The sequence below is a fragment of the Cyrtonyx montezumae genome, unplaced genomic scaffold (assembly GCF_038088225.1).
Source record: "Cyrtonyx montezumae isolate F1298 unplaced genomic scaffold, pur_monq_1.0 scaffold_8, whole genome shotgun sequence".
NCBI lineage: Eukaryota > Metazoa > Chordata > Aves > Galliformes > Odontophoridae > Cyrtonyx > Cyrtonyx montezumae.
This window is the reverse complement of record NW_027072089.1, coordinates 98,173,062-98,461,419: the sequence shown is the minus strand read 5'-3', so window position 1 is coordinate 98,461,419 and position 288,358 is coordinate 98,173,062. Positions and strand designations below refer to the sequence as shown.

At 39.8% G+C, this 288,358-nt stretch overlaps 2 protein-coding genes across 5 annotated transcripts; one reads left to right on the top strand and one right to left on the bottom strand.

Annotated features, from left to right (window-relative positions):
• Positions 1–12,611: 12,611 nt before the first annotated feature.
• LOC136058942 (probable G-protein coupled receptor 141) lies at positions 12,612–14,075 on the bottom strand. The gene is made up of 2 exons (XM_065752774.1): positions 14,006–14,075; positions 12,612–13,912 (listed from the first exon to the last, which is right to left on the bottom strand). Exon 2 carries the CDS (start codon positions 13,907–13,909, stop codon positions 12,965–12,967), a length of 945 nt encoding a protein of 314 aa, XP_065608846.1. The 5' UTR covers positions 13,910–13,912; positions 14,006–14,075; the 3' UTR covers positions 12,612–12,964.
• An 82,859-nt stretch (positions 14,076–96,934) lies between these two features.
• LOC136058699 (engulfment and cell motility protein 1) lies at positions 96,935–285,294 on the top strand. Of its 4 annotated transcripts, none has more exons than XM_065752356.1 (17): positions 96,935–97,009; positions 97,315–97,385; positions 144,906–145,055; positions 155,686–155,726; positions 156,606–156,678; positions 169,837–169,887; positions 178,267–178,436; positions 189,241–189,276; positions 196,603–196,702; positions 202,335–202,486; positions 203,295–203,373; positions 206,323–206,373; positions 207,969–208,091; positions 209,331–209,462; positions 226,217–226,321; positions 238,315–238,423; positions 284,936–285,294. In XM_065752356.1, exons 3-17 carry the CDS (start codon positions 144,978–144,980, stop codon positions 285,097–285,099), a joined length of 1,464 nt encoding a protein of 487 aa, XP_065608428.1. In that variant the 5' UTR covers positions 96,935–97,009; positions 97,315–97,385; positions 144,906–144,977; the 3' UTR covers positions 285,100–285,294. The 4 variants fall into 4 exon arrangements, with proteins under 4 accessions (XP_065608428.1, XP_065608427.1, XP_065608426.1 ...); XM_065752355.1 differs by having other exon boundaries at positions 96,987–97,223; XM_065752354.1 differs by having other exon boundaries at positions 96,987–97,232.
• The last annotated feature ends 3,064 nt before the right edge of the window (positions 285,295–288,358 follow it).

The window sequence follows — 288,358 nt, the reverse complement described above, 5'->3', positions numbered from 1 at the left end:
TGTTCCTTGTATGTTGAAACTGTTCAGTGTGCTAAACTTTCATCTTCGTGTTCCGTTTAGAAAAAAAGGAAAAGAAACATAATGTGCTCAGTAAAACTAGGTCTTATATTCTAGGTCAAATTCCCATTAGAGTACAAAAGGAAATTGAGTCACCTCAGCCTGTACAAACAAACCTTGAGATCTTACTTTTGCTTCTTTCATTAAAGCATAATTTGCCAGTGGTGAGAGTAAAGATTGAAAGAGAAATTCACATATATGTGTCAGAGATCCAGGTCAAGACTAGTATTGCAAATAGAGTTAAAGGAAGGAAAGACCTGGTCATGTTTGGCTTCAGAATCAAGGAAACAGAGTAGAAAAAAGGAAAGATGAATTTTAAATTACTAAGAAGAGAAAATCAGAAGAAGAAGCAATGGTTGAGAGTAGAGGAACAAGACTTGCTGAACGTTCAGAGTCTGTATGAGTTCCTCTAAACTGTAGAATTCTATGTATTTGATTTTATTTATGTGGAATTGCCTCTGCTTTCATTGTTACTGTCAGAAAATGTGTTTACTGGTCATTATAATAGCAGCTAGATTTTCACAGTAGTTTTCTCAAGAGCTCCTGTCTGTAGCATCTACCATAAAGTTATATAACCTTGTTTTGCTGGATAGTTTTTTAATTTTAGCTACTTCCAATTTAGTGTCATAATTACTGGTACTTTCAATTGTTTGTTAATAAAAATCACTATATAGCTAGTTTGTGATGGAAATTTAGCCCCATATATGCCAATCATAAACAACATCAGAAGGACAGGGACTGACTGTATTACATTCCAACTTACCACTTCCCCTGTGGTCGCAAGTGGTTCTTGCTATCTCACTCCCAGTCCATCAGAAATGAGTCACAGGTACCAGAAAATGAGCAAACTATACGCCAGTGTTTTAGGATAATTGCTTTAAACTGCAAATCCCACCCACTCGTACTTCATGAATAAATGTATAATTTCAGTCAGTAAGAGAAAAAATAAATATATTTCAGATTCTTAGACTAATCCTCTATCTATTTGGTCACAGATTTGTGGAGAAGTTTCTCAGGCTTTGTCATGATGGAAGAGACTACCTGGCTTCTTTGCTTATTGGAAATAATAATAAAACATATTTGCCTTAGTCAAATCTATGAAATAGGCTTGTACTATTGTTTGTTCTAGTTGTTCACAATGCTTGTAAAGGCAATTAAAGTTCTCTCTGTTTTTTGTTATTCTAGAGAATTGATAATGCTTGTATTAAAGCACCCTTCAAGGAAGCAGCTGTGAAGAGCCACATGTGAGGAGGACTTAGACACTAACAGCATAACCTTTCCCTGGCCCAAAGTTCTTTCCTTTCTGTTTGAACATGCTGCCACTAATCCTCCTCGTTACAATTAATTTCTTCCATTTAGAGTCCCACACTTTCTCAGAATTCTGCTTTTTGATAACCACACTCAGTACTGCTGTACCCTGTCTCTCACATTCTTCTACTTAATAAATAGTCATACAGTCACAACAGCAGTGACTTCTGCTAGCAACATGCAGTATTCCCAAAGAAGAAAACATAAATCCACTGACTTATTTCAGAAATCAGAGATACTCATTGCATGGATAGGAGTTTTCAAAGTTATTACAGAAAGCGTAGGCAGTGCTCAAAAGAAAGAGGTTGTGTTTTCCAAGGTGGGCTATGCTGTCAGTTTTGCACTTTTATTATTTTTTTTTTTTGGTACTGAGTTGTTTTTCTGAATTCCCACTGATGTTTAACTCTCATGAGATCTTTCAGTTTGGTATTTGTGATTGTTTCCTACAGAAATAAGCCTTATTCTTTTCTGATGAATGTTTTTTGTTTTTCTGAAAGAAAGAAAGATAAGTTCTCATGTTCTGGATGGATCTGTAGAAAGAGTTCTAGAAGTCAGGAATTATAACTCACTGTATTAGATTATATATTAAAGTTTAGTTTTATATGGTACTTATTACTAAATAATTCAACTACAGCCAGCATTTTGAGAAATGAAAGAACAATATCATTTCTTTCTCTTTATTAATTGGAAAAGTTCCATTACCTGCAGTGTTTGCAGGTACAAGTTAGGATGAATGCCATGCTATATTTATGATTATACCCCATACTCTCACCACATTGTAAACAGAATATAGACAACAAATCAAAATCCTCCTTTACTAAAATCATTATGATCCTAATTATCTTCAAACTGTCTACGTCGATGGATTCAATAGCTTTCACTGTTTCATTGTTTTCTCAGTTCAAGGATTTGAGAAATTACTGAAGTTGAACATTTTCAGCCTCAAGCATAGATGGGCCATGCAGCTAATTAATATACTTTAAGCTAACTGAAAATGAAATATGTGATAGGTTCCAAATGAATCATTTAGCAGAGTCCTGTTGGACTTATCTTGCCATGGTGATAAAAATAGATTGTAGAGAAAGAGAATGGGGTGGAGGGGAATGTTTAAGTGATTGAGTGATTAACTTAATTGCTTCTCTTTTAACACTAGCTGTTCCTAGATGTGAAGGATGAGAAGCCTTTGATAATGCAAAAGGCACTGTCTTCTGTTGTTGTTATTTTTGGAAGTGCAACATGAAGTTACTTTATAGAGCCTTGTTCTCAACTGCCTGTCATTTCTTGGAGGACTGAAAGTCAAAAGAATAGAAAGTGTCACTAGCTCAGCACTTGAATGATTAAAGGCATCAGTTGCTAATTGATCAGAGGAATGGATCAAGGGAGTGTAGAACATGATCAATGTATTGTCCCACTGTAGGAATCTGTCTTGGCTCATCCAAAAAGTTGATAGGCAAACATCCCTTCATCCAGAAAGAGTGTTGAATCCATAAAATCTCGTGCAAACACAACACTTGTCTGTGATATGCTACATTCCCAAAGAGTTGAGGGAAAGACTTAGGTCTGTTCTCTGGAGACCAGGCTGCCAGATACACCATGGTTCCTGAGCCCAAAAGGAGGGATCAAAGCCACAAGATGTTTAGAAATGCATGGGAATACTCAGCTGCAGGGATAAGATTGAAGAGTGAGGGTAGAAAAGCTCTTAATGTTAGGCAAGACAGATAATGGAACAATTTAAAAAAAGAAAGTATATCAAAATAAAGTTTAATAGTATGGCTAAGAAAAGTGATATTTTCATTTCACAGACAAGTGAGAGGAAATGAAAACTTTTCCTCTTTTATATCCATATATAGCAAGAGACAAGATTTGACAGCACACATATTAGGTTGTTGCAAGTCTGAAGAAGCTTCCATGATAGCACTTCTCCAACCACAGAGCAAATGCACGTTCTGGAAAGAATTAAAAGGAGAAGTTGGGTTTTGTAAATCACAACTCTTTTATTTCCAATATTCGTTTGAGATAAACAGAAGCTAAAAACAAGCAGCACGAGTGTTTCTCTGCCCCGTGACTATGAGTTCTTTCTCACATGAAACTCTCTCCTTTGCACAGTACTTTGCACAGTACAACCTTCTGGATGGTGCCAGCCTTACATGCCTTCCAAGAACGATGGAGGTGGTGACTGCTCCTCAGAGTCATCACTGACCCATGCTTTCTTTTCAAAGACTTTTACTCTCAGGATAACTGCAGCCACACACACCTTTCACAGGTGCAGTACAGCTTCCCTTGGTCCAACTATCATATTCATTCAACTTCTCCAAGCACATGTAACGAGCCTTCAGCAACCACTCACTTGCCCTGAGAAATAATTGTGTGAAGAATACTCTCCTTCCAAGGGGTCCTGTTTTCCCCTAAGTAAATCCTGAACTATTGGGGAATAGATTTTTCTAATACCTGAGATAGAAAAAGATGTCTTTAATGTGATTAACTGATGTAAAACACAGGTAAAAATCAGGGATGGAGTTTAGCTACAGGTTTCAAAGGTATATAGATTTATGTACAATTCTGCCTTTTTGTACATCTCCAGTGTACAGGACAGCTGAAGTAATAGTGGCAGAAATAACTGTCTCTAAAAACATTATATTCATTTGTAAAGCTGGAGGCCTAATTTATCTAAAAATTCAAAGTTATGTTCCTTTGCAATCAGAAGATGTAAAGTCTCAGAAATTAATCCAGGGATTCAGTCATCAGTTCAAAGGATGGCAAAAGAGGCAATTAATGATCTTGCTGCTATTTTTGTTGCTGTTTGCCTGTTTGATCTATTTCATTTTTTGTGTTGTTGGTTCTTTTTTTCAGTTAGGAATGGTTTATGCATGACTTTCACAGCTTTGTTAGTCAGTATTAGACAGTTGTTATCTTTAAGAGGCTGAAAAATTATTGGTTTAAAACTTTCTTGTTAAAACCTTTTGATAATTGAAAATCCACCTGATTAAACTACAAATATATAATATATTTTTTCCTGTTTGAACTTTTCAATTTTTTTACTTGATATACTCAAATTTAACAATTTGAGTAAAATTATTGCATCAAAATCCAATTTAATTTTCTAAACTAAAGCTCTTCAGACTTAGTGCAATACAAAACATTGATCTAAAGAATTTTACAGTATTTTAATGCCTTATTTAGAAATGTAGCTTAATTTTGGAAGTGTAGTATGTTGTCTCCAGCTGACAGCTGAATTTCCATTCAGTCAGTCAGGGAGTCACTTTCCGCAGTTAAAGTTGAAGAGCAAGAGAAAAAATATATATAAATCTCATGCATCAAGATAAAGACAGTTTAGTTTGTGAAAGAAAACAAGAGAAAGAAATAAGTGATGCAAAACCACTCACCACCATCAGGACAATATCCCACCATTCTCTGAGCAACAGCTACTAAGGAAACACACCTCCCCCTGCAGTTCTGTTGCTGAACATCACGCTGCGTGGTATGGAGGATCCCTTTGGTTGCTTTGGATCAGCTGTCCTGGATAAGTCCTCATCCCAACCTTTAGCCCAACTAACAGCCCACTTGATGAGGGTTCATGGTGAAAAACACAGAAGGCCTTGGCACAGTGCAAGACTGTCTCTCAACGAACTAAAACACTGGAGTGCTATCAGCACTGTTTTGTTCATTAAGCTATGACATAGTGCTATACAGACTGCTGTGAATAAAACTAGCTCCATCCCAGGCAGACACTGGAGAGAAAAGAAAAATACAATGCAAAAACACAAAATAGCTGGAGTATTTTGAAAATGTAACAAAATATTAACCATTTCAAAATCAAGGATTTCCTTGGAAAAAATTAAAAGAGAGAAAGAAAGAGACAAGGAGAAAGTAAAGAAGGAAGGGAAAGGAAGGGAAGGGAAGGGAAGGGAAGGGAAGGGAAGGGAAGGGAAGGGAAGGGAAGGGAAGGGAAGGGAAGGGAAGGGAAGGGAAGGGAAGGGAAGGGAAGGGAAGGGAAGGGAAGGAAAAAGGAGGGAGGGAGGAAGGAAAAGAGAAACAAAAAAGAAAAAGGAAAAAAAAGAGAAAGAAAATGCACATTCATTTAGGAGGTCTATTTGGAGAATGGATTATTACAGTAAAAAAAAAAAATATATATATATATATGCTGCATTTTTCATCTGAATGGGTCATACAGGCTTTTTTTGCTTGATGAATTATATACTTAATATTTTCCCTGAGACATCTAGCTTTTGGGGACAGAAAAAGTAGCAAAAAGTCCTCTTACTTTTGTACTTCACCCTACAGAGGCAGTGAGGTAGGGTATAGTGATAAGTAATTACTTCAGTCTCTGGAAAACAGGGTATATCAGGTGAGCAAGGATGTCAGATGAAAGACCACTGAACAGAATCAGATAGCAGTAGGTGGCTATTAGTTACAAGCAATGCTTCTCAGTGCTGGTTTTGATAAAATTTAACACAGGAAAGATTTTTTAATGGGAGTTAGCTACATGACCTTGTAGTGTTGAGGGACTGTGTCATACACCCCCATGTGGATCTTATTCCTGTGCTTAACGACCCTTTCTGTAAATAAGTTTTTCCTTACATCCAACCTGAATCTCCCCTGACACAACTTGAGGCCATTTCCCCTTGTCTTGTCACCTGTCATCATTGAGAAGAGACCAACACTGCTCCCACTACCATCACCTTTCAGGTATTTGAAGAAAGCAATAAGGTCTCCCCTCAGCCTCCTCTTCCCCAGACTAAACAGCCCCAGTTTCTTCAGTTGCTCCTCATAGGGCATATTCTCCAAGCCCTTCACAGGCCTTGTTGCCCTTCTTTGGACCTACCCCAGCACTGTCCTTGGGCACTGAGGTGCCCAAAACTGAACACAGTACTTGAGGTGGGCCCTCACCAGTGTCGAGTACAGGAGCAGGATTACTTCCCTTGTCCTGATCACCACGCCTGATACAGGTCAGGATCTAACTTTGACTTCAGATGTACTTGATAGGGGATGGGACTTCAGGACCTCAAGAGATCTCTTCCAAAGTACTTAGTATGATTCCATAATTTTAAGTGGTCTTAATACAACAGAGGACAGAAACTCCTTTTCACATTTTTTTCTTTGTCTTCATATCTCTGTGAGGTTTCAAGATACAAATTGTAGTCACTAAACTTACTAACTTGTAGTAATTATTAATGTGGAGCATTTATTAACATAGAGTTACATTAACATAACTCTTGAAAGATGGAAAGTATTTTAGCCCAACGTATATATGTTCATTTATTTATTTTTACTTCACCACTAACTGCAGAGGATTCACACGCCTACACTCTTCAGTAGAAGATGTTGTTATGGTGATATATTTCACATTCTGAGTTTTTTGCATGTGCCTCCATTATAATTTTGTTATGACCCTCGTGCAGTTAAATAAGCTAACCAGTGACCAGTCTGTGGAATTTAGCCAAGGAACAGCTGGCAATTTTTTTTACAGATTCGTTTTTGTTTTGCAGCGTGGCTTTGCTTGTTTTTTTGTGGACTGCTTGCCACCTAATTTCACTTCTCAGGTTTTTCATCTGGTCTTGTAGTTTTGCGGCTTCATGTAGCTCACATTCATGAGGTGAAAAGTTTGCTGGTATTGTTTTCCAGCCTTATATATGCTCCACACTCCACTGTTGCATTTCAAAGAACTTCATCTCTCCCAAAGTACCAAAGAATGTCCAGTCTTTCAAATTGCTTAATTGTTAATACTTTTCAATGAAAGAGGTATCAGCTTGGGATGGCAGTCTGCTGTAAGTGGTGGAATGTTGTGGTTTAACCACAGTAACAGAATGAAAGTATGACTTTTTTTTTTTTTTTTTTTTTTTTGTGTGACAGACTTTGCAGGTAGATTACTGTTGAAGTAAAATAATATCCACATAGCAGCTCTGAACTGAGCATATTGAATATTGGAAGAGTTCTATGGGAAATTGTCTCATTTATTTTAAGATTGCATAGAGGGGAGATACAGCAGAGATAAAGAGAATGTGCATATGTACAGGTTACATTAGTAATGAGTAACAGCTATGCTAATTGACTCTCTAATGAAGTTAAATTCATTCAGTAAAACTCATTTAGAATATAGTCAATAAAACCACCCATTATCAGTTTCTGGTTCCTTCATAAGGCAGGGTGACATAAACTATATAATGATTATGTATTATCTTTTAACATAATCACTGATTAAGAGGAAGGGGAACTTTCTGTTGATAGGCTGACTGACATTGGTCTAGTTTCCACCAAAGAAAACAGTAGCTGCCTTCCTTACCCACTTTCTCTCCTCCAGACATAGAGAATGGTAAATTAATGAACTCTTATTATCTCTCACTTAAGTTAGTTTTGGAAAAAAATATCTTTATAAATAAGCACATGTAAAATCTTTGTAAGTAATGTAATTTCAAAATCTAAGCTTGGAAACATAAAACAGTATTTTTTTCTCACTGAGCTATCAATTTTTTTATATTATTATTTTTACTTTTATTTTTTGTGATTGACACAATTGTGATGAGGGCTATTGATGCATTTATTCTGCCCTGTAACATTCCACTTGGCTTCCTTGATGGTCCTTTTGTTGGTCTGATAATGAGTCACATTGTCTCCATTGTTGCCAGCTGGATGTTGTCTTGGCCACACATTCTCTTCTTTAATGCTAACGTGTATTGTTCCACCTGGCCACCCTGGTCTGCCTGTGCTCCTTTGCTCTGCTGTTAAAAACAGATGGGTTTTGGAGGCTAGGATAGCTAACAGTTGTGCACTGGACACAGTCTCTGTTGGCAGAAGGCTACAGATATCTGATTATATCTGATGCAAGAGAAGTTAAGGTGAGTTCACATCTGGAGCCTGCTCCAAACAGAGCTGAATATGGGGAACATCTTATCCCTGACTGGTGATCTGAATTATTAGAAAACTGTACAAAGCAAATTCCCTAAGAGTAGTCCCAGGAATTATTGTCTATCATACACTCAGTGAGCATTTCCTTAATATTGCCACTTGAATGTTCTGCCAGCTCTTGACTTAGAGACTGTCCTGATTTTCCATGTACCAAATTAAGCTGAAACCACAAATATTTCAGTTCTTGCATGACTTCATTAATTAATTCAATTCCATCACGACCCTGTAATATAAACTGGAACTCCCAAAATTAGAAAGATGTCAAGATGCTGTAGAGAAACCTCAGGTCCATTTTTTTTATAGAAGTGGATGGAGAACACAGAATTTGGTGACACAGTCCTGGAACACCATTATCCACTTAAAGCTGCCAAAATCTTCAACTGCATATCATTAAGTCGATTTGTCCTGTGCTAAGTGCTCCTTGTTTTAAAATACATTGGTCAGCAAACTGTTCAGCCAAATGATGCTTTCTTTTTCCCTGGAATGCTTCATAGCAAGTTTTGAAGAGCTCAACAGTGTATCTGATGATGCTTGCATAGACAAAGACAAATTTTTATGACACAATCACTGCCACCATGGCCAGTAGCCATATGTCCTTTTTTTGGTGATACTTTCTTGATGCACATATACTATAAGATTATATAAGATATAAGATTCATCTTTGCCTTTTCTTTATCAGCTTCTAATTGTCTCCAAATTGTAGAATTTCATATCTGAAATGAGGGAAATAGGAAACTGTTCATTAGCATTAAAGCTGTATCTGAAGGGGAAGAAATAGTAATGTATATACAGTTAAAAACAAAAACAACAACAACAACAAAAACAGCAACAAAAAACAGAAATATTGAATCCTCCATACTTACTTTGAAAGCAGATAGACATACATCCTGACTTTGATTTAGGCTTTCGTTTTGCCTTTTTATGTTAGCAGTTTTCGCATCATATTCAGCTTTTGCGATCACATATTTCTTACATTTTTTTTGTAAAGTTCTTCTGTAAATTTAACTTCAAAGTCCTGAGGCATCTTCAGCACTTATTACTTAGCAAGTGGAGAAACCTTGTTTGACTACTTTTATATTCAACTGCTCTTGCACCTGTTTCTGATATATGCAACAGTCACATTGTGAAATCAGTCATTTTGCAAAATGACTAAAATCTTCAGCCATTTCTCAAGATGACTTCCAGTTATTTTGTAGATGTCAGAAAAATGGTAGAAAAGTATAAGAAAAATGTGTAATATCTGGATTCTTTAAGTTACTAGCTTAAAAGACAACTGAAATAGGTATTCTGTTTCATTTTATTTTATTTCCCAGACTGTTCAGAAATGCCCAATAAATCACAGACATATGCTGATTTCTATAATAGAGACTATTGTGAAGTAATTTCTGCTTTGTAAAATTTGCATCTATTTTTAATTTTTATCTTCCACTGGGCTGATACTTGGCCTCCCCCATTAGAACAATGCATATGGGCATTTCATTAAATGTTAGATATTCCAGGTGGTCACCAAGTAAAGTATGGAGTTGAACAGTGTAATAGTGTGGCCAGTATTTTCTGAAATGCTTTAAATCTCCAGTCACTTTCTGTCGTAAGTGGCTGAAAGGAACTGCATATATATAAATACATATATACATATACATATGTTTATATATGTGTATTTCAGAGTAGCTGCTTCTGCAGTATAATTGTAATACATAAATATTATGTTCCATTTGGTTTTAAACTTCCTCGGCCCGCCCAGGGGGAGTGATCAGGAAGGATGCCCAGGAGGGTGGGACAGAGCAAGAACAGAAAGACCACCCTTCTGTCACCAGCTGGTAGGGCGATTCCTGGTAGGATTGATGAGGACTTCCTTCTCTTTGGGTGGAGGAAGACTTACTCTGTCAGACTCAAAAAGTGAGATGAGTGGCAGATGTAAAGTTTGTCAGACTGTCCCATAGAAATCTTAACACTGTATTGACTAGTATCACAAACTCAAAGCATGGAATTGCATCCCCCTAATTCTGCTCATTAGCATCATGAATTAACATTAAAATTATTAGCATCAATTTCTATTTGGAAAAAAAAAAAAGCACCCACTGTGTGGTATTTTTGTGATGCCACATTTTTGCAAATATATACATTTTTACAAAAACTAAACTAGTTTTCATTTTAAGACATACAAGAAGACTGGTTGAGTTATATGATCTGGATGTACTGCTTGAAATATATGCTTTAGTTTTTTGAGCACAAAGCCATTTTGTTTGATAAAAAACTTTATTATATAAAAAGATTTATAACATAGCAGTTACAAGGATTTACAGTGCTTGCAGAATGCACGTAGTACATTTTTGCCCACCAAAGATGTTGCTACAAGAGGAGACAGAAATGTACCATAGAATCATTGACTATTCCTAGTTGGAAGAGACCCATGAGGATCACCAGTCCAACTCCTGTCTCTACACAAGCCACCCAGAATTTGAGCCCTGCATCTGAGAGTGTTGTCCAAACGCTCCTTGAAATCCAGCTCTGGAAGTGGGTTGCTGTGTCCCAGGTGCAGAATCTGGTGCTCTTCTTAAGCTTCATGCTGTTGGTGACTGCCTAGACCTCAAATTTGGCAAGGTCTCTCTGGAAGGCCTCACTGCCTCAAGGATATCAAGGTGTCAAGCCTGGTCTGTGCTTTCTGTCTTCCTCCTGCTACAGGCTGAAACTGCTTGATTTATATATTTTTTAACTAAATACTGATCAGAGTAGTTTATTGTTTTCTTAGTGACACATAATTCATCAGTGAACCACACATTCAAGCTGAAATGTTCCATGTTTTGAATGTCTCTGTACTTCCACAATTGCTGTTTAATATGGCTGGTAGTCCTCTTCCTCTTTAACATGACCCTCCTGTGGCAAACACCTCAGACAGTTTTGACTCAGATTCACACACACTGCAAACTCTCTCAGTTCTCTCTTAACAGCTGTTGTGATACAGAGAGTTTGCCAAGAGTGGGCCATACAAGCATCCCTGCATCTCACTTGTGAACTTCAGTGACTTCCAAAAATTGTTGCACTACCAAATATGTAGCACTACTCAAACTGACCTGAAAATAATTCTCATGGTCAGATCTACTGAGAGATACAACAGAGCTTGAAGCAGGAAGGAAGACAGGGAAAGAAAGAATTTGGAAGAGATGGGATTCTGTGATGTAACCATCGTGGACGTCACTCTTTGAAGGGATCAAAAGCAATGAGCATAGCTGCAAGATTGTGCAGATACAGAAAGATGATAACATTTGATTGCTATATGGTGAGAAAGAGATGATGAAGTAGAAAGAAATGGCAAGATTCAGAAAGAGGATAAGGTGGATTTCAACAGCATCATGAGAGGAGACTTCCACTGGAAATTAATTAGCCACTAACCTATAATTTGTCAGAATATCAAGATATTATTCTAATGACTAAATTGAGAATGTGACCTTTTACAGATGTCAAGAAGAAGAAAGATAAATTAGTCATTGCCATCTTATGTTACAGCAGTCAGAATATTATGGTCTTTTTTGGGATAGGTGTATAACAGCAGAGCTATGAAAGACTGAATGTCTTTCATAGAATTATTTTGCTGATTTTTTTCCTCTTCTCAAATACAGCTTGATTCTGTCTTCAGATGTAGCAACTCACACTGCCTCCCTGAGATATTATAGTAAGCTTTTTTAGACAGACCAGGTTCATTAGTTTTCTCTATCCCTCCAAATCTTAGCAGTACAAATTTCTTCTACTAGCGCAGGGTACAACATTTATAGAATTGATTACACGTTAAAGATACCAAGAGTAATTATGTACAAAATTTAGAATTGCACACAGTCAACACAGGAGGAAAAAAATGCTTTACATTTACCTCAGAAATATAAAATATTTGACTTTTTAAGAGAAGACATCTGATGACTAAATGATCTAAATTTTACTTCTTAAAAATTGGAACAATTCTTTCAGTAAAAATGGTTCAGGCTTTTAGTCTGAACATATAGTATTCAGTGATGATGTGTAATTTTTGCTGCTGAGGATGTTTTCACAGTATGGGAAAGAGAGCAAAACTCTTTTCTGTTGTAATGATAACATCTCCAAAAAGCGATTTTGAGAAAATCTTTTAAAGAAATAAATATGTATTGATAGTTTGTTTCTAAAAAGTTGTTTGAGTTTCACAGTTCGTTTGAGAAGCTGCACTTGTCTTTACAGTGAAATAAGAGACACATTTAAATGGAACAATAACTTCATCTATATTTTGTGAGAGTTTTCAAGAAATAAATAAGATATGTGTGTGGAAATTGTTACGGATCTTCGCATTTCAAAAATCTGTCTCAAATTCCATTAAAAAAATATTTTTTGAGTCTGTGTTTCAACACACTTTGTGAATTCTCTTGAGTTTCATTGTGGTGGCTTAGATTTCACAAAGCTTGATGATAAAAAAAGTAAAATTGATAAGCCCATGCTTGTTCCTCTGACTCTTCTGGCTGTATCCACTCCTCACTAAACAGGGCTGTGAGGATATCCCAGAGGTAGCCCCCAAGTCAACCACCTGAGATGTGATAGGTGGTTTACCCCATTATTTTGGGGAGCAGGTTTATGTTGTTTCCAGTGCCCACTTTGACATGTTGAGGAGTGGATTTGCCGTGTTTCTTCAGCACTGTGCTCTGCCAGATCCAAGTCCCCCCACTGCAGGTAGTTGGAGCTAGCAGCAGGACAGCCTGCTTCGAAGCATGCCAAGCTTTTGTTTGAAGAGACGGCTTCCACTCAGCACGAAGAACAGCAGATCCAGGCAGCTGAGGGCAGTCAGACTCAAAAAAACTTCATTATAGCTTTCTAATTGTTCATTGTCACTCACATGCTTTATGTAGTAGGCTCTAAAGAGGTGATAGGGAAGGAAGCAAATTATGATGACACAGATGAATATCAAGTTCTTCACCTGGGCCCAGAACTCTTGGTGTGACCAGAGAGAAGTGGAGAGTTTTCTTGATACTTTTACCAGAATAAAAATCTGCAGGCCCAAGAGAACAGAAGTAATTAAGGAGACAGCTGCAATTATTATATAGTTCAGGACTTTCACGCTGTCCTGTTTCAGCTCCTTGTGGAACTTAAAGCATGCTTTGTCATCATATGTTCCAGAGCGTCCATACTGAATATAGAAGAGTGGCACCATGAAAATGATGACGATGACCCACACGGTAACGCTTGCAGCAATGGCATGCAGCTTCCTATAAAACTCTACCTTATCCTTCCATTGAAAGAAGATCAACCACCGGATCACCAGTGTGATCACATAGAATAGGAACGTAAGATACATGTGGATGTGCACCATAGCACTCACCATTTTACAGAATGGCATGTGGAAGATCCACTCCTTAGTGACATAGTAGTGCAGACGGAAGGGCACTGTGAGGAGAAGGAGACCATGTACCACAACGAGGTTAATGATGGCTGTAGTGGTCACAGACAGACTGTTCATCTTGACCAGCACAAAGGACATTGCAGTGGACCCTATCCCACCTCCAACAAAGGCAACTGAGTAGACAGTAATCAGGATAGCTCTCGTGGTGTTGGTGTGGGCAAAGGCAGAGAGGGAGCCATTGTTGGCTATATTCTGTTCAGTCATATTCCTCAAATCTTCCTTGTACATATTCTAAAAATGAAAGAATATTTAAAGACTAAGGTAAGATTAGAGTAAGAGAGAATCCACCTGAAAAGACAGCATAACTTTCCATTTGATTCTTACTCGAGAGATAATTGTGAAATCTCACACTTGGAACAAGCTGTGATGGTTATTCAAAAATCCTCCAGCCTAGGTAGAAAACGCTGGGAGGAGAACCTGCAGTAGATTACATTATTATTATTACAAACCATTCTGTTGAAAACAAGCATTATCTAGTAATAAGTACAAAAAAGAGATCCTTAGGGAAATCATGATTTTGGTGGTTTTGAACTCTCTGTGTTACCAATTCACCTCTTTTCTGAGCATCTGCATGTTTCTTCAGTGAACTAGATAACACTGTTTGAATTATGCTCGTCATTCATGCATTTGTTTATTTGTGGCACAAATCTGCCCTTCCCAAAGTCAGACAATAACCATATATTGTTCTATCAAAACTACATTTTGTTTGCTACTGTGCACTGAGTTTTGTACACATGACAGTAGACTCCTTCTGCATCTAAATGAGCATTTAAGTACTATGGATACGCAGGCTCCATGGAGATTCTGATCGGATCCTGCCAGCCTGAGCAGTGTGGGTTATGCTGTTCTGGTGCTCAGGGCTATTTCACATCTAATACATGGTGTCAGGGTTTTACAAAATAGATGTAAAAAAATGTTAGGAAATGCCATCCTGGGTTATAGCAAATATGCTTTCCTGGACCAATCTGATGGAGATTAATGGAAAGTTTAATGAGGATGCTGTACATTCTTAATATAATGTCATTTCAGAGAGAGATTAAATACAATTTGGAGAAATCTAAATATAATTTCTGTTAGCATTTTTAAGTATTACAAAAGTATGTGGGAGAAGAAGTATTCAGATAGGGCATCCTACTGAAGCAAGAATCTATGGAAGTATCAAGAGGGTGTCCACAGAAAGAAAGCTTTAAGAACTGAACAGTGCTGGGCTCTGTACTATTCCAGCTGTACTGTTAATGCAAAGTGAAAAATCTAATTTAAAACTGGCTCCGGTGCATCTTCCATTTCACCTATGAATTTTGCAACAGAGGGTTTTCTTCCTGGATGAGTTTTTGGAATCTCTACTCTTGATACTACAAGAAAGTTAACTTCATGAAGTAGTACCTGTATCTCTTTGTCTGGTTGGTATTTCAGCTTGTTTTCATAAATACGTTGGGAGGCAAAAGTTATTTAGAAATTCCCTCTCCTGTGGAAAATCCATATGGTTTTATACCTGTATAAATACCTATATTAGTTTTATAAACCGGTTTTACTTACAATGAGGTGCATCTGTAATGTATCTCAAATATTTTTATTTTTCCTTAACAATGTTTTTAGAAATTCACCTCTACAGTAATCAAGACCTCTTTACACACTGAAAAATCAGTTATTCTCTAGTTACAATAGTGAAGCTAAGGCTTCTGATATTTGATTGCATTCAACATAAGTAGAACTCCCATACCTTGAAATCACATAAATCACATGTAGCTTTTGTTGGCACATACTGACCTTTTATGTTAGAAAGTGAAATCAGACATGAAAAGGACCTTCTTCTCAAAGGTACTGCTTATCATCACATCACATTGTAGCCTTTGCATCAGAAATCATAGGAGTTCCTTCCTGTTCCATTCTCATTTCGGAGATGTTGCATTTCAGCCTCAGTGCCATGCAAGCCAGAAGACATTAGCAATAGCAACTCATCAGTTTCTCAAGCTGTTAAACTTTAATTTGAAAAGATGTCTCTAAAAAGTGGCAATATCACACTGTTTTAATTCAAAATGCATATTTAAAGTTTAAAAAGTGTCATGCCTAAAGGCAACATGCTGCAAGTGTGGATAGATGTTAGCAGCCTCAGTAGCAATGCTGTGCTGTGAGAGAAAGGACCAAAGGACCTCTCGTGGTCACTGTTCAGAGTCCAACAATGAAACCTGATCTGAAAGAGAGAAGGAAAAGAAGAGCAGAAGTCAGATAACTGATATTATCCTCATACAGTCCTGTTAGGTTGATAGCTAGAGACCTGTTAGTGTCCACCTAGACACTGAAATAGAGGCTTCTGCAGAATTTTGTAGTCAGCACTAGATTCCTTTATTGTAAGATTCTGCTGCAAATCCCATTTTCTTTAATCTCCCACCACCCCCCAAAAAAAAAGTTACCAGCAAATAGGATACTTTTAATAAGCTTATGAGTTCCTCACTGCTACAAGCATCCAACTGAAATGTCATTGCATGATGAGTACAGAGTATTGCATGATTCAGGGTGTTTCATGGAGGAAATACTGCTCTCAGGTAAGATGAGGCTTCCTGTTGTACTGACAGTCACACCACTACAATCCTCTGACATGAATTACAACTTGAAATTCCTTTGGCCAAAACTTTACAGGAGGTACATGGAATGAGAAATGATGCAGGCCTTACAAGAGAGCAATTTCTCATATGCAACTGTTGGAGCAGGTCCACAGGAGGGCCATGAAGGCGATCAGAGGGCTGGAGTACCTCTCTCATGAAGAAAGGTGGAGGGAGCTGGGCTTGGTTAACTTAGAGAAAGGAGGGCTCTAAAAGATCTCATTGCAGCCTTCCAGTACTTTAAGGAAACTTAAAGTAAACAGCAGAGAGACTGACTTTCACAGGATCTGATAGAGATGGGACAATGGGGAATGGCTTGAAACTAGAAGAGGAAAGATTTAAATTAGATATTAGGTGGAAATTCTTTACACAGAGGTGGTGAAGCACTGGGACGGGTTGCACAGAGAAGCTGTGGATGCCCTTCCCTGGGGTGTTCAAGATCAGGATGGATAGGGCTCTGAGAAACCTGATGTAGCTGTAGGTGCCCCTGTTCATTGCAGGGGAGTTGGAATAGATGATCTTTAAACATCCCTATCAACTCATGCAATTCTTTGACCAGACATGAGGGAATGATGGCAACTACTTCATTTGAGTGCCATAGCAGTTAAAGAGATATCTGCTGGCACCAAAGGCTCAGGGATGATGCTAAAATAATTATACTCTATTCAGATAAAAGGGATAGACTGCCAGGAGGCCAGATGCTAGATACTTTCAGAAATATGATCAGCAAAAAGATTTGTATGTTTTTAAGAATCATCATTTACCAGTGTTGATAATACCATCACATTCATTTTTCTGTTATTTTCTGCACTGCACAGTCCACAGGACTTCCCTGGACTGGTCTGGTCAGACTAGAACATGTTATTCATAAAAGCAATTGAGTCTCTGACAAAAATTTCCCAGTAAAAGCATATAATTCCAACCTACAGGAGTTTATTTCTCTTTCATCCTGTTGTTAATCATCCTTCCTACTGTTTTTATTTTTTTATTGAAAAAGGAAGTTGAATCATATTTCTAGACAGAATAAACACATTTAACTTTCAAGCATAGGTTTTTTTTTGTTTTGTTTTGTTTTTTATAGATATATACCTTTCCCATTAGATTTAAAAACTTCTGTAAAATATTTGTTTTCTCATTATATAAGTAGAGATAAGGGATACTTATCCTCTATTGCAGTCATCCTTGTGGGTCTGGAATGAACTGCCTCTATGTCATCAACACCCTGCTCCCATTCTTTGCTTCTTAGATGAACAACTTTGCATTTCACAGTAGTAGAATGCATGTTGTTAGTTTGCCCCTGACTTAGCGATCCAGATCAGTCCATCTCTGACTTGCCATCTTCACCACATACTGTTTTCCCAGGCAGGTTCAGCAGTTACCATTATGTTACATCAACATTATATTAGCTTATCCACAAATAAACAAATAAATCACATTTGTCAGAAAAGATGACAGTCCTACAGTCTCTGCTGAACAGTGAGCTCTACTGTCTGTATAACAAGTGTCGGCAAAAGTTAGCCCCTTGTATACATGTGCTGAGGGACTGGCAGGCTTCACACAGATTTTCATGTGTTCTGACAGTTGGATTATGCAGAAGAAGATTTTGCAGCCTGCATGCAGCCAACTGAGAAGTTTCATTTAAATTTGCAGGGGGGAAAAGTTCAATTCAGAAGAAAGACTTCTATTTTTGACATACTTAACAAAATGGAAAAAGAGACATTTGTCAAAACTGACATCTCTGCATTAAATTAAACTAGGTTGGTAGCAGTGCAAAACACAAATATTGTTTCACAAAATCCTGCTTAAAGTGTGCATTTGTTTCACAAACATCCTCATTTAGTCTCAGAGCTGCTTTCTGTTTAGAGCATTTGTAATTGCTTTTTGATTTGCTCAAATTCCATGCTGTGTTATGGTAGCGTAGGCTATCTCACTAGAATAATTACAGTGTTCTCTTAATTTCAAAATAACCACACACACCTGAGCTTTGAATTATAGATGTCTGCTAAAAGGAAAACATTACACATCAAAAATATGAAATGTACATTCAGTCTGCATTTAGAGATTGATTTTTTTCACATAGCTTTTAGTGATTCCTTTAACTCATTCTCATCCTCTATTTTACTCATCTCTTATAGGCTATGTCATCATTATCCTGGCCTGTTTTAGTTTAAATTCAGGAACATGAATAAGATGGAAAAACATGTTGAGTCCTCATTTGTTTGCAATTTTTTTTTTATACCTAAAAATGGAAAGTATGGAATCTTCCTAATTATTTATCATTATTTATAATTCTGTTCTTTACAGAGGTTGCATGGTAGTGAGCACATGCACATGAAAACCAAAAAAATTAAGAACTTCAGGTTATCATTACAAAAAAGGTTGAAGAAATGTCTTCCTGTACTAGGAAATTACAAACAGAAATGATGAAAGCAGTTATGCAGAAGAGCTTTAAAAGAAGTTCAAAATAATACTAGTAAATCAAGCACTGTTATTTTTAAAGTTGCAAGTTCGTTTTAAAAGCATTGCCAACTGGGTCTTTTGTTCATTCCACGTATATTTGTACTTTAGAGTTTATCTCCACTCTTCAAGTGTTCTTTACCTGGCTCCTCATTTCATGCAAGCTCTAAGAACAAAAAGTAAAACACCTGCTATTTTAAAGTGCCATTTGCGTTACTTATTCCTTTGAACCTATGACAAAGCTGCAACCATGAGCCTCAGCTATGTGAGGGCAAGGCTACCCATAAGCACTCAACTGTAGGAGAAATATTGTTTACGTTCCCTGCGATAAGATCATGGGGAGAAGAAATGGTCCTGTGGCTTGCATGTTACTATTCCCTACCACTGATGTGATGTCTTGTCATAACTGGTTGTTAGGGAATTTAACACAAGGTCCCTTAATTTATAGCAATTTACAAGCCTTTGGGAGTCTTCAGAGCCTCCTATTTCTGAGCAGTGATGTTTTTCGACTGCCTAAAATAAACAAGTCTACACACTATGTAAACCTCGCAGAGATGATTGTTAGAAATGTTGTTCCCCAGAGTGGAAGGGATTGTTTGAAGAAGTGTTTTGATTAAAAAAAAGAGTAGTACAGGAGCTTGATCTGTACTGCAACTGACAAAAGAGTGAGTTTAGGTATGCTTAAAGGATAGATGTCCAAGTACAGGGATGCACTTTGCACCACATCTCATCCCCACTTCCTGCCAAGATCACTGCTTAGCATTTGGATCTCTTAGGACTTAGTGTCATTGGTACACATGAGCAGTACTAGAAAAATTTGACTAGAAGATTTTAGTAAATAAAGATTAGTCATGTCAGCATTGAGGACTTATCAGAAGCAATGCTTGTTGTGTGGTGCATGTAGTAAGAGTTGACTTACTGCAGGACTGAGCCTCTGCTATGAGTCTGAGCAAGGTCGGCTTTGCCCTCCTGCAAGCTTTACTCATTTCTGTCAGAACACACGGTTATATTTGGGTACAATGCTTTTGAAAGCAAGGGTATTAACATCCAGCATTTAGATATAGTCTTACATAAGAACGCTTTAACTGACTACATCCTATTGCTTCACATTGGTTAAAAAACACCAGGGACGTGCTGTTCTGTGGCACTTGACAACAGACTGCTCTAGTTAGAGACCTTCTTTTTCACATTTCCTAATTTTAATAGTGATCAACAGCAAAAAAGGTACAGATAGTAGTAACAAAGTGGCAATAACAGTAATAACCAGCTCTTACCTAATACCTTTCATTTGATCTGAAGGCACTGTTAAAAGATACACATATCATTCTCTCTGTGCTACAGCAGAAACCACTGTGAGAAAGCCAGATACAATGCTAAGATATCCTTAAATCAAGTGCTGTTGTCTTGGCTCCTTTAGATTTTGTACTATAATAAATATATGACAGTAACAGTGATAAGAAAGCAATGATAACATTAAGATCTGCAGGTAGTATCTGATTTTTTTTTTATGTTTTATAATACTATTGATTCATAGAATAAGTTAATATATACAATATGTTAATATATTTATTATTGTTGATGCTTATAACAATTACATAATATATAAGTTATGCAATATCAGTGATACATAACAGTGCTGCTTTCCTGAGTCATTATCACAAATGGCACTTCCCATGTTAAGTTACTTATGCATTGTTTACACTCTGCAACAGATCTGCAATTCCTTTACTACTTGTATGAAAACTGTTGAATCACAGCCTGAACCACTGATTGATCACTTGAGGTGAGCACTGAGTCAGCTGCAGGAGCACAGGTGAAGGCAATGCACCTGTGTGACTGGAAGGGGTGGAGTCTGGCTCTAGCTCTCCCAGACCCCATTTAAGGGCTGGCCACCACTGGGGAAGGGTCTCTTGTTGGAGATTCCTCCTGTGTGGAGTCACAGGTAAGCCTTAGTTCTCATTGACAGGTGAGCCTTTCCTATTTTACTGGTTGTCTGTATACTACTTGCATAAGCCATGCAAAAATGTACTGTTCTCTTTCATTATTTTGTGTGGGCACTATTCTTTTGGGTTATACTGAAATAACAAATATTGAAATAGCAAAGTTTGCTCTTGGACAGATGCTTTCTCTTTGTCTGTCTCTAAGCTAGTTAGTGTCTATTATAGCTAGGTGTAAAAATAATTAATGCTTATAATTGCAATTCATTTTCCTTACTAAACTGATGCAATTTTTCCCAAGAATTTAGCAATGGAGTGTTAAATTTCTGGAGTTTGTTTCTATCACTGCAGTTCAAGTAATGGATTTCAGACTGATGCGTTCAGATTTTTCACTATTAATATTCTAAGCTGGTGTGAGAATGAGATTATTGTAGGACATCATATATCAGTTGGATTTAAACACATGTTCTAGAAGTGTATATATTTTGAAAGGTTTACTAATTTTAGAGTCTGAGCAATATCCCAAAGTGTTAAGGAAGTATGGCAATTTTGTGTAGTTCTGTGATGTCACTTGTATGGAGCTTTCAGGTAGATTAAGTTTACACTATAGGAACAGTTCCTTGGCCAAGGCTGCTTTAAAATAGTTGAGAGCCTGGTCTAGATTTCAAGGACTACTTGTTCTGAGCTCTAAGTAGCATCAAGGCTTTTTTTTCTGTGGATCATGTGAAAGATCCTTGAGAAATGAGAGCTGTTTCCTTTCTGCTCACAGACCTGCAGTTGACTTTTCCCAGCTGTTCTGAACTGGGAGATGTACACAGAATAACCATGGCAACCCGGGTGTTTTGATTTTTCTGCAGTTATTATGTCAGGACTCATGATTGGGATTGCAGTTCAGAAGTAAACAATACAGAGTGGTGGGAAGTATGCAGGTGTGGTGGTTTGAGCCTTTGAAAAACTACTTTCCTTCACTTATGTAGGTGGCAGAAAGCAGAATATAAGATTCACCTGAACACCTAAAATTCATTGTGGGTACTTGACTTTAGTTACTTGATGGTAAAGCTGGAGTGATATTTTTGAAAGCACTGAGCTGATGCCATACAGAGCATCAGGCCTCCAGAGGGATCTCTAGACCAGGGATAGGATGGATTTAAAAACATTACCTGAAGTGCTAATGACTATTTCCTGGGTAAGTAAACTTTGCTTGACAGTTGAGGAGACTTCTGCTAGCCAAGAAACTATTAGAAATAGCAGAGTATACTTTAATTATACTACTTAATTTTACACTGGAAGAGCTAAATCTGGCTCCCTTACTTTTGTGAAAGCATCAGGGCTTGAATTGCCAAAAACTATCCTAATGCTTGACACCTAGCCTTCTTTGTCTCTGTACATATTCAGAGCCAGCACTTCACCTGCATTTATACCAATTAACAGGGAGGTTGCTCCTAAAATAGTGCCTCCTAATTATGTCTATGGAAGTAGCAACAGATACAAAGAGCTCAGTAACAGTATTTGATAAATTCTCCAGAACATTTTTCAACCTAGTCACAACCATTAGCTATGTGTTTTTTGCTGGTGATGAACAAGAGCCTGCTTGCTATGCTTGTAAAAATCTGCACCACTAGAGGTGACACATTGTCACCATCATTACTGCTGAAACACATCATCCACCACCTCACTATGCTCACATTCATTGTTTGGTCTCCAGAAATGTTCAGCAAATGCCAGTGATTATCAGTGGGTGCCATTTTTTTCTGCATGGAGGAATTGAGTTACATATCCTTGCTTCACACATACTTCAGTGTTAGACACCATTTTGTCAGACTGCCCCTCTGCTGCTATCTGTTATACAACACCAAAATGTAATGCAATATTAATGGGAAGGCTCAACCCCTACTGATATTGTGGTCCAACATAGTAAAATAGGAGGAATTACTTTCAGAACAGCCCTTGTATAAACTGAGGCATTGTCCTATAGTATCTTATTAGCCCTGCAATAAGTCTTGAACCTGATTCTTCTCTCTACTATATCATTTTAATACAGTGTCATTTGAATTTCACTGATGGTTCCTCTGGTAGAGTGCACTGGGGCAGCAGATTAAGGTACAGCTTCTTCAGTTTTCCCTTTGAGTTATGTCTGAATATAAATCAGCCAGCAGCAACTATGGCATGAAGGCAGCCTCCTCTGAAACTACCTTCTAGAATCCTGCATTAGGGATACCATGGAGCTGTCCAGATAAAACAAGGTTTAGTTTCTTGGTAATGGGTACAGTTTAAACTGGGCAAAAAAATTGCATTTCAATGTATGTTTTACTGAAGGAGATGGTTTTAGTGGAATTATCTGTGAGATGACAAATCCCAAGCATGGTTCTATTCCACACACCTTTTCATAGGATGAGTCAGAGAAGTGTCCTCAAGCAAGGGCAGTATCTGGTACAAGGATGACATATAGTGAGTGCATCTTCTGCTATGTTCTGTTTTCTTTACTCAAAGCTGAGATCTGCTTAGAATCTGCCCAGTGCCAGCTATGGACCAGGTCCTACTCTGTAAGAACCAGCTGAATCGGTAGTTAAGCTCTAATTGTGACAGGTTCATTGCAATTTATCAGTAAGCAAAAGATCAACTGCTAATATGAATAGCTGAAATTCAGTATGCAGTTAAATTAACATTCAGTTGCTACTAAGACAATTACAATTTTGACTCATATTTCTAATGTGCCTTATTATTTCAGGCACCTGAATAGAAAGATAATTATTATCTATGAAAAGAAAAATGTTCGGTATCAATATTAGCCGAAAACATTTTGTGGGGAATAGGTTTCTTAAAATGTCTCTATCTGGGTTCTGAAGCAGTTGTGGTTTATGGCTGTCACCCAGGTGGTATAAAGCATCCTACAAGAGAAATACTGCCTGTGACAGATCTGGAAGAACATTTTGCAAAAGTATAAGGAAGAAAATGACTTGCAATTCCTCATTTTGCTCATCTTTGCACAGTGGAGAGATAAATTCAAGCTCCTGTGAGAAGTGGAAACATGTCTGGGTTTTCCCTTCCAGTTCCCTTTTCTAGAAACAAAACATTTTGCAACACTATCCCCAGGCATCATTACTCAAAAGAAATTAGCTTGAAAATATCTGAGCCAAAGTGGTGTAAGAAAGACTGCTTCACCCTCAGATCCTCTCATTACCTTTTTCTTATTTGCAAGCACTGAAATTGCACCTCACTCTGTGCTTAAGAACAGTGTACCAGTAAAACTGCTGCAAATTTCTATTCAAGTCTTTCCTTAACCCAGATCTCTCACTAGAGGACTACAGCAACAGCAGCAACAAAAACAACAAAACCATATAAAAATCTGCTGTACTGCTACTTCAGTAATGTGGGGAAGCAGCTCAAACCTAGGAAAAAAACCTGTTCTAATAATTTGCCTCATTTTCTCCATACCTTATGTTTTCTGATGGTGCTCTGCTTTGGCTACAGTGTGACTGAGGAAGGCAAGATTCATATGAGCTACAGACAAATGTTATCTGTGCTGACTCTAGTCTAAAGAGGCTTTTTCAGAAGGTATCTTGGTTTCTTTTTAATAGCTGCCCATTTCCAGTAGTCTATCACTAGATTTAATATAGTCTTGTTCTGCAGGATTTTACTAGTTCACAACTCTTACATACAAGTAGCTTTTCCAGTAGATGCAACTTTCATTGGTAATCCAGCACAGCTATTTGCTTATCAGAGCTCATTCTCAACAAGATTTAAAAAAAAAATGGAGGGAGGAGCTGATTAACAAGGAGATGCATTACTCCCACCATAAGGTTGATATTAGACTTCAGAGAATGAAATCACATGTGCACTGCCATGCAAATCAAATACATATGACCTTCTAAGAAGAAAAAGCCCTTCTCTTCACCTAAAAATATAGTGCTTACCCTAAAATGTTTGAATTATGTACTAGTCTATCACTAACTGCCTGCTAAGGCAGGAAGCATGATGCAGGGAGGAGTATTTTTTTTTTTTAAATATACAGCACGGGACCATTTCTACTTGTCCTTAAGATGTTTCCTGCAGTTGCTAATACTGATTTATTCTCTGAACTTTTTCATTTGATTTCTGGCTGTAGGTATGAAACAAGTGCTATTATTGAATGCAAGAAAAAAATCATTTTAGTAGTGGTCACTTTCCTGATGAATGTCAACATATTTAGATAGAAAGTTAAGCATGCACAAATGCACTCTCTATGTTGGTAGAGGAACATACCTCTCTACTTTAGCCTATATTGTCTGCAAAAGAGAAGCACAGAAAGCAAAGCTTATTGCTAGTTTGACAATAAAGGAGCTTCACGTACATCAGCACAGGCACAATGAAACAGTACTTTGCTACTACCACTAGGTAAGAAAGGAGTTTGGAATTCAGGGTCCTTCATATATCTTTCAGAAATGAGGAATGTACTGCAAGTGAATTGTTTTGTGTTGCATTCAAGTATATTGATTTGCAAGAGCCTTTCCTGGCCAACAAAAGTGAAGAATGTGTGATGAAATGAGGCTATGAGTGCATGCAACTGCTCTAGTATATCAACTTGTTTAGGCTTAAATGGCTAATTTTACTGTTAGATCTAAAGACCTCTATTCTGAGCTAATAATCATTTGTGTTATGTAAATATCCATGGTGTGCTGAAATGTGATGCTAATTGTGATTGCAGTAAGCTCATTAATTATACATTTTTAAAAGACTTTTGCCTATTTGAAGTGCAGCTGAAATTACATTGAATCACAGAAATGCAGGGGTTGGAAGGGACGTCAAGAGATCATCAAGTTCAGCCTCCCTGCTAAAGCAGGTACCCTACAATAGGTGGCAAAGATACCCATTCAGATGGGTCTTGAATATCTGCATAGGAATATACTCCATAACCTCTCTGAGCAATCTGTTCCAGTGCCCTTACCATAAAGATGTTCTTCAGTATGTTTTTATGGAACTTCCTATGTCCAAGTTCTAGGCCATTGCTTCTTGTTCTATAGCTATGCATGAACAAGAAGAGCCTGGATTCATTCATTTGCCTCACACCTCCTTTTAGATATTCACAAACATGAATCAGATCCTCCCTCAGTCTTCTTTTCCCCAGGCTGAGCAGACCCAGGTCTCTCTGCCCTTTCTCATATGGGAGATGCTCCGGGCCCCTCATCTTTGTGGTCCGCTGCCAAACTTCTTCTCGGAGATACCTATCTTTTTTTGAATGGGGGAGCCCAGATCTGGACACAGTATTCTGAATGTGGCCTCACCAGGGTGGAGTAGAGGGGGAGCATGCAGCTATGGTGCCCATCCAGGAGCAGTTGTAGAACAACTAGCATAACAGCTACTGCTTTGGACTGTGGGAGGTGTAACTCTAACTATCATTCATCCCACTGTCCCCCTAATTTGTTTTCCCTGAGCCTCTTTTTCCATTCCATTGACACAAGAGTCTGTAGAAAATCTTAGGCCATGCTGCTTGTGGTCATAATGCTGTTTTACCGTGTGTGATTTGCATTTCCAAATCTATTTGGTTTTGGAAGCTGTGCAGGGCATGGTCTGCTCTGTGCTGTTGGGCTCCTATTCTTGATTGTTCTTAAGACATCTTTGTACAAAGTAGAATCAAATACAAATTATCAGTGACCTTCCCTGCATAAACTGAAAGAAATGAAAAGAAGGTTATCTGATTTAAGTACTGCACAGATTTTCAGTTGCTGGAAAGCATATGCCAAATATTAATTATTATGTAAGTCATATGAGCTCTTCCTAAATGAAGCCAGACACACTGAAGGACATCTCTTCAGTCATTTTATGTGCCCTTCCAGATAGATGTGCAAAAGAAAGAAAAAACAAGAAAATTAATCCATCTGGAGTCGGTATGTATCATGGTAGAGAGAAGGCCCAAATAATAATTTGGTACTGAGGAGAGACCCACTGCTTCCTAACTCTTTTCTCTCTCACATAATTTACCCTGTACTTTTTTTCTGATTAAAAAATAGCCTTCGGATGTTTTTTTAGTGGTAAAAGAACAGAACTCATGCAATAGTTTGACATGGTATTGGCAACAGAAGATATGTATTGTACCATGCGTGACTAAGGTATGCACACAATTCATAATGCAATGCTATGCAGATAGAGTTTCATATAGATAATTGGTGGTAAGTCTATATTGCTGTGATGCTCCCTCTGGTGTAATTCTCTATAGAAGTAGTTTATGTACCTCTATGTAACTGCACATATATACACATTTGTGTTTGTGGCTGTTGTACCTGTTGAATCATAAAAACATCCATATTTGCATGGATCTCCAAAGACTGTATAGTCAACCCCCCTGTTAAAAGTAGGGCCTTAGAATGGGTTCTCCATCAAACCAAGTGTTTCTATTTCCAGCAAGGGTGATTCTACCACTTCATATTTTTCAGTAAGCAAGGAGGTGAAACCAGGGCACAGTATCCTAGGTGTAGCCAAACAGGTTCTAATTGGAGTGGAACGATCACACCCTGACCTGTTGTGTGTACTCATGCTGATGTGATCTACAAAATTTTCCTTCAAAGCTAGTTGTAAGGGCCTGCAGCTGGCACATGCAGGTTGTCATCCACCAGGATGTCTCAGGCTGTACCCTAGCCAGTCAACTCCCTTTCTTCCCAAAACCTAGGATTTCACTATTGCAGCTCTTGTTAGTCTGATCTTCCAGCATATCACAATCTCTCCATTTGGTGGCCTTCCCTTTCAGCATTTTCCATCTTCCAATTCAGTGTAATCTTCAGACTTGTTGAGGATGCATTCAAACCTGTCATCCCAAGCTTTTATAATATAACTGATAGTTTTAGGCCCGGTATTGGCCCCTGAGGAACTCTGCTTGTTAAGGTTGCCTGTTAACCACCACCATTTCAGCTAGCAGTTTAGACTATCAAATGGGAAAACAGGCTAATTTATATCTTGTTGGACTATCAGTAGGATGCTGAGGATGACCATGTCAAACATGTTGCTAAACTCAAGGTAGTTCTTGCCTACAGAACTCTTCTCACCTACTTAGCAAATTGTTTAATTGTGGAAGGAGTTGCAGAAAGACAACACATTGCAGTGCTCTTTGTAGGTTGACAGATACTTTTCTCCAGAAGAAATCTACATTAATCTTTTCTCCATTTGGTAGCTCTTGGTCTCAACACTTCCTTCAAATAGTGTCACTAACACTGCTAATGCTTGCTTATAACCTCAAAAACATAATGGAACAGAATTTCAACTATTTTATCCAGTTACTGGTATTGCTAGATATTTTTTTTACATATAAAATAACAAGGAAAATCTTCTCAGGCTGTAGTTGCTTCTGACAATGTACTTAGGAGGCTGGTGACTTTATATACCAGAATGAATTGCAATCATATATCATGGAATCATGCAACAAGACAAGGCAGAATAGCCCACTATGCACAGTACCACTTTTCTACAGCACTGTTCTTGCAGCACTTTTCTTAGCATGATGAGTCTGTCCTTGACTCATAACCTGCAGAGCAGCAGACACAGGTTTTTTGGGCCAAATATGAACAGCATATTCAAAGAGGTGTTACCTTTCTGTGGGTGCTAAAAACAGCAAGACTGTCATGAAGAGTCAGGATTCTCAGGAACTGAAGTGTTTTGCAGATTTTACTCTTCATCAAAGCCTCTCAGAGCTAACAGAAGTAGTATAGACATTTTCTTAAAACTCTTTGTTTAAAGATTGCTTGCTGAAATTACTAACATTACTCTTGTATTTTGAGATTAAGCTTCCTTTTAATAAATTAATTTTGGGGAAGTGGAGATTTTTTTTTTAAAAGGATCCTAGGTGCTTTTCTTATGCCCCCTGATGCACATAATACACATTTAACTGCCTTGTGCTTTGTTTCCAAAAAATTGCACAAAATCCAACAGTCACAACTGCCCCAGAGAAGTAAAAACCCAAAGCACTTCTAGCTTCAATCTTTATAAATTTTCTCCCAGCTTAAAGTTTAAAGCATTAAGCTTACCTCCCACCAAAACCCTTTACAGTCCATCCAGATCTGCAGCCTTCTCATCTGATTTTAACAGCATTTAACTTTTCCAAGGTGAGGGAAGAAAATTCTCTTCCTGCATGTCTAATTCCAGTACCTCTGCTGAGTACCTTTCCAGCACCTACCTGCAGACTCTTCAGTGGCATAGCAGGAGACTTCCCTTGCTCTGCACAACTCCCTGACTTCACAGAGAAGTGATGTTGAGGAACTGCAATTGCAACAAAGCCCTTTCTTCTTCCTGAAATATCACCCACTGCTCATAAACAACAAGTGTGCTCAGACCAATTGTCAACTGTTTTGTTTTTTAAAATTATATTTGTTCTGTTCAATGTGTATTAGATATTGTCATTTAATGTAAAACATATCTGCTTGTAAGCCATTACAGTGGCAGGAAAGAAAGAATACTAGTAGGACTGAAAGTGAAAAAGTGCTTGTACAGGAATAAGATTATAAGCAGGTATATGGATTTATGGATGCAGACATCTCTCCTGTGTCTGAATGTTACTCAGCCACTCCACATTGCCTAGGTTGCTCAGATAACGCTTGAATGTACGTCAGCACTAAGATTTTGTGCATTCTGTGGTCTGAGTGTGCCCACTCTGACACAGCCCCATATATAGCGTTGAGCTGGTGGCAATGGTGGATATATTGATCTGAGAGCCCTCGTAGACACTTTCTTCATGATGCAGCAATAAAACATGTAGTAAACATGAAGAAAGGCAGCCTGCATGGTTCGGTGCTTTCTGGCACTTCTGAGATATTTGTCTCATTCTTGAATGCTAGAGTCTTCCAAAGAGAAGTTCTGATGTGCTGTATGTACATTACTGTCTTTTTATTAATGAAAAATATTGACTCGTTTATAAATGAAAAGTAATGTGAGGAGACAGAGGCAGGGAATTGCTACAATAACTACTCTCTTCACTATGCACTATTAGTGTTTTCCTTAACTGTATTCAATGCATGTATTTGTAACAGAAATATGGCAAAGCAGCAGAGGAACATGCAAAGGTACTAGAAGAATTCCTTCAATTTCTTTAAATTATGAATCTTACATCAGTGTTGCAGCAGTGCATCTGCAAAACCAGACTACATAGATAGTAGCAGAACAAACTCCTCTTCAAATCTTGAAGATATGTTCCCAGGAGTTTCAGTGTGAATAATAAAAGTATTCAGAGTAAGGATTCATCTTTCTTCCAGTTAAGGGGATATGCTTGGGGACTTTTAAATTCAGAAGCTCATTAAATGTTCTGTACTATTCCTTTATCAAGATTCTCTGAGATAAAAAGTAATAGTGCGGGAAAATAGCACTATTCCTAGCAATGTCTAACTCTTCTTAGCTTTTAATAAGGAAACTATTGCTCCAATTACTGGTTGAGCTTTTAAAATATTCTTGTAAGATTTCAGTGATCTGCGGTTTAAAACTTAAAATAAATTCAATATTAAAATTTAGTGGGACTTTTCATAAAATAAAAAGTATAGCAATATTTTCCTCTACATTTGAATGCAAAAATTCAAAACAATATTGAATTTGTCTCGAGTAATATCCTACTAGTCCTATATTAGATGTTGAGAAGGTAAGGCGTAAATAGATCAAATGATTCCTTCAAAATCACACAGCAAGTGTGGTACTGAGCCTGGATTAGACAATGTATCTCCTAATGCTGTACCTTATGCTTTAGCGTGTAGGCTGCATTTTGCCTTTCAGTAACTATCAGGAGGTCTTCCAGAACTAAACTTTTCACATTAACTTGTGAAATACAATTACCTCACTGTTGCTTCAGGCCAAAAACAGCTGTAATTTTTTTTTAAGAGCTTCTCATCCTAAACATTGATATAGAAAAGATCACTGAAAAGCCCTGGGACTTAGATTCTTTGAGAAGTTTGCAGTGTCCATGGGAATGTAGTTGTATCCATGGCTCATCAAGACTGATCCACATTCAGAGCACTAAGGTAATACAGGATATGGACTGAAGGTCATTTGTTTTAACTCGTCACTCAAAGTAGGCAAGTTTATGCCAGGTTGTTCAGTGGCAGTCCAGTAGTTTGAATATCTCCAGATGGGAGAGCATATCATCTATTGACATTTGTTCCAACATTTGACTACTCTCACAATAAAAATACTTTTCTCTAACATGTAAGTGAAATTTCCCATGTTGCAGCTCATATCCATTGCCTTTTGTCCTGTTGCTATGTAATGCTGGAAAACATCTAACTCCATCTTTGTCTATTGTCTCTTCTGGGGTAGATGAAGACAGTGATAAGATCTACCTGTAATCTTGGGAATGCAGCCCAAAATACAGTTGGCTTTTTTTGGCTGCCCTGGCTCATGTTCAACTTCTTGTCTTCTGGATATCTCCTGATTCTTTTCTGTAAACCTTGCTTTCTGGACTGGAAGTGCTCAGCATATTATTTCATAGGTTTTTTTTCGGTCCCAAGAGCAGGGATTTGCATTTTCCATTGCTGTCCTTTGTGAAGTTCCTTCAGCTTTATTTTTCCAGCATGTCTAGATCTTTCACCTTGCACTTGATACCAGTCACCTATCCAGTTTGGCATCAGCCTCGAACTGACTGAGGTGTACCCCATCTCATTAGCCGTGTAATTAATGCAGATATTAAATAGTATTGACCTAAATACCAGCAAAGAAATACTACTACTTGTTTGCTGCCCTCAGTCAGTCCTTCCTGCCTAGTCTCAGAACCCTCAATTTCTGTGAGCCTAGATACTATTTCAAAACAGATTCACTGCATAAGTAGTTGGGGCTATCTTCCACAGAAGGTTAAGATCAACCTTATAATAATATCAGGAATCTTAGAACTACAAACATCATAATAAACATAATGTCCCATGGATTGGACCCTGTGGGACATGAGAAGTCAGTGATGCTAGTGGCCGTTGGTGAAGGTATACACAAGATGGGTGTCAGGCATGGAACATTATGGAGGAACTCACTGTTTGCATCACAAAGGGTGGCAACCCTAGCACCGCACCTCACAGAGACTGCCTCCCTGCAGGCACAGTTACCTCCATTCTTCTGCCAACATAAAAACATTGCTCAGGTAGGTAGTGAAAAACGTAGAGGTGAGTGAACAACTGTTCCCTCTCTGCTTTATTCCAGAAGTAGTTTGTCCTGGTGACTTGATGAAGTCCATCGATAAATCACACAGGAAATGTGAAAGACTTCAACTACTTGCTTAATCTTTATGAAAAAAACCAGTTTGATTTGTACTGTCATTTCCAGAGAGGCGATAGAACTGTTTCTCACTAACTACAGAACCATGAATAGAGATAAAAAAAAAAAAAATTGAAGCAAATATGTAGTTAATACAGTATGTAATCTTAATGGCTTAGCTCTTCTATTAACTCTATTTGCTGTCTAGTTCTACTTTTTGTAAATAAAGTCTTACAGTACTGCAAAATAGAGGAGTGACAATGGATTAAAGCATAGAGTAAAATGGAACAAGGGAGGTTTGATATACTGTGACTAGCTGTCTAATGTATTGTGAAGAAAATACTAGCAACATTGATGTTCTCCTGGACACTGATCACTTGGGCCAACCAGTTTTCTATCAAGTTCTGTTTCCTTCTCTGTGCAGTACAACGTCTATAGTTACATCTGATGAAAATGAAAGTTGTAAGCATATCTCCTCTTTAGGTTGCTGAGAAAGATCATTGGGCATCTACTCTTTGCCTCTATCACCTTGAGCAGTGAAGAGAAGGACATTGGATAAGCCTTTGAGAGGCTCAGCTGGTGAATAGAAATCATCCATTATGATTTGTTTAAAAAATTCCAGGAATGTTTTACTAGTGAGTGAGTGACACAATTTGGTCTAGATTGGAGAAGGCTGCAAGAAGACTGAACTCTCAGGAGATGTTCTCAGCAAATAAGATGACATTTCTGTATGTCTGTAGGCCTCACCACACAGTAAATGTTCAGTAAATATAGTACATGCTTGAATTAATGCAAATAGTACAAATCAGTACTATTTTCTCCAATGTTTTTTTCTTACAAATCAAAGATGATTGTTATAGAAATAACTCTATCATGGGCAAATTGTTTGAACACTGAATATTAAACTTCTTCAGAAAAAACAATTGTCTTCTTAGAGGAAAATATGAATAATTTCAGTGAGAACAGGACGCAGTTGATTTTAGCTGACCTTTACTATAGCCAGAAGAGGCACGGATCTGTTTTACAAATTCCATGTTATTTTCCTTGTTCATGACAGTTCAGAAGTGAAGAAAGGGCAGTGGACTTGAGTGATGTAACTTCAGAACTCTTGAGTTATCCACTTTGGTGATAAAACCTCTGAGGGTGTGTCTTTCCTGTGGTGAGCATGGTATTTCTTTTTCTGCAATGCCTGAAGAACAGTGTTTGTTGCTTTTATGGTGCAATGCTGTGCAGAAAATGAAATAGAAAGCATACTTCACTTCTTACTGTGGTTGCCATGTTGGGGAACAGGCTTGCCTAAAAGCAGACAGAACCTGTTCTGAGGCAATGACAAACCATATTCTGATGTTTGGACTTTACATTTCACTGATAGTTGTGCTGAAGTCTTTGGTCAGTTAGGAGAAGGAAGCAACTCAGATACAAGAAAGCACACTAGAAGCAGTGAAGCTACTCATAGCAAGAGGAATGTATAGATCTTAAAACTTCAGCTTCTTTGCTATGAAATGGAGTGACTCACTTTTCTGAAGCAAACTGAAATTTTAAGGAGCTGAAAATCTTTCTGCGACACAGTCATCTTCGGGATGAACCACAGAAGTCTTTGGCTGCTGGGAGGGCTCGTCCCAGGACTCAAGCAATATGCATTGCCTCTGGCTACCACCTGAGGTGAAAAGCTAATCTGAGGAAAGAATGAAAATACCTTTACTTTTATCAAAGAATCATAGAATGTCAGGGACTAGAAGGGACCTTGAAAGATCATCTAGTCCAGTCCCCCTGCAGGAGCATGAACACCTAGCTTGGTCCAGGTGGGTTTTGAGTATCTCCACAGGAGACCCCACCACTTCTCTGGACAGTCTGTTTCAGTGCTCTGTAATTCTCACTGTCAAGATTTTTTTCTAGTGTTTATGTGGAATCTCCTATTCTCCAGCTTGCAACCAGTGACCTTTGTCCTGTCATTAGAGAAGAGCCTGGCTCCATCCTCCTGACACACCCTCTTTACATATTTATAAATGTTAATGAGGTCATCCCTCAGTCTCCTCTTCTCCAAGCTAAAGAGTTCCAGCTTTGTCAGCATTTTCTTGTAAGGGAGAGGCTCCCAGTTTGACCTCTGGCATGTGGTTATCACGGTTGCCAAGTCTAGTTTAAGAAAATAATACTATAGGAAAATAAGTCTTTCCAATCTCATGGAAGGAAAACCAATGCATTTTAAGCACTGTGTCTACTTAAAGCAAGTTTCAGGTATCCGCTATTTAAGCATTCATGGCAGATATTTTTATTTATATATTTTGTGCAATCAAACTTGGAAATAACAGAATTAAAAAAAAACAAAAACAAAAAAACAAATAATGGAATTGCACTCTGAAAACTCACAATAGGTGCAGAACAATGATGAAATTAGACTTAGGGTTACTTACCCATATATAAGCAAGAAATCTCTGGATAAAAAAGATGTAAATGACCATTCAGCTGCTGTAATAGGACAGACAACAGCACCCCAGAACAGTCAAAAAGCTTCCCTTGATGCATCTGGAAGCCACAAGATTTCACCTCACTCTGGAGGAAGCAGCAACTGTCTTGTGAGCTATTGTGGGTGGCAGCTCAGTACTTTCACAGGGTAAATAAAATATGTTGTCTGTAAAGAGACAGTGATGTTCTTCAGAAAGACAGTAGCCATAATGTGTAAAGGAATACAAAGCAGAAAAGAAGAAATTAGAAGTAAACACATGAGTCAGGAACATGACACCCTTGAGACTGCAAAATCAGGTGCTCAGAAGTCAGGAAAGGGAGAAAACTGAGTTGAACAAAGTTCACTCTTCCCATCTAGGTTTGTCTGAGTCATATTCCTCTGCTTGAGATGAAGTGTTTTTAATTTGCTAGAAGGACGGAGAGGCAGGGAGAGGAGACGCTACAGACACCACAAACTGCTGCAGCTACTCAGATCAGTATGGGATGTGTAGCCTGAACACTATGTCTCCATTATCTTCATATTTTTATGGTGACAGTTCTAGGAGATCTGATAAATGGGAAGTTCAGACTGGTCCTTTTGCTGATCCATGTTAAGATATACACCACACTGAACATTCTGCTTGAACATATTTTACGTTAACTGTAGCAGCTAAAATTGAAATCCTTACATGAGTACTCAGGGACTGACATTCACTGTGAGAACCCCATACCACCGGCTGTGCCTTGTACATTGCTGAGAGATAACTGCTGCCTGACAGAGCTTACAGACTAAGCTGGTAGTTAGGATAAATCTTCATCAAGGAAATAGTTCTTGCTATTTTAAAGTGAACCAAGATAATTCCTCCCAATTGCCTAGGCCTCTTGTCTCACCTCCTGCATCACTAATGCTTCAGTCAGTAATTCTCTGTACTACCAATGAGAAAACAGTTTTAAGGCTTCACTTACACTTCCTCTGTAGCCAAGATATCTTTTTACAGAAAGGCAGTTCCAACTAGATCTTAGACCTGGAAGCAAAGCTGAATGCATTTATACTTACACTGCTGTTAATTTTCTCTCCCTATATCTCCACATGAACATATTTACACACAAATGCATGTGCACATGTGCAAACACTGACACAGACATATCTTGCTTTAGACAGACTTGCTTCACAACCAATGGCTAAACACAGTTGAATATAGTATATATGTCTGAACTAAAAATAAATACAGCTAACACATCACATACCCACACAACTGAGTCTGCTTGTTGATATTCTCACGTCCCTGAGCCTGCATCCCTAAACCTGTAGGTGGGGACCACAGCAGTAAATCCACCCCCCCACTGTGAGGGCAGAGCAAGTCTGAGACTACCTCATGAGACTGAATGTGTACAAGCCTATGGGGCCATATGGTGTGCATCCTAGAGCTCTAAAGGAGCTGGCTGAGGTGGTTGCCAAGCCACTTTCCATCATATTTGAAAAGGTGAGGTCCTGGATGACTGGAGGAAGGGTCATGTCACTCCCATTTACAAGAAAGGGAGCAAGGCCGGTGAGCCTCACCTCTATACCTGGGAAGATCATGGAACAGATCCTCCTGGATGACATGCTTGAACACATGAGGAATGAGCGTGGGATCCAAGACAGCCGGCGCGGCTGCACCAGGGGAAGGTCATGCTTATCTGATCTTGTAGCCTTCTATGGTGGAGTGACAGCATTGGAGGACAAGGGGAAGGCAACTGGTGTCATTTACCTGGACTTGAGCAAGGCCTCTGACATGGTCCCACACCGCATCCTTATCTCCAAATTGGAGGGATGTGGATTTGGTGGATGGACCGCTCGATGGATAAGAAATTGGTTGAAAGGCTGCAGGCAGAGGGTGGCGATTAATGGTCCTATGTCCAGGTGGAGGCTGGTAACAAGCAGGGTCCACCAGGGGTCTGTCTTGGGACCAGTGCTCTTTAACATCTTTTTCAATGCCATCGATGACAGAATCAAATGCACCCTCAGCAGGTTTGCTGATGACACCAAGCTGAGTGGTGCACTTGAAACTGTGGAAGGAAGGGATGCCATTCTAATGGACCTCAACAGACTTGAAAGGTGGGCCTTTCAACTTGATTAGGTGAACCTAACGAGGCTCAACACAGCAAAGTGCAAAGTTTTGCACTTGGGCCGGAGGAATCCCAGGCATCTGTACAGACTGGAAGGAGCAGTCCTTGAGAGCAGCCCTGCAGAGAAGCACCTGGGGGTACTGACGGATGAAAAACTTAACATGAGTCAGCAGCGTGCTCTTGCAGCTCGAAAAGCAAATGGTACCCCAGGCTCCATCAGGAGAGGAGTGGCCAGCAGGGACAGGGAGATGATTGTCCCTCTCTGCTCTTGTGAGGCCTCATCTGGAATACTTTGTCCAGGTCTGGAGCCCCCAGTACAAGAAAGACAGAGAGCTGTTGGAGAGGGTCCAGAGGAGAGCCACAAAGATGATCGGGGGGCTGGAGCACCTCCCCTACGAAGACAGGCTGAGAGAGCTGGGCTTGTTCAGCCTGGAGAAAAGAAGTCTGCAGGGTGGCCTAATTGCAGCCTTTCAGTACGTAAAGGGAGCCTAGAAACAAGAGGGGAGTAAACTCTTTGAAAGAGTAGATAACAGCAGGACAAGGGGCAATGGTTTTAAGTTGAAGGAGGGAAGATTTAGGTTGGATGTCAGGGGGAAGTTCTTTATGATGAGAGTGGTGAGGTGCTGGAACAGGCTGTCCAAAGAGGTTGTGGATGCAGCATCCTTAGAGGTATTCAAGGCCAGATTGAATGGGGCCCTGGGCAGCCTGGAGCCTTCCCTTCTCTTCTCTGAACAGCCCCAACTCTCAGTCTGACCTCATAGGAAAGGTGTTCCAATCCTTGGGTCATTTTTGTGACCCTCTTTTGGATGCATTCCAACAAGACCATGTCTCTCTTGCACTGAGGATTCCACATGCGCCCACAGTGCTCCAGGTGAGGGCTCACCAGCACAGAGTAGAGGGGCAGAGTCACCTCCCTCAACCAGCTGACCACACTTCTTTTGATGCAGCCCAGCAGTTGGCTTTCTGGGCTGCATAGCCACATTGCTGACTCATGTCCAAGCTGGACATCCAGCTTCCTTTCCTGACTTCCTATGCAATGGAGAGCTCTTGTTCCCTAAGGGAAGTCTCCTTAAAGATCTGCCAGCACTGCTTTCTAGTTCCCATTTTGCAGTAGACTTTCAAAAAAGACTTACTGGAGTACACCAGTGCACTGTTCCTAGAGTCTAACATAGAGGGCATCTCTAAAATGGAAAGGGGCACAACAGCAGGCTATGTGCAAAGTCTAAAATAGCAACACCAACAACAGCAAAATTGTTTAAAATGAAATGGAATAATTCACCTGAGGACTAGTGGAAATAATTCCAGCTCCAGCTGATCTGACATGCAATAACTGTGTTCAGGTTATTGAATTGCACACATTAACATGTGGCACTGCATCTTACTTCACTACCTGTAGTCCCTCAGAGACCCTCTCTGAAAAATAATAGCATGGCTGGGCTACTCACCACAGTCCTCTGCAGTAGCATGGCAAATGAAGAACTGATCTTGCCACACGAACCACTCCAGCCACAGGGGCATTACAGCTTTTGTTCATCACACAGCTTTTGTTGAAAGAGCTGAAAGTTCTTACATTGTAGTCTACTTCTAGATGTGATTTAATCTATGAACTCACTGAGGAAACAGTTTACGTTGATTAGAGTGTCTCTGTGGTTAGTCTAAGGACAGTTATAAAATTACTATACCATAAAAACTCATTTGCAGGTTCGTGAGCACTGAGGACTTTTTTTTCTGAGCCTGCTTATAGCCTGTGTCTGTGTCAGAATAGCTTCAACTTTACATCTGTGTTATTGCTTTTAATCACTATCTTTAGCTCTATCTGCACAACCTTGCAAACAATGTCCTGGCTTTCTTGTTGTTTCCTTCTTCTGTCACTCAGATGTACCTTCTGCTGGGCCTGTTCTGATGCACACGTACATGCTCAGAATTCATGTGACATCAAAGTACTTGATTTTCAAATTCCACTGAGATTGCCTCAGGGGAGGAAAAAAACTCCTTGTTTGTTCTTTAACATATAGTCCATTTGTTCATTAGAGCAATTGTCTGGTTGTCACTGAAGTTCTGGCACGCTGCATTTTCTGTTTTGCAAGAGTTAGCAGGGGCAAGCCAACAGTTCTGATCCTTGTTATACTACAGAACATGGATAGATTTTTCAAGGCCCTGTCTGTCTCCTTTTCCCCTTTCAATAAAAGAATGTCCAGGGTGTATATTTGTTAACTGGAGCTTGTAATGGAATTGATTAATTATTTGATATAAGGCCCAATTTTGAAAGCGTATGATTAACTTTAAGCACTAATATTCTCATTCAAGTCAATCATTATTCCTTTGCTTAAGTACCTTGTTGAAGTGGGTCCTGAATATGAGGCAGCCCTATGCTATAAAATTAATTTCCTGAATGCCTCTCAGCCTCAGGGGTTTAGCTGCTTTGCTAGCAGAACCAGCACAGAGAAATTATATATACCATGCACAATGAGAATTAATAGCACAGCTTGACGTGACAGCTACCTGGGAGAATGACCAGAAGAGAAGGGTTTCAAAGTGAAACCAAAAACTAACAAGCCAAAACCAAGGCCTAGTGAGCTAATGGAGGCTGCAGCCTCTGACAGCAAAGTCCTGCACTGCAGAGTGTGGGTCTTCTGTCAAGAAGCTGTCAGACCATGGTGGGGCTCAGAGCCCTCAGAGCTCTGCTGGTGTGGCAAGAAGCCCCAGCAGTGAAAACACATGGCTGCAAGAGCCTCCTGCAAAGGACATGGTGGAAATCAACCTATCTGCACCAAAGCTCGAGCTGCAAAAGCCACAGCAGCTTTCAGATGTTCTCAGTTATAGGTCCCTCATGCCATCAGGGCACAGATGGGCTTGATGGCAGGATGGTGTGCAAGAGTAGACTGGGATTCTGGTTGCTTTTTTTGTTTGTTTGATTTGTGAACTCTTGCCTGGTTTGTAATTCTGCTTGCTTGTTCCACAGTGAAAAGTTTTGGTGAATTCTGAGCAGAAACAATCCAAATATCTCTCAGTCCCCCTGCCCTTCCACTACTTCCCCTCCCCTCCACAGACAAGGCATTTACAAGGGAATACAGAGAACAAACTTCTAGAAAAATCTAAGGTTGTCTCTCTGCCTCAGTGGTCAGATTGAGGAGACTGAAAGCTGCTTTAAAGAGAGAAGGAGGTGCAGTATATTTTCCTCCCTAGGAGCTAAGTGTGAGAGTTTGAATTAGCTAAGATTGTCCTGCATTTTAGAGAGCATTCATACAAGCAGCTTTTCCAAATCTGTCCCTCGGTTTGTTTCTGACATCCTTGTCATGAAAACCATCCCTTCACTGTATAAAAAGAGTGGCAGAGTTATCACAGGGAAATGCCTCCAGAAGATCCCTTTGTACAGACTATTTTGTCCTGTAAAGAATACAGAATTTCAGCAAAGATTTTTTGTGCTTGGGATGAATAAAAATGCCAAAACTTGCTCCATGGCCTCACCTGTATTTCCTACTGCCAAGCAGTGTCCGACTGCACTACTGGAGACCTTTCTCTTGCAGCGTCTCCTCTGGCATGGGTACAAAACCCTGTGTCCGTGGGATCCTGCCTGTCAAAAACCTGGGTGGGAATGGTTCTTTCTGTCCGAGTCCTTCACATCCTGTATGACAGCCTTGAGCTTACTTGTGCTCAAAAGCCCTGTTAAAAAAAAAAAAAAAAAGGGGGGGGACATGGAGATAAATTTAACAACTGAAGTACTAAATTAATGTTTTCATTTTCAAGGCTTAAAAAAAATAAAGCCAACAGGCTTCGTGTTTGCCTTTTACAGTTTCATAACAAATACAAAACATGAAATATATTTTATATTTTATATTGGTTTATTAGAGTTTATTATTGAATTTATTAGACTGTTACTCTATAAGCCCATCTCAAAATCTGGGAAAAAAAATAGCATTAAAGAGACAGCCCACTGTGAGGTCTGTTAGACATGAAGTATTTGGGAGAGGACATTATATGACCCACTTGAGTATCTCACTCCAGCTTTGTAGGAGATGGGACATGACAAAGTGTTTAATGCAAATCAACAGATTTTCCTGTGCAAACGCTTTTTGTTTTGTTTTGCTTTTTTTTCTTAAGGGAACAGACTATTTTCAGATGTGACCTTACCTACAGAGACTAAAAAGCACGAAGACTGATCTCAGAAAAGAAACAGCCTCTCAGTGAAAACAAATGTTTCAAGAGGTAAACGGTGTTTGAACAGGTGTGCTCATTACTGAGGCTTCCAGAAAAAGTGAAAAACAGACAACTTTTAGAGCATTTAGCATAATAACATTGTGAGGTGGACATTTTCCGCCATTACTGGCCTGAGCATAACCATGTGTATTTCCCAGTGCTCTAAGAAACTGGGAAAACACTATTTTTTTCTGAGGTTTTGTCCATTTCCTTTTTTCTTGTTAGGCTAAAATAAATGTGAGATAAGGTTGTTTCCTATAAATTTTAGTGCACCTACTTCCTGGTTAAGCCAGATAATTAAAAAGTGCAGAAAAAGATGAACATGAAGAACTGTTTTGGGGTATTCATCAAAAATTTTAATCAGTCAAAAATAAGATTAAGATGGTGTTACATTTAAAAAAAATGCTATTTAATTATTAAAGTGAAACAAAACAAAACAAACAGCTTATGTGGGAATAGAGGAGTATAGTGAGTAGAGAAGTAGAGCAAAAGGTGAAACAAAGTTTGAATTTAGATTTTAATGTTCCTGCCTTGCCCTTATTTGTGTAATGAGAATGCTCACCCAAGCTGTGATCCTTCACCAGTCTGTAATTCTGTAGGTTTCAGGCATCCTCTGTGTCTCCAAGGACTGAAATGAGAAAGGAAGATGTGGGCTCTGCTTCTCCAGAGATCAAGAATGATCTGGAGTGCCAGTTGAAAGAAGTAAGGCATTACAGGTTGTAGGAGGCTCCTTATGTATCTGTGGCCAAGGACACTGTCATGGTTTTATGATTTTTGTTATTGGTATTCCACATCATAATATCATGTAGTGCATTAAGAGTTAAAGTTAATGCTCTGGCTCTGAGCATCTGATAGTTTCAGCTATACCTGTCTCAGAAGAGAAGAACTATGTTCCCCAGGGGACTTTGTGTTGCTTTGTATTTTTATGTTTCCTGCTCAGAGGGAACACGAGACACTCTCCTTTTGGATAGACCCAGCAGTGGGTGCTCGCTGCTGTCTCACCTTCAGCATTTAGAGTAAGGCCTTCAGTTTATCAGACACTCTCTCATTTTATTTGATTCATTAGCTTCAATTCCAATTATATGGTATTGTATTGTGTTATTTTGCAGTCCGATATCTTATTTAGAAAATTAGCTTTCCTCTTCAGATTGTTGCTGCTGTTTTGTTTCTAGGCCCATCTCCCTTTTTCCTTTTTTCCCTTTCCCCCTTCCCTTTTCCCGGGGCATGGGTTTGTGGGTCCTTGCCCCAGTAATTACTGAACCAGTTTGAACCAGCCCGTAAACCATTGACAGACATGCAAAGTGTTATAGCTCCTGTAGCCAATTCATAGTGAGGCCATGATCAAGTTGCTTATACTCTCTTGAACTTGAACTCACTGCAGTTGGCAGAATTTTTCCAAGTGATTCAGAATGGATTTCAACCTCTATTTCACGTGCACCAAAATACTCACTAAAGCACTGTGATAAAGGACAATTTGTAATGTCAGGGATATTCTACTTCAGCTAATTATAAAGAAGATATTGCTCAGGAAAAAAATAAAAAAAAAAAAGTAATTTTTTTTTATGTGCTATCCAAATACTGGTAATTTCTTAACAAATAAAGGTAACCTGAAAATATGACCAGAATATACTTTAAAGTATTGAGGACTTAACTTGAAAACAGCCTTCATCTTTCCAGTATCTTTGCATGACACTCATTGTTATCTTAAATTATCAGGCATCTTTTGAAAAGGGAATAATGTCCTTGACATAAGCAACATAAAATGACAGTTTCTGCAGTGATATATCTTCAGATGTTTTATGTTTTGGTTTCTTTGTGTTTCTTAACTATGTCTCACAGGGAATCTTTGTCATTTTTGACAAAAAACATAGATTTATGAATAATCAAGAACCCTTGAATAAAGAGACTGGAGAAAAAAACTACTTCCCACTGCATCATTTCTTTATACACATTTAATTTTTATTTTCAGACTTACGAATTCAGGAATTATAAACTTATTAAGAATCACCAGGTTCCATGTTCAGAGGACAGACAACGTTTCAACGTGAGTAGTCAAATAACATATCCTGCTATTAATCATTTGATAAAATCTGTTGTATGCACATATTTTCCCTTGATGCAGAGAAATGTTCAAACCAAGACATCCTTATTTCCTAAGGTCTGGTTAACTTGCACAAGAATATCTTTTCTGGGGAAGAAAGCAGGTGAAAGATTCCCTGATTAGTGATAAAAACAGAAGTAAACTGTGGCATGCAAGGTTCTTAACCAGGGATGGCATTTGGTACACCAGGTATTTTTCACACGGAAGGAAAAATCCTGTTCCTCATCTAGTCTTTGCAGTTTAGATACATGCACAAGAGTACTTGAGATCAGAACTTCTGCTATTGGTAAAAACAAGCAAGAATCCTCTTCTTTTTCCACTTAGCTGGCTGTTATATCCATACTTCAGTATGGAAACAGTTGTCAGATGAATGCATGAATACATACACATGCACACCTTCTCCATCTTCCTTTGATTATAAAACATCCACAAATAACTGCCACAGGAATTTATTTATCATTTTCTAAGAGTATTTAACATTAAGAAAGCCTACAAATAGCCAGTGAAACATGCAGAGCTTACAGAACATCTTATGTTATGTTTTCTACCTTGCCAAACCCACAACTACTCCCTTGTCCTTACATTACCCAACCTCACCTACTCCTAACCTTCTTCCTGTGACAGATGCATTTGCAGGAGCCAGTGACAGCGACAGAAGAAATGGAAAAAGCAGATACAAAGGTAACAAAATGCCCTTATGAGAAAAGAAATAGTCATGAAATTATAAAGAAGTGTGTGAGAGTCTACTGTCAGATTTTTAACAACTGTAAGTTTGGACTTCCATCAGAGCACTGAAGACCACGTCAGTGTAGTTCTGTGACACTTAACACTGTCAAGACATAGGCCCACCAAAGATTTTGCTGGCTGTAACTACCATGACAAGAAAAACCATAACACTGCTTTCACTGATGCCACTAACCTGGCTTTCAGACAAGTCAGAATAACTTCATGACTTACTGTTCAAAGTGTTCAAAGTGCATCACTAATTAGTTGCTCCTGTGGTATGATCTTGTCACTAAAGAGATGCATTTGGTATACTTTCATGAATATCAGTGCCTTTTTGGGGCATAATAATGACCCATTCCAATAACTTTCTTCTCCTGTTTTGACTCTGAGCAAATACGAGCACTTGTGTAGATAATATCTTTGGTTTGTCCCTCCAGTGAAAGAGGCACTGGGTTTCTGAACATGAAGCTGGGATTTGAATCAGCCTGTTGGAAATAAAATCTGGTATATTCCATCAGTCATCGTAAGCCTTAAAAAAAGCACAGCAGTAAACAACAAAGACTGTTTTGACTTATAAATGCCATTTCCTGCCTTCCCTTTCTGACTGGCCAATAGTTTCTTATTGCTCAGTATGAATAAAGGAGATTATTTTCTCCTAGCAAACCAATTAAGTGCAAGCACTTGTCATAACAAGGTCTCCTGCAAAATTTTGACATGGTGCATGTGTCTGTGATTACATGATAAGTTACAGAAGAGCAAATCTTTTACTTAGGAAGGGCCTCCATAAACCAAGCTAACTTGATTTTTGAGTCAGCGGAGCCATGAGATCACAGAATAATGCAGATGGGAAAGGACCTCCTGCTCAAAGCTCAGTCCAAATTGCTCAGGGTTGCATCCAGATGAGTGTGCAAAACCTCCAAGAATGATGCCAGCACAAACTCTAAATCACCTGGCCAACCATCCTGGGGGTCTTTTCTGATCTTACTCCAGCTTAGTGAGGTCCATAGTGTACTGATGGTGATGCAATGCCTACATGTGGTCTAACGAGCACCAAACAGGGATGGATAACCTCTCCCTTCAACCTATGGGCCATGCTCCTGTCCATAGAGGCTGCTGGCCTCCATTGCTGCTGGGGCATTCAGGTGGCTCACACTCAGCTCCCTACTGACTGTCCCCACGCCTATCCCCCACGCCCCTTGACTTTTATTACACACCAGACAAATGGACTAATATTGTTTGCTTTTCTTTTAAACTTTTAAGGGCATGCAGACAAAAATAAAACAATTCTCTGAAGCACAATTCTCTAAACCAGTTGAGTTGTAAGTATTAATTATGCCTTCTATTCTGGGTTTATTATTTTATAGGATCCATAATATTTCCACATCAGCTATACCTGAAGCATGTGCTATTGATTCTAAGTTAATACTTTCACACAACATCAAACGTGTTCTTCAAATTTATGTAGAATAGCCTCTTTTTCTGTCTAAGATAAACCACTCTTAGCAAATGCTAAGAGTGTGATGAAACTTAGCAGTTACACACTCTTAGCAGATGCTAAGAGTGGTTTATCTTTTCCTCAGAAGATAAAAGTTGAGGGGCATATCCTGGATATTTATTTTAATTCTCTTTCTTTATAACCTGCACAAGGTTCCTATTATTTGTAGAATAAAAAGCAACAGCTTAAAGAGAAGCAGCAGATCCTGCAGGCACACAGTTATTTTCAGAGCAATTGCTCTCTTCTGTTGGCCAGAGTTCAAGTCCCAATAAAACCATGTCCCCTCAACTCACTGCTGGACTGTAGTTTCCTGTATGTAACAAGTCATATAAAATCTCTGAATTTCAAAACACCACATGCTCACAGCATGATTGAAATACAAAGACTAGTCCAAGCACTGAGCTTTTTACTCTCACACTTCCCTTTCTCCAACGTTTTGCAGTTCAGAAACTGCATCTAAATTCAGTAAACACAAGGGATTAAGTATTCCTTCTGGCAATTACTCTCAAATTAAGCACAAAGTATGAAGTGCTGGCACTATCTATGAGCCTTACTTTAAAAGTCCTCTTCCAGTCACATGAAGTGATTCCGTTTTGTGTTCTCTATGTTCTGAAGAGCCGTGTAATGACATTATGTATGCATCACATGAACTGTAACAACAAAGGCTGAAATATAATTTAAAGTTTAAAATAAGAGTTTTGGAGTTGGGTTTTCATCTCTTGTACTGTTTGCACTGGTAGGGCTACTCTACATCTAATGGGAAGTACACAGCCTCTACTTTTATTTATTATAGTGTCTCCCACAGGCAAAGTTGGAAGGCATCATAAAAAAAAAAAAAAAAAAAAAAAAAAAACTGATCCTTTTTCCCACCTTGCTGCCATTTTAGCATAAGTTTGATGATATTAATGCAGCAGTACTAATGCTGTCCTGCAATAAAATAATCTAAAAAGCTCCATGCCACTGGTATCCACTGAAATGACTGTGTAGGTCAGATTTCAAAATTGCAGCTTTGCTTGTTATCCAAGACTAGACAAACCATATTGCTCCATACAGTAATTCCTATTAATTGCTACAAAAGTAAAGGAGTTCCTAATTGTATGGGAACTGTTGAATCACAGCCTGAACCACTGATTATCACCTGAGGTGAACACCGAGTCAGCTGCAGGAGCACAGGTGAAGGCAATGCACCTGTGTGACCGGAAGGGGAGTCTGGCTCCATCTCTCCCAGACCCCATTTAAGGGCTGACCACCACTGGGGAAGGATCTCTTGTTGGAGATCCCTCCTGTGTGGAGTCACAGGTGAGCCTTTCCTAATTTGCTGATTGTCTGTATACCACCTGGATAAGCCATATAAAATATACCATCCATCTCCATTATTTTGTGTGGGTAATATTTTGGGTTATTTGCCCTACACTAATCTAGGAGTTTTTAAGCAAAAAAGGGGCAAAATCTCAATAAAGAAATCTGGGGCTCTGTAAATTATAGTATAATAAGCAGCAGGAACACAGGAGGTCTGAAATAACTCTGAGAACAACTAAGCAGATGGAAATCACTACTTTTTTTCTGATTTCAAGAAACTCATAAAGCAATTGCAGAGAGAAATGTTGGGAGCAGAAAGCAGATAAAGAAGGGGAGATAAAAATGAATACACAAATTAAAAGGTATGTGATTTGGTGGAGGGAGAAATTTGAGCAGTCTGACTGACAAAAAAAAAAAACCAAACATCAATTCAGGCTACTAGCACAGTCAGCTGATATCATTGCTTGGCCTTGAAGTTCATGAAGCACGTACCTCTCCTTGTCTCTGCTTTTGCTCTTTAGGGTTGACTTCAACTGGGAATCCTTACTGCTTTCCCACTGCCCAGATAGCTGTTGGAGATAAATAGTTTTTGGAACTTGACTGCCCCTGACACAATGCTCTTGAAGGCTCTGCTTTAACTAGACAAAGTGGAGTAGAGAGATCCAACATGAAATATAATACATACTTTAAAAAAAGAAGAATCTAGCTCAACCTACACACAAGATTTAAGATGGAGATAAATGGGAGGAAAGGAGAGAAATAAAACACTTTTTATGAAGTTCTCAAACTGCTTGGCTTTGCCATCAAGCTAGACTCTTCCTTTATGCATTTTTCTTAATTTTTTTTATGAAATTGCCTTTGTAATGAAAATCAATGAGAAGCATCTCTTACACTGCAGCTTCTCTTCTTGCCATAGTTTCATTGTCCTCACTAATGAGCACTGCTTGCACAGAGTTCAGCCAGCTGCAATTTCCAGTTGTGTTTCTTTTTGTTCAGCAGCGAGCAAGGTGAGAAGGTGGATGACTGTACAAGCTCTTCCACTCAGAAGACAGCCATGGTGAAACAGGTAAGAGGGAAGTGCACTGCACCCTCTGCACCTGTGCTTTCTTTGTCCCTAGAGGAAAATCTCCTTGTTTCATATGACTCATCTTTAAGGTTTCATTCTGGGTAGTTCCTTATATAATCTCTGCTTCTGTGTTTCAGGCTTATCACTTTTCATTCAGTTTTATTAGTTTGCATTACATTTGTAATTCTTTCATGTTTGCACTTCACATGGGAAAACTTCATTTCAGAGTGACTCATGTCTCTTTTTTCCCTTTCTAGACCCAGAAATCAATAACTTACCTGAAAAGAATTTCCTCCTGTCTTAGGTAGGTGGAAAGTTCTCATTGCATGCATATTTATTTAGCTTCACCTGGAGCAGAGCACAGTGGAGCTGAGACTATTCTAATGCTGGAACATCATGGGAGACATGGCACATGCAGGGGAGCTTGAAACTGAAGTAACTAGGGTTCAAACTCTGTTCTGGCCATTGAGTATATTCAGCTATAAATCTGATGGCTCTGAAAATAAAGCACCTACCTGCATACAGGCACTACTGCATACTTACACAACCAGATAGATCCTAACAGCAGATGTTTATGGGAACCATTCTTCTTTCACCTGCCTGGATCAAAGTAATATAGACTCCCTGAGTACCAGAGCAAATGATGCCATCTCTCTATTTTCTTGCAGAAGAAAAATAAGGCAGAAGGTGGTTTTCGGAAAAGAAGCTTTTTATATATGAATTATTCAGTTATTATGTTGTCTGCATAGAAGGTTGAAGGTACTTATAGAGTATTTCATGAAAGGTGTTGGTATTAGTGTCAACAACCATAGTTTGTTTGCGCTGTCCCCTTTCATCACTCCAGCACACACAGAAATGTCTTATGAGATACTTCTACCTTCCTGTTATGATCTTATATGAGGAAAACAACCTTCAGTTTGCTTCAGTATGGTAGAAAGATTTAAGATGGATATTGTAAGTAGTCATCGTTGATCAATTGTTTACCCTTCTGGGAGCAGAGAAGCCTTCTCACTCCTGCATGACCAAATACAACTGGGAGGTGTTTCTAGATTGCTTAATTTGTAGGAATATGTTTCCATTTAAATTTGTGCATTTTATTGTCAGGAAACTGTTTCTAATAATGCAGGGCATTCACCTGTTGAAATAATATTTCAAAAGGAACAGGTAGAAACATGTAGGTTTTCTCTGAACAAAACAGTGAAGAAGCTATATTAACCAAGAATATGGCTAGGCTCAAAATGTATGCTACACATTTCACACATGACATCAGGAAAATTTCTTCCATCTGGGCTTCAGTTTACCACATCTAAGATTACAATAGTTTTCATTTTCTTCATTTGGGTCCTTCTCATGTGCCAACATCACGAAACCTTTGGTGGCTAGAGCCATCATCACCTGCTAGTGGTGGACTCTGTTAATGTTGCTGTCATCAGGAAGGAAGGAGTCTGCTTTGACTGGGGCAAAGAAATATAAAATTATAAACACCAATAGGTTTTAATTGTAGAGCTGTTATGCAGTGTCTCTACCTTTTCTTTGTGCTCTTTTCTTGTTGCAGGAACAATGTGTTGCTGTTTGGCAGTCTCTTCCCCTGTTTCATAGGGATGCTCTTGTTTTATAAATGCTTACCTGTTTTTGTCTGGATACGTTATCAACTAAGTACCACTTTCCAGGAGTACTTCAAAAATTGTGAATACCCTCACTAATGCTAGAAGATTTAAAGACTCCAGGCTGGCCTTTTGTGTTGTTGCTGTCTTGCTTCTGAAAAGACCTCACTTGGTAATAAAGCTGTCATGAGTGCAAAATAATTTGGAAATGTCTGTGTGAACTATATCAGACCCTCAGAGGAGGAAACTTATATACTGTGTGTCTTGGGAAGGGAGAATGTGCTTAGATGCATTCAATTGTGTGCATTTGGACTGCTTGAGGTAGGTCCGTGCTGCAAAAATTCCTTCAACTTCCATATTTTGATTGCCCTCAAATTCCTGACAGTCCTGCCCCCGTCAGCATGGCATGAGGGCAGGCAATCTGTAATTAAATCTAAATAGGATTTTCTGTGGATGCAAATTGAAGTGACCCCATTATAATTGGTACAGTGATAATTGATAGGAGCTGAAAACTTGTACTAAAAAATGCTTCTTGCAGACGAGCAACCACCTTGCTGCCTAACAGCAGGCCTGCAAATGGCTGCTCTTGTACTTATACAGCTATATCTCTGCATGCTCACAGTACTGGCATTAAGGATATGGGCGTGCCACCTTTCTCTACAGCAGAGGTTCTATCTGCAGGCTGTGGTAAGCCTGGCTGTACTTTGGAGGTGTCTGTCTTGCACAAATCTTGAGTGTGACAAGATTTCAGATTTCAAATGCATGTGTGTTTCCTGTGCACTCCACTGAGCGGTCAGGCCATACCCCTCCACCACAGCACACAGGAAGATTTGATTAAGCTCAAGTCTCTCCTTTCCTGCAGGACAATTCTTTGTGGGTGCTTAAAGGGTGAAAAAAAACATCAGTACAACCTTCTTTCTGGGCTTGGCTCCCTGAGGATCCTCTATGTTCTAATTTTCACTCTTTAGAAGTATATTGTGGCCCCTCTGTCCTGGTTTTAAAATGGATGTTACAGTGCTTCAGCAAGCATCAGCTTGTGTCACTGCCTCCAAGTCTGGCTGACAGCATGTTTTCCCTGCGTCCTCCTGGTTCACTGCTTGCAACCTGTGTGATAGCAATGGGAAAGAGTCCTGCCAACTGTGGTTATTAAGTCACGCAGCAGTGAATTAAAGCTGCTAAAGATCAAAAATAATCCAGAAAATGGTTTTAACTTCCTTCTCATGTTATCTCTTGCCACAGATTTTTTTTTTTAAACAGATGAGGAGGAGCATGAGAACTGCTCTCTAAAGAGACATTATCTTGCAGGGCTGTTTTGCCATATGCCCTATTACCTTTCCCAGGAAGTACTTGATGTGCAAAAGGAGCTGAAACACTGAAAGTTGGGGAAGTAAACACACACTAAATGCTTATGATAGAGAAAAAGTGTGCTGAAAGCAAAGCATGGCAGCAAAACATCCTGTTTCTGTGTAGAAAACGGTAGTTTCAAATTTGAAAAAGAATTCATTAAAACTACAATGAGGAAATAGGACTGCAGGGATTTCATTTTACGAGACAGGACATTTGTAGGAACTGGTTTTGAGCCTTGGTGCATGATGAACATGAAAATCTGTGAAAATATCTCATCTCTGAAATGAGATGTTTGAGACTTAATAATCCTTATGGGTCCCTTCCATCTCAGGGTATTCTGTGTTTCTATGGTGCTTTAGTATGTTTTCTGCTGTCCTGAATCCACACCAAGGTGTGCTTTTAACACAGGCACTCTGTCTGACACTGTGCTGGGCTCACATAACCCAGGGGAAATTTGGAAATATGCCCTGCAATGAGCATCTATTTATTACTCTCTCAAGTAAAAACAAAAACAAACAAAAAAAAACCGGCTATTGTCTTAAGCCTACATTGTTCCCTGTAATTGCTATAATCCACAGGTTGTGATCGTTACAACAGAAGTCATTAATAGAAGAAAGAGCAGTAGGGAATATTTTTATTTCTGTTGCTCAGCTTTGTGAGTGTAAATCCTTGTGGCCAATTGACCGCAGAGTTTAAAGTGCAAGAAAAAAGCAGCATGAGACTTGATAGTGACACAAAGGAAAAGAAAATGCATTGAACAGCCCAGCCTCCAGCTGTGCCAGGTGGAAATGAAATGGGGTTGCTGCAGGGAGGGTATGTGAGGGCAATGATATGGCACAAGAGAGAGCAGTTCTCTTCTTGCTGAGAGAAGCCAATGTAACCATCCTGTTTGATCAAATGACAGCTGTTCCTTCATTCCCTGGAAAGGAGAAAGGAATCTCTCTGTAAGTCTCACAATGCCATGCTGCATAGAATGCATTGCAAATCTCTCCAGGTGATGCAGTGGAAGTAATTGTGGTGCTGAGAGTATCCTTTCAAACCCCAGTAAATAGCCACAGAAGCATCTGCCTTGATTTAGTGGATCTGCTAGGAGGGCTCAGTTGGGTGGACCAGAGAACGTCATTCTTTTATATATTGCCACCTTTACTCTGGTGACATCAGCAGTGGCTTTACTCCATGTTCCCTGCACCGTTATCTTCGTACCTACCATGCTCTCAGTGACTGGGGCACTGATGTTTGCAATCTCCTTTATAACTTTTTGTTCTTTCTCCACTTTTTCCACTCTTGGGTGGAAAACAGAAGGATACTAAAACCAGATCTCAGGGTTTGTGGTCATCTAAGTTCAGACTGAATCAACCCTTCCAAATTTCAGCAACTGTTTCTGTCTGAACCAGTAGAATATATTTAAGGGTCTCTTTATATACTCTAAACACAATGGTGATGAATACTCATAGTCCCTTCTTTGAGAATCAGAGAGGTATGAGAAGAGCAAAGATATGTAACTAGACATACTGGGCCCTTTTCCTGGGTTGATGCTCTCTGGGTGCCCTTGACACTTAGGCCAGTTATCATAACTTTTGCTGTTGCTGCCCTAGATGGGTTAAAAGAATGTTAGAAGAAGGCCAGTTAATTGAGTTTTACTGTTGACAAGTGCTTGTGCAGCTGCTGTTTGCATGACCCAGCACAACACTGGCCCTCCAAATGATTTTCCCTGCCCTGCAACCCACAAAGAGCTGAGTTTAGATGGGTACAAAAAGCTTAGGCAGATTTGTGTCTGAAAGCCTGAATAAGTAGCTGGAAGAGCAATTTCTTGAAGGTGACTAAATAAGAAAACTGTATTGAGCACTGTAAATCCTCTGAGCTGAAAATAGCTGGAAGACAGCAGTCAGGGGAAGTGCTGTGTATCTTTGTTCTATTCTTTTTTTTTTCCCCATGGATGTCTCCTTATGGACACTATTCTTAGACACATTCTGCATATTTATCAGACCAGTCCTGAATAGGGTCTGAGTATGGAATTATACGATTTACATAAGAAATACCACCTCTGGAGATGGGCTGCCCCACAGGAGTGTATGCCCCACCCTGCATACTGGCCTTGGGGATACTGTGGACACTTTGGTCAGCCTCCTTCCCCACCCCTGGGGTTCATGGAGGCATGCTGACCAGGGTGCAAGTATGTGCAGCAGTAGACTTGCTGCAGTCCCTTTATCTGGATCTTGGAGCATCAGTGATGACAAGCATGTCGAGGTAGCCCTCAGGACTTTAGTCAGTGAATGAGCCTACTACAGGTAATGCAGTGGGGATACAGCATATTCATTTATTCTGGTGCATCTAAGAGGTACGCTGATGGCTTCCAGCTTAGGTATTTGTGTACGTTGGCTGTGGGGATACCTGCAGGCCTGGGAAAATGAACAGCAGTGATTTATTGTATCTTATACAAATGCAGTCTTTGTGTTGGCAGGTGGGGATACTCAGGATATTACCAGAGAGGACAGAAAGGATGAGTCTGAATAAGAGCAATCCAAAGAGGAACAGGAAGCCTGTTCCTCTGTGATTACAGTGGTCTACATGTCCAGACATTTGCATGCATTATCTGAATTACCCGGGAGAAGCTTGAGGCTACAGGAGTTACAGGAGAAAGCCAACGATTTCCATATCAAAGGGCTTTTTGAGAAAGTATCATAACAGACATTTCTCTCTCTAAGTGTTTTGGGTGCTTTTTTTTTATTTTCTCTCTCTCTTCCAGAGATCAGACAGAGTATCAGCTTAATCTCAAAGAAGCCTTGATAATTTGTTAAGCAAAAATTTGGCTTTGGGATGAGGTTTATAACTTATAACCATAGGTAGCACACCTTGAGCAAACAAGAAATGTCTAGATTCAGAAAAAGGAGATGATTTCTGTCATTTTCAGGGGAAGATCGCCTAATGTCTTCTAAAATAAATTATAATTTCAGTACATATTAATGTAATTGCCAAAAACTAAGAGAGCTATACTTTAAAGTCTGAGCCACACCATCTGGTTCTGTCACTTCTCAGTGCCCTAAGCATTTGCCCAGAGAGAGCATATTTCTTTTCTCCTTTCTTCTGTCTCCTTTTTTATTTTGCCTAGACTCATTACCTTAGATTTCCTTGCACTGAATCTATGTGCATAAGACATTTGTTTGCCTTCTCTCTTAATCTGTCTCTGTGATTCTCAACATCACTTAGGCTGGACTGGCAATTCCACGGTTCACCTTGTCAGAAAAATTATTCACCTTAATTCATATTCATTCTTCTAAATCATGATGTGTAAGGAATAAAATTGGTCCTAAGGATGTTCATAATGCTATTTTACTGCTTGTTTGTCATTACCAAGGACCATCTTCATATCAATTTACTCTTCTGTTTCTGAACTCCCCTGTACAGAGAAATTGCAGTGATAAGGTAAAGCTGTTATCTGCTGATAAAAATGGCTCTGAGCAGCCCTTGTATGTAATTTTTTTAACTGCATGGTGCTTCATTTGAGTGAATCTCCTTGAATAAGTCCTTCTTTTCTTGCTTAACAACTTGAGAAGCATTCTGAAAAGCAAATTTTTTGCAAAAATTTCTTTTGTTCTGTTTTTCAGGTGCAGGTCCACAGATCCCTCTCTGTCTTTGAGTATATATCAACTTCAGTGATAGGACAATTCTGATTTACCCATTTTTTCCTCTTGGCTGTCTCGCTGAAGCACTGTTTTTCCAGCTGTGAACAATTTCTAAAGCCAGAAAGAAACAAAGCTTAAGGGAAGTCCAGCTGCCTAATTCTTGTGGTGGTCATAGTGATGAAGATATTGCCAGCACTGTGCCGCTCATACTTCCATTAACTCTCCTTGTTCCTTTCTGCAAAGACTTCACTGCAGAGAAATTGGTTAATAGTTCTCCCTGTGCCGTGCACAGCTTCCATCTATGTTTGTGTCCAAACATGGGGCATCGCTGCCACAAGATGCTTAGCCAATGCAAGTCTGCTGGGCATTGATCATAGATGTTTACATGGAATCTGCAGAATTAGAAGCCATAGAGCCCTGTCAGAGGAGGTCTGCTCACAGATTACTGTTTCCATGGAAAGCAGTCTGGTTACAAGGAGGTGAACAGGTCCTGTACAACCATCAATCCAGCAGGAACTGAATATCCTCCATTCTCCTTTTGTCCATCATCCTTGACTAAAGAAAAAAACGGTTTTCTGTAGCCCACAGAGTCCTTATTACAGTGATATGTTTAAAATATGGAATGGAATTTGAATCATTGGTTTTGCTTCAAAGAATTGCTGTGGTGGTATTTCAGTTTTACCATTAATCAATACAGACTAGCAAAATTCAGCAGCGTGAGGAGAAGCAGATGATGTGGAATGTCCTTAATAGCAACCACGACTTTCTTGATAAAGGGGTGTTTAACCTGAATTGGCTTACCCAGACAGAGCAGGGCTTCACAAAATAAAAAAATGCATCAGCACATGGTACAGGTTTGATATTTCCATTTGACTTTGATTGGTGACAAAATGTAAAGGTTTGGCAGAGAAATAAACCACCCCAGCTTGAATAGAAATTACAATACAACTGCTCAGTAGGAAAACTACAGCGGCAGCCTATTGCTCTCAAGGATGAGGACAATTTTGTTGCCTTTCACCGGGAGCACAGGGAAAGCTGAATGCTGCTGGGAGAACATTAACATTACTGGATATTTTCTGTGGAGTGTTATGTCTGTATTAGGGAACAATAAAACCAAAGCTGCTGTCCAACAGAACAGCCAGGAGTATTTCAACTCCCTTATATGGGAAATGCTGTGTTAAATGTACTAAGTACAAAAGTTTATTTGAAGGAAAGGTGGTCTTCAAGTTAGAGCTTTGGCTTGACAAGTGTCTTTCTACCTCCATCTGGTGTGATGGCAAATCATTTAGTGTCTGTGACCTTGTGTGTCATCATATCTATAAAATTCTGACCCTACTTAATTTTTCTGCTGTCTTCAAAGGTGAGCAGAGACTTCCTAAGTCTGAAATACAGGTCTCAGCAATAGATTCACTGCGTGTTTGAGGAGTGCACTATGCAGCTGCACTACTCCAGAGGGATAGCTGTCCTTAGTGAACAAAAAGAGAGAAAACCTCTCTAGAATGAGTAATCAGTACCTTCCTGGAAGACCTGTGGTTCTTCTCCCTCTGCCTGCAGAGCAACTCATGGCCACCACAGCAGTGAGGAAGCCTGGAGCCACGGTGCCTCTCCCTGGGCAGACTATAGAAACATAGCCTCCCAACATTTCCAAAATGACTGTGGAAGAAGAGAGAAATATATCAATTCAGATGCACTGAAATTCTCTGCAGAAGAAAACTGAAATCCTTTTGGACCTGTTGCAGCCCAGCTCTTGGACCCACATAGGCTGGCTGTCACGCCTGGTGTGAAAAACACATGGATGATAGATAGCCTCCCTCCTCCCACCATCCAGAGATGGCAAAATGCTCGCCAGAGCCTATCCTTTGCTCCACGAGCATCCTAGGAAGCCATCACGGTCCAAACAAAAGACCGAGGCCATGAAAAACACAGCAGATGAAGAATTGACTTCACTTCAATCACTTTGGTAAATTGCTTCTGTTTTGATGGCCATGGAAAATACCTTTCTTTTTATGCTGTAAAATTATTAACTGAGTTGTGAGTTGCCATGGATGCAGCATTTGGTTTATTGCAGACTTTGTCTCTTACTGTGCAGGACTTCACCCTCAGCACTCTCCAGGGCTGATAAATATTGAATAAATTGGCCCACTTTTTCTCAGAAGTCAGAGGCAAAATTGCCACTCATTTAGATGTGTGGACTCAGGCTTGTTATATTGCTTTCCTTAGTTTCCACAGCATTGATCACCCCTATTTTGGCAGTCTCCTGATTCTGTCTGGCAGGTCAGGCTTCCATTCAGGTATAAACAAATCACCCAAACATTATTTTTTTTTGAAAGGAAACTGAAAATTCTACCTTTCCCTCTCTAAACCGACACTGAAAGTGCTTGTCCCTTGGAAAGGTTTTGGCTGGGACTCCATGGCGAGCACTCTCATGAGTATATGGAACAGTGTAGAGAAATTGTCTCTGCATTGCAGTGAGGTATTTGAAGGAATCAGAGTGATTTGCATATTCTGTGTTGTTTAGCTGCAGGAGTTTTCCAGGCAGCCACAGTGTCGGGCAGAATGGATAGTGCTGACAGATAAATATGTGAGAATTTCTTGGACTGACTATGGCTGCAATTACTATAATGAAATGAAATTTGTCTCTGACCCTCTCAGAAGTTATTTACAAATAAATAGGTAGAGATAGGATATAAATCTTCAAAGCCAGCTGGCAATATTGCTAAAAATTATGGAAATTACCTTATACTCAGTGTTTCATCCTTCTTTCTTTTCAGAGGAAGGAGCTCTGCAGATGCACACAGCCTTTTGTATAAATATTTTTTTCTCTGCAGTTAGAGCTTAAGTGTTTCTTCATGATTAGATCACAGAAAAAATGAAAAAAGAAAAAAAGAAAAAGACTTTCACCACTTCAGGGACACTTTTGAATTTGAAGCTGCTTTTCCTGGGTTCTAGTACAAGCCATCCGACTTTAATCCTCCTCTTTATCCACCTGAGTATTTCCAGCCATGCACGGATAGCTTTGACTGCAGTGAAGCATGGGGCTGACCAGAGCAGGACCTGCTTAGCAAGATGCTCCACAGTGGGAAGCCTGGGGCAGCTCTCATGTAGGCCTGCTTCTGAGCGTTTAGTAAGATGTCTCATGATACTTGCAGTGTTAAAAACCTCTCATCAGAATTCCTCATTTTCTCAGCAACTTTGAAGCTGTCTGCAGTTAGTGACCCCCATCCTACTCAAGTGACTTCTGCATGCAAAATCAAATGCCTGAAGTAGAGAACAAGGATAACACAGTGACTTGGCCAAAGTTGCTCTAAGCAGTGGTATTCATTGTTGTTTATATTTACTCACTTCTGACAGCTTCTTTGGCTTATTTTAAACAAGGAAACAGAGGAAAACACATCATTTCAATAGCCCTCTCTGATAACCTCTGTAGGGGTATGCTATGAAGAGTGCATAAGTGCTAAGAACTACCTGTGCACTGTTCCATCTTATAAAAAGTTATTTCTGTCCCAGAAGGATGTCCTTTACAAGAGCCAGGGTGAGGAATCTGGACTCACAGCTTCATATGATAAAGGTTTTAACTCTTCAGATACTGCTACATTTTCTTCTTCTCAGTCTTGGCATCCTTACAAAAGTATACTGTCAAATGGAAACTGGGGATCTGAGTCAGAGAGAATGAGATGGAGGGAGCAATGCTCAGCGCTGCTTCTTACATCTTGGACTGCTCAAGCAAAAAAATTTCATCTTAGCAAACTGGGAGCATTTTGTCCTACACTAACAGAAGTTTTTCAATAGTTATTGAAAACTGGGGAGAAAAAGTGGATTTGGGAAGAGAACAGGAACAGCACACAAAGGGCATCCCAAGGATTACTGGACCATACTGGGCTCAAGGCAATTCAAAATACTGTAGATGAAGGGCAAATGCCACTTGACAAAAAATGGTGTGGGTTTGACTTTAAATAAGATTTCATAAATCCAGGCTTTGAGAAGTGAGAGAGAACTGGGAGAATGAATCATCCCAAGCAATTTCAGGGTAGTTTACATAGTCTGACACTTTATGTCAAGCCACCCAGCTCTTCTATTTTTAGTATAACTAGAGATGAGTCCAGAATGTGAGGATTAGCAGTAATACTTCTCAGCATTTGCAGATCTTCGGATAGAGATTTTTGGCTCATCTGTCAGCAAAGATTAGGTACATTTGCAGAGTTTGGAAGCAGATGTACTTAGGGTTTTCTCCAGGGTTCAGGTTGCATTGTGCTTCAAGGCTTTGGATCAGGAAATTTTTGACAAATCAAAACCTTAAGTATCTGAATTGTGAGAACAAAGGATGAAAAGATTTCCACCTGATGATAGGTTTTCTGTTATTCAGTAAAATAGAAAAACAGGATTGAAGCTATCATATGAAGTCCTGGGGTAAAGAAGCAATTAACAATACACCGTTGTTCTTATTTCCTAATTGGGCTATATACAATAGCTACATTTAATTACATCAAAAGTTTCAAAGTACAGAAGAATTTTCATAAGCATTCCCAGTTTGTTAAAATACAGTTTAATTTTATTTCTGTAAAGGTTTAATTGCTCAAAATCTCATGGCTTTTTCTTAGGCTTACTTATGGATTTGGAGGGAGATTTCAAATACTCCAAGCAATATTGATTCTTCCATCAGTAAGACCTTGGTCTGCCATGCACAGCAGATAGCTTTCACTGCTTTTCCCATTCCCTGTCTTTGAGTAAAAGAAACTCACCTGTATAAATGAGATAACCATATGTGAAGACTGGTTCAGGGAGAAACACATTTTGTTTGCTTTCCCATTAATACCATACATATGCTTGTTTTGCTGTGATTTGTTTTGAGCTTTTATTGCTGGGAGGGTTGTTTTTTCATGGCATAAAATAAGAGCCGGTGTCCTTGACTCAAAAGCAGTTCGTATTATCAAGGATTTTTCCTGGGAGCATTTTCTGTTCCTCTTGTTAAGCTGAGATGGCACAGCACAGATGCCAACCCCACCATGGTGGTCACCTTTTCCTGTGGCTCCCAAGCAGCCAAATTTATGTTACCTGTGGAAAGTCAGGCTACTCTTTCAGCTACTGCAGGGAACAATATGAGTAAAGGGCAGCAGCCACTTCTGGCATCCATGAACCAAATGACAGGCTTCACCCATGTGCCAACTAGAAAAGATGACATGGGGTAATATAATCCTACAGTATTTTTTGAGAGACCAGACAAAAACGGGAGCGTTTCCTCCAAGGTTTTTATTCAGATGATTTTACAGTAATTTCAAATAACAACAAGGCTGCTTTAACCTTGGCTTGATTAAATGATTTCACTTCACTGCAGCTATACTCTTAACAAGCACATGTGTCAGAGCTGATTACATTCATACCCACAAAGTGAAGAATAAGTTCAAATTTATGGAATTTAATGAATATCCAGTTTCCAAAAGGAAGAATATTAAATAAAATAAAAAAAGAGGGGGAAAAATAAGAAAGAAAGCAAAAAGAGTAGGGAAAAAAACCTCAAATCCCAGTTTGTGGCTTTCTCTTGGGGTTAGGGTGTCTTGTACATTCATGTATCTACAACAACAGAAGCTTACTCTCCACAGTATTTTGGCTCTTCTTTACAGATATTTATGGGTTGGGGGAGATTCTTTTGGTGATTTTGGTGGGGAGGAGATTGGGTGGGGATTTTACTTCTGGTATACTGTGAGGTGTGGGAGATTTAAATGAGAATTAGCTGTTTAAGCACCAATGGTCATAAGAGTCTCCTCAGAGTATGGAGGAAAAAGACATATTCTTCAGAGCATTGTTCACCACCTTGTGAGATGGTTATGTTGCCCACAGAGCAAGTAACACTGGATTAACACTGAATACTGTATAGCACATACAATCTTCAACTGCTTTAAAAGGATTTATTTGTTTTATGCTTCTTCCAGCAACAGTCTCTCAGGGCAGTTTTTCAGCAGGGAAAACTCCAGGAGTTTGCCTGGATAGCCCAATAAGAAGCTTTCCCCGGATGACCTCTGTGTAAGAGAAGGGACAGAGGGAGGTGCCTCTTGCACCTATTGTACCTGTGGTGGGCTAGGGGAAAGCTTAGGAGCAATATCTCCCTTGGCTGTTACCATTTCTCCTCCAACAGTGAAAGCATGTTAATCCAACAGAGTTCATGAAGTGTTTGGACAATGCTCTCAGACATATGGTTTAATTTCTAGATGGTTCTGTGTCAAGCCGGGAGTTGAACTCAATGATCCTACTGTGTCACTTGCAACTTGGGATATCCTATGATTCTCTGACATTTGGCTATGGCTGTGGGGTGGCAATACCCCACATGGTGGCATGTGGCTGTGCCTTCCCCTGAAGCGCATGCCATGGTGATCTTTACCTTATATCTCAGCACTACATAGAAATCTCAGGATTCATGAGCCATAAGCAGGAGAACCTGTTGTCTTCTCTGTTCTCAGGGACAGATGCTCTCTTGCTCTAAGTTACAGTGTCCAGGCACTCCTCCACCCACTACCAGGCTCTCCTCCCTTATCTGCCATGCTGAGTAACTGCTACTTCCCCTCCCCTTGTTTTTCTCAGAGGAAACTCCCAACAAAAACAGAATTACCTGCTCAGAATATATTTCTCTTCTCCATGGAGACAATTCCTACAAGGTAGCATGGATGAATTTCTGCTAGATTGGCTTCCTCCCTTTTACACTCCCCCAAGGCTATCTCAGCAACATTTTCAGAGATGAGCAACAGATAACCTGCATTTCATGCTATAAAGGAATTTCTTGCTGAAAAGTAACACAGCCCTCATATTCTTGGGGGCACTTCAGCTGGAAGAAAAGCCTAATGCAAAATGATAACTGTGTGTCAGAGCTGCAGTACTGTCAATACAGAGGATCTGCATCTCCAAGTGTTACCCATGTGGACAGTACTGCCTCTTCTTAAGAACCCATCTGCTATCCTGTCCTGGAGGCCAGGACCCACTCACTGAAACAAGTGCACTTAGCAAGGTATCTGTAACCCTAAACAGTGGGAAACCACAGAGTATTTTGCTATAATAACAGTCATTACTATAACTATTTAACTGATTTCTGAGAGGTTTGGCACATGTGACAGCAAGGATCCATTTCATTGCTCTCTTTGCCAGTCAAAACATGTTGAGGATGCTGATATTTAAAACTGAGTGCGTAAAACTGCCATCATCTGTCTAAATTTAAGATACAGGTGTAGTATGTAGAAAATATTTGCAAACAGTGGAGCTGAATTCTCAAAACTGAATCTGATATCTTCTTTTGCTGCCCCACAAGATGAGTCTAGTAGAAATACAAGGTTTGGCCAATAAAAGCAGCAAGACATATTCTTTGTCACTAAATATAGGAAAACCCCTGCACTAGCAGTGCAGTGGCTGAGGTTTGGCACATTGAAGTAAGTCAAGATAATTCAAGGTTATGGTTCCCTCAGCAGCAATATTTCAGTCACAGCGCAAGTATATAATCAGATATAAAAGTTAGTGTCTCATACGGTGATACAAAATGCTACAGATGCCCAAGGGGCTTTGAGTTATGATTTTTGCTGGAGTTAATTTGGTGCTGTTAGTGGAGTGATTCCTTTAAAGATGCAGTCAAGGTAACTTTCTACATTTAATTTCCCCATTGCCGTTCTCTTCAGCCTTTTCAGCTGTAAGAAAAAATCAATGATGCGTAAATCTATGCTCGTGTAACTAGGTAGTAACAGTGGAAGATGCACAGTAGGGAAGGCAGAAATGTGACTAAAAATACTTATAATTTGGAACTTGATATGTTGTCTTAAGGATCTCTCTTTCCTTTCCAGATGCTTAACCTCAACTGATGGAAAGAGATGAAAAGAGAACTATGGCCAAAATAGAGAAGGCAAGATACTTATTTGCCAAGTCTAAGTATCATTTTTTTTTCTATTTTTGTCTGACTATTTCATGGTTTCACTTTCAAAGAGTCCTCTTATGACATTCTTCACTCTCCGTCAAGTTACTTTCCATACGTTAATACAGAAATATGCCTCAGGTAATATAATAAACAATGTGGCTCAAAGAATCCATCTAGGAGTTACTCCTGGAAGAAATACCTAACCACAAAGCCAGGGGGAAGCACTCTAACACTAATGTAACACATTATTGCCTTGTGATCAGGATGCTATAGGCTGGCTTCTCACATAGTGGTAGACTCCTAGTTATTATTGCTCTTTTTTCTTGCTCTTCCTTCCTCTTGAATACAAAACTGATAGTAACCAGAATCAGGAAAATCAAATGTTTTTCTTAAGAATGTATGACGATAGGCTGAGAAAACCTGTTTAATGTAGTCCTTCTGATTGGTAGTTTTATACATGACAGATGTAGTCAGTGTAATGACCCAGACATGAGCGCATTTCTCAAAAAAGCAACAAGATCCATGCAGTTTCATTAGTAGAGACACAACAGATGTGCTGTGAAATTTAGATTTTGAAAAGCAACTGGGATTTGTTGGTAAAGCTCATGTTTCCAACTGATAGAAGAGGATAGCAAGCCTCCTACCACTACTGTACAATCCTTCATCTGTTGCTAACCGTAGCGGCTGGTGTTTTACATATTGCATTTCATCCACAGAGCCAAACAGCAGTGGGTATGAGTTACTCTCAGTAGTCCCCACTCAATACATGCAGTAACTGAAAAGCAGTGGTTCTGTAAAACTGAAGATGGAAGCCTGTCTTTGTGGACTTCATCAGGGACAAAATATCACGCCCAAGTTAAACAGCTGCAGCTACATTTTCACATGTGTATTTCAGAGGCCTGTTTTCTTGTTTCCAAAAAAAGGAGCAAGTTCACACAGACCCACTGGGAGCTGCAAGCACTTGATGTCTTTGGAAAGTAGGTCATTACTATGTTTGTACCTAATCTGAGGTAGCCAAGGTTTCAGCACTGCCCTCATTGCCACAGCAAATAGTATGCAGCAGATGAGTGAGAATACAAGCTGGGTATCCCACTTTTCAGACCCTGCTTATGGTACCCTTATATTTTCTGCTGGATACTGATGGAGAGAGTCTAAACCACCCCTTCTTCATTTTTCTGTGGATTGGTACATATATATTCTTCTTAAGAAAGTGCCTAAGCATTACTGCATTAATACTGAAAGGTAATTTAATCATGCTTCTGCTCAGAGCACTGTCACAATCACAGAAAAAAAAGACATTCTTTTTTGTAATGAGGATTTTATGGCTTCTTTGTTTTCTTCTGTGTCTGTCCGAGCAGATCACCCCCTTCTTATCCAAGGTGGTGAGACTCAGCTGTTGTAGCAACTACTGTGTGAGTCCACTCTCACTCCTCCTTCTAAAAGCATTATTATTCTGCATCTGCATCCCTCCTCTATCAGAGTCTGCTGCTCACAGCTTGGGGGATTCCTGCTCCACAGCAGCCCTGAGGCACAGATTTATGAGAAACACAGAAAGTCCAAAAAGAACAACCTATGCAGTGACACAACATTTCTAGAACTGAGTCTCAAAATGGGGGTTGAATAACACAGGCTTTTGTTCACAGGCAATTACTACTGAACAATTATCAACTATCAGATGTGGATCCACAAGGATATTCTGGTTATAATTGGTGCAGAGATTCAGACTGCATCTCAGCTGAGTGGTCAGCACTTCCCATAGCATACCTTGGGAAGACAGTTTTATGAGCATCCAGACTACCAGGTTTTTGACACACGCTGCAGCTCCCTTCTAGCCCATAGATCCAAACTTATGTCTAGGGAGAAATACTGATCAGGGAAACACTGGACCAGAGACACTGTAAAACTGAAGTGAGAGGAAGGAGAGCTATTGCAAGCAGACTCATACCACGTATGAACTATGTTGGGACCATGGTAGGTACTTAATTATGGGAGCCCAGACACTCGTTTTCAAAAGGCAAACAGACATCAAAAACTAGGCTTCAGCTCAATAAGAGAGAAATCCATCTGAGTGCTTTTCTGCAAGTAACTTGGTCAGCAAGCTAAGAAAGACTAGATCATTTTACTTCTGTCCTGAGACCAGGGCTTAAGCCACCAGGAGATATTTTATCAGTGATTCTTTGTCCCCACCACAAAGCCTTGCTGCCAAAATGATTTGAAATGAAGGAATATGTTTGCTAAATCAATTTAGCCAATTAAGTGCTGGTTCAGCTAGAGATCAGTACCTCCAGTAAGAGATACATGAAAACAGGAGGAATTAAATGAGTCATAAAAGTATAGGAGTTGAGAAGGAGCATCCAAGTGAAATCCATGCTTTTGTGAGACCATTTCTGCTGAGACATCAGGAGGGACCAACTAAGAACCAACAGGAGTAGGGTGAGGAAGATTGTGTCTATTTAGCTGTACAATCATAACCCTTATGATCAGCTGCTGCACCTTTTTTGATTCCCTCTGTGTAATGAATATCTGCTTTGTATCCCAAGGATACAATGGGCTCCTTGCAGCTCTGATGACTCTTCATCCATCTCAGGTCACCAGGAGGACCCACGATGCAGATTTATCTTATTTCACAGAACAAGTACATTAAACAGTACGGCAGTATAAGGACTCTTCTCAGGAGAACAAAATGACTTTTTAGTGCCAAAGGAAGAGTACGGTCAGCAATGTGAGGAAGTGTTCTGCCATCCTGCTGTGCTCAACAGAAGCCACGGTGAAGCATTTAGCAGTCTTGGGTGTTGAGAATCTGTAAATTATCCACATCCAGAAAGATGAGATTTGCAATCTAGCACTGCTAATGCTGCCAAGGGCAGGTGCATGAACCTAATCACAGAGTTTGTGATTTGTTCATGAGCAATGATGGAAGAAAGACCTGGAGCCAGCAGGCCACAGAGGTCTCCTTTGCCATTAGCACCTAAGGCTGCATTGTCTGCTTGTGATTGCTTTAACCGCACACAGTGGTAGTGCTGAACAGAACAACCCTGTGTGCTTGGAGAATTTGAGGTTAGGAAACTGTTTAAGAGCAAATAAATCCAACGCACATGAGGACCTTATGCAGTGGTGTTTTTTCAATAGCTAATTACATTTTGCTTAGTGAAATTTGAGAAGAGAAATAAATGCTTAACACTGCCCTCAGTTATCACTGAATATGTAGTCAAAACCTAAAAGTGGTCAACCAACACAAGTTAAAGAAACACTAGGACATGCAAGACAATGCCTATCCCATGAAAGTTATTTGGTAGTGGTGGGAAATGTCTCTTCTGAGTCCTTGAAGGCATGGAAATCAAGTAGGGGGTGGGAGGCATTGCCAAAGAAAGCAGTGGGACCCACTGAGTGATGCACAGAGGGAGCAAAGAGCAGTTTACAGGGAGTTTCTCCCACTTGTCAAAGGTTAACAGCAGAAAGCAGGAGAGTGCTTGTTAGAGAATCCTAGCAAAAAGTGAAACACTCTTCCTTGTACGTTATGTTGCCAGTATCCCTACCTATACATCACTGTCTCCAGGCACCTCCTGTGTACAAAATGATATTTGCCACTGATCTGTAATTCAGAGCTTCATCCCTCAGTGACCACACACTGATAGTGGTGATGACCTGAATGGTGACCAGGAGGGACAGACAGGCACATTGCAGGACCATTGCCTTTGGAGGAGCTAGAAATAGGTTTTGAGTTAACCCTGGAATTCAGAAACATTTTGGAAAGGGACGTTGATGCAGGAATGGCAATACTGTGGGTATCTTTGCAACTGCAGTCAGACAGCTCTTCAGAATCTGCTGCAGGTGGACTGCTGGCAGTGCTGAGTTAGGTGAGAGACAGCTGAATCATCTGTGCTCTGCACTGTGGTTGATAGCGCTATGGATACAGAGCTTGAAGTCCCAGTTCTGCTAATTTTTCTATGACACATAAGAGAAAAGGAGTTCAAGAACACAGGGGACAAGAGCACTGAAAGTAATACAGTATTTCTCTTGCTGCAGCAAGGAGAAAATAGAAGGTTTCTGCTGTCGCTTCTCATTAAACTGCAAAGAAATATTTTTGTGCACTCTGTAAACATGAATATTTCTTCTTTTCTGACTGTGGTCTTTGAATAGGTCTAAAACTTGAGTATATCAGTTCCCAGGAAAGATACAGTCTAAAATATTTTTCCAAGAAACGTCAAAAAAAAAAAAAAGTCTTCAATAAATGTCCTTTGTGATGTACATTTACATACTGGGATGAAAAACAGGAATTTTAGATCAGGTGTGTATCCTGCCCATTTTGGAAAATACTGTGGATTGAAAAAAATGCCTCAGTACTCTTTAAAATGTTGAGCTTTTATGGGGTTCCTCATCACATTTATTCCCCACTTGTACCACCATCAGAAAAGGCTGCAGGGACTCTTCCTGCTACTGTTTATCTTTGCTTGTTGCTCTTCTTTTAAGGGATACTGCCTTGTTCACTCATGCCTTCATTGAGTTGGCCTATAGTTTGCAATGGGCTGTGTGAAACTGGACATGCAGCGAGTGCTATTCAGTCATTGCTCTGGAACTGGAATCCCCAGGAGACTTTTGAGTCACTGTCTCCTGCTCTGGCTGCACCAGAGGGTAAATGAGGTCACCAAACCTCCTCCTTCCAAGTTTAAGCTGCATCAAAATGGAGTGCTCCATGCCACATAACTTACTGTGAAATCTCCCTCATGTGACTTGGAAATCTAGGTGCTCCTCTGAAATACAATCCTGTCACCAATGATTTTGGTGCAATGCAATTAGTTCTGATGAACTAATAGTGACTCATACAAGGGCAAGAGGGTTTTAATTTCCTTTAGTCCTGCACCTTGAATTGCCTTCAGCTTTGGATGTGATGCTGGCATGTTTTGTTCAACACGATCACATTCCTTCCCAGTTTGTACCAGTTTAAAAGAGGTTCTCCTCTAAAAACTCCAAGCACTATGGACATAGCCATTGATTTTAGTAACACAGCTGAAAGGCTGAGCCCACTTTTGAAAATGCAGTGTCACCTCCTGCTTTCAGCATCAGTGATACCATTTAGGAACAGAATATGACATTTATCCAGCCAAGCAGAAGTGGGATAGAGCAAAAATGAGAAATTAATGTAACACATATGGCTTTATTTTCCCTGCAAATCATGTTCAATTTAGGCCATAATGATTTATTCTAAAAGTGCATTTAACTACAATTTGGTTCTATGTAACAGAACAGATGGGGGAAATCCACAGAGCTGTGCTTTTCTGCATAAATAGGAATTATTGTATTCATATCCTGATTCTTCTTGCTTTTTCTCTCCCTTGTCCCCCCATCTTCAAACATTTGATCTTTGGACTTTAATTAAAATAAATTGACAAATAATTCATGTCTTGAATATATGCTGTTCAGGGAGGGAGCAGAGGGATGAGTTCTCAAATCAGCATGTAGCCATTGTTGTGCAAAAACAACTTTGTCATTCTTCTCTTCCCCTTTCCTCCCCTTGTCCTATATTCCCACACAAATAACATTGTTAATATAGGGCCTACATTGTTTTGTGTTCTGCTTGTGAAGAACACACCAACCAGTGGAGAGAGAGGGATTACGTGTATTCCCACAGCTGTGCTGGCACAAATGGAGATGCTGGTGCATCAGCATGGGAGCTATCAAAACAAAGGCAAACAAGGCTGCATTGTTTCAGTTTCATCGAGGAAAACAAAAAAGATTATTTTCTTTTCCAGTCTTGAAAAAGGAAAGAAAATTAGAATGACTGGTCTTGTGTATTTTCAGTTAATCAACATCTCAAGGAATTTCCAGTAAAAGAAAAATCTCACCTTGAAAAATTAAGACCAAATCAAACACCCTGCAGCTTCTTCTTTCTTTTCTATCTGCTTGCCAGGACTTGCTTCCCAGGCCAGTATCTCCCAGACAAAGCATGGCTAACGGAAACTGCCTTTGCTAGTTCCATCAGATCTGCGAGTAGGTATCCATCCCAGTGTGGGAACTACTTGTGCCAGCAGCCTGCTCTGACTCTTTCCAGCAAACAATTTTACTGCCCTGGAAATGACTCTGGGCTGGCAAATGACATTATTTTTACAGTCCATTGCCTCATTGCAGCACTCCGCTCTATCCACTTTAGCGTAATGTGTCTTTTTATACACTGTTTTACCACCCTGTTATCTCAGCTTTTTATACAAGCATCCTTCCACAAGCAGTTTCTTACCATGCTGGCAACATGCCTTGACAGCAGCATACATTAGCTTCAGCACCACTCTCCTGGGCTCAGCTGCCCAAGGGCCACCTCTGACATGAAGGACAGATGGGAGGGCCATTAACAGGACTCTGAAAGAGATTTCCCTCCCTCATGCACACTTACATCCTTCCCCAGTCACTATTAGCATTGCACTTTTGGCTAGTGTCCACACTCTCCTTTGCCTTGCACCATTTCTTGTGGTCTCTTCAGGTTCTTCTCCCACACAGAGTGAAATGCAGGCTTATCTTGGGAGGCCTGGGTTAGAATGGGAAAGTGCACATGAGAAATGGGAGAGTGAGGATAGCTGGGTTTGATATAGTTGGTAATGCTGTTGTGGTCTACAGGACTGAGGGAGCTAAGCCTGAGGTTATTCTTGTCTTTAGGAGAAGAAATATGAAGCCCAAAAGATCAGAGGTTAATTTGTCTCTCTTACTTTACAGAGATCCTAAGTTCTTAGCCATGCCTCCAGAGCTACACTGTGCCAAATGCTGCTAATAAATATATAGCTATGCCTGTTAACTCTCTTCAAAAGTCCATGGACAAATTCGGAGTCCTGAAATATGCTTTTAGGAGTCCAGGAGCCCTTCTGTGGGAGTCCTTTCCAAAAGCTGACTCATTAATCCCAAAGAGTAAACTCTTCAGAGGTACAAAAGTGAAAGACAATAATATTGGAGGCTTTTGATTATTATTTCTTCAACATGGAAATCAAATTGCAGCAAAATGACATACAGTAATGAACACTCTGGAAGTACTAGCTTTATTAAATATGTATTTCTCAGTCAGTAAGTAGCATACTGGTGCAAAGAAAAACAAATTATCAGCTGCTACAGGGTCCTACTCTGGTTCTTGGACACATTCAGCAAAGTTTTTTGCAGAAATATAAGTGATTCTGAGGATATCAGCTCAGCTTCTTTCTCATTTTCTCTTGGTAATCCCTGAGGAGAGGAAATTCTGTCCCATGCAAAAGATCTTGACCCAAGAACCTATGTGGGCCAAGAGCTTGGACCTCATGTCCAACTCTTTCAAGCAGCAAAAAGATTAATATTGATGAGCCCAAGAAAGACTTAATAGGTTTTCATTCATTCGTTACGTGGAGCTCTCTACGCATTCAAGTCTTTCTTCATTTTTGACTTGATGTTCTCAGGCCTGTCCCGGCTGGCTGTTTCTTCCAACTGCTTCCTCAGTATCCTTTGATCTCAGTTTCAAACTGCATTTCTTCCTGTTCTCTCTTACCCTCTTTTTCTTTCCCTTTCACTCTTCTCATAATTAACCATCTCCTTTAGCACTCCCTATCCTGAATTCACAAGCAACACTGACCTGACCTGTGCTGTGTTCCTGACTTCCTTCCTTACTTCCTGGTCATAGTAAGGAATATCTTTGCTGCCCTCCTTCATAGAGAACCATAAGATGGTGGCTTCTCTGCATATGAAAATGTCAGTAAGACACAGGCTTCAGGTTTGGGAAGTGGTAAATACATCCAAAACATGATCTGACAGGAAAAACAAGTTGGTTATCCCAGCCAACAAATCTCCTGTTTAGACAAAAATAGAAATTGACTCTTACAAGGCAAAGACTATTGTGAACCATACTGGCAACAGCATCGAACTGGTGTAGCTTGCGGGGTATGGTCCAGAGCACATGCCCTGATTGGCAGAGTGGCTTAGACATTGAAATCACATGGACAAGCTAGTGAGAAGTAAATGCGTTTCATTCTTCCATCAAACCAATTGTAAAGCAGTTTTTTTAGAAACAAAATGTCCTTTCTTCATTTGTCTTATTGAACACACCTCCATGTGTATTTGATTGTAGATAAGACTTCCAAACTAAGAATCCCCTTCACATTCACTAAACTAACTGTCATCCACATAGTATCGTTTTTCCAGCTGCATACTGGAAAAGGTGTGGCTACTTGCATGCCCCTGGGGCACAGATAGCCCAATGGAGGAGGAACAGGAGGACTTCACACCTTCATTCCTGACAGCCAAAGCTGGTAGGAGGTACATCTGGAACAGATAAGCAGGAACTGTGAAGGGAATACTAGACATTCCTAAGAGGCCAATACTCAGAAGAAGCGTAGTTTCAAAACAGGAGGGTTCCTTAATTTTCAGAGACCTGCCAGCAATTCACTAGCTCAGTTACAGATGCCTGGAGATTGCAACCCAGCAAAATATTCTGAAAAATGGGAAGAAAAAAAAAAAAAAAAAAGAAAGACTAAAATATATTACTTATTGGAAGAGAAATTGGGAGTTGTCAGGTTTTTTAGGGATTGAATATCTTTTTGAGGAGGATAGTAGTTGAAAAACAAAGTTAGTAAACAGTAAGAGAAGTACAGAGAGACATTCAGTATTCAAAATCTCACATTTGTGAGCACTTCATACAGAACTTGAGATATTCAATCTACTTATGAATGGAAGGACTCAAATCCAAAAAGCTGTACGTATATCTGATCTGAGTACCACGTAGACTGTCCTGTGGCTTGCTGTGCACTCCATTTGCTCCATTTGTACTTGTTCATAAATGTCTTTCATTGTCAGAAACAACAATTCCTGAAAATTGTTAGGAATCCAGGGCTGCCGTTTCCTGTCAAACATCTGCATGGAGCTTTGTTCAGCTTCAAAGCTTAAGTCAACTGCGTTTAATATCAGAATTTGTCTCTGAAGCAGCAGCAACAGCAACTGACAGTAATAAAATCCTACAGGAAATTAGCTTGGAGTAAGGCATATGTGAGCCAGGTCTTGGTTAGATCTATCTTAAAAGCCAGGATAAAAGGCAAAGTCAAGAGGACACTGCATCAACAGGTTAAAGTGTGGTTGCCAATTGCTTATTGGAATTAAAGGATCTTCTAGAGCTCTTCTATTCATCCTCCTCACACAGCAACTGCTGGGCGTTAAGTCAGCCAAGGGTCTGATGTTCCTGGCTATTTTGGTGCATTCTGAAGTCGTTCCTATTCTTAATACTCTGTAACCATTAAATTACAGCCAGCTGTGTCCTGTCATTGACATTTTTTGCAAACTGTTTTTAAAACGTAGTGCTTGCAGTCCGTAGATTTTTGGTTTTCCTGGAGTGGGATAATGGAGCAGGACAGAAAGCAACTCATAAGCTTGTCCTGCAGTATTTCATAATTAATATGAAATGCAGTCAAAGTGGATAAGGGACAAGATGCTGCAGAAAACCAGTCATGAAAGGGGTTTAAGACATAAAGGAAAAAAAGCTCAAACTTACTTTGCTGAAATGAACAGGAATGATATTTTGACATGGCATTTAACATTTCCCATATGGCTTGAACTAGATCTCATTCACGGTAGGTGGCTGACCACACAAAGCTAAGGGCTTTTTAAAAGGGACTTCTGGCACTGAGGATGTTGAAGTGGTTGTGCACCGAGTTTGCAGTGCTCCATGGTATTGCAGTTCTCCAGCAGTTGGGTGCTCTGCACCTTTTGAAGACATGGCTCTGAGGAGTTATGATGTGGCTGGCAAACAAAGCAGCCCATTGCCTATGTGAGTCAGTAACCCAAATACATGACGACAGGTCCAAATTTCTTTTCCTTTTCTACACCAAACTTCCACCTAAAGTTCAGATTGCAGAGCAGTGTTGTTTGAATGGGACTGCATGATGCCTGCATCTCTGGCAGGCAGAAGCTGTGATAGAAACCACACACAACCCTGGTGCTGGCTGGCACTTGCCAGAAATTGCTGGTGAACAGAAAGAAGGAGCACAGGACTTATGAGGAGAGGCTGAGGGAGCTGGGATTGCTCTCTCTGGAGAAGAGGAGACTAGATGACCGTAGAGGTCTTTTCCAACCTTAATGATTCTATGATTCTAAGGAGAAAATAAAAAATGTGTGGAGCTAGAGCATCTCTGTAAGTCAGTAACCAAAGAAAATAAGGATTTTGTATTAAAAGCTGCAATGAGCAGCCTGACCTGCTCGCCAGGTGACCTTGATCTGCTTTGCAAGGGAACTTAAAAGCCTAATTAGCTGCTGAGGAGCTTTGCTGAGGGAGGTTCTCCTGAATGCTAGGTAAGATGAAAGGCATTATATGGCTGTGGGCTCTCTGTGTGTCATCTGCACTGCTCAGGGACACAGGGAGATGGAGTTTCAAAGGTCTTCTTTCCCCCAGCCAGCATCTGAAGTCAGGGCTCTCTACTCAGAGAACAAAGACAAAGCAAAACCCACCGAGGCCAGAAATCCTGGGGCAAGAGGGCTCATCACTTTGCAAAATGAATTGATTTTTTGAGTGTATGGTGTAAATGCTCAGAGTAGCACTACTTCTTTCCTGTAGCACATCATTCCTCCATGGTTTTTGACAGAAGTTGATGTTTGCCTCCAAATGCATGGCAGAGAAGGGTCTGCCTGATTGTGACTTTTCCATGAAATACATTTCTGCAGCTCTTGTTTGGCTCCAAGTACTACTGAATAATGCTTGGGAAGGAGCGTTTTTATTTCCTTGTCTTCTGTGTTTTGTTTTCTTGTTGTTGTTCATTTCATTTTGTTTCTTTTTGAGTTACCTCAAGCAAAAAGATCACCCGATAACCCCCTGAAGAGCAGCGAATGTTCTGAGTGCTGGTAGAACATCATGCAGCGTAACTAATTTCTTCTTTACCAAATTGTCTAATTTTCAAGCAACTGTTGCTGCCAAACAGTTTATCAAATAGACTGAGACAGTTTGGGCTGGAAAAAGATAACTAAGATCCATGTTATTCCTTTTTTTCAATAGAAGATCTAAAGTGAATGTGGTCCTACAGAGAGCAGAAGAGAAGGGAAGAAACACAATGATTTTATTTTATTTTAATTTTTGTTTTTTTTTGAGATGTGGTTGCAGACAAGAACTTGAAGGCTTCCTCAAGAAGAGCTGTAGCCCATGTTACAATCTTATGCTTCTGGCAAGGAGAAAAGACTGCAAAAATCAAAGGACCTTCAGGCTGTGTGAACTGGAAGAGGGGGGGGGGGGGGGAAGCACACGCGCTTATAATGCTGAAACATCAACTCACATAAATTCAAATGAGCAGCAATAAAACAACTCTATCAGGCTGTAAGTCAACATTGCTGTGACCGCGTCCCCGCAAGTGTCAGAGATTGCCTAATATTGATATTCTTCTCATTTTACTCCTGTGTGAGTCATGCACTTGGCACGCTTTCCTCCCCACTCCCCACATGCAGCAGCAGCGGGAGCATGTTCCTGGCTAGGCACAGGGGGGCTTGGTGCCAGCTGCAAGAGCAGCTCCTTGTGCAGGAGGGCTTTTACCAATCGGCTCCAGAGGGCCCATTTCTTACACTCTTCACTGAAGATGCCAAAAAGTGAATGCAGTCTGAGTTCCCTCCCTGAGGAGGTGGGGACTGAACTTGCTCCATCAGTGCAGGTCTTGGGGTGTCCCTCATGGGACTTAGTTTCACCCTTAATTATGTCACTGGTGGAGCTGCTGCTGCTGCTTCTCTACAGAGATTATGAGTCCTTTTAGCCCTTCACAGCATCCTCTGGAGTGGGAGAGAAGTGCTTTTCTCTGCATTAATGTATTCAGAGTCATGGAGAATGTTGGCTGCTTTTGTAATTTGTTTATGATCAGGCTGCAGGATTTGCTCTGTGCATTGTACTGAGTTCTGCTGAAGATATGGGAGGATTGGTTTCTGCCTGGGAACACAGAAATAAGGGAGAAAATGCCTGAAACGCCATTAATCTGTGAAAGCATGCTATCAGCAGTTACCAGGCATCACGTGTCCAGGTGGAGTGCTGCCTGTTTTGATGGCAACACTGGTTTGGAAGTGAGAGAATTTCCTTTGGGACCAAAGAAGTGCCAACAGCCCTAGTCCAGCCATGTGGATGTCCAGTTCAGTTACTGGGTGTCAGCCCCATGTCCTGGGATTATTATATCCAGGTGAGGTTACAGTGCTGCACTTTGGGCTCAGACTCAGGCATCTGTGCTCTCCTTAGGTCTCTCGTCACTTCAGTGAAGCCACAGCAGCACAAATACTTGGAAGAACGTAGCAGGAGACGTGGTGGGAGATGGTGCAGGTTGGGGCTTTGTCTCATACAGACCTGTATGCATGGCAAGGAGATAGCCTCAAATACCATGGCAGCACTTCCTGGTTTAGAACGTGGAAATGAAGGCATCTTTCTGTTAGTGCAGTGGGATAGTAGTGTGTAATCCACTGATATGTGTGCTGTCCTCAGGTTCAATGGACTGAGTTATACTGTATTTTTGACAAAAGCCACATGCATCAAACATGGCCACTTCTAGTGACATTACTCACCTGTCAGCGGAGTCCTCGGGAGCAGCAGAGCTCATTTGGGCTCAAGAACAGACAACAAATTGAGGGTGCTAAAAGCAAACGTAGGACTCCATACTTGAAAGAAATTTTGGCTGCAACTGCTTGGTGGGGGTATTTAAGGGAACTATGCCTTGAGCTGGGATTTCAGCAACTAAGAAGTAAAAGCCTTCCTCCTGAGGGTGCTGCATACAAATCCAGAATAAGCCAGTGTTGGAGGCAGGATGCAGGACAGAGCATGGATTAATGGATCTGAGCAAATGATGCCCCTCCAAGAAAGAATAATGTAGCCAAGAGCCAGAGGAATGAAGAGCAATGAAGACAGCTAGCAAAGGCCTCTGGAATGTCAGTGCTTAGCTTACTGCAAAACAAACAAACAAACTGCAGTCTTACACAAATGCAAATAGAAGGCAGGCAGCTTGGCATAACCCATGGGAAAAATGGAAATGTGGAATGGGTGTTGAATAAGAGATGAGAAATTGTGTTAATTTATTATTATGGCTTTAAGGGGAATTGTGATTTTTCTGAAGTGATTTTTAATGAGCAAACTAGGAAACAGAAGTAATTCTGGAAACACAGCCCATAGAATTGTATTGGGAATCACAGAAAGGCAACCACCAAGTCTGCCGGTACTACTGAGGAAGGTTTAGTGAGTGCCAATAATACATAAGTGCTCCAAGAGCTGACCCACACTCAGTGCCCTGGGACCAGGCAGTTGGTCACCTGGAGCTGGTGTCCTTACCGCTATGTAGAAGTGTTCTATGCCAACAGGATGTGAAATCCGCTGTGACATGGACAGCACAGGTCATACTGCTGGACACCTGCATCCTGTCAAACCTTACAGGGACAGAAAAAGGAGGAGGCTAGGCCCAGTGTCATCCTCCTATACCTCCTTAGTTCTTGCATTTGGAGGCCTAACAGTAGGGATGCCCTGCACCAGGTTCAGAATAGACGAAAGTAAACTGCTTTTCTGGTGGTTTCACTTTGCACTCAGAGCATGTGCAAAAGCAGGGATGTGTAGTGTTATGTCACTGCTGCACCCTTTTGCAGCCCTTTGTCTATGGCCCTTTTGCTTGAGGGGAAGATGTGAGCATCTTGGAAAGCAGACTGCTTGATCATTCATTTATGGGTCCTCATCATGTACCAGGCAGGAAAGACTGCTCACTTCCTCCAGTGAGCATTTTAGGGCATTGTACAGACAGTGTTTGTTGCTTCTCAAGGTAGATAAAAAGAGTTTGGGGTGCAGCTGGATTGTAAGAACTATTCTGCTTCTCCTCACCACTTCAGTTTCCTAACAATGCCTTGTTTGTTTCAGATAAACAGTAATTTTAGCAAGTTGGCAAAAAAGGGTATGTGTGATCTTCTGCAACACTGGGGAGGTGATAATCCTGGGACCTGGAACAGATGCTCTTAGCTATTTGGTGCCAAAATGTGAACCCAGACTCACACCTGCAAACAGGCAAGTTACAAGGTCTGTGAAAACCAGTAAGCTGGTGATTTATGATCAAAAGAACAGGATTTGCAAGTATTTTATAGACATAAGCAAGGCTCACAGGGACGCCATTTAGCGCAATGATCCTGGAGGAGTCACTGTTCTCCAAGGAACATTTGGCTTGGTAGGAGATGGAAAGCTGAGGAGAAGATGGGTAGCCTATTTGCTACCAATGTTTTATTGACAGTAGTCTTTTTGCAGGAGATCAGCAAATCCTATTGATGGCTTCCACCTCTCTGAAAAACCATGCCAATTGAAGGGTTCAGAGGGGCTATTTTGGGGTGAGTTCCACTAGCTGCACTCTGTGGTCTGGTTTGGGACCTAAGGCTGCAGCAGCAAGCTGAGCAAGAGATGCTGTTTTGTTTGGGGGCTGCTTCCTTCCAGGCTGAGTGCACAGACTGAAGAAGAGACTTCTGGTGAGAAGCACCGTCTGGCAGAGCTGCTTGTCCCAACAGCTCACAGTAAGATAAACACATAGGCTGTTTCCCTTTGCAAAGGACTGTATGCTTTTAGGTGTCTGCAGGGCAGGCGCTCGCGCTGACAGCCTGACACTCAAATCACAGGCAGCGTGCTCTAAAGGTCACCCTGTCACTTATAGGAAATGAACCAGAATAAACAGTCTCTCTACCAGGCTTTATTTCCAGCAGACCTGCAGAAAGCTGCAGCTCTGCTCTCTGAGGGAAGCTGCCTGCCGTGAGATGTCTGGGGATTTATCTGGCTGCGGCTCAGCTCACTTGCATGCTTTGTCTCCTCTCCCACATCTGCTTCCTCTCCCACCTCGTGTTTGGCACCTCCTGCTTCTGGCTGGCGAGCACAGAGTCTCTGAGTGCCAATCTGTTGCACTCTGAGTTCAGATTAAGACTGTACTGGCTATGTAATCCCAGACTGATTTATTCCAGAATTTTCCCTCTGGGAAATGAACCTGTTAAAAGGACCTCACTCCTCCATGAGTTACTGGAAACCTGCCTAGGTTGCTGTGATATTTGTGGTTTCAGCTGTTTTTCAGGAAAAAAAAAAAACGAGGTGTGGAGGAGTGAGGGTAGCTGTATCTGCCCTTGTTCCATACCCGAGGTGAGCGTGGTACTGCTTGCTTGAGCCCTGAGAGCTCTGTGATGAGCTGCATGCCAGAACATCTGCACAGGAAAGGAAACGAGCCCTTTTCTCACTTCCCACTCACTAAAACAAAGGCTTGTTCTCAAGGTCTCATGCCTTTTCCTGAACTGTTTTTCCACAGATGACTGCTGCAGACCAGCATGTACTGATAGCATCAAAGTTTGCCTTGGAAATGCTCCAAGGTGTTCAGCTCTCTAGACCACACGGTCGCTGTTCACACCCTTTGTGAGCTATTGATCTGCCTGCATCCGACTGGACTTCTCCTTTCAGTGCCAATGACTTCACACTTTTCCCAAGTAGCAGAACACAGTGAGCATTTCTCATCTCTAGCAGCTGAAATTTATTCTTAGGGCTTTGTGTACTTGATATACACACATGTATCAACCTAAGTACCCATGTGCATCTTGGCATAACCATAGCACTTTTCTCTAAGACTAAGCTCGCTGCTTTTCTTTATAAGATGTATTAAGCTGCTGCATGTCCCCAATCTAAAAGGTTAAATTTAGGTGAGACACCAGTGAGATCCTTCCAGACGCACTGTGTGTGAGATCACACATCTCCAGAAAGACGTGACAAACACACAACAGCTGAGTAGTCCTTGTTGAATAGTTTAAGTTATCCTTGCCATTCAGTTGCAATAGACCTTTCTGTGATGGCTCCTAACCTAGGGCTTTCATCAGTCTTGAAGTTCTCTAAGTGTTTTTTCTTCTTCCTTTGCTTCTTCAGGGGTTGAAACTAGATGATCCTTAAGGCCTCTTTTGACTCAACCAAATCTGTGATTCTAAGCCATTTGAAGGTTGGGGTGGCTTGCTGAGCATCTTCACATGATTTTCTGGTGGGATTATCTGAATACCCATGATGGTGTGGGGCCATTAAGAGGAATTTACCCTTTTTGGTGTCCCATTGTGAATGATGGTGTTGTTTTGTTATTGTTTATTTTCTATCTCCTGACCCCAACTTCTGAGTCTGTGCTCTCACCCCTTGCTCATGCAGCTCGTAGGCCAGCGGCTGCTGAGAAGTAAGAGGGAAAATTTCCTTCCTGGTTTCTGGCTGTGAAGTAGGCATTGTTCATTGCCCAGAGCAGACAGAACCTGCACAATCTCATGGTCAAGCTGTAAGAGAAGTCTGGTTTTCATCTGTGCAAGATTTTATCCTAATGGGTCTACTACTGGGAGAATCCACTTATCTTGGCAAGATCTTTCTGGCATTTTGGATTGCTTTTTGGCAGAAGCACGCAGTCTGAGAAATGGCTTGGAGAGCCCAGTTTTTAAAGATTCCCTGCTGAGTGAACAGCAGTCACTGCAAGAGGGGTCAGTCAGTGGGGAGACCAGAGCACCAGAGCATGGCCACCCCATGGGTCTGCAGGACAGCTGTAGAGGCTTTTCCCTAGGAAGTGTTGACATCCTGTTTCTGTGCATGAGGAGGGAAAGCAGCCTAGAAGTGGTGCTCTTGTCTAAATTTTGAGCTTGTTCATACCCATTGTTCACTCCAGCCTGGCTTACACCATACTAAAAATAATTGTGTATTTTCATCATATTGTCAGTGAGGCCTTACATGCTCAAATGACTCTAATTGTAGTTAAGATCTTAGCATAAAGACTGTGGAAAGCTTGATAGGAAAGGGTTATTTTGTTATGGACAATTTGTTAAGCAAGTCTTCAGCAAGTTTCGTCAGTCCTTACAGGATTATGGCAGAAGGAACGTGAAAGTAGCTTCTTGTGGGGAATAGGTTCCCTCCAGTGCACTCCTGAATTGTCGCTTAAAGAAAACACTTCCATCTAGATATTGTGATAAAGGTGTAATGTAAAACATGTACTGGGATGTGACTTTTGCTACAGTTGTTCTTGTTTCTAAAAGTGTTCTCTTGGCAAAGCATGAGCATCCAGCTTAAGCTGTGGGAGCTGCCCTCTGCCACTGCTCCTGTTGAGTCCCTGGGCACATCCTCTCATTACACTGAGACCTTGTTTCCAACAGGCACTGTCCCACACTTACACCGGGCTGCCTGTCACATGCAAATTCAGCAGCCCGTTATGCCTTCGTCCTTCATGCCTTCCTCAGCCATGAGTTGCATTAATTCAGTGAAGTTGCTCATTGTGATGATCTGTGGCTAAGGGCAGCTTGAGGTCTTCAGTGACCAGCCTGCACTTGGAGATGTGTGGGGGGAATCACTGTATAATTACCAACAACTAATTGTGTTAAGTCCATTACTGTTTTCTGCTGAAAGGATCAGTATTCAGAGTCTGATGAACTCCCACAAGAAATCAGTGGGATACAGGGTTTGTATTCATTTCTCTGCGAGCTCAGCTGATCCTTAATGAAGACAGTGAAGGGCATAAAATATTACTTAAAAAGTGGTTACTGTACCCTTGCAGGAACAAAGTGCATCTTTTCAAATAGCACTGTTCATTTCTTTCAAGCAGCAAAAGCTCACAGCTCTCTCTTTCCTAACAGCTAGCTTTAAAAGGGCTTAAATGCACTTGAATCTTACTCTAGTGAGCACTCCCTGTTCTGCAACGAGCATCTTCCCCACTTACTTTCCTCCTCTCCTTTCCCTCCTTCCTTTGACTCCTGATGAAATAAGCAGTTCCAGGCCACATCATTCTGTGCCCAGATTCTGACATTTCTTATTAACATTTGGAGATGCAAGTTACCATTTTGGTTATTCATCAGAGATAATTCCAGCATGGAATACTTATCCTTGTTCCAGCTGCCCTGCAAAGGAACACCCAGATCTCAGATGGACAGGAGGGGAGGCTGCCTTATTCACTCCAGCTCTGGTATGCACCACTGTTTTTCTGGTCCTTTCCTGCAATTAGGTAACTTGCCATAAGGATGCCATACATTTCAGTGGCTGGCAGTGGCTGCAGCCCTGTCCTTTTTTTCCAGAACAGGGCACACATGCCAAAACTTCCCCTTTCTCAACAACGGGAGGAGCCAGTCACAAACAGTGGGAGGAACTAGAGCAGCACGTTCTCCACCATCACCAGCAGCATGAGTTCTTCTCATACTTGCAATTAGAACCAGCACAAACCTCACTGAAATAAGGCTCATGTGCAGAAATCTGCTAGGAGTGATCCTGCCAGAGGCTAGTAACCTCATCAATGCACATCGTCTCACAGAATCGTAGAATCATCAAGGTTGGAAATTACCTCCAAGATCTTCTAGTCCAATGGTCCACCTACCACCAATATTTCCCCACTAAACCATGTTCATTAGCGCCATCTACCCTTTTCTTGAAAACCCACAGGGACAGCCCTGAGCAGCCCATTCCAGTTCCTCACTGCTCTTTCAGAGAAGAAAAGTTTCCTAATATCCAGCCTGAACCTCCCCTGACAAAACTTGAGGCCATTACCTCTAGTCCTGTCACTAGTTCCATGGGAGATGAAGCTGACCCCCACCTCACCACAATCTCCTTCCAGGGAGTTGTAGAGAGCAATAAGGCCTCCCCAGGTACCCTTTTCTCCAGACTAAATAATCCCAGTTCCCTCAACTGCTTCTTACACAACTTGGGCCTCATTTTATCCTGTCCCCTTTACACCTAGTTTAAAGCCCTGTTCAATGAGCCCCACCATAGCCTGCTAGTATTCAATTTGTCTTTCCTTAAATTAGCCAATGAAAGGTGCAATGTTTGGATTTGATACTGCAAACCTTCCTCATGCCAGCATGTTACTGAGTTGAGCAGGTGGTACTGCAGTGCATGGGAACTGTTGAACCATGGCCTGAACCACTGATTGATCACCTGAGGTGAACACCAAGTCAGCTGTAGGAGCACAGGTGAAGGCAATGCACCTGTGTGACCAGAAGGGGAGTCTGGCTCCAGCTCTCCCAGGTCCCATTTAAGGGCTGACCACCACTGGGGAAGGATATCTTGTTGGAGATCTCTCCCCTGTGGAGTTCTGGGTGAGTCTTGACTATCAGTGACAGGTGAGCCTTTCTTTATGTACTGGTTGTCTTTATGCTATCTGGATAAGCCATACAAAATATACCATTCATCTCCATTATTTTGTGTGGATGCTATTCTTTCAGGTTATTCACCCTACATGTAGTAGTCAGAGAATCACAGAGCAAATTGGGTTGGAAGGGTCTTTAAAGACCATCCAGTTCCATTCCTTTACTGTGAGGGATGAAGTTATCTTCATGATTGATGGAAAGCTGGGCTTCCAGGGGGACAGGATCAGAAGGGACCAATATAATTTCTCACCATGGGAAAGCAATACTCACTGCTCCCATGCAATATATTGTTTTGCTCCTTTTTTTCTAAAGCATCTATCTTGTCAGTGCTAAGGAGAAGATGTAGGACACAAGAATGTTATAATCTGCTATGACATACCTTCTCTGAAGTATCAAGAAGGTAACATCTCCCCTGCACTCCTGATTCCTTATTGCCTTTTTATAATGTGATCACATTGACAAATAGTGCACGTTCATTAAACTAGCAAGTGCAGAGGAAGCTTTTAAGTATCTTTAACTGTATTGTTGTTCTGCAGTTGAGTCTTCCTGGTAAGAAAAGGATCAGAGACAAAGTATGAGTCCATTCTGCTTCCTTTCCTGGACAGCTACATTTATCCAGGGTTCATGTTTGTCAGATCCCCCTAACCATTCTGGAAGTCGTAACTGGCAAAATATGTGTGACTCGACCAAGCTGCTGACAGAGCAATTTCTAACAGCACTCCTTGAGATAGGACACAGGCAAAAAGTTTTTATTATCTGTTGACTACTGGCATTTGTTCCTGGCACTCAGGTATATAGGAATCCCTAAAAACACTGCAAACCAAAATACACAGCTGATCTTCAAGGTAGAACTACAGATTCCAGCTTACTAGCTCTGCAGTAGGAAACCTGATATTTCTCTGTGAATTTTTTGTTTAGAGAAGAGAAATTCTATCAATTCACTCAGGATCACGTAGAGAACTTCAAATTCCCTCAAGTGAGACTTGAAGATAGGTGTTAGGAAGGTACTTTTGTTTCACTTACAGGATGATGGAGGAGCAATGACAGTTTGTGCATTGCTAGTGCATCTGTCCGTTTGCTTTAAAGCTGTAAAATTTTAATCAAAAATAAGTCAGAGGAATGAAAAACTTCTGGAGGAGCAGTTACTGCTCCTGCGTGTAGCCACACCGGTATGATGATGTGCTTTCATAACAAATGGAAGCTGGAAACAAGGGTGGGCTGAAGCGCTGTGCTGGCTGCAGGCACAGACTGCACCTCCTGGAGCATTGCAAAGCAGCAGTGTTCCTTCCTGTGTAATGCTGCTCAGAAACAGCAGCAAAGGTGGGCATGGACCAGTGCCCCTGCATGTGGCCCATAGGACAAATCTCCCGATCAGCAGTCACCAACCTGTTATTCTGACAGGTTTATTGTTCTACTTGTTCTGTGGAGTGAGATGATATTAGAATAGGCGTTGCTCAGGGATGTTGTATGCTTCTGGAACAGAAGAAAACTCTCCAAACAGGCTTCTAGTTGCAATATACTGCAACATGCTGTGAGCTTATCCAAGCATCGACAAAGCAGAAAGAAAACTCTGGTAACCTTAAATTTGCCACTGTTGGTATGAAAGCGTAAGTACACCACACAAAGTTCTGCCCTGCTCAGAAAAAGCCCCCCTTCTGCCCATGAAGCAACTCTAGATTTTCAGTAAAGCACATCAATACCAAATTCAGCCCGTTATTCTCTCTTTTGTTCATGTTTCTTAGACACAGAATAAAACCATGTTCTGTCCAAGCAGCAGCCCCCAGTTGTGCTATTGTACAGGGCTGCAGTACTCAGGGACACGTGGTTTGCACTTGGAGGTATCTCCAGGCAGACATCAGAAATCACATACGACTTTCAGAAACGCAGCCCTGCTAATGATGTTACCATGGATGTGGTAGTTCTTGTTGAGACTATTAAAAGAAAAGGTGTTTTCATTAGGATGGAAATTCTAGCCCTGATGAAATCAGAGGTGAGGGTTTGGTTAGGCTGATTGGAGCCTGGATTCCTCATTTGTGTTTTAACAGCTTCACTGCTCATTCTCCAGGGGGGAAAAAGCAAACTTTGGGGGAGCATTACGTTTGCCTTTCCAAGTGATTCTTGTCCCCTCTAGCTAACAGAAAATCTGCATGCAGATCCCATTTGTGGGTTATGCTCTTGCCTAAGGAAATAAATGGGGAAAAGAAGAACAGAGCACAAATCCCTCATCATTGCTTAACAAGAAGTTGTGCTTCCAGAGCCAGCAAAGCCAGTTGCTCTAACTGAATGAATAACGTTTTTGCACGATTGCTGATCCTCTGTAAATTAATTACTACTTGTTTTCAGTAGCACCCATCTGTGACAAGCACGAGATCACTCAGGTTTGACACAAAATGCAACAAGAGAGAGAGAACAGCTGCCATGAGGTTTTCTGATGTGGAGTGAAAGGGCTTTGAAGCTGCTTTATGTCCCCAGGTGAGCAGATGTACAGTGCAAAACCATCTCCTGTGAATCACATTGTGTTTATCAATTGTCTCACTCGTGGGCTTTGCAGAATAAATCGAGTTTGCTTTGGTTCTTTCATCCCAGTAACCTTGCTAAAAACTATATAGCCACTTCCTAGGGGCTCTTAGGTTCCCTATTTTCAGTTCCCATTTTTATTATTTTTTTTCTCTGCCTTTTCCAGAACTCTCCTCAAGGTTATTCTTTCATTTTAAGGTCTCCTTCTATCTCACATAAAAGAGATGACTGTAAATGCAGCACCTCAAAAGGAACTGGCTCTGAACTGCTCATCACCTAGGGAAATGTACTAAAAGGCTCTTGAGAACAAACCGCAGAGAGAAATTGGCAACTGTAGAGCTGACAAAACTATGCAGGTACCATGAGTACTCTGGGGTTTGTAAAACATGCTGTTTTCTGAAACTCCAGAAAAGAACAGCTGCAAAAATGTGAACCTTCTTTGTTATATATTGTACAGTTTAGGTCAGCTGTGTGCTCTGTAATCCTTTCATCCTAGCAAAAGACCCCAGAGATTGAGTCAATAGGTTTGGTTGGGAATAATACAGTTTCTCTGATCCTGTGGAAGTGTTCCAGTGTTCTGTTTTTCATGCAAACATGTGCAGCATCCCACATCAGATAGGTCTGTTTAAGACACTTGATTGCAGCAGGCAGCCAAGCACCAGACCCTCAGCTGGAAAAAAACAATTGAGGCCCCATGATTTTAATGGGTGGCTGCAGAGTCACGCCAGTCCAGCCCTCAGCCCCCACATCTTGGGATGCAACTAATTACAGCAAGTAATTAGATTTCTTCATCCTCTCCAGATTGACTCTGTAATCTATTTTTACTATTCTTACAACAATAGGCTGTGTGAAACTATCCAGAAGCCCCTGCTCGTTAGTGTTCCTTTTAAGAAAGTCATTCCTATTTTCAATCTCAACATCATCAGGCTAAAATAAAAAGAAAGAGGAACAAAAAAGAAATAAATCCCCATGGTTTTATTTATAAGTTCTTCAGAGAGGGAGAAAACAGATTTTTCAGCACTGTCATATTTCACAGAGGGCCTTTGATGTTGCTGTTTTTCTTTATAAAAGTTGACTTTGCAATGAGGGGAAAACCTGCAAGAAGCAAGCTGACAATGGGACTATAAAAAATAAATAAAATAAGAGTCTGGTAACTCTTTGCTTAGCCCACCTCTGGAGGAGAAGTAACACCTTCCAAGAACAAGCGGCTGCCTGCCCTGCACCAGGCATGCTGCCTTATAATCTCCACACAGCTAGCAGCACTCAAGTTCATGAGCAATCTGCAGCGCAGTATATCCAACTACACGGTGCAAATCAGCATGAACACTCCCTTCCCAGTTCTCTTGAGGCATCTGTGTTTTTGACACTTCGTATGTTCCTTGTTTTGATATTGTGATTGCATAAAGCAAGAACCTAAAGCCAACTCCAGGGAAAATATTTCTGGAGTGCTTCGGTAACTTTCTGTTTTCCAAAATACAGTTTGCAATGGGCTGTAGAGGTGGCTTAAAAAAGAGGAAAGACAATGTTTGCTGTGGTAGACGGCACAAAGAATTATTTCCAAGTAAACACTTTGATCCTGTGAGCACGCAAGGTGCAAAAAAAAGAGCAAACAAGCAACAATATTTCCTAAAGCACTGAGTGGTGGGAAGATTCCCAATCCAGTAATGTTTGATCTCCTGAGAGAGGATTGTCCTGAGCAGTGGAATAAAAACACAACAAAACACAGCAACAGCCATTGAGGTTGTCTGTTTTACCATCTGTGAAAGACTCTGCTCTGCAAAATCCAAATGGTAGTGCAGAGGGCTCATCATCACCTACAGATGAATAGGATGAACAGAAATACACATTTCAGCTGTGGAGAAAGGACTCAGATGGGTTTTGTGTTGCTGTGTCTTCATCTTGCTGTTTTATTGATGAGTGTCAGAGCCCAGGAGCTGAAGTAATGGGATGGCAACAAGTCATGGGAGGGGAGATCTTGGGAGAAAACCAAATCACTTGGCTCTTGTCTAAGTATCTATTTGATGATGAGATAGGTGACTGAAGATACAAGGGAGTAAGGCCGCAAAGCTGCTGCTGTTCTTAGATCAAATAAGCCTCCCAGCATCATTCCAAAACCACAAAGCCTTGGACAGATATGATGACTAAGAAAGAGAGAAAGATGACCTGATGGCTGTTAAAGCACTTAAATGAGCAGTTCAGATAGAGATGAAGAACAAAATACGGAGAGGGAGTATAGTTAAGGAAGTGTACATAAACAAAAAGGAAAACTGCCACCAATATGTCTGGGAATAATGCTACCAAGGAGGTGAGTGGCAAAAGAATAAGGGACTCCCCAAAACAGATGAACCTTTCCTGTTTATGGAGACTGCAGTGTTCCTTTGCAAACTCTTGTCTTTTCCCACCAGCATCTCCAGAGAAATAAAAAATAAAAATAAAAAATATGGAGCAGAAATGTGTTTAGACCACCTCAGTGAAGAGACAGACCTTTATAACACTGAGAACAAGCCATGGGAAAGTGGAGCCATAAATATTGTCATACTAACCAACTGTAAAGAGGCTCACTTCATTTCCTGTGATCTGAAGGTATTTCTGGGGGTAAGCAGTGCAAGAAGAAGGAATGACATTGAGACTGGAGGAGGGTCAAGTGCATGGATGTGACAAATCAGAGAAGCAGTGATGGAAAAGCCAAGCTATGCAGTTGGAATGAGCAGTGAGGTAAAGGTAGAGAAAGCTTCTGGCCTAAGATGAACAAAGTTCTTCATTCCATCAGCTTGTCTTCTGTTGTTGCGTGACGAAGTGCAATTTAGTTACATTCACACATAAATGGCAATTACCAAGACCAGGTCAAAGTCACCAGATTCTGCTTTGATAACTCTTTTTAAGGAAAAGGAAAACAAAACAAAAACCCACTACAAACCAACCAAGAAAAATCCCCCCTTTAGCTCCCCTGAGAAAAAAACAATCAAACCTCTGATGTCTGAAATGTTTGACTAACAATACAGGACACAGAATAAAGTCAGGGCTAAGCCTGTAGAGGAAAATGTAGATAATAATGCCAACATCAAAACAAGATATAAAGGCATTACGAGATAGATCATAGCCAATTAGAATCATAGCATGGGGTGTTAGGTTTCCTTTGATGAACAGTAATTCTTTCAAACAAATAACTAGCTGATTTCTCACAAAGAGCAGTAGGGAAGTGGGTAGGCACAGAGGAAATTTCAGCCACAAAAAGTCCTTGGCCCAGATAAGTGTTTCAGGCTAAGATGTGAACACCCATGCCTGTAGAGTGACTGACAATGAATTATGTGGACTTGGGACTGCCACTTGAGAATACCTCTCTTCTGGTATGTTAAAACCTACCTGCTACTAAGGAGGATCAAGTAAATTTGGAAGCTGGAAGAGTCCAGCTTCTAGCTGGTACAGAGCAAAGTCTCTGTGCCACCTCCAAACAGGAGGCCTAATATGGAAGGGCTGCTTACTTCATACTTCTCAGAGAAAGCTCCTTATCCTTTTTCCTCTAAACTCCTTGATGTTGTTTTAGGCCCTGTATCCCAATGGAAAGGGGAGGAAATCCAGAAGGAGTCAAGACCATGCTCACATCAGGTCAACTGCCAAACCCAGACCCCAGGAGCGCATCCAACACAATGCAGGGACTGAGGGTTGTTCCCAACACATGTATGCCACACATGCATATAGGACAAAAACTGTGTGGGAAGAAATAAGTAATTGAAAATCAAATAATGCCTAGCACAATCAAACTTTCTGTATTCAGCCAACCTAAAATTATGTGAGAGGGCAAATTTCCCAGAAATGTTTCTGAGGAAATGGCATCATCTAAAAGATGTTTGAAGGGGGAGGATCAGTTATCTTAAGGGCTTAAAAAAAAAAGAAACGAAAAAAAAGATTTAACTCTGCCAGTAGGAAACATCTTCATTGCTTCCTTCAGAAGGTTTATCTTACTCTTTATCAATGAGTGTACTGCACTGATGTCCATAGGAGTAATCCAGCCTCAACAGTATTGTCCCTTTGAAAGTGTTGTCCTGGTAGGCAGGCTTGATACATTTAGCAAGTTTAGGCTGGATTTGTTGCACCCTTTTCCAGTGGGTTCTCCCATGTATCACAGCTGGTGTATAAGAATATATTTCCTGAGAAGCTGATAAGCTAATTAACAAAAGCTTGAGAACAGTCTTCTTGCTGCACTGTGATGCACTGATGCTACACAGGTGGGTTTTTTGTTTGTTTGGTGTTTTTTTTGTTTGTTTGTTTGTTTTTGCAGAGGATCACGGTATTGATTTTTATCAAACATCATAAATCGTTGTTGCTTTCTGTAAAGCCTCTGACAGCTTGCTTTGGGTAGTGTAGAGGAATATTCTACAAGATGACAAAGCCAACATATGTTCAAGGATCTGTTCAAGATGCTGATTGCAACAGGGCATGTGGACAGGTGTGGGGACACAGCATAGTAAGCTACTTTCAGTGAAACAGAGATTATTAGATTCCCCACAGATTTTTCAAACGATAATACTCCGTAATACTATCAGAGACAGGAATGAGCAGAGAAAGCAGAACTGGCAGCATTTTAAGATATTTTACACTACTGCAAGACAGCGGGGAACCCTGGTTCATAAAGTCGATCAATGTTATAGTTTCTTCTCTTTGAACACTCACAGTCAGAACAGAAGCTTTGCCATCCTGTTCCTCCATCTGTACACTGGTTCCGAATGAATCGCCTGCACTAGTAGATGGTGAAGAGAGTAAGTGCTTCCACAAAACAGCTTTTTAAAGAAAACCTTTAAAATGAAACCATGGCCATCTGTCAGAGGAAAGCACAAATATGCTTTTAACCTCCAGAAAGCTTTGCAGACATTGACTAATTAGTCCTTGTGACATAAGAGGGCTGATTTTTTCCAATTTAGAGTGGGAAGTCAGCAGGGGCATCTTGTATCCTGGGGCAGGAATTAAGGCTCCCTGTGAGGCAGGGATATTGCAGTTTTTTGTAGTGGCCAACAACACTTCCAAGTGGGGTGTGTGAAGTTAGGCACTTCTAACCCTGCTTACACACCCCTGGTAAATGAAAGGCTTGTTGGTTTTTTTCACAAATGCTGCGCATCCAGATGCTCCCATTGATTTTATAAATACTAGATGTCTGACTTGAATAGGAGTTGCAGGTGCTCAAGTCCTTTGAATATAATGCCATTAAAAAGGGTGTGAATTAGAGCTACTCAAGCAAAGTATCCATTGATTTATTATCTGAACTGGAAAATACTTCCCACGCTCTAAATATTTTTGACTTGATCTGAAAAATGTTTTCTTTTTGATCAAAATAACTTCTTCTCCCGTGCATTTTTTATTCCGTGCTGAATCGAATGTTTAATTGCATTTTCTGCACTGCTTTAAATAAGAACTTTAGGCAGCTTCAGACTTGAAAAATCATGAGATTTCCTGTCTCATCTTTCAGAACTGCCAGATCGAAACCTTCCCCTTTTTACATACATATGTAGTTAATATATATGTGTATGTGTACAGTATGTAGCTAACCTAAAGCATTCAATCAAATTTATCAAATTTGAGTACATGAACAGTTTTTATTGACTCAGAACTCCACACTGCAGCAAATAAATCATTCTCTTATCTATAACTGTAGATTGAGAACTGTACTGGTCACACTGGCAGCGTGAGTTGCTCTCTGATGAGAGCTTTGGATTCATGGTCTGCTGGGGCAGCCCAAGACCCACAGCCACCAGTCCTCTTCCTTTCCCCTTTGCTGTAGGTTACCAGCTCAGAAGCAGAGACTATTTGTTGGGAGAAAAGATCATCCAAAACAGAGGAGAGAATTCTTAAAAATGGAAAGTAGAAGAAATGTAATGCAGTGCCCACGAAAGATGTATATGTGGTCTGTAACTTCCACAAGGCCTTGGCACTGACAGTTGAATAAGCTGATGATAGCAAAAAGGAAAAGCCAAAAGGAGGTGTGAAAAACAGATTATATAAGTACCCGGAAGAAACACATTCACACAGGGGTGTGCAAGAATGGTTCATCCCTCCACTGGGTTACAACACGACAGGATATTTCCAACGTGACCTCAGCTCTTCAGAGCAATACAAATCAATCTACGGTCCAATGGTGATGTGAATTGAACATATTACTTAAGATCTTGCAATTTCTCTGAAGAGCCACATATGTTGAAGTAGATTCTTTTGAAAATTCTACTCCAATTGTGTGTGTGTTTGTCCTAAATGAACTAAGTGAATGGTATTTAGGATGTGGAGCTAAAGAATATATGTTCAAGTCTTAGGATGTTCAGATGAGTTTTTTATAAACAGCTCTGAAGCCTAAGGATTTTCTTAATTTATTTTAGATCAGGTAAGAAATGGTTTTCAAGCGTGAACATTGCACATCAAGAAATGTGCAAAATAAAGTATGACAACAGAACAAAATATTTTATAGGCAAACTGACTTTCCATAATAATGGAATAATAAATTCAGGAAAAGAAAAAGATACGTGCAAATGCTGGAATGCATTCAGGAGTATGGCTTCTGCAGCTGCTTGAGAGCCACATACACATGTGAATCCATCAGCACATTAGGAAAGTGGTCATTCAGGGCATCTCTGAGCCGCGAGCTTGTACTATTCCTTGCCACTTTGCTGCCAGCAATTGCTTTTTATCAGTTAGTATTAGGAAAGGATTAAAATGGAAGATAGGAAGAATAGTCTCTTATTCGCAGCAAAAAAGCCACAAATCTGCCAAAAGTCTTGTGATTGAGTCCTTGGGAGGGTTTATTTGTACAGCAGTATTCTTTGTACTTCAGTTTGGGACAGGAAGATTTGGCCTTGATTAGCAGTGAACCACGCTGTGCTTTGTTGGGGAGGACATTGTGTTACCTCTGTTACACTCTGTATTTGTTTTCCCCGTGCATTAAAAGCCATGTCCAGGAGAGAGGAAGGCATTTACCATCAGTTTGTGTGGTGCTGAGCTGCCTCCATAGACTACTGCAATATAAATGACAGTGCTGTTACTCTGGAAGATGGAAACGTTCTTTAATATTAAAGATCTGTAGTGGTACGTGATGTGGTTAGCATCCCTCAGACCTTGACTGCACATACAACACAGCTGCTCAATTGATTAAAATAGGCTGTTTTTATCAAATATTAATCCTTGTAGAATACAAGCTGACTAAAATCTGGTGAACATTAAAGGTTTGCAGCCTGCTGAAGGAGTGAACAGCCCCTCAGTTTTGTGCCTTTTCATGTTTAAGTTTTCTATGGTTTGTGCACTGTCCAGTGATGTGATTACCTACAAATCAAACAGAATGGTAAAATGGTGAAAGGAGTAGAAACCTCAATCAAAATGTGCTGAGTTTCTTCGCAAGGTTAGGATTATTAATAGTAACTGTGCTGCTATGGTATCAAGAGACCCTACATGAAATTGGAACTGAAATATATGTTACCTACAAATAAAGAAAAAAAAAGTCTTAGAGAAGTTACAGCTGAAATTAACAAGGCTAAAAGAAAGTTCAGAACAAAAGGAAAGGAAAGAGCAAGCCAGGGTAGGAAGTGCATTCCTAAGGCTGATATGGTTCACCCACAATAGTATGGGGATTAAGGGCTCTGGGGCTAATTCCCTGACAGCCCAGCTCTGTCTTTCCAAAAGGAGGAAAACAAAACGAGTAGGAAAGATAGAGATCCTTAAATGTGGTCAAAACAAGTAGGAGGCTGTATCACAATACATTAATCTGATGACAGATATCAGGAATGTCACTGTGTGGTGGAGAAGAAACACAACATGCAGCAAAAAACTCTGTTATGTCTTAAAAACGTGATTAAAATTCCTCTTCTGTTTTCTCCAAGGACTTCTTTTACTGTCTCTCCTTTTAGCCAAGACCTGTCAGGCATCTGAACTTGTAGCTGCAAAGGATCCAAGATCTCTTGTCACTTCTGTGAAACTCTCCTCACTTGTTACTGACACGCTGCTGGTGTTGCACAGGGCAAGGGGCAAGTATCTGCCAGCATCCAGTGGCAAGCAGCTGGCAGCATGTCCCACTCAGGCGCACTGATGGAAGCCTTCTCCAGGTAAGGCTCAGTGTCACAGAAAGTCAATGGTCTCTAATCTAAGATGATTGATAATCAGCCGTAAGTCAAGCACTCACCACTTGTCAGTGTTAGCTGCCAGCACTTTTCCTACAAACAGGGACCTGCGCTGGTTTCTTGGTATTTAAAAGGATGTGCAGAACTATCAGAATCAGTGATACTACTATGGATAAATAAATGACAAAATTATGAAGTACTAATGCAGTTCTTTTATGCTGTAGATTGTCAAACTCCATTGAATTCCTGTTTAAAGTTGTAGAAGTGGTTTAGCTTAGGCCAAAGACACAGCAAAATGCCGGTCTGACTTAAACTTTTATGCTTAGGATCAATTTATGTCAGCCACTGGACAGCTCTAATGAATGATTGTTTTCATAAAATCACAGAATCGTGGAGAGTCTTGAGTTGGAAGGGACCCACAAGGACCATCCAGTCCAACTCCTGGCTCTACACAGGACCACACAAATACAAACCCTATGTCTGAGAGCACTGTTCAAACGCCCCTTGAACTCTGGCAGCTTGGGGCCGTGCCCACCACCGCCTTTTGGCTTAGAGCTTTTCTCTAATCCCCAACCTGCCCCTCCTCTGACACAGCTCCATGCCGTTCCCTCGGGCCCTGTGGCTGTCACACTGGCTGTCACACGGAGCAGAGCTCAGCGCTGCCCCTCCGCTCCCTGTGAGAGCTGCAGCCGCCATCAGGCCTCCCCTCAGCTCCTCTGCTCTGTGCTGAGCACACCCAGTGACCTCAGCTGCTCCTCATACACCTTGCCCTCTAGACCCTTTCCCATCTTTGTAGCCCTCCTTCGGCCACATTCTAATAGTTTTATGTCCTATTTGTACTGTGGCACTTAAAACTGCACACAGTACATTAATGCAGTGCAGAACAGAAGAGAAGCTGCCTCCATCTGTAGCTTGCTAAGTTTCAACATTGCATCGCTGTTTGTCTCATTTTTAAACTTGCCAAAATTTTTGCTTTACCCAAGTTTTTCTCCTTAAAAAGAAAAAGTTACAAAATTAATTCTGGATTTATTGTTCATGAGCTCCTGAAGAGGCTCTTCATAGGCTTGCAGAAGTACAGAACAGCAAGAAAATGGCAGCCAGAGCAGTTTGTGGAGGTGTGTTTATGCAGAAGCACAGTAGGTCAATGGCATGACAACTCTGAGAGCCACCCTTGGCCTCTTCGTTTTCCTGCTTTTATATGCTTGGATTTCATAATTGGCGTGATGATTACAAATGTAACAGCTTCCCTATCATAATTTTTAGCAATTTATTTTATCATAAATCTGTCCAGATGAGATGGTAATGAGTCCATAAAAAGATCTAAACTGCTCGTTAGAATAGCATTGTTCACAGGTTAATTAAAACACTATCTTCTATGTGAAGTATTTATTCCTTTGTTAAGCTGGCCATTCTACAAAGGCTGTCTTCTTTCCCATGTATATCTTATACAAATGTATATACAGCGGCAGATATACAGGTTAAATAGATACTCTAAACTCAGTCATAATAACCCTCACATCATTAGGGGCCTTCAGTGCCCTTTGCTAGATGTTCACTAGCTGTATATATGAATGATGACTACAGGACTGGAGTATGGAGATCTGTGAACATACTGCAACTTAGAGAAATAAGCTTGAATTTTCTGATACAGTCCATTTCTATTGTTGTCACTGTGGATTTAGGTCAGATCTGCAAGACCTATATAGAAATATCTGACAGGTCACACATGCACGTATACATGTAAACGTAAATGCCCTCACTCAGACACAAGAGATAGCTTGCATTGTCATAATTAAGGGAAATTTATCCATGGCTTCTAAAAAGACCAAATGCAGCAGTACTTCACATCACAGCTGGCACCACCTTGATATACTTTAGTGGTTATAAATAAGATTTTGTAGTAATCATATTGCATACAATTAAAATACTGATATTATTAAGGATGATGCATAGAGCCCATAAGCATGATATAATCCATCCATCCTTGCCAATGAGCTTAACAGAAGCCATCTTGGATAAGCAGTGCCTCAGGAAAGCTTTGGCCAGAAATACAGTGACAAAACTCTGCTTCCAAAACTGTCAGGAGCTCTTTCATCTCGGGATCTAAGGTTTTCCCTGGCAAAAAATGACTAATGGCTGTGGTGCTCTCTGCATTTTGGGACAGCCACACTGAGGTTGCTCCAGGCTGGGTTTCAGCAGGTGATTGGCACCTTCTGTGCTATCCTGACACATTCCTGTTGTTGGAGAGCCAAGCAGGACACCACCCTTCCTGGATTTATTTTTTTTAAGGCTGCAGATGAAATAGCCGCATCAATTAAAATGCTTAATTCTGGGTGTTTGCTGTTCCTGCACTCCCTCTTCTGGTTTTCTAGAATTACTTAGCAAACTTCTTATGCCCACAACATCAGATCAACACCAGCATGAAATGACAGCACATGTTTTGGCAGCAGATACCATGGGAGGGACATCTATTAAATAAATTAGGACATGCCCACAGCATCCACACACTTCTGTAGATATGCGTTCCCAGCAAGTTTTGGAGAACAAAAATAACACTGCTATTGGAGCAATAGATGCAATGAGCAGGGGGGCTTCACTGGGCTGTGTGTGCTGACTCTCTTGCTCGCTCTCTCTCAGGAATGTTCAGTATAATGATGTGCTTACCTTTGTCCCCAGAAACTGGCAACTATTTTGCATATATTCTTCTAAACTGAACAGTAGCGCTGTTAAATAAACATTCTCCAACCCCACTTAAAAACAAACTATTATGGTCATGTACAGCTGAAATTGATTTTTTATGATTTTCATTGATGAGCCTGAGAGACAAAAGAGGAAGATCAAAAATGTGGTGTTAAAGGTTTAAAATATGAAACATTTAAAGCACTGCTCATTTTTAATATTCTTCCAAGCATTCCTCCCATTACCAGGTATATGTGCTCATGTTCACTGCTGATGACAACCCCTAAGAGAGCACATGTGGAAACAGCTCCTGCACCAACAGTGGAAGGTGTGGTAAACAAAACTTTTGTACATCTTACTGTGTGTTTACAATGTCCTTTCCTAAGCTGTAAACACATCCTGCCTTTGTTTCAGGACCATAATACAGGTACACAGAGACAGAAAAAAAATCTCAATATTACATAGTCCAGCTGCACACTGAACTATGTCCCATCTGCTTGGGGCTGCTCCAGTCCTTCCTTCAGTAGACTATGTCTGGCCATCAGGAACTCTCGGGATGGTTTGACAAGTGGCGTCGTAACACAAAATCATAGAATCATTAAGGTTGGAAAAGACCTCCAAGATCATCTAGTTCAACTGTCAACCTCTCATCAATATTGCCCACTGACCATGTCCCTCGGTGCTACATTCTATGAGTTTCTTTAACACCTAAAGGGATGGTGACCCCTGGGCAGCCTGTGCCAGTGTCTCACAACTCTTTCAGAGAATATTTTTTTCTAATATAATACCTATGTGGACCTTGTATTATCAGTTTTGGAGTTCTACCTTAACAAAGCAGTGTAAAAAGGTGCTTTGAAATGTATATTGACCATGGGAACCAATACATCCCAATTTGGGTAATAAGTATAGTTTCTCTATGGCTTTTAACATCAGAGTAGGTCTCAGTGGCTCCGAGGAAGTGCCTCATAACTGTGGGGAATTCCTGCCATGGAGATGTCTCAGACACTATGCAGAACCATGCAGTGCCTGTGCTCCACTCCTATAAATACAGCAGCGCGTGGCTCAGGTGAGTCATGCTACTTTCTGCCTCATGCCCAATTAATTGCTCAGAGCTGTGTACCGTTACATGACATGTTGCAGCCTGCAGGACTCGCTTTTGCCAGTCCTTGTGCCACTTGTCCTTCTTGTGACAGAAGTGCAGCCCTGCGTGGTGCCTGTGGTGCTGTGGGGCCAGGAGTCCCTGAACACTGGTGTAATCCACTGCCACCTGTGGTCTGAGGGGCTGGACCCTGCAGGGGTGGTTTCAAAGAAAGAACCAGAGCTATCAGCATGCAGAGATCTGCTCTTATGTGAAATTATCAGGATTAGAGCCAGTGGTTTGTTGTGTTTGGCCTTTGTGTGTCACGCAGTAACCCTCTTGAAGTACAGTTTCTTATGGCAAAGAATTGCAGAATCATTTGTGTTGGAAGAGACCTTGAAAGGTCCAACTGCCCTGCAACAAATGGGGACATCCACAGCTCTATCAGTTTGCTCAGAGCCCGTTCCAGCCTGGCCTTTAATGTCTCAAGGGATGAGGCTTCCATCACACCTCTGGGCAGCCTGTTCCAGCGCCTCACTACCCTTATAAAAAATTTCCTCCTTATGTCCAATCTAAATCTCTACTCTTTTAGTTTGGAACCTTGTCCAATTGCAACAGACTGCATAAAGATTCTGTCCCATGATACCCCTCTTCCTTTAGATACTAAAAAGTTGGAAACTTCTCCATGCCCTGCTCACTCAGCCTATCCTCACAGGGGAGGTATTCTATCCCTTTGGATCATTTTTGTGGCCTCCTCTGTAGGCACTCCAGCAGGACCATGTCTCTTCTATAGTGAGGACTTCACATCTGCACACACAGTATTCCAGGTGAGGTCTCAGTGCAGAGCATAGTGACGGGGTCATCTCCCTTGACTCTTGCTGGCCACACTTCTTTTGATGCAGCCGAGGATACGGTTGGCTCTATTTTCTTTTTAAAGAGAAGGAATTTACCGCTTTTCCAGTCGATGGCACCGCAGTCACACGCCGGGGGCCGGCGGTGCGGTGCGGTGCGGTGCGGTGCGGTGCGGAGCGGTGCGGGGCCCCCAGCCGTGCCGCTGCCGCCCCCTCCCGGCCGGGCTGGACGCGGCTCTGTTCGGGGCGCCCCGCGTCGGGCTCGGAGCGGTTCGCTGCGGGTCGGGGCGTAGCGGCACGCGCGGCAAAGTGGCCGCCGTGGGACTGAGCGACGGCGGGGGCTCCGCCGGTTAAAGGAATTAAACCAACCGTGCTGTAAAGGCAGCGAGGAAGGTGGACGCACAGCCGTGGCCGGACTGAGGCACGTCCCGTCGCCGCAGGTGCCGGAGCCCCGCGGGCTGCACGTCGCGGCGCGGCCAGCAGGAGGAAGGAAGAGGAAGTGAGAACGGCGGCGGCGGGGGACCGCGGGTCCGGGGCCGCGGGATGGGGTAGCGCCGCTTCTCCGAGGCGCTGGGAAAGGGGCACGGCGGCGGCTGGCTCCGCTCGGCGGCTGCCCGCCGCGGGAGGTAGGCAAGCGGGCTTGGGGCTGCGGCGGCGAGAGGCGACGGGACGGGACAGGGCGAGGCAGGGCGGGCGGCGAGCCCCGCACCTGCCCGCACCGGAGCGGGCACAGCGCCTGAGGGGAGCCGGAGGCAGCCGCTGCCGCGAGGAAGAGGAAGCACAGCCCGCCGATGTCAGCGCGGCGCGGCCTCGGCCGGCAGCTGCGGGCGGGCGGCGGCCCGGCCCGCCCGAGGGCCCCGCCCGCCGCCCTGTCCTGCCCTCAGCGCCGCGGGCCGTCCCCGGCGCTCGGAGGCCGGCAGCGCGGGGCGGCGGGCGGGGACCGCGCACCTCCGGGCGCGGGGTGAGTGGCGAGCGCGGGCGGCAGAGCCCGGTTGCAAGTGCGTGCCGGGGGCCGGGGGCTCGGGGCGGCACGCGGCGGGGCAGCCCCTCCTCCGCCGCCTCCTCCTCCTCCTCCTCCGCCGCTGTTGCGAAGTTGCGTTCCCGGCGATAGCGGTGATGGATTCCGCGGGTTTCGGGCTGTGCCGCGAGGAAAGGCGGCGGCTGTGTGCAGCCCGGTAGGGCGGGTGGGTGTCGAGTCCTGAAGGATGTGAGTGTTCCTGGCCCGGAGCCTTCGCAAAGTTTATTTTGAGTATCTTTTCCTTGCAGAACTGAAACAACTGTCGGGCTCTCCCCTGAGAATGGTATAAAGTAAATATAGGAGTTCCTGAGAATTAACAGTGAGTATGTTTCGAATCGGTGCTGTTTTGTTGTTAAGTTTATAGGAATAGCCTGTAACCTGCCGGTGCTCAGGGTCAGCGGCGAGTGCAGTGTGGGTGCCAACGATAATAGGAGCGCAGGAAACCCACCGCGTGTTAATTGCTTCGGTATAAACATGGTTGCCTGTAAGCTGCGTGTCGTGATACACCATTCACAGTGCAGTTTCAGCGAGGGATGTTTTCAGATACGTTCAGAAGCAAGTGGATTCTCTGTGGCTGTATCCTCGGCTGCCTGATCGCCCCGTTAAAATATTTCTCTTTGATGAAGAGAGGAAATTGAGTAAGATCTGTACAGAGCCTAGTGCCGCTGTATGGGGACGTGGTTTCCTTCTCTTCCTCCAGGCTGCTCTCCTCCTTCCCCAGAGGCACAGACACGCGTGCCGTGCTGCCTCAGCTTCATTATGTAACTGTGTGGGCATTTATGGATCTGTCACCATTCGTGTCCCTTCCATCCTCTGTGCTGTTCCTGCCTGACTGAGGGAGTTTGTGGGATATTGCAGAGGAAAGAAAAAGCATGTTTTAATTTTCATGCAGTTGCTTCAGTTAGAGATTCAGGTTTGCTTGCTCGCTTTGAAGGTCGTCTCTCCTTAATTACCCCTTCCCCCTCCTTTTCTGAAGCTGTGTAAGTAGGTGGTAGGCAGATAATCTGATGGCCGGCACCCAGAGAAGGAGGAGGAAGAGCAGCGGTGGCTGCTGGCTGGCAAAAGTCCCTGTCGTGTGCTGTCAGGAAAATACCATAACACACATTTCACAGAGCTGTTTGAAGCACTGCAGCAACTTCAGCAACTCACCATTCAGAAAACAGATTCCTATGGCTAAAGCATGAAGTGTAACAGGTGTTGGAGATGCTGCTGTCAGTGTGGCCTGTGGGTCCCTGTCTGAGTGAAGCATTTGGAGGTGTACCTGGTGGGCAAGTGTTCCTACTGGGGAGCCTGTGTGAGCAAAGTTAGTTTGCTTTTGTCTCTTTTGTAATCTGTTTGAAAGTTTTCTCTTCTCTGTGGCTTGAAATTTAAGTGTGTCATTGTCTGAGTGTTGTAAAAAGAACAGGAGGGAAAAAAAAAGAGGAGGTTTATATCCTTACTGTTCTTTTTTCCATGATATGTGCATGCCAGGAAAAACTTTATAGGTGAACAATGCAAATGGATTTTGGGTGGATAGGAAAAATCTTCTTATGTACTTATTCTGTACCAGTCTTATGAAAGTATCTGCAGTTCGGTAGTTGTGATTATGTAAAGAAGTACCCTCAAAAAACCTTATAATGCCACATAACTTCTACCCGAAGGTGTAACTGTTGCTGAACCACTGCTGTGTGCAGGGCACTTCCTGACAGCAAAACCATTCTGCAAATTGCAGATGGAGTAATGCCGCGCTCCGCCCTTCCTTCCGCCCTTTGTTTTTTCTACCTCACAGGAGCCTCTCTGATTTTGAGGTTTGGGCCCACAGGCTTTCTTTTGCAGTGTCCAGCCTGTGAAGTGATGTTGGACTGTAATCTGTTTTCCGCCTTGATACAGAGGCAGCAGAGCTCTCTCATTCACTAGATGTGTGCCTTTCTTCTTTTGGCGCCTTGGATGTGTTGTGTGGCAGACCTAGAGGCTTAGCATGTGTAGATGTGGCTGGAATGAGGAAAATGTCATCATGGAGCTCTGCTGCTACACCTATGTGGTGACATGCAGCACATCCTGGTCCAGCATAGAGACTTCTTTGGAATAGTTTGCCAACCACAGCTTTTCTAATTCTCTGACTTCCAAACATGGATTTACACAGGGCTTTGATGAGGCCATCGATTTTCCCCTTTGTTTGTGACTTTGCCATCATTTGGTTGTTGATCTTCTGGAAGTAAATAATCTTCTGTAAAGACTACAATAAGGTCTCCCTGGAGTCTTCTTTTCTCTAAGCTAAACAAGCCCAGTTCCCTCAACCTTTCATCATAGGAGAGGTGCTCCAGCTCCTCTGTACCCACTCCCAAGAGCTCTGCATCGTTTTTATGCTGGGAGCCTGGGGCCTGGGTGCAGTACTCTGGGTGGGGCCTCACAAGAGCTGAGTAGAGGAGGACAGTCACCTCCCTCTACCCGCTGGCCATTGCTTTTTTAATGCAGCCCGGGATATAGTTGGCCCTCCTGGCTGCAGGTGTGCACTGCTGAATCATGTCCAGCTTCTCATCTACCAGGACCCCCAAATCCTTCTCCACGGGGCTGCTCTCCAGGAGTGCTTCTCCCAGTCTGTATAAATACGTGGGATTGCCCCAGCCCAAGGGCAATATCTTGCACTTGGCCTTGTTGAGCATCATTAGGTTAACGTGGGCCCACTTCTCCAGCCTGTCCAGGTCCCTCTGGATTGCTTCCCTTCCCTCCAGTGTATTGACTGCACTGCTCAGCTTGGTGTCATAGGTTCATAGGTTCATAAGGTTGGAAAGGACCTACAAGATCATCTAGTCCAACCATCCTCCTATCACTATCCCTACCCAACTACTAAATCAAATCCCTTAGCACCTCATCTAAATGCTTCTTGAACAGCGCTAGGGATGGTGCCTCAACCACCTCCCTAGGCAGGCCATTCCAGTGCCTGACCACTCTTTCAGAAAAAAAATGTTTCCTCAGGTCTAATCTAAATCTTCCCCGGTGCAACTTGTGGCCATTCCCTCTCGTCCTGTCATTATTTATCAGGGAGAAGAGGCCGACCCCCTCCTCACCACAACCCCCCTTCAGGAAGTGGTAGAGTGCAATAAGAATTGTCGTTTGGAAACTTGCTGAGGGTGCACTCAATTCCATTGACAGTGTCATTGATGAAGATGTTGAAGAGCAGTTGTCCCAAGACCAGCCCTTGGGGGGATGCCATTTGTGACCAGCCTCCACCCAGACATAGAACCATTGATCACCTTTGACTGCAACCGTCAACCAGTTCTTAATCCATCAAACAGTCCATCCTTCAAATCCATATCTTTCCAATTTAGAGAGAAGGGTGTGGTGAGGGACTGTCAGAGGCTGTGCAGAAGTCCAGGTAGATGATATCTGTCTCCCTTCCCCTGTCTACTAATGCCGTCACTCCATCACCAGATTGGTCAGGCAAGATCTGCCCTTGGTGAAGCTATGCTGGCTGTCTCAGGTCACCTCTTTGTTTTGTATGTGCCTCAACATGGTAACCAGGAGGTTACCTCGTCTACTCTGTGATCTTCCCAGGCACAGAGGTGAGGCTCACTGGCCTGTAGTTCCCCGAGTCATCCTTTTTCCCTTTCTTAAAAATGGGAGTAATGTTTCCCTTCTTCCAGTCACCAGGGATTTCACCTGACAGCCATGATTTTTCAAATATGATGGACAGTGTCTCAGCAACCACATCAGCCATCTCTCTCAGAATTCTGGGAAGCATATCCAGACCCATAGACTTACATACATTCAGTTTCAGACTTGTTCCACTGTTACGGTGGGATGGAATCTGCTCCTGTCACTGACACCTAGAGGTTAATGGTCCTGGCGGACACGAGGAACCTGACTACCAGTGAAGACTGAGGCAAAGCACTTACTGAGCACCTCAGCCTTTTCCATGTCTGAGGAAGCCAGTTCTCCATCCTCATTTTATCAGAAGGGGAACACTCTCTTTGATCTGTCTCCTCCTGACTATGTGCCTGTAGTACCCTTTCTTATTTTTCTCATCCCTTGCCAAGTTCAGTTCCATCTGTGCCTTGCCTTTCCTGATCTTATCTCTGCATATGTGGATGACATCCCTGTATTCCTCCCAGGTTACACAACCCTGCTTCCACTTCCTGTACATCTCTCTCTTTTTCCCTCAGTTTAAGCTGCAGGTCCTTGCTCAGCCAGGCCACTCACCCACCTCCTCTGCTCGATTTCTTCTGCTGGGAGATGGAGAGCTCTTGCACACGCAGAAAGGTGTCCTTAAAGAGCTGCCAGCTCTGTTCTCTTCCTATGCCTTTAAGGACAGCTTCGCCGTTTTTTGCAGGTACTCTGGAGACTACAAAATATGTCATACCCATAGAGCTGGCAGAGGTAGCACTGTCCCTAGTTGTTTATTCCCTGAATAGCCATGCTGAGGTCCAGAAAGCTTTCTTCCCTGCTGAATCCCTGCACTGCTGTGGAGTTGCAGTGCTGAAGGAATGAAGCTTCCCTCCCTGTCCTGCCATTATCTTATTAAAAGGAAGTTTTGCAAAGATGCTCTTTGATTATGAAGTCTCTGTTGTTTGATCACTTGTGACATGAAATTAAAGCACGATTGGAAACTGTCTTTGTAACAGCCATCAGGCCACCGCTCAGTCATGTCTGCACTGTATGTTTAAAATATTTCCCCTCTTTGAATGAGATTTTCTGAAAAGGATTCTTGCATTCGTGGCAGCAGGAATGTGCCAAGTACATGTTGTTAAACTTGTGTCAGTTTTAACAGTGCAACTGTTTAAAGCATTTCAGATTTTTTCTTTCTTTTGGACTCAGCTACCTTTTTTTTTTCCCTTTTTTTTAATTCTTTCAAAATATAATACTGGAAAAGGAGAGAAATGCTGAAATTGATGGGCAGAAGCCAGCATGTTGACAAGCACTTGATAGCAGGGATCGTCAGAGGTGATAATGCATGCGTATGTCTCATAAAGCAGGCTGTGTATTGGTGGTGTTAGGGATTTACATTTAAGAGAAGAATGGGTGAAGAATTGCAAAATCATGGAGGTGTCTTTCAGTCCACATTTTTGCATTGAGATATATGTAAGGGTTTGGTTTTGTGGTGTCACTTTTCATTACTGCAACTATTTCAAGACAGAGAGAGACTGAAGGCTTTGTGGCACCCTTTCTGCTAGTTTCCTCCTTTTCCTGGTCACTTACCATTTAAGAAGGAAGTCAGTGAGAAGTATATGCCCCAGGGGATGATAACAGGTTACTTTTTATCTCCATTTACCCCTGATGGAGGTAAACTGCTGGCAGTGTGATCTCAGCCTGGTGCCTCGTATGTAGCACCCATCAGTAAGCCACTCATGTTTTCAGCTGCTGAGTGGTTTGTAATGCATGTGCTAGTGGTTAAGCGGAAGGTGAGCAGTGATTCACATGGTTCTTGTTCTCAAACTCTTGGAAATGCATCAATATATTTCTCCTCATGTGGTTTTCCATTGTGAGGCTTTGGGTTTGACCATGCGTGTTTCCAATGGCTGCTGGGAGGGGAGGCTGGCTGTGGAGAGCAGCAGGACTAGATGAGCTGTTCTGCTGTTTAGGAATAAACCACTCTATGAAGGTGGCTAAAGCTGTGGCTGTTAGTGGTACCCTTAGAGAAGTGTTGTAGCTTATGTGCAAGTGAGCTCACTTCAGTGCATTTCTAGTGAGCAACCCTTGGAGTTTTTAAGTAAGTTGAGTATACTGCTTGGAGACCTTATGTAAACATGACAGGTGACCTGTTCTTACTGCTTTTGAGGATGTAGGCCTGATTGGCTTTCTACTGTTGCTGCTGTGTCCCATTTGCAGTGAAAATAGAGCTGCAAAGCTCCACAGGAGCCAGCACAAGGGGGGAGTGAGAACCAGCAGTAAGTGCTGCGGGAAGAGATTGCCCCTTACAGGTTGAGCAAAGCTTATCTGAACAGATTGTGAAACAGCATATTCAGTAAAGCAGCTGAGAGGGAGGGAAAAAATGTTTCCAAACAGATCTATTACAGCGTAATAGCTGTGCCCTAGTTGTACTTGTTTTCTGGGCTTCAGTTTCAACTTTCCTTCTGGTTTTCTTTGTTTGTTTTATTAATATTTCTCCTGATCGCTTCTTATTGCAGATTTCCCATACCTGTCATGATTCTTTATTCTTTCGTCTTTGACACATTTATTTACATATTTATTTGCAGGTTTCACCAGCTCTGCCCTGTCCTTAAGTTCTTTCCCAGATGTCCCCCAGCTTATTCCTCATTTAAGTCATTTTATTCACTATTTTCAAGAAAAACTGTGGACTGCAATGCTTGTCACCTCCTATGTTCTTAAAATGCTCAAAGTGTTTATTGTGCAGTACTAACTTATGGAGGCATACAAAGTTTGAAGTATTGTGTTATCAGTAACTGAGTAATTTTTAGTGGCAACATTAATACTAGTATGATAAAATCCAGCTTTTGATTTTCTTGTTGTCTTTTCTCAAACTCAAAAAGAGAGTGGATTGCTGCTTCTGAGTGAACTTCAGATGTTAGAGATGTGATGATTTTAAACTCCCATTCTTCAACAGAGCAGGAAATGCTTGCTTGAAGCTACTCTAATCTCTGAGAGCCTTTTGCAAAACAGAGCCTCTGTGGCTATGAACAAAGTGGTCCATATGGACCTTTTTTTCCTTAATGTGTGAAGCTGACAACTTGTAGATCAAGCACATTCAACATTTTGACATTAGACAAAAGGAAGGATACTCAGAGTATGTCAGCAGGCTGAAATAATGAATGCTGTCAGCTTTTCAGCCTTCCTTCTTCAGCTGAAAATGTAGGTATGGTTCCTGGGTCTAGATGCTTCATGTGGTTAAAAGGTGATTTTCTTACTGCTTGTCGTCAGCTTGATGGTAAGAAAGGAAAGAGCTGGGGCTTCTAACTTAGTCTGTTAGAAACGTCTGTGAAGTTGAGCATGTATCCACCTTCTCCTGTGGCAGCACGTGTTAGAAGTAAAATGTATGTTTTGTACTTAGTTGCTGACTGTATCTGTTTCTTCTGATATTGCCTCTATCTTCTACATAGTAACAGAAGATGCCTGAATGTTCTGAAAGTAGGAGAATGTTTGTAGGGTTGTTTTTTGTTTTAATTTTATATGATTTTGCTAAAATAATTTCTGCTGTGTTCTGGAGTGATTGGAAAAAGAGCTTATTTTTCAGTAAACTACAAAAATGTGGATGGTTTGATGCTCTCTTTCATGGATGTAGAACTATCTTAGCTAACTATTTATATATTCTTAGTACATGTATAAATTTTGGTGCTTGAATTTGTAGTCAGTCAAAGTAAGACTTACCTTTCTTCTTTCTATTCAGGCAACATACATACGTTGTGTTGAAGTGTCCAGTAGAAGCGTTAGAGCTGAGTGAGTCTTAGCTTTGATGCTTCCCGTGAAGCACCCAGGTTTTTGCCTGGCTAGACTGGTTATCTGCTGGACAGGCTGTTGACCCTCACTGGAGGGACTGTGGCGGGGATGACTTTCAAATACTGCTTGACATTTAAACAGGCAGAGTAATCTGCTGAGGTTGAGCCATGAAGAATTTATAAACATTCACATAATACTCTCTGGCCAGACAATACACTTGATTTGCACATTTCTTCTCTAATAAGCAGAGAAAAATGCCTATGACACAGGTTGGTTATAATACATTTTTTACTGTTATTGCCAATGCATGTATTTGTTGCATTCCAGTACAGTCTTTTTCATTTCTTTGCTTTCTGGAATACAATTGCACATTAGTTTTCATAGCAACAGTCGTGGCTTCAGCTGGAAATTGAAACCTGATAAATGCTGGCTCAGTGCATGGACTTTTGGATAAACTCTTTCACTAATTCTGAGCCAAACCAGCTTAAAAAAAATTCCCCAAACGTAAATACTGGTCTTTACATTCTGGAAAGGATGTTCCATTTGGTTGCTGTGGTTTTAAAATGCTGGAGTACTAGACTTATTTATTTTTCCCCTTCAAGTTTTCTACCATTTTTTCCTTCCTTCAAGCACCAGGACACTCAGCTGCTGAAGCTGTGCCCCCGTGTGGTCCAAGTGCATTCCTGGTATCAAACTTTTTCACCCCATCTCCCTCTTCGTGTATGCTCTGACATCTCTTCTGCTAATCAAACTCACAAAATTCAGCTCTAGGTGGGGTCCAAGTCTGATCTCTATGTAACGTAGGTCTATAAATCCTATAGATTTGAATGCAAGTTTCTTGTTGTGTTTAATCTTATTTTCCTGGTGGGAAAAAGGCAGAAAATTGGAACAAATGAGAACTTTCATTGGTCAGTGTAAGACTGAGCATTTGGTGGTGGTTCTTAACTACTCAGGAGAAGTTTGTAAAAGGGGAAAAAAGATCCAATAATTGAAAAGCTTACAAAGCTGAAAGAAAATTGTAAGCTCTTCCCCTCTTTGGACCGCTTAATGCAATTTTAGCCATATCTATGGCAGGCAATTAATGATTTGACAGCTGATGCCAGGTCCAGAAATGGAGGAATGGCATAAGAAAAACAGCCTACATCTTGAAGCAAAAACACCACAGTGGTTTGTTTTAAATCATAGCTTGTGTTAAAAGTTGGTCAGACCTTTTTGTGCGGTCTTTTTTTTTTTTCTTGTAAAGGCTGATTGTCATATTTTCTAGTTCAAGTGAAATTTTTATAGAATTGCATTTGTGGAAAGCGCTGTATAAAATTTGGAAAGGGAAAAAATTATATCTTCTGCTCTGTGCTGGTCTGAGCCCATCTCTCTGTTCTGATTTTTTTTGTTTGACGTAGTTGGTCATGACTTACTGAATCTTCTGCCTCTGTATAAAACACTGTGTCAAATATCACTCTACATTTCTTGGTTTTCCTTTAGGAAGTAACACAGACATGACTATATAATGAACTTTTATAATATGCGGTGACCTGGGCTTTTATTTCTTGTAAGTCTGCTGCTTTTTTTTTCAGCTGCCAAAGGAAGTTAGCTTATTGGAAATGCATATGTTTGTTTTTATGCCCAACACAGTGGCATTGCTCTGTGTTGGGATGGTGTTCTGGAAGGCAGAAATTTTGAAGACTCCATTCCCTGCAGCTGTGAATGAGTCAGAAAAGACATTATGGTAAAGGGGATTTGTGCAGAGAAAGAAGGGAAGAAAATAATCTACATAATTTTAAATCCAAGTTGGAAGTTCAAATTTTATTTTAAAACAACACATAAATAAAATGGTCCAGGACTGTTTTCACTGGAATAATAAATTGGTTTCCTCGTCCATATGCCAGAGGGATCAAAGCCTCCACAGTTCAGTGGTGGTAGTGCATGGATTCTAATTAAAATGATGTGGTTTAGGATATTTTTTTTCTCATGTTCCAAATTTAATGTTTTTATAAGCATCTCACTTTAGAGATAGCTTGGCTTTTTGACTGTGAATTAATTTATTAATTTGATCTGCAATTAACGGTATTCAAAGGTTGAAAAAAGCCCTTGTGCTAGCCTATGGGCTGTTTTTCTATAATTGAAAGTGTTATGACAAAACAGAGAAGAAAAAGGGGAGAACAACAGTCAAGCTTCCATCACCTTCGTCGGTAAATAGAGAACACCAAACTAGACTAGAAAATCGGACCTAAATCAGCCTGCAGATCTTTTGTTTCCAACTAATTGTTCTGGCTGTGTTCACTGGTCCCCATAAGCTTGCCTAAGGGGATAAGCCTTGCTTTCCTGTCTTGAGGCTTTTCTTTCTTGATCTATTGAAATTCAGAGGAGGGCCCCCTTTAGAGAATGTCCTGCCTGTAACAAAGGGGCTCCAGCTGTGGCCATGTGGATTGAAAAAGGAGGTAGCCTCCCAGGCAAGCAATTTGGTGTAATTTAGGAAACTGTGAGTTTAAATCCTCTTTGGAAATGGGAAGAACAAATCAGAGCAGTTTTCTGAGTGTTGTTGTCCCCGGCTTGAATTCAGGTGATACTTGCTGCCTGGTCATGTCCAGTGCATTCTGCTACAGATTTAATTTCCACAATACCGAATTGTAATTAGCTGCAGTATTAGTATTAGCCAAAGGGAAAGAAAATTGTATGTTCTAAGCACCCTAATCCAAGTGTGTTACCATTTCACATGCATATTGAATGAGACAAGAAGACATTACTTTAAAGATAATTTTTGGGAGAAAAGTATAATTTAAAAAATTTAATCTGAGTGTGTTGTCTTGACAAAAGTATTATCATTGGAAAAGAATAATCTGTTGTAATTTTATTAGCTTATATGAGAGCTGCAGCAAGGTCTTATAATCAATAGTAGTCATTAAAGGCAACAAATAAATCTAATGGGGTCAGCATGGCTTCTGGATCCTTGTCCATTTCATGGGGAAGTGGAAGCAAGGCACAGGCATGTTCTCTGCTGATAACCTGAATCAGTTAGAAAACATGCAGACATTTTAACCAAGTTCAATTTAGTATTCAAGGAAATATAATAGATCTAGACATTGGGGGACATTTGCAAGCTATTTACTGAATTAAAGAGGGCAGTTTTCCTTTCCCAGGGAATCCATGGATGGTATGCACTAGCAGTGGGAACTTATTTTCTCCTACTTTTCTCCAGTTTCTAGACTGTGAAGTTACTTGCTTAGCTGTGGTGAACCAACTCAGTGAGCTGGCTCAGCCTAACTGAGCAGTTTACTTCTATCTGTCTCTGTAAGTAATAGGTTGAAGATCTCTGCTTCATCTACTGAAAGATGGTAGAAGAGTCTCATGCAAGGTAGGGACAGCTCGTTTAGGTCGAAGTCTTCGCAGCTTGTACTGAATAAATCTCTGTGTTAAGTGTAAGTAAAAATACTGCAACTCTTCCAGTGGATGCTGTAAGCAAAGAGGAGTGTTTGGAGGTTGAATTCAGTTGGGGGTACCTGCTCTTGTTGCGCTCAGTTTTTAATCTTGTGCTGACCTGGCCATGAAGTCAAAGAAAAAGGAGCTTTTTGGAAAGTACTTTGTCAATAGATGTGAATGAAGTTAGTTAAAGTTTTAATGAACACCTGGTGGATCAACCTCTTGAAGGAATGTAACAAGGGTCTTTCTGGAACTGTCTAGACTTTGCAAGGGGCAGAAACCATTGGCTCTGTTCTTACAGAGAAGGAGCTGTTCTTTCCAGCAACCCTGTGGGCAACTGCACTGTCTTGTGGTCAGTAGTCTCTGTGTGTTACTAAAGGTTGTCTACAAGCAAAAATAACAAAACAGCAATACGATTTAATTGAAAAAATGTTCTTTAAAAATGTTCCGTAATTTTTTGGTTTGTTTTCATAGTGATTTCATGTCTGGATATCTCAACTTTAAACTAAATAATTATTTTACAGAAGAAGAACTTAATCTGCAGCTCTGCTGGCTTAATAGAGAAAGCTGTGCAGGGAGTTGTGTTGGGCTCGTATGATGAAAGCTGGTAGTACTGTGCCATAATTTTTCTAATGAAAATGCTAACCAAATAATCCTGAATTGTTGGTGTGACTCAGTCCCATCTGAGAAAAACAAACAAACAAACAAAAAAAAAACCATTCAATCCAGTGGATGATTGAGCTTGGCCTTTAGAGGAGGAAGGAAGAATTATCTCAGTTATGCAGTGCAGTAAATGTTGGCTTTTCAGTTGTGAGTGGTATGTACCTTGCTGTGCAGGAAATAAGGCTGTGCATTCACACTTCAGCACTTAAGTGTTAAATGAAGATATGAGGTCAGGGAAGGGAGGATGCCTTCCTTGACTTTTATGAGAAGTCGATGCTGGCCATTAAAATATCCAGAAATATACTCTTTCCTTTGCATCTGGCCTTCAGCTACATCTAATCTTATTGAGGAATTCAAGAAATCAGTAACAGTTGAGGTGGATAGATGCGATAATTGCAAAGACTTTGTTACTAGCAGAATAATTTGGATACTGTGAGGGACCGGAATTTGTCCACTTCTTTCCCATTGGTTTGCTACTGAAGCAGAATTTAGGAATCTGTGTTTAGGAAAAGAAGGACATTCTCTGTTTCTGTATCAGTAGAGCAACAGTGTAGTTGGCTTGAGAGCTACAGTTTCAATGTGCTACCCTTGTCCTCCAAGAGGTTGAGTTGCTGGAATTTAACAGTAAACTAAGTATCTTACTGGAAACATTCCTCAACTATTTCTGACAAAAAGTGGCAACTTCCAAAAGTTGTCAGTGGTTTGCATTTTACAGCCATCAGAAGGGCAAGGGCAAGGTTGTACAGGCAAGAACCAGCAGAAGCCATAGCATTTGGCCTCACTGTTAGTTTCTGCAGTTATAGGACAGAGTTGCTGGCTGGTTATTTGTCATTTCTAAGTGTATGCATTTCACAGTGTAATGGCTTTTCCTTCTCCAGGGAACATTTCTGTGTAGCTAAGAGGAACAGGTGCTCACTGCTGGTGAGTGCCATTGTATGCTACCTGCCCTTTTGGAAGGAGAAAAACATGTTTTTTCTTCTATTTCAAAACTGCCCACGATAGCAGTGTGGTGGTTTTTGTTTGTTTGTTTTTAATTTTAGTTATTTATTTTATTCTCCTTTTTAAAGCCTTATTTTAGACTTCCTTATCACCTCTTGCAAAACTCAGGTTTACTCAGTGTCCTACTCTTTGCTGGAGCTGCACATTACAAGTTCATCAGACAAATATTCCGCAGTAACACCTCATTCTTCATTGAGCCTTAATGCTGTCTTATTTTTATGTAATGGATTATTCAACCAGGTGCATTTTGCTGGTGGCAGGAGAAAGCCATAGTATGTTCTATAGCAACATTTGCAACTTCATGGGGGTAATGGTGTAGCCCTGCTGCAACTCAGATTGTCTTGCAGGTCAGGAACTGTGCATAATGGCCATTTTTTCAGATATCTAACTCTGGCCATATTACTGTTTTTTTAATCTCCCAGTCCTTTCTGTCTGCTGCTGCAGAGCCTGACTGTATCCTCAGCAGGTGGCTCTGTGGGCAGTCTACCACCAAGATGCAGTGGGAGTAAGGAAGGTCTTGAATTAGGAAGCTCTTGAGCTTTTAGGCCAATCATAGATTATTCTGGGTCTTCTAAGGTAGGTAGGGGGTGTGTGTGTAGAGATGGGAAGAATTGTTATTCCCTTTAGATTAAAATGAAACATGCTTCAGCTTCTAGTCTTAAAAAAAAAAAGAAAAGGAAAGAAAAAAAATAATAATCCTCTTGATTCTTCACAAACCAAGGAATGTATGGTCATATTCTTTTTTTCCAGTATTTGCATGAATAATGGAGAAAATGAATGCATGGGTCAGATCAGCTGAGTGGAAAGTATTCATCTATGCACTTATGCTGTGACAATAGCTACTGTCAAAACAGCTTGGAAAGTTTTGCTATGAAGATTGTTACTATGCAGGGGACAGAGATGATAATTTACATTCAAGAAGCATTCTTTAAAACTAAACATTTGGCTTTTGTATCTGTGGACACATGTGCATTGTGCAAATACAGCATGACAGCAGAGTAGGGCAGTAGGATCTTCACTTATTTGTGTTTAATGGTTGTGATGTGTAGAAATTAGCTATTAAAACTGTAGATGGAAGTTGACTTCCTGCAGACTTAATAGAAATTGTGGTTGGAGCCTCAGAAGTCTGATGGATTGATGGTTTTCATCTCATGTCATTGAACTTTGACCCTGAGACTCTTGTATAGCTAATACATTATCTCTCTAACTGATAATTCACTATTCATTTCAGAAATTCACTATGCTACAGAAACCATAGTGTATGTCTGGTGATATGTAGAACATCATGCAGCCAGGCTGCTTCTGTATGCTGCAGGCATGCTGTTAGCTTGTAGCTCTTGGAGCCTGGTAGGGTGGGTCCTGTTGTGACTCTTAGGGAGTGTTGGCTGTTGAGTTTTGTCTCTGAAGCATCTAGTGGAGGATGCAGTCTTAAGAGCTGAATGCTACTTGTATTTGAGGGATAAAAGTGTTTTTTCTTGAAAGCTGAAGATGAATGAAATTCAATGGGTGTATGTATGGAGAGAGCATTTTTAAGTTCTTTATCCTCTTCCAAATTCTGCTTAGAAAAGAATGATAATATTGGGGAAGTAGACAACATATCTAAAATTTTTCTCTGAGTTGTGTGAGATCTATGGAATAAGTGGGTCCCCAGAGCGTTATAAGAATAAATTTTTATTGCTTGTCATGAACCTACTGGTAGAGCACAAAAGTTGCACTAAAAGATGAAGTTTAAAATTTAAACCAGCCTGCTCGTACTGATCTGTGTAGATAGATCTTTGTAGGTATATTTCTTCCAAAATAAGCATCTTTTTATGTATAGAGGAAGAGGAGCAGTGAGTTATTGTTTACAAGAGATGCGAGCTGATTTTGGATTAACCTGGGTTCTTTTCTCATGCTCACTCCTGAACAGAAGCTGCACTGATTTAGTGACATGCTGCATGCTTATGAATTTTACCCCGAAGGCAAGCTAAACGTGGAGAGAGTGCAATAACTGTTTGCTTGTATGACTTACTGTCTTAAGTAGGAGTGGTGTGAGGGGGTTAGAATCATAGAATCCTTAAGAGTTGGAAGAGAGCTTTTAAAGGTCATCTAGTCCAACTCCCCTGCCATGAGCAGGGATATCCATAGCTCTGTCAGGTTGCTCAGAGCCTGGACCAGCCTGGCCTTGAATGTCTTCAGGAACTGGGCTTCTGCCACATCTCTGGGCAACCTGTTCCAGTGCCTCAGCACCCTCACTATAAAAGACTTTTTTCTTATATCCAGTCTAAATATCCTCTCTTAATTTGAACCCATTTCCCCTGGTTCTTTTCCAGCAAAAGAGTCTGTTCCCTTCTTTCTTACAGCAGCCTTTTAGATACTGAGAGGGTTTCTGGCACCTCCCTTGAGCCATGTGCAGGTTTCTCAGCTCATGGCCACCAATGAGGCAGTAACTTCCTAATGACTAACAAGTGGGCCCCATGACACCAGTGTAAACCTTCTCACCTCTCTGACATGCGTTATCACTCACTGGGTGTTACTAAGCTGTGATGAACAACGAATATCTAAAGTAACTCTTCTGTCATTCCACTTGGTCCAAGTGCTCCTTTCCCAAACAATACCTTGTTTTTCTATCTAATAAAACCTTTTATTGTTTTAGGCATGAAGCTAAAAACCAGAGAAATGAAAGCTCTGTACTCTTACTTCTTATTTTTGCCTCCATGTCTAATGATGTGAAAAGCTCTGGTCTGCACCGGTTTTGTCAATGCAGTAATGTGGACAGACCACATAGTGTGACGTCTGAGTTTTGAAGCCCTGGATACAAACCATGTCTCCTCCCTGGAGGTTCACCAGTCAACAGCCAGTTTCCATTGAGGATAGTGCCCATCCCAGTATGGCTAGTTGAATCAGATGATAGTGACTGTAACTTCTTGGGATCTCCACAGTCCCTTCAGTCCAAGTTGCTCCAGGATCCACTGTCACCACACCAACGCAAGCCTTTCAAACCCTTCCTTTGATTTCCAGTCCTCAATTTGTGTGTGGACTTAAGCAATTGGGAAAGATGAGGTCAGAGTGAGCAGCTATGCAAATAGTTGATGGAAATGTAACAACAGCAACAGCCACAGAATTGCTTAACTTTGGATATTCGCAGCCTAGACAGGCAATCAAAAGAGGTGATTTTCCTGCCCAATTTAGCCTTGGTGTGGCCTCAAGTGTTGTGTACATTTCTGTGCAGTGGTCAAACACTGGAACAGGCTTCCTGCTGGGTTGTTAGATTCCTTATGCCTGTCTGTGCTCAAAATGGTCTCATGAATGTGCTTTAGCCTTTGGTTAGCCCTGATGTTGTAAGGCAGTTGGACTCAGTGATCTTCATAGATCCTTCCAATTGAACCGTTCTATTTACTTGAAAGGTTCAGAAATGCTAAGGATGGTAATAAATGTCACATATCACTGAGACTGGAAGGTGGTGTTTCACAACAGAATGGAAATGTTAACTGAAATCACATATGAATGCCTCGTATATAGTTGTCTCTGTTACTTGATGCTTTCACAGTATCCATCAGCCAAAGCATTACAGTATGCTTCTGCTGGTGAAATGTGCTGCGTGGAGAGCAAGGAGGGCTTCCATTTCATAAGCTGGATCATGCCCCTACCCTCTCATTTTTTAAGTTGATCTTTTTAGAAAAAACAGCAGAGCGTGATGCCTCTGTGTATGGGATTTGTCTCTATTTTCTCCTTTCCCCCTCTAGTAACTTTTGAACTGTTGGCTGATTCAGTGGCAGAGCCATAAAGGTCCCAAAGATACAAAGTTCAGACATGCTTTGGGAAAGTAGGAAACTGGATGGAACGGAAACTGCAAGGGAAAATCTCCACTGCAAGCCTTATTAGACAGCTGAAAACGTACTGCAGAGATTTGGGTCAGTTTGCCTTAGCCCTGCTTTTCACAGGGAAGTTGTTTGCTTTGCCTGGTTAGATGGATGTATGAGAAAGGGAATCTCTCACTTCTCTAAGGAAAATGAAATGCAATGCTTGAAAGCCAAACTTCATGCTAAAAACAGATTGCTATCTCACAGCTTACCTGAGTTGTACTCTGAAATGTGTGGGATGTGATTTTTTTTCCTGTTTGCAAAACCTTGTTGTCAGACTAGCTATAAAGGGGCTTCAAGTAAGTGAGATTCAATTTTAGTCAGTTTTTACATAAAAATATTCGGTAACCCTCCTTTAAACATAAACTTCAAAACTTTCATTAAAGCTCTCTCCACTTTCAGGCAGTTCTATGCTGGTTGTACAGTGAAGGAGTGGAACTGGGGAATGATACTGCTAATGAAGAAGGATTAGCAGAAACATGAACAAAACTGTATCCATATGGGATAGTGCTGTCCAGATGGTAGACAAATACAAATGAAGAGTTATAAAAACTTGCTTTGTTTGAGGAGTTAAACAAAAAGCTAACTTTTCATTGCCCAGTAAAGATGAATCACAAATTATTTTATGGGCTTGATAAGAACTCTGTTTGAACTTAATTACCCTATGGTATAAACACCTTGCTGCCTAGTTTTTCCTTATCTGTGAAGTCCACAGATAAATCTTTGTTTCCTACAGGGATGTGGAAAGGAAGTAAATACATCCCTGCATGAACATGATGGTTAAGGAAAATGAGATGTTAAGTGTTTCCAAATGCTGTTTTACTCATAAACTAGAATTTATTGCATATCCAACTGGAGTAGCCATGTGAATTTGGATGGCAAGTGGCTAGCCAGGCATCAGTTCTGGTGCAGCTTTTTCAGAGCTGACTGGATGGTGTCTTCTGTTGTAGGTTTTCTCAGGCCTCATTTTGTGGCTCAGTTTTTCCCCTGCATTTAGCCAAACCTGGCTGTCTTTTCCAGCTGGAAGTGGGAGAAAGAACTTGGGAGTTCTGTTATTCCTTCTTTCCAGTAATACCACTGCTTACTACTGGTACCTGTTCCTAGGTGAAATGAATGGGTGCTGAGACTTAACATCTTTTTATTTATTTATTGTTAGCAATTACCTCCCCATCCTAAGGTTAGCATGAATGCCTTCTTCTGGTTGAGGATAGTGAGCTTCCTTGAGATTTCATGTTTCTCAGTTCTATTAAGTTTGATTTCTGGTGATACTCTTCTTTCCTAAACTCCTATGGCATAAAGACTCAGGGAGTATTGTAAAGTAAATCTACAGATTGAATTGCAGTTGTCATTACTGGCTGCGTTTTAGTCTGCTCCAGACATCACTGCCTTTTTTTGCTGTTGTCTCTGAGGTTTTGGTCTATTCAGCCCCAAGTGCTTAAATTCTCACGTGTCTGTTTCATTTACAATTCTTAAAATCAGATTTATTTTCAAAGTCCTTTTTGAAAAGGAATATGTGGGAATGTGTGCATAAACCATAAAAATGCTGGTCTGCTGGGAACCACATCGTTTTACAGTCTGTTTTCATACCTACTGGTATCTTTAACTAGGCCATGCTTTCCTTTCATTCCTCATTTTCCTCTCTTGGGCAGCGCTGTTTGAGATGAACTTTCCCCCTTTGGGATTCAGAATCCCAGTCAAGAGTTCCAAGGGCAGGATTATTCATCTTTTACAGATACTAATTCTGAGTTACTGCTTCTCCAGCCATCCTGCATATTAGATGCCTCTTCTGGGTTTGTGGGTTAATGTTAATTTAATGCAATTATTTTCAGATGCTGTCTTTTCCCTTTAAATCCTATGCCGTGCTATTGTGGTGTATGCTGCTGTCTCTCTTACTGAAGGTACTCATAATGTGGACTGCACTAACAGAGATTTGCCTGTCAGCAGTACATGACATCTCATAATGGGCTGCAAGATTTTTGCTCTTTTGAACACCTTTTTTTTCTTGGCTACATGCTCTTTTTGCTGCTTCCTTCCTTCCATTTGGAATTCTACTCTCTTGTGCTCTGTGGGTTTTTTAGAAAAAAGAAAACAAATCTTAAATATCATCAAGTGAATTGCTGATGGTATAGTAGGAAGGAGAGTAAAACTCTTCGGTCTGCTTCTTCACCTTTCCCATTAATGCAGATGTGCTCTGAGTATCTTTTATGCTTTAAGAACCAGATGCCTGGGGTGGTGGAAGTCAAGCCAGTGCTTTACTGTATGACACTGGAATGGTGTGTTCTGGGATTCCTGTTGTGTGTGAGAGCTCCTGGTGCCATATCACAACAAGAATTGCTGCACTCTCAGGGCTGGACTTTGCAAACGAACTCAAAATGCCCACCTGTGTGAGAGGGTGCAGGATTCGGCTTGAAGTCAGCAAGATGACTTCACTGCTGTATCATGTAGGAGGAGAGGATTCACTGCAAGGGAGGCAACATATGTTTAAACTTAAATATCGTATAATTAGCCAAACTGGCAAAGGAAACTGTGAAAAACATAAGGAATATGTATTAAGTCCATTTTATGATGTTTGAAGAGTTTCCCACTGCAAGTACCCCTACTGTAATATTAATATTTTTAAAAAACATTCCTACCTTCTGATGGATGCACTCCTTTCTTTCAAGAACATCCACAGCCTCTTTTGCTCCTCTTCTTCTTTAGGTGTGTACACGCACCTGTTTGGCTGGGAATAAGCTCAGCTAGGGAGGGGATCCAGCTGAAAAATAGCTTTATTTCAGCTGATTTTTCTGCTCACTTGAGGTTTGGACCAGCTCCTTGTGTCACTCTGCAAATAGTTTGCCTGGTGTGACTGAGGGGCTCCACTGGAGGAGGGAACAAAGTGGGACAGGAGTGGAAAATAAGAACTGTAACTGAAAACCCTGAGAGCACTGTGTCCCTAAATAGACCTTGAAGGGAGAATGTGGGTGTCTATAAGGATACAGCAAACTTGTGAATGAGAGCAACATGCATCTATTCCAGCTGTATGCATTTTAAAAGAATATTAACAGGTTTAACTATGCAAGTATTCATTACTGATTTGAAAAGATGGATTTATTCTTGGCCTGGCAGATCCTATTAAAATCAGCCTCTCACTTTCACTAAGGGCTGATTCAGGTCTATAGGCTGTTGCTTCTCGAATATTGTGAAAGGCACTCACTGCCAGATCTCAGTCTGATTGCGTGAGTTTGTGCAGAGACGGAGAAGAATGACGGCACCAAGAAGGAAAGCAGCATGGCCACACTGCTAACGGAATCATAAAACCACAGAACACCCCATGTTGGATGGGACTCGCAAGGATCACTGGGTCCAGCTCCTGGCTCTAGACAGGACCACCCAAAATTCAAACTCTATGTTTGAGAGCATTGCCGAAATGCTTTTTACTTAGGGCCATCCCCACTGCCCTGGTGTCACCGGTTTGCGGGACAGTTCGACCCGGTACTGTGACAATTGAGGCAGGGGACCCACGGGCCCACACCCCGGGGAAGGGGAAGGGGAAAGGGAAAAAGGAGAAGGGAGATGGGCCCAGGAACAAAACAGTGGCAACGATCTGAGGAGGAAAGCTAATTTACTAAATAAGATATCAGAAAGGAAAATAACACAATATAATATAATATAATTGGAATTGAGGCAAATGAATCAAATAAAATGAGCAAGAGAGAGAGTGTCCGATAAACCGAAGGCCTTACGCTAACGCTGAAGGTGGACGGCTGCAACAAACACCCACTGCCGAGCTCGGTCCCGAAGGGAAGAGAGAGTCCCGTGACTGCAGACAGTTTTTATCTTTCCCTCTGAGCGTAAACACGTAAGAACGCAAAGCATCGCAAAGTCCTCTGGGGAATGGAGTTCTTCTTCTCTTCTGAGACAGGCATACCTGGAACTATCGATGGTCCACGGAGCTGGAACATTAACTCTTCAACTCCAAATGCACTACATGATGTTATGATGTGGAATACCAGTACCAAAAATCACAAAACCATGACACCTGGGCAACCTGTTCCATGCCCATCACCCTCTGATGCAGATCCTTTTCCTAATCCCCAGCCTGAAAAAGTGACTCAGTAGCTGTGTCAGGGTGGGGCTGCTGCATCTGCCTGGCTTCCTATTCCCATCTGCATGGTGCTGCCAATCTCTCCAGCTTTCTGAAGTAATCTCCTCATCCTATAGAGCTGGACCTGTAATTGCTGACACATGGGGGAGAAGAGGGAAAAAGCAAGGGCTGTTATTAATAAAATTCTCTCTGAGTAGTGTATGGTGTCTTGAAATTCAATCATTCTGGATGTGACATCAATTTATGTAAAATCATGTGTATGTTTGGCTAATGGCACCAGCAACAACTACTTGCTTGGAGCATGTGTGAGGTCTCGGGATGAAAAGACTTCATCAAAGTGATCCTTTATCTACCTGGACTGAGGGCACTTGCAAAGAATAGGGTTTGAGTCGAGCAGCGCCTGTGTTTGAACTAGGCTGGCTAGCAAATCCTTGTCTGTAGTGTGAGCTTTGCCATGTTTGTGCATGTAATGGACCTCTGGCACTGCAGCCAGACTTGGGATGAAACAGTCATTTGTTTGTCTTGTGAAAGTGTTACTTCCATATGAGATCTTTATGCTTGTTTGCATCCTGCTGTTATTTATGAAAAAAAAAAAGCCAACCTCAAAACAATCTGGAACTTGTCAAACTCATTCTACTTTTGTATGGCTGCAGTGGAACCAAGTGATGTCTACTGTGCAAATAGTTGTGGGCCAGTTCTGTCAGGTCAGCCTCATGCTGGACCTTTGTACTTCCTTACTAGAAAGATTTTTCTGTTGCTTGAAAAGTTTTTGCATGCTGATGGTTAAGTATTGAAGAGCTGTGAGAAGAGCTTTGCAAAAGTCCTGGGACAGAATATTCATTTGAAAGTTTCTGTGTAGGATGGCTTCTGATAGCCATGTGCCACCTTAATTTTTGGAATCATGAGACTACATATGAATCACATTTTCGTATGGGTCTAATTTATTCAGTAACTACACTCTGCTGTCATGTGTCAGAAAAAGTATATTGTTTCTGAGGTTACTCACAGAAAGCTGGCACACTGAAGTGTTTTATAGGGGAAAAAAATACAACACCCTCTACAGTTGCCAGAAGTGTATCTGCTGTCCTTTTCACTTGGAGTACCACCAAACTGGAGAAAAACTAGTCTCCTATCAAGTAAAGAAAACAAACAAACAATGTCCTATTTAGTCTCACATTTGTAAGTGAGTAGAAAGGGAAAAAGAAATTTGAAGGCTTGTATGGTTTCAGAATTTGGTGAAAAAAGGACACTAATTAAGAAAACAAAAACTCATTTGTGTGAAGCCCATCTGTGACAGCAATGTTTTTATATTACCAAAGTAACTGTTGGCTAGCACCACGCTCACAAACTTTTAGAAAAAGATGTGACACATCTGACCTCTAGTAATGAACATGTTCTAAAGGCTCGATAGGCAAATGCCTTAAAAGAAAAAAATTACTTATCCTTTTTTTCCCAGCTTCCTCTAAACAGCCAGCTACTAAATTCCGTAATCACTTGCCTTCATCAGGTGTGTCTTTTCAGACTACTTAATTAATCCTCATCCTGCCTTTGGCTTTCTCTGTGCTACTGCTGTGTCTGAGGTGCCTTGCCAATAGTGCTTTGCTCACGTGGCAGCAAACTTGCAGCTAGAACTCCAGCTCAGAGGTGCTAGCGGGAAGCAATCGAATGCAAAACAAAATATTCATCCTTCATCAGGGTGTCTCACCGCACCTTGTCTCTTCCTATTTGTCAGTTAATCAGTTTCTTAAAGATGGAATTTTTATATTAAAAAAAAAAGCAAATATAGAAAAAAAGATTCTATGTAAGAAACTGTTTTTACACAAATCGCATAATTGTCTTTTATGTTTTTATCTATTCGGGTATTTCTTTTTACTTTGCAAAGCAGTTTGCGCAATGAAATCTGGTATCTGAAAACTATATTTTGAGTCAGACATATACATAGATTATATTACAGCCCTATTGTTTAGCAATTTATTATATTTATTTGTTTATCTGGTTTATTTTGTTTTTATTTTTATTTCTATTTTTATTATTTATTTTTCCCTGCGTGTTTTTCCTAGACTGGTTATTCCACTGAGGTTAAAGATAGTCCAGTGCTGCTTGGATGGTGCTGGACTTTACATTCGGCAGCTCATTAAAACTGTGAAACCATCTGTTCAGTGTGGATAAACTTGGTCCCTTCAGGATGGTTGCTGTTGGGGAGCTGCCTGATCTCTGTGCCCTTATCTCCCACGCAGTGTTATGGCATTTCTGTTGCCCTCTAATCGATTTGCTGTTGCTGTCTGCTCTCTTATTCTGTGGCAGCCTGGGTCACCTCTTGCTGTGAAAAGCCCATGGGAAGGAAGGTCAGCCCACGCACAACGGGTGGCTCAGGATGCTACAGCCACATGGCAGGTTGCAATTGTCTGTGCTCCAAGTTTAATCTCAAAGCTTTGCATCAGGAAAGAGGGGCAGTTTCTTGTTACAGAGTGGATAATAGTTCATGGGGTTCAAAAGTACTCTTGAGGTGACAGAAGTACTACTCACAAATACTTCATTCTCTGCGTGAAACAGTTGTGGTGGCATCTGTTGTATGTTATTCTGCATACATCCCATTAGCCGTGTGAGATGCTCATCTCTGTTTTGTCAGAGTTTATACTGTTATTCCAGATCTACAAGTGAAGAAATAAATTCCATTTCTCTAGGTTATTGCCTTGCATATGCTCAGTTAAAATGCATATTTTTATCCTCGTTTCACCCCAGATTAAGTTCCTGAATGTGTTTAATAGGCATGGAGTGAATGCAGTTCACGTTATGTTTATATTGTTTACACATCTTGTGGGGAATTGTGTCTTTTTGACCTTTCCAACTCCAAGTCATTCCCACAAGAGCAGCTGAGATTCAGCCTTATGCATCACAGGAGAACATAATGAGTTTTGTTGCTTTCTCCTGAAGGTGGGTAAACTTGTATCTCAGCTTTGTTCAAATACTGATCTTACTCCTATACTTTCTGCTTTTTGTATGTTTCTACCATACATGATTACATACTAGTTTTTTACTGACTTAGTAGTTAATTCTGTCTTGTATTTTTGTCTAAGGGAAATATTGTGAGAATAGATATGTTGAGTTGTGAGACGTTTAATTCTATAGTAATGGTCCACATAAGAATTTAGCAGGGAAACAGATTATTTGCATTTGTTCAGTTAAAATATTCAGGAATACTGGGACTTGCAAACAGTAGAGGATACATAGATAATGAAACTAGCAAGAAGTCAGCTAGATTGCTACAAAATGTTTTATTGATATTTAAAATAGATCTAAAACTTCAAAATAAGTAATTGAATACTGTGATTGCAGATCTATGTCCTATGTATTAAAAGATACATCCTAAAGTGTGGGATACCTAGTATGATGTATTGAGTAAACAGCAAAGCAGTGATGAGGCATTTTAGAATGCCTTTAAGCAGGAGATTTATTTAAGTGAGATGTTGCTTAATAGAATATCGTGTTCTGTTCTAGATTACAGATCACTGCTATTTAAAAATTTTCTGTGGGGGTGGTTGATAGGAGTGGGATGAGATGCATTTCTGGTATCATCTGTAGTCTTGAATTAACTACGAAAAAGGGTGGGTTGTTAATTTAACTAACTTAAAATAAAGTCTCAGTGAAATCACAGTTCATAGTCTTTTGCACAAGCTAACACGGTAAGCTTCAGGATGTAGAAGAATCTCATTTACTTTTTCATGCTGACTTGTATGAATTATGCAACTTGTTTTAATTTTGTATGCATTTTACTTTCATTAGTGGTAAATATTGGAATGTGGTTTTTATTTCTCAGTGATACCAAGCTGTCATTCATCAGTTCCTGCCACTTTCCTAGCTGGGTCTGCTTACCTTCCCTTCGCCATTGGATGTGCAGGGGTGGTCTGCCATGTCAGTAAAGCCTGGTAGAACTTTGCTTAGTTTCAGGTCTCATTTCACCTGTGGGTGACATTATCTCACTGTAAGTCAGTGTATAGGCAAGTAGAGGTTAGTTGTTGGCAGGCTGCATGCAAGACCTGACCTACAGAATTGTTTCTGTGGCTTTTCTCCTCTTGGGTGCAAAGGCAGTGTTAGAAAGAAATACATTTCCAGCTGTGAGTGTACACTGCCAGATGTTCAGAACAACAAGCCAGAATTTTTCTGTGTTTTACAAAGAAGTCTGCAGAGTAGTGGCTGGCTCGCCTACAAAGATCCCATCTTGATGGTCGTTTCATACAGCTGGCTCATCTCAGTTAAGTGTTTCACACACAGTCTTTGTGTGTGTGTGAGGAAGCTTTGCACACAGAAGAATCAGCCTTCATCTTATGCCCTCCAGGAGTCTCCTGCAGGATGCCATCTAGACATATGGAAGTCTGGAATACTGATTCCGTAGGAGGAGCATTTCAATCACCTGAAGTGAAGACATCTACATGAAATTAAATGAAATAAGCTAAATCAAACACTTCTATAGTTAACTATCAGTCTTAACGATAGTAAATGAAAGATTAAACGTATGTGAAATCTTCCCTTTGGATTTAAGGGGCAGTAAAACTGAAAGGTCTGCTTGAGACTGAATTTTAAATTTTTTTTTTCCCTATGAGCTCAAAAATAAAGATTTAATTTCTAGTACATTGGAAACGTTGAATCTAAGGTTAAGGAGCCCTGGATTCTATTACTTCAGGGTATGTAAGTGGGAAATTGTATCGTAGTCTGAGGTGAATTTATAAGCCCTAGCAAATGATCAGTAATCTCCATCTGTGATGTGACAAATGAGGCACTTCATCTTTAAAAAGTGACCTTTGGTGCATGCAGAGGCCTTGTCACAATGCAGAATAATTTTTCCACATGTTAGTATGAAGATGTTCTTAGGAAGTGGGATATTAAAATTACACTGTACTTTTATAAAAGAGCTTAAGTGGTTTTATTTTATTTACTTCTTCAGTGAAGTACATTAAACTAAATTAAAAGCACTTAGATTTTATGTGAATTGCTATAAAAGTTTAAAAGCAGGTTAGTAAAATTACATTAGTAACACTTGTCTGAATTCACTTTCATTATTGTCTTGTAAGCAAATGGAGGTATGCTAAATGAGCAGAAGAGATTAGTTAGTTCAGTGTAAATTTGTAGCTCTTATGTTTGTTCACTACCTTGGTCAGGTTGACCAGCTCTCTCTCTGCTTTCTTATGTTACCCAATTTAATCCTCTCTCTTGTTCTCAAATCCCTTGTTTGTAAATTAGTGACTATGATTTTAACATCTTTGAAAAGGGACTAAGAGTCCTCCACCTGAGAAATGCTAAATAATAACTTTGTAGTGGTATTTGATTAACATCTGAATGGAAATCTAAAATCTGGTTTTCACTTTGTAGCATAAAGATGAGGATGGAACTGGGGAAATCCAATGATTTATATGACCTTTGCTGATGAATATAGCTATTTTTCTGTAAAATTATGGCAGAGTGATAAGAGGAATCAACACATATGCTTTTGCTGGATCTGACCTACTTTACGTAATCTTAAAATGTGCTTGTTTTCTATTTATTTTTTATTTTTTTTAATATAAATTTTTACATGAGTAATGCCAGTGTATTTCACTCAACAGCTGGTAAATACAGGCTTTTTTCCCCATAGGGAATCAGAGACAAAGTGAGAGAAACCTTGCCTTTGCTGACCAGAACCTAATACTCTAGAAGCTGGTTTGCAAAATGGCAGCAGTGGTTAAGGACACTGCCTTTGCTTCATTGTTCAGGGCTTGATGTAAATCCAGTGACACGGGCTACTCAAGGGTAGTAAATGTTATGCACAAAGGAGAATGAATGGCTCGAAAGTTTCATCAGCAATTACTCATGTTGGCATTGCAGCATAAGGGCTGTATGATGCTGCCCTACAAGCAGACAGACAGTGATTCTAAGTGCTCCCTCTGTATATGCAGCATGGTGATTTCTGGTGTGTATTTTTCCTGTATGTGACAGCATCTAGCAGTGGGCAGTCTGACATCTGATGATCTGAATTGCCAAACGATGCCTTTACATTCAAATCTGTAATAAACCAACCTTTTCCTCTCCCACCCACAGCCCCGTTGACAATGAAACATACTAAGTTGCAAGAAGTATGTCAAATATGCATTTAAATGGCTCGCTTCTCTGACGTTTCATTTGATATGTGGCTTTGAATCATAGTAGCACATTGTCTAACTCCATCAGTTTAGGGCAGTGTTTGATCTCAGCTGAACAAATGTATTGTTTTACTGCTAAACAAAAGACATGTGGAATAGGAGAATTCTTTTTATATATTTTGAAAAAGAAACCAGGATGTAGCCATAATTTCCTTTTTCCTGTATGATTTACAGCAGTATGACAACAAATAAGTAATATTCCCTCAACCTCAGGCTGAATTCATAAATTCTGTGGTAGTGCTGAGCCCCTTAAAACACAGTTATTTTAACTATACAGTGTATATAACAATTTTTAAGGTTTCTTTTAAGTTTTTAACTTATCAACAGTTTTGAAAACGGAGATTCTTAAAAATAGAGATATTTTAATGATAATATTGGAAGATTAACTTGATATGCTGGTGTTCATGAAACAGCTAGACTGCGTACTTGAAAGGAAGGGGCTCATGGCTTTGCTTACTAAAATGTTTCTGTGAATGTAGCTCAAGACATTCTCAACAAGAGAATTTTAAGAAGCATACTGTACAAATACCGTTCTGTGCCCGTAGCCTTATTTGCCATCTTCTGGCAAGACTTCTGAAGCACTTGGTTTTAAATCACGAGGCATCAGGTGTGGGTACAGGTGAGTCAGTGATATGCAACTCAGGTATAAGCAGATCTGAAGTACTTTGTACATAGCAGTAATTCAGAAAATGCTGGCTGGAAGTGGCCCTTTACAAATCTGCAGCTGATGTCGTCTAGAAGTGAGATCTCTCCAGAAGCTCTGAAATGAGAGTTTTGCCCTAAGATCATCTTTAAAGTTAACCTTCCATTTGCTTCCTACTCTCCTCCTCATCTCACCCTCCCCCCCCCCCACACACTTTTTTTTTTAATTTTTCTTAAACAGTCTACATTTTGAGATAACAAATTGGCCAGTGTCCCTTGTGGATGGTTCCTGGCTGTACCTCTGTTAGGTAAGAGCATGAGCAAAATGTAAATTCTGTGGTATCTTGACTCAAGATACTACTTCATCACAACTGCTATTTAATTTTTGCAAAAGAACCTCCCACGCTGAATGTTCTTTGAGTTATTTGGGGTGGATTTTTCATGAATAAAATTCTTAGTCATCTTCATGAATCTATGGAATATCTTAAAGAAATAAAGACTGCACATTTTAGTAGTTAGCCAGTCTCCTTCTCTATCTCTTGGTCCCCTCACTGCTTGCTGTATATGTGAGAAGCTGCTCTTATAGCTATAGAGAAGCCTTGAATTAAGAAGCTGAGTGCTGAAATCCCTCCCTCCTGGAAACCATTGGCAAAAAATGTCTTGTTCCAATTTATTAACTCTGACAGTAACTTTCTGCATGACCTTGGTGAAAGTCTTATCAGCAGAGTTTATGCAGATAATCTGCATCTGGTTCTGCCAGGGCAGGAATGCACTGTGGGCTTCCACACTGCAAAGTTGCCTGCAAGTAGATGATGTGTTGGCAGCTGCTGAGTTCCTCCTCCTTTGTGGTAGGATTCCTCAGGATGCACAAGGCCCTTCATGTTTCAACCAAGCGAAGAGATGTCTTAACCTCAGCTGCAGGCCTGTACCCTGAACTTCTGCTCGACTGTTCAGTTGGCACCAGCTGATATCATGAAGGGGCTTATGTCAGTGGTTTTGTGGATGTGAGCACGGGAAAGCTGAGCAAATCAGCCCTTCAGTTGGTGCGATGAGCACGAGCCCATGAACAAGTCACAGAACCTGTTTGCACCTAGGTTCATATTTGCATGCCAAATGGTAGATGTCAGTAATGTGTGAGCTGGGAAGTTCCAAAATGTGGCTCTGAAGGGCTCTGAGGTTGCAGGAAGTTAGCAGTCATAGCAGCTCCTGGGGCTTCACTGCAAATATCAACTCGTGATGCTGTTCTAAAAGCCTGAGCTCCTGAAGCTAAATGATGGCATTAGAAAAACATTTCTTCACGGAGGTAATAACTCTTGTTAGTCTAATTGGTGTAGCTGGAGTCGGTAAACAATTTTAGTTGCAAAAAAATAGGTTTTGGTCATGAAGTGCAAACGGCAGACTTCAAAGCTAAATTCTAGTTAGAGAAATGCATCTTTGAACCTGCGTAGGTATGTGTCAGTGTCTGACAGAAAAGGATAACTGCTTCCTGCAGAGTAATGAGCATGATGATAAAGCAAAAGAAGGAAGAAGGCTGTCAGCTATGGGATGGCATAAATCAACAAAAGGTCTGTAAAACACAGGGACGTAACTTATAGTGTGCAGTAAAACCATTATTTCTGGATGTCAGATGTTTGTTATGTATTACATAACAGTGCATAAAAAAAGGCTTGTTTGTGGATGGCTTTGGGTTTGGTTTGTTTTAATCACCACAGATAAATGGTTGTTTTTTCTAGGTTTTGTCTTCGCTGGTTACCTATATGAGTTTGCTGTGGCACATACCAGTATCCATCTAGCTCCATCTCATATTGTCATATAAAGTTATTTAATGAAACTGTACATATATATGTATGTATGTGTATATATATGTTGAAGAAATGCTAAGTCACAGCTTGAGCCAGTGGTTGAGCACCTGGTGGGAAGGCAGGGCCAACCCAGGGGAGCTCAGGTGTGCTGGAGTGACTGGAAGGGGTGGAACCAGGATCCACCCCTTCCCAGACCACATTTGAGGGTTGGCAGAGGAGACAAGGGTATCTTGCTGGAGATCCCTGCCTACCTGAGCCCTTCCAAGGATGAATAGCTTCTTTTTGTTTGTTTCTGCATTCACAGCTGCTGCACTTGGACTCCTAATTCTTTTACTTTCCTTTGGGAGGAAGGAGATTTGGGAGTATAAAGACATGGCCTTTAGATTGGTGTCTTCTGGGTTTCTGTGTCCTTGCAATTGTGGCTTATTTTCTCTTTTTTCCTTTTCCCTATGCTGGCTTTTACACAAAGGGGTGTGTTGTATTTAGGCTCTTTCCTTTGCAGGGTTGGTGTTCAGAGGTCATTCTTTAATCAGTGAGCTTTTTGAGTGGTGTGACTGTGAAACATGTGCGGGGTATTTAATTGCTTTCTGAAATACAGTTTTGTTTTGGAAGTGGTGTGTGTTCCTTCTTAGACACCTCCCTGGTGGCTTAGTGTTTTGCTGAGGGGAATATCAAAGTGATTCTGTACAATACTCCATATGGAATAATGTGAACTGTATTTACTTCCTGGAGGTGAGAATGGAACTGAGGAAGCTTAGGGAATAAAAGTTCAAATAAAGCTGCAGTGACTTGAATGTGAATTTTCTTTTTGATTAAAAGCTTGGTCGCTTTAAGTCTGAAATTCACTTAGCTTTTAAGTGAGGTTTCTGTTTGTGATGTAACTAGAAAGTGTTATTCCAGTAGAATAATGTTATTTTAATTTTTGGTGGAGTTGTAACAGCCATATTTATTTTATTTTTTTACTTTTTGCAAGTGAAGGGTAGAGGACTTTTCATTCTCACTGTGAAAAGCCAATTACTGTGTTATCAGGTTTGCCTTAACTAGAAGCATTGAAGGCCCTTGCTCACTTAGGGCAGTATCAAATGAGTTTCCTATGCACAGATTTATAGGGTGATGTATTGTAGGCAGTGTTATCTTTAAAACTTTGGTTAATTTTATATTCTTTATAGTGGATTAGTTCTGATGTTTATTTTCCACATCAGGAGAAATATGGAGTATTCAGAGTTCTTTACTATTAGGAGAAAAGAAGTTGATCTAGAGCCTATGAAGAGAGCATAGGAATAAAGATAATTAATGAGAAATGCATTAATTCTTAAATTCTGAAGTTGGCAGGGCTTCTCTTTACTTTAATAAGAGGTTGGGTAGGCTGGGACTGAGCTTGTTTTATTTTCACACTGTGGTATGTTACCGTTTTAGTTTAGTGTTATAAGATGCCAGAGGCAAATTAATTGCTGTTGTGGTGCACAGGCATGTAGGAGTTTGAAGAATTACGGAGTTTATGTTGTGCTGAACTGTGGTGATGAAGTACAGTTAACAGGCCACAGCTGTGGCCACAAATAAGGCCTCTTCAATGTGATGGTGAAAGTATTGCATTATAATTGCTCCTCTAGGATCACCACGTGAAAAGTCAGATGAATAAAAGCAGGTTCAAAACAGGGAAACTAGGAGTGTGTGCTGTGGCATGTGCTTACTGGGGCTTCGCTACTGCTAAAGTAAGGTGGCTGCTTTTCTATCTGGGCTCTGTGCTGAGGAACTGGCAGCTCTTGTACTGATTTCTGTGTGTCACTGTTACCTTAGAGCTCTCAGAGGCTCCTTCCTCAGCTGGCCAGCACAGTAGGGGAGGGGGAGGTGAGTGCTGCAATCCCTACCACTATTCCCACACCACCCATGGGTATGTTAGCCAAGTTCCTGATGTGGGATAGGTCAAGAGCTGGGAGTGTGGGGTTTACGTGGAAAGTGTCTGCCTGTCCTCCAAACATGCACAGTCATAATTGACACCAGTAGGAGCTGCTTCAGCCTGTGGTGAGCGGTTTCGAAGATACAACCTGGCAAAAAGAAAGTCTCTCACTCCTTTTTGCACCCTATTTTTGTTCCTGTTGGCTTGCCTGAACTGTCTGACAGGGAGTCAAAGGGGCAGAGAGGTACAGACTGCAGCAGCACAGTTCTGCAGTCTTTGCTGCGGAAACTCGAAGTGAATCAGCTTTGTGTGAGCACTGAGCAGGAGGCAGAGCCAGACCTTGAGGTGACTGCTTAATTTTACAAGAACACTTGCAAAAATCTTTAGTCAATGTTCAGAAAAAAAAGGAGTGTTCTCAGCTCTACTTAGGTGAATGATGCTGCATCATTTTTGTAAGAGCTAAGCATTGCTAGATACAGGACTTGAACAGAACTTTAGGGTGCTATTTGATGTGGAGTTATAGTAGTTTTTTTTTTTTTAATGTTTCTTGTTTGCATGTTTTTCTTCTAACTTTAAAAAGAACAAATTAAAAGAGGGAGCAGATCATGTGGATGGGAGATTCCATGATCCATGCTTTCATGCATGTATTTAGATGCATACTTATCAGGTAATATATAACATATTCCCATGATATTCCTAAAAATATCTTTTTAGAAGCATATTAAGACTACTTGTCAATGGTTTATGGGCAGGTTTGGCCCGGTTCTGTGACGATTGGTGTGAGGGACCCACGCCCCAGGGAAGGGGGAAAGGGAAAAGGAAGATGGGCCTAGAAAAAAACAGTGGCAACAATCTGAGGAGGAAAGCTAATTTAATAAATATCGGAAAGCAAAATAACACAACATAATACAATATAATTGGAATTAAAGCTAATGAATCAAATAAAATGAGCAAGAGAAAGTGTCCGATAAACCAAAGGCCTTACGCTAACGCTGAAGGCAGATGGCTGCAACAAACACCCACTGCTGAGTTGATCCCAAAGGAAAGAGAGTGTCCTTTGACCACGGACAGTTTTTATCTTTCCCTCTGAGCGTAAATACGTAAAATACAAAGCATCGCAAAGTCCTCTGGGGAATGGAGTTGTTCTTCTCTTCTGAGCCAGGAACACCCAGAACTATCAATGATCCACGGTGCTGGAGCATTAACTCTTTAACTCCCAATACCCCACATGATATGATGTGGAATATCAATAATACAACAAAACTCATAAAACCATAACACTACTGTAGTCTGAATGAAAGCCTAGGCATCGTGATACCTTGATGATGGCCTCACGTAATTGGTAACACTATTGCATTTTTCTAAGACTGCAACCAGAGGAGACATTAAATTCAATGCTTTTGCAATAGAGCTGTGAAATTTGTCAAAAGAAGAACAAGTTATTGTATTTTGAAGCTTGTTTCTGGGTGTGCTCAGTGGATGTTTTGATGTGCACTGGAGTTTTTTCACAGACCTTGCTTCAGGGAAGTAAGTTCTGATCTAGCTGAGGTACTGCGTATAGGTGTTCAGAAATGCTGTCTAAATTAAGCACTTAGATGGTTCCCTCAAAACTGGTACTACTGTAGGGTTTTATACCTTTCTTATTTTTCCCTCATGAGGAGCACATAAGATTTAATCTCTTCATTTTCCTTTGGTCTTCTCAGCATTTTTATGTTGCTTCATAGAGTCATCCAGTGGTTGAACAGAAATGCTCAAATAAAAAATCTGACCACCCAACCAAATAAATGCCCAAGACATATAGGCCCATAATCCTGTTTTTTGGGTTGATTGGCAGACAAGGCTTCACTTAAGAGTGCAGATGGTTCAAAAGCAAGAAGATTAACTGAGACGGACTGGTTGAAGATGTCACAACTGTCCTATGGTTGCCAGATTCCTACAGATTTGTCTGAGTCATTAAATTCTCCATAAGCCTGTAAAAACAAAGATCAACTGATCAAGCAAGGGCTGTAAGTGATCAAACACCAATTGTGTTGAGTATGGGGACTGGAACCAAGTGGGCTGAGTAATAGAAGGATGACATTCTGCAAGGTGCCCTTTCCTCAGCAGCTCTTCATCAGTCAGTGCAGTTCTCTCTTAGCTTACAACATCACTGTCATTGCTTTTGAGATGGGAGTTTCTTGAATACCCCATGAAAAATGTGACACATTGCTGGATTGGGACTCCACTGAAAGGATACAGCCTCTTTTTGCATTGCGCCTTCAATCGCGATTTGTGTTCTAGTGAAAGGCTGTGGTGGGAAAGGTGCTTGGAACACAGATATTGCAATGTAAGGCACACAGTTACTCCGTGATTTGAAGATTTATGCGTGCACGACTTGGAATCAGTCTTCTCTGACCTTTTCAGAGGTCTGCTCCTTTCTTCTTGTTGGTACTGTAATATCTTTCAAAAGCATTTGGCATTTTAGTGAATTGATGGATGACCAAATGATGTCTGTGTACAGTAGCAGAAGTTATGTTGCATTTGGGATGTAGTGTTTTATTTTCTGCATTAGCTTACTTCTGTGACTTTTGCTCTGGAATTCCCATCTGGTCCATGACAATTATAAATATGTGCTTTTTGAGAGAGGAAGTAAGATCGATGGCTATTCTAGCATTTGATATACAAGACTTTCATGATAAATTGTTTTCTTCTTGCTTTTCTATTCTGGATTACTTTCATAATCTTAAAAAGCAAAAATGTTAATAAATCCAAGTGGGTTAGGGAACAGGCATGTGGTTTTGTTTTAATAAGAGAAGGCTGAAATATCACTGAGTGTACGCTGTCCACCACTTGCTTTCTGGGACATGTGAATTGGTCCCTTCATTACTGCTCTTCATGTTACTCTTAGCGCTTATGCAAAATTTGAACAAATTTAATACCTTTTACTGAAAAGAATGCAAGCCTTTTGTGGCAATGGGAAGTTATCACTTCAGAGAACATTTGCTTGTTAGATTTATATCTGGCAGTGGGAAGGGGATTTTGAGAAAATGTGTAGTAAGCCTGCAATCTTGAGTATAAGGTATAATTTTCATAGTTATTCCTTGTGTGTGAGGTACAGCTTTTCTCAAAGGATTTGGGGTGAAATGTGCTTTTGGGTCTGTTTGCTGTGTATATAGAGAGAAAGGCAGCAGGAAATGTTTCTCCTTGCTTTCTGGTCCTGGTTAGAAGATGGGATGGTATGCCCAGGAAAGGGTCAGGTCAGAGCCTGGTGAAAGAGGGAGAATCACAAGTAAGAGGATTAAATCTTTGAAACCCATCCTCTCATCCCCATTCCTACTGTATCTACGCATTCACTTACTCTTTGGCTTCTTTTTATCCAAATTGCTGAAAGAGGCTGCTAAATGAAGAAAACAGCTTTCCTTTTGAACTTCTAACCTTTGTGAAAGCTCCAGTAATTGGCTTCTGCAGAGCATAGGTTACTTGACATTTAAAGAAAAAAAAAGAGAAAACCACGAAAAAACCAATACGCACTTCCAAATTGCCAGGGAATATTGTTTCTGTGTCCTTCAAAAGCCTCAGAAGAAGGGTGAAGTGTCCCCTGGTGCATCTCAGCCATGTGTAGTGTCAGGGTGTGCTTGGGCTAATTTGAAAGAAAGAAGCTCCACTGGAAGATAAGTGCTTGGTAAGTATGAGTGTAACATCTTTGAGAGAGAGGAAGAAGGCTTGAATGGGTCAAGTCAAGGGGAGAAAAACACTGCCAGGACAGAAAATAGAAAACAGAAAGACTGCCAAAGGTGAGAGAGAGAAGTTGTACTGCCTGGATTAGAGGTGAGTGTTGTGCTTGCATTGTTCCTGTTTAGCAGTAAATAAATAAATAAGCCAATGTTTCAATGTTTTCCCACTGTTGTCCTTGTGAAAAGAAACATGGTGAAACTTGTGGCAGTTTCTACATTTTCTGAGAGTTGATCATGTGGAAGTTTTATATACTAAAAGCAAGGGAAGCACATTCAAGTCTAATCCCTGCTTACTCTGTTGGGTTTTAAAGCTGTCATCGTTTAGTTGTACAAAAGAAAAAATGGTGTCTTAAATACAATTGACTTTGCCTCTGATGACTCTTAATAGATTTTTTAAAATTATTTATTTACAATGTGTCTAAGAGCACATACAGGTTAACTCATGCTCTAGATGACATTTCATCTAAAATATCTGAAAGCTGCTTTGAATTCCTTGCTTTTTCATCTCCATAAAAACCTACATTTTTTTGTGAGCTTGGGGTTGGAAGTTCAGAGGAATACAGTCTGACAGCAGAGACCTGGATCTACGTTCCCACATATGAACAAACAGCCGTGTGTGCATCGCCACACATGCGGCTGCACAAATAGGAAATGTGTTCAGCAGGGCTTTGTAGTCCTTGGCCAATTCAAGCTGCATGGTTGAGTTTTCTTAACAGAAAGCAGCCATACATACCATAGCTAAATTAGCTGGGGACATGCAAAACTACCTTGCCATTTTTTCTTTTAAGCTGTGATTCTGAATAAGGTTGGTAGTGAACTGGAATAGATGGTGGTGAATGTATGAAAGGAACTGTTAAAATCAGGCAGCTCCTTTGTTTGCCAACGACAGTTTAGAAGTCTTGAATGTTTTTCCCCATAGTCTCACACCCAAAGAAAGCTGGGATTCTTTGTAACTGTGGCATTTTTAGTCTTGTAGTCATGTTATGCCTCTTCAAAGCAATAGGCCAGGGTTTCCTGTCATGTGCCTGACTCTTAACATCTGTATTTCCACTTGAGCAATTAAATGGCTAAAAGCAAAAGGGGGTGTTACCAGCAGCCATGCGTTAATCTCACTGTGTAAAACTACAGAAATTATTTGGAGCCAGTCAGGGGTAACTGTCACAGGACTATGGTCTTTTCCTGTCATGTGTAACTGCTGAAAATAAGGCAATTGCCAGCAGTGGCTGAATTGAAGAGCCAGAAGACAGGCTATTTCTCAATTAAGGACACCTTGAACTTTCGGAGCTCTAAAACTAAAGCTGGTGGCGTTTTGCAAAATCACTTAAACAAAATGGTGAAGGCCTGGAGGAAAGGAGGAGTATGGCATGGAGATGAGCAATAGTTGTTTCTGGGCTGTTTTGGTGTATTTGCATTTTGATTGACGTTCATGTATGTGCCTCTGGGACTCTTTAGGTGAGGAAAAGCAGCTTTATATGTAAAGAAAAATGGCAGTAAGACTTCAGGCTGGTTCTCCACAGCATATTCTGTATGTTTTGTCTTCTATGAATATAACAGTGATGCTTTTATTTTGTCCGGGAAATTTATTTCTCTTGCTAGCTTGTTTTAAAGTAATCCTCAAAATTTATTTGTCGTTTTGTGCTGGTTAACGAAACTTCTAATTTGACAGTGAGAATTAGAAGGCATTGGCCTATAAATACAGCCACAAGTGATTTGCCCCTTTTTGTCCAAGCTCAAAGTCTATAGCTGGTGTTCTTGTGAGCTGGCCCATCTGAAGTGCAACAGCAGCAGCGTGTTCTGCAATGCTGAGGGGCTCAGGCTGCTCTTACCACACTGAAGACTCATCTTCAACTTCTACCATTTTTTTTTTAATGTCAGTGTAGTATTCAAATTAAGTATGGTAGTAAGAAATAGGGATGTAAGCCAGACTGTTCTCAGGACCTTGGATGGCTGGGAAGGTTAAAATACAGAAAACTGGATAAATAGTTTGTCCAAGTGCATGAATAGTAAGGCAGCTGCCTGTTCTGGGTAATCTGTCAGACTGATTTAGATACACACCCCTGTAGCCTCTAAATGCCTCTCCACATCTCTGAGGAAATGTGGTGCCCCATTTTAGAGTTTTAGGTTGGAGACACAGAGGGCCAAAGGGCATGTACATAGCCACACACAAAGCCTTTGAATGAAATTAAAATTGAATGCAAGTGTTCTTGGTCCCAAATTTAACATCCCAGTCTTTGAAACAGTCTTTCTGTTCATTTTAATAGTGCAATTACCTATGTGTAGTATGGGTTTTTCTCTTTACTCAGTGCTGTGGAGAAAGGCAGCTTAGTAGACGGAAGATCCATTTGCAGGTTTTTGTTTTGTTTTACTTTTCTCTGGTGTATCTTGCACTAGCTCCTAGTGAATTGCCAAGATGACACTCTCTCATGACATGAAGGTCAAACAACAATCTGTTTTGTTGTTGCTTTCTTTTTTTGTCTCAGGAGGCTAGTTTTGCACATGTAAAAATAGGTTTTTCTCCTTTGTTTCAATGGGAGCATCAGGTTTTTGTCCTGGACAGTTATGCAACATGAACTCTGGCTACTGCTTCTGCAGAATTCAAGTCAGACCTTCTGCCTCACGTGGAGTTAATGTCATCATTTCTTTCCAGTCCTAGCAGAAGTTAATGAGACAGTGAGTGAAACAGCAAGGTAAGAGATGAAAGCTGAAATCCTTCTAATTCTTTATGGGTATAACACTCCAAGAAGAGAGCTTGTGAAGGTGTTGGGGCTGGCAGAAATCTGCTCTAGAATTTGAAAAGTGGCACATGTGAAAGAGGAACTTGAGAAATGTTTTTCTTTGTATTCCCATGTATGCAGTCCTCTTGATTTTGCATGGCCTTATCAAGAAGACAGAACTGGGAACTGTGTGTTGTAAAAAAAACATGTCTTTGAGCCCCACATACTGGGGTAATCTTCCAAGCAGAATAAGTGAAAGCTGCATCTAACTCGGCACAGTAAAATCCAGTGTTGGGTATAGAGAGCTGGAATATGAATGGGATTCAGCTGGTATTTGGAGGTATGGAATTCATCCACACAGGGGCTTCGCATGGGCCATGTGCACAGGCCTGGGAACGCAGCATGAAGACTGCATGGATATTAACTTGGAACATTAGCAGGCTATAGGGAGGAATGAGTCTGGCCAATGACTTGGAGTATTCTTTTGGTAGAGAAGGGCACTACCACTTCCTGTAAATGATTGTGCTTTCAATGTATGATGTAGATGTCGCTTAGTATAGCATAAAGTGAGAGTAGGTAGGTCCTGTGTTTACTGTTTTCACTGTGCTGCTGAACCTTTAAAGGCTGTTTTAGTTGTCTTCTGCTCTGCTACGCCCCTTACTGAAGGGCAGAAAGATTTTTAAAGTGATTTGTAGATAAATCACGTTGATTACTTGAACATTAGAGATCTACTGATGTTAAATTACTATTGAAAGCAGATGAAAAGTGTGACAGAAAAGCCGTTTTGTGCTTTGTTTTAGTGTTGGCATTTTCACACAAAGGGCTTTTCAGCCAGGTGTTGGCCCTATAGGAAGTTCCAAACTGTCAACCTCACTTGACAGTTTTATTTGAAAACGCTTCTAACTGTGTCAAATTGAATTAGACAGTTAAGTGAACAGTGATTTTCCACCCCTCACCCTCAAATGCAGTGGCAAAATTAAATTTGGAAACATTAGGCAAGAATGATGGAACAGTGGTTATGTGCTCACAGGAGTCTTAGCGAAGGGATGTTTATGTGTGAAAATTACTAACTCTGGAATCGGCAGAACACTAAAAATGTACTTTGATTATATACAAATACTTTAATCTTTTAATGTGTTTCAATTATAAAGGAGCTGATTGAGTTAATGAAACATGCTGTAATGAGTTGGTTATGTTTTTACATCATTTTCTGCTACTGAAGTGAATCTCAGCTGTATGCCCTGAACTCTGCACAGGTGAAATAAATGTTTTTAAGGTGACGTTTTAAGGTAATGTTTTTCCATGACGATTTAAGATGGGCAAATTATTCCTGCTTTTCTTTTGTCCTTACGCGTACTTGATGGTAGTCCTGCTGATACTCAGGCAAGTGAGTTATGAATTAATTCAGGGAGTTAACTTGGTTGCAGATGTTCCACTTTAGTTTTGTTGGGTTAGTTTTTTTTAGCAGTCTCTCTCAGAATCATTCTGTTGGCCAAGTGCCTATGCTGGTACTGGAGAGCAGACCAGACCATGATAGGGACTGTGAAGATGTAAGATCTCCATGGGTGCTGGACCTTGAATAGCATGAAGCCTGAGTGTTTTGGAGTAAAAAGATTTGGATTTAGCAGGAAGCATATGGGGGATGGCTCAGGATGTTGCTGTGTATTACAGTATTTTAGACGTGGATCGGTTGTGAGGATCCACTTTTGCTATACAGTAAGTTAGTGGTATGCACATTATTATACAGCGAAGGCATCATGTCCTTTTGCCTGTTGCCAGGCTCTCCCTGTCCTAAGTTCTTAGTTTGCAAAATACTTGGTAATAGCTCTGGGGTGGAATCAAGAGAAAATTAATATAACAACAAATAGGGTATTTCATATGACAATATAGAAGGACATCACACAGCAAGTGCCCGCTCACTTTGAATGGGTGTTACGATAGAAGCTGATTGAGTTGCAGCAGCAATCAGTCGGTGACAACTGGTGCTCTAGCACCTGACAAGGAAACTTCCAAGAGTCATTTTGCATAATAATATGGCTGGCATAGTTCAGTCTGTGTGTTTACTGTGGGTTGATTAAGCAGAACACTCCCTGTATCCAAATTGGCTAATAAACACATTGAGTGCTTATTCTTGGCATTGTGATGCATGTTCCCAGAGAGGCTGGATCAGGAGCTTCCACCACAGCAAGGAAACAGGGTAATGCAGCGGTACTGTCCTCAGCTTTTGATGGTGAGCGTTAGCTGAAGCCATCTGAGGAATCCTAGAGAACCTTTGTAGTTAACAGTTACTTAAGAGACAGCAGTCAGATACCAGATCTCTTCTACCTTTCTTTTTCTTTTCGTAGTCTGGCATAACATAAATCAGATTCAGGGGGAGTTAAGTTCATAAACGGGTTGTAATTTGAGTGTGAATACGTCATGTGTTCTGCTGTCCCCATGGAAAAGGAGAAGACAAGTCTTCTCAACTGCTGTGCACTGCTTAAACAGCTTGTATCTCTTGAGTTAGACTGAAACCCATATATGGATGACCTTTGGATCTTTTTTTTTCCTTCCACGTATAACATAAGTTTCAATATTGAAAAAAGTGCAGACAAAAACTATGGGATGACTACAAACTATATTGGGTGCTAGAATGTGATGTGCTGGAGTGTAAGACAAGTAATTTTCAGTAGTTTTCTTGTTGGAAATAGCTACGCCTTCATCTTTAAGATCTTAGTTCAAGCTATGAGAGGGTGATTTTTTTTTTTTTTAATAAATGCTCTTAGATTGCTGCTGGGAGAGGTTACAAAAACTTTCTGCAGTTGTAAGGGACAAAAACTTTCTGCAGTTGTAAGGGGCAGTCATTTTTATATTTAGAAAATATTGCTATGACATATACCAGGTTGTGTTCTAAAGTCTGCCCTTTTTGCATACGCATCTACTTGCACAGAAGACGCAGTACTTGAACATGGATGGTCAATCTAAGGCTTTGAGATATCTTAGGGTCATTATATCAGCATACTCAACAGAATCACAGAATGGTTGAGGCTGGAAGGGACTACAGAAGTCATCTTGTCAAGCAGAGTAGTTGGACTAGTGTCATTTGTTACTCATGAATTTGCAATACACGTGAGTAAGAGGTAATCCCCCTGTTTAAAATCCCCAGACTTTCTGTTATCGGGTATCATGCTTAATGTGGTTCCTCCGGATTCATGCAGGGCTCGTTGCTCCTGAAAATGTGTTGAGTGACAGTGTTCTTATGGCTGTTACCTTGTAGTCACATTACTTCTGATTATAAGCACATCACGCTTCCTAGCATCTCCTCAAAATACCCTCTGCACTGTATTTAGATGAATCTGGGGCTTGCCCGTAGTTCTTATGGGATGTGACTGTGCTGACATTTCTTTCCATAGCATCTCTGTATTTCTTTTTCCAAAATGGGCTTCCTAATACCTATTTAAATGCCAGATTAGTCTCTGTGACCGCTCTTGGTAGGAAGTAGTCTCTTTAATGCAGCATAGCTCAAGTTTTTTCTCAGGTTTTACATACAAACAAGGTCTCTCTTAATACTTTATTTTTTTATTTTCTTTTGGAGTGGCTATGACTGTACTTCCCATGCGCAGTCTTACTGTTTTCCAGAATTTCCTTCAGAGTGCAAGCACTGAGAAGACCCCAAGTGTTAGGAGCAGAGTGTTATTTGCAAATGTGTGTTAATGGCAGAGGGCAAGGAGTCTTGCAGAGGAGTAGATTAAGGGAACTGCTTAGTAGTAGGAAGTCACAAACGAGGTGGGTTTTCTTGTTTTCTGTGTCTGTAACTGTTAGCTGTTTTGATGCACTTATTTCAGTAGATGTGAGATAAACAGTGCTGGTAGGAACATCCTTGTAGATAGAGCTGCTAGACTGACAGATGTGTTTGTGTGTTTTGTTGGTGTTGTTTTTTGCCATCCTTGAAGAGCAGTGTCAGTGCCTGAAGCAGAAGTCTGGTGTCTTAAAACTTTTGTGTCCTTGTTAGACTCATAAATTATAACTAGTATTTTGTTTGCTGTTTCTTTCTGATGAGCATGATGATGAGCATCTGGCTCTGCTTATTCATTGTGAGCCGTCGGTGTGTCTGTCTTTTCCACTGCTTTGGTTTTCTTTGCAGAACAACTTTTTCAGAAAATTGTTTATTTCACCTTTGATATCCTGTCTGTGCACAGGCAGCTAACTTGGCTATTTCCTTTAGTATTCATGTGTCTTTGTCTTCTTGCTCTCTTCCTCCTTTTGACTACTAACTTCCTGACAGTGGCATTAGTTCCTCCATATGTCAAAAGCATTGATAGGTTAAAAAAATCCTTTTTCATTTTTTTTTTCTTGTATTACTTACAAATCTTGCTTCCAGCTTGATTTAGAATTCTTCCCAGCCTTGAGCTTACTTGTATCTGTTACCTCCTTTCAGATACAGCCAGTCATCATGGCCTTAATTCACCCTTCACTAAAATGAAGCAATAAAATGGTATTTTAACTGAGATGCTCTTTTGTGTACTCTTTTTTTTATTCCTTGATTTATTAAAATGACAGGAAAATTCCATGAACTGCAGCTGTATCATGTTAGTGCTAGAAAGGACTGTGATATTTCTTTACTCTTAGCTGAATCCCGTTTAAAATTGCTTTCCTTGATCACAGAACTTTTGATGAACTTTTTGTTCAATCTTTTATGCATTTTCAACCAACCTGTAATAAACTTAGTCAATTTGCTATTGTTAGACTCGTTTAGAATTTTTTTTAGCTTAAGCATTACAAAGTCTACAAAAAATTGCATTTATGTTGCTTTGTTTTACTTGTTAATTTTCCACTACTGATTTCTTTTTTTTTCTCCCCTCAGCTTTCATATTCCTGAAACTTCCATTTTGTTCTTAGAAACCTATAGGAGCAGCAACACTGAATGTAACTGAGGTTTCATCTTCTCTCCATTGCTTTTATCACTTAGATTATGTGAGATTACCCTGGAAAACAGGAGAAGAAAATCAGGTGGATTTTAGGAGGTGATTTTGTTGTTACTTACTTCAATTTAGAAACATCTGGAGCCAACTGACAAGAAACAACCCCAAACTAACCACCAAGCCCTGATAAACTGTGAAAAGTTTAGGTGAATTCTAACATTTTATGCAGCTCATTATTTGACCTTTTGTATGTTTTCTGGATACCTGCCCTGGTTCCACATGCTGGGCATGTACTCAGTATCTTCTAAAAATCAAGGTTTTTGTGAAGCTAAGTTTAATGTCATTAACCACCAGGTTGTTTTTACCCCCTTGAAGTATTTTTTGAGTACTTGAGTGGAATGGTTTGGTACTTTCCTGATCTCTAGCCTCAAGAGATTAAATGTTAACATCCTTTAATATAGAGAGCATCTTCAGCTGGCTGAATGATGTATAAGCATTAATCAAATTTCCTAATTAAAGTTCAGATTCTTTCAGTAATCACAACCAAGTTTCCAGTACTATTTTTTTTTTCTGGATCACAGATGTGTAAATGAAAGTTCCTTAGCAGAAGGTGCATGGTCTTTCAAGAAGAGAAATTCATATTAAACAAGTAACTCTGATTTCCTGGAATGCTTCAGCATGTGCTCTAGAAGTAAGACGTGACAACCTACTTACCTGTGTTCCAAGTATATCCAAGATGCTTTGTTTTTTTTCCACTTTTTCTTTACAAGCACAGTTTAAAGCTTATTTTGCTCTACAGTTTTGAAGAGGGTTTTTTTGTTTTGTTTTTTTTTTTTAAATGTCAGCAGGACCTCGAATACACAAACTGCTTTTTAAGGAGTGGAACAGCAGTGTTGAGGGAAAGATAAAATAACTGCAATACAGTTCTGAAGAAAGGTTATGGGTATGTGAGAAACAGGCAGGTGATAACCACATGAATATTCACCATCTCTCCTGTTTGAGTTTGCACTCTTCTGCTTTTGTCTGTTTCACAGCCATCTTTCTAAGATTAACACCAATACTAAATTTTCAGGTATTTATGAGAGGAAAAATGTTGCTTTTAAACCTGGTAGATCCCAAGATCATTTTATCATAAGTGGTGTTTCCTCAACTAATTATGTCACGTGCTGCAAGTTCAATACTGGAAATGTTCCCCTTACGAAGGTGGTGTGCTGCTCTAAAAAATGCAATTCTGTTGAGTAGTCTTCCTGCAGCATCAGTTGCTCTGCTGGGCCTTTGTGATCGCTGTCTAATTTGAGGTGGGTGGTGCTGAGCCTGTAACAAAGGGAATAAGGCAGCATGAAAGCCTCTTAATGTCTACATCCAGCCCCTAGCACTTGCACCTTGTTTTCCATCCTTGGAGAGGTAACAGGATGTATCTACAGCTCCTTACGCTTGACTGCTTGGTCATGCAGTTGAACTATAAAAATAACTCTATTGAGGATATTAATTGAGTGTTGGATTACCTTAAATGGTTAATCAGACACAGTTCCTGAGGGACCTTTCAGTGGAGCTTGCCACCTGGTTCCCTCTGGCTTCGTTGCTGGAGGAGGCCTCTGAGATCCATGGTGACATAATTATGTGAGAGCCCGAGCAGAGTGTGAGTGCTAGGGCTGTGGGCAGTGGATATGGGGCTGGGCAGGATTTGGCCCATGGCTGGGAGGAGGGCCTACCCACAGGGAGCACAGGCCTGTGCCAGCCCCAGTTGTCCCCGCATGTGCTTCCATATCTTTTTTTTTTTTTAGCATTCCTTTGTTTGTTCTTAAACCATCAACTTTGCTAATTCTGTTGTTCGTGACCTGGCTCTGTGTATCTGTAAAAGAAGAAATGAGCTGTTTTGGGCTGCTGGTTTCTTATACAACTAAAACTTCCAGTCACGTAAATCCTCATAGCCTTCATTTCTCCTCTTGTCCACAGAATAAGAATACAGTTTATTTCTTCACAGACATATTCTGGTAGCAGTAAGTATACAGCACTTTGAGAACCTTGTATGCTAAATGGCAGGAGATTGCAAAACAAGTTTAAAACAAAACATGTTCTGCTGAGGAAGCTGTTTCATACTCCTGTTTTCACATGCGTGACGTAGGTAGAAGGGTAGCAGTAAATATATTTTATTAACATGTATTAACTCCTCAGAGCCTGATGCACTTTTGCACTGAATTTAACATATCTTAATTTCCAGCTTGCATGCTTATTACTCTTAGACTGGAGAGTGTGGTTGAGATGCAGAAGTATCCCATGTGTGGTAATACGAGTGCTTGCAGAATTTGCACTTCAACAGTACCACTTGCCATGGTTCTGAATACCGTCTTGATGTAAGAAAGCATACTTCTGTTCTTTCGTTTGTGTAGGTGTTTTGTTTACCTTTTAATCGTGAAACAGTGTGCTGCTGAGTGTGGAAGTTGGTTAAACCTCCTCTGTTACAGCTGAATGCCATACTCGGGCAAAGTACGGGACCCTTCCTTTCCCTGCTCTCCTTTACTTCATATACTCACGTACTCACATGCCTTTGGATTCTAAGTTGAAAATAAATGTAAAAATAAGCAAAGTTGTTCTTACGTATTAGTGATTCTGAAAAAAAGAGAATTGCTCTTGAATGAAGCCTGTAACTGGACCCTTCAGAGAGGTCCTTATCCTTCTTGCTGTTTGACTGCTACTTACATAACAAAAAGCAGTTGACTCTGGTTCTAGTTCTTCATTCACATCATGTGAAATTCTTCCAATTTGGTAAGCAATTCTCACTAGGGACTATGTTTTTCCTTCTGTATTGACAGTGTCTAACACAATGTATTAGTGGAATAAATAGTAGGTAATTTACAATTTTCACCAATACAGGGTGTAGAATTTTCTTTGAGATCATTAAATTTGATGAACATCAATCTTTACTAAAAATATAATTTTCTGTCATTGCCACATAGAACAAACCCAGGTCATCTTTCAGATTCTGTGTTGGATTCATAAGGTTAAAGTGTAGAGAAAACATCTGGGCCCTTTTGGCTGGTCTGCTAACTAACAGAAAAGAAGTTTGTAGTGGCTATTTTATATACAGTTTTCACCATTCTGCCTACACTGATGATTTTGAGTTGTTCTTCTAGTGGGACCAGTTGAACTACATCCGTTTGTATTGGTTAAAGATTTGTCACTTTGCTTTGTCTTTTGTAACTGTATAAGAATGCATATATTAATTCTAATTATGTAGATCTTCAGTGCTAGCCTGCAATAAAGACTAGACACATTGAAATTGTCTTCTGAACATTGTCAGAGAATTCAGTTGTGCCATGCTTTGGAATGCAAATACTCATTTTCCATAGCTGAATGTGATTAGCTTCACCAGCCTACTTGCCTTGACTAACACTTTCAGTCTGGTGATGTTCTGGTATGAAAGTACTGACTGTTCTGCTGGGTGGGAAATGCTATTACTTGTGTGTCAGCAGAAAGGCACTAAGGTCTCAGTTTCCTTCTGCTCTTGAGGTGAGTTAACAGTTCATTGCCCCTCCCAGCCAAGTTGTGCCACCTCCGTGAAGCTACTTGACTTTAAAACATGGTAGAAAGTGGATGACTGCATTTTTTTTTTCCTTTGCTTGTGAGTTCAGTCAGTGCACTATGCAGCAGGGAGATCACTCGTGGGAGTGAAAGATATTAGGGGAGAGTTGATGGGGGCTTTGTATCACTTGGGCTCTGATAGGAAAGCTGCAGCCAACAGCATGACTGTTATTGATCCCTGGCAAAGTAGCTACTTTCTTTGTGTTTAATCCTGGTGCCTGTGTTATCTATCAAGCGTTTCTATGCATGTACCAGTGTGGGCAATATTACTTCATTTCTTCTTTTTTTTTTTTTGCCTTTCAAGGCATTTCTTGACATGTGTCCTTTGTGACCATGTGTGATATCGTCAGCCTCAGAGTTGCTGCGATTGGAGAAAAATTGCTGGAGTGTTAAAGTTCATAGAATCATAGGGTGGAACAGGATCACCCAGTCCAACCATCCACCTACCATCAGTAGTTCTCACTAAATCATGTCCCTCATACAAATTCATACATTGTGGGTTATTTTAGTATTTGTTGAGAACCCAATGTAGAATGCAACAGGGCTGAAAGTTGTGGAGGGCTGACCCTTTTCAGAATGGACAGAAAGACACACATGGGAGGGAAAAGGTAGAGCCATATGCATGAAGGCTGGGCTAGCTCCCATTTATGGGTAGTAGAAGATGCAGGTGAAAAGTTTTTGACGAAGGGATGGTTTCATGGTTTTGCTCAGGCTGACTGAGATGATTCTTGGCTACAGATGGAGAGGGCTCTTTCGATAGGCTGGGTTGAATTGAAGCAGTAGCAGAAGGTGGCTGGACACTTTATTTTCCCAGTACATGTTTGTGGCTCTTGGTTGTCTGGTACATTCTGACAACTCATCTCTTGCCTTAGCTTTTTCAAGGGGTGCACGTGGTCCGTTCTTTAACCACTTCCTTCTTTTTCTGCTCAGAAGAGCTGCACCTCTGGGGACTTCTGCAGCTGCTTTCACTATGCTGAATGTGGTTGTGTTCTGCTAGGTCTCAGCAAAAGGCATAGGAAACACCGTGGTCTAAGATTTAGACTTTAAGTAGAGGGCTTGGTAAAGCAGGCGAGCGTGTTACTCCCTGCATGGGTTACTGTGCCTGAGAACTGCAGAGCTTTGCTACTTCATTGGCCATTTTGCTGCTGCTGAGCTGGGAGAGGAGTGAGGAAGAGGGAGGGACCTCAGAGAAGTACTACACTGCTTTGCAAATCGTATATTTTTATTACAAGGTTGCAAACTTCAAGAAGCTTTAGGCCCCTTAGGGATAGAACTTAAATTCTGCAAGCCTGTAGATTTGTTTCTTCCTCTTTCCTTTCCTTCCCCAAAATTCACAGCCTGTGCTGTTTGACATGCAAGTCTGTTGATATTCATGCTCTTGCAGAACCATGATGTCTTATGTAGCTGTCTGGTGATATTGTTATTGCCTACTGTATCCTTGTGTGTTCCTCTAAGATTTACCACAAAGCAGTATCTTTGACTCAGTTAGGTGAGGATGTGTGTGTGTATATGTGGAAACTGCTGCGTTCTGCCTTCTTCCTGACATCCTGGTTGCTATAGTGCAGTGATCTATTTGTGAACACACAGAAGATCATTGCTATAGTTAAAAGAAACAGTGTTTCCTGGCCATAACTTCCTGGGCAATCTCCTCTGGAGTGCAAGCTGCAAGTGATGCCATCACGTTCCCGGGGACCTGAGGAGTGACACCATAATAACAGTTTCTTCTAGTTTGTTGCTTTTCCCTACCAGCATATTTGATAATATTTAAAAATAGTTTCTCCATTTAAATCTGATGCTTGCCTATTATTCACTGTATATTTCAGTGCTTCAGCCATCTTTCAAACAGGCTGGCTGTGCAGTGTGTCGTGGCTTTGTGTCCTGTGCTTGCTTTTGTAATATGTGTGATTCTTGTGCTCCTGCACATGCATATACACAGATGTTTTCACGTACCTGCCCAGCCAGGGGAAACATAGGAAACAAAGCAGCGTTGGTAGAGTTCTGTCTGAACTGCTGTTATTTTTTTTCCCTTCTCCCTGCAGGTGTGAATGAGAGAGGCTCTCTGCAGTATTTAGTGTCCAGTTGTGCTGGCTCCGAAGAACTGCAGCGTCGCAATGCCCCCTCCTGCTGATATAGTGAAGGTGGCAATCGAATGGCCAGGTGCCTTCCCCAAGTTGATGGAAATTGATCAAGTAAGTGCCTGTGTGTGTCTGCTCCTGTGGACCTAGAGAGAGACAGACTGTGTACGTATATATGTGTGTCTGTATATATGTATGCATGTTTGTGTTTTTCTGTCTGTCTCTACATCTGTTTACTTACGTGCACATGTTTCTGTAAGTACGTACGTGTTATAAGGTGTTCTAGCAAAAGGGGTGTAACCCTCTTCCTCTGTTACTGCTTAATTTTTGATGTGTTCTGCTATGGTTTTTAATTTGCTTTTTCTTTTTAAACAGCTTCTAAACTGAGGCGTTTACTCCTTAGGTGACCCACTTAACACTTTTGAGCCTTAATTTTGTTCAACTGTGAAATTGTGGTAATGCTGTTACCTCCTGGCAGAAAGTCTTTGCAAATTCTTAGAGCCAGTGCTTTGCAATTATACTATGATCATGCTGAATGGTTGCAGCAAGTGCAGATTTTGGAACTTGAGCGGTGGCATGCTCTGAGCAGAGGAGTCTTTCTGTTCTTTGTGGGTTGTCCTGTTCCCCTGGTTGTTTTTGTTGCAGTGGCTGTATGGGCACGATTGTTTTTAGGCAAGGTACAGAAACGAATGAATTCAAATTTATGAATTAAACTCTGTCTGTGAGGGTTTTTGGGGGGCAGGGGGTGACAGGTTGAGTTATACAAGTGCTATATTTTATGTTCTGGATTTCTCAGATTTTTTTTTGTGGTACATGCATTCACATTTATGAATTAAACTATGTAGAGTATTTGTGGTGGTGGGTGAGCTGATTAAGTTGTACGAGTGTTGTATTTTGTTCTGAACTTCTGAGATTTTTTTTGCTGCATATGCATTAATACTGAAAGCAATGTTTTTAATATTTAACAGTTTCCTCATAATGTATTGAAAACCTACGTCATGCTACCTGTTTAATGTCTGTAAATAGTATTCAGAGCAAAGGAAAGCTTGCAAGCCTTTAATAGTGTGCTTATTGCCTAATGTATCTAGGGGCCAAGTACATTATGAAACTCTATTAAGGAGAAAATCTGAATTTGTGCTGAAAACATTTTACTGAAATAGAATCCTACTTTCTTTGTGCAGTGCAATCAGTTTCACTTCTAGTTAACCACGTTAGTGTGTGCCTACTATTTAGCACTTTTTTTGTACCTTGTTTTCCAGATCTGCCATGCTTCTCCATTTTCACTTGCTGTAATTTTTTAGTAAGCATATCTGTGTAGATACAAATCTCTTGACTCCTGGAGTGAAGAGTGGTTGACTTTTTTTTTCTTCTTACATAACAAATGGCAGACAGTGTGCACACTGTGTTCGGAGAAAGATGCATGTTAGTCATGATGAACAACAGCTTGTTGCTACCAAGTACTTTGGGGGGGGGATCAAATATTTTTTGTCTCCTTTCAAACATCAGCAAAATAATACTAAACTTACTGTTTTTAATTTACAAAAGGGCTTAAAATAACTCTACAGCCTCAACACATGCCTTATCTAAATTATTAGTTTTCTATTCTGGAAAATGTTTTTACCTTTATTATATAAGACTTGGAGAGAACAAGAAGGATGAATTCTGATGTTGGGTAGCAGTCAACTTCCCTATGCCACTGTATGGGGTGGAAAGGAGGAAAATGAGACTGACAGGGAGGGGGTAAAAACTAACGGTGGCCTTACTGTTCATGTAGTGGCAAGAGGGGCAATGAAGGCTAAAGGGCTTATTTCTCTCTGACATGGAAAATACAGATGTGGTGACAAGAAATGAAGATGGGAGAGATGTATCACTTTCCTGTAGGCATAAGCACAAACCCACACATTTACCTTTGTCAAGGATGAGAGAAAAGTGGATATGAGCCTTAAGAACATCCATACTGAGACATATTCCTAAACACAACTCTGCTTTTGCTTAACTTAGTGCTAACATTTTCCAGATCCTTTCCCTTAAAATGTGTATTTAGTTGAAGAGTTGATTTATAACTCAGATGGATTGCTCCACGGAATTGTAAACAGACAAAAGGAAAAGGAAAGCTGAAAACTCAAGTGACATGACCATGATTGACCAAGCACTGTAATCAGTCTATAGTGCCCATCTCCCAGTTGGGATCTGCTGAGTCAAGCACCATATGGCACACTTCAGAAACCGCACAAAATTTTATCTTCCTTACCTTTATCCTCCTGCTCTCATCCCTTACCAGAAAGAAAATCAGCATTTAAAAGAACAGCTCTGTATTATTAGCTTAAAGAACAACAGAAAAATAACTCACAGTAGCATAATGCAAGTTCTTCATCCTTCTGGGTGCTGAAATGGTTCCAAATATAGAAGTGAAAATACCATGGAAAAGACTAAAGGAAAATCTGTGTTTTCTTAGGTTGCTTGTTGAATATTCTTGGAAGCATTTATGCTCAGCTGTGCAGTATCCCAGTTCACCTACTGTGTATATGAATGTTTTGCTTAGCAATGAAGAGAATAAGATACTTTCAAAGTAGGGAATTTTACTGTAAATGCACAGTAATTGGCAATGGTATGTTGGAAGTTGCTGGACCTGAAAAGGGCTCATGAGTATTTTTCTGCCAAATGCTAGTGAACTTTGTTGAAAACCTCCCCTTCAGGTGCATGATTTCTGATGACTTGAATTTTCAGTTACAGAGCTTTTCTAGTTAATGCTTTGTCCTATGTTTCTGTAGAATTGTTGGCCTGGGTTAATCCGTGATGTTTTTAATGTTAAGCAGACAAAATTAGTCTCACTGGGGCAGGGAGGCTCCTTTGCACACGTAACATATAATTAAGTGCTTTCCTTAACCAGTGTCTGTGCCTAACCTTTCTTCTCATTCATTGAAATACACTATTTGATGTCAGGCCTTTGAAACTGCTTGCTTTTTGGAAAGTTGCTTTAAGTAAGAAGGGAAAACCTGCATATTACTTGCATCCTCCTCTTATTAGGAGGTGTCTCATTAAGTCACAGTAAACCTAGCAGCTGCCAGTTGCCTGTACGTGTTAGAGTTCACTTTAAAGCATGAGCAAACTAGTGTAGTTTTCTACTGTCTCTTTGAGAGAGAGAGACTTGAGTGAATTCAGTCACTTTCTTTCAGAATGTTATAGTTTTTTCATTTGGGTTTATTACTATTCCAAATATATCCTTAATTAAAAATTTTGGAAAAATTGTCTAGAGACATTGTGCTCCTCTGAAGTGTTACCTGTCTAAATTCTGTCTTGCAACATTAGTACTGTTGTGAAGGTTCATGTTCAATGAAGAGGTTTGACTGATTTATTCATATAGGGATGATCATCTACTTTTTAGGTCTTCCTGTTATGTAAGCAGAGGAAATGGATTGGTGTCGCATTTTGAATTGGGATCTTTGGGAGTAATTTTTAGGTATGCAGTCTGGGAAAGAAGGGAAATAAGTAGGTGCTGACTGCCTGTTACCTTCATCTCCAAATCTTCTGGTTTATTAATCTCAATTAAATCTCATGTTTGTGTGTTAATGTTGTATACTAAAACCAGAGTTTCTCTAAACTCTGTGATGATCTTCCTGACCACTGGAAGTAAACACTGTTCCTTTGTAAGGGAACAGTTTGTAATTAAACTTAGCTGTGCAGTCTCTTCCTCCAAATTTACTTTTATCGATCAAGTCATTAAATTTAGAATTAGCAGATGTGAATCTATGAAATTTGCTTTAAAAAAAAAAAAAGCAAAAAAACCCAACCCTGCAACCCAAAATAAAAAAAAAAAGACAGCTGCATTTTGCTTTTCGAAACACAATCTTGACCAGTAGGCAGAATTAATGGGAGCTTGGTCAAATGACAATGTCTTGTTAAAACACTGCAGAGCATCACATGGGGGGAGCCGTGGGCTGTTGTTCATTAATGCTCTCTCTAAGGGTTAGGTTTAATCTGCAAGCTTCTTTAAAGAACGTCTTTCAAGTTACTGTTTTCTCTTCCTTCTGCCAGTGTATAAGTACCGCTTTAATTGTGTTTTGTTGTTTTTTTGTTTCTTCAGAGAAGTCATTGCGCTTCTCTGCATATTAAAAGGAAACCAAAGACATTTTTTAAAGGGACTTTTCAAGTAGTTTTGGATTTCAGACCTGAGTCTTTTGGGTTTCAGACCTAAGTCTGGACCCTTGGGGAACGTTAATTGATTTAGCTCAGTGTTTTCACAGACTGTGTGGGGAGACGCAGTTCAAAAGCAGTTGTGAAATGCTTAATTAGAGAAGTGGCACTTCTGCCATGTGTGTGGACTACAAATTGTTGTAGTTCCTGTGAGTGCAGGGTACCAATATCAGCAGTATACCAATACAATCCTAGCAACACAAGTCTGAATGGATGCAGTATTAGAGAGCACCAGACTCCTTCAGGTAATGAAGGAGGAAGGAGTGTTGAGGTCTGCTTATACAAGATGCTGTACTATGAAGCATTGCTACCTATCTTTAGAAATGGCTCTGGAATTCTCCCTTAAAATCAAGGTGAAGCAGCTCACGATTAATTTTTTAGGGTAAGGCTTTCATATACTTTTATAAGTTTCTGGGAAAGGGAGAAGCACCTCTCTTCCTTCATCCCTAAAAGTGGGAAATAGACAAATGGATGAGCCAAAAGGTTGCTGACTTTTCCAAACAAACAAATGAAAAATCCCACTGGAATAATTTATATCAGTTTGTCAAAGTTAGGGCTTATTCAAAACCAACTTCTAAGTTTTAAACAAAGACTAACAGTCTTATAAATTTACTGCTTTCTGTTATACCTGTCTATATCTCAGTTTCAGACAACGAAATATGAAACTGTTTATAGTGCAGATAGCAATCAGGATATCATCACAGTGGAAATATTTAGCGTTTTCATTATCACTTTAGTTTTATTACAATCAGGGCTAATTAATTCAACTGGTAAGGAAATCATATCTACTAAGTTAATGTACTATTTTCTTTGTTGGAATAATGAAAGGTCTAAATTTTGTTTTATGTTACTGAAGAGCTTTTAATTTTTAACTAGAAATAAGAATAGCATTGGAAGGAATAATGCAGGGTTGTTTTTTTTAATGCATTGAGTATAATTCAATGTGCTAAGACGTGTTTATGCACAAACAGTACTTTGTTAACATAATCAATCATTACTAATTGCAAAAGATGGTGAAAAATATTTCTTATGCGATCGTAAGTATGGAAGCAGTCATCATTACAGCTTCAGTTCACTCTGTGGTGGCAGACGATCATCATGGGTAAAAATGTCATTTGTGTGTTATGTTTTATTAATCTGGCTGTGATCTTCTCCAAAGCAGTGTTCCTACTGGTAGGTTTGAGTCTTTTAAAGCTGTGAATTATCATCCCAAGCTGAGTGACTGTGACCTTATCACAAAAAAAAAAAAAAATAGATTTAATTAGAAACAAAAACAGAAGTCTTTGAATGCAGAGACAGACAGCAGGTAAACTTACCAGATTGTGGAGGCATTAGAGGTAGAGAAAGGTCAGAAATTTTCAAAGAAACAGAGGAGAAAAAAGATGGAAAAACTGAGTTATCTAATGAATGCTACTTACGCTTTCTACTTGGTGCTGTCTTCTCTTCTACGTTAGGAAATAGTTAAATTAGAGAAGGGAAAATAGATCCTGAAGCCATACTTGAAGTAATGTCTTATGGTCATGCAGAAATAGTGTCTCAGTATACCTGATCCCTGGCACAAAGCATGTTAAGGAAGAGCTTCGTAGGAAGCAAGTGGAGAGTTAGTAGTATTTTACCTTTTTCGCCCCGAGTCTGATTTTTTTCTTATCCTGGGTTTTGATGTCTTCAGCTGGTAGCCTTCTTAAGGCTAAGTTTTGGTTTGTTTATTTGTGGCGTTTTCTGTTGTTGATGTTGTGTGTTTGTTTTTTGAAACAGCAGTAATCTCATACCTTAGAAGTTAATTCTGCTATATTTAAAAGAAATCTTTTGTATAAGATGAGATTCCTGGAGTTAACACACCACTTGAATTAATTGTGAGGTACCTCATTCACATTCTGGCCAACTGGAGTATCCAGGAGTACTTTATAATTCAATTATATTCTCCTTCTGGGGCTCCAAGATTATACTACAAGAGAGATCTGTGAAAAAAATCCCTCAGAATAAAGTTTTGTGCCTTAGTGTGGAGACTTTTCTGCACTGGTAGGCCAGCAGCATGTCAGTCATGAGCTGTGGGCTTGCGGGGTGATTTAAATTTGGTTTTCAAAGGTATCCTCACCTAATAAAGTGGTTGTATGAAGAGCCACATCTTAAAGCCTCACTTTGTAACACTTCTGGTTCTCTGAATGCTATTTTAATTATGTGGTGCAAGTATATTGCAAATGTGCTGTAATCTACTGAGCTGGTCTGTAGTGCTTTATTACCTTTTAGTACTTCTGGTGAGAACTTTTGTCGTCCCTTACAAGTCCTTGAGGAAGCAGGAAATAGTGTAGCTTATTAGGATCCCAGGATGTGGAGTAAGAAGCTACAAAATTCTGTCTTGCTTGTTTTAGTAATGTTGTTTTTCACTCCAGAGCACTTTTTCTTTGTTTTACAGGCAAGTTATCATCTTTGTGTGATCTTTGGAGCAATGCTTAACTGTAGTGAAATTTCAATATTACCATTGCTCAGTGCCTGAGGAATGAGTCAGCTCTTACTGTTGCGCAGTGGAAGTCAGTGGAGGGAGTGGATTCCAGCAGTGGCTCAAATCAGGGAAGGTAGACTGAGCTGCCTGAAGACCAGAGCTGCCCAGGACCTTCCCCTTGTACAGGGTTGGCCCTTATAATTGGAGAAATCAACAGTGAAGTGAGGCTAGGAGCCAAGCCTCCTGGCATCTGGCATGCTGGTACTAGGCAGTCCTGCTACTGCTGTTGTAATCCCTGTAGTGCAGCAGGGACAGATGAAGCCTCTAATGATCAGAAGATGTACTTTTCTGTTTTGTAAAAGCCATAAAAATAGCTTTTGCACCAAAAGCTTTGTTAGCAGAATGGTAGCATTAATTACAGACAAAATGGTCTGTTTACTGGCTGTAGAGTCTGCTTTTTTGACAGATGTGCAATCAGCAACAGAACTTTGACACTGGATGTTTTCTGCGAACAGATGTGCTGCATCTGCTGTTTTTTGGCTTAACAGCAGCAAGAGTTAAGGTTTTTCTCTTCTCTCATTAGGAAGTGTCAGACAGAGAAAGCAAGATCCCAGTCCTTGTCCAAAACAAACAAACAAAACTATGAATATCTGCTAGCCATTTGAAAATTTGGCCCAAAGGAGGGTATTCTTCATAGCACTGTGGGGAGTGCACCTGTAACATGGGCTTCTGAACACATTTGGGCTTCTGTCTTAACACAAACACCATCTCTTTGATTTTTGAAATGCTTTAAGCTCAGGTTAGTGTACTTATGACTGAAATGGGCTTGGTCAGAATTGAATGTTTTGGGCTTTTGCTCATCTTGCAGTTTCCTGGGATCAAAACAGTCCAACCAGCATGCCCATGTTAAGTGCTGCTTATTTCTGTGGATGCTGTGGGAAGCTGTGGTGTAGGCATGGAAGGATTAAGCTGGTGGAGAAATAGGGAGAAATCTTGCACTGGAGGTTACATCAGAAGTGGTACAAAATATTGCACAGGCAGCATCCTGCACAGTGCAGAGTGGTGCTGAAGTCAACCCATGTTTGAGATCTTCATGTGCCTTACTGCATGCAGGCTCTATCCTGAGAGATAGGCAACTCAGTGTAGAAATGTCAGCTAGGTGTTGCTGCCAGACTACAGATACCAGTATGAGGTGTCACTGCACATTAAGTTTTACTGGGTGTGCAGATTCATATTGGTTCAAACACTGCCTATGCTTAGTGTTCTCTATGTCTGTGCAGACCAACAACTCATTAAGCTGTGCTGTCTTGTTATTGTTTCCCATTAGATTTCAGCTATAAATTTAGTATCTAGACTAGGGTAATGCTTTTATACTAACTGATGTACCCAGTGCAGGATGGTTGTGATGTGTTAGCTGAAGGAGTTATTGCCTAATAGGAAGCATAAGATTTGCTTTAATCTGTGTTATTTCATGCATTAAAGCTACAGTTTGATCTTCTTAAAGCTTTAAGAAGATCATCGCAGTGTGTGTAAAAGCACACTTCATTTTTGTTAGTGTAGGAGAGGACATCAAGACAAAAATATCCTGTCTAAAAACATTAGTACAAAATAATTGTTTAGATGAAGGGAATACTTTGAAATAGTTCTGGTTTATCTGATTGTAAGGAGTTCTTTGAAGCATGTTAGGTAATGAGGTGAAATTTTATTTATTTTGAACCGTAAATGCAGCAAAGACTTCGTGTGCATTTCCATAAAAAATAATTGTGTGAAGGAAGATTCCGTTGACCAAAACATCAAGTTGTTTCTCCTTGATAGCAGGCAAATATTGACAGCTGCACAAATATGAAACCTGGATCTCTGAATGGTCTGCAGAGGGTGGAGGTAAACTTTTCCCTCATCTTGGTTCATTAAACAGACAAAAACAACCTGACAGACAAGCTCATTGCTCACCCTTCTGCAACTTGTAGAGCAAATAATAGAGGGATTATTAGGAGCAGGAGCTTGTTAGGATTGTGAACACAAACTATTTTGCATTTGATAATTGGTAAAGCTTTCTGTAGCGCTATCAAGTGACTGGCAAGCTTTTTGTATCTCAAAAGATCTGCACTTCTTTCCTTCTGTTGCTGTGAAGTGACCTGTGCTTAGTCACTTCAGTACAGTGGCAGTGGTGCCTCATGAACAGCCAGCAGTACCTGAAGGACTGCAGGCTGCATGTGGGCCTTGCCCAAGCTCCAGGCAGCCCTGTGCTTCACCCTTTGGTGGGATAGTTTTCTGCTACGAACAGAAGAAAGAGAGCATTTGGGAGCTGGGGTTGATCACACAGGATTGTTGTTTGCTTTCCCTGTTTGTGTGTGTTTTCTCCCCTGCAGGGAGATGTGATTTTTGGTGTGTGTAGGGAGAAGCTGGCGCTGCTGGAAGCTGTAAAACTCCTCAGGGCAGGGGGGCAGCAGGTCATAGCAACCACATACAGGTGATACAGTAGCCTGAGGAACTGAAGAAGCTAATCAGCTTTGGGGAGGAAAGCCTTTCTTTTGTGTAACTGGCCTGGTCCGCTCCACTTGCACACGAGAAGTTGCAGGTGAGAAGATGCGTGCTGGTTGCTGCTGAGGAGAGCACTCTCACACTTCTTGCCTTTTCTCTCATGCTAGTATCCGCTGTTCATTTAGGACTGTAGCACATCAGATGAGGGTATTGATCCAGATGAAATCTTTTTTTTCCTTTTTACTACATGAGGTTTTAGCTGGGTCATGTTCCCTGGTGTCTTATTTGTGTGGTCACATGAAAACAGCAGTGGCTGTGAGAGAAGAAGGGTGGAAAGCAAGGGTCCAGAGGGTACAGCACAGGGGTACAGTATCCTTTCAACAGATGCTTTCATTCAGTTTTAGTTTAAATGCTTCTGTTAGTTATGTTTTTTGCCTGTGTATAAACAGGCTTAGTTGATTGGACTGTTGAAATAACAAATCCTACCCGAGTTTGACATGAGTGGGGATTCCCATCCCTGATTTTCTGTCTGGGCAGTGGTGCAGTTCAGAAAACGAATCCAAAAGGAAAAATAATTCTCCCTCCCATGCTGCTACTGAGCTGAATTTTAGCCTACTTTGTTTTCCACGGGAGACTGTGTCTTTTGGCAACAATGGTGGCTTCGGGGTTGTTTATGGGTTGTTGTGTGGTTCAGTTCATTTTCTTAATTATTTGTTTTTTAAGAATTCAGTGAATTGCATTTGGTGAAAGTAGAGAGGAATCTGCTTTGCTGCTTGAGTGATTTGAGGCATTTACACAAAGCAACAGATCTCTGTGACAGTATGTGTTGTCACCCATTCCTGGGGGGAAAAAAGAGCCTGCAGTAGTCCAAAATTGAAATTTACTCTGGTTCTTTTTGTCATGCAACTTCATCCATATTTGGGGGTAAAACCCATAAATTTTTTTAGCCATTTTCCAGAAGCACTTGTGTGTGCACCCTGTATTTATAACAATGTTCAGAGCACCGTTACCAGACTAGTCTGCTCCTACTTCTTTGAGACCCAAAGCATCAGGACTGTTTTACTCAGTCCAAATGCTTCTGCCTGCAGATACAGTGAATAAAGCAGAACTGATACATCTGAGATCTTAATACCTTCAAGTTATTGTTAAAACAGAGAGGTGCCTGTATATGCATCCTCAGTGAGGATTACTGTCATCGTATGAATGATAACTGAAAGGGACAAAAGAAGGTTTAAAAATATTGAATGCTTTCTTGCTTCAGATGTTCCTGGAAAATGCTCATGTTGGTATCTGAATGTTCTGTTTCTGCTGGGCAATGAGATGCAGTATGCACAAAAGACCCTTTGATTTCTCAGTGTGGAGAAGCTGAGTTGATGGTGTGTGGGTTAAAGATGCCAAAAAGGAATGATAATGTCATCAAGAATATGTGTAGAATTGCTGTCCTTATAGATTGCTGTCCTTATAGACCAAAACACCAAAAAACTTATAGACCCTTCTAAGCTTAATGTTGAAAAGAAAATGAGATACCACTAACTTGTTTTCTTCTTTGGAATCGGTGCCTTAGGAGTTATTTCAATGCTCAGGTTGTTACAACTCAGTGACTTTTTTTCTCCCTTTTTCTTTAACCAGAAAAAACCACTGTCCTCTATAATAAAAGAAGTCTGTGATGGGTAAGTTCTGCCATATACTATGCAGTAGATACTGTACCTTTTTCAGTTATTAAATTAACAAGGAGATAACTATTCTGAAGAAAAATTAAATATCCTTTATGACAAGCTGTTAGGTTATTTAACCTTGCAGTTGTATTATCTTTGGACTTTGAATTTGTATTGCATTTTGGAACAACTACCTGCAACATGAGGTTCCAAACAAAGCATTTCCATCTTATGTAGGTATTTCATTTAGCCAGTTTGTTGCTGTTCTGCACAGAGATGCTTTTTTACCCTTCTCACTTAATGGTTTTGGTTCCTGCAGCTCGTAGGTGAGGGAACTGCTGCCCTGGCTGTGGCTTGAATTTTCAAGCACTGTGCAAATACTGTTTCAAGCTAGTGCTTCCAAGGAGGAGAAGCTTGTTTACATTTACCAGGTTGCTGCTGAATTAATGACGTGGTGTTTTGAGCAATGTAATATATCAACTTAGCACTACAGGCATTGGGTATTGTATAAACTAGCATAAAATCCTGGTACTATGAATGTTTTTAATAATCTAGTGATATAACTACAAGCAAGGAATTAGACCTAGTTTTTGTAAAGATCAAGTATCTGGTCCTTATCAGCTTCTTATTGGAGCACTGGAGTGTCACTGTATAGAATAGGGCTTTGTTTCAGTTATGCAAAGGGGAAATACCTATTTTATGGAATGTATTTGTACTGAAGTTTTCCCTTCATAAAAATATTTGCTTCTTAAATTTTGGAGCATGTAATTTAGAACTATGAATGAGAAATACGTGGGAGGGGCGGGCATTTGTTTGATCATGGTTAAATTCTGCAAAGGATACGTTTTTATTTGAAACCTTGTTTTGTAATTAATTTATTTTCATCTTTCTAAGGTGGTCTCTTGCAAATCATGATCAGTTTGCACTGCAGCATGCTGACAGTTCTAACTTCTACATCACAGAGAAGGTTAGTAAATAATTCAACACAACTCTTGCATAGTCTATCAAAATATTTGCTACAATTTATTTTAAGCTAATGTATTATATATAATAAATATGGAGTTTTTTTCAGGATGTGATACCGATGAGGGTATGTGTACTGAGAAACCTAGTTCAATGATTTTGCACTGATTTCTTTTGTTCAGAAAGTTGAAATAAAAGGTTGAATGTGCAAAGCCCCTCATGTCTATCACCTTTAATCAGCCTTCAGCTGATTAAATGAGGCCCTCAGCTTTCATATTTGTTCACGTTTAATGTTCTGCCGAAAAGTCACGTGCAGGGAATTGAAATATGTGAAACATGAAGGGCTCTTTGAAGTCTGAGTAGAACTTTAGTGTGTATTGCTTCCCTCTTTGGCTGCTCATGTAGAAATAAGCTTTGATGACTGTGTAATATTTGCAGCTCCTTCATGCTTTCTGCCTCGTCTCTTTCCTCTTCTGTGTTCTGTTACTGCCTTTTTTTGTCCCCAGATAGCATGGCAGTGGTGATTCATGAAGTGATGCAATGACTTCAGCACAGAGTAGTGAAATGGCTGTAGCTGTAATAAAAGTGGAATGTCTGGTCTGAATAAATGGGGCATACTCATATGAATGAGACGATGTAGTACATTCATTCCTAGCATTACTGAAAGAAATGCTGAAATCACACACACACCAAATAAACAAAAAAAAATTGTTTGGAAGATTGCACAAGTTACTGCTGCAGAGGATGTATGCTTGCAGCCCAGAACATAAGAAGGGCATGGAGCTGTTGGGGAGGGCCTTGAAGATGATCAGAGGGCTGTAGCACCTCCCCTATGAGGACAGGTGGAAAGAGTTGGGTCTCTTCAGCCAGGAGAAGAAAAATACTCAGGGGAGACCTTAAAGCAGCCTGCCAGTACCTGAAAAGGGGCCTACAGGAAAGCTGGGGAGAGACCTTTTAGTAGGCTATATAATGACAGGATAGCTTTACACTGGAAAAGGGTAGATTTAGACTGGAAGAAGTTACTGCGAGAGTGGTGAGACACTGGAGCAGGTTGCCAAGAGAGACTGGATGCTCCTGTGCTGGAGGTGTTCAAGGCCAGGCTGGATGGGGCTTTGAACAACCTGGTGTAGAGGGAGATGTTCCTGCCTGTGGCAGGGGGTTTGGAACTAGATAATCTTAAAGGTCCCTTCCAGCCCAAACCATTCTATGACTCTGTGACAAACAGCATAATTCAGAAATCACTGATGTCAGCATGAAGATCCCCCAGCATCAGAGGCTTTTGAACTAAATAGACCTGAGCTTAGCTGTATGGAGGTAGAGAGCTCTTGTACTGCCTTGTTATCAGTTCAGTTTTGGCTTACTTTTAAACTGAGGAGTGGTTTTGTTTTGTTTTGCATTTCACTGTTGTTTAGGAACTGCTAAACATGACTGAGACATGAACTAACTTTTCTCTTGCTGTAATTCTTAACCCCACCCAAGAAACAGAGGGAACTTAGACACAGTTGAGCATTTAGAAAAACTAAATTTAGCAAGATTACTGGAGCAGTTGCTCATAAGAGTTCTGCTTTATTTTTTTTTCCAGCAGTCCAGTTTTTCATTTAACTGTTTGTCACCTCAGTCAACCTTCTCAACATGTCATAGTTTGTTTTGGGTTCTCCTGCTTTTTCTCTTAAAATAAAAATAAAAAATAATCTCTTTTCAAGTTTGAATTGACAGGCACTTAAAAGGGCATGTCAAGGAAATCTGTTAAAGTAATTATTGACTGCTGCATTTTTCCTCTACCCAAATAAAGCATTGAGACTGCTTTGCTAATTTTCCTGCTTTGTGATGCAACTTTCTTCAATAAGTTAGACACAGCTGAATCTGCCTGTTGATGTTTAGACTCTGGGTAGGACTGTGCATATTTCCAAGAAGGGTTGAACAAAATACAAAGATTTGTGGAAGAAATTTGTCCCGATACGACCAGAGGAGCCTTTCGGGCTTTGCTTCCACCTTTGGTGAGTAGGATCCTGTGGTTTTGGAGAAGATAGACATTTACTGTTCTGCATAAAAGGGAGTGTGATGCCTTTGCAAGTATTTAACTTACACTGTGGATGGAAAAGGATTGTCTTGTAGAACAGTTTGGATCATACTGCTGGGAGGACTGAGGTTGTTTATTCTCTACAGAAAATATGCAGTGTTTGACTCTGAGTCACATAAATAAGAGAGAAGAGCTCTAAATGCCACCAGTATTACTCAGATGTCTGTGACTTTTATTAGATATTGCTCAGTGTTTATCACTATTCGTTGGATGGAGGCTGTAAAGAGAGGCTTGTATAGGCTATCACCCCTTCTGTATACTTCCCTTCATTTGTGTATAGTGAGATACTGTTGCTTTCTGAATTAAAACATGAAAAACTCTGGGTATGAGGGGAAATACATGTGCCTTAGTGAAGCTACAGCACTAATGACTAGGCCATAAAAGAAATGTTACTTTAATTTACCTCTTAGAAGGAAACGAGCAACTCTTTTGCTACAGCTTCAGTTAAGTAAATATTTTTACTGCTCTCAGAGTAATGACACCATGTGTAAGTCATGTTTCTGCAGAGCCTGGGTGACTCCTAATTTGAGGTCCTCCAGGTAGAGATGTTTGGTGTTCTTTTTAAGTATGCTTAAACTTACCAGAAAGAAAATTAGTTTAATGAAACCTCGTACAAGATAACATTTTCACTTCAAGTTTCTCGTTACAGTGTAAGACCATCAACACATGGCTTACAATTATTTATGTTTTTGGGTGGCAAACAACATGTCTGTGTTTTGGTTGTCATATGCAGAACTACTTATCTTTTGTAGCTGACCTATATTTGCTGATTATACCATACATAAGTGAAAATAACACTCAGTTCTTTCTGTCTCTTCCTTTTTTTTTATGTCTGTACTTGGAAAAATGCCTCTAGCTGTAACTCCTTCAGACTGCAATAAGGGCAGTCTAGCAGATCTCGAGTCAAACTGTGTTTCTCCTGGAGATAGGGTTTATTGCAGGAGATGCAGTTTGGACAGCTCCCCCAGGTTTGGCTAAATCTGTGAAAGGGCAGTGGAAAACATTAATTATGTAGTTTGGCAGTTGTTTGTTGCTATTTTGTGTTTGCTTGTTTTTTTTTAAACACTTTAGAAATAAAAGTTGCATCAGCAAAAAAAGCAAGTAGGCACAGCTCTTAAGCTCAATCATAGTTGGTGTTTTAATCACGATGTGTTTGACTGTTACTGTATTGTGATATACATCTCTTTGTGAAATGCCCTTGTTATCATGGAGAGGATTTCCAGACAGGTCAGGCATCTGGGAACCTGAGTCCTGAACCAGGGTCATATCAGAATAAAAGTAATCTCTGCTTTATCCAGTCCAGGTTGTAGTTGAACATATGTTTGTGTGCATCAGGTGGAATAACTCAGGAGCACTATAGCCTTGGTAAGCTCCGTTTTAAAACAGAAGATGCTATGTAAGGAGTAGAAAATGACTGTATAATTGTGTGTGCTATATGGTTTTCTGGACTGAATACCATAACTTGGGGTTCTGTCCACTGTACTCCTTTGCTGGCAGAACTAGAAATCCAGGGACAGACAGCCGAGTGTCTTCATGCAGTTCATTTTGGGGTGAGACTGATCTTCATATCTTAAACTGGATGTGGCAGTGTCAGAAAAAATGTGATGAAAAGCTAGAAACGATTCAGGGAGTTGAGCAGCTGCCTCACAATGCGAGGCTTCCTTTAACATCTGCAGTACAAGAAAAGAGAATGCTGAGGAAACATGAAGGGAACAAAAGCGGTCAGGTCATGATGCTGAACAGCATTTTCTTCTCTTAGAGCTGGAGATAGAATATGTGGTTAGATATAACAATGGACTGACTCAGTGGGAAATTATTTAAATTCATTTTTAGTTGCTAGGACTTTTAATAAGGTAATAGTTAAAAGTTATGGGTAATTATTGATGTTGTATTTCTTGGCATAACAGGACTGTTCTGTTTTAGAGGAAATAGTGGGGTAGTTAATCTTTTGTAATATTTTATGGGAGATTGCTGGTAACAGGGAGACTATCTCATGGATTTTCACTTCAGAATTTAAAGATAGCATTTTCCTTGGAAAAAATAAGCATTGATGAGTGGAAGCTTCCTGCATGCTATTTACCTGTCCCTATTCAAAGATTACTGAAGCTAGCAAATAAAGCAAATTATAGCCATGGTATGGAAATAGTGTATACCTAATGATGTCCGACTCTACAACAAGTAAATGGTGGGCTGAAAATGCTTTCCTTGCATTAGATTTACAGCCATTCAGCAACATGATCAGTCATTAAGTCTGAAAGTTTCCTGTTCCTCCTCACTATGCTCGCAAAAAAGGAGGAAAATATCCAGAGTTTTCTTCTGTTAGATTCATGGTTGGATCTGACTTACTTTACAGCCATGCTGTCACTAGAATGTTAGGGAATGTAAGAATCAAGAAAGGAAGGGGGAAAAGAATGCTTAACTGTGCTGTTTTTTCCATAAATTTACAGTTACCCTAGCTTGAATTCTTTTGAAACCACACCCTAAAAAAGTCCGTACTTTGCATGATTTATTCATCCTCAGGTGGAGTCATCTGCAAAACCATCATCATTAAGTACCACTTGCTGTGCAGAGTGACAGTGCTATGTGCAGACATCCTTCTGATGGATTAAAAAAGAAAAGGCACGCGTTATTTTTAACCATGTCAGTTCCCCATTTCAAATAACCACAGACAGTTGTACTCATAACATGGAAGTTAGAGGCAGATAACAAGCAGTACCTTGCCCTCCGAGAAGTTAGAACATAAGTGCAGTGCCCTAAAAACTAAACATCAGGAAAGATGGACTTAGCTGGGCGTATGCTATTGTTGGTGAGGTCATGTGGGGAAATCAGACAGGGAAGTGAAATGGACTTTAAAAATAAATAAAAGGGTTTGTCATGTTGAAATTAGTACTCCGGTGCAATTCACTCCATGCGTTCATGTACAGTACCCCTGAGGGCCAGAGAAGGAGCAATAGCTCCTTATCGGATGCTGTTCTTAAGAGAAGTAGAAGACGACCCAAGCTAGGATGGTGATTTGAAGTCACCTTTGACAATCAAAATCATACCTTGTTATAATAAGATGAAGTCTCGCTTTTCAGTCTCTTGTTCATTCCTACCACTGTTTCTCCATGGCATAAACAGTTGTATAACTACTGCATGAGTCAGTAAGGGAACTAACCCAACAGAAAATTTACCATTTTGAGGTTTTGACAGATTTGTCAGGGAAAAGACAGAAGTGAGTATTATAGCGTAAGCAGGAAAGAGAGACAGCTCATTTTGCAAGTAATAAATGTGAAACTGCACTGAGACTTGTTTAAGGGGAAGCCTGCAGGTGCTTGTATTCCTTTAATATGGGCATCCTGCTGTTCCTGCCTTGCCTGTGCCCTTCCCCTCAGACAGAGTCTGTAAGTAAGGCATCCCTTCTCTGTTTGTGGCAAAATCTGACTGTAATCACAGGTTCATTCCATATCAGTGTAAGATAGTTTAATGTCCAGTTGAAGAATAGAAGATGTCCTAGCTGTTAAGAAAAGCCAAATTTCCCTCCTCTTCCCATGCTTTCTTTAACTCCTCTCCAGTGCATTTTGTGGCACAATTCCAGGGTCTTGCCTTGTGCCTTACATCAGATCATGCAGTCTTTGTTAAGCAAAGGTAATGAATTAAAATGGGATGAGATGATTTCCACTTCCCACACCACTCTGAGAAGTTGTCCAAAAAAAAAAATAAAAAGTGTAGCTAGTATGAAGGCAGTGACAGCACCTCCTGGGAAATGGAGGAGAAATCAGGATGGTCCTTGTTCAGTGGTAAGCTGTAATGGTGTTTCACTGCACCTTATAAAACCACCCATCTCTCTAAATAGGCTCTTCTTCAAGGATGAAGAGCGTTTAAAGAACATTCTTCTGTCAGCTGAATCTCCTATAGAACTGTTTCATATATCTGCTAAACTGGAACAGTTGCCCATTGTCTGTAGTGTACTGTGCTAACATGCTAGTGCTGTAACAAAAGGACAAATATTTTCAGAGCCTTTCCTATTTAGCTGGTTTGTGAGGCAAATTTACAAATTAATTTCAGAAAAATGTGTACACAGAGGGACTAGAACATTTAACAGTTTGATAGAACTGAATAATTTTTTTTGAATATTTAAATTCCTGAAAACTGGGACAAGTTTGCTTGAGAAGGATGACCACTGTCCTTGAAGTCAACCTCAGTGAAGTGGAATTGAAAGTCATGTAAACATATCCATAGTCAAATTTTGCTACTGTCCACTGGAGAAGTACACTCATGTCCCCCTTTGTGTTTTTTTTTTTGTTTTTTTGTTTTTCGCTGGAGTCTTCAGGGCAATGTTAGTAGCAACCATCAAGCAGGTAGGAGTGTGACCAGTCTGACCCTGTGTGCTGCCTATAGCATTGGCAGTTTCTGTGCAGGTGCCACAATAATAAGTTCAACAGTGTGAGGGGAGTGCCATATCACACTGATGGTAGAGTGAATGCTGGACACTGGTCCAGTTCAAGTCTGGATCATTTATGTATCATTACTAATGAGTATATTTAAATGAGTAATGCAAAAGGGTGCGTAAAAGGAGGAGGTCACTTTATAATATCTCTAATTCTCTGCTTCTGTTCTAATTTCCATTCTCAGCTTAGTAGGAGGTCCTTCAGTGGATCGGAAACCTTAGTTATTCAGTCTTCCAACTCACCGAAATTCAGTTGATTTATGAAAACAGTTAAAATGCTAAAAATGTGAATGAAAAAGCCTTCAAAAAGAATCCACTCTACAAATTGTTCTCTTCTTGTCCTGTCATTTGCATATACTCCCACACAAGGAGCCTTTAATGGCATGATGGAATTTCACATGAATCTACAACTACAAGTTGTATTCAGCAAAAATTCAGTCACAAGCAAAACCACCTTTCAGAAAGGATAAGCACCTGTGACTCTAGCCTGCTTCCCAGCTTGAGGAAGGCAAGGGTTAAAATGATTTTCCACGTGTAAGCACAGCAAGGAGCTGAATGTTGGCAATGAGAGCAAGGTGAAGACAAGTCCCTTTGCAGAAGGGCACAGAAGTCTCAAAATAAATGCAGGGAACTCAGTATCTGCGTTTCTCCTTTTCGTGCTATAAGCACATAAGGAAACAGAGGTGGCTGGTAAGAAGATAAAAATCATAGAGTGGATGTCTTAAAAGGCATCAGATTAAAACAAAAAATCCAACTTAAATAGCAACTGAATAAAAGTGGACTACGGTCAATAAACTCAATGAGTAAAATTTAATTCAATAATTTAAGAACAGTTTGATTAAAAACAATGTAGAAAATGACACTACTATCATTATGTGCTGAGTTGATCTTAGTGATGGCCAAAAATCCCTCAGTGTTAGCATTTTATTCCCAGTAGTTGTTGTGATACTGTCACCACATTCTGGCTTTAGCAGTGAAGCCAACAGGAACAATGTTCTTCCCCAGCTCCATGCTCTTCCAGTCCCCTGTACTGCTGTTTATCACACCTTCAGATCTGACAGGGTAACCATTTGTGAGGCTGTGATGTAAGCTGAACAGCTGCAGTGGTCCAGCTCCTTTGCCATCTTTTGTTCTTAGAGACCAAGTTTTAGCTGAAAGGGCTCCCTCTCAGACACAGAGCCCATAGTGGGCAGTGCAGATACAAATGAATCTAGCGAAGGCAGGGCCATGATTAAGGTAAGGGACCACACATTCAACTGCATGAAGTTATTGTGTCAAAATGAAATTATGTTTTCTGGCTGGTTTAAAATAGCACTCCTGATGATGCGTGACATTATCTGGCTGCTGCAGCACACTGAGTCAGTTCTTTAAGAGAGACCTGTCTTCTCCTCAGTTGTAACTTAATGATAGTCATTATGCACAATCAAAAATGGCAGTTAGTTATCATACTTGCCCATACTCATCTTGATGAAGATGTTAATGGAGCTGCTAACTCAAGCACCGAGTATATTTTATAACTCTAATTTTTTGTTGTGTTAGTTCGGAGGAAGGTATAATAAAATAACAGTGGTGTGGAAATAGGGAAGAATCAACTACTTAATGATGTAAATATGTAAAGAATTTTGGGTTTCTTGGCTGTTGTTCATTAGCCTGGTTAGAGATGCCTGTGAGTAAAACTAGTCAAGGGTAAAAATAGTGCTGAGTGAGCTGTAAGCACAGCAATCAGTGCTCGTAGGTTTTCCTCAAATATGTTGAGAAAACATTCAACATCCAATCTATTGCAGTAAACTGAATTATGAGATATTTTGCTTGGTATAGGAGGTTATTATAATGCAAATACATGGCAAAATAAACCTCAGTGTTGTTTGATGGTTGTTTTTTTTTTTTTTTTCACTGAAGTCTGCCTCCAGAAAAGCTCTCAAGAAATGGCAGTTTTTTTGATAGCATCTTTTGAAAGCAAATGCACATACCATCACCCCTCCCCAGGGTTTGGAGGACTCCTAATGTTCTGTTAACCCTGCTGTTTACATGCAAGCCTCTTGTATGAATTTTGAGCAAAGCTGACTATGGCATAATAAAGGCGGTGTTTTGAGAAGTGACAATCTTGTGGAAAATGATTTGGGTTCGTGTTGCTCCAGCTGGTGGACTTGAAAGTTTGAAGTCCCTAAGAAGAGAATACAAACCAAGCAGTCTGGGCATCCTCTACTCTTGCAGTTTTGTAGTTTTTGTATTTGTATTATTGTAGTTGCGTGTTGCAAACTCAGCTCAGAAAGCATTGTGCAGAGCTGCGGTGCTTGGAAATACTATATATCCAGTTAGAATGAAATCTTTTGAGTGTAGATGCTTGCTAGGTGTAATATTGCAAGTGGGACTTATTTGTATCCATTATGTGACTGTTGTCTTAGTCCTAGATAATGTTTATAACAGATTTTCTTGTCACGGTTTCCTTAGGATCAGGAATAAGTTGCAGAGGAGTAAGCTTTCTTAATGCATATAAACAGCGTGAGCCATGTCTATAAACCTTATGTACACATGAGAAACATTGAGATCAGAAATGTCTTGGAAGAGCTGCCCCCTAACCCTGCAGGTGGTGGTGCACCCTGTCCTGAATAACTGCGGTGCGTATGAGTGCAATTGCCAAAGCCAGGCTGCTGAGCTGGAGTGACGTTCTGTTATTGTAGAAAGGCAATCCGCAGGATGCTGTCCCTAATGCTAAGCAGATTAACTGTGTATAAATGTTGCGATTGAAATTAGCTGGCACGCTGAACACGGCATCACACAGTTCACGTAGGAAATCCTCTTGGCTTAATTGTATGCTTTAAGGCTGTTTCCTGGTAGGTGCTTAAATCATTAGGTAGCGTGGATAAATGAAATTGGATTTTTGATTGGGGAGCAACTAATGCTTTGCAAATTTTGGCTAGACTGCTGCGTTAGAAACTTGATGCTTTGGAAACTTTTGAGTAAAATGCATGGGCAATATTCCTTAAGTCTTCATCTAGATCAGAAATTGAAGAAAAGCTGGCTCTCGTGACAACAGTGACTGAGTTTACGGTTATAGGACAGGACAGAAAGATGTACTTTTTTGTGAGCAAGGCATGATTAGATAAACATCTATGCTCTTGTGGGCTGTGGGCTCTGACCTGCAGTAGAGCTTTGAGTGTGAAACCTTTGGAGTCTCAGATTTAGCTCGGTAAATAAACAGGCCCCAACAAAACTTAGAGGGATGCTTTTATACTGTGTGTGCACTCCTGTTCCTTTGCTCTTTTACGTAGAACCTGCTGACATCCAATCACTAGGGAATAGCTTTCTCTTGTTTGTCTGCATGTGGTGTCTGAACTTCAGGTGGTTTATCAGCTTCCCTTTTTATTCTTGTTTTAAAATTCTTCTGGCTATAGAGAGATATCTATCCACAAGAATTGTTCTTATGTAATTAGAGGTTTGTTTTTTAACCTGCGTGCTTGACTGAGCAGAGCATTTTAGCCTGAGCCCAACTTTTTATGGGTTAGGGTGTCAGCTTATGACAAAACTGTAAGTGAATGAAGTGTTAAGCATGCTTTCAGACTGAAGTGAAGGTAAAACAATGGCTTTCAGGCTGTGGTTGACAGTTTACTTCTACCATAAAGGGAAGGTATGATTTCCCCCTCACGTTTTCCTTGTTCTTTTCTCTCCACAACAGTTTCATTGCTCCCAAATATGTGATTTAGCTATCTTTCTTGTGTTAGTGCTGGTGCTGAGCCCTTGCAGAGCTTATTTCTGTTTATTAGCCTGACAGAAAACTCTTTCCAAGACTGTTCTCTGCCTCTTTAGTGAGGTTGTGAGACTGACCTGTGAGCAGACCTGGTGCAAGGTAGATAAGGGAGCACGTATGAAGTAAAGTTTTGAAGGGACACCCTCACTCCATTTTGTAGTGCTCAGCTGCTCAGTAAAGTCTTCAGGTCTCTTGATATCACAGCAATTGTCTCCTCACAAAAAGCCTAGCACCTTGTGTTTGCAAAGGGCTAAGGATGTTTGCACAGGTGACTGTTCTGGCCCAGACGAAATGACTTGTTACACCACAAGCTCATTGGTGTGGCTTATTTGATAGTTCACGTTAATTATAGCAGGAAACAGGAGAAACTCTGTGATTAAAATTGTGCTGCTGAAAAATAAGCTTGTGTGGGTGCTCTTTATTTATGTTTAAGAACTGTCTATTTACTTCACTTCAGTGCTTTCAAAGTAGTGTTAGTGGACTAGTAGAACCATAGAATCAAGGTCATCAAGTCCTGCCATCAACATAACACTACCAAGTCTTATCAAGTTCACCACTAAACTATGTCCTGAAGTGCGGTATCCACGTGTCTCAAACATCTCCAGGAATGGGGACTCACCACCTCCCTGGGCAGCCTGTTGAAGTGCCTGACCAGCCTTTCCATGAAGAAAAATTCTTCCTGATATCCAATCTTAATCTCCTCTGCTGCAACAAGAGGTCATCACTTGGTGTCTTATCATTTTCGCTTAAGAAAAGAGGTGGACACCTCTTCACTGCAGCCTCTTGTTGGGTAACTGTTGAGAAGGATGAGGCCTCCAGAGGTCTTCTCTTTTCCAGACTGCCCCAGTTCCCTCAGCTGCTTCTCATAGGTCTGGCTCCAGTGCAGAGCCTTGGAGAACACCACCAGTGCTGGTCTGCCAGCCAGATTATCTTCCGTTGTTAGCAATCTTTTTTGGCCTGGCTGTCCAGACAGTTTTTTACGTACATCTACCCAAGCTATGAACAGCTTCTCCAGGAGAATGCTTTGGGAAACAGTATCAACTACCTTGCTGTGGTCCACAACATTTTCCTTGTCCTCTAAGTTTGTCCTCATCCAAATGAAACTGATGGGACTCCATGCATGCATATGCACATATGCTGGCCTAGCCCAGATGAGGTCTGGAGGCTTAGCCTAAGCTGCTTATGGAGGCAGTGGTAGTTGAGGCTGGCTATCAGTCCTGAAACAATTATTTTTATTGAGTTCCACAAATCAGGAAGTGGTAACAGTTTAAGCTGCCTCAAGTGTTTGCAAAGTGAGTTTGTTTCAGTGCTGATTGAGATTAAACCTCACAAATGCAACTTTGCTGCTTCGTAGAGATTGCTTAGATATGAGGAGAAGTATAGCTGGATCTGATGCTGTTTTACTACTGGAGGAACAAATTTGGCACGTTGTTAGTGTTATCTCTGTTGTGTATTTAGCCTTTTTTTAACTCTCTGAAGAGTAGAATCTGGCTGGCATCCCTGGGGCTGCTCTGGCAGGAAGGCGATGACACTCTCAGGAGAAGATTGCTAAGGGGTGAGATGAGTTAGCTGCATATGCAAACAAAGATGCCATAAAAAACGTCTCCCTTGTACCCGCTGTGTTGTCTGACACTTTAAGTACTTCATTTAGAGTGAAGAAGTGGTGTGGGTGGACGGTGATCCTGCGGGTAACTAGAACCAATCCCACAGAGGACTTACATTCCAAGAAAGAGACAATGTGCTGGAGTTTTATTTTGGGACTACTTGTCCTGGTTTCAAGCAAGATTTGTCCTGTTTTTAGCATTTTGGTTTTGAAATGCATTTGATTGAGAGCTGAGAGAAGAAATCAAACTGGGATAAACTGCCTGAGAATAAATCTATCTTAATTTATTTGGCTAAACATCAGACTGCAGAAAACCTGCAATGAGATGTTTAGAGCAAAATTAGCCCTTCTCTCTCAGTCTATAAGGGATTCCTCAGATTCCTTTGTCAACTTAGGATATCAGCCCATGAGCAAACAGACAAAGGAGCCATAAATGTGACTGTGAGCATACACTGCATTGTGCAGATGTGGTCAGTGCCTGTTAGTACACTGGTAATGCTAAGTACAGTGCCCCAGTACTTTGTAACTGTAGGTGCAAGAGACAGCTTGCTGCAAGGGAAGCAGGCTCCCCTGTGCTAACCACACAGTGAGACCATGCATTTGAGCATTGCCCACAAAGCTGTGAGGACACTGTAAGTGTACCCTGTAGCTTATACCATGGTAGCTTTTTGATCTACCCTTAGCTTTAGTTTAATTGAGCATCTCATACAAGCTTAACCAAAATAAAATGTTTAATGCCCCCTCTTTCTGCCAGCAGGGTTAGGAGAATGACTTACAGCATGGTTGAACTTTAGTTACTGCTAACAGCAGGGCTTTTTTTTTTTTACTTGGAGGGAGAATGCAAAGTCGTGGTGGCAGAGCTCAGCATTTGGTTCCAGTGGTTTAGGTCAGCATGTTCTTGTTATAGAAAATGGAGAGCCAGTGGGATAAAACTTAAGTCCTGCAGATGTTTAATGACAGGTTTTAGCAAACTTACAAACTCTTCAACTATGTGGCACAGTATTAGAGCCAGACACTGTGGACAGTATATTTCAAATAAATATTTAGAAGTTGCCAGTAGAAGCTAAACTTTGAAAAATATGAAATCATTCACAAAAGATTTCAGATTTGTTAAAGCTGCTGATTTCTTGAAGCTGTAACAGGGAAGATACTGCATACACATTAGCGCACATGTCAAAGAGGAAAGCTTTTGCATGCAAACAAGGGAAAAATGTTGTTCCTGTTTTAGTAAGACATTTTGTTCAATGAATATTTGATCTTTTTATATGTCTTAAAGAAAACTCTATTGTCTTTCTCTTTCAGAATCGCAATGAGATAAAAAATGGAGCAATCCTTCGATTAACAACATCTCCTGTGAGTTACCATTCTGTTCCTCTCTCCCTTCAAAGTAAAGATTTCATTAGTACAATCGCTGTGAACTACCTTATGTGTTTTCAAGCTTTAGACACACTATATCCCCCTACATAAAACAGTGATTGTATGTTCACAAGATTACTCATGTTATTTGGTTTTGTTTTTTTTTTTTAATTAAAGGGGCAGGGACAGTATCTGTGAGTGAAATTCTGTGATAGGGTCGACACAATTGAGTATTTTTTTTGTTTCTTGCTTCTCTCCCAATGGGAACAGCTTTCATGTCCAAGTTACCTCTGCCTCCCTGCTGACACTGCAGTTTCACTCAAGTTCTCTTGTCCTGCCATGAGCTCAGAGCCAAGAGAAAGGCTTGTGGGTTGAATCTGGGGAGCTCTTCTGGGCAGTGCAGGTCAGAGCTTTCCTGCAATCTGGGTTTCTACTGAGTGCTCAGCAACTGTAATGTTGAAATATTTTTGCTGGGATTTTTTTTTTTTTTTTTTTGACACCACCTTCTTGATAGCTCTGCAAAAATCATAGCAGAGTTACTAGTTGCCCTGTACTGGCCTGTTCTCCTGCTGCACTGAGCAGTACTATTGCCACACACTGAAATCATCTCTTAGTCCCAGAAGATGCATTTCTCTGGTAGCAGCAGTCACATGTCCTTACTGACAAACACAGTGTGTTGTTAAAATGGTTTACCTCTTTGTGGTGGTGGTGTAACCTCTGCAGATTCAAAGTAGTCTTATGGCCAAACTCTGTGCCCATGCACTGCACCTCATTTAAGCAGGCAAGATGGAGCTGTGGTTGTTTAACCTTTGGCTTCTGTTGAATCTGTTAAGACCATGTTCAGTTACTGCCATCAGGTGTGAAATCATGTCTATCTGGAAGTCAGAGATCATAGACACTTTTCAGCTAATAGAGCCTAGCCTCAAAGTAAAGAAACAGAGAAACATGTTGCTGCTACAAACTTCCCAGGTCTTCCAGATATCATAGATTTCCACTCGTCCCCAGGCAACTTAATTTGATATTTCAGACTTAGGTGTTTAAATTTGTAACACAAGTTTCTGTGTAATTGAAAAGTGAACAAGCCAATATGAAAATAGATGCATACCACTGAAATTTTTAGTTGACCATGTGCAGTATCAACCAACAAGAGTGTGGCTTTGCAACAGAAGACATGTTTAAGCAGAAACCACGTAGACAAAAACAAGAAATTTCCATTACCCTTCATCACCTTTTAAGGGTCAGATATGGATCCTTATACTGTAGGAGTAAGCAGGAGCTTAAGACCATGTCTCTGTCAGAGTCTGTGTGACTTCAAAGCCTCTTGCTATATATGTCACTGCAGTACTGTGTACACAAGAAGCCTCTTACGTGTAAACTCCTTCTGGTGGAACTTTCTCAATAGTAGAAAGCCCCAGGCACCAGTTCCTAACTTTTGAGACTTGTAAGAAGAAATATCCACTCTAATGAAAAAGGGCTGTCTACTATCCATTTCATGCAATTAAAACGTGGTTAATTGGGAAAAGTGGTCCAAATATATTGAATCCTGAGTGACAGCCTGAGATGACTGCTGGAATCTTTCCCTGTCTGAAAATCCACAGTGAGTTGCACCACACAAAACTGAAAAGAGGCTGTGCTGTGACTCATCTGTACAAATGGCTGACTGTCTTCACGGTCACTTGTGAAACTGGAAGTATGACCTTCAAATAGAAGGCAAATTTGGGATTTATAACATTTTTTTCTGCCCACATCTATTAGTGGAGTTAGACCTTGCAATAAGGCTCTGTTTCTTTGGTAGTCTGCCTTAGGTTTAATCAGCCAAGACAGGACTCTTTTGGAAATTGGGCTTTTGCCTGTTTTCTGACAAGTTATGGACCATTCTGGCACAGGCCTGCAGTTGTGAGTGACGAAGATGTGCTAATCTGCCATCCTACTATGTATTTCTAGGCCAGTCTACTTTCTAGTTGTGAGTACTGAGCTTTAACTAAACGGAGTACTTATTCTCAAACATTTTCTATTTTTGTTAACTTTTTCCCATAACTATGGAAGTAACTTGGATGGAGTTTCTGAGGAACTGGATTATTTTTTTGACTGATTAAAGATCATCAAGATCATCTGCATTCTTTAAACAGGGATAAAATAAAGTGCTGCGTGTTCTTGCCCTAGCATAGTGTCGTTGCTTTTAAGATACTACTGAAATGGTCATCATAAAGGTACTTAAAATAGATAAAAGTTTTCCAAGCTGTGGTTTTTAGACTGGTGACCCACCCAGTGCTTGTGTTTTACCCTGAGATGCTAACAGGCCATCTGTTTCCATTTTTCCTCTGAAATTCTATATGAAAACAGTAGCAGTGGGAGGAGGTAATGTGAAGAGCAGCCTGCAAGGTATACTTCTGCAGCAGAGGAAAGATGTTTTCCTAGCTACTAGATCCAAGTGGAAAATGTTTTTTTCAACCTGTGATAATATTCAGGTTCTCCTTTTTTGTTCATTTTTTGATTCCCTCTGTCCTGCGTCAGTATAAACCTGAAGCTACATCCTCTTCCCCCATGTAAGAAAATCATAGCAAAAACACTTTTCAAAGAGGTGTGGGAATTAGAAAAAAGGGAAGGGAAGATTAAAAGAAGTGAAGAGGAGCCACATTATAGATTATCCAGTGCCTGGGATGTGCCCATATAATTTCAATTTCTGCCTACTTCCTGGCTGCTGTGGGCAAAAACATTTGTCCTGAGCTTCGCAAACCTTTTGAGACAGTGTTTTTTTATTTCAGAGAGTTTAGAGGAATTGTTACAGGCAGTTCCAAAGGCTACAGGAAGTTAAAATGCTTTTCTAGTTCTTACTTTTCACACAACTTTTTACCATCAGAACCAATAGTTCTGTGAATGGTTGTAGCCAGTCACAGTTGCGTACCGTGAGTCACTGAGAATTGAGCAATAAAAGTGAGATGTGATCTTGTGAGCTCTATTGCCATTCGTCTCAAACTGGGAGTTGCTCGTCTGTCCAGAGCAGGTACTATTGGAGATTAAAAGGAGGGAGCAAGAAAAAAGGCAGTTTCATGTAGGAGAAATGCAATAGCATTTTTGGATTGGCTTCCTTAAAGATAGGATTAGAAATCCAGCCCCCCCAGATCTAAAGTTAGATACCGTCTTCTAATCTCAAATTTAGATAATTTGGGTGCATGTATTAGATCCCCTTTTTCTGAAAATCATTGTTAATGTTGCAAGAGCAAAACCTCCATTCTAGGGTGCTGCTAAATCCATTATAAATATTCACCTTCAGAGATGTGGAATGTGTTTATTTTAAACTTCGTGAGTTGGAACGTTGTGAACGCCAGTTGTAGGGCCTGGTGGGAATTTGAACTGCCTCTTTGTTCCTGCAGGTCTGTTTGCTAAGTTTGTGCAATTCTCTGAAAGGCTGTTTTTTCTAAACAATGCTATTTTTTCCTCTCTAAACCATTCAGCACACAGACACTCTGTTTCCTAGGTAACTTGGGTACAGATTGAATTTCTCTTATATTATCTTTCTTCCAATATGATCCATCTTATTTATTTTTACCCTCCTATCAACTTTCTTAACGGTTCTTTGTACTTTTGAGCATTGTTGCTATTCTCTGAGACCTGTTTGTCCATTTGCATTTCTGAAGGGACTCATTTAAAGTTGGTTATGCCTACCTGTTCATATTTGAACATATGTGGCAGTTGAGATGCCAGATTGCTATTACCTATTCTATATACTCACATTCCAGTGGATGGTGGGTAGGTGTATAAATGACCTGTGATTGCTCCTGTGTGAGTCTGTTCCAAAAGGTCAGCACTGTCCTGCAATGCAGCAGGAGGAGTCCAACCCTTTCCTGCCTGCAGCTGTAGCTTTCTTTTGATCAGATCCTGGAAATCCTCCTCATTACAACTAATCGTTTTGAATGGTTGCTAAAACTGGAAAAACTAAGCTAAGAAAAATGCTCTCTTTTTTATCATTTTAAATTTTAATAGTTTTCAAACAAAACTGATTATTTGAGCACTGTTTATTTTAAAATAGCTTCTTGGGTACTTAAGAAAACAGATATACATAATGGAATTGTAGGGGTTTTCAACCAATTTTTCCTTATGCTTCCAGATTCTCTAGTGAGTAAAAATTTTGGGATCTAATCTCTGTGCTCAACTGACTTATCGATCATTGAGTCTGGTAAATACATAATTACTTACAGATCAATGATGGTGATTGTATTTATCATGTAATGATGAACTCTTTAACAAGAGTACTGAATGTAGAAGTTGGTGAGCTGCTTTTATATCTGCACATAATGTAAGTGGAAGATTTGAGATGTGGAACTGCCTTTTACCTTTTTGTAGATAAATGTTTAGTCTTGTGTTTTCAAGTTTCCAAAGTAATATTTTAAGTAGCAAGAAAAAATTATCTTAAATACAGGAGAAGGAAGAAACAAAGATTGCTTCTCAAACATTTCTAAGTAGCTACTGATTGCATTGTCTTTTAGGCATATTTGCATATTATAGATGCACAGCCATATGCTTTTATCTTTGATTTAGAACACAACTCTAGACATGGCCATTTCCCTGCTCCTCTATTTCTGCCTCCATAACAGCACATAGCTGTTGCACAGGACTACTCTGTGCATTACAGTTGTACAGTGCTTCAGATAAGAAATTATGCTTGCTGAGTGTTTGCATAAAAATGTTAAAAGTGAATACCTTATTAATTAAAATGGGATCTCATTGTCTACCTAGCATCAGATGCTAGTCGGGCTCACTGAGTTTGTTGAATCTGGATTGCATGCAGTGATGTGTACATAAATACCTGCTCCTCCATTGCTTCCTGTGAATACTTATTTGTAGGTGAAGTGGTAGTGACATTTCAGGAGAAGGAAGCAGCTTAAACCAATATGGAGCTTCAACATTTAATGATTCAAAAGAAATCACAGAAGTGTATGTTTGGTTATTAAAAAGCTGTATTTGTTATTTAATGATGGTCTATATGCCTTTTCTAGCAGAAAACAATGTGAATAATATCTTCAGAGAAGGTGAAAATACTCTTATTTGACTTTATTATTCTTTTTGTAAAGAAGAAAGAGGAAAAATGATCACATAATGGTAAAATAGCTGCAGACAGTTTTAATAAGTAGAGTCCAGATTTCTTCCCTAGCACACTGATGTTTCATAGTGGTTGCATTTGGAATCTTCATCTTCCCTTCTGCCCTGGCTTGCTGTACTTTGTATTCTGTGCGCGTCTGTGTAATAACTTGCTTTCAGAGTTTGATGTGCAAAATCTTCAGTGCCAAAGAAGTGATAATTTGTTCATGAGAATCCTTTGTTAGAATGATCTTAGGATTCCTAACCTCCAGATGACTGTTCGAGTCTCTAAACAAGCTGCATCTTGGATTTAGGTCGTTAATTTTCTTTTTAATCTGTCAATCTTATCAAGCTGCTCCTTTTAAGCATTGCTTCTCTCTAAGGGCAATCTTTCTGGCATGGAGCAAGTTGTTTTAGACAAGGCTTGCAGCTTATGCTTCTTGATAACCTCTTGACATGCTTAGGCTTTAACAGCACACGTTCTGCAAATTTTCTCTCTTCCTGCCTTTCTAAATAGGAGTGCAGTTAATGCTTTCTTTCATTTACTTGAAGATGTGTTTCTGTTAATTCTCTCATAATAGTTCTCAGTTGGGCAGATTTTATGTATTTATTTATTATTCTAACATGAATGATATTTCAATAAGAGCAGAGACATGGCAGCTAGTTGTACAGTTGCTTTAATAAGCTGTGCTCCCTGTCCATCCACCAATGGGCTGTAAATCATTGAAATATCTCCCTGGTAAGTAGTTAAAGTGTATTTCATTTGAGTTTCATTTTGTAATGCAGTCATAAGTGAACTGTACATTGTATAAGCATGTATGAGTGCTATGGCAACAAGGCCTAGGTGACTTGAGAGAATTGTGTGGTATTCACTGAAGTAATGTTTTCACCCATTGGGCATTTGCGATGACAACAACCAACACTCCTTTTGGCCATATTTTCAGTGAGACATGTGTACCAGTAATTTTGCTGTCATAATTATTTGTTTCCCTCTTTAATCGAGGTCTGCTTTGCCACTGCCAGTGCTTTTCCAGTATTAGGTGGAGTAAGGTTTGTTGGATGCAAAGCTTGTTCAATATGCGTCAAGTACAGCTATGTAGAAATTTTGCTGATGGGACATTGATCATTGGTATAGTCTGATATAGACTGTACAGGACTCAACCACATCTGTGACAAAGAGACATTGCTGTATAGATTTTGTGTTCTGTGGAGGAGACTATGCTGTCTCAGATTTAAGATTGTAATTTTAGCATGGTGAATTGCAAACTCTTACTGGCTTCACAGAAACCAGGGCTAACGCATCTCTGCTGAAAGGCTGATCCTGCTGCTGTTTGGCAATGTAGGTGAGCTGTTGATGTGCATTACTATACTTGTATTCTCAGTTTTGGCAAGAGGGGTTAACTTTTTCCCAGGTGGAGTTGATTAATGGGCAGTGGAAATCCAAAACTGGCAGCAGAAGTTCCCATCTTGATGTGGCTTTGGTGGAAGCAGGGTTCTCCCCACAAGAGGAAGGGGGAACTTGGCAATTAATAAGCTGATAATGCGTATGAAGATGAGGGGTTGTTTATACAGCAGTTACAGGAATTTCTCCAGATGTGTGCTCTCTACATTACCATTCAGACAGCCATTATCATTACAAAGAGGTATAAGCCATCCACTGCAGCTTAGACCAGTTGATGAGAATACGTAACTTAGGTGGCCAAGAGACACTTTGGATGACAGAATTCTGCCTTGTTATAGATATGTAACTGCTATGGCTGTACCACCTAATGCTTAAGGCATATAATAGCCCAGGACTAAAGGATATTCTGTTTCTCTTAGTTAAAGATGCTAACCACAATTACATTAACTAGAAGTTATTTATTCCCTGTATGTGGCTTCTTTACAGCAGATAAGTTCTACCTAAAATCTCTGTGTAGACCATACACTATTTTTTATTTGCAAACAATGGGAAATAATAAACTTTTCTTATCTGGGAGAGTATTGAGACATTTAATTTATTAATGTTTGTAAAGCAGTTAAGATTACGTTGATAGGAATTTACTTCTATAACACCACCACAGATTTATTTTTTCAGTGTCCTATTTAAATGTCTTGTATCTGAGGATGTTGATCTGCAGAGATGATCGTCTCTTGATCATTTTTTGAAGGGTATATAAATTCCTTTAACAGAAAATGAATTGTCTGTCAGCACAGCCTTTTTTTTTCTCCTTATTTTGATTCTTCTCTTGCTTAGAAAAAATAATAATCTCAGAGAAAATGTTTCTGAACAGAATTTACCATTAATCTAGTTTTCTAATGACGCAGTTTCTCATTTACCTTTCATTCAGTGCACCTAAGAAGTGAATTTTGAAAAAAGAGTTTTGCAAGTATCTACATATAATGTGGAGAATTGGCTAGATGTATTGGCTAGAGTAGTGATTAACTGCAACACATTTGGATATTGTATTCAGGTAATTGAAATCATCAAATTGAAAATGGGAGATGTAAAATATTTATACAGCTCAACAGAAAGACAATTTAGTACTCTTCATTTAAATATCCCTTTTGGCTTTTTTCGTTTTATTGGTGTTCATCCTGGATTTTTTTTTTTTTTGTCTCCATTTTACTGCATTTAAAACGTTAATGGGCAAAGTAGCAGTACATATCGAAGTACTACTAGCAGTAGATACTGAACAAAGGTGTGTGAACATCATAGCATGTGGGAAGTAATCATTCCGATGCTCCTTGTAGTGAGAATACAGAGTTTCAAATGGATGGTGGACAAATGGGAGAGAAATGAGAAGGAAGGAGCAGAAGACTTGATGCTGGGCTCTATTGATAGAACCTGATTAGGACAGTATATGGTCTTTGTTACTAAAGGTCACAAGAAGTACATAAACCAATGTTAAGTGTTCACAGGAAAAAAAATGGTGCCATTGGTATGCTGATACTGCCTTATCTTATTTATTTTCACTTCTACTGATGTGACACATAATGGCAAAGGCTTCCTTGTCTTCCATAATGCTTGTATTTTGCCTGTCACGGTGAGATATCCATCCATTTCTCAACTTATAATTTTGCAACAACCCAAATAATTATACATAATGTTGGAAAAATAAATGAGTAATAGAATTTTGAAAAAATAGTATGCATTTGAGCTACTTGAACATTTCAGAGCACACAGGTGTTAAATATCATTAAATAATAAATTTAATACTAAGCACGGTCATCATTCCTGCTTTTGCTAATGTGTTATTCATTATAAACATTGTAACAAAAGTTCTTTTTATTTCATATGTTTTAATTCTCTTTCAGGCTCAAAATGCACAGCAGCTCCATGAGAGGATCCAATCTTCTAGTATGGATGCAAAGTTAGAAGCACTGAAAGACTTAGCCAACTACTCACGGGATATTACATTTGCCCAAGAATTTATAAACCTAGATGGCATTTCTCTCCTAACACAAATGGTTGAAAGTGGCACAGAGTAAGTATTCAGTTTAAATTGTGGTATTTTTCCTATATGGAACGCGAGTTGGCTCTCTCTCTCTCTCTGATTGCCTGAAGTATTTTTATATATAACTTTTAGATGACTTAAAATGAAAGTTCTATATGGTTCTTTGCTGCTAGGAGAGTATAGGCATTTTCAATGAAAATATGTTATGTATTTTTAATTTTCCATAACAGTGGGCTGGTGGGAGAGGGGGTGAGCAAAGTCACAGGTACCTACTATTCTGTACTATTCTGAGGAAGGATGTGGTCCTAGTTTCTTCCCTTTAAAACTGAAATGAATTGTTGACAGTATATTTAAATGCTGATGTTTACGTGATGTTGTGTGTTTTAAATTTAATGTTTCTGAGAACATTGTAGAGCTTGTAACAGCAAAACCTAGTGTTAGCATCTTATTTCTATTCTGGCTGAGGTTTGTCAAATGGTAATGAATTTCTGAAATTGAGAATTGACATCTGAAAATATCTTTGTTCTTTACCAGAACATCTCAGCAATTTTCACCACTGAACTGTGGTACCAAATGACTTCCTGTTTTCTTAGTGTGGATTCTACTAAAACAAATGTATCAGCAGTCAAATTGTTGTTTTAGCAGTTAATACTTCAAGTTACTTTTGAATTCAAGGAAGAGTTTTTTAGTGCTTTGCAGTGTCAAACTCTACTATAAGTGTAGAAATCAATAATTTCCACTCGCTCTTCTGAGAGAAAGTAAATACTCTGAAAATAGCTTTCTCATTCATTGTGGATATTTAGCCTTGTGGACTAGATATCAGAAGCCAATTGTTGCAGTCAGTCTAAATCTCCTTTCAGATGTGCTTGTTTCTTCAGGTTTGATAAAGTAAATAATATAGGGAGTAAAGCAACCATAATAAATGCTTTGCAATATAATCATCTGTTATTATCTCAGCAAGATGTACTGGAAATTTTTCCCTGCCCCCCCCCAAAAAAAAAAATATCAGCAATCTAGTTTGTTATTTTGTAAAATGTAAGAGCATACTTTTGCTGATCATTACTTATTTTGTTTACAGTAGTCCATTGGACTTTGAATCCTTGCTGCCTAATGCCAGTGATATAGTGGAGTTTCAGTATGTCCTGGTTTCATCTTCAGTGTCTTGGGTTTATGGTCATTATTTTTTCAATGGTGTGGTCTGTGGGACATATGTTAATTTAGTATCTAGAAGCCTTTTTTTCCATATATTTATCAAATAATCTTATGTTCATATACTTTGTGTTTAGCGATCAAATTAAATTAAAACTAAAGATAGGCTTAAGTTAGTAAAAGTACAAACAAAGTTATGTCCACCACTTCCCAATGAACTAATGTAAAATTATATGGAATGAGTTTGTCCATATGTGCCTATGAAGATCACAAGCACTTTAAAAATCACTGTGTCTGTAGTCTGCTTTGTCATGGATTTAGTTAAATGGCTTACTTAACTCTACTGCAAAAGGTGTTTAGATTACAGCACTTCGCTTGGTAAAAACAAAGAGCTCTGCTCTGCTCTACTCTACTCTGCTCTACTCTCTTTTAGCTACATCAAGGCTAAAGCAAATCCCCTCCTTACCCTTCAGATGTATCTATATTATTGTTTTGTAGTGGAGAGCTAGGCCAAGCTGTACCATACTGCTGTGGATTAAGAATAACATTCTGCGAGGGAAAACTGCTTTAACCAGTACTGATATTGAAAAAAGTCTGCAGCAACTTGTCTAGTAGCAGTTCCTGCTGAGGGCACACATTTTCAAGTACATAGGAGGCTGGTAGGCTGCACTGGTCTGTTGCATTACTATTGCTGTTTTTTGAAAGTGACTTTTGTTTGGAGGGATTTCAGATTCTTCTTTTTAACTGGTGTAATGTATCGCCAAAGAGGCATTGATCAGTCTATTTGTCTAATCTGTTTCTGTGTTTCTACCTGTGGGGAGACTTGCTAGTCTGTTTCAGGCATTGCACAAAGATAGAGACAGTAAATATTTCAGTAAAATGTCCTTGTGTGTTCTCCTGTCCTGCTTTTGCTTGGCCCCATCGCAGTACTGTTAAGATGTCCCACAAGATGCTGGCCAAACTGGATGGCCTGGCTGAAGGCCTCATACTGTTAGGTCCTGTGCCAGGCCTTGTGGGTATGCTGCTGATCAGGTCTTGGTAATGCTGCAAACCAAAAAGCTCTCTTTCCTTCCCTTCCCCATCCTAGTTCTTGCCACTTTCTTTTCACTAATGGCATTTCTAACAGGCCATAAGCTGAGTTACCCAAATGATTGTATTAGCATAATACAGCGGGGGCAGTATTGGAAAAGGAAGGAGCAGACAGAAGTTTGAGGAAAGGACAGAAACTGTATCATTACTGTGGAGAGATCTTACCTACCACTGAGTTACTATTCAGTCAGCCTTGACTGAATGAGACTACAACTCAGCCATATAGCTGAGGAGCCCTGACAGTTTGATGCTGCTATGCCTAGTCCAGCTGGGCCAGCTCCAGACCCTCTTCTCCCATTACTTGTATGCTAACACTTACTCTCCAGAGCAGCCCTGCTGCCTTCCTTGAATTGATTTTGTTCTCTGGATGTTTCACAAAGCCGATACAGCTTGTTAACTTGAGAAATATCCTCTTTGGTTTTACACAGATTGCTGCTCATTTTGAGACTTGCAGCTACCAGAAAGGAAGAGGACGTGAATAAATGAAGAGAAGATGAATAGGGTTTTTTGTGGTTTTGTTTCGTTTATGTGTTTGTTTTCCTCTTTGTCTGCTCTGGTGTTAGAACCATGAAGTCTGTGAGGGATCGCAGGGGCCCATGAGTCTGATGCTGTTCTGCATGCAGCCTCTCTTGTGTGATATCCTGGTTGCCTGCGGGTTAATGCAGCTGAGGAGGGCCCTGTGTTGGAACAGCCCAGGTTGAGTGGGCCCTCTGTTCGTAGTGTGGTGCAGCTGTGCTAGAGATTGATGAATTTTGTTAATTCAAGCTTTATTCTCTATTTTCCCCAAAGGGGCAAACAGTGCTCATTAAAAGTACGATCATGCTCAGTGTGAGGTTGCTCTGAGGTTTTCTTAGCATGTTGAGCTCATGTTAGGGGCAGCTCTTAAGTTATAATTTGAGCCTGTAATTAAATTTTAGAGGGCAGCCTCTGGAAATCAGGACTCCAGCTATAACTTTCAACAGGAGGCCTATGCTGTATTTATAGTTGACTTTATTTACTGTGCTACTTACTAATTATTTCAGTGAAGCTGATGCCTATGAAAATACAGTGGCCAGAGCAAGGGAATTAAAGTCCTGGGTTTTTAGCATTTTGCTGGTGATGAAAAGTAGTAATACGTAAACTTGACAAGAGCTAAGAGAGCTTCCTATTTAAATTTCTGTCTGTTATATCCCTGAATATTGAAAGAAGTCAGAATATATAAGGAAAATAACCTTTCCAGTTTGTTGATGACGCAGCTTGAAAAATAACAAAACTGAGAAAGATATTTTTATATTTTTAAATTATTTTTTTTGTGTTTATTTATTTATTGTATATCAAAAGTGTTTTCAGTGCTATTTGTAGTCACAGTGATTTGAGTCAGGTCTCCTAGAGTGCCTGCTGCTTAGTGGAAAGGAACTACAGGCAAGGTGTGTGCTGGGACAAAGCCATAGGGATTGGTGGTGCACAGACTGTAGGGTGTATGGGGCTCTTGGGAATTTGACAGAGCATCTTGTCAATGTGGGTATATTTATCTTATCAGAGAGGTAGCATGTCTTAGAAACTGTCCACATCCATCTTAATTCTGCTGGTTATAGTGGCTCAATTTTGTTCTTCCTTCAGGCTCATTCTTGTTTCAGAGCATGTTGTGAGTCTCTTATTAAACAATAACAAAAAAGTTTGCTTTAGGTTTATTTTTGTGGTTCATGTGACTTCAAAGTTATAAGAAAGAGTGCAGTCAGTACAAGTCATGAAGAACAACTAAATACTGCTTTCCTTTTAGAATTAACCACATTTTTAATTTTTTTTCCTCAGACTGGTGTATCCTTATTGTAAAAGGGGTATGTGTACAAGCAGTTATTTTCCTTATAAGAGACTTGTTCAGAAATAGCTTTCCATAGTACTAGTTTTCATTTGAAGCCCAGGTCCTGCCTGTTTGAGGGAAGCTGTATATGCAGTCTATCTGGTTGGATGTATAGATAGTGTAAAAGGAAAGATTAGGGAGTGTATTCCTTCTGCTCCCCTCCACAGAGTGCAATGCACTAAAAGGAGGGAGAAGGAAAGCAATGTCAGAGGCTCCTAAATACCATACTGACTGATGAAAAATGCATTCAGGGGCCAGACTGGAAGAAGTGATTGTGTATCTTTGCTTCCACTCTGAGATAATATAGGACATTCGGAGAGAGATTCCACAGTCTAGTCCAGAATTAATATTTTTGGAAAATTACAGCTGTATAGTCTAACTGATGTTACAGACTGGTAAAGATGTAGTGTTTTTTTCCTTGATGTATCAGATGAGGTGTGTAACTGGGACAGAGATAGCCTTCCTTAAAAGGGCAAAAAGAACCCCAGTGGTCCCCTAGAAAATAAAACAGGGAAAATATATCACAAGCCATAAATATTGGAAGACTGAAGAGTTAATAAAAGAAATTTGAATTTATTTTTGTCACTACCAATAATAATAATAATAACAATAATCATCTCATGACTAAGAATAAGAGCAGGAAGACCTATGCAGAATTTTTAGTACATTTTTTTTGGCAGTGTTACTGTCTCTGTCACTCGTCATTTGGCTGAAATCATGGGCAGTTTTTGCCAAAAAGCTAAGTCTGGTTGAGACTGTGCAAAGCCTAGCTGTCTTGACAGTAACCAGAATAATTTGTTGCTTTTGGGGAGGGAGTTCTTTAGGGATCTGCTCCATAGCTGTGGCTATACTGAGTAGTTGTATTGTAGCACAGCAGTGTGTATGGGAACTGTTGAATCATGGCCTGAACCACTGATTGATCACCTGAGGTGAGCACTGAGTCAGCTGCAGGAGCACAGGTGAAGGCAATGCACCTGTGTGACCAGAAGGGGTGGAGTCTGGCTCCAGCTCTCCCAGACCCCATTTAAGGGCTGACCACCACTGTGTGTCCTGGGCAAGCCTTGACCATCAGCAACATGTGAGCCTTTCTTTATTTACTGGTTGTCTTAATACTGTCTGGATAAGCCAAACAACTCATTATTTTCTGTGGGTACTATTCTTTTGGGTTATTCACCCTACACAGTGCCACCGGAGTGTGCTGATTGATGCTCATACATGGTTGCACACTGTCTGGTTTTAATTTTGAAAACTGCAACTGCTTAGTGCACAGATCAGATGGGAAAAACATGTTTCAAATAGTGATGGTTTTTAAATTTTATCATCTTGCTATTGAAATGTTTTGATAAATGTAGCTATATCAGATTCAGGCAAACTTTTAAATAAATGTGCATTTGTATGGGCTTTTTATTTCTCAACTAAAAGGAGTCATTTATTGAGCAGATACATGCAGTTGTGGAGTTGGCTGCTCTACAACTGGACTTGATGGCAACTGTGCATACTTTAAGGGCAAATTGTATAGTTCAGTGATATACTAGTTCTTGGCTTGCATTACAGAGATAATGCAGTATACCAGCCCAGTAGAAAATGGAATGCAGGTTGGAGTTATTCCGACTTTAGCACGCTTTTTGGGGCAATTGCTCACATACCTGCTAATATATTTTTCCATCCCTGTCTGATGAGTATTTCAGTACTGCTGTCAAAACACTTAAGCAGCCTGTGCTCGCAGCCACTTGTTCCTGCCCTGCTTTGTCTGGAAAGTTATGCCAGTACTATTTATTGCAAGGCTGGAAAATTGATCTAGATTATTAAGAGTAACAATAAAGACTACTTTTAATAGAATATCCCTTAACCCAGCTCCCTTACTGAGCTCATCATGTTGCCCCAGAAAACAGTTGTACAAGCACAACTGACTGTATAAGTGGAAAATGAGTTTTTTTTCAGAAGATATGCACAGCACTAAGCTAGCTGGTCTTGGCTAAATGTAATACTCCTTTTCGACCTTTCCCTGTTGCTAACTGCATAGTCCCTGCTCCCTCTTTTGATCATTTCAACCCTTGGTTAGCTCCAATGCTCATCTGACTCCTTAGTGTGCCAGTTCGGTTTGCTGATCTATTGGAAAAAAATCCAGCCAACAGAGGGAGTTTTGACAGCACTGGGCTGTTAGGCTCAGTCATTCCTGTGAATCTTCACCTGGAAGCACAGATTACTTAATCTGACATTGCTGCCAACATCGATTCCCATCCAACAGGGACTTTGTGCAATCTTCATTTCTTAGCGCTTCTGTAATGTCGGGAGTACGTGACCATTGTCTGCGAGGCAGAAATCCAGTGCAGTATATGAGATTCAGGTTAACCTGTTATTCCGCGGTGGAGATGTTAACGATGCGAGAATGAACCATCTCACCTTTGGAAGGAAAATGGGGAGAGCTGTTGTGGCCTGCATTCCCCTCATGCTACATGGCTTTACTCCAGGATTCTTATTTGACCTGAGCTTAAAGATATTAGCATTTAAATGTCCCCAGATTAAGTGTTGTTTTCAACACCTTGCTGACAGAAACAAGAGAAAAGAGGAAACGGTAATGCTGGTTTTGGTTTGGCAGCCACTTCTGTGAAATGTGATTAAAAAGAGACATTCTGCAGTGGATTTATGTTTCCAAATATTCTTCAGAGTACCAAGTGGCAGGCAAAACACATCAATTCATCTTTTTTAAATTTCATATGAAAGTGTTTTTTTGGGTTTTTTTTTTTTTTGTTTTGTTTTGTTTTCATTTGAGGAAACATCAGAAAATAGGAGAAAAGCTTAAAATCTTCATTTCTGCAATTTTTCCAGAATATTTTTGTCTCGAGTTGCGGTGGCTGTGGTTGTTGTGTCGGCTATGAGAAGTGGGAGTGCTGCTGCACTCCTTTGCAATCAGTTTGCAGGTTTCATCCAAATAATACATTTTAACCCCTGGCCACATCAATTCCCTGACCGTATGTGATTGCCACACCTAATACGGACAGAATCCACAAATGATCTCCTGTGTATTTGTCTTGTGATTCTTAAACACTGCCTCTTTCCCAGGACATGGCCTTGTTTGCCTGAAAAACAGTAACCAAATATGGATTCAGTGGTGTTAACTGATCCTTCAGCCATTATGCGGTCAGTTTTTGTTATGTAGAAGTTCTCATGCACTTCTACCTTTGCTAGTAATTGCCCTCACAAGAAACAGGACTGCGGAAAACTTTTATCCTCAGTGGCATTTTTATCCCTCTCTGCATGTATTTAAACAGTGCAAGTTCAGATGCTTGGTTACAGCTAACTCCAGTGAGTGTGTACAGACTCTAGAATTCGTAGCAGTTTCCTCCAGTGCAGCCTTTATTGTGCAGTGTGTGTTACCCCATCTGTCAGTAAGATCTGGGATATCTTTAGTCATTGTGCAGTGTTTTTTTTTTTTTAACCTGAACAGGTAGGAGTTGATCTAGACAAGCCCTTGCTAAGCTGGGCTTTGCTGGAAGCTGTTTTCAACATAATGTAACCCGCAGTGCAGTGAGAGTAAGGTCTGTATGGCTTGGGGAGGTCGAAAGGGGACTGCTACTCCTTGGGATTCAGCCAGAAATATATCACAAAGATCCTCTGAGGCCAAACAGGGAACATATTATTGTAGCAAAATGTCTAATCCAATAACTTACCATTAATATTTATTTTGCATTATGTTGGCATTTGCTTTGTGACTTCTCCCTGTATTAAAATTGCTGTCTGCTTTTATGGCTTTCACCACTTTAGCATGTGAACCTTTCATAAATGCTACTTAATTTGCCTTCATAGTGTTCACATTTGGCCATGGTTTTTTTCACATCTGTGCAAGTGCAATTGAGAGACAGCTTCTAAAAAATGAAAAGCATAGGCATCAAGTTCATTGCAGTCTTATTCTAGATCACCAAGATTTTCAGCATTTTTGACCATGCCTTGACAAGTTACCCAGGAAATGTTTTGCAGAACTGTCTGGTTGCTACTGTCAGGAATATCAGTTTTGTATATATAGAAAGAAGAAATCTGATGGAGGGGGTAGACTGTACTTGTTCCTTTCCAGGTTGTCTTGCTGGAAGAGTTGGCTTGATTACCCCTTGAGCATTAGTGTCAAGTGTGGTCTACGAGTGAACATGAGCAGAATTCCTTTCAATACCAAGTCCTTCTGTTGTAGGCCTTTAGTTTAATGACGGGTTGAAAATAGGAGATGCACTCCTTTAGATAATGGTTTCCACTTGTTTAGTGGTGAGATAAGTGCATCTGTAACCATCCTGTACGATAGTTCTGCAGCAATTGGTGTTTTTGATTGCTGCTCTTGCCACATGTACAAGTAACAGAGATTGATAGAAATTGTTTGCTATAATATGGTGGTTATTTTTCCTCTCAAGTTGAAACGTGCCTTGTGTCGCTTCATCAGAGAAAACCTGTATAATTAAATTTTCTCCATCTTTTCCTTTCATATTACATATCTTCTCACCTCAAGTTAACTAATTGCCAGTTGACTCAAGGTGGGTAAGGATTCTGCAAGTGCTAAGAAAGACACTGTCTAAATATTTTGTTCTAGAATTAAGGTATTTTTTCTTTAATCCCTGAATTTAGACATGGAGAACACGCACATGATTATAGCTTGTTGTGAACAATTTCTGGCAAACTGAGCCTGCCTTTTAAGTTCTACCAGTATACAAATACCTCTCTTTTTTCTCTTTGATGACAGAAAGACACAGAACCATTTTCAAATTGACTTTCCAGTTAGCTGAGAAAGATGCGATGAAATTTTGTTGGCATCTGTTGCATAAGGTTGCTTGGATCCATGCATGCTTGGGAGCTAGCAAAACACATTTAAGATGTTGTTCTTACTATGGTTTAGCATCATCTCCTGCAGCATTGGAAGCACTCCCTTGGCAGAAGCACAGGAAGGACATTCTGCTCAAGTTGGGCTCTCTTATTACATGTAATACCTTGAGCTTTTATGTTACTAAAGCATATTGAGGGGGAACTTTCTCCCTTTCTAACAGATGTATGATTCTCATGCTTCCTGTTTGTTGTCATTACTACTGGCTACGCAGGCATCTGGGGCAGAAAAAAAAAAAAGCAAAATAAAAAAGCCATGAAATCCAGTAACAAAATTCTGTCATTTTTCTAATTTGAGATAGAATAGCCCATTCTGTGCTGGAATACAAGGTAACGACTTCCATTGTTATCTTCAGGCGTAAATATTTCAGCTCACAGCTAGCAATGACTGATTTCAAGCTTCTGTACCTGTGATGCCATATTTATGTTTTCTTCAGCCTCAAAGCTGCCCTCCCTGAGGGTGCTTCTTCCTGAAAAGATGTTACATACGTATGTGCAGCCTAGGTAGAATGCACAGCATTGCTTATGCATAAAGGGAATGGAAAATGCAAAGTAGGAGGAGTTACTGCTGTACAAAAGGAAAAGAGAAGATTCTATTCAAGTTCTGTGAAAGCAAACTGAATCAACAGTTGCAGAGACTGAAGTCTTTGAGCTATTGTGAACTGCATGGCAAATGCAAACGGGAACACCTAGGGAGAAGGTGACAGGGAGGAAGCAGGGACCAACTTGATCTCCTCTGGGGCACTGGTCTGCCCAGAAGCTGCATCTAACCACCTGAAATAAACCCATGAAACAGGTTTAGGAAACAAAGGAATAGGCTAAGTATAAGACTGATTTCTTTTAATTGGCTTAAGTGATGTTTTAAAAGTTAGAAAGTCACTTGCATTGGATGCTATTTTTACCATTGATTATCTCTTTAGTTCAGTTTGTTTAGTAACAAATCAGCAGTTCTGAAACTGGCAGACAGTTGACTTGCAGGTTCCCCAGGGCAGTGAGCATGACCCCAAGCTTCTGGACTTCAAGAAGAGTTTGGACAGCGCTCTTAGATACAGGGTTGGAATTTGGAGTAGTCCCACATGGAGCTGAGAGTTGGACTTGGTGGTCTTCGTGAATCCCTTTAACTCAGGATATTCTGATTCTGTGATTCACGTATACTTCTTGCTTCCTTCCTGTATGGCCTTCCGTTTTCTAAATATAGTATATAATTATAAATATGTTGTAGCTTCTTGTTCACTGTTTTTGCATAACACTGTGTCAGAAAAAACAGGAAATGTCTCAAAAAAAACAGTTTTAACTGAGGTACATTAAGCCTTGCCATAGCTAGGAACCAAGTGTTTTGAAGCTACTAGGAAAGTGACAGCATCATTCTGAAGGCTAGCAGTGTAGGTGAACATCCTCGCATCCAAAACAACGTTATATTTGTTATGCAGGTCATTGTCTTTCCAAGTGGGTTGATACATCACTTTGGGTCTAGGCATGTCCATCAGTCTGTGAATTAAAAAGGAGTGCGTTGGCACACACTGTTGGAGCAAGACTACTTCACTGTAGCTAAGTGTCATGGAGATAGTGCAGCTGGTTTTGAGCTGTTGAATAAATGCAACTAATAACTGAAAAGCCATTTTAGAGAAACATTTGTTGTTTTCACCCTGTAAGCTGTCTGTTCTCTTTTACTTTTTTATTAGCAGAAACATTCTGAACAAATATTTAAAATTGATTTTGAATGTAGCTTCCTTTAGCAGGTACTGAACTATTTCTTTTCACAGCAAATTGTAATTTAATGTCTTCTAATGTGTCATTTGAATTTTATGAATTGTGTGTGTGTGTATGTATGCATAGGTAAATAGTATACAGATGTTTTAAAGTGTATCTCCTCACGTTCAAGTTTTAATTTTACAGACGATATCAGAAATTGCAGAAGATAATGAAGCCCTGGTAAGAACCTGATTAGATCATCACCTTGCACACTTCCTCTTCTTTTGCATGAGTGAGTTCAGGCCCTTGCGCTAATCTTTATATGTAAATACATCTATGCTTATTCCTTCAGCCAATCTTCAAACTGTTTTCTGTTCTTTGATACTTATCTGATGGGGCCTTTTTTGCTTTGCTTATGGAATGGGTGCTTTCTGTAACTTCTGCAAGGACTTATACAATTCCTAATTAAGGTACTCTTTTTTTTATGTTTACTGTTTTATTACATGAGCAATCAAATAATTTCCCTGCCTTCTCCATGTTCCCCATTTAAGTTTGACTGACTTACATGATCAATAGCATACAATTCTAACTGTTTATATTAGTGAGATAAAGGTCACTGTGCTAGTTTGGATTCCATTTATTTTCTGGTCCCAGTTCATGTTATTTATTTCAGATAACTATGTAAAGAAAAACTGCAATATACTACAGGGCTTCTTATTAGAAACATCTAGGGCAGGTTTGTTTGAGTGGAATTCTTTATGCTTCAAGTTAAGCACACGCTTCATAGACTTTAATAAATAGGGAACCCGAGTGATGTTCTATAGCATCTTGATTGGCTTGCAAGTTTGTTACATCAAGTGTAGCTGAAACCCAAGCGAGCAAAAGAGTAATTAATCAATTAAGTGTGCATCTGTCACTCTGATGTGGCTTATCATGAAGAAAATGCAGCACCCCATCCACATCCATGCTGAATCATGCTTTCACAAAGCTGCTGAAATGTTAATCACTAGATCATTGCCTAATAAATTAAACAGTAGCAATAAATTTGGCAGAAATCTTAAATCCTTCCTCTCTGTTCTCTTTCTCAAACTAATGTGGAATAACACGTTTCTTAATATAAAAGTTTAGATTCTGAGAAAAATAATTAAAATGTCATGAGGCTTTCAAAATTCCTGGCAGCATCACTCCTGCTGAGATGCCTCCTGTGCATTTTGATGCTGTTTTTTCTCACTCATTAACGTTAAAGTAGGGTGCCTTTTTGTGTGTGTGTGGTAGCTATATTCCATCAGCACCACTTTGCTCCCAAATTCTATTATCCTGTATGCTTTTGTACGTTAAATAATACAGTTGTCATCTGAACAGCCTCAGAAAATACTGAAGTGCTGACTTACAGTTGCTTTGAGCCCTGGTCTTAGCCTCTGGTTACGTGATAAGCTGAATTAAGCTGGGGTTTTTTTTGGCACATCTTAGTCATGTTTACCCATGGGAGCTAGGCCTTACCCTCTTCTGGATGATACTTATTGATCATTGTAGATACAGCACGCTGGTGAACACAATATAAAAGAATGTGACTAAAATTTATTTAACTTTGAATGCTAAATGGATTTGATTTATGTCAGGGCACGCAGTTTAATATTCTGATTTCCTTCAGTAGTAAATGAAATGACACAATTAAAATCACAGAGTTTTGTGCTTGTACTGAGATACCAGACCCATTAGACAGACCATGAAACCAGTAGCTGCGGAACTTGGTTTATTCATAACCTTTGAAGGTAAAGAGGTGACGCTAGTGCTATATGATTGTTGTCAAGCATCTTAAATATTTTTCACCATCTATTAATGGGAGAAAGATCAATGAAAAAATCATAAAAATAATTTCAGCACGTAATATAATGAAAAAAGCATTACAATTTTGCAGCCTCTACCTGCTGTCTTATTACTAGTTACTCTAAAGAAACCAAATGCTAATCGAAAGAAAAAATTACTTTTGATTAACAGGGCTGGGGGAGGGATATTTCATAAAGCACAAGTATTTCATGTTATCTCTGGTAGCTTGCACATGCTGACCTTTGGAAGATGACTTAATTAAAACCTCATTTTTGTAGAGAAGGCATGTTTAATACCTTTCATCTACTGAAGGAAATTCTTATTCTAAAATGTGTGTTTTTTGTGTGTCTGTCCTTTTAGTCTTACAGATTCCCATTATATTTCTGGATTTTCTTTATCCCATATTGACTAATGCTTGGTTAAAAAAAATTCCCCATGGAACAGCTGTATCAATTGACTACTTAATTGTAGTCAAACCATGCTGACTGGAGAGAGATGTTTCCATGCAGATCGTTATTCTTAGCCTTTATAGTATAGTGCATCTTTTTATGGAAATTACCATGAAATGAGCAAAAACATGAGCTTATAAAATGAGAAAGAAGAGAAAAGGTAACTCTAATCATCTGTCTGAAGAGCCAATGTGTAATAGCTCCTCTGGGCTACTTTTCCATGCTGACAATTGCTTAATGTACCTAAAAGTGGATTAAGTCATACCTCATAATAAGAATATCTACACCTGGATTTATTCAAGAATAGTTAAGTTCTGTTTAAAATTCAAAGCCTGTTTTTCTAATCAGAGTTAATTCACAAGCTTAGAGAGGCTCTAATACCATGGGTACAGAGCTATTTCATGGTTTTTTTGTTTGGTTTTTTTTGGAATGCAGTTAGTTTAAAATCAGCAGGGTTGATCCTTTGTAATGAATGTAGTGAAACTGTACCAACAAAAATACTTCAGTGCTGTTTGTTGCATTGCAAAAAAATAATCTGTGTCAATTGCAGTGTAGCAGTTAAGTGTTTTTCTGTCATCATCTACAAAAACAGGAGCAACTACATCCAGGTTGTTCAGTCATTTTGAGCCATATGGAGTAGGTAGCAAGTATATGTGAATTGCTCCTAGTCTGATGTGGTGGAGGTTTAGCTTTACCCTTGGAAAGGTTACTTAGAGAAGCAAGGAAGTGTGGAAGCAATGAAGAAGAGTCAGAGCAATAAAAGAGGTTCATGTTATGATTGCAGAGTATCTTGCTGCATCATTGAGTTTCATTTTAGGCTGAGGTTCTTGCTGCCAGGGCTTTTTTTTCCAGGGCCTTTGTCCTCTAGATATATGCTGCTTCCCTCTTTAAATTTATTTATGACCATTTATACCTGACAACACTCATTTTCAAAGCTGTTCTTACTCTTTGATGTTAACCTCCTTGCAGTCAGGCCCTTTCAGCTGCCCAGTGCTGGGCTGTGAACATAGTTGCTAAATGACAAGGGATTGAAAGTTAACCACTTCCTTAACCACTGCAGCTGGTAGTAGGCTGCAATTCCCTTCTTGACTTCTGACCAGTTAGTGTTTTTCTTTGCTACCTTCCCTCTGCACAATTAGACTTGACTGTTTTATCTATGAAAAGCACTCTGTAAAAGCGTACTGACTTAGGCTTTTAGTCCTGATGGGCTGATAGTTGCATCCTGTTCAAAAACATCTAGGGGATTTTACTGCTCATGTCCCATTAATTTACTTTGAAAAGAAATTAAAATTGCTTTAGGCATCTTTCAGAATATCAGACATAGTTCTATAAATATATATATCTGTAAGTTGCATAGCACACCTGATGGAAAGATGGTTTTACAAGTACAGTTGATATTATGAAGGCGAGTGATAGGCATGGTGATCAGGATCACATGTACATTCCTTTTATTTTTGAGAAAGAAAAATTAATATAAAAAATGCATGGAATTTTCTTCTCAGTTTCAGAAAGTAAGAACGCAGAAAATTCTTCAGAACGTAAATTAGCAGGTTCTGCCCTGATCTTTGCCTAAGACACACAGGTGCCTAGGGAGGTGGTTGAGGCACCATCCCTAGCGCTGTTCAAGAAGCATTTAGATGAGGTGCTAAGGGATTTGATTTAGTAGTTGGGTAGGGATAGTGATAGGAGGATGGTTGGACTAGATGATCTTGTAGGTCCTTTCCAACCTTATGAACCTATGAACCTAGGTAAAATAATTTGAATCACAACTGCAGATTTGTCCCAGGTGTTGAGGTGCACAGGCCTTAGGCCAGAGGAGTAGGCATCCATGTTGGAATGGCTCATGCTGGGTTGGTCAGTGGCCTTCCAGACCACGGCGGCTTGCTGCTTCTGAGACTTTGGCTGTGAGCTGGTGTGGGTGAGGAGGTGCCTCATGAACAACTTACCCATGTCTGCAGTGGTTGGAAGACTGGGGCCAGACAGCAGTATAGGGCAAACTTCATCAGCTGTCCCAGCAGAAGTACTGGAGCCAGAGCCCTGGAGAGGGATTGTGCAAGAGGTTTAATGACACAGATCATTAAAATGTCAGTGCTAGTGAGAGATGAAATTGCAATTACACAGTATGTCTTTCTGATCACTCTTCCCTCTTGCTGTAATGGCATGCATTCCTTCATCAGGAATTACTGTCAAACCGTTAGATCTTTTTGCAAGACTAGCAGGGGGGTTGATATTTACAGAACTGTTGTGCCTTGTGCTGTATGTTCTTCAGAAAGATTTTGTGAAGCAAGCCCTAATATTTTTCAGACTTTTCTTATGACTAAAACTCACTGAGATTTTGAGTTAAGCAGTACCACTTACATTCTATGAACAAGCTTTGATTCCCATGAAATTTCCCACATCTCAGTCTGCCTCTCAATAGTATGAGTGTGTCTGCATGTGTGTGCTGAAACAGAAATGCCTGAAAATCTATTTCTACCTGTCTGCTTGTGTTTAAATGCGTAACAATGAATCAACACCACTCCCTCCTACTTTATCTTGCTAGTTACCCTGGAGATTGTTTTCATGTCTTGCAGTGCTGCACCTAATGCTTATCCTTTAAGCCTGGCTAGTACATATGTAGTACATGGTTTTAGTACATACATGTGTGTGCCCTGTGCCTATGGATAGATAGATATTTTAAAAATCCATGCTATGTATATGTGGTGATGCAGAACATATGCTTGATTTAGTCCCAGTGTTGCACCTCTTTGCTCTTAATAACGTGAAAAATGTCATAGGAGTGACACCCACTGGGGCAGCCTGCCTTGTTTTAAGTTGCAAAGTACTTGCACTGTCTGTATCCCAGAAGATTGTGTCAGTGGCACATCTGCTAAAACCAGGTTTATACACTAGTATTTTCAGGTCTGTTAACCTAGTTTCACTTTCAAAGATGTGCAGTAGGATAAATAATTGACTAGATTAATGAATAGTTTTCTCAAGAAGAGCAAATGAGTGCTGAATATAAGGGAATTTAACTAAACTGAATTCCAGACATTGCAGTTCTGGAGGAGAATATATATATATATATATATATATATATATATATATATATATATATATATACACACTCACATACACATACATGTAGGTAGTAAAATACAGTGTAAGCAATCCTTCTAATCTATACTCATTGTTAATAGGAATTACCTTTCATTTATAGAATAATATTTATGTACTAAATGCACATTAATTGATAAAATTTGTAAACATACATAAGAAAATCCAGGATAGATAAAGTTATCTCTCCCAGTATTAAACTGAGCAGATAACTTATCTCCTTTTAATTTCATACAATAATTTTCCTAATAGAATTTTTTTTCTTTTTATTTGTATATAAGTTTGTCTAGCTTTATAACATGCTGATATTCTGTATATTCATGGAAATATTCTGGCATGAATATCTAGGCAAATTTTTTAAAAGCAACTCTTTCCAAGGGATGCATTTTTACTTAGACATTCATAAATAACCATTATATGAAAAAAGAATGGGCTGGAGAGAATGAGAGGACTGGAGCTGATTGTATTTCCTACAGTGCTGTATTGTTTTCTTTTTATGAAATCCTTGGTTATTTGGAATGCTGATGTTGACATTTGAAGTCTAATTTAATTCCTAGATTTGTAGAATTAAAAGACAAACAGTAATGTATGGCTGAACAAAGTATTCCTTGTAGAATTACAGTGGCTTATTTTTTTTTAAAAGACACTATTTTTCATGTTTATTCTTTCATATTGCCTTTTTATTTTGTCATAAATAATCAAAGACATACTAGATACCCTTACTTTGAAAGAGAAGGTGTGTGTATAATTCCCTCCTAACCCAAATGTCAAGAATGGCAAGTTTCATCTTAGTGAAGGCTTTTGCAGAGTTTTCATGAACTAGCCTAAGTGAAGGGGACACTAAAGGTTTTTCTTTTGGTGTCAAGATGCTTTAATGGAGATTATATCAAATCTGTAACGAATGGCTATTGGAATTGTTGCATTTAAATTGATTTCCTGCTTTATTCCTTTGTCCTGCAGTGAACGCCTTCCCTCTGAGTGACTGTTCACTAATTTGGGTTGTGATGGTGTAAGACAGTAGGGGATCAAATCACACAAGGATTAGTAATTGCATTCCTTAACTATAGCTATTCTACTAGATTCAGTTTTCCAGCGTACTGGGCATTGTAGTTTCAATCTCACAGGTTTTAATTTTGTCTTTTTATTAGGTAAGCTGCTGCATTAAAGTCAGTGGGACTATTCATGTTATTTAGCTTGATTGCATGCTTAAGCTTGTAAATGGCTTAGTGGCAGAGTACCTTGCAGGCATTTTGGCATGCCCTTAAAGGTAATACACTGCTGCTTCTAGGAGTCTGTGCGCAGCTTCTTGTGTTGAGCAGTTACCTTGTTGAATGGTTTCATTAAAATCATTGTGGATACTGACTGTTGTGTACCACAAGTATATATAGAAATGAAGGTGATTTATAAAAGTTGATTTTAACATGGAAAATTAGTGTACAGCTAGTCAATTTAGAGCATGTTCTTTATGATGCATTTAAGCCTGTATTGAACATATTTAATACAAAGATGCACTTGAATTTACAATTAATTATGCAGTGTAGAGGCCTGCAAATCTAAGAAATTTGAGCTGCATTCTTGAATGAACAAGTGGAACTTCGCAGACCTTTGGACATGATTGCCCAGAGATAACCTGAAGATGCATCTCCATTTACTTAAAAGAAATAAACTGAGGCATTAACCATTGGAAAACTGCTGCTCAATGCAAAATCTTTTCTGGTGCGTTTTTAAAATGTTTGCTTCCTTGTAAGAGAAGAAACAGACAATCCACTGATTTTCTACCTACAGAGGTACCACAGTGTGGTATGTACCTTTGTGTGACGTTCAACTCGGAGCATGTCTGTAAGTTACTATGAAAAGAAAAGATTTATTTTCTCCCGTTAGTTCTAAAATTTTGAATTAGATTAAAGAAGCTTAGTTAGACTATCTGATTTTCTTGAGCATTGCATGTGGTGTTTTCCTAGGACATAGTTCTTCTCTTACTAAATTGCTTTATTTCAGGTGATTATTCGTGATGTCCATGCAAAATTGCTTTGGAGACTATTTGTTGCATGGCCTCTCTTGCTCTTTTGCTGCCTCTTAGTCCATGTTTGGCTTTCTTTTCCTGCCTTTCTGAAAGCTTCCTGCTGCTTTATTCCCTCGGTCGTTGCCATGCTGCTTAACTGGTAACTGTAGTCATGACTCCTATCTCTTGCAGCTTTGGAGATATGTTGTCCTTTACACTGACTGCATTTGTTGAGCTGATGGATCATGGGATTGTATCGTGGGATACATTCTCTGTGGCATTCATTAAAAAGGTAAATTTGTAATCAATGCTATGTGTTCTGTACAGATTTGCTTCGATGCTTTAAAATTTTTGAGGTGAGTTGTGCTTTCTCTCTTTCAGTTGCATTGTTTAGCTGATTGCTTGGTCAAAAAGGTATATGAAAATGAGGTCAATGTCCTGTTTAAATCACAAATATTTGTAACTGTGGGATCTAGCCCAACTTCTACTGAGTTCAGAGGAAATGAAATTGGATCAACGCTATGTTAGGCCTATACATGGGCTGCTGCTTGCTAAGTTAGAGTGTGACCTCCTTGTGCACATACCAGGCAGTTAAAGCAGAAAATAGTGTTTAGATTTAATGTAAATTAAATTGAGCAATAATATGCATCTTGAAATAAAAACAGCATTGAAATGTTTCCTTTGAGGATAGGGAAGGAAGAGAAATGAGTTAGTTTACAAATTGAAATTAAACTGAAATCTCTTGAGTTGATCAAGCTGAGCTCCAGCTCCCTGAATCCTGCAGCTAAGGTATAAGATTTTGAAAAAGATTTTTCCATGATCTGCTACATTTTTTCTTCTTTTCTTGCACGTGGTAGATGCACAAGAGCAGCAGAAACAGCAAAGTACTCTTTAAATGCAGAAATCTAGCAGACCTATAAAAAAAAGGATTTTGTTGTTATTGATTTAACATTTTTTACTTATTCTCTTCTTAAATATTGGCAGGTTGCAATCAAACAAAGTGGCTCATCTGCTTAAAACAAAGCCAGAAATTCTTACTAATTATTCTTTTCAAAACAGGTTGAAGTTGAAACAAATCTTACATTGAAGTGCATTTGTATGAGTTCAAAAGATGTCAGAGTTGATTCACTGTAATGATACCAGGTGCACAAATGGAACTAATGCCACCTGTGGCAAAGATATCTTCTCTTTATAGCAAAATGTGACAGAATTCTTGTGTAAATTTGGTTAGAAAATTATTACCATATAAAGGAAGTATATATAAAGGAAGAAATAAACGGTTATGAATTAAGTGTTTTAAAACTGCTTGGATGTGGTACTCTGGAACATGATTTAGCAGTGGGTTGTGGTTAAGCTGCTATTGATCTTGATGATCTTGAAGGTCTTCTCCAACCTGAGTAATTCTGTGATTCTGTGAAAAGATAATTAGATTTTTAAGTTCAGTTTTGGTCATTAAAATGATAGGTGTTAGTTGTGAAAGAGGTTAGTATTATGTTTTGGACTTTGTTAATCTCATAAGCTTAGGTAGATTATGATGGCAATCTTAACATGGCAAAGAAAATAGTAGACCTGTGTTTTAACTGGCTTAATTAGACAGAAATTCCAGCCTAGAATGTGTTATTTGCTGAGGAAGCCTAACACATATAGTAAGAAATTTGCTAAAATTTAAATTAATCTGTCTAGTTAATGATTCAGAATTACTGTTTTTGTTTTACTCTTTCAATGTGTTTTGCCCTGTGAGTTGGTTAGTGAAAACAGCAAGAGGTGATGTGCATCCCTGTAATGCCTTCTCTATTTTGTCAGTCACGTCTATGTCCTGGACAGTGTTGTGAGTTAACAAAACAAATCTAACAAAATGGTTCTCGTGACCTAAGTTATCCTGACAAGTAAAAACCAGAAATGAAACTGGTGGAAAAGGGCCAAAGCAAAGAATAGGGAAGAATACTAGATCAGAAAGGAAACAGAAGGAGAAAGGATAGCAAAAATACTGGAAAGGGGCAAAGACACATCCTGATCTACCAACCTCTTGAGAGGCAGAGCAGCTGTGCCCTCAATGAGGCCCTTTGTGCAAAGGGTGCACCTAAAGGAGCACTCAAGAACTGTCTTTGATGGGAACTTGCACCTTTATTCTCCTTTGCTACTCTGAGCTTGGCTTTTGGTTGGCCACTTGAGGTTCCTGATAGGCTAGTTCAAGTGGACGACAAGATGAATAAGAGCTGGGATAATTTTCTGCTAGCTGAAAGGAATCTCTGCAGCCCTACTTGAAGTGCTTCTGACCTTTGAAGCTGTCTTTCTTTTCAAATGGAAGCCAGACTGGAATGGGAAGACATTCAGCTGAGTAACTTTTTTGTTGTTTTAAATCTTGGATAAATAATTTCCTAGCTAGAAACGTAGAAGATGGAGGAGATCTCAAGGGAACCTTTGAATGCTTCAAATGAGTAACCAGTTGGTACTGGATGCAGTCCCTCTCCCATCCTTTGAGTATGTTAAGACTGCTATTCCAACTACTGCAAATAAGAACTGACACCTTCAAGTAGGGCTTTGTTCCTTATCTTCAGGGAAAATATTGTATCATAATTTGAAAAACTTTCTTACAGCAGAATATCTCAAGGCTCTTTTCTTCCTCATGACAGTAAAGCTTGTTTAGACTGGACTCCCAAAGTAGCCTAAAGGATTTGGATGACCAGTTCTTAAGATGTGTCATGATAATTTGATATCAAAATAAAATACAAAAATTTGGAACTCTTCTCTTTGATTTCTATGAGAGGAGAAATAAAATGAAGGCTTGCAGTGTTTGTTGAGATGTTCTTAATGATCTCTTAGAATTACTTATGTAAGTGCTGTTTCATAACTGTGTGGGGCAGAGTCTTAACCTTGATAAACTGCTTACTCTGCCTTCCAAAATGTGCCGTGCAGGAAAAGCAAGTGGCAGTTGGAAAAGGATCTCTGTGTCTCACAGCTGCCTATTGTTTTTTCTGTAGTTAAGTGCAACTACAATTCCTTACCTGTTAATGAGATATGTGCTTGAAATTTTAAACTATACTTTAGGTCTTTACAGATTTAAAGCTGCTTCAGATTTTCCTGTTATTTTCACTTACAGACATCGAAGTGGTCCAGTCAGATAACTAAGGGACATCTTTGAAAATCAGATCTGTTTCCTTCAGTTGTTTTCACTGCGGTGGTTGTGGCACTTTTTGTCAGTTTCTTTTTCTGTTTGGTTTATTTGTTTGTTTGGACTCTTGTCTTTTAACTTTTGAATTCTTCCCTCCCTTTAGGTGATGCTGAAGTGGGAAAAGAGCTCAGAAAATGTAGTTTTAGTTTTCTCTACCATTCCTTCCTGCTCTTATTCCATATGTTTAGGTCCTGTTTCAGCACAGCACTGAGGTTGAATGTCCAAGGGCATTCTGATGCCTAATTTCCCTTGAAACTGCTAGGAAGCTAAGCACTCACTTCACAAAGTGTAGCTACATGCGGCTGTGCAGAAATCATTTGTTCAGCAAAACACTCATAACCTTGGTTTTTTTCTTAGTGACACGCATCTGTGTGCGAGGTTTTCATGTGAAAATGTAAAGCAATTAAGTTGCTTGTTTGTGGAGAGAAGGCTCTATTCTTGTGAGCATTCATCATTATTTATTATCAGAAGTTTTGATAAATGAGTGCAGGGTTATATTTGGATGTTGAGAGCCCTTCTGGCACATGGTGCTCAGTTAGCAGAGTTCTCCAGAGAACAGCAAATGACACAACTTTGAACTTATATTGATTCCATTCTGTTTTCAGTAGATGTCCTTTTTCCACATCCAGAACTGCAAATATAGGAATATAAATTTTTTTAAATCTAATTTTGTGTCTTCTGAAAATGGCATGGCTCATTTATCAGGGTAGGCTTGCATATTTCATGCTTCAGCAAGGTGGTTTTGAGTATACATAGTTTAGCATGCAAGTTACACAGCAGATGCTTTAAGTGTATGTTCAGTGTGAGATGTCACAGCTCTCTAAACACACGAGCCAGCTTCTGTAGTGCACTGAGCTTATGTTTATGATAAAAAGGATCTGTGGCCCAAAAGCAGAAGAATAAAGGTGTCTGAGGCAGCCTTTCCTAGAGTGAGGTTTCAGCTGTCTGTAATTAGTTTAGTGCAGCAGTCCCCTGTTAGGAATGTTATATCACAGTGAAGCTTTTACACTAGGCCTTGAGCTTTTAAGGAAGAGAGGTGCTGCATGAAGAGTGATTCTTGTCAGGGCTTTGGAAGAGGATGACAATAGTCTGACAACTCTGGAACACATTCTGGGCTTATTATATTCCTGCCACACAGCTGATGCATGTGTGCCTGGTGAGTGAGGCATCCGAAATGCATTTGACTTGTGTAAGCAGTGCAGAGCTGATCTGTGCATGCCTACTGTATGTGTTGTGGGGCTTGTGGACATCTGGCAGCCCTGATACAGTGTATCAGAAAACAACTGGATTAGCATTAGTAGAGGTAAGGTAGTACAGAGCTCCTGAGATATAGCTTGTCACCCTGAACAGCACATTATGCATTACATGAATGGAGTCGCATTCTGCACAACGTGCTCTTGCTATGGCAGTGTGAAGCAAGTAGCAGAGCAATGAACACCAATGCAATAGATTAGAAGAAAAAATATCCATCCCTCTCTCTTCATAGTCTTCAACCAAAGTTATTTTTAAAAAGTGGGAAGGGGAGAAGGCAGGATTTTGCTGCTATGGCATTCCTCAGAATGTCATGAGAGCAAAAGCGCTGTACACACGTTGATACTCTGAATTTTACAGTTGCCTAGGCAGCTTTTCCAAGTATTTGGCATGCTTTTCTTCCTCTGAAAGGAAGATTATACCAGGGTCTAAGTGAGCTTCCAGTATCAAGACTACATTAGTTTCTTGAAGTGTGACTACTTAAGATGGGATGGACTTGAAGCTTTCGGGAAAGAAGGCATTAAATAGACTGCAGTGACCCCATCTCAAGTCTATTACTCAGCTACAAATAACAAATACTGGTGACCATACTTTCCTTTTTCTGTTTGTCTGTTCTTACTTGGGTACTTTTTTTTTTTGCTTGTCTGTGCTGATATTGGTACACCAGAGGAAAACCTGAGCGGTTCTTACTTCCTTTGTCAGCGGAAGGTGAGAGTCTTCCCTAGGAGCTGTATCCACAGGCTGTGAAGCGTGCAAAGGAACACATGCTGTCACATCATGATGCACAGCTGTGTTGGCTCTGCAGATGTGAGCATGCAGCAAATCATTGCCATGCTGCTAAAAAGCATAGGTCAGACATGGTTTCTACTAGTGTGCCATTTTTCATAGCAACTTTCAGTAAGAGTGATAGAAATGAATGCACGGACAGTGAGACTGGACTGAGTTACACAATCAGTTGTGCCAGTAATCAAGTGAGTTTTAATTTGTAATCTGAGAGAGCTGTTGTTGGTAACAGCAAATTAAAATATACTTATTTTGCTGGAGATGCATTTTGCCAGAAAGTTAGACGTGAATTTCCCTTTTGCAACCATTTTTTTGAGCCTAGAAGCTTGTTTAGAGAGCTCTGGCTGCACAGATACTGGAGCAAGTGAGCATTCCAAAGTTTTCTCTCACAAAAAATAAAGTAAAATAAAAATACAGCAGCTGTAGTTCTGTAGTACCGATTTATCTCATACAACTTAATATAGAAACATATATGTTACGGGTGTTGATATTGACAAATCTGAAGTGATTCATGCCAGCTGAAAAATCTTGTGCCACTGTGTCTTCTGAAGGTTTCTGCAGTGCTGACTGGAGTGCTCTAAGGTATTAACTGATGCCTGGCATGTAGAAAAGACTACTTTTACTCTCAACAGTTTTCTGAGCCAACTCCGCAGTTTATTTCTTTCCTTCTCCTGATTCTACAAGAAGACTCAAATTTTCTTCATGTCTTAATTTGTAGATAGCAAGCTACGTGAACAAATTTGCCTCAGACATCTCTATCTTACAACGGTCACTAGCAATCCTGGAATCAATGGTGCTCAATAGCCATGACCTGTACCAGAAGGTGGCACAGGAGATCACAATTGGACAGCTAATCCCACATCTCCAGGGGTGAGTATCTTCAGATGCCACTTGATATGCTGATTTTTTTATTTTTACTTTTCAAAATGAGCACGGCATTTAGAATAAGAGTGATATAAAGACTAGTAACCTCCTGCATGACTTCCACATCTGTTATAAGTGGCTGATTAGCAAATAACCAGCCTTCTTGTTGCAAAGCTGCCTGTGTGATTAGAGGTGCAGACCAAAAAGCAGAGCACTCAGTACTGGTTGTGATTAAATGCTTAGCACTGTTAGCATGCAGGTAGTATGGTTTTGCCTGTCAGCCTCTGGGAAACATATAAGACAAAACCTGGACAACTTCTGTTGGAAGTACATTTACAAAGAGAGAGGCCTTTTCTTAAACAGTAATGCACTGTGATTCAGTGGATGGAAACAACTTTTTTTAGCACAGGGGTATGTGCTTCAAACTGGTTCTCCATACCTCCTAGCTGGGACATTTTCTCCTCACCTGAAAAGCTTTTAATATTAACAAGCTTTTCTTCAAAGCTCCTTAGAGTTTCTTCTTCCTAACTGTAGCTGGGACATCTGGGCGTCTGGCTGGAGCTCACAGTTTGAGTTCCTGCTGCAATCAGTGGACGATTAATGGTACTTTGAGGTTGTTATCCATTTCACCTTTCTTGAATGCTGAGCATAATGTTTCTCTTAATAATGATAGAGTTTGGATAACTTTTGTATGGGTAACTCTAAGTGCAAATAGTCCCTCAGCTTCTACTGGTAGTAATGCAATTGGAAAATCAGTTTCTATAGCTTGTGTGTCCATGTTCTTACCTCATGTTTATGATTTTCTTCCAAACAGGACAGACCAAGAAATCCAGACGTATACCATTGCAGTAATAAATGCACTTTTCCTTAAAGCACCAGATGACAAGAGGCAGGTCAGTTGTTGGGTGTTATATCCTTTTATCTATAGGAGGCGTACTGTGTTCGTATATGTAGCTGTCCCAGTCACTGCTGTCACTGGTGTAATACCATTCATTTTAGTGGAGTTAGCTCCGTCTTGTACCAGTCAGTGTTAGGAAGGGTTAAGCATTCTTCTGTGATTCTGTAGTTCCCTGTAACCTTGCTTGAACCATATTGACTGTGGCTGGCTGTAGTATTTATTGTACTGAACTTTTTGCCAGCGCAGCTTGTAAACCCAGACTGTTTTTTTGGTAAGTCATTTCCCCATCCAGATTTCTTAATAAAAAGTGTGTTGCTTTTGAAAATGGTACTATCTCGGCATGTAAGTATTTCATGAATGTCAGTGTACTCTTTTAAGTTAACTTTAGGGCCAGAGATCAGAAGCTCCAAGAGGAAATACTTCAAGATTGCTAGCTGATGCTAAACTATTGAATGTGATATGTTATGAAACAGAGGACTTCCATCCATGTTTATCAAGTAATTAGCCTGTATCAAAACAGAGTTAGTCATTTGTTTATTTAGTATTTCCTTCACCAGGAACAGTGATGCTAATTCTTGTGGTGACCAAAACAGGGTCATTGGGAGCTGCTGACAAATACTCGTGAGGATTTGTCTTAGATTTATTTACACTTTTTAACACTGGAGAATGTTTAAACAAACACCAACACAAAATACAAATTAAAATAGAAACTGTAGAATAAAAACTTGATTTGTGTAAAACCTTATTCCACGAGAGCATGTGAGAAATGTCTGCAGATTGCCAGAACTTGGACAAGTTCTGGACTAGCCCTGCACCAAAATCTGTCTGATGCAAGGAGACACCCTCTCTGCTGCCACGTTAAGGGGACTGGTATGACATGAGTGACTGCCTTGCAGTTGAGGAAAGGATTTAAATTCACACTGGTATCTGCCTTTTCTGTATTTTTTTAAACACTTCCACCCTCATTTCTGTAATGCAAAAAACCAAGAGGTTCAAAGATTTTCTTTTTTCATAAGGATTCTCTTGTTGCCTTGCTTCCTCTGCTGCTGTCAAGAACTATATCACCTAGAAAAAAGCCTAGGTTATTTAAAAATGGTGAAAGAGAATTTTATACATTAGAAAAGGAGATGTTGAGCAGTGAAATGACACTGTGAATGTTTGAAGAGCTTTGTTTTTTTTCCAATTGTCTGCATTTTCACAGAGACATGTTGCTATGGGAAATGAGGGGGCAATTTTTGTCACATAATTCTTGTTCTCATCTGTTACTACAATACTTTCTTTTTAGAAAAGACAGCTCATCAACCACTAATAGCAGTGCAGGTGTCTTGGAGACAAAGTTGGTTTTGCAGTAGTAATAGGTTTTGTGAATTCTTGTTGCTCCTATCACAGTTTTTGGTTCAGTGGACAGAGATGATATTCTAGTAAAAGCATTTGAACTTCCACGTATAAGAATCAAGTAACAGATTTTTTGTCTCCAAAAAGTGAAATGAATTTCCAGTTTTTGTCCGGATTGCAGGAAAAAAGGCCCTACTTCATTATTTGTCTGTCCATCTTCTTGCTGGAGATAGCTACGCATTAACAAAGCCAGTCAGTTCTGTGTAATATGAGGTGTATCATGTGCCTGGCACTCCCCCTGCAGTTCAATTGGGCATTTCCAGACAGGATCAGTGCATCTGTAGCTTTCATTCTTCACTCTTCAGCTGTTATGTGCAACTGAAACCAGCTTTGCCAGAAAAAAAAAAAGCTTAAAAGCTATAAGCTGAGATTCTCTTGGTTTTGGTCCCTACTTTCTTCCTTGTTATTCCTGTGTGAACAAAATTTTGATGTGGTGCCAACTGGACAGAATGACAATGCATTCTAACAATGTCCTTAAGAATGTGTCAGCATTGATTTGCTGTGCTGTATTATGTAGGATTGTGATACACTAATAGACCACTGTTTAGAAGTATGAGGTTAAGTTTGGTTATTAGCTGTTTTATTCCTGTAAGCAAGCAGTATCTATACAGCAAACTCCAATATTGTTACCCATATAATCCAAATCCTTGAATTGTCCATTTAGCAAACAGGAATTTAAAAATACATGCACAATGATTTCTAAATGTTAAATGCATTGATATATGCAGTGCATATGCTAGCGTGTGTTCACATCCATGCATATGCATTTCTGTATTCATGGACAACATGAATGTTAAAAACAGGATACATGCTTGTTAGGCATGGTTCAGGATACTAGGCTGTCATGCTCCATCAGTATAAATTATTCTCTCCTATACATTTTAAGGTAGCTTTCAGACGGACAGCCAAGGCCAGATGTCTAAGAGAGAAAGTTGAAACATATCCTGACTGATAGGGACTTGGCTGTTACTTCAAGAAAGAGAAGCTAATTGGAGGCAGAATAGTGGACCAGTGCCAACTCTGCTACCAAAATGCAGAGAAGTATTAGTTACTATAAACTACAGCATTGAGTTGTAATCTAAAAGTTAGAAAATCTGACTTTGAAACAGCCAAAATATAATATTTATATTATTAATATTAATATAAATATGCATGCAGTTTGATATCTGATTTTAAAGGCCTGACTGACAGTTTGAAAGGTGTTGATGCTGTGTTGTTGGGGAGTGGGATTTCTGAGAGGGGAATTGTGCTTGAAAAGGTGTGTGAAAAAGCAGTTTAACCCACAGAAATCTCTGAGATCTTATGTTGCTGTTACTGGACCACCAAAATATTGAGCTTGATAAACCTTTCACTCTCTTTGTCCTCTTTCTCATAGCAAAGCAATCTGAGTTTGTATCACAAAAAATAGCTCTTAAATTGTAGTTGATGAGCTGCTTCATTCTGCTTACAAGAAACAGTGCAGAAACTTGAGACTAAAACCTTTTAAATTGCTATATTGATGTAGGAATAGCACTAAAATACCTGTTTCTATTGTTTTTTTCTTAATCAGGAAATGGCAAACATTCTGGCACAAAAGCAGCTCCGCTCCATTATCCTAACTGTAAGTATATCGTTTCCAACATAACGCTAGCGGAGAGAAAAGCTAGATTGAGTTTTGATATGCGTGGGTTTTATCTTCATAAACTTTAATTGCTCTTTGCATTTTGATACGTTTTGAAGTCTTCAGTGTACAAGATAAAAATCTCGTTATTCACTGAGTTCAAAACTGATAATCAGAAAAGTTGTTTTCCCAGCCCAATAAATAGTTATTTCTTCATGACAGTACAATGCAGAATAAAATCCCATTGAGAACGTGAACTTAGTTGTGAAGTCTAGGAAATATCTGAAGCATTCGTAGGAAGTCCTTTTTGTTAAGTTTTAGATCTGATTAAAACTATAAGAAAGCTGCTTTTTGATTCTACAGGCGACTGTATCTTGATATCGAGTTGCACACAGTTTGTTGCCACTTGCACTAAGGAGGCAGGATATATAGCCCAGAGTGAAGTTAATGAATGTAATATATAAGATTTACTTCATCTATCTTGGGAAATCATAGGGATTTTGACATCAGTTCTTTAAGAAAATAAGGTGAAGTTCTTCTGAAAAACAGTGAGTTCAGCATCTGTCATGAGCTGCGGGGCAGTATAAAGCAAAACCAAGCAGCAACAAATAAAACAGACCTTTTCCCTTTCTTGCTCACTGTCATTATTTTAGTGATGCATGCAAAAGAAATAACAACAAACTTAGACACAAAAAACCAGAATTAGTTTCAAAGGCATGTTTTTGCATCGCTTGTGATCATAAGAAATTTGGTTGAAGCATAAGGATAATATTCTTAAGTGTTCATTTGCTATCATAAAATGCTACTAAAGTAGCTTTTGGCAGATAGATTTTTTTTCTCTGAAACTTCAGTGAAATATAGTTTCAGTTGTTGCACTCATCTCCTACGTGATTTTCCTTATGTCTTCCCTGCTGTGTTCAGTAGTGCGGGTCTGTTTTCCCTGTAGCTGTTCAGTTTTAGACACAACAGGGATTTTTAAATTATCCACCAGTTTGGTAACTGCTTTGTGAATGGGGTAATTCTGTATTGTATGTATGGGGTATTGTGCATTTCTAAGCCGTCTTCCTCATGTAGATCACAGTTGTCGGGTAGAGGTAAGATTGCCATGTGATGTTGACTCCCACAGTAGCAGTAGCACTGTTTGTATCACTGTGTGCATTGAACGAGTTGGCATCTTGAATACTTTCCTTAAATATTGAATATGCTCACTTTTTTTCTTCAAACAGATCTCTAGTGCTCTTGATAAGGAGTCATTTTTTCCTCAGAGTGGCTCCCTACTATTTTTCTTGTTTTTATTTGTTTTATTTTGTTTTGTTTTCACCATTCCTCATGTATGCACAGGCTCTGTCTAGTGACTTAAAGGAGAAAGTGTCAGTGCATTGTTAGTGTAAAGTCCCATTCCTTAAAATTTCTTATAAAGCCTATAGTTCATCTGAATACCTAAATCAGTGGCATTAGTCTTGGTTTATTTTCTTCTGGATTATGTATATGCCATTGCTTACCAACATATACTTACAGAAATGGAAATACCTGAGTCCACCTAATGTGATTTTCTGATATGGTGGCATTCACTGCAGTCTGTCTTTCTTTTACAGCATGTTATCAGGGCACAGAGGGCCATCAATAATGAAATGGCACATCAACTTTACGTTCTCCAAGTACTTACTTTTAACCTTCTGGAAGACAGAATGATGACAAAAATGGATCCACAGGATCAGGTAAGTATCTGACATGATCTTATCAGAACAGAAAGAAGTCAACTGCTCATTGCTGTGCCTAAAGCTCTTTATGGAGGAAAAGACAGTGCCAGGAATGCTTGCACAATCTCCGTCTCTTTCAGCGTGTGATGTTCAGTTGTGTTTTCTGTATGTCAAAAGATGAACTGGCTATTGTATTCCACATAGAAAAGTACAGCGAAATAGCTAGGCCTTTCTCTTTAGTATGTCATTTCATGAACTGTATTTGTTTTCATCCTGAATTAGAGCTCTGAAATGAAACTTTTCGTTCTTACACTTTTCAAAACCAACAGAGATGCATAATCCTTAAAAGTACTCCAGTAGAGCAAAGATGAACATTTAAGTGTAACACTGTAGAGCTGAACTCAATTGGTGTTGCAAGCAAATTCATTTTTGTTGCTGTGAACCTGTGCAGTAGTTGTTCGTCTTATTCTCACCGTGTCCAGACACTAGCTTTAATACAATTCATCATGCAAAAAGAGGCTTCCCAAAGAGGTTCAGGTGTTAGTATAGAATCAATGAGAAGTAGAGATGAGTTTTGTTTATTTTTTTGTGGTTCCTTTTTAAGGCCACATATGAAGGGGAAGCTGATTTCATTTTTAAGAGGTACTTGTGTCAAGACTTACTGATGATTTGAAGAAAAGGAGATGAGAGAATAAGATGGTCATAAAGTTAAATAACATAATGATATAGAGCTTTGCTCTTCTCTTAGGAGAATGTAAATGTAGTTACCTAGTGTATATCTTGATAGAGGGATTGAAACAGCATTATTTGTATTGATGGTAAGTTATATCTAGAGGCATTTCCAGTTGTGTAACTGAAGCAAGTCTTCTCTTGCAGAAATGGGCAGTCACCAAAAAGGTCACAGTGTTAAACCATTTCAATTTAAGTCAGAAAAAAAGTATTGGCTTAATTTGAAATGGTGGTGATCTCTTGGCTTCTGTGGTTTCATGATTGTGGTTAAAATTAAGTGTATAGTTAGTGACCTTGCTAACATCAGTCAAGCTTCAGGAAGTCAGCCCTGAAGCATCTGCATGTGAACCTTACAAGTGTGAGACCTTTGGAAAATAGGAACCACAGTCATGCTTACTGTGATAGTCTTTGAGCAACAAGCAGAGAATTCAGAATAAGGTTGGGCTGTTTTGAAATAGTCTTTGTGGGACTGATGATTAAAATGAGAATTATTTTTAACAATTGTTTTTAACATTTGTTTTGACTCAGGCTCAACGGGATATCATATTTGAACTCCGAAGGATTGCATTTGATGCAGAATTGGAACCTAACAACAGTAGTGGCAGTATTGAGAAACGCAAATCTATGTATACTCGAGACTATAAAAAACTTGGATTTATTGTGAGTATTTTTACCTGAGTGATCATACACTGGAAATGGCTGAATGCATCTGTTGCAGTACATTCTCTAATCAGTCAAATCTCTCAGGTCAATCTTCTGGCTGTCACCAATAGGAGAATAGAATAATTTATTCATATTTATGCAAATATTTTCAACCACAAATTATTGCTTAGCAGAAGCTAGAGTTAACTGGAAGAAATAACCATCTGAGTTTGAAGCACAATTTTGTATATCATGCCATAATTAATTTAACTTAGCAGAATCTTTAATGAACAAGCATTGTGTAAGGAATCTGTGTCAGACCTGTTAAGTTACTGTGCTCTTACTAATAGTGTGGATTGATGAGCATAATAAAGCAAAGGTAGGTCTCTTTTATGATATTTACTTGTAGGACCTTGTGTTTTGCTTGCTTGAACTCCTTTCATCTGAGAGTAGGGTTGTGATTAGTATGCAGTTTTCTTTCTCCTTAGATAAAATTGTATGCTTCACATCTTGCATGATTCATTACTTTGCTGTTGGCATGACACATGTGCACTGAATATAGTACAGTAGCCACAGTTATAGATGAGGTGGTTTTAAACACTGGCATAAGCTCATTGTGCAGTTTATGTGCTTTGCTCAGTTCTGTGGCCTAGGGCTCAGTATTATCCAGTTTCCTTGTGGTTTTGGAAGGGTATTTTCTGTGTTCTCATAGCTTTTTTCATTACTGATGAGTGAGGAAAAAATATTGCTGTATCAGTGTTAATGCATCCGTAAGGAGTCTAAAGTTTAGTAGAGGGAAGGAAAAGAACTAGGCATTTTAGAGTTGTATGTATGGTAGTAAAATCAATGATATGAGGAAGCTTTTGAATCTCAGTGTGGTTTTTCTGTCGTTGTGGATTAGTCTGTTCTCAGCTCCTGTGTTAGAGAAGCTTGTTGCTATCTCAGCTTCTAAGCAATTCATGTGTGAGATGAGCAGAAGACTTTGGGCCCTCAAAGCCTAGAGAAAAATGCAGGCCCGGATTTGGAGGCATATGGGTGTAGACCTTGTCGTGAATGAGAACAAAAATGGGGCCACACTGACCATGTGTTATAGGTGATGGAAAAATAACCACTGGCAAAGAATGAAATGATGACAAACCTAGATTAGGGATGGGACAAAGAATGATGAGCTGTAATAAATTCATGGTGCAGATAACATAGAAGAATAAAATAAATTTAAAACAAGTGTTCTCTTCTTGTGACTGATCACTTTTGGATATCTACTTTATCAGATGTTGAAGGCGTGCAGCTCCCACTGCTGTCACTGGAATCCCTTAAGTGTCTTGCACTTCTGACAGCCTTATCTTGCCTTGTTAAAGTTGGACCTGAACAACTGAGTATGTAACAAATCATCTGATACAAGCTGAACCAAGACGAGCACTCAGATCTTCTGAATTCTATTCCTGTTTTTCTGCTGTTAAAAAGGACTAAATATCCATAGGGTTGCAGACTAGCACTTGTTCTTCCAATGCTTTTGTTTTTTCCCATGGGATATTTGTTGATTTTGCAGTGCTGAAGTCATCATGAACAACAATACGTTTGAACTGGTAGCATTTTGAAGGAGACAACTTGCTGTGAACCAAAATGTGTTACTGCCTTGTCTGAGTTTGCAGAACTCTTGCCTTGTCTGTGCAGCAGGGACTTATCTTCATTATTCTCATTTGGATTGTTCATTAGGAAGCATACAGAGATCAACTGTTTTCATGGGTTAAAACATCAATGTTTGCTATGAACCTGATAGCCATCCAATGGGGAATGGGGATCAAGCTCAATGAGGGAATGGGAATGGGAATCTGAGCAATTATGAAAATGTGGAAGGATAAAAAGAGGGAAAGCTTAGTGGGAAATAAGAAATATGGGAAAGAGAGCTTTTCAAAACACCATGACAAGGATCCCAAGGGGAGGCAGGTTACTCCCCTAACAAAATGATGAAGTAATGTACAAGTAAATACTTTTAACTGTGAAGTGTGAGGGTCAGTACCCTGTTCTTGTACAGAATTTTTACTTTGGGCGGAGAATACACGTGACACTACATCTATAACATAGCTGAAAAGGAATTGAACTTTCTCACAGATTGAAGAAGGGCCTGTTATGGAGCTCAGACTAGAAATCTGACAAAGTCACACACAGCACATGTCTGACTAGTGTCTAGTTAGCTCTGCTGCCTGCCCCTTCTCCTTTTAACTCCATTGCTGAAGTGCCTATACTGCTTTTGAAAAATGTAGGTAGGATACATAAGCAAGTCGAGCTATTCTGTGAATACCCCCATTTTTTGTCTGTTTAACACAAGAAACCCAGTCAAATGAGTGGCTGCCTTCGAATGCTGTCTTCATTTGTTCCACTGGTGGTGGTGGTCAGAATGATAATTTCTTGAACTGATTCTGTGTTCTTCCTGAGGGAGAGAGCAAAACCATGTCTAGCCATCCAGCTGTCCTTGGACTGCTTCTTTGCTTTCTGTATGGGAAATGCAAGGATTCTATTTATTTCTCTCAGCCACATCAAAAAGTTTTGCCACATTGCAGATATAATGTCAACAAAAGAGAAAGTCCAGATATAGCTTCAGAAGTTTGCAATACCATCTGTAAAACTACATAGTTAGAAACCTATACTCAGTTAAGGAAACCACAAGGCCATTCCAGATGGTTGTGATGACCTGCATGAAGTTTATTATGGGCAGAGATCTTTTCAAATGAGACATTCCTGAGGACATTCACTAAAACACCAGGGGATACAACAGAAGATGACTCGACTAGGAGATGTAAGCTACTCTCCACTCTGTGAAACCATTTTTCTGAGTCAAGAGTGAATTAAATAGCCTGAATTTCATTTTATTTTGTTTTGTTTTTCCCCAGTGTTAAAATCTGTTTTGACAGGGGAATCCCAACCAGTATTTATGTTCAGCCATTCTTATAGTAGAAGTAGAGGTTTGTTGACTTGCAGATAATAAGTAATTTTACATTATGTTATCTGAAAGATATCTCAGAAAGAAGTTGTAGTAAATGCTTTTAAAAATAGAGGTAGATCTGATTGAATTCTAAGAAATAAGTTAAGAAAAACTATTCAAGTATTTTTGTCCAGTTTTGGAGTGTGTAGAGCACACTGCACAAAAAGAGTGTTTGTTAGTTTGTTTAGACTTCAGTAACATATAAGCTGTTTGCATGCATGCAGAAAGTCAAGATGGAAAATGATTTCTTAATTGTGTCACGTGCTATGCTGGAACTTACCAGTGTAGAAAAATATAATGAATGTTACTGCAGGAGATAGGAAGCTAGTCTGGCAAAAAAATATAATTAAAAGGGAAGTTCAGAGTGGTCTGAAGTTCTTGTTAAGGACAGACATGAGCTTAACATACAAAATACTAGTGATGGTGACATAAGATTGAATGAAATCACCTGATGAAGTGAATCTGGGAGACATCAACAAAAGAATCACCTGTCATGCACAAATTAGGTGACTTTTTGAATCAGAGCAGTAGAAATGTAAATATATTCAGTGGTACAAAGTGCAAAGGTGTTAATTGGCAATAATTTCTTTGTCATGCAATTGCCAGTTGGAAAAGGAAAAGATAAGAGAGAATGTGCACCATAGCTACTAAAAAAAGTCAATTGTTAGCCTAGAATATATCTGGAAGTGTGATCTAAAAGCAGCTGAAGTGTTTAGGCCATTTTCTATGTTTTAGAGAATTCATCCAAAAGATTTTTAATTACTTTTAATTTTAATTTTAATTGCCTGTGTAGTGGCTTGTGGACTGATTGAATTTAGGATGAGTGCATAGGGTGGGGGAGACTTGTGCAGTGTGGTGGCTGCTTCTCGGGCTGGAAATGAGGGCAGCGTGTCCTGCTGCGGGGTACGTTCATGAGTGTGGGAGACAAGGAGGGGTTGTGGGAATCTACGAGAGAACAATAAGGTTCCTAATCAAGGGAACAATGACTGTTTTTCAAGAAGGAAAATTGTTTATTTAGTTTTGTGTTTTTACTTCTTTCTTATTTTTGTACTGTTATTTTAAATTGTTGATGGTCCAGTCTTGAAAAGAAGATCCAAACGAAGCATCCAGACTGGAATGTCCTGGTGAAGTTCAGCACTTGCTCCTGTCTCCAAACTGAAATCTTGTCACACAGCAACAGCTGCATCTGTGATTTCTTTTTATGCCGCCTCTCTGTGGTCAGGGACAGGAATGATGGGCTCATGGGACCCTTAGCTGTCAAGAGAGGGGTGATGAGGAAATGGGGACTCTCTGTGAGCTGGCAGGATGGCCTTGAGTTGGCCGTTCAGCTTATCCTGTGTGTTTTAAAACGTGGCCAAACACAGCTCACGTTGCAGAGAAATTTCAGGACTGGCACAAGAGTGAACCTTTCACTAACCTGGAAGTTGAGCTTACAGAGCCTGAGTGTGCCACAACGGTTCAACTGTCGTGGAAAAACAATGTTAATATGAGCAATACATTTTTTAATAATTTCCTGAAAGTTATGAAAGAATTTGGTAGAACTTTGTGAGGAATTTGAACCTAAGGATATGCTAGACGCTCAGTCTAAAATTAGGTGTAAAGCATCAGAAACAAAAGGAAGTGTAAAAATGGAAAGTGTCAGACAGCCTGGCCTATAGGTGGCACAGGCAGTTCTGTGTGTAACAGTAGAACGTATATTCAGAGTTAAACATGACCATTATTTATCCACACTCTGGGACTGATAATAAAATTTGGTTCCTGAGCACTGTGTCGTTACGCTGCAAGTACTGTCAACACTAAAGAACTTTTGTTACAATCAGGTTTTGTACCATTTAGAGGGATTCCACACATTAGTGACTGGGAAAACTGTTTGCTGTAATCTATAGGAAGTATCTTCCAATTTCTGTGATTTATTTATTTGTAGCTTCTATGAGTTGTGTTTTTTTGTTTGTTTTTTTATATCGACACTTCTAAGCTTTTTTTTTTTCCCTTTCTTCTGTGTTAGCGCAGTGTTTGTATGGTCCCACAGCGAGGCAGACCAGGGAACTTCTCTCACAGAAAGTGTTCCTCTTGGCCAGTGTTCCCCTAGCCCAGCCTGTCCTGTTCTGATTTTCCATTCAGTTGTGCTGGAGTAAGAATGAGGTGCTCAGTGCAAGTTATCTGTTAATGTATTGTATGAAAAGCTAAGTAATACATGAGCTTGTACTGTACATGTACCTACCCATGCTGAGCTGAAGCTCCTGTCAGTTCCTCATTAACAACTCAGTATTATTTCACAATTTTTTTTTTTTTCAATTGGGTATGAACTGCATCTTCAGCTTCAGTTTGTAAGAAAGATGTGAAGTTACTCAAGTGTAGTCAAAGCTTTATGTTGCTTTTTTGTTGTTTAGGTTTTGTTTCTTTTGAGAGAAAGCAAAAATCCAAATCATCTTGCTCCTACAGTAAGATCCTGTTACTGTGTGCAATCAAAGAATTCAGAGGGATAAAATAAATTTGTGTAAACAGTGTGCTCTTTAAAGCTTCCTAGCCTTTGAATCCAACAAACTATATGTGGAGAATCATGTGGAGAAAAGCATTTAAAAGCAGCATAAAACAGCAGAATGCTACGGAGTTTGTGTTATTCCCAAGCTAAGAGTACAACCCCAGCTGAGCAGCCACAAGTAGTGCTACTGAAACCTGTACTAGGAGAGTAAAACAAACAAACAAACAAAAAAATGCCTTATACTACAAGAAAATAGAAAGGAAGAGGGAAACAGAAATTAATGACTGATGATACCAAACTTGCAGCTTTGGGTATTATGACTCTGTGCTGACATTCAGAGGAGCTATACTTGATAAGTCCAGTTAATTTTCTAGGTAGAATTCACGAATTGGTACGGAGATGATTTAGTCTTAATTTTTTTTTAATTTCCACTTAAAAGCAAGCAAATAAAAAAAGCCAGACGTCTCCATCACAGCTGTAGAAAAACAAAGGAAGATTTTAATTTTATTAGCTTAATATTTTAGAACATTTTATAGCACGCAGCTCTGCTTTGTAATAACAGAGACATAGAACATTTTCTATGCGAAGACTTGAATTTTTTTTTACAGCAATACTGACTGTCTGTCAGGACTGTTTTCTTTGGTACTTTGATATTAAACTATCACCTGGGTATTTAAATCCTTCATTTACTGTGTTTACATGTGTGACATTATTTGGAAAACGCTGAACCTCGTTTGAAAGGAAAGCTGCTGCTGAATTTATAGAATCACACAGCAGAGGGCAGTAGCATCCTACCGAATGTAGGTAGATCACAAAAGTTGCTGAACTTGCGTAGCATCACTTAGAGAATTGTTTCAGCCTTAGAAATACTAGAAACGGCTGTTTAGTGCTCAGTTCCCATCTCTGAGTTGAATGCCAGCAGCTGGTTGCTCTTTAGCCTAAATGATACCTTGGGGAGAATTAAGTTTCTTTTTTTGTTTTTAATATTTTTCATACTACAGTTTCTTGTAAAACTATAAGCATGGTTTCTTTTCGGAGCACTACATACCAATATTTTTTTCCCTTTGAAGTACTAGTTTGTTCTTGTGTCCTAGTGTGCATGCAAGACTCATAAGCACAAAGTTAGGGATGCTTTCTTTCTATCTGGATTGGTTTTTTTTTCAGTAATCTCTTGAATGTAGCTAAAGAGCTAATCAAAAATCCTAGGTTTGCTTTACAGAACATGGCCTGGGCTGACATTGAGATCAACACAACAAAATATCACTGTCACACCTGAAAGGCAGGAATAGTGAATCTTTGAGGTGCTCTACACGTTTACTCCTACAGTTACCACAGTGCTGATGGGAGCCCAGAGGTGCACAACCTATTAAGGTATGGCTCTGGAAGACACTTTCCTGGTATAACTCAGAGCAGGGTAGCACCCTGCACTATGGTTTGATCCACAGATTTCTTCTGTTTCTCCCTTCCGTGGGGAAGGGGTCTGGGGTGCAGCCCTGAGGGAACAGTGTGGTTGGCTTTGGCTGCAAGGGGCAGATACTGTTCTCAGCCCAAGTGCTTGCAGCATTGTGCATATAATGGAAAATGACCAAAAATTGAGATAGCTGATGAAAACCGTGAATTGACTGGTAAATCTGAACAAACAAACAGTTTACCGTGCTGACCATGCGTGTTAACAAAGGGATGCAAGAGAATTACTGCAAATTGGAGCCATGAGACTTAGGAAGGGGAAGCCAGGCAACGATGTGTTTTGTTTTGTTTTTTTAATGTAGAGTTATTCAGGTTTGTAACCAGGGAAGTCTGACCTTAGGTGTACCCAATGGTTGATATCTCTGTTAGAGGGGCTATGAATGTAGTACTGATTCTCTGACACAGTACGTGCACAGGGAGGGGTGCCTGGATCAGACATGCTGACCAAGAACTGGGACCAGCAAATCCATATGTTTAAACTGTTCTTGTTTACCATGCAGCTGTGTGCAATTTACCAGAATTGTTAGTCGAAGACTATGTACATCTAACGGTCTGCACATTGTTAACATGAATAAGCCAGCCTTTTTCCACATGCTGCTGAATTCTCCATAGTTTTAGTTCTTCTTAAAAAAGGAAAGATTAAAAAAATATATCATTTTGGTGGGCTACTAGCCTGCTTTGACCTTTCTTGTTATCACTGTAAGAATGAAGTTAAAGCTAATCAGAATGAAGTATCTTTAGTTTTTTTTTGTCTATGTGAATGAACTGAGTCTGTTTGATCATTCTTCTAACTTAATGTTTTTTAAATTGTTCTTGGACCGTTTTGTACTTAATATATAATTTTAGTTGAAGGATTCGTTCTGTTACTGATTTCTTAGTGACAGATAGAGGGCAAAAGAGTTTTAATATATATATTTTTTAACTTTGCTGTATTTCTGATTGCTAAGTTGTAAAATAAGGGCCTTGAAATGTTTCTGATTAAAAGAATATACTTGTTCTGAAGAAAATCCATTTAATAATGTGCATTTCCTTATGTAAAATTGGAGTCAACAGAACATTGCATTTCTTGCACATGCTTTTTATATATTACTTGAGATTTCTTGAGATACCGTGAAATCTTGTTTGGTGCTCACTCACTGTGTGTATCATTTATCAACTCCTGAGGGCAGGCAAGCTCCATTAATTTGGATGTGCTACAAACACATCTGAGGATGCTGAGGAGTTTGTTCTGAGTGTCATGTCTTTATCATTACAGGAGTGTTGTCTTACATCTGCTGTTTTCAAACCTCTTAAGGGTGGGTCTTGTACTTCATTTTCTTGACACTTTGTACTGCGCATCCCTCAGAATTTGCAAACAGAGCAAATACGTTTGAGAAGCAGGCCCTCAAAAGCTCATTAGATGTAATGAAATTATTTTTCTTATGTAGTATGGACGTTGTCTGGTTCACCAGGGTGGCTGATTGCCCTCCAAACACTTGTGCAGTAAAACTGTCAGCTCCGTGAAACAATGTAATTGTACTTAATGGTTGTTATTAAAAATGTTCATTTTTCTTTGGCATTAGGCAGTTTCCCAGTGTCTACATGCATGCATATTAACGTATATATTACTTATATGTACATACAACTTCCCTCTTTCCCTATCCCATTCTTCATGTTTTTTGTTTTTCTTTTTTTGCCTGGTAAGATTTGGTAAGATTGAAGGGATACTGAACAATAAAGCACAGAGAGTAATTGAATTCTGTTTGGTTATGAAGAATTATGGTCTGGGTCAGAGATTCTCTTTGAATGTGCAGTTTCATTAACTCAGTCCTGTACATGAATTAAGAGATGATGAGAAGAGCAACTTGCTTGGGAATAATTGATATTTTTTTCCCTCTTTCAATTAAAACCATCACCATATCTGAATTCTGAATGTTTTGATGGTGTGGTATACTTTATTTCTTACATAGCCCCTACACAAAAGACAGTGCTATGTATTCCTTTAAAAACTCCTCAGTTCTTCTAGTCTTCCTCCATTTTGGTGCAACTCCATTCTATTTTTGGTGCTGATCTGGCATATGTTAGAAGTGTAGCAGAAAAATGCTCTGGCCAGGCTAAATGTATATACATTTTGCAGAGCACAGCTCCAGTTCTTCGCTTTTCCCATTCCCATAGAGGGATGCAAAGGAAAATGAAGTCAGGTGATCTGAAATTCTACAGCAAAAGGATCTAGTCTTTTTTTTTTTCAGTTGCTGTACTACTGAAGGCAAGTGAGAAATGCTTCAGTGAGCATATACTGGCATAGTTTTAAGACAAGCATAGACTCAAAGGTTTAGGAAGCATGGGTCCTATTTTCCAAATCCTTCTCTTTGGCATCTGCAAAGCCTGTTTTCTTTACTTGAGCAGTAGGAAAATTTGGCTGCAGAAAGCCGGTTTCCCAAAGGGGGCTTATCTTCAAAGACAACTAAAATATTGTAGATATTGACAGTTCTTTTTACTATGGGGTAGTTTTTTGGCTTATCTTCTGTAGTTACAGAAAGGTTGATCTGTTCACAGATGACATAAGAAGAGTGTGTGTGAGATCCACAGAGCTCTGTAGCACCGGCAGTCATTTTTTTAAATTCACAGAATTGCAGAGGTTGGAAATGTTTGGACTGTGGATATGTATGCCTAGTCATGGATGATATTTCAGCTCAATTCTCTGGTTTTTAAGTTTTGACAGCTGTTGTATCTGGCTGACGGGCAATAAATAAGTTTACATGGTAGATTCATTTTAAAGTGGAGTTTTCTCAGATGCAGAGCTGCCTTATCTCTCAACCCTTATTAGAACTAAACATAGGCTCTTTCACATGGCAACAACTTTAGGTGGCTTGCTTGGAAAAGCAAAATCTGAAACCCTTTTACAGTACCCTAAAAGGAGAGCAAGATCTCTCCCTACTTTATTCTGAGATACTTGACACCGGGTTTAGGTTCCTGTCAGAACTCAGTGTTCTCAAACATCACAGCATGTCAGAATGTAGTGATGTCCTCAGTGACGGTGTCAAGATCTATAAGAATTGTAATTCACTTGGATGCTCAAGTGTAGCACCCATCCTTTTTTTCTGCAGTTGTGCTGTTCCTCCATACCAAGCATCATATCCTTCATTGGAGCTGATTTTTTTGTGGTAGGAAGGATCCCATTCATACTTTCACTCGGGTATTCTGAGTGATGATGTATGGGAGAGGCAACTACAGCCATTAAGTTGGCTGCATCCCACATGGGTTTCCTCTAGATACACAGCCTCAGGAAAATACATTGTAATGATTATTTTTAACTTGATTTTACTCAAATCCTTATAATTCAAGTAAGTTTTCCCTCTCTTTTAAGGAAACCAATACTGAAAGGTGTTTCTGTCTATGTGCTTTAATCACAGAGGCAAATGTTATGCCAGAGAGGTCAGGTTTAGATGAATTTGCCAGAAGCGTAAATAAGTCAAAAAGATGCTCTCATCATAGTCTTATTCTTCAAAGACTGATTGAGGAGTGCCAAGGTTTGGCAGAGCTTGGCTTTGAACATTCCATTTTATATAACAAAGAGGTCTGGAGGTTCTTCTTGTTGGTAGGCTATGCAACTTGCATGTTGCATCATTTGACCATCAGCAAAAATATATATGTACACTTGTTAAGCATTTTGTATAATTTCATTAACATTTAGACAAAATGTCTGTTAAAAAGCTCTGAATTGCTCCTTACTAAATAGACTTCGAAGCATCAGTCAGGACCATTCCTGCTTGTACACCAGCGTATGAACATTGCCAGTGATTGTGCTTAAATATTAAGTCACAGTGCACTGTACTTCTCAGATGTGAAGCTTACCTGAGCTGAAAAAAGGCTTTTCATGCCTAAATTGGACAGGCAACATAAAGTGTAACTAATTATGCATCTCATAGTGTTTGCAAACAGACAGAATTACTCAGGTAGATCTTGTTTGTGCTGCATCTGGCTTGCAGTTAGCTGAAGAAAATTAACCTGTGGCTATTTTTAATAGTCAAGTTTAGATGGTTCATCATTGTTTTGCTTACTTTTCTTACTAGCACTATTCACAGTATTTTCTCATGTGACTATCTTCTTGCTAGTTGGTAGTTATTCTGTTGGTTAGGATGATTCTGGTAAGATTAAACCAGTCAGTCCCCATAAAAAAAAAGTTCCAAGCTCTACATTAATAATATCATTTCTGTCTATGATGGGGATACTTCATACCCATTTATCCCAGTATACTTCTTGATTGCTGTTGTTTGAATATGACAAACATTGTTTGCTGACTAGGACAGAGGTAATATACCTACATCATGACTTTTGGAAGAGCTGCAGCTGTCTAGAAAATTGTTGCTCTTGGCTGCAATTCATCTGCCTGTGCTGTAGGGAAATGTGCCTTGCAGTCTTCCAGATGAACCTCCAGAAAGTCTCTTGAGAATAGTCCCAGATTCACTTGAGTGAGAGCTAACTGGACTAGCCCATGCAGTGTCCAACAGAAGTTCCATGTGAAGCAGATTGACTTTGAATGAGAGAAGTAATCATGCATTGTCCACTTAGGGGACTGCTAAATGCGCTGGCAATCTTGAGTGTAGAGTATCAATAAACTACCATGGCTTTTAACTTCTCAACTCCATCTAGCAAGTGGATAGATGCTGGGAGATGATCCGATGCTAATTTCCCATACTGAAAAGAATGCTATTGAAATGACCAGGTTCCACTGATTAACTTTTAACATCCCTGATGTCTGAAGTACATAGCCTGTTACCACTTGATAACAAACTTTGTTTGTCCAGAAAACGTAAAGGAGTCAGCCTTTGAAGTGCAAAACGTCTATCCGAAATTGTGTCATTGTTAACTAAGATGAAATCTATAAGGAAGTTGTCCTGCATCGAACAAGATGATGTGCCAATTACACTTGCAGTTTCTCTGCTGTTGAGTAGGTAGGTCAGTTTTGTATTGGTGAGTTCAAACCTGATCTTGACATACATGGTTTGTAAATATTGTGAAAATTATATCCATTAGAAATATACTGGGGTTCCTTAAATGTGGAGAGGGATGGGTTTGGTATGTGACTTAAATGACTCACATTGAAATTATCTTTAAAGATTTTCTGCCTATTCTTTAAAAGATGTAACAGCTGCTGAGTTTGCAGACATCTAACTTGAAGTATATACTTGTTTTGATATATATATATGTATGTATATCTATATTTTCTTTTTTTGTTCAGAGATTATCCAGACATAATTTCATTTTATCCTGGAGTTGTGTTGGAAAATTTAAAAAGCTGGGCAAAAAAAAAATATATATACATATGTATATTATGTATGTATATATATGCATATTTAAGTAACTATCAAGGGAAAAACAAATCTTTGTTAGTTCTTGCTTTCTCTGAATGGATAGAGGTTGGAAATTCCCAAGTCACTGTTAGATCTCATTAAATTAAATGATGGAAGTTGTGTGCATCATCTCTTTGAATACAGTGCTGTTAAATAAAATGAGAAGATTACTTCCTCATTGAAAATTTTAGCTAACTCTTCACATTTTTTATATAGTATTTTTTCATATTTGTAATTCTTGTGTAAATGAACAGATGGGAACGTTTTGTGTGGAAATCTTCAAGAGCATTTAGCAAAAGGGTAATTTATGAGGTTGTGTGCTCACTGGTTCTAAGATAAGCTTTTCAATTCATGTTTCAGTGAAAATATAATGTAAAATGTTCCTTCCTTCCTAATTCTGAATTCAAATTGAGGAAATATCCACGTATGTATTGCTGTAATTTATTCATATGACCTAAGGAAGATTTTAGCGTACATACTCCAGCGGTTTAGAACTGAAGAGGTGATTGCTTTCCTTCCTAGTCCACAAAGCAGTGGTTTAGATTTGAAAAAAGGAGAAAAAAATAAACAAGTACAAGTAATTACAGATGGCAGGAGGTGATCACTGTCCATTGCACTGTTTTCATCTAATGATTTTTTCTTTTTTTTCTGAAGTTCTTTTATCACTGATTCTTACGCAATCCAAATTCTTCCCTGGGAACTTCTGTAGTGTTTTTGTCATACAAGTTTGCAGAAAGGAGATGCACAGAGTAGTGTTTCACCTGAGCTACTTTGAGATTGGGAAAACAGAAGTTTGCACTTGCACTGAACAGATTACTGTGACTAGCAGTGGCTGCAAGCAGCATTTAGGACTAATTAGCATAACCTGGCAACTGATTTACATAGCTAAACATAGCACTGATGAATAATTTCTGATAGGCTGTCAATATCTGTCAAGACAAAAATAAAAAGTTTGTACCTTTAGTAGACTGTGAATGCAGGTAAAGAAATGGATTCTGTGCTTCAGCATATAAATGTGGAAAATACTGTTAGGATTATTACAAGGAACGAGTGGAGTTTATTCCAATTAGCTGTTGTCTGCAGACAGTACACCATTGCTGTGATTAAGCATCTTGATGTGAACACACATTCTTGCAACTGAAATCTATACATCCCTCAGAGATTGCCTTGAAAGCCAAGGATAAGACAGTGGAGCCATTCAGGACAGATAGAGAGGAAACCTTTATGCAGCTAGGACTGTGTGATAATGCTAAGTTGTCTCGTTATAATTCCTACGCTGGAACTTATCAAGAATAATTGTAATCTTGTGAAATGTGCTACTTCATTACTATTTTTATTTATTTATTTATTTATGGCATAGGCAGACGTGATTTTTAGATTTGCATCTTTTCCTGAAGACTGAATTTTCATTTCTGTATTACCCTGCTAAGCTTGGGTGGTTTTGGTATGCTAACGTGCACAGGGTAAGAGAGTAAGCTGTTAAATATTGCTCTGACCCTGAAGCTGAAAGATAGATTTTACTCAATCTAATGGAAAACAAATAGAAATTACCTGAAAAATTGTAGGTGACAAACCTGTTTCCTTTGTTCTTCTAGACTTTTCTAAAGAGACAGATGCAATAGCTTTAGTCTAAACAGATGCAACTAATCTGCCTGAAGTGTTGTTTTCTATATATTTAATAAATTATGTTGTAGGTGGGGGTGTTTGCATACTTCTAAATTATTCACTACAGCATTTTAGATAATTTAGCTTTATATCTCATTTCGAAGCCCGCTCTCAATCAGTTAACAGTTCAACTGCAAACATTTAACGTGTTAAGAAAGGGATGATTTTAGGAGAGAGGGAGAAGGAAGGAAAGAATGCAGTTTGCATTTCCTTTGTTTTTGGATAATAATTGAAGATAATGTGTTGTTCCTGCTCACATTTCTCCAGCTATTTGACTTAATAGAGTCGAATGTTAAGCCCTAGTTAACTTGGGATGCAAGGTGACAAAAACTTTTGGAACATTTTAAAATAGCTGGTTATATAGACTTGACTCAGGAAAAAGTAATGTTTTGGAGATGGCTTTCCCATTTGAACAGATGTAAATGATGTTGGTAAGAGACAAAATGAGCCATTGCTACTAAATGCAATAAGATTTCTCTCGATCCTGATTGTTTTTGTCAATGTTTCTGCATAATTTGAGATTCTAGAATGGGATATAGTTCAGAAAGCACTGGGTCAGACCTTTTCTTTTTTTTTTTCTTCTCCTCAGTATCCTGCTTTTATTTCAACAATGTGAATACAATTGTAAAATGAATGCTAATGTTCTAGTAGCTGCAGAAAGTTAGCTGAGTCTTTATGATCTCTGCTTGCCAGTGTTTATCCCAACTATATTCTGCCTGTTCTCTAGCATGGCGATGAAGAGAACATGTGCAACACAAAGCTGAAGTTTTCCTGGAAAAGGTATTATAGAAATGGTGTCTGTTAGGTTCCCTGTTGACAGTTTCTCAACTGCTTTCCCAAGGAAATGTGCTCATGGTGATGCTCTAGTGGTGTTCATAGTGCTTCATGGACTTCATTCCCAAAATGGGGAAAACTTTAAATGTGTAGGAGGTCCTACCAAGATGTGTATGCTGGGATTGACAGAAGCTGGAGAGGCATTTGTGTGCCTCCCAGACCCAGCCTCTCAAAAGAAATGCTTTCTGGAATGCTTGAGAATGTCAGAAGGGAAGTTTTCTCCCTGAAGCTGAAGTCTGTTGTGCTTGTCATCTATGAGAAATGGTCTTGTACTGATCATAAAAGTGTCCTGGCTCATAAATGTAACTTGAGAAAAATGGAAAGTTGAACTGAGGGAATAGCCCTAAAGTACTTCTGTCCTCTTCTTGTGAGTGATGAACTGATATAAGTTAAAAGAAAAAAAAAGAAAAAAAAGCAGGTGAGTATTTTGGAAAACACCATCAACTCAGTAAGCATTTATTTTCAAAGTTTGACTACTACTTTTCTACTGTATAGATATTTCCCCCATAAAATCAAGGATTGGAAGATCTTCTCGATCCTCCATTACAAAGTAGTGGGCTTTTAATTGTATTGCTTGCCCTGCAGCAGGGAGCTAGTACATGTAAAATGAATAGACTGCATGCACTGTCCTGATCCCCAAATTTTTGTCTGCTTTTAAAGCAATACCAGCCATCTTAATGATTAATTTTTGCTTTCTAATATTTCTAATCTTTTATGTGACTGAATTATTGACAGAAACCAACCCAAACATCCAGGCAAAAGAGCAGAATCCCACATTTCTACAACTTCATGGCCTGCAGAGTCAGTGGGAGGAAAAGTAGTCAACCTGTGCTTTTGTCAGTGAGATAGGTGGATCTGACCTTGAGTATGCTGCAGAAGCAGATTGACAGAAGAAGAAATCTGTGCTGATCTTTAGCATTTGTTACATAGTCAGTTTTCTGAGAGCAAATGCACTTCTAAAAGTCTCTCACATCTGAATCTTGCAGAATAGAAATATTACCATCGAGCAACTAGAGAGATCTTTGTATCAGCATGAGTGGAGCTGAAGATATTCAAAAGGTGATAGTGATGAAAAAGATTAGAAGATAAGCAATTTTGATGGAGACATACCCTTAACTCGTCTTTTTCTTTCTTTCTTTCTTTCTTTTGAGCAGTTCTGTGTTGTTTAAGAAACTGTCTATAGCCAGGAAAATGTTTGGGTCTAAAAGATGAGCTACATGAGACATATGCAAGTGTATTTTTAATTCCATCCCTTCAAAAGATTGGTGGTGTTAATATTTTGAGGAAATGTGTTTTTGTACATAATGTGTGAAAGTGAACATTTGAAGCTTGTATGCGTGTGCATGCGGAATCTGACAAGTTTTAGTTATATTTGATATGTTCATTCAATAATTTCATGCTTTATTTTCATAGGTTCAGAATGTAACAAAAATTTACTTATTTCCACACACTGAACCTATCTAATTGCATATACTTCTGTCTGAGACTGTTCAGAACTCCACCAGATCCAATAGACTTAATATAGCTTTTGAATTTAGTAACTTTTTCTCCTTTTCAGGATTTATTTTAAATAGTTCCATAGCATTTGTATAAATATGTGTTGTGGTGGCATTCACATGTATTGCTGCATTTTTATGTAATCAATACTCCCTGGTCTACAGTGGTACTCTAGTATCACTGAAGAATCTGTCAGCTATGAAGGAGTTGGCTGAGTGTCTTAGAAGTATGGATCTCCTTTTGGGAACTCCATTGCATAGTTACCGAAGAGAATGACTGATAAGCCACTAGTAGTGTTTACATTTGGTTTGGAAATTCTCTGAAGCACAGACTGTTTCCTTGTTACAGTTTATCTGCTCAGCAAAACAGAAAGGTCTGTGTTGCTGGACTCTGGCACAGCATGCTAACTTGGTGCACATCATAAATCACAGGGAAATGGATAGTATATGGAACAATATTTAAAGAGTGATCTTGTTACCTTTCTTCTTTTTTTTCTTTTTTTTTTCTTCAGAATCATGTAAACCCAGCAATGGATTTTACGCAGACTCCTCCAGGAATGCTAGCCCTTGACAATATGCTGTACTTTGCTAAACATCACCAGGATGCTTATATACGGGTAAGGCTTCTTCTTTTTAAGATATGTACCAGTCCCTGTTCATGCTGATTGTGTCCTGGTTATGGCTCACTTTGAAGAGGAGGCTCAGAATCCCAATACTGTTAACAAGAACTAGCCCTAGGAAGGGAAACCATGTTATGCTAAAACATGTTTCATGTCTGTAAAAGCTGAGTCAAATATGGTACATAGTACTTCTTGCAAATACTTTTTGCTTAAGCCTGCGAAGGAAAGGGAGAATTGTGCATTTTTTGGATGCATAGTGAATGTCCATAAGCTCAGAAATTAGTATTTGTGTAGAATTCCCTGCTGTGTCTACCAAAACTGTCAGGTCCTCCTCCAAAGAGGATTTGACTAGCAAATACCTTAATAACTGGCAGTATCCTGAGAGTTAAGGTGATCCTATAGAACTACTCCTGTAGGTGAGGTAGTGCTTTTAGAAAAATAGGTGAAAAGTACAATGAATCATTTGTACAACCTGTTCCTGCCCCCTGCCCACTCTACTTCCTACATTAGTTATTTCAAGAGTAGTTTAAACAAGCTATAAGTTGCATCATTGTGTGAGAGGATACAACAGAATAACATCAGCATCTGAATAGAACTACTTTTACTGATCTGTACTGAATTTGAATATTTGCCATGAGTAAACCTATTTGGTGCCTATGGGAGTAGAAGATGATATCCCTCAAGAAAGTGTGCGCGCACAGCCCTGCATAAGGAAGGTTGTGTACAGAGACAGACACATCAGTTGTTTCTGTTAAATAGTGACTGAGCTTTTAATATGCTCTATTATGCAGTTTTTGCTCAAATTAGAATGTTGTCAGGGCTGTAATACGTTTGCATATCCAGGCCAGAATCATCCATGGGCATAACAGAAGACCACAGGATTGTCACTTGCTCTGTAAATATTTCTGCTTCAGTCTTAATGTAGCAGTAACTGTTAAAAGAAACTGTGGCAGCACACAGTACAGCAATCAACCCCTGAAATTGAGGTTATTTCACTTACCAAGCAGTAGTATTTTTTCAGGATAAACTATACTGAATTGTGGTTTTCTTAACAAAAATATATTTGGATACATTTTCTCTTTAATATTTGGTGAAGATCTGGATAGTGATACTTGGTAGAGTTTTTTTGAAAATTATGAATGCAAAGAATATGCCCAGTGAGGGTAGCCAGTGCTCCTAAATGAGATACACGTGTATCTTGAATAAATCTGAAAGAATTTAAAGAGGACGGAGACTTTGTTGAAAAGGAGCTTTCACTGACTTTTCAATCTTTTGCATTTTCATATTGCAGATGCTGTTCTAAAAGGTTGATTCGGTGTAGCATGTAATTAGCCACTTCTTAGAAAGGAAGCTCAGCTGGCTCAGCTTTGTTGATCTAATGCAGTATTTTTGCTGTTTCATTACTGATAATTTGTGTAGTTATTTTGTCTTTATTCTTGTATGATTTCTCTTACAAGATTATCAGAGTGTGTTTCATGTTCTTTTTCACTCAAGACAGCAGAAATGTACGCTAGAAATGCCATACCAAGGCTTACGCAGATAAAATTGCTTGCCCAAGGTTGCTTTGGGATCTGCTAGCACACCTTGGGAGTATGTTAGCCTACCCTTCATTCCAGAGTCCTACTCACCAGCATTTCTGGCATGATAGCTCCCTCGCTGTAGTGGCCATTATAGCATGCTAAGAGCATTCAGGACACATCTGAGATGAAGGGCATTGCACAACTCCTACAGTGCTGTGAGGCTTTGATTAATAAAAACACCTTTTCATCTGCTTGACTTGCTACCTGGTGAATGCTGATTCTCTGTGGGCTGTAATCTACCTGTTTCCATGTTTTGAATTCCTTTTCACACCTAACATTATTTAATTTTTCATCATGTCCTTTGGCTTCCAAACTTCTTGTAGCACCAGTTTGCTCCACTTGTACAGATTGCTAATCTCACTTAATGTTTTTCAGATGCACTCAAGGTAAAATTTCCACAGTAAATTGTTAGCCATACAGACAGACAATACTTGCATACTGAACAACTTCTTTGACAAAATCTCTTTCTTTTCATTTCTGATACTAGGAAACAATTTGTTTCCCAGGAAGAGTGATTATTTCCAACATGGCCTTTTGCTACGCCATTAATTGCTGTACCATAGGTCAATTCTTAAGCCCAAGAATGAGTTCCCTTCAACAAGAAGAGGCAGTGAGGCTTCCAAGACAGTACCAGACAGAAATAAACATAGCGTCAGTAAATATGTTTGCAGTGTATTGAAGAGCATGGGTATGAAGACAGTGGAGCAGACAGGAAATCTGAATCTTGAAAGCAGAAAGCATTTCACAGTGAAAATGGGTGTCACATTAATAAGCAAAAATAAGCATTTTTTTTAATTCTTCATTCTTACCTCCTGACAATTGATTTATCTTATTTCTTTCTCCTGTTGTACACAGTTATTCTTGACAATACAGTCATACATTATTTGTTTTGCTTCATGTCATTCTTCAGGTAAATCATATTGTCTTTATTTAGATTTTGAGTTAATTGTTTTTGAATACCACTTTGCCTGCTATATGACATGATTGGTGCTTCCAGAAGAAAGGTTTTTATACTGGCATGTTTCCTTTGATCGTGGTGTCCTTAGCTGTCATATGGATTTTTCCTTTTTAAATTCCCATAGAATTAATCACTTATTAAATTAGCTTTTCATTCTTTTTTTTTTTCCTATTAAGTGTTTGGTGCTATCAGTGACTTCAGTAAAGTGCACTGCATTTTTTCATGTTCCATTTAAATAATCAATTGCTATCATCAGAGGCTTTGCTTTTAAAACGTGGTGACACATGCTATATGGAATGCATTGATGGAAGTAACATTGAATCTCTGCAAGAAATTATAAAAGTTTCTCCAGGAAAAAACTGGCAGCTTCCCAAGCTACATAATTATAGGACAGTCAGGGTGTATAATTAAAGTTAACAGTGAAGAAAATGATTGGAATAAAGCTTTGTGACAGATAATCTTTTTTTTGTTCTTTTGGATCAGACACATCCCCCCCCCCCACCTGGTTCTAATTTGTTCCTTTCCAAAACCACTTCAGTTTCAACTTCCACTAATTTTAAAAATAAAATTATAAGTTACCAAACTGTATTCAGGGTAGGCACCTTGAGATTTTTCTTACTGCTAACTTGTTGCAGTGTGCCTTTGAAACTTTCCTGAGTTGTACGATGAGTCTGAAGAAAAAGTCTTTGCATGGAAATCCTGCTATGCCATCATTGGTGTGAATATCTCAATGTATTGATGTTCTGTTGTTGATTTGTTTGGGAACCCACGATGCAAGACTATTCAGATTCATTTTGTTTTTAAGATACACTAAGAGGTATAAATATCTGAAATATTTTCAGTATTTTCTATGCCTATGTTTGTAGCTAAGTATTGATTTGCTTGATTTATTTATTTTTAATAGAATCATAGAATGGCTTGTGTTGGAAGAGGCCTTAAAAAACATCTAGTTCCAACTCCAGGCCATGGTCACGACTGCCACCCACTAGATCAGGCTGCCCAGGGCCCCATCCAACCTGGCCATGAACACCACCAGGCATGGGGCATCCACAGCTTCTCTGGGCAGCTGTGCCAGTGCCTCACCACCCTCTTGAGTAAAGACAACTAACATCAAGTCTAAATCTCTCCTCTTTTAGTTTAAAGCCGTTTTCCCTTGTACTATCACTATCAGACCATGCAAAAAAGCAGTCTCTCTCCTGCTTATAAGCTCCTTGTAAGTACTGGAAGGCCACAGTGAGGTCTCCCCAGAGTCTTCTTCATTTTGTACTGTCATAAAATAATGAGTTCTCCTGAGTTGGTTGTGGAGAGCAAGCTGAAGGAACCAAAATGGAAAAAGACCTTGTATTTGTAACCAAGACAAACTTGATAGTTGTTTGTTGTCTTGTACCATATTATTGCCTAGAATGTTTCCATAGATACATTAAGTTTGCAACAATCTGATGCCTAATAAGTGCAGTCAATGTTTGTTTAGGTGTTCTTGATAGCAGGTAGCAAAAACAACACTAATTCTCCTGTTGTGATTGGGCTGCTATTTATCTTGGATCTTGGCTAATTCAAGGCTTCTCATGCAGGAAGAGAAGATGCCAATAGGATAACTGAATTTAGAAGAACTACACCTAACTTGCAACCATTGAAATATTATTTTATTTTGTGTTTTCCTCACAGGCATCTAAATACTGTGATAATGTGTGTCTGGGAGGGAATGTAGAATTTTGCTAGAGGTTATTGTGTTTTACAGAAAGGAAGTCTCAGAAAAGTCATGTACATGATTGCCTCTGGTGGGGTCTGCGAGTCACATTCTAATGAATTTACTTCAGACAACGTAGAAGTTGGCGTCTTGTCTACATTTTTCTTTTTGTTTAAGCACAAAAGATTGGTGCTTCTAGTAGAAATCACAAATAGATGTAGCAGCTCCAGGTCTGAGCACTGGCTATCCGCCCGCTTGGATCCTTTGCCATTTCTTCGATGAGCAGGTTCTTTGTATGTTCAGTGTGAAAATTTAAGTGTTCCATCAAAAGAGATCATCTTACTGTAGCCTGGAATTCACGTGCCACATCTACAGAAGATGTTTTGCATTTCTCCTAACAATTGTATCTATTTCATGCCGATATTGGTTAGATATTACATGTAAAATTGGCAGAAAACTGTTGCCATCAGGGTGGGAAAACAATATTGAAATACGTTCTGCAGAGTTGAGCTCATTGATCTTGTATTTAAAACAACGTTGGACTTCGAGCTGATAGCTATTTTGACTAACTGAAAATTAGAAATTGAGCCAGCTTAGGGTCAGAAATAGAAAATCCCCTTCCCTCTGAACCTGCTGAGCTGGCAAATCAGTTACTCATACAGCTGTGATGCAGAGATGCTTCCCCAGCAGCTATTTGAGCTTCTGCTTTTGGGGTGGTTGAAGTTCTCTTCCCTTGAAGCCTTCAGAAGTCACACTGGAGGAGCAGGTGCTGTTTGTGAGCCCCTGTGATGCAGGCAGGAAGATTGCTGTCATGCTGCAGAGACCTTTCAGAACTTAAATGGGTTGAGTCACAGGCAGGCTGCGTGTCGGATACTTTCTAATCCATGCAGTTGCTGTATAGGAGACTGCCTACACATCCTTCCGCCAATTCACAAAGTCTCTTCATGCCTACTCATTCTAGCCCGATCAGATATGAGTAGTCCAACATATAATTTCAGCATTTTCTGAAATAAAACTGAGCCTGATTTCTGCCATGCTATTTTTGTTGTTTTTTTTTTTTTCCAGAAATGACTGGAAAGGAATGTAATTTATTTCTGTTCCTCTAAAGGTAGTGAGAAACGCGAGCTTTGTTCTGTATGTCTTCCTGGTGTGCCTCCTGAGACAATGTAATTTTCCACACAAGGCCTAATTGTCTGTACCTGATGATTCCCAGCTGCCATACCTGCAGAGAGAAGAATAGCTATGGAGTTGCACAGATTTTTCTCATTTACTCAGTTTGAAGCTCTTGTGATGCTGCTGACCTCACTGATGTGAGACAAAGCCTGATGCTTCTCACATGTATCCAGTAACAAAGCACCAGGAGGGCCTTTTCACACTGTGGGGAAAAAAAATGGAAGATTAAAGAACTTGCTACATTAAGCAGATACTGTAGATTCTTGAAAAAGGAGAGGGCTGATAAATGTATTGTCCTTTCACGTTTGTATGGGGCATGGAGGGAGGAGAAATGTCAAGATATCAAGCCTGGGCCTGTGGTATGTGAAGAGCAGACCCTGGTGCAGCTTCTGAAGACAATATGGCAGCTGACAATTCTCATCTTTATTGAGGCTTGTCACCAAGAAATACTGTGATCTGGTTGTTTTCTCAGGGAGTGGAAAAGGAAGAACGAAGCTATACAGCACTTGAAGATGGGTCACTGTATGGTTAGCCTTTTCTAGAAAATACAGAAATGCAATTTTGCTTTATGTTAAGGTGTTTATGTGAGAAGCAGAGTTAATTCTTAGGTGGAGCTGCTCATGTAGAGCAACTGAAGAACCATCCACATTTCACTTCGAATAGTTTGACGCTAACTTTTGGTTTGCTCTGAAAGATGAGGGGAGAACACCAAGGTATAAAAGAAGATTATTTTTAAGTAGCTATCTGCATTAGAAGTACTTTATGGCTGCAGAATTTAACATTGCCTGTAATGTTACCTGGATAGTTTGAATTCATCTTGGTACCCACACACTGTCATACAACAACATAATTTGGTTATTTTTTTCCCATTCCCCATTCCCCGTATGTCTCAGCTCATCCCTCAAATCTTGGCTTGACAAATGGCAAATCAAGCCCTTACCGGAGGAGGGCAGACAGAATTGTTGCTTTGTTTTAGCTTTGCCGTGAGGGATTTCTGATGTCGCTCAGGAATCCAAAAGAAGACTGAGATGAAGGGGAGAGGAGACATGGAAAATTGAAAATAAAATAATGAAGATAACAGAAGAGGTTAGAGGCGACAGTGCTGAGCGGAGGATCGCAAAAGAATGCTGATGATGAAGTTGAGGAAGATATACTGCTGCCTTAAGAGGAAAGCAAAATGGAAAAGAGGATAAATGTGAAGTAAATCTGCCTGCAGCAGTCATTTATCCTCTTCAGGAAGCACATCCCTAGGATTTGCTTCCTGGAGTTACTTAAGGTGTCTGAATGAAATGGGAATAGTGAAGCCTGCTGCCTGTGATAAGAAAGCTTAGGAGAAGGAAAAGCAGTGTCAAAAGTAAGGAAGAGTATCCCTGAGATTTATTTATTTATTTTTTTTAATAAATATATGAAAATGCTGCCAGATAATTCATTTTGAGAGTCTAGGCAGGTTTTTAGCATATTTAGTATGTAGCTCTCTGCACCTCTTGATACTAATCTACAACAGGCTGCTAGGAAACTTGGTCTGTGTTAACACAGGATCATTTTAGAGACAGTACAATAAAGTGGATTTGGGGAAATGTTCCTTTCTAATAGGCAAGGCCTGTTGAACTGTCAGCTGTGGGATTTGTTGTAAGTATTGCTGCACCTATACTGGATCACGTTGTCTTTTGCTCCCTGCATTTACTTCCCAGTCATAATGAATCTCTATTCCATTGCCAGGCAATGAGGTTGGTTCAGAAATCTAAGTATTACTTCTGCAGTTGCTGTGGGCAGCGTATTCTGAGTCATTCTCATCTTTAATGTGAGAGATTAAGGGGTTGGCTAAGTTGATATTCCCTGTGAAGGAGCAATGTTTATGCTTGTTTTTTTTCTCCTGAATTCTGAAAAGAAAGCTTTTGACTGTTACACCTGTCTTCAAAACTTCAGGGTTTTTCATCAGTCATTAACTCTCAATTGCAAGCATAAGCTTCATTATTGAAGGTGATGCAGATTTTTAAGTTCATCATAGTCAAATACAAAATATTCTTCATTTAGTTCATTGCCTCCCTGAGGAATCTGTTTTGTGCTCCTGAGGAAGTGATGGACTCAATGAATAATTCAGTGGAAGATCATAAAGAAACAACGTGAATCTTTCTGCTGTAAAGTGAGAAAAACTTTTGATTGTGTTTCTTTCTTTTACTGGAAATTTTGAATTATTCCTTCGTGATGTTGGCATGGTATTTGAATTTATTTTATATTATTGCTCATGCCACTAGTGTATATCTTGTAAAGATAGGTGAGTTTTCCCTCAGTGATGTTGAGCACCAGTAATTATAATACAAGGAGTAGTACCAAAAAAATGTGTTTTAAAAATTGCATTTTAAAAATACATTTTTTAAGGATGAATACTCTTTATTTTTCTAAATTTTTGTTGGACAATTGGGTGCTGAAAGACTGCCTTCCACTTCTTGAGAAGACTTTTGACTTTAGAGGAAACAGGGTACTTAAGGTAATTCACATGGCTAAATCCCAGAAGAAATTCAGCTGTCAGCAGCTGCTAATCAGCACTGCATGAAATGTTTACCTTGGAAACAATATTAAGCCTTCATTTCTCTTTCTGAGCACTCTGTTGTTATTTTTGTGTGTGTATATTTTTTTGCCTATTTGTTTTTAATTTTTTTTTTGCTTGGGGATTATTTCCCTTTCACTTACAACAGGAAATTGTAAATGAGAATTCATTGTTAGTAACCTAAAAATAGTAAGAATTGTACAGACTTCAATTCTACTGTAACTGCTTTCAAATTTCCATGTCTTACTGGGTACAGTTTCAATTGTAGAAATAACCAAGTACATGGGTAACACTGGTTTCCCTTAAAAATTTCACCTCTTTGCATTTTAAAAAAAAAAATATTACCTTCTTTTTTCCCCTTCTCAGATTTAATTTATCTACTTCTTGCAATGTGATTTTGTTCTCTGTTCTCATTCTACGCATTTCTCATTCTTTCTTATCTTTTTTTTTTCGTGAGTTGCATATTTCTGTTCTCTTTTTGTTTGTAAATAATTTCATTTCCTTCATTTTTCCAAGTCTTTCTCGCGTCCCATTCCATCCTATCATCACTCAGACTTTCCCTGGCTGCTCTCTCTGGGTAATATTTCTCCCTTTTGTTATCAGTTACTTGAGAGTCATGACTGAATGTTGTTTTTTTGTTTGTTTGTTTTGGTTAGTGTTCCTCAAAGAAAATTGTTGATGATTTATTTATTGATTTATATTTTTGCCTGTTACACATATTTATTTTCTGCTTTGCCTTATTGTAAAAGGCCTAATATCAAAGTAAATGCTGCCAAGTAGACCATAGCCAAGGGAGGATTGAGGCAAGATGGTCAGAGTGCCCAGAGATCTCCTGCAACATCCGTGGTTTTTGCCTTCGAAGATTTCTTTCCCCCCAAAGCAAAATTTAGCAATTGTACCTACCTATTGTGAAGTGTCTGGTAGATCTACAGCTCACTGTGCTGGATTTGTAAGGTGGGAAGAAGGTCAGAGATAATAGGGGTATAGGCACTTCATGAGTATTAATGATAAGCCTACATTTGAATGAAGGTTGTGTGAGTTTGGTGAATTCCACGCTACTTTTCTTTCCTTGCTGAAATAACTACTGTGATACAAATGTGTACTGATGGCTTGATTCACAAGTATTTTCAGTCTAGAGCTCTGTTATGCTTTTCCTGACAATTTCCACTACTATATGGAGAAAACATGTCTGACCCCTGCTTATTTCTCCTCTATAACCACATTGATAAAGGAAGTAAGAATAAAATTATGCCATTATTAGCTATATTTATAGCGTTTTACTTCAGAACAGGATATGAGTCGTGAAGTCGTGAAAAGAGTATTACAAATATCCTAATGAGTGTTGTAAATCTGTTGCAGAGATTAGAAAAGGCTTCTTTTTAGGTATTTATATGAAGCTCTTCCTCCCCAGCCTCACCATTGCTCTTGCTTAACAGAAGATCCATATCTGTCAAATTTACCTACAGATATTTAAATGTAGTAAAGGGCATTCCATCTTCTTTTCATGCAGAAATATAATCTGTCAGCTCTGCTTTATTTTGCAAAAACAAATTGTAAAAGATGATGCTTGCAGAGGGTGTGAGTGAGGATCATTTCAAAGCTGCTTTACATACTCAAATTGCCATTTAATTTGCTGTTTCGCAATATGCAGTTCCTTAACTGTTTCTCTGGCATTCTTATTGATTGTTGTAATTCTGCTTTACATTATATGCATATACGGTGTCACCATTAAATATTTATGTGCTCATGAAATGTTAATGTGTCGAGTTAATGTGAAACTCAACAAAATGCTTTTGCCAGAAGCCAGCAGGCTTGCTGATCTGAGTGCTTCCCTTCCCCTCCCCCTTACCCTTTCATTTTGCCTCTTCACTGCTTTTATTACCAGCGTTTCTCTGTTGTATCTAAGTCTGTGTCAAAGCAGCCCCCTGCTCCAGTATGCAGATTCTATGTTTTATTATGTGAGAGATAAAATGCATAATAATATAAGAGGAGGCGTGATCCCAGGGAGGTGTTGAGACACAGCCTTGCACTGCGCGTGTGCCAGTCTGTCATTGCTCCTGCATTTGGGTTTGGAAATGTAGCACTGTCCTCCATGAAAGAGACTGAAGCAGGATGACTCATCCAGAATGCCAAGTCAGATTTGCATGTTCCTTGAACAGTGGCAGCAGCAATGTAAGCCAAAAATTGCAGGGGTGTTTGTTTGATTTGATACAGCCGTTGTCCAGATATGACACGGAACAATCGGATGTCATTTGAGCCAAAAATTTTACAAGGTAAAGTAGGTCCTCTTGGCAGAGTGGTGAATATGAATCTGACAACACCCTGCTGGAAAGTGTAGCACAAGTTGGCAGGGTCAAATATTTATGAAATCCCCAATAACTTTCTAAGTTTCTGGTGGGAAGTCTAGCTGATAAAAAGGCAACACTGGAGTACAATACAAAGCAATTATCCACTTTCGCAACATGAATAGCAACGTTCGAGGGTGTTAGGAGTGGAGTAACTATAAGAGGTTGCCTTTTGTACTAAAATAGATACTTTTGCATGAAGAGATGTGGGCATGCCATGTGAAGCAAATAACTTCCCTACATATTTTTGGCTTTTCTCCCTTTTCTATACTTTTACTAACTGTCTGACAGCAAAGGCTTGTGCCCATGAGAGGGCATGGGTATGTGACAGTCACAACGGAGGCCTGGGGGAGTGGAAAGGTTTTGCTGGCATCCAGTGATGCATCACTCCTGCTTTCCACCACGAGGTTGTTTTGGGCAAAGTTCCAGCCTTGGAGCCTTTTACAAATCCAGATTTAATGGGGACTCCAGGATTTCTAGAGAGGAGCACAACTGTCACGTCAGGAAGCAGTGTTGTTTTACTTTTTTGGAAGCTTTCCTTGCTGCCAAACTTGAGAAATTAAATAATAGTAATAACTAAAAAAAAAAAAAGCACATGAAAACAGGAACTAAGGAGACAGGCGGAATGCCAATCATAGAACAGTGTCTAAACCCTTGTTTGGGAATAAAATTTAGAGAGCTTCTGAGCTGCTTGGCAATATATCTTACCTTTGAAATTCTTTTTCTTCTTCTCTCCCTCACTCCCAAGCTGTGTAGTAGCTGTTTAGGTTGTATTTTTTTTTTTCCTCTTTTGAAACCAGTAGCAAAGTTTGTTATTATAAAGACAGTTCTTATCGCAAACCTGTTCTGATCTTTTTTTTTTCTTTTTTTTCCTCCAGCCCCTATTTTACTTTCTTTTCAGGTTCACACTTTCAGTTAAATCTGTATTATTTTCATAACTCATCCTTCACCCGCAGTATAATCCCTTTTTATAGTTGCAGTGCTGAGAAAGGCTTCATTCTGAATGATATCTGATCAAGCAGAACTTAATGGTGCAAATATGTCCAAGTAATGTTTTTCTCCTATTTGTTTTGCGCTGTCATTCAACTTGGAATACAAAATCTTTCATTGAGTTGTTTTTGCAGTGTTCATTGCTTGATGTGAGAGTGACAGCTTGCTGAACGATTTTCACAAAAGTCCAAGTTTATTCTGTAAAGGAGAAACTGGGCACACTGGCCTGAGCTTGATTTTTTTCATTTGAATCTTTTATGGAGTCTGAATCCAGCTATGTAGCTGTTGTTATTTCTAGATCGTTCTACGTTTGCCCGTGTCTGTAAATCATTTTATTTCATTTCCTTTAACCTGCACGTTTGATATTAGTTTATTTATTTCTCTTTTCCTTCTCTTTGGTTCCTGCTGCAATTCCTTCTGCTGGTGTAGAGCAACATTTTTGTATAGGAATGGCAAAGCATCTGAATTGCACTGGAGTGGCACTGCTTCTGTGTTCCCACTTTGGCATAGAGAAGCAACATTTCTCCTTTAGACATTTTTTTTCCTATTAACACTTTTCCTGCCATTTAGCTGGGGGAAAGATTAAAGCGTATGAAAAAATTATTAAATTCAACCTGATATATGTTTTGTAAATGTTGGATGTAGAGGACAATGCTTCAGCTGATGGATTCTTCAAATTGATTATTTTCCATTTCGATTCCTACTTCAGATTGTCCTGGAGAACAGCAGTCGAGAAGACAAGCATGAGTGCCCGTTTGGCCGAAGTAGCATTGAGCTCACAAAGATGCTGTGTGAAATCCTGAAAGTAGGAGAGCTACGTAAGTTGGCCCATTTGTTTGATCCCTAAGAACCATGGAGTAAGTTCAGTGGTACATGAAGCAATGATCTTATTCTTCTCAGTATGACTATATATTGAACACTGGCGTTCAAAATGACTATACTTGTTTTTCCATGCATTGTACTAGTTTTTTTCTGTGTAACACCACTTTGCGGACATTCCAGGGAAGAGAGTGGAGTAAGGGGAAGGGGCATCCTGTCTTTGAATTTCTTCTGTATGAAATGGGGCTGTCACATAATTTTCAGAGTGATCAGTTCCCATTCCATGCAATGACTTGGTTATCCTCTGTGCAGGAGACTTCTTTCTCTTACCATTCCATGGGTTTATCTTTATGAATAATACAATCATTCATTTTGGGATTGCTCATCTAGTCTGTATCATTTATTCTAACAATGTGAAACGAATACTGTATTTTAATACAGAGTGAACGAGCTTCTAACTTCTGGAGATACAAGCTTTCATGTTCTGATCTCTTTGTTCTCAGCCTTTTGAGTTGGGGGCTCAGTTATTATATGAAGAAAATATGAAAGTCATTCTTGCAGTCTTAATTTTAGAAAGAAAATTATGTCATATCTTTTTTTAGAATAACTCTACAGTTTGGAAACATGAGAGTACACACAAAAACAAAAAAAAATATCCCAGGAATAGCTCAAGCTCTGGCTAAGGGAATTTGCTTTTACATGCGATTTCCTCTAGTGTGGTTGAAGCTGAAAGCCAGAGGATGATGGGTGTGTTTCTTTGCAGCAAGCTTCTGTGGTGCCTTTTCTTAGCTCTGTGAAGTAGTACAGACAGGTTTGATGTTGAGAAATGCACTGGTGCTTCTGTTGATAGAAACCAGCTGTAGCACCGGTGCTTTCTGTGAAGTCTCACTAATCTACACCCCCAGAGCATCTGTTTCTAGATGTGGCAGTAAGGTTGCATCGTAGCTTTATATTCACAGGGGAGTCAGAGCTAAGGTTACCTCTTATTCATCTTGATGATTCGCCTGTTTACCAGCATGCTTCCTTAATGGTTTTGTTTATGTGGAATTCTATCTGTAACTTACAAAGACTGTAATAAAGTACACTTCTACAATGATATACAGGAAACAGATTTCTTGAAAATTACTATCACAGATGTGCATCCTAAGTGACCTATGATCTGTAGTATATTTTGTTGAGAAGTAAAAAGTAGAACTGGCATCTTAGGAAAATGTACATTCAGGAATTTGCAAGTAAATACTGTGTTGATAAATAAGATTGGACATCTTAAAAATCATCAGCTAATGTCTGGGGCGGAGGTGTTTCTGGTAGTTCATAAGTGTTATGTTTCAGAATATGAATTTAGAGCTGCCAGTGTTTCTTTAGAAATTCATAACTGGTCATTATTGTACAGGGATATAGAACTTTTTTCTAATAGTTTCTGAAGTCTATAATTTAAAAGCCACAATAAATCACCTTTTACTCATGAAATATTCAACAGTAAAAACTTCCTTGATGTGCAGAGTAGATAAAAGCTGCTAGACGGTCCATTATTTATGAAGAGCACTTTAATGCTGATTATATTGCCTTTGCTCCATTGCGTTAAATACCTTTAGGAAGCAGGAGGATATTTTACCATTTCTTTTTGTTCTTTCAAGCACTGTGTCCATCCTAGCAAAGGATTTGAGCTGACATCAGACAGTAACATTCTTACCCCAGCATTTGCAGTCATCTCCCTCCTAAAGGGTAAGGTTCTTTGACACTCCACAGCTCTGATACACTGACAAATTTGCCAAGAGCAGGTAAAACAAGGCCATTTGTATTTCCTTCTTAGTAGCTATGAAAACTAAGATAACCCTCATCTTCCCTCATCTTCCTTCAAGTTTTGGTACATGACGTATATACTTCAGAGAAGAGCATCTTCTCAACAGACTAACTTTATAGGCAGACAGTAACATTGTAGTTAATAATAACAAAAAAAAAAAGCCATATTTTAGCTGATGGATGAACAGTTGATGAATGATGTGTGCAGACGGGCAGCTGTCCTCAGTGCTGTCACAGTCTGAGGATATTTATAAGCCAATATCATTGCATGCCTGAAGTTATCCTATAGTTAAGGCACGTCAGAGTGAGTATTTTTTTGAGCAGGACGCAGATGTTGAACTGCAAATGTTCCCTTGTGATTGCTTTGATGGGTATTGTACAGGGGATTCTGGAAATAGCACTCAGACTTTGACAGACCACAGGGGTCTATGCAACATGTCAGAGATACGTATTGTTCTAAAGATTCTATCAGATGACTTCTTCACTGGGATTTCTTTTTGTTGTTGTTGTGGGGAATTCAATTTTCATGGACTTCTGTTAGATTTCATTCATCTATAGGACATTTTCCCTCAACAGGAAAGATCTGAATGCCGATAAATTATAACTCCTTTTATTCTCTTCACATATGTTCTTGCTGTACATTTCATTGCAATTATTGCCCAGGTTGCAGAATTGAAATGGGCCTCACTGTCTCTTTTGTCAAATAGAACGTGTTGGGTATTTAGTAGGTATGTAGTAATGCTCATGGTTGTGCCTGCTGAGATGAAGGTAATCAAATCTCATGCTTCAAGGAGTAAGTTGATTGCTGCAAGGGCCAGGAAGTTTTTTTTCCACTTTGCAGAATCCACGATGTGCAGTGTAGGGTTTTTTCTCTTCTTTCCCTGAAACAATATTGGTCACTGCATGCTCAGCATTCTACACTTGAGGGCATGCCTGGGTTGATTTTTCATTTTGCTACAGCAAATCCGGTATTTTTATAACTGAATGTCATATTTAATTTTTTTCCCCTTTCTTGAAAGCTAATTGCCTTTTCACCCTCCTCCTCCTCCTCCACTTACATTTAAATAGAGAAAAGCCCCAGAAGTAGTAAATAAAATTAGATAAGGGAATTTTTAATGTTCTCGTGTTTCTTCTTGCGATTTAATCTTCTGGAGACTAAGGCATTTAAAGAGTCAGGATGTGTTTGTTAGGAAGCTGAAAACCTCTAACCAAGGAGCTATTTCAAAAAATATAGCAATTTTTCATCTTAATGTATAATAAAACAGTTAAATTCTAACCTCCTTTATCTTAGCTTTTTAGCTCATTCATTCTTACATATACATGTAGAATAGAATCTCAGAAGCATGGAATCCTTAAGAGTTGGAAGAGACCTTTAAAGGTCATCCTGTTCAACTCACCTGTAATCAATAGGAACACCCATAGCTAGATCAGAGCCTGGTCCAGCCTGGCCTTGAATATCTCCAGAGATGGGCCTTTTAAGGGTTACTTTGAAAACATTACTAGCAAATTCCATTCTAGGAGACATTAAATATGCTCATTCTTCTTAATGCAAAGTCAGTCACTTGTGGAGTCATCTGAGTTATATTTTTGTACGTATATATTTTGTATTTGACATTCCTCCCCTCCTGTTTGGTGGCAGAGTCCCTCAGGAAAGAGAATGAAACTCCCCTTTCCACAGGAGATGATCTTTTTATATTTTATTTTTTATTTTTATTTTTTGTAATTAACTTCTTAATGTAAAAAGCCATAATCTCTTTGTGTTTATGGTAAACTTTGGAGTTCCGGCAAAACATCCAGTGTAGTCCTTGAGAACATGAGCAAAACTGCTGCAAGCACCTTTTAAGGAAGATGATTCAATGCTACTTTTGTCGTCAGGGGCAGTGAGACAGGTGTTGGAAGGTTACTTTCTCCACATGGCACTCTTGGCCTCAAACCTAATACAAAGTTGGCTGCTGGGTTGGTCAGTGAGGCACCCCACTCATGTTTTTTCCCCTGTCTGCAGCCATATGTCTGCCTTTATCAGTCTTTAATCTCTATAGAGCAGAGATTTTAATTTGATTTATATGTGCAAAGTGCTTAACCTTCTCGTGACCTAGATGTAGGACTCCTTAATTCCTTTAAAATTACATTTATTCATTTTTCTATAAGCATGGAGTGTGGAAAAAACACCCCAAAACTCATTGCTTTAAGGGCAAGAAAGATTTGTGAATGTGAGGGAATTTCTAGAAAGTGATTCATTTCTCCAAAGACAACAAGAGGTAACTTGATTAGGTATGCAGAGCTCTTTCATCTGGTAATGACAAGGACAGCAAGAATCAAGACCTGGAAGTCAAAACTGGATAAATTCAAAGTAGGAATACGGCACAGACATTATCACTGAGGATGCCAAATTAGGGAAGTAGCAGAACAAAGCTGCAGAATGATGCAGAGAAAAAAAATGTTCATTTCCTGTGATTAGTGTAATTGATTGCTTTGGCTTTGATATCATGGTGCAATAAAGTCTTTAATTTGTTTTAACGTGGTCACCTGAAGCAAATTCTAGGGTTGTTTTTTTTAGGCTATATGTGTAGTAACATAAAAGTCTGGGCAGGTATAAGACAGCATACCAGATGACATGGCTAAATATACCGGATTATTGTCAAAGGCAAGACCAATTGATTAATGACCATCTTCAAAACGTGTTTCATTTTGAAAACTCTGCATCTCTTCTGAGCACTGGAGAACTATTCACACTTTTGAACTCCCTGTCTGCAGGTTTGCACTGTCAGACTTTTTTCTGTCAGACAGCTGACATATAGCCACAGATTTGTTTCTTATCTGGAGAAATGTTTGGACATTTTGCTCATTGTTTAGTGACAGGTTAATCCTGAGCAGATTGAATTTAAAAGAAAAATGATCTTTCATTCTGGCCCCATTCTGGGCCTTCTTTTTTTTACTTCCTGCTATTATATTATATTATAAATGCAGATTGATTAAAGGTAGACAAAGTATTCTGGACTTTGCCACAAGTTGTGCTTTAGTTTTATCTTCACAGCACTTCCATGCAGCAGTCTGGAAATTTAGCAAATGTTCTGTTTAAAAGAGGCATGTAGTTGCTAAATGAATTGTATGTAGAGCTGAGCAGTGTTTAAAAACTCGATGTTGTTTTAACAGCAACTTTCAGTGTATTTTATATGTTGCCCTGTATACTTTGGAAATGCTTGTGTAGGGGATGCTACAGAATTTTCAGGGTGGAAATAGAAAGTTGTGCGGGTGAAAAAGAGGATTTTGAGGTTTTGGAAACCCAGAAGGATTTGGGAGCTACAGGATAAACCCATTAGTAGTCTGCTAAAAAGAAAACCAGCTTTAACTGTTTCCTGTGTTTCCTGAGACAAGGCTGTACTTGCAGAGGCTAGAAGATATGCAAAATTCTGGGAAATGCATAAGATTTTGTAAATAACACCGCTTTTCTTGACCAAGTGAATATCTTTTTAACCTCCCTGCTCTGGCTCTGAGGTAGCTGAATATGCCACTAATTGTCCCAATTGCTTCCTACACATGGGTCTTCATGGATGCTTTCCTGACACTGGAGGCACTTTTGGATTGCTGTTGACTGAGTGATCCAAGCACAATGGCAGAAAACTTTATTCTGTCAGATTTTTTACCTTAGCTTATTCTAAGTAAAAAAAACTTGATAACTTATCTGTCCTTATTTTTTATAATCTTTCTCTGGCTCACAGTAAATATTAAAAATTGAATCTGTGAGAGGGGCTTCAGAGCTTTAAAGGTATTTAAAATTCAAGTTTTCATGCTTCTGATAAAAAGTATTAGACACAATGTCTGACTAAGCAGGGGTAAGGCAGGCACTGAGAACGGTGCAGTTGTATTTCTCTGAAGTTTTTGTCTGATCAGCATATGCTGCTTCTGCTGCTACGTCCTGTGCATTGTATACATGCTGTTTGTGTTTGTTCAGGAACCCATCGTGGTTCCTCTTGTTTCCTGGTGGACTGAACAGAGAAAATAGGGGTGTTGATGGCAGGGAGCAAAGCGGAGTATAATCAACTTTTTTCATACAATTGCACTTAAATGTTTGCACTTAAAATAATGGTGCCACCTGATACTGTGGAAAGGTACTTTAAACTGACTGATCATACTCTTAAGTTGGTGCAGGAGCTTCATAAAAGGAGATGGTCATTGATCATTCCCGATCAATTAAAAAGAGCATGTTCTTCATATATTTTTTGTAAAAGTTTTTCCTCAAATAGGTGATCAAAACAGCAAGCAAAGCAGAGCAGTGAAATCCTGAGATCCTGATGTATTTCTTTTATCAGTAATTCAGTAGCAGTATTTGTAAATTGTCTAACTGTCCTTAATGTACTTTTTTGTAGCATTTGGTGTTTAAGCTGTCTGTGCAAGTAAAAATAAAAGTTAAGGTGTGTAACCTAGAAGGTTGGAGCTGCACTGTGCAGGTGATGCAGATATTTAACATTGAGTTACTGACACTGCCTACATGTTGAAATACCATATATCCCATTCATTTCTAGAGAAATACATGCTAATGAAGTCTTAAGAAAATTAGCTTCTAACAATTAAACTTTACTTGCTCTTCTCAGAGAAGCATTAGATTTGCTGGATCTCTGAAACAAGACAGCTCAGGTATTTTACGGAACATGGAGGCTCACATTCAGACCGAGCTTTTAAGAAAACAGGCTAAGTGGAATACAGACAGGAGCTTGCTGGGTTACATTTTGCTCTGTTTCATGATGAAGGATTCAAAAAGTGAATACAGCTCTGTTAATGGAGAGGAAGGGCAATTCTGAATTTTGGGAGAGGAATTCAAAATAACTTGGAGAGTTGGTTTATGATACTAAAACAAATGTAAATGTGATGTTGTGTCATGCGATGGAGCTAAGGTGAATCCTAACCTCTTCAAGATGGGGTTGCATTTCCTCAGTCTATTACAATCCATGTGTTCATTGCCCCTGATCTCCACAGACTTAGCGCCATTCATTTTATAGCTATCATCACTAGAACTTCTATTTTGTGATAGTTTTCATGGAGGATGGCCCTAGTTCTACTCAAGGGGGTCTAGTTTCTCTCACATTTCTTTCCCTCAGCATTCTGCCAAGCCTATCCACACTCTCATGATAGGCCCTCAGAAGCCTGCCCTAATTTCTTCTCCTCAGTTTTTGGGTGAAGTAGAACTGTGTTCCTCATAAGCACTAGTTGTGTGGCTATATATGCTGATAAGTCATTATGGAAATGGAAGTATGTGCTGCCTGTTCTAGGAGCCTCATACAGTGGTCACTTAATTAATAGGGAAGTGTGCATACACAACCCAAATAGACTCTTGATCCTTGTCTTTGGAACCAAGTTCTATGAATTTACACTCACGTAATTCTTAATTTTGTGTACAGGGGATATCTGAACAAAATGTACTCTTTGTGGGAAGTTATTAGACATGTAAATGCTTTTTTGAAGATTAGCTACTTGTCCCCAGATATCTTTCAGAGTACTGTGCTGTGCCCTTTTGGTGTGAAGAACTGTGACATTTTCTTAGATCTTTCCAAGAAAAAAAATTCATGGCTTAAGTTGGAAATAACTTTATTTTTTTATTTCAAACTTGTTCATTACAGATGTATTTACAAAGTCTTTATTCTTCTTGCAGTTCTAAATGCTGCATCTTAACATGTGGGCTTTTTTTTTCTCCCCTAATTATCACTACAGAGTGTCAGTTTAATTATTCTATTGAACATCTAAGAAAGGACCGATCATCCCCTCTTGGCATCAAAGACCCACTTGATATAAGACATAAAAATAAATAAATAAAAAAGATTATTATTATGCTTTGTATTAGCTATAAGCATGAATGAAGTAACTGATAAGGAGATAAGGAAAACTGCTGGAAACTTTGTTCATCTGAAGTAGGTTATCCAGGCTGAAAATATAATTGGTTGTATACATATGAATATTAAGCAGATTGCTGGCATGATCACAGAATCACAGAGGTTGGAAGGGACCTCTAGAGATTATCTAGTCCAACCTCCTGCTGAAGCAGGTACCCTACAATGAGTTGTGCAGGTAAGGGTCTGGGCGGGTCTTGAAGATCTCCATAGAAGGAGACGCCACAACCTCTCTGAGCAGCCTATTCCAGTGTTCCATCACCCTTACCATAAAGAAGCTCTTCCACATGTTAATATGGGACTTCTGTGTACAAGTTTTAGGCTATTACTCCTTGTCCTGTCACTACACACCACCAATTCTGGCCTCATCTATTTGCCTCCCACCTCCCTTTAGATATTTATAAACTTGAATCATATCTCTCCTGAGTCTTCTTTTTCTCAGGCTGAACAGACCCACGTTACTCAGCTTTTTCTCATATGAAAGATGTTACAGGCCCTTTATCATCTTTGTGGCCCTCTACTGGATTCCTTCTAGGAGATCCCCATCTTTTTTGAACTGGGGAGCCCAGAACTAAACATAGTATTCTAAATGTGGCCTCACCAGGGCAGAGTAGAGTTGAACTCCACCATCTCATGATTGCTGGATCCCAACCTGAGTACACATCCCTGAATAGCCCTTCCTTGTTGGTAAGAACAAGGTCAAGTAGCACACCTCTCCTCGTCAGCTACTCCACTATCTGATATTGACTTCAGAAAACTTCTTACAGTAAATCCTGTGGATGATGAATCCTTTGGTTGATTGGTTGCTCTTCAACCGGATTACTTTCATTTTTAAGTTTATAGCATCTCAGCCCAGAGCATAGCTAATAACTTGTTCATTGGGCTTCTGTAAGCACTCTGAGAATTAAGCATCATCTAACTTTGAGAATACTTTGTCTGTTCAGCTGTCCATAGGTTTTGGTGTGTGATGTAGAATACGATTCTTTTTCATCTACATTGTAGATATGACTTCATTAGCTGTACGAAATAGAAGCTGAACTCAATAGAATTTAGTGTGTGTTTATATAAAGGTGAAGTAGAGTTCACGGGACAGTAGATTCACATTTTCTGAGTCGTTGATTGCACAACATCTCAGTGAATAACTCGGTTTAAATCTTTATTTTTTTAAGAGTAGATGGCACCTTAGACTTCAAAGAGATTTCATTTCTAATTCAGTGCTGATGTTCTTTCAGTCTGGAAAGTTCACTGCCTTTTCATATAATAACCCACAATTGCGTTTTGTCGTAAGGCTATAGTCAGGAGGGGACCAGTGTATCACAAGTGGACAATAATATTTTACTGATGTGCTGTATTTAGAGCCATTACAGGTACTGAGGATTGTTTGTGAGGTGGTATTGTGCTGTACAGGAAGATTTGGAGGCGAATCCTGGAGTGTATAGCCATCAGCTATCCTTTCCATTTCCTTCTCCTTATGTATTGTGAAGAGTACTTCTAATAATTCATTCCTTGCGTTTGGAAATTATACATTCTGATTTTTGTGAACACCTAGCACATCTGCAGGAATTTCACTGCAAGTGATCTAGAACTTGACCTGTTGTATTTTCTGACTGTACTTTATTCGTGCAATACTGATGTGCCATTTAATTTTCCTTCTGTTTAAATAGCACATCATTGCGTGTTAGGAAGGTTTGAGTTGCATTTTCAATCTTTACCCTAATATTTGCATATTAATAAGTCATTGAAAAACATTATGTAAATTTTATGTCATGGTGAATATATTATCAAATCAAATGGCCTTTAAGGGTTATTATAGAAAGCTGCTATCAACTAGGGAGATGGAATGTGACCGTGTTTAACTTCTCGCCTTTCTTATACAGTTAAGTACCAAAGTCTTGGAACTGATGTAAACATTTCAGAAATGCCAATAAAATGATGGAGAGTGATTTCTCCTCCTTCTTCTGTCTTCTGTGAAGTTACAGTTGGATATTTTAAACTATTTTGACTTAAAGGTCTGGTTTATTTGCTCAAACTGGGGACGTGAAACTATTCTAGTCTCTGTAATCTGCAATCTAAAACAACAACAAAAAAATGTACACAAAAAGTGTTCCCTTACCAAAGGGGAGAGGCAGTCTTCCTGCAGTATTTTTAAATTAGTAATAGACATCCCAAAACTGATTTAAAAATCACACAGTCTCTCTTATTCGGCCCTTTTTAGACATCTGTCTTTTGAAATACCTTTCTCTGCATGAGTTGGGGTGAGTTTAGGAGTGTAAAATAGAGGTACAGTTCTCAAGTGTTCTTTTGATTGTGATTGATTGGATGAAGTTTCAAGGTGACACAAAATATGTGACCTATTTTTTTCCAAGTTCTGGATCGGGCATTAGAAACAGTAGGTAACGATAGAGATGTTCAGCTGAAATTTTCAGACATCTTCATGAGTGTTAAGGTTTAAAACCTCATTGATTTTATATTTTTTGAACTTTTCAGTTAGCTGCAGTAACAGCATCATCTTGCATTACTTAGCTCTGAAAAAGCTGAGCTGACCCTCAGACAAATTTACACATCATTTCAGTGCACTGGAATAGCTATTTCTGTCTCTGCTCACTGACAATGAACAAATAACCAAGCATTTCGATCATCAGTTTCTTTCCTCCTCTTTTCCACCTCCAGATTCCACGGGTGGGTGGTGACAACTTGAAGCGATTAGATATATTTTCAGATGTCTTTTCATTTTGATTTTTTCTAAACAGGTTTTTCCTTGTCACTGCTAAATTATGAATTTTTAAATGTTTTTATAGATGCTTTGTTAAAGCTGCCACGGTTACTGTTGAGCAGAAGCAGGTAAATTCAGGGGAAAAATAAGCCACACCTATTATTCACTCCTGCTTAAAATTTCGTCTGCAATGTACTTGTTCCTTTTATTTTCCCATTAAATGAACTTCTGCAAAATTCAATATTATGGTACAAGTATTAATGGAAAGCAAAGCTTCTCATGCATGAATAGTCATACCACAAGTGGTGTTCTATTGGAGATTGGATTTCGCTTAATATAGCAGGGGACAGTACTCCCCAGATGCCTTGCTGGAGCTTTGGCACAGAGGTAGTTGTAAAGGATGCAGAAAGGGTTTGATGTCACCCTCAGTGGTAGGTTATAGTCAGTAAGTTTGTGTACACAGAATGTGCTCTTGCATAATGGCTAATTGACTCAGATGTTCTCGCTTCCCCCAGAAATTCAGAGTTGCAGTAATCTTTTGCAGGATTTCTTACTGATTGATAAAACTTATGTTTATCCATTCACAAAAGAGAAGCAGTACCATATGATTAGTATAAGCAGTTGAATTGCAGTGTATGTGTCAAGTATTTATGATCCCACCATGATTAAGTAAAACCTATGTATTATTTTTGAAGAGCAAGATACACTTTATATTGTATAGATTTTCTTGTACCTCCTTCCTCATGGGAAAGAGAAAAATAAAGGCTGGGTTAACTTGAATTCAGGTACAAGTGGAAAAGCAATTGGAGGTATACAACTAAATTTCCCCTGTACTCTTTTCATATGGGTACAATTATGTGAATATTGATGTGTGTCTCACTACTGTGGCTCACTCTCACCAGGCTAAGCAGCCCCAGTGGAGGAAGCCTTTACGTTGGTATAATGAGTTCGGAATAGCTGTATTGTACTAGATTTAAGAGTCTCTTTTCACCCTCTTTGTGTCTAAACGCTCTTAATCTTCTCCCCCAGCAAGACGGCATTGTACAAATGTGTCTATATTATAAGTTTTTACAGCTATATGAAATGTTTGTACTTTATCAGCTTCCAAACTTGCTATCAGCAGGGAACAGCTGCAGAGTCATAGAATTGCTCAGGTTGGAAAAGACCTTCAAGATCATCAAGTCCAACCGCAACCAAACCATACTACCCTAACAACACACCACTAAATCATGTCCCTGAGTACCACATCCAGACAGATTCTAAACATATCCAGGGATGGTGACTCAACCACATCCCTGGGGAGCCTAGGATTACTCCCATACTTCTGCTGACCACGCCATTCCTGATACAGGCCAGGATCCCATTGGCCTTCTTGGCTGGTGTGTGAAGGTTCATTGTCCTGCATGTTCTTGCAGTATCAGTTCTACAGGAAAGAACATGTTAACAAACCAGGTTAAAAGCTAGGTAGTTAATCTACGTTTCTTCTGTCTGAATTAAAGATTAAGCAAGGATGATATTGTGTGTGTTAAAGGTTTAATACAGATGACATCTGAGAAATGGTATGTTCCCAATACTTTCCTGAGGGTTTTTTTCTTTGTACAGCTGAGATATGATTCCAGTTCCTTTCCTAGTTTTCTGTATGAGTCTAGCTTTCCTATAGCACCCTCACTATCTGATGCATATAATGATGCCTCTTGCTTGCAGTTAATGATACTCCTGTCAGGAACCCCAAAACACATCAGGAGGCAAAAGAGGAGGCCAGACTTGTGCCCTGTGACTTACCACATCTAGTGTAGCAATGTTTAAATATATATATATATATAATTGTATTGGGGGAAAAAGGTGTACATAGAGAAAGCCTGTTTTATTTCTTTTTTTACCAAACATTCATTTTGAAAGGTTTGCTTCTTTAAATCATCTCATTAGCAGGAGTCCATCTGCTCACTTTTCTTCCAAGTCAGGCTCACTTTGGTGCATGCTTTCATACATGTAGCACTCCAAATTCCAGTTCCACTTGCTGTTGACTCCCTGTAGACTTCAGGCAGGAGGAGAAAGATTAATGATGTGGGAAAAGAGAGAAAGTTGCATGCACTTGAAAACTTATGTGGAGTGGTCTAGTCTTTCTCCACAAAATGCCAGACATGTATGAGTAATGAGAAATTTGCTCAGTTAAGCAATGGTAACGATACTTCTTATTGGTTGTATTTTGGCTCTAGTGTTGAAGCAAAACAAGGCTTGTTTTTCATTTGCTTACATATCACATTCTTTTCCATCTTGTTTTCAAGTTGTGCACTGCTCAGCATGGAATGAAACCCTACATACAGAATGTTTCAAAGAAATTTTTTTCCACTATCTTGGGTCTTTCAGCATTTCCATCCAGATAAGCCATATTACAGGTCATCTGGTGGCAGTGTCTATTTTACTGTCATGGGAATATCTGTCTGAGGTGCAAGGGAGGGATTGTTTCTCACTCACTCCTGTCTCAGAAATGAAAAGAACCATACAGCGATACGACTTCTGCTTTCTGGATTCCATTTTAGTACTTAGACATTTCTGAGCTGATGTGAGCTACGACTTGAAAATTCCCAGGAGCAAGACTTCAGCTTTTTTCCCTTTACCACATGCATTTCTCAAGTGCCAAAGGCTTTTATTACAGCCTGATCAGAAATCTCAGGAGCACCATTCACAAGGAACAGATTGATGGTGTTCTAAATCTTGTGGCCTTAGAAATGTATATTATTTTGGTGCATGTTTAAAAAAGCTGATTGTAGTGTTAAGATGCAAAAGAATCTATTTAGTGACAAATCTTTAATGCAAGATAGACTGCTTGCATTTCTCACAGATGTATTATCTTTTCATTAAAACCTCTTTAGTATTCATTACACATGGACTTTCAAAGGTCAGACCAAGGATGTGTTTAGTGTTCATTGATACTACTGAGACCTAAGGGAGGAAGAGAAAGAGAAGTATGGCATATATGGGACCTATTTCTCAAAAAAATTCATCTGTTTTCTGTCTGTCTCATGTGTGTCAGAAATAAGAATGATGGCTGTCATTCCTGTTCTGACTGATTTGTGGTTGTATCGTGTTAGCAGCAGCTCTGCAATGGGTTATGCTAGGCTTTTTCAAGATTCCATGTGTACTGGAAGATATGTTTATTTTTTCATGAAAGATAAAAGTGGCTTAAACTAGGGGATGCCTTTTAAGTGTAGGCATGGCCACATCATAGCAAAACTAGCTAGAAATTAGGCAGTGGCTGAGGCTTTGTCCAACAGTGATTGGTACCTTTGAATGCCTCAGCTCTGGAGTGCTTTGAGCTCCACGTCCACAGGGCTCCATTTTCTGTGCGCTGAATCACCTTGTCAGAAAGCAAGACCTTTGCTGTTCTCCACCCGCTCTTTCTCTCTCTTCCACCCAGAGGTAGAAACTCTAGAAATTAACTTTTGAAAGTTGAGGTCAATGCTCAGTAGAGACTTTTCTGCTCTTAAGACATTGCCAGTTTATTTGAAATACATTGAGTGCAACTGTCTCCATCTAGCAAAAGTGTAACACTGGCAATATTAAGTATGATAGAGTCATTGCTTCTGGAGATGAAATACCACTGTTGTACCAAATTGAAAACTTTTGCTTTCTGGGAAAATGCATGAGCTGTCAGTATCTCATTTCATCTTAGTGAGCAGGGGATGCAGCCTCCTGGAAGAGAGAGGAGTATACCAAGGAACCATATAAATGATATATTTTGAGGGAAGGATTGCAGGAAGAGGGAGGGGCAGGGGTGTTAGGTTCATGATATAAGCAGTGATATGGACTGCAAGTAGCAATAAGAAGATGGTTTTCCATGAAATGAAAGTTTTTCTGTCCTTCCTTCTTGTCTCCTGTGTTTATAGTCATCCTATTCCAAAACAGAATTAGTCAGTTGGGTTACAGATACCGATTTCTAGCAAGCCGATTTAGCTTTTGTGTTGATTGAAGATTAACTTGAATAGATACATGGGGTTACAAAAAGAAAGAACTGTTTGATTTTGTGATGGCAAGAAAAGAAATCAGATTCTTCTGAGCCACACAGAGAAACAGATTTGAGCACGTTTGACAGCAGCACAGCTGAAGGAGTAGTTAATGCAAATATGGCTAAGATGGCAAAAAGGAGGAACTGTGTTGTGTGGAAAAGGGTTTAGTCTTCCTAATGTTGGATGCTTGTAGGCTTTCACTAATTTATTAAATGATGTAGATTTGCCAGCTTGAGCTCACATTCCATTAATGAAATTTAATTTTTCGGTGCGTGACTTCAAATTGGCAGTAGCCTGCCTGCCATTGGCATTCAGTGGCAGGAGCCAGATGTTGATGAGGCAGGTGCTGCAAAAAATTCTTCAAATTGAGATATATGTTGTTCAGTTTTCACTGAACAGCATTTTCAGCTGAACTGCTTCTAGTTCAGCTTTCATTCAACTGAAGCGCATTTAAGAAAGATGCAATGAAGGTTACACTTACCTAAATGTTCTTGTAATAAATCTTTCATCTTTTTGGTAGCTTTTAGCTAGTGACATTTTTAATTAATCAGTGGGGAGCTTTAGTTTGTTTGTTATCTTGGGGATGATTTTTGATGGGGTTTTTCCTGGTCTTCTTTCTTGGGGTTTTTATTACACCTTAATAACCTTAACCCAGTTTCTCTGGAATAACTCACGGATTCTCCCAGCAACCTATCAATTGCCTGTGCCAAGGAAGATGAGTCTACGCTTGGATACTAAGCTAGATAGTGTTGCTTAAACAATACTTGGCAGCTCCAGGAAAGAACTAATATTGTCATTGTAAATACTGTTGACTGGAGTTGTGGTGTCCACATGTGCTTGCTGGTGCCATCCGCTTCCTGGGCTGGAAGATTCTGTCTCTTTCATGGCTCATATGGGTTGATGGCACAGTCAACATCCCAAAAAACTGGAACACATTTTCGATTCAGCTCTTTTAAGTGACCAGGGAAGTTTCATCACAGTTGGTGTTTTTGAGTTGGATATCTGAACCGGTTGAGTATGTTTAAGGTTTTCATTTGTTTTTCAATTAAAATCTGGATGTTGGATGTGAGTATATGTTTGAACTTTTCTGTTCTCATCCATTTCTTTTTCTCTGGTTAGATAAATCAGGTTACCATGAACAGGACTATACTGAGATGAGTTACTGTAATAATGGTCATTGTTATTTCCTGTATAACCTTATATATGTTACTTTATGTCAGTAAATTACAAAGCTTTATATAAAGAAGAGATAAATATTACTACTGTGACTTATAGGTCACTCTGTTGGGCATTATAAAGCTAGTAATAATATCTAGGCAGTAGTCTCCTACAGGTGCTTTTCTCTACTCTTGGGAGCCTGGTTCTATATGGAACTAAATGATCTACCTTTGAGGTCCATTCCAACCCAAACCATTCTGCAACTCTATGGTAAGATTCACAACTGGGTAAAACATAAAAAGCCATGTTCTATTTATGGTGGTTAATTTTTATTTTTTTCTCTTTTTCCATGACTTAATCTGGCTCTATGGTAAGATAAGAGATGGATTTGGAAATAAAACTGTGTTATGAAAACTGTTTGGATACATTTTGTAGGTTTGTGTGGAATTTTTTTTTTTAAATGGCATCTGTAGCTCCAAAGAAGTGAAACAATTGTAACTACTTTGCATTTTTAAGGACAGGAAAAGGGATTTTTTTTTCTTAAACCTTAGGTTAAAAAAGAGAAAAAGTAAGGAAGTGGATTGTGCTTAGTTGTATTTGCTTTTCTTGTGGAGTTTTAGGGATCCAAGAAGTATCCTAACTAGTTGATGAAGGCACATTCTCTAAAAGTGGTATATTTGTGCTGTGTTTGCTTTCTGATGTGAATGTGAAAAGTTTCTCTTTTAATCTGCCCTGCTAAAAAGAAACTTAAGAGTGCTAATTCAGCAATGGCAGCTTGCCTCACAGTCTAGCTGAGCTCAGGAAGGCTGTTTCTTAAGTGAAAGCATGATTAGAGTCTGTTCTTCTATTCTTTTAATTCAGTGCTAGCTTACATTTTTGAAAGTATGTAAAACATAATTACCTACAGTACATCGAACTTAGGCAGCTGCCTGATACCTAAATGTCATGCACCTTCCAATTGTTTCATTAACCTGTAGTTACTGTCATAACCCTAACAGAACATGCAGGTTCTTTGAAAAGCCTCCAAGGAGAATTTCCACCTCTCTAATTCAGGCTCTGAAGTGAAGTGGCCATGCTTAGCCCTCCAGGAAACAAAGGCACCAGTTCATCCCTTCATCTAAGTTCAAGAAGAGCATAGAGAATTATAGTAGGAGGACTGGTTCATTAAGCACAAAAAATTTAGGTAAAAGATACCGAAATTAAGTGAATCCTTCCAGTGAATTCTTCAAACTTGCTTGTTGGTTTTGTTTTCCTTTTCTCTAGCATGGCTGCTTCTGTATTCTGTAAGTTTCCAGAAAAATGCTGTTTTTTAGATGTAAGAGCTGTCACTGCAGTGTATTTTCTGTGTTGCATGAGTACATGGTCTGTGTGGGAACGTGCAACTGAACTTGCTCTAGCAGAGAAAAATTGCCATAGTAGCTGGGTCAGAGCCATCATCTCAATCACCAGATAAAAGTTAAGCTCAAGTGGAGATGCCCTGAAAATTGCTCCTCTCTCATTAATAGTCTGATGATCGAATTTTATTGAGGCAATCTGATTCCTTGTTGTGAATTTGAGCAGTGCTGGCAATCAGGGATGTGCAAAATTCTCCATGAATCAATAACTAGAGGGAAAAATGGTTACAAATCTAGTGATTCTCCAGATGGTTTAGGAAGTGTAGGGGAAAATGGTGACAAATGCAACCATCAGTTCCAATGAAATCACAGTCCACTTGAGTTTGTTCTCTTGGCTGCTTATTAGAAGTGCTTTTAAGAGGCAACATTACGTCAGTGATAATGCCTTATCACAGTTGAGAAAATGCTAAACTACAGCAAAAGGCCCCGAACTCATGGTTATTCTATGCTCAGAACACTTGTAAGATAGTCCCATGGGCTGCATCATTGAATTTGAGTTGAGGTATTTAATTTCATCTTAGGTTTTGTAGGAGTGCTTGACAGAGCATAATGTATTATTATATTGCATGGCTATTAGACTTCAATATATCTTCTGTTATGCTCATATGTTACGTACAATTTAATCACCTGGATTGCTGATATCACTTTATTAAAAGCATTGAGATAATTTAGGAGAAACTGTTCTGTTTTGGTCTTCAGAGCTCACTGCTGGCACTAACAAACGCTTTTCTACTTGTTATGTGTTAGATGCTTTGTTTCAAAGGCATGGAAAGAAATGAAAAAAATCTCTCTCAAGCCAAAAGTTGTCCAACCCAACATAAAACATTACAGGCCACACATTAGTGTTCAGAAGTACTGTAATGCACAGCTGACCTACTGGATATTGTCTTTGTTGTGACCTGAAATGGAAAGTGATGCAGACAAAAAAAGGATGTTCAGGGCAATCTTTTATGCTTAAAGGCAAAGGAACCAGTGCAGCTTATACATCGTATGCAGGAAAGCTTGTGTAGAGCTTAAGAGTCCTGTACAGCTTATTTCCAGCAATGAAGTAAGGGGTGTTGCTGTCCTGTCACTGCAGGAAAATGTGCTGGATCTCAAATACTTCTCTGTAGAGCAGTAAAAGATACACCTCAGACGTCTGTGCCTCTTGCTTGTATACCAGCACAGTCATGATCGCACTGTCTTGTCCTAAATGTAGAGTTAGGAGACAGCTGTGAGAAAGCTCAAAAGAAAGTACTGTTTAAGTTTACTGTTGGAACTTAATCCTTCTTTAGTCCCCTGATGCTACCAAAGCTTGGTATCTTCGCCACAAAAAGATATTATATTTGCTTTCTATAAAATGCATAATAAAATGTGTTACGTTGCCATCATTCATGCAAACAAAAATAGAGTGTGAATGTATACACAGTGTAGAACATAGAAATGCAGACAGTGTTTTCTACATACATTGGGAATCTTTGCATTGGGTGAGTAATGCAGAAACCCAGATGCCTAGCTGAGAATACTGCAACCAAGCAAGATTGGAATAGCAGCTGAGAGACCGTGAATTAGACAGGCATTTTAGTTCATTGAACTTTTGTCTTCATTAAATTTGTAGTTCAGTGCTTACACTTCTGACAGGGAAGCGTGGATGTATGCAGCCTACTTTTGTTAAGTGCTTTTGTATGTTAACCTTTTGCCAAATAACTATTTCTATTTTAAAAGATTCATTTTAAAAGTGGTTCATGTCTTTTTTGGGCCTGTTCAAATGAGTCAACTCAGACATTTTATAGCTGCTCCCAAATTCTGTTGCAGTTTTAATTGTCTGCTTATGAGAAATGAAAATGAAGCTAGCAACTGAATTGTTTAAACTTGTAGGTAGTGGGGCTACAAATATGGAAAGTGAGTAGGATGTTAGTAATTTATTTGGGATTCTGTGCAGCTTCAATGCATTTTAATGAATTGACGCTTCTCACTTTTGATATGAAGGTTAGAGCAAATGGAAGGCCAAATGTGTATCTGATGACCTTACACTACTTAACAATAAAAGAAAATATTATTTAGGTTGCATCCTAAGGTACTGGCTAGGCCCAAATGCAAAATCTTTGAAAAATAACATTTAAAAAGAATGAACACTTTAAAAACAATATGGCTGAACATCTAATATTTGTGCTATTTTTTATAACAGTGATGTACAAAGTCTGTTTTGTATTGTCCCTCATCTTACAAAAGGAAAACAAATATTATAGAAACTGCAGGATTTCATTTTACAGGCTTGGAAACAGAGGTGCCATACAAAATTTCATTTGCTGCAGTCCAGAAAAACGTAAGGACTACTCACTGATTTAGGGTATAATTTAGCATTTGTCTTTGAGGCATCCAGTACGGGGTATCTGAATTATGCAAAAGAGAGCCTTATTTAATGCTGTAAAATGTATATAGCCCGTTTGAATTTACGTGTAAAGTTCATCCATTTTCTCAATGGAGATTACTTTCTGTTTACTGTTAAGTTTGCTAGACATGTCTTACTGTATCTGAAATAAAACAGACTTAAAAGCTTCTTGTTGATCTATTTAAAAAACAGCTTGATGACTGAAAATCAGGGAATACCTGCAATATTCAAAGCTGCTTTTTTCCATTAGTTTATGGAAGAATCTTCTTTGCAGTTAGTTGATGGTTTAAGACCGTTTTTCTTATTTGTTATAATCCCTTGGTTTTGCTGTATTTTAAATAGATTGTGAAATTAAAAAATATAATCTGGACAGACTGGGGTCTCCCAACTGTGTAGGTTGTTGTTTAATAGCTCAGCAAGCGTATATGAAGTCATCTGTTTTTACCTTTCAGAGCAAGAACTTTCACTGCCATCTGCAAGTTTAAAAATAAACTTTTTATTTCAGAGTAAAGAGACAGTGGTGCCATACTAAAGGACAGGAGGTGGCATGAAGTGTGAAAGAATCAGCAGTCAGCAAACTAAGATTCTTGCAGTTGAAGAAAGAAACCAGAGTATAGGGCACTTGTTTTTCTGTTTGTTTGTTTGTTTTGTAGTGCATATGTTTCCACTGTTTTGTATCATTGTGGATAGTCAAATGTTGCTTCTCAGCTTCTCTCTGACAACCCATAGAAACATCTCCCAAGATTGATGATTTTCATCAGCTGACTTAGTCTGCTTCATTGGCATATACTAATCAACTTCATACAGTAGTATTTTAGAAAACACAAACTTCTGTCTCCTGCTACTTATGTTTGCTTTAAGTTATAAGGCAGCTTTAAATCCGTGATGGTTGAAAACAATTCTTTGTGTTGGCATTAAGTGCTGGCTTTTCATTAGACTTTCTTGTCTTCTCATGTTCCAGCCTTTCAATTTCCCATTTTTAAATTTTATTCATCACATATAAAGGCAAGGTATTATTTTATTTTATTTTATTTTAGTCTGTTTTCTTAAGAAAATGAAGCAAATTTGGTCAGATTGTCTCTTTGTACCTGTCCCTGTCCTCAATAGTTTGAGTATGAGTCATTTTCAACACAATTTGACAATGTGGCAATGGAGTTCTGAGAAATTTAGAGGAAAAAGCTTTATGAATACCTGATTTTCTTCACGGTGTTCCTCCTCGCTGTAGGGAGAATCGTTCTGGTAATCTCACACTTCATTAGATAAGAACAGATCCTGGTCAATCTTGCGGATCCAAGAGGACACTTAAATGCACAGGAAGACAATCCTCATTGATCCCACTGTTTACTGAAAAATAAAAAATAACTTCCACAATGCTGATTTTTACTTATACCATAGATGTGGAGCTATAGATGAAAGCTCAGCATTGTTGGAGATCTGCTGGTCTTTTTCAAGTGAGCAAGTCAGAGCAGGTGATGGGAATGACTCACTGTCACAGGCACAGAGTGTTATGTGAGGGCCAGAAGCTTGGTATCCTAAGTGGAGTTTCTTGCCATTTGACATACACCTTGTCTATGGGCTCTATCTACTTCATTAGCCTCTGGGTCCAATGGATGTGTTTTCCAACAAAAAAAGATGGAGAGCAGAGTGCACAAGGTGGCGAATGTGACTGCAGGTCCTCCATGTGGAAAGCAATGGAAATGAGGGGTCTTCTGAAGTGGAAACTGTTGAGTATAGGTTCAACAGAGTTAGCATTAACAGAGAATGACAGAATTATTAAATGCTGACATAGGAAAATGGTCTCCCACTGTCATATGAGAAGACGTTTTGGGGGAATTAATGTCAAAGCCAGGCAGTGATGTTTGTGTTTGAAGGAAATATTGATCCTCTCATACTGTATCAGCATACAGTGACTTTATATCTCCTGTATCAATTGATTGAGGGGCTATCAAGTATTTTATCTGGTGGATGTCGGAGCAATTAAAATTGACAGTTGCTTTCTGTAACATCATTAAGTTGCTAACTTCAACATTATCGATCATTTCAATTGGTTTAAATCTGCTCTATTATAGCCCTCCATGTATTTCCACATCTAAAATGTACAATTTTTAGTACAAGATGTTTAAAGTAATCCTGTGCAAAAGAAGACCTGTCTGAACTCTCAACCACAGGAAATAATTTGTGCTTCAGGAAGGAAGTTGCTTCTGTTGTGAAACGGTTAAATATAAATTATACCATATAGAAATTTGTTTCTGTATGATGAAACATAAAAGGGAAGATCCCACCATTATTTGCTGCAATGCAGAGAAAAGTGTACATCTCTTTGGGAGAATCACGTAGTCCAGCCTGACTTGCATCCATAGAAAATTATTGATCTAGGAGCATAGGAATGGAACACTCTTGTCAATTTGAACTGACAAAATTATTGATGGCAGCACTTACGAATCACATTATAAGGCTGAGTAAAACTAGATAAAGTGAAGTCTGCTTGATCTGGATGAAGTAAATTGCTGGGCACTCCCCTTAGTCAGTGAGGTACCAGTTGAACCCTGTTTAGATTCCAAAGACCTGCCTTCCTGCAGTGCAATCCTTTAGCACATGGTTTGACCTTTAAAGAGGCATGAAGGGCAACAGTCTTTCTAGAAAGTACACATTCTAAAAATGAGATCTAGATAGCAGGCCTTCCCACAACATATTTATAATAGATTCCCAATTCATGCAGGTAAAATGCACTTTTTTTTTTTCCTTTTCTCTTTTATGGAAAATACACTTCTGAAAGGTTTCTAGGCCAAGTCAACCTGTGATAAATAAGGTCTTCCCAAAGCTTAAGCTTATGGCTACATATTGACAAATTACCCTTATCAACTTTTCTGTTCTTGTCTTCCTCTCAGACACAGACAAGGTCAGAGATTTTTCGCATCCTTTATTCTTTCACTGAATGCTGTTGGGATCTTTTTCACAGTCCCTGCCATCATATCAGACTTCTATTTCCAGAACAAAATCTGCACCTTGTCTGTTTTTAAACAAACACAAAAAGCAATGCTGAAATGTATGGTCTTAAGCAGATGGTAATTAGGTAATTACAATTAATTCAAAGTATGTTTCACATGCTTTTATTCTCCAAAAAAAAAAAAATCTTTTTCCTCCACTGTCAAATGTTTTAGTTAAAATATCATGGTGGCATTTATATTTAACTATTTCAGGAAGACAGTTTACTATCATATGTAGGTCATGTGAACCATTAAGAAAGAGTAAGTAATTTTTTTTCAGTGAGATCTGCTTTGCATTTTCTTCCCATTGTAAAAATCTAAAGAAGGTTAAGAAAAGCTTGGAAAAATGGAAAAATTGATTAATTTTCATTTATGATAACAAAAGAAATAATTCATGGAAAATTAAAAAGTAAATTTAAGTAATTCTTCCCTGAAAATGGTATCGTGGCTAATTCTTCTCAGATCATAACCTGGGACATTTTAAGAAATTATTCTTTAATCTTCTTTCATGTGTTAAGATACCACTTACTGAATATTGGTTTGGAAGATTTTTCCATCTATAATTTTATCCTTTTTCTGCAGACCAAATATCAAACTTCCCTTTCATCGTTTTTAGTGAAACTTATTCCTCCACAAATAAGTGAATCAAAATCTAAGCCTGTACAGTTTGTCTTGTATTGTCACAACTTGTCCCACACGTTTAAGAAAGATCTCCAAAAATACTGTAATAAATAGAAGGCCTTTAAAGTCTCTGACTGCTATCTGTGCAAAGGTTATTCATCTTGTTCATTTACTGTGCAAAGAAGCCACTAGATAAAGCAGTGTTTTTATGCAGTTCTTCAAGTGCTATTTCCAAAAGGCTTCTTGACGCTTGTCTGTTTGAATATATATGCAGGAACAAAGTTTTTATGTGAATTGTCTCTTTGGCTTCTGATGCTAGCTCTTCAAATTAATCAGAAGAAATTTCCTCTAGAAATAGTTCTCGGATATACTCTGTCTTGAGATTTATTAATCTTAATAGAACTAGAGAAAGTATCTAGGTTTCCATGGAAACTACAATGGATACAGAGGGCACAGTAACACTTTTTGGTAGAACAAATTCTCAGCTACAAAGCAATATTTTTCTACACAGTCACCACTGTTATTCGTTCATCTCTGAAGAAAATGCTCAGTGTGCTCAGACATAGAGTTTGGATTTTGGGTGGTCCTGTGTGGAGCCAGGTGCTGGGCTCAGTGATCCTCATGGATTCCTTCCAGCCTTCCAACACAGCATATTCTATAGTTCTCTGCCTTTCTGGGCTTTTTTTTTATTTTTTAATTATTATTCTGATAAATTTGATGCGTTTACTTGTTGTGACTAAGCCTGAATTCTTTCTCACGTGGCTTGGAAAGTACCTGGTCTACATTAATTAAAAAACACCCATCACTTGTGCCAACACTGCCCTTTTCAGCTAGTCCAGCTAGCTCTATGTTTGATCTAATGAAGTCTTATCTGCACGTAAGAGGGACATTTTCTGTTTTGACTGGGGGTGATGTACCATAATTGCAACAACCCCCAGAGCCTGGGGGTTTCTCTGCTCTTGGCTTTACATGGTATTCATGTTAAAACATAATTGCTCACAAGAAAGGAGGATGTTCTGCAGAGACGTGTCTCAGAAGTCCTTTGAGAAGTTCCTCCACTGGAAATAGGGACAGTGCAATGAGGCCTAATGTGTCATGAAAATAAGGGTCACTGTGAATTCCAATGCTTTATTTATACCTTCTGGTACAATCTATAGATTGAAACTACTGTTCTTTGGAATTAGTCTGTGCACGCTGCATTAGAAAAGACAATATTTATAAGAAATATTTTTAAGCAAACTGATCAATGAGAGGAAAAGGTTGGGGGGGATAATCAGATAAGCTTTTAGAAAAAGCTTGCCACATTTTTTTAATTAAATCAGAAACAGAGGGTAGATGCTTTCAGGTGTCCAAGCTCCGCTTGGAGCCTTAAATTTTATTATTTCAGCGCTGATCAGTTGTTCTAATAGAATTGCCTTCCCACAGTTCTTCCCCTGCTTGTGTATTAGACCTCTGACAGTTCTATTAGTGCAACATGTAAGATGCCACCTTCAAAGTCAGTCAGAGAGAGAGTCAGTATTTTGTGTCAGAAAGGTGAAGCTTGAGTCATTGATGCTATTCTCATTATTATCAACAAAGTGTACCTGATAGCGTGCATGCTAATGGGACATTTGTGCCATGATTCATGCAAAATGAGGATCAGCACCATTTATAATCAGAAATGGTCAAGAGGGCCATTTTATTTATTTATTTATTTTTGGTCTTGTCAGTGAGCCTGCCGTAGCTAAATTACAAGGGCCGCTGTGGAAATAATGACTCCTATGACTCAGAAGCAGATGTTGGTGGTATGGCAGTAAAGGTGGACCCTTCCCACTAATACCCCATTACATTTTGTTGTCATGCAGCAGATGTCAGCTGAGGGGCAGTCTTACCAAAAGGTGTCTGACATGGAAGTTCTTCTGAAGCAAAGGTGTGTAATGTGTAATTTAATTCTTCCAAGTGGAAAAAATGCACCCGCTGATATTCATTGATGTTTTTCTGAATGCTGATAGAGACCAAACAGTGGATGTCAGCATAGTGAGTCAGTGGGTGGTGCGAATTTCAGCTGTGGTGACAATGGGTCACCTCTGCTGGTGAAGATTTTTATAATCATGGCACGCAGCCTCTTGTTCATCACTGGCAAAATAATGGTGTAAGTAATGGTGGTGACATTGAAAAATGGTGTTGTTTTTTTTTGTAGCTAAGAATTTGCTCTATCAAATAGTGCTATTGCGTTCTTTGTACCTGTTGTGGTTTCCATGGAAATAAATAGGAAACATTACTTTCAGAGCAGCCTACATAACGTCTCATGGGGATGTGGGTATGTAACAAAGTAGGGAGTTTTATCCCATCTGCGTGTGTTGGACTGTTCCACTTAGTTCTGCCTCTGGTTCAGAGTCCGTGTGTTCACCTCATAGCTCTTCTAAAGATGTTCATATTGAGCAGATGTTTTTTGTGCTCCATTAACAAACACGTTTCTGATTTTATAAGGCTACTTGCTGTGATAGTTCGTCTCAAATGGTGCTCAGACTTTAGGACTGGAACTGTTTTGTTCCTCCTTCTCTTGAAATTAGTGTAGTTAGCATAAGTCATCTGATTTAAAATAAGGTCAAGTAACGTGGAGCTTTGGTTGATGAAAGTTTTTGGGCATTTGGAGATGCTCAGCAGCATTGTTTAAGGAGAAAGGGGATTGTCTGAAATTAAAACGGATACCTTGACAGGGCAATAAAAGAGTTCTGCTTCTGGTAGATTGGGCACAAGGTAGGGCAGCTGAGAAATAAACACATTAGAGCATGGGGGTTGGACTTGATCTCTAGAGGTCCCTTTCAACCCCTACAATTCTGTGATTCAAATCATCGCTCTCAAGGGAAGAAAAGAAATACTATCATTATAGAATACTCAAGGAAACTGAATCCCCAGGAAACTCAGTTTCATGGTACTGTTCTTACACTAAGAAAAGGAGCTGACTCAGTTCAGTCCTCATTGCTACATGCTAGATCACAGTTTATGAGGAAAGCTTTCTGAAGAAGGTTCTATTTTTGATCCATCCCTACAGCCATTGCAGAGTGAGCATGGGCTTTGCAGCAATGCCCAGTAGTCTATGGCAGAGTCCTAAAATTCCAACTGCTTTATCTGAGAGCACGACACAGATTTCTAGGAAGATGCAGTTTTTACATATTGGCAGTTTCATAGATGTGTGTGTGTGAAGGAAATAATTTAGAGTGGAAAGGAGGAAAAAGTAACACTAATATTGGTGATCGTTGTGGAACTGCTGGAAAGTATGTTTGTATGAGTGCAGGGCATATCCTTTAGTTTACTTTCCCATGTTATGCATTTATATGTGTAAGCAATTATTATTCAGTGGGATAGCCATATCATAATGATTGCTGAAGTATTTTGAACCATCCCTGCCTTCTCCAGTACTTGTGCTGGCCAAGGATGCAGTACCATCACTAGTGCAATTTGTAGTTTCCACTAAAGAATTACGGAGTTGCAAGTTCAAAGGCTTTCTGCTTTTGTTGTGCAGAATGAGTAAATTCCGTTTCCTGAAAGGCAGATTTTTTTCATGTAGACCGTGTGTATGATCAGTAAATTTTTTTACCATATTTTCATTAATGAATACTATTCAACTTGAGAAATAAAATAAAATAAAATATAAAATGCAGTAGTTCTACAGCAGCAACTAGTCACTATAGGGTAGCTAGCCTAGGCTTAATGCTGTAAATGCAGAGAGCAGTGCAACTGCAGAGCTGAAAGTGAGGTCATTGAAACTGGATCATTGGCCTTTGCAGGTAGCCAAATCATCTATTCCCATTCATGGATTTATTGAGCTCAATCCTTATACTAATTACTGCTCTTCTCATGTGTGCAAGGGCTGGAAACCTATTAATTTCCAGCTCAATACATTCTGCGTGATTTTCAACCTGTTTATCTTTGTGCCAGCTTTGTTCTATGTTTTAATAGCTCTCTTCTTTCTGCTTCTCTCACCTCCCCCATATATTGATATTATTTCATTTCAGCCTTTATCCTGCTTGATTAAATTAGAGTCATTTCAGCCCATTCAAATATTCTTCTCCGTTTGCTGATGGTTCTAGGAGCCCTTCCTTGCACTCTGTTCTGTTAAGTCCTTTATCATGTGTATGGGTGACCAGAATTGCAGGCATTATTCTGCCTGTGCCTCATATCATGGTACTGCTACTTCACAACCTGTATTAGAAATTTCACAATAATACATTTTAGGATTAACATTGGTTTTCTTGGGATTTTTCTCAGGGCTATGGCTTTGTGTGCTTTTTCTCTGCTGTTTTTATAACTGGCGAGTCTCAGATTTATGGCAGAAATCCTTTTTATTACTCAGAATCTTTCACCTGGTTCTATTCAGTTTTGTACAATCCCAATTTCTGTGGGTCTAAGTTCTTCCTTTACAGCACACTGACAAAATCAGCAGTGCCATCAGCTTTGAGCTCCAGCAAATTTTGTGGATGTACTCCTACATTTTCTGTCAACATTTATAGTGGAAGTATGTTTAAAAAGAGTTCAGAAGTAACACTGGAGAAATCCCAGTAATACAACTCTTAGCTTGATAACTTCCCCCCCCACTCCCCCTTCCATTTTATTTTTGCCATTTCCATATTTGGAGAGCATATCACCCACCTCACCAGTTCTTGTATCAAACCCCATTTTCTCCAGATGAACTAATGATTTTCTGTCAGGCACAGAGTGTTACATCAAAATATTTATTTGAAACTAGTCAGGTCCCGGAGAACTGATCTGTCTGCAGCACAAATGAAGTCCACCACATTTCAGTCCTGAGAAACAGTAGTTATTTTGTCAAAGAAGAATAGATGAGTCAGACTTGATCTCTTCTTAGTACACCTGTGCAATATTTATTACAATCTCTGTCCACCTCAGTCTTCTTTTATTTACTTTCTTTCAAAATATGTTCCAAAGCTTTCTCTGTTTTGAGAATAGCTCTGACAATAACCAGTTTCACCTTTCTGCCTGCCAACTTCCTGTTCTTTTCCATCTTTTTTTCTTAAGGTGTAAGCATTCTGTTTGCTTTCCTATTCTCAAAGTATCTTCACACAACAAATGTATTAAAATCTGCCCTTACTTGCTCGGCCCCATGTAGGACACCGGAGAAGGACTTCATGAGATGGGGATTAACCATTTGGCTTCAACTGTTGGCAAGATGTGAGAGGCCCGTTGCCTGTGTGTAAGGCGTGACCTGTGTAGGCTGTGAGCCAAGGATGCTCCAAGCCAGCAGGCACATCCTGGAGACAGACTTGTAGTCACCTGGGTGGTTTAATTCCATAATCTGGGTGCTTTTGAGAGGTGACAGAAACCCTCATCTGATCAGACAGTGGTGTTGCCTCGTTTGTGTGAGCACACAGCTTGAGCTGTGCTCCAGCTTGTAAAAACCTCTGGTATTCTGAACTTTTTAATAGTGTGCCTTGCCAGAAGGCAGATACACGCCATGAGACGTGCCTCCAAGGTTACCAGCACAGGTACAGCTTGCAGGTCATTTTTCTAGTAAAAACATTATGACTCTGTGGGAAAGCAGAAAACAGAGCTGTGTCTTGCCAGAGCCCAGGAGGATCTGCTGGCTGCTGGTAAACTCCAGCAAGAGAGAGAAGCTGACACTGACTGGGTTTTTGTTCCTCATGCTCAGCACATCCCAAGTGGAGCCAGGGTAGGATCCATTTTCAGGTGATCTGTTACTCTGTGCTGCTAATGGCAGTACACCTCCAAATTCCGTGCCTGTCTGTGCTCAGCAGAAGTTTCTTAGTAATGAACCAAGTTGGAATTCAATTTGGGGAAAAAAAGTCATGCTTGGAATGGCTTAAATTCAGACTCTCTTTGATTCCTTGCTGGGGAAAATTTCTTGCTGCTGAATTTTCATCTGTCATAACAAAAGCTTCTGACTTTTCTCAAGGTGAAATGGGGAGGAATTCATGTTTGTTTGTTTTTTTCATAAAATGAATCTGAGGCTCTGTTTGCCTTAGTGTTTTTGAAACCAGCCCTTCTAATCTTTCTTATTTGTGGAAATTAAACCATTTATCCCCAAAAGTGTTGAAATCTCAATTGTTTCTTGTTGATTTCTTTGGAAATGTTGGTTCCGTAGCTTGTCACCGTAGACCAGCAAACACTTTCTTTTTCAAGTTGTATTTTATGATTTGTAATCAAATGCAAATAACCTGTACATCCAGATGTCAAAACTGATCAGATTCATTCAAGATAGAATTGAACAATGCTTTCTGAGGGCATGATGATGGATTTTGGAATGAACTGATATCATTTAGATTTTTATGAACCAGTTTATTTCAACAAAGTCAAGGGTACTGCACTTGGCTCTCATGCAGTATCTCCTGAGACCTGACTGGGATAATGCCTTGTAAAAAACAACCAAGCAATAATCCTAGATTTTTGTGAACTAATTTTAAGTTTGAATGCAGAAGCAAAGAGAAGTCTTGTCTGAAATGGTTTTTATTTTTCCTGCATGAAATTTCCTATAGTGTCTGCAACGGGAATAACAGGAGAAAATTTCTAAGCAGCTTAGCTTAGTTCCATTTTCTAAAACAGCTGTAGTCCAACAGAGAAATTTCAGCTGAAATGTTTTTGCCAATATTTTTTTTTGCTTCTGAGAAATCACTGTTTTCACCTTTATAAGTCACTGTTCTGTGATCTTCATGCATACGGACATATTTCTGGTATAAGTAATAATACATTTGGGAAAATAAAGACTCCCAAGGAAAAATTAAGCCAATTACTCATGGTCAGGGTGTAATAAAGTGATGGAAAAGATATAACTTCTTCAGAAACCTCAAGGCATGATGTAAAAATTACTTTATTCAGTTCCTGTTGCCAACAAAGACAAAATAAGTAACAGATTTATTATAAGAAAGCTAAAATGTATATCAAATAACAGTGACAACAAAGCCTTAGACTAGATAAGTAATGTAACGAGCTACAAGGGAATACTGTGCATTTATTAACACCAGGGATGTTCTGCTTTAGAACACATTTCCTCCTTATTAAACTAATTCTGATAGTTTACGAAGATGTGACCTCTGTAAGTCTTAAAACATTTTCTGGGCCTCTTTCCCAGTCTTCCTCACATTAACTTCATTATCCTCAAGGACTTTTACGCCAAGCGTAACAAGAAGAAAACCTGCACTCCTTCATTTCATGAACTAGGTGATTCTCTAAGCTTCTTTATAATCTAAAAGGCTTGGTGCTATAATGAATTATGTCTTGATATTGAATGCTAATGCCCCAGGATATGGAAGAGGAATAACTTCTAATGCTTGCTCTCTCCAAAATACATTTAAGCAAGAGCAATGATTCCCAGACTAAAATACATTTTAACATTTTTTACTTTAGTATGACTGAATTGCTGATTTTATGTTTCAGCCTATAAAGAAGAGCAATAAATTAAGGCAGGGTGATGTTACAGCTTAATTAAACATTTCTAAAATACAGCTTTTGATGATAGTAGTTTTACCTGTCTGAAACTATGCTCGGTAACTGCTGTATCAGTCACATTCATGTTAGCAAGTGAAGTGAAAACTCCATTGGTATAGAATCATAGTTTATGAATTAACGTGCCACTTGAAAATGTGTTGTTTACATTGTTCATCCTGTTGCTAAGCCTGTGGTCTAATTAACTAAAATTTTTGTGTGCCTTTCAAGAGGTTAAGTTTGACATCTGAAGAATTAATGTTAACTAATGCTCTTCTGGAGATTGATTAATGTTCACAAGGCTATTTGAAGATACTTGGCACTTTCACAGTGCACTATGGTGATGATCTCCAATATATATACAGCTAAGAACTGAGGAGCAGTGTTTTTTGAGCAGCTTGCATCCTACTATGTGACTTTTTCCTTTTTTATTTATTTATTTTGGAGTTTTAATTATTCAATTTGGTCTATGTTACAAGAATATGCTTCAGCAGTTTTATTTTTAGGAATATAGTCCAGAGAGTTACAAACATAATTTACAAATCAAGACGTTGTAGAGGGAGAAGGCAATTTAGGCACTTGCAGCTAGACAGGAAGATGCAGTTTTCAGAGTGTTAATGATCTTCACCTCAGTAAGACCAACTGGCTTCCAGTGGTGACTGACTTCATGTGGAGAGGCAAGGTTTGTGTTTCCCTACAGACCTCTAAATTATCACTGCCTCACCTAGCACTGCTGGTACAGTGGCAAACCAGGAATGGAATAGCAGACGGACTACAGACCAGGAGATACACCACCACCATTTCTCTCTGACTTTTTTGAAAATATATACAGTAGCAGCACTTGGTTGTTGCAGCCTCACATAGCACTCTTGGGATTTTGTCAGCCTGGAGTAAACTGCACATGACTTTCTTGGGCAAATGGGTATCCAGTGATTGTTTTCTTCTTTTCCACATTTCACTTTTACAAACAGGGAGTAAAAGTTATTTGACAGTATGTGTATAAGCATGTAGAATCATAGAATCATTTAGTTTGGAAACGACCTTCAAGATCATCACATCCAACCATCGACATATTTTAAGGGAAGTACAAAATCTTTGGGGATGTAGAAGGCGAGAGAGGAGAGACAATATTGCTGAGGTAAAGTTGTCCTAAATAGAGCTTGAATAGTAGTTGTGTTGCATATATTTTTTAAGAACCTGAGGAGAGCTTGTAGATGTGCATCTACTGGTACTGTGCAAACAATTTAATTTCAGCACAGCTCAGAACTAGATCTGACATGAAAGATGAGTTACTGTTGCTCAAGGATGTGTGATACAGTGCAATTCCCTCACCTTAATCACAGCAATCATTTTTTTTTGTATCGATATTGATGTCGTCTTTCCCTATGTCTCATTCCTTCACCTTGTTTGGCATTTTGAGTATAGCCAGGTTTGATTCAAAGCAAATGGCTGAATTCAGAGTGCTTTGATTGCCTTTTATGAAGTGGCAGAGGAGTAGCTGAAGTTTAGCTGGTTTACTTGTTTACCAGATAAACAATCATTTTTCTTCCCTCAACTTATCACTTTGGTAGCTGGCATGACTGGCCAGGCAGTGGTGTCAGGCAGCCTGCCTTATAGCCCACCATGGGAGTGCTGGAGGTAGCCAAACAGCTTGTCGTGATAGTGCACCAAGGGACGCAGGAGGCACAGCACACGTACTGGTGCCTCTGACTGTGACACAGAGAGCTTGTGGCTGGTCTGTGCCAGCCCTGCATGGCAGTTCAGTTGTAACCTCTTATCTGTAATAGCAGAATGACTGTGTACCAGGAAAAAGTATTTTCTTCCTTCCTGGCTTGCCTGCTTGTTTGTTGCCTTCTCCATCTGCTCATTTATTTTTTTTCCTTGCAGTTCTCCTGCTGTTGCTCACTTTTAAGATCAAATACTAGAGGGGAAAAAAGGAGTGCTTTTCAAAGCAGTTGTCTTGCCCAGTGACCACATCTCTTTTTTGCGCTGCCGTTTTAAACTTTTTTTTATTTTAATGAAGAAGTCCTTGTGAGGGAAGGAGGAATGTAAGCAACTTAGGTAGCTCTTTAGGCATGTAACAACAACAAAAGTAGACTTGCCAGGTTGGTGTTTGCAGTGTTTTCCTGAAGATTTTCACAGGCTCCTTTAAATGTTGCTTGCAGATGGAGCCCTAGCCAGCCTATTTAGAGCAGAATTAATTTTCAGTGACAGCTCCTCTCTTGTGAATCGAAACAGCATGGTTTGTATTTCAAATGGCAGCCGGAGTATGTTCTCGATGAAGATTCTCAGGGAAGGTCTTTGGAGAGGCATGAGCTGTATAACTTGTAGTGTGGTCCATGTAGCTTCTCAAATAAAGAAAATGGGTGATTAGCAGTAAGAGTGCACATTTTAGCAAGATTCCCTTCAGGAGGAGAAGCAATAAGCCAATGTTCACTAGAACAGTCAGAGTAAGAAGTGAAACATCAGCAGTCCTGCCATGAAAGATACTCCCTCTATATGCTGTCTGCAGGGACCAGAAGGAGATGCAGAAGTGAAGGACAGGTGCCTTCTTCAGCACTTGGGCATTCTGTCTTCAGCCCTCAATGATTTGAGCCTGTGGGGATGAAATAGCAGAAAGAGTACAGCATTTAGGAATAAACATTGCCAATGAGTACTGCAGGACTAAAATGAGTGGTTATGCTTTGTGACTGCCTTCGTGCTGCTCTTTATGAATGCTGAGAATATCTACCTCCCCCATTGTTACTGTCATTCTTCGTGATTTGTCTGGAGATATGGATAAGGCTGGTTTCTTTGAGAGCTTAGGAGAAAAGGGCTCTTACAGGGAAAGGACTAGGGTATCAACAGTTAACAGATGTGATAAGGTATTTTCCTCACTAAGTCAGAGCTTGGTTGGCCTTCTGTAAATGCCTCTATCTCTGGCAATCAGCCCACAAGTCGGCAGACAGTCCATGGGCTTCAAAATTGTCAGAAATGCTTTTCTGAATGCTATTTAAGCTTCATGTAGCCATCATTGCCTTATGTACTGGAACCTGACAGAGTAATAGTGTCAGCCTTTGTAAGAAGTTTTGCGTACTATGCCTACTTGTTAAACATGCCTCTGTAGTTTCTGCTTTACCTTTCTGTTCTTATCAGAGGTGACTGTAAATATTTCTTAGTCCCTGAGCAAATTTATCATGTTGATTTGTTAACATTCTCTAATATTGTTGCTGTGGAGATGCTGTAAATACACTGGAGCGTGTCTTTTTTCACAAAAGACATTCTTTTTTTGGTGTGACAGATATAAGCCCTTGTTTTTCATACCATTTCAACTCTCACAGTTTTCTCAGAGAAGTACAAGCTTAATGCAAATGAAGTGCTCCCTCACCTCTGATAACAATGCTCTTGTTTATCCATCAGATTTCAAAAGCGTGTTTTCTTACTGTTATTGATTGCTGCTTTTTTATGCTGGGAGTAATGGAGGAGAGAAGAGGGAATTCGAGTGCTTTCCTGGTTGGCCAAGAGAGTACTGTGACACATTGTAGAGGCAGTTCAGAGCTATTCATATCTAGCACCTGTTTTATCGCAAATAAAAATAGACTTCTTTGGAAAGAGATGGAGAACCCTTATCAGCACAACGCTGATTCTCTGCAATCTTTTTTCAGTTTCCTGTTGTGTATAAAATTCATTTTAGTTAACTTTCCTTGTACTTTGGCTTTCTGTTTACATTTCTGAACCACAATGTTTGGTCTTCAGGCCCATTGTAAGCTGGAGAAGTATCTGTATTACAGATAGTTTCAAAAAGAATCGTTTTATGAAATCAGCCTGGTATGTGAACACTGATGCTGCATTGGTTTCATTCAGATGTTTGCCATCAGCTCTGGCTGTAACAGGATAAGTCTGCCTGGATTTCATTCTTGAACCTCCTCCCTGTGGATGTAGCACAGATGCCAGATGTAAGCAGCCGTATCTGTTGGTAGCTATAAGTACAGGCTTACTTGTGCTGTAGAAGTGGGAATTCTACTGTTTTTATTAGGGAAAGAAGAGAGGGGAATTTGTAAACAATTGATCCTTTATTTAATGATACCCTGGGGAGGGAAGGTGTTTTTCTGATACAGCAGCAATCATCTTCAAAGAAAAACTGGTTTAATCATTGAAGACGTTGGGGCTGCATGTACTGTAGATATCTAAGTCATGCCTGTCTCCTCAGGCTTGAGGCTTTGTGTAATTCTCACTTTTCATTGGCTAGTGGAATTTATTCTTAGCCTAGAAAAGACTGTAAGAAGCCTTTTATATTTACTCTTCTTCCTGTTTCTCTCCATTGCTCCCCTAATGAGAAGTCTTGTTGGTTTGGTTGTTGCCTCGGGTCTTTATGAGGAGTTGGTGTTTTTACTTGTGCATTAGGAATTTTGTATCCTTTCTCTTTCTGCCAAATATATGATTAGGTAAGGTGTCCAGTTCTGGGCTTCCTGGTACAAAAAAAAAAAAAAAAAAAAAAAAAGAAAGATATCTCCTCGAAGGAGTCCAGTGGAGGGCTACAAAGATGATAGAGGATGTGGAACACCTCTCTTATGAGGAAAGCCTGAGAGACCTGGGTCTGTTCAACCTTGAAGAAGAAGACTCAGAAGGGATCTGATCACATCTATAAATATCTAAGGAGCAGGAGGCAAAGGGACAAGGCTGGACTCTTCTCAGCAGCGTGTGGTGATAGGACGAGGGGAAATGGCCACAAACTGAGGCATAGGAAGTTCAGCACAGATGTGCGTGGGATCCTCTTCACAGTGCAGTGACGGAGCAGTGGCACAGCTGCACAGAGAGGTGGTGGAGTCTCCTTCTCTGGAGACATTCAGGACCCACCTGGACGCCTACCTGTGCAACCTGGGCTAGGGAGCTGCTCTGGCAGGGGGTTGGACTCAGTGATCTCTGGAGGTCCCTTCCAACCCCTACAATTCTGTGATTCTTTGAAATCACTGGGTAACTCTGGTCTCTTGTACCCATATATTTCTAGATAATTTTACTACTCTGAAAAAGCTGCTTAACTTGTCAGGAAGGGACATTTCTCCCCTACATTACATCGTCAACTCGTCACTTTCACAAATAATGGTGTGTATGCTACTGTAGTATTGTGAACATCAAGTGAATTTTAGGCCTTTTGAGTGTATTTGCATTGGTTCTTATCCTCTCCAGGACTGGGGGTATCATGGTAACCAGCTCTGTAGTATCCTTTTTGAAGGGAAATTGAAATGGGAAGAAAACTGAATTCTTAGTTTCCATTTGAAAAATTGATTGGTTCCAGATAACCTTGTCAGAGATTCTGGGATGACATTTTCATACACGCACTCACTTCTGGAGGAGATTGTGGCACATCCTGCACAGTTCATTGGTCCAGTAATTGTCTTCTCCCCCCTTTTTCAAAGCCAGCAAAACAAAATTCTTAAACAGTATGTAAATCTGGAGTTTAACAAATGCAGCTTATCTCTTTGTATTGTTTCACTGTGTCTCAAAGCTTACGTACTTTCATCTTACACTTTCAGTTCAAAGTAGAAAAGATCAGTGTCTTTTGTTCAATTCATAGTCAATCCTAAATTGCTCTGTTCCCTAAGAAAGCTATGGCTGACTTTTTGCATGATGCTATATATGCTAACTATAATCACTGAATGTGGACTTTCTTTTCTTCCTCTCTTCCTCTCTCTCTTCTTCCTCTCTCTCTTCTTCCTCTCTCTCTTCTTCCTCTCTCTCTCTTCTTCCTCTCTCTCTCTTCTTCCTCTCTCTCTTCTTCCTCTCTCTCTTCTTCCTCTCTCTCTTCTTCCTCTCTCTCTTCTTCCTCTCTCTTCTTCCTCTCTCTCTTCTTCCTCTCTCTCTTCTTCCTCTCTCTCTTCTTCCTCTCTCTCTTCTTCCTCTCTCTCTTCTTCCTCTCTCTCTTCTTCCTCTCTCTCTTCTTCCTCTCTCTCTTCTTCCTCTCTCTCTCTCTTTCAATAGTTAAAGGGGCAGAATCTGACAAGCAGCTGTTCCTTGCTAAAGAAAGCTACATCTTTTTCAATGTCTCATTCACACATTCAGAAAAATATATACATAAGTGAATATACCACACTTTAGGTGTGTTGTTTTATAAATAATTTTATAAATAATTGATTCTTCCAGTAAGGGATTTTTTGAGAGTTAATTTTTTCATGAGTCTATTCATGAAGCATTCTCTTATGTGAACTCCAAAGCAGAGATAAAATTCAAACTAAAATATGCAACCAAGCAAGCTGCAGCATGCATTTGCCTGTCAGTAAGATATAGATCACGCATTGGCAATTTATCCCATCTCTAATGTGATGTTCAGACTTACTAATATATTGAAAAGATTCCCATAGGCAGGGATCAACACTGCCATAGTACAACTCATGCTTGATAGCTGTATGAATCAGGAAGTGCCACTTGAAAGAATTCAAAAGGGAAGCTGTCTGGTGCGGGGCCGCCCGGGATATATGTACAGATTTGGGGAAAAGAGACAGGAGAGTCACTCCTTGGAAAAGGACGTGGGGGTTCTGTCTGACAGCAAGTTGAATCTGTATTAGCAGCATCTCCTTACAGCCCAAAGAGCCAACCGTACCCAGGGGTGGTGCATCAGGCCCACACTGCCAGCCCAGCGAGGGAAGGGGTTGTCCCACTGTGCTGTGCACTGTGCAGCCTCACCTCCAGCACTGGGTGCTGGTTTGGGCACCGCAGTCTAAGCAGGGCATAATATTATTAGAGAACATCCCCCTCCCTCACAGGGAGTGGAGGGACAGGGCTTAGCTCTGCTCTCTGTGACAGGGACAGGGCCCGAGGGAACAGCATGGAGCTGTGTCAGGGGAGGGGCAGCTGGGGGTTAGGAACTGGGTCTGCACCAGGGGCTGGTCAGGCCCTGGAATGGGCTCCCCAGGGCAGTGGGCACAGGCCCAAGCTGCTCGACTTCAAGAACCGTTTTGACAGCGCTCTCAGACATAGGGTTTGAATTTTGGGTGGTCCTTTGTGGAGCCAGGAACTGGACTTGATGATCAATTGTGGGTTCCTTCCAACTTGGGATATTTTGCAATACTGTGATTCTGTGATTATTGTACTGCCATTGTTAGTGGTCTGACTTGCCTTAAACCACACTGCTTCCCTATCAAGTTTCAGAAGAATGGCCAGAGATCTTTCAAATTATTGCCAGCAGATTATAGGGATCAGTGGTGTAAAAAATTTGGCAATTGCAGTTTTTCTGCAGTACTGAATGCACTTTTTCTTACATGCTGTATGTGCTACTGAGGGAATTTTTGACTGTGTATTTATAAAACGGTCATGGCAGTAGTTATTTTTACCTTATCTTCAGGGAGAGGCAGAAATGGCAGTGCTCTTTCTCCTGGGATAGCTAGAGAGAATTAGTTACTCTTTGATTGTCTTCTGTTACTGCAAATAATAATCCCAGAGGAAGCCATGCCAAGTGGAGATATTTCCAAAGTCCATATTGCACTGTTCATTTATATATCTTGCTGCATTTCAGAAACTGCAGTGGCTCTCTCAGCAATCCCTTTCCTTCCCTATCAAATATTAGCAACTCCATTTTGTGAAATCACGGACAAAAAGCAGCAGGGATAAATGAGTCACTCAGAATTAAACAGCAGCTTGGTAATAGAAAACATAGATCTGTTTGAGGAGTTGATCACACAGATTCCACATATTTTTTGGTCAGGGAGGTGTTTCCAAGCCCTTCTCTCATTCAAGCTTTCCAAACTGCTTTCCCAAGACTCTGCATCTCTGCTTCCCTCATCTCAAAGGCATTTTAGCATGTTTTTCTTGATGAGTTTTGTAGTATGAAGGATCTGTTAATACCACCACCAGAGCAGAGCTTACTCCATACCACATAGTCTGTCTGTGCCTTTACATGTGGCAAGATTAGTGTTAGGGAGCCATATTTATATGGCTAATATAAATATATGTTTTTATATTCTAAACAGATATGACTAATTAAATAATTTGATTGATTTAAGTCATCTGCCTGGTCTTCAGATATGTGAGAATGCACAGCAGCATAATCACTTTTATCATCAACGAAGCAAAATCTGTACCACTTGCATTTTGTAAACCAATTGTACATAGCTCACAATCCATGTTGAGGATTTTCATTTGTGTTTAGTGAACTGCCTTTGATGTACATTCTCAATGTGATGGCTCCAAGCCTTGAATTTACAGAAGAGTTGAAAAAGCCACTGAATTGTTTATTGGCGGGAAACTAATTGTATGTATAGTAGAGTTCATAAGTTCATAAGTTCATAAGGTTGGAAAGGACCTATAAGATCATCTAGTCCAACCATCCTCCTATCACTATCTCTACCCAACTACTAAATTAAGTCCTTTAGCACCTCATCTAAACGCTTCTTGAACAGCGCTAGGGATGGTGCCTCAACCACCTCCCTAGGCAGGCCATTCCAGTGCCTGACCACTCTTTCAGAAAAGAAATGCTTCCTGAGGTCTAATCTAAATCTTCCCTGGCGCAACTTGTGGCCATTCCCTCTCGTCCTGTCATTACTTATCAGGGAGAAGAGGCCTACCCCCTCCTCACCACAACCCCCCTTCAGGAAGTGGTAGAGTGCAATAAGGTCTCCTCTGAGCCTCCTCTTCTCCAGACTAAACAATCCCAGCTCCCTCAGCCGCTCCTCATAAGACTTGTGCTCCAGACCCCTCACCAGTTTTGTTGCCCTTCTCTGAACACGCTCCAGGGCCTCAATGTCCTTCTTGTAGTGAGGGGCCCAAAACTGAACACAGTACTCGAGGTGCGGCCGTACCAGAGCTGAGTACAGGGGGATGATCACCTCCCTGCTCCTGCTGGCTACACTATTTCTAATACAGGCCAGGATGCTGTTGGCCTTCTTAGCCACCTGGGCACACTGCCGGCTCATGTTGAGCCGAGCATCAACCAACACCCCCAGGTCCTTTTCCTCTCTACATTCTTCAAGCCATTCTGCCCCAAGCCTATAGCATTGCATGGGGTTATTGTGGCCAAAGTGCAGGACCCGGCACTTGGTCTTATTGAACCTCATCCCATTTTGCTCAGCCCAGCTGTTCAGCCTATCCAAATCCCTCTGAAGGGCCTCCCTACCCTCAGGCAGTTTGACACATCCTCCCAGCTTTGTGTCATCTGCAAACTTACTGAGGGTACACTCAATTCCCTCGTCTAGGTCATCAATAAAGATATTAAACAAGATGGGCCCCAAAACTGACCCTTGGGGGACACCACTCGTTACAGGACGCCAGCTGGACTTAACTCCATTAACCACTACCCTCTGGGCACGGCCCTCCAGCCAGTTCTCCACCCAGAGAAGAGTGAACCTGTCCACACCACGGGCCGCCAGTTTCCTTAGGAGAATACTGTGGGAGACCGTGTCAAAGGCCTTGCTGAAGTCCAGGTAGACTACATCAACAGCCTTTCCCTCATCTACCTGTCTGGTCACCCAGTCATAGAAGGAGATGAGGTTGGACAAGCACGACCTGCCCCTGGTGAACCCGTGCTGGCTGGGTCTGATCCCTTTATTGCCATGCACGTGTCGTGTGATCTCCCTCAATAACATCTGTTCCATAACTTTCCCTGATACCGAGGTCAGGCTGACAGGCCTGTAGTTCCCCGGGTCTTCCTTACGGCCTTTCTTGAAGATGGGAGTCACATCGGCAAGCCTCCAATCTTGTGGGACCTCTCCAGATAACCAGGAATGCTGATAGATGGCAGAAAGTGGCTCGGCAATCACCTCTGCTAGCTCCCTCAGCACCCTTGGGTGGATCCCATCTGGCCCCATGGACTTGTGGCAGTTCAGATGGAGGAGAAGATCTCTGACCGTCTCTGCTTGAATCACAGGGGGTGCATTATGCACCCCGTCCCGGACTTCCAGGTCAGGGCAAGTACCATTTGGATAACTGTCCTGTCTATTAAAGACAGATGTGAAGAAGGCATTGAGAACCTCAGCCTTTTCCTTATCATCTGTGGTTATATTGCCTGCCTCGTTGAGTAAAGGAGGGAAATTTTCCTTAGTTTTTCTCCTGCTGTTAATATATTTGTAAAAGGGTTTCCTGTTCTCCTTTACAGCAGTAGCCAGCCTAATTTCAAGCTGGGCTTTAGCATTTCTAATTTTCTGCCTGCAGATCTTGGCCAGTTCTCTGTAGTCACCCCAAGTAGCCTGACCCATCTTCCAGAGGACATAGACTCTCCTTTTCTCTCGGAGTCTCAACAAAAGATCCCGGTTCATCCACACTGGTCTTTTCCCCCTCCGGCTTGACTTACAGGACTCCGGGACTGCCTGCTCCTGTGCCTTTAAGATTTCCATCTTGAAGAGCATCCAGGCTTCCTGGACCCCTTTACCCTTCAGGAGCAAGTCCCAAGGGACCCTTGCAACAAGTGTCCTGAACAGGTCAAAGTCTGCCCTCTGGAAGTCCAAGGTAATAGTTTTGCTAGTCACCCTCTTGACGGCACCCAGAATAGCAAACTCCACCATTTCATGATCACTCTGGCCAAGACAATCTCCAACCTTCACATCCCCTACTAGTCCTTCCCTGTTAGTGAAAAGTAGGTCAAGCAAGGCATCTCCCCTGGTAGGCTCTTGCACCAGCTGAGTCAGGAAGCAATCATCCACACATTCTAGAAATCTCAAGGACTGCTTCCTCTGCGCAGTATTGTATTTCCAGCATATATCAGGGAAGTTGAAGTCCCCCATGAGAACGAGTGCTGGCCATCGTAAGGAGGAAGTAGACTGTGGAGTTTTATAAAGCATTAAGCTCCTTTTCTTCCTGTATTTCATAGTTATTAATCAAGGGTTTCTTTCTAGAACACTTAATGTAAGCATGTACTGTAATTGTTGGCTAAAATATGCCTGTGTGACTTTTTCTGTCTCTTCATTCTTAGCAGCAATATGAGCTGAATGTAGAATGTAAGCTTGGCTCTTGTGTTCAAGGGTTCGATCATTCGTTGCGTCATGCAGTTGTTTAATGGTCAAGGTTTCGCAAGGATTTCTAGGATCCTTCTATTTGCATATAGTAGTGGAACCCAGGCTCTAGTGTAAGACTTCACCTGTAGTAAGATTTTAGGATTTTTATTTAATTTGAGCTGCTCATTTATTTCTACTGTATTGTCTTCTACAGACAAAATAATCTTTTCACCTGTGAGATGGTATTTTATTTAAAGTACCAGAATATGAGCTCTTTTCACTTGTTTATTCTGTAGTGCAAACAGTGAAGCCAAGAATTTGCCACATAAGGAGAAACTCTTGGTGTCTACTTTTAGATTCTTGAATAATATGAAGGCTGATCATCTTCTGAGTGTTCCCCATATCTTCTTGAGTTGCCTTATGTATTATCTCTTTAAAAGAGGACAGAAATGTGTAAGATTCTTTCTTCCTTGAAAGTGACTATTTAAATCACCCTGAACTTGTTCCCCCTGGCACCACGGATGCCTTTTGAAAATATTGGGTAGCACTGTGTGCCTGTCTGTTGTTGCAGTTCTGTGGGGAAAGAAGGATCATCTCTGTGGTACTTCCAAGTATTGTGCAAAATAAATTTAATGAGAAAAAAATGTACTCAGATGTTTTCCAAGTGGAAACTGCTTATGAGTGTGTACCTATAGTTTATTTTTTAAAGTGAAGGAAAAGATGTAAACAGCACCATACCCTCCCATCTGTTTGAGTGTTTAAGCAGAAGGAGCATGAGTTCCAGCTATAGTTGCAGCACCTGTTGCCTTGGGTTCATACTGGTTTGGGCTGCAAGAGGTGACATCTCAGTGTGATAACTCTCTGGCACTCTCATCCTTTCCCGGAGTCTGTCTAGCAGGCAGAAATCTCTACTGTCTGTATTCTGTTCACTACAGCAACGCTGACATTTGAATCTCTGTTGTATTTCAAGTTGAACATTAGTGAAACATCATAGTGTACTTGTGCCCTTCCAAGACAGGCTTATGCAAATATGCAAATAACTGCTCTTGACAGAGCTAGCAGAAATTCAGCCCTGATGGTGTTGTTTCTCATGGGAAAGAGCATTCAGATACGGAGTGAAAAATGAAGGTAAAAATCTTCCTGCTCAGTTTGTTTTCTTTTTTTTAATTTTCTCTACTAATCAACAGAAGAGTGACACAACATATCATATCCATTTACTGTTTGAACAGTCAGGGATGCTTGAATGTCTTTCTCGTAATTTAGGAATTGTTTCAGGGAAACACTAAAAATATGCATTGAAGTTACCACATAAACTCCCAGATATAAATTAGCTCCTTTTTTTCTTTTTTTCCCGTGCAATTTATGCTGAGAAATGAACTAAGCTTCTTCCTCAAAGTCACAGCTATAGATCAGCTAGAAGCTTGAAGGACTACTTAAATCCTGATAGGTGACACATTGATCTACAGCTTCAAGAACTGTGCCAAGAAAGGAAAATCAACAAGATCTTCACCTGATTTATGTAGGCTGGAGCTTTCTTCTGTGACTTGCCTTGCATTAAAAAGGTGATCTCATGGAGGCATAATTAAAACTTGATGATGTTATTAAATAGTCATGATGATTTGTGTCCCTGTGTTGCAGCCATATGTATGTTTTTGTGTTGCTTACAAATGTGGCTAGTTCCTGCTTGTGAAAATGAAGGTTACAGCATACTGGGCTTAAGGCCAGCAATTTTTCATGCAGCTCTTTTGCGAAAGGTCTCCAAATTATTCTAATGCTGGATCTCTGTTTCTGTTTACAATTAGTCAAACCCCAAGTTAGTGAAAAGAACGAATCTGAGAAGTTTTGAGAACTGAGCAGCCTCTGAGTTTGCCCTCTGTGTGGAGAAAGGCAGTACCCTGACAGCGGTGATACTGACTTAGGACTGGAGGCAGCGGAAGTTGTGACTCAGTATTTACTGTGATCTGAAAACCACTGATAACTCAGTTTAGCCTTTTTCTTCATCCTCATCTTGCTTGAACAGTGGAGTAAATTTTGGGTCGAGGTTTCTTTCATTAGTAGTTTAGAAAATGAGCAGAACATAGACCTGATCTGCAGCCTATAGATATGCTCTAATATAAAAATTGCTGATGTGCTTCATTTATGATGTTCCCATCATATTAAATTACTTGGGCTAGAATTTTTGAGATATACAAAAAGCTGCCTTTGAAGTCAGTTACGGATATTTTTCTCTACTATCTGAACGTTGATGGAAATTTTGAAGAAGGTATGCATCGTTTGTCTCTTAATTTTTCCTTAAAATTTGTTCTGTGCCTTAAGATTCCTTCTGCTTTCTGACAGGCCTAATATTCTCCATTTATATCCATAACAGTGATTTTTACTCTTTCATTTTTGGACTGAAAAGACATAAACCACAGTACGTTTAGTTTCAGAAAAGATGGCAGGACAGCACCTCTGATTCTGCATGCAGAGTAGTCAGCATAGTAGATACAGTTTGGGTTTGAGTCTGATGAGAAGCATGAGTTAGAACTGATAATCAAGATCCTGAGAATCCCAGCCTTTCCATTAATTTTGATTTATTGATTTCTGTGAGTACAGGCAGAGATAAGCTCTGGCTTGGAGGAGGACCAGAAAGGCCAGTGTGCCCTGGGGTTATTGCCTTGTTTCATGCTGTGATTTATACAATGACAATACAGGCTGCATTCTTCTGCTTGTTATTTTCTTTCTTCTCATCATTATAGTATTTCATGACTTAAGGACAGGTGCCCTCTGAGAATCTGTTCTGTTGTGTCTCTAACATTATTACAGGACTAAGGTCTCATTATGGAAGTGCTGAGCCCTTGCAGCTCCTGCTGAATGAATGGAAGCTGAAGTTGCTCTGAAAATCATGCCTGAGGCATTTTGTTCTTTTAAAGCGGTTGTGCCCTGCCTTATAAATATAGGTCTCTGCTTTGACTAATTCCCCCTTGTTAGTGCATCCTTTTAAGTGAATGGAGTTTATTTGATTAGAATGAAACCTATGCTCCAAAATTAACTCTCATCTTCACTACATAGCTGAGGAATTGATTGGATCTTAGTAAATCTGGTGTTAAATTAAGCCTCAAATAGACAATTAAGCTTCAGAGATGTGCTTTGTAATTGGAATACCGCATCTTGTGAAAGGTCAGAAACTATATTTCTTGGAGGCTTCAGGTGATTGTAAGCACATATGGTGTTCCTTTGGTATTCGTAGCAGCTACTAACAAGGCAGAGGTAACTGAACATGCTGAAAGGGTACTTTTGTGTCTAGAAGGAGGTACCAAGACCTTGAAGCTTGTTCAAGGAGTCAGCCTGCCTGTACCATTCACATTCTCTTCATTCTAATTTCTCTGGTTTCACTGAGAGAAAGGAAATATCTTGCAGTGATGCAGCTTCAATGAAAAGGGTATTCTATCCCAGTGCTGAATGCTACTACCATTCTTGAAGAGGATGAAACATACCTAAGCTACGGCTGTTTGATCCTGAAGGAAGGGAAGATGCTGCTGTATGGACATATGAGTGACTACTGAAAAAGACCAGAAGAATACTAGATGCAGAACTGAAAGATGAAACTTAGAGATTTTTGAACAAGATACATGATGAAGAACTGAGTCAACTTGACTCTTCTTTTTAAAGAGGATAAATGTGCAGCTGTTACTCTGGTGGCCCTCCAAACCATGGCAGGGCTTAAAAATCCTCTTCTGTCCTTGGCTAAAAGCCGCTTTTGTTCCTAGGTTCTCAGAGAGGCCCAGAGTTCAGCTTTACCCTTAGTTTTTGACATTCACAGCAGTCTTATCAAGCTAAACTATTCCTTTCTCAAATCATCATTATAATGTTCTTTAATTTTGCCTTCCTTAAAGTCTGTATTTGATTTTTGTAAAGAATGTTTTGTGTGTGTGTGTTGTTTTTTTTTTCTTTGCCCCATCTCAGATAAAGATTCACTGATTTTGTTTCTAGTTATTTTCAAAGAACAAGTGTAATTGGTTATATTTTCATCTATATGTCCATCTAAATTTCTCTGTTTAGCTCTCTGGTATGTCCATATAGTAGCTCATCAGCTGTGTCAGCAAAGCTTCATATTTTGGTACCTTTATCTAATATTATTTGACCACAACAACCCCAGGCAATGCTACAGGCTTGGAGCAGAGTGGTTTGAAGACTGTGTGGAAGAAGTGGACCTGGGGGTGTTGGTCGACAAAGCTAAACATGAGTCAGCAGTTGTGCCCAGGTGGCCAAGAAAGCCAATAGCATCCTGGCTTGTATCAGAAATAGTGTTAGCAGGAGCACGGAGGTGATCATCTCCCTCTACTCAGCTCTGGTGAGGATGTACCTCAAGTACAGTTTTGGGCCCCTCAGTACACAAAGACATTGAAACTCTGGAGCATGTCCAGAGAAGGGCAACAAAGCTGATGAAGTCTTATGAAGAGCAGCTGAGAGAACTTTGATTGTTCAGCCTGGAGAAGAGGAGGCTCAGGGGTGACCTTATCTCTCTCTATGACTACCTGAAAGGAGGTGGCCGTTGACTTCTCCCTCTTAACTAGTGATAGGATGAGAGGTAATGGCCTCAAGTTGCACCAGAAGAGGTTCAGACTGGATATTAGGAAACATGTCTTCTCTGAAAGAATGGTCAGGCACTGGAACAGGGTGCCCAGGGAGGTAGTTGAGTCACTATCTCTGGAGGTGTTCAAGAAACGTTTAGATGTTGTACTAAGGTTTTGTGAGGAACTACTGATGGTAGGTGGATGATCGGACTGGATGATGTTGGGGGTCTTTTCCAACATTGGCGATTCTATTTTGTAACTCGTGTTTATTGTTTGGTTCTCAGCTGACAATATGGTACACACTGTTAGCAGTTGAAAGGTTGTTTTGTTGTGGAGACTTGTGTTTCTGCCTGTGTCTTTCTCTGTCTTGAGAATAACAAAAATTTAACAAGGTAAGGCAATCAGTGCAATAATATTCAGGCAAGCAGGTCATTGCTTCCTCTTGCTGATAGTCTCATGCAGAGAGCGTTTCATTAACTTTAAGACTGTAGACTAAGGCTGAATTTTCAGGATAATGTTTTGTCAACCTTTGCTACTAGAACTACGATTCCTGTCAATTATGGTTTGCGACTGGTTGTACTATATGCATGTCTGGGATGGGGGTTGTTGCTGTTGTTTTTATACTTCTTACTCATGCCTTTAAATGTTTTATTCCACTATTCCTTGTTTTTCTGTTTTTAGCCAGTGAGACGTGCAATGATTTCCATCCTATGTTCTTCACACATGACAGATCATTTGAGGAGTTCTTCTGTATCTGCATTCAGCTCTTGAACAAGACATGGAAGGAAATGAGGGCAACTTCAGAGGACTTCAATAAGGCAAGAAAAGGGGTGGGGAAGGAATAAGTGGGCAGAATGGTGAAACAGGGCCATTCTTTCCTAGAGGTACAGAGATTAGCTGATCCCATTACTGCTGAACACTGTGAGGTGTCTTCTGTTCAGATTCTCTGCACATCAGAGGGGCAGCATTTAGAAAGCAGCAGTTGGAATGGAAGGTGTAAGAGAAGTTCATAGACCTTTTTCAATCATCTTTAACAGCAGACTAAAATAAAAACCTGGCTTGAGGTGAAATTCTGCCTTTTTATGTTCGCAATATTATGCTGAAGTGCTGCAGCCTCTAATGTTGTAAATAATGCAAAGAGAGTGCTGCAGTGATAATTCTGTGTATCCCTTTCATTTCATACAGGCACTAAAGTGGTAAAATATTCAAGAGGGGTCACGATCCTGATAGTGTTGTACAGTCTGACCAGCTGAAACAAAACAGAACAAATAACTATTGCTGTCGCACCCTTTTCATTTTAAGAGAAATCTGAAAGTTTCAACCAATCTTCTGACTGACAGCAAGGCCGTTGAAAGACTGTATGTCTTTATGGGCCCTATGCATGCTGGTTTAACTGTGTAATGTAACAAGAGGCTGAACAGTATCTTTGGCATTTTGCAAGTAGGACAATTGTGCTTATGTGACCTGCTGGCATCTTGATCATTTTTGGGATCCTTCAACTGAATCTTGAGCCTCTACCTGAGACTGATGTCGATTATCAGAGTATTGCTTGAGAACAAAGAGTGAGATTGCTGCATTGTGTCACCATCTCCCAAAGAAGTGCTCTGTTATCACCAGATGTGAATGTTATGTGTGTGCTAGTAATGACGATCATGCCTAACTTCTAACTAGAGCTGCTGTTATTGAATTAGTCTGAATGTCCATTTTCCACTACAGAAGGAAGTTGAATCCTTAGGACATAGTATGAAATAACCTTCATTGATTTCTTGGTAAGATACTAGTAGTTCTCAGTAATACCTGAACTTTGGTTAAAAAAAAACAAAAACAAAGAGAAGTCGAAAATGCCAAGTGTTGAGGCAGGATAACCTGTAGAGGCTTGTTCTTGTGTGAATTTCTGTCACAGTTCTCTTTCCAAATGTTACAGAACTGCAGAGAGAGTCATAGCAAGATAATCTACTGAAGAATGTAGGAAATGAAACTTAAGGACTTGAAAGTAATAACTTCTTTTTTAATAGACTTCTTTTTAATATGTGGTTGTTTTAAACAGCTGTATTAATAACTGCCTATAGCTTATAGGCCTTCTTTCTCAGGAGAAGAAGGATTTGTGTATATAACTTTAGTTGGAATATTATTAATAATCCCAGGGAATTCAGGCAAAAGTGGGCCTATTTTTGGCAACAGACAAGATCATCCTAAGAGAAAGTACAGAAATTTGGTCGTTAAGAGGTTGTTAAGACTTCGGAACTGTGGGGGACCAGGAGTTTCTTCTCAGATCTGATAAGTGAGTTAGTTATGTTTTTATGTTGCTGAAAATCTAGTGACTTTACCCAGCAGGTCTTCCAGAATGTGCAGGCTGGCGGTGGATTCTGCTGCCTGTGTCACTGAAGACATAGGCAGCCTTTAACTCCATAGTATAAACATGTTCTCTTACAGCGCAGAAGCCCAACAAGATCCCAGGCTATATTGAAAGAGGGGTGGCCAGCAGGTTGTGGAAGGTAGTTGTTCCTCTGTTTTTACTCTACACTAATGACGCTCCATCTGTAGTACTGCAACCAGGTCTGGGGCCTTCAGCTCAGGAAGGATGTGGAGCTTTTAGAGAGGATTCAGAAAGGGCCATGATGAGAGAGGGGGCTGAGGCAGTTCTGCTGTTAAGACAGGTTGAAGGAACATGGCATGTTTACCTTGGAGAAGAGAAGGCTCTGAGAAGACCTCATTATGACCTTTCAGTATTTAAACAGAGATTATAAACAGGAGTGAAATCAATTTTTTACATGGGTAAGAGGAAAAGGGGAAATGGTTTTAAACTATAGGAGGAGGAATTTATATTCGATGTCAGGGAAGTTTTTCACTGGGAGAGTGGTGAGGTGCTGGAACAGGCTACCCAGAGGATGTGTGGATGCTCTACCCCTGGAGGTATTCAAGGCCAGGCTAGATGGTGCCCTGAACAACCTGATCTAGTGCTTAGCAACTCCGCTCACAGATCATCTTTGAGATCCCTTCCAACCCAAGCCATTCTTTGAAGTGATTCTTTGAAATGTGGGGGTTATGGTGCTTGAAAGACCCATCCAGAATCTTTGCTTGCTGAAATCATTCTTGTTTCTGTAACTTTTTCATTAAGGGATGGTGCATGGTCACTGCCTGAACCACTGATTGAGCACCTGGAGAAAAGACCCAGACAGCCCTGGGAGCACAGGTGAAGGTAGTCCACCTGTGCAACCAGAAGGGATGGAGCCAGGTTCCACCCCTCTTAGACCTCATTTAAGGGCTGACTGCCACTGGGGAAAGATCTCTGCTGGAGTTCTCTCCTTTGTGGAGTCTTTCTGCGAGCCTAGATCTTTGGAGGTGGGTGAGCATCCTTCTTTTTGTAACACCTTCTCATTGTGCTGGTTCTTCTTCTGTTACAGGCAGGAGTGCTGAACTTCTATGATTTTTTAGTAGTTCAGTTATGTTCTGCTTATCTAAATCTTTTTTCTTAGTCACAAGATTTTTCTGCTCTTAGCCACTTCAGATGCTGTGTAGTGGTGATGTGTATTACTCAGCTGATAACTGTCTTAAAGGGATCTGTGAGTAAGGTAAACTGTGTTGTCACATGGGCTTGAGAAGTACTTCTGGATTTGTGGAGGATGAGATGTTTCCTAGTGGTACCTGAAGGTTACTCATCTTGTTGGTACCTGATAACTGCTACTGCTGATGGTTTTACCAAACAATGTTGTTTTTAATCATTACCTGGCAAGCAGCTTTAGTGATCTTAGCATGTTAATATTCTTTCTTTACCCTTTCTGTGTGCTGAGTACCTGCTTTTTTTATGCAGAATGTTTTGCAAACTTGCAAGTGAAGGCTGTATAGACCCAAGGAGCATTTGGCCTACTCTTTCTGGAGTAAATGGGAGTAAAGCAGAGACCTTACAAGATGCAGTAACTTAGCTGATAGTGAAGAATTCTTTTTGCTCCTTTGTTTACATCGCTATTTTTCAGTTTCAGTAACTTGATTGTCTTGGTAATGTGTGGAACATCACTTGACTGAAGTACGTTATCTACCTGAGTGATGGGATCATTTATTTTCTTCCTTCTTCGCTTCCTACTCTAAAATATCCAAAACAACATT

Excerpts from the sequence above, each read along its gene's own strand:
- LOC136058942 (XM_065752774.1), bottom strand. The coding sequence starts at position 13,909 with ATGTACAAGGAAGATTTGAGGAATATGACTGAACAGAATATAGCCAAC.
- LOC136058699 (XM_065752356.1), top strand. The coding sequence starts at position 144,978 with ATGCCCCCTCCTGCTGATATAGTGAAGGTGGCAATCGAATGGCCAGGT. Across the intron at positions 145,056-155,685 it reads AGTTGATGGAAATTGATCAA|AAAAAACCACTGTCCTCTAT; the intron begins GTAAGTGCCTGT and ends TTCTTTAACCAG. Across the intron at positions 238,424-284,935 it reads CCTGAAAGTAGGAGAGCTAC|CCAGTGAGACGTGCAATGAT; the intron begins GTAAGTTGGCCC and ends TTCTGTTTTTAG.